This window comes from Polypterus senegalus, chromosome 1, assembly GCF_016835505.1.
Source record: "Polypterus senegalus isolate Bchr_013 chromosome 1, ASM1683550v1, whole genome shotgun sequence".
NCBI lineage: Eukaryota > Metazoa > Chordata > Cladistia > Polypteriformes > Polypteridae > Polypterus > Polypterus senegalus.
In genome coordinates, this window is record NC_053154.1 from 131,497,533 (window position 1) to 131,785,890 (window position 288,358).

Here is a 288,358-nt window from a genome sequence, read left to right on the forward strand (position 1 = left end):
TATGCTAGATACCGTATACTGATACATTACAGTTACACTGTAAAAATGGCTGTTAATTTTATATTGTAAAACTGTTTAATAGGAAAGGTAAACAGCTGTAAAATTTAAAACAGTAAAGCACTGTTCCAGTAACACTGAAGCACTGAAATGAAACGTACAGACTAATATTTTTAACATTGTTAGCCTGTAAAAAATATATTTTTCTGTGAAAAAATGTTCAAAATGGCACCAAAAATGAGATAATGCCATCAGAAAGGAAATCGTATTATACTTTCCATTTTACTGCTCCAAGTTGTTTAAAGAAAAGTTGCAGTTTGTTGACCATTTGCGGTTTGCTCTAATATACTCTCACACGGTTACCATGAATATATATTCTTTACCTTTAAACTGTTACCTTACATTAATTTAACTCAAAATGAACATATGTACCGTATTTGCTTTATGTAGCTGTTTCTTCAATATAACTTAATTGATGTGTACCCAAAGTAAAATAAGTTTATGTGGTTGTCATATAGGGGGTAGGATGGATTTTTTCAGAAATTAAACATTTTCTGGGTTTTTTTTTGTTGGCACCGATTTCTGAATTTGCATACAATTATGATATTTGTATAAGGAATCACCTCCTTTTACCATACTGTTCCTGGTGAACCCACATGCCTTTTCACAGTAGAGAAAACAAACTTAAACAGAGCTAGCAGACTTATTTTTCCCCATGTGCCGAAGTATTTTTGAGGTTATGGAAGCTAATTTGCGGTGTATTCTTTGTTAATATTGAGATAAGCAGAATTTATTTGATAAGCTTTCTTAAAATGATCAAATATTATTTAATACAGATTTTTTTGTTAAGTCGATAAATCCTACACTAAGGAAATCAAGATTTAATGGCTTGATAAAAACTTTTCAATTGCTCAGACTTCATTTTTTTCAGTGTGCTGCAAGATATATAAAAAAAAAACTTTTAAAGCCTAGTAACACATCCACTAAGTCTACAAACTAAAATAAAGAGGTTGATTCAACACATCTAGAATTTTTAACTCAGTTTTCCTAATGAAGCCTGTATGTGACCCTCTAGCAATCATTTATCTGTAATTTTTTGCAACCTCCTAATTTCAGTGTGTTTTGGAAGAGCAGAAGATGGAGAAATTTGTAGGTAAAAAAAAATCAAGCCTATGCTAAATAGACAGAGAGGTCACTAAATGATTGATAGATAGATAGATAGATAGATAGATAGAAAAAAGAGACTATATATGAGATAAGCTTTATTACCTGGGGTAGATTTACACTTATATGCGATGACTGTAAACTGACCACCAACATGTGATAGCATTGCATCACAATCCCCTTCAACTTTCTGAAAAAATTGAAACATGACAGTATTTGAGTTGCAAACATTCATTCTCTTCAATGGTCATTCAAATTTTAAACAGATTGTCTTCTTACTGTTTCTGCTTTTGATCTAACTGGGCAATTTTCGGCTGGTGTAGGATTCACAATATGACATTTGGTTTCCAGCAAGTCCAGCTCCAAAATATATGTTTCTCCATGAGGCATCTAAATTGACAAAAAATAAATGCAGAATAATGTTATTGAAAAGCAGTGCAGTACGTATGACTGATGCCCAAAAACTTCAGGGATTTGAATCTTTTTCTCTCCATGTCTACTGATTTCCCTAATATTTAAGAGATGTTTATTAGGTTAATTGACTACTGCAAAATGGCCTACTGTGGGTAAATGGGCCCTGTGACATGATCCAACCCCTGCAACTTAGTATCTGGAAAACGGACAATTTGAAAAAAAAACGATGAATAGATGAATATATGGTTTTATTTATTTATTATTTTGCTGGAGGGAAGTAAACAATGAGAATTTCCAAATACAAATAAAGCATATTCAACTTTTTTTAAGGAGAGACCTGGAAGTCAGCCAAAGAGGCTTTACCCAGGAAGGTCTACCTAAGGGAATAAAAAAAAATTAAGCCCTTCCATTCTCCATACAGAGACACATATTTCCAAGATTACATAAAAGAGAAGTGAGGACAGAGTGCCTTTCCAGCACCCACATACAGAGTGGTCCAGATCTAATTTTGCAATTTTCATTACGCTATAACTTATTGAGTTTATTACATAGAAAATTCACAAAAAATATTTTTGTTGCCGATAGATGGCAGCACCTGCCCTGCATTGTATTGTTTTCCTGCATTTCATTAAAAGTTGCATAATTAGATCTGGATAATGCTATACAGTATCAGAACACTCCAGCAAGCACTGCCATTGAACAGGAGGCATTGAACTTCGTGATTCTTTTGATATTGAAGATGTCTTGGGAAACAATTATGATATTTGTTTTTTTCCATGGGAAGGAGACCTTTTACCTTAACAGAGACAATGCCTTGTTGGTTCTTCCATCCCTTTTCTATGTATGTTATCTAATCCTTGACTGAATTGTCCTATCCTGACTTCTTGAGACAGATAAACAGATGGATACTAATTAATTTGATCCAATGGGTAATTAAGCTTTTGCAGAAGTTGAGTGTCTTTTAAAAAGTGCTCATTGTACTGTCTTCACCTGTCCAAGTTGCTTGCCACATATAACATTGCCAGACATCTGAGATCCTCTGAAGCAGACCTTTCTGATTCAGAGATTTGTTTCAAACCTCTCAACTTGCACCCATTTAGCTTTGCAAATGAATCACATGTAAGATTCACCTTTTCTTTCTTGCATTTTAATTTTGCATATCTGGGATTATATTATAATTTTAACCATTACACCAACTGCACTGATTCTAATTCTACTCTACAGTACTATCGTTGTGTACCCTTGTCCCATCAGTTCACCACTGTGAAATGCTTACAAAACCTAATTTGGCATGTAATTATTACTGATTCCTAAGCTACTTGCTTCCTTTTATTTTAATGATGGCAGTCAAAGCCCATGTAAAGTCTGGGTTAACATAGATGGAAGACACTACTGCAAGTCACAGGTGTTTTGGACCACAGGAGGCTATCATTATCTGATACTCTCATGCAAGTGAGACCATTAGTTTGCACGTCAAGCAATAAGGTCATAGCTTTAGATGGACAATGTACATCAGGTGTCTGCTAAAACACAAGTGTCTGAAGTGTGGAGAAAAACATGATGAAGGTTGTTTAATTCAGAATGTTTCTTTTAATAATAAAAAACTTGACTGGATGGAATCTAATTCAAGGTTTAATTCATCTGCTGTTAAACTCTGTTTTTGAAAGTTAACACTGAAGAGTAACACAGAATGGGATGCACTGGGAAATAAGAGTAAACAAATATAAAACCAGGGACAAAGACCATTCTGCACATCATAAGTCTGTGAACAATATTAAAATTGATGTGATCAACTTGTTTTATTTATAGAGATTATTCTGGATTTAATGATACAAGTACAGAGAAAAAGGTGATGGCAGCCCAGATGCAGAATAGTCCTGTCTCACAGTTCACCATTAGGAGGTACTGTTGGCTATAACATGAAGGTAGGCCATCCTGAGACATTCTCACAGAAAGACCTTCTTAATATACTGTATATCCTTTTCCTAGACCTGCTGTATTATAGTGGTGAATATGTTCTAGCTAGAGGACACCTAAATGGTCTTGGCAGATACATTTCAGATGTAAAGTGGGCAGTGTAACATAACAGCTAAGAATTTGGATTTTTAAGTATAATCTTCAGTCTTTTCCTGTGTTTCCCTGAGCATGTCTCTTTGCAAAATAGAAAAGTATACATTTTGAATAATTGTACTCTGTAGCTTTAAAGGAATTGCCTAGTCAATGTAGACCGGTTTAATCAGACTCTGACTTTTGATGTCCTGTTAGAGGTTTTCAGGGGCAGCACTGGATGCAAAGGAGGCTCCACCTCTAAATGGGCCAGTAGTTCATTGCAAAATTAACTCATGCACACATGGCTAATATAGAGAGATACTAATTGAATTAAAAACATGTCTTGCGGATGGTAGAGGAATTTAGGAATACTTAGAGAACACCCACATAGCCACAAGCAGATCCAACACAAATTCAATGCTCTGTTTTGAGCTGAGGGGCAGCATGGTTAAATTACGTTTTTTTGTTTGTTAAAGTAGGGTGGCACTGCTGTCTTACTAATACAGTGTTTTTTAATGACCCATGTGCTCATTTCTATGTACGGTTTGCCACTTTTTCCAAAGTGTGCATGGTCTTTCCTCCAGGTACTCAAGTTTTCATCCCAGCTCTACAAAAATGTGAAGGTTAATTGGCGAGTTTAAATTAGCCCTAGTGTGGATGTGTGCATGTGTGTGCCCTGCAATGGACTGTCTTCCTGTCCAGGGATGCTTCCTGCCTTGTGTCCAGTGTTTCCAGGATAGACTCCAACATCACGTGACCATAAATTCAAATAAGTGGGCTTGAAAAAGTGTCTTGTCTCTTTTCCAAACACACTTACTCCTGTTCATTGTTTGTTGAGCCTACAATACTGGGCACAAAGCAAGGAAATGGGGTGCTAGGGTTTCACAGAATCCAATTGCACATACTCCCATACCAACATTCATATGATATACTTTGAAATACCATTTAGAAAGTCTGTATGCTTGTAAGTGGGATTAGGTGGGGTTCATTACCTGCAGCGGTTCCACAAGTGAGATATAGTAAAATCTTTACTCTGCAATAATTTATTGGTGTGCTTCAAAAAAAATTAGTTGTTACTTAATGCCAGTTACTGGGGATCGATGCTATACCTTCAAAGCAATAAATTTACTGTGAAACTTTAATTCAGATGCTTCATGCATCTAATAATATAAGACATTATTATTTCTTCAATCAAATACATTCTATTATTTTTACATGAGATATTTTTATATAAGTCATCTCATGAAGGCTATTTCAAAACACAGTGGGCTCTTATTCACTCTTTTTTTCCTAGTTTACTTCTTAGTTATGAAATCTCTTACAGTATCTAAAGATATATGCTAACAGTACTCTATCATTATACTCAGAAGTTAAATATGGCGTCCTCCAGGGCTCAGTACTGAACCTTTTATCAGTTTTACTTAATATGCTTCCATTTGGAACAGTCATGAGTAAACACATTAATTTTCACTGATATGAAGATGCCTCCAAGACAGTTTTAACGTATGGGCACTGCCCGGGGCCCACAATGTTTCTGATGCCTATGTATGTTTCTGTTTTGCTATCAAAATGGGGGCCCCAGCACATTATTTTGCATGGGGGCCTATGATGATGTGGAGACAGCTCTGGATGCCACCTCTATCTCAGTTGAACAAAAGATTAGTTTTACTGAATTAGCAGACAATATATGTGTTATCTTTGACATCAATAAGTGTTTTGAAACACATTACAAAATCATTAAAAACCATTTTTTCAATTTTAAAAATGTTGTAAAATTAAGACATTTTCTAAATATGGAGGATACTGAGAAATTAATTCTTGCATTTATTTCTAGTGGAATTGACCTTTGAAAAGTGTTATTGACTGACTGTTCAAATCGGTCTTTATGCAATTTAATATAAAATGCTTCTGCAAGAGTCATTACAAGAAGTTGAAAGTACAAACATATAACTCCTGCTCTTATGTTTTTACACAGGCTTCCAGTTAAGCTTAGGCTTAATTTCAAAATTCTTCTTCTTATATACAGTGGTGTGAAAAACTATTTGCCCCTTCCTGATTTCTTATTCTTTTGCATGGTTGTCACACAAAATGTTTCTGATCATCAAACACATTTAACCATTAGTCAAATATAACACAAGTAAACACAAAATGCACTTTTTAAATGATGGTTTTATTATTTAGGAGAAAAAATCCAAACCTACATGGCCCTGTGTGAAAAAGTAATTGCCCCCTACTTAAAAAATAACCTAACTGTGGTGTATCACACCTGAGTTCAATTTCCGTAGCCACCCCCAGGCCTGATTACTGCCACACCTGTTTCAATCAAGAAATCACTTAAATAGGAGCTGCCTGATACAGAGAAGTAGACCAAAAGCACCTCAAAAGCTAGACATCATGCCAAGATCCAAAGAAATTCAGGAACAAATGAGAACAGAAGTAATTGAGATCTATCAGTCTGGTAAAGGTTATGAAGCCATTTCTAAAGCTTTGGGACTCCAGTGAACCACAGTGAGAGCCATTATCCACAAATGGCAAAAACATGGAACAGTGGTGAACCTTCCCTGGAGTGGCCGGCCGACCAAAATTACCCCAAGAGCGCAGAGACAACTCATCCGAGAGCTCACAAAAGACCCCAGAACAACGTCTAAAGAACTGCAGGCCTCACTTGCCTCAATTAAGGTCATTGTTCACGACTCCACCATAAGAAAGAGACTGGGCAAAAACGGCCTGCATGGTAGATTTCCAAGACGCAAACCACTGTTAAGCAAAAAGAACATTAGGGCTCGTCTCAATTTTGCTAAGAAACATCTCAATGATTGCCAAGACTTTTGGGAAAATACCTTGTGGACTGATGAGACAAAAGTTGAACTTTTGAAAGGCAAATGTCCCGTTACATCTGGCGTAAAAGGAACACAGCATTTCAGAAAAGAACATCATACCAACAGTAAAATATGGTGGTGGTAGTGTGATGGTCTGGGGTTGTTTTGCTGCTTCAGGACCTGGAAGGCTTGCTGTGATAGATGGAACCATGAATTCTACTGTCTACCAAAAAATCCTGAAGGAGAATGTCCGGCCATCTGTTCGTCAACTCAAGCTGAAGCGATCTTGGGTGCTGCAACAGGACAATGACCCAAAACACACCAGCAAATCCACCTCTGAATTGCTGAAGAAAAACAAAATGAAGACTTTGGAGTGGCCTAGTCAAAGTCCTGACCTGAATCCAATTGAGATGCTATGGCATGACCTTAAAAAGGCGGTTCATGCTAGAAAACCCTCAAATAAAGCTGAATTACAACAATTCTGCAAAGATGAGTGGGCCAAAATTCCTCCAGAGCTGTAAAGACTCATTGCAAGTTATCGCAAACGCTTGATTGCAGTTATTGCTGCTAAGGGTGGCCCAACCAGTTATTAGGTTCAGGGGGCAATTACTTTTTCACACAGGGCCATGTAGGTTTGGATTTTTTTCTCCCTAAATAATAAAAACCATCATTTAAAAACTGCATTTTGTGTTTACTAGTGTTATATTTGACTAATGGTTAAATGTGTTTGATGATCAGAAACATTTTGTGTGACAAACATGCAAAAGAATAAGAAATCAGGAAGGGGGCAAATAGTTTTTCACACCACTGTATAAAGCTTTAAAAGGCCAAAGCATTACTTACAAACCAGAGCACACCTTAAGATCTTGAGATGCTGTCCTTCTTAAGATTCCAAGGATCAGTAAAATAACAGTGGGAGGTCAAGCTTTTAGTTACAGGGCTCCAAAATTGTGAAATGACATTCATGGTTGTATAAGAAATGAGTCTCAGCTTTTAAATCCAGGCTGAAGACTTTCTACTTTAGTCCATCATATCCTGATTAAAGCTGCTGATTAGCTGTGCATACTGCATCTCTGTGTGTTACACATTGTTATAAAAATATAAACACTACAATAAAGCAACGTTACCAACCCTCCTCTTTTTGTGACACTTGGTGCCACTGCTCTATTGCCAAGCTGTTTTTCCTGCCCTTGGAAAGACATCTGTGATACTGACAACTTTGAAATAAATGGATAGAAAGATTTTGATGTCAGATTAGATGGTCCTGCATCGACTCTATTGTAGAATGCCCAGGAGGAGATAGGCAGTCACTTTTCCTTGGTCTCCAACACGGTGACTGTGTCTGACTTTTACTTTCTCTCCCTTTCTTTCTTTTTAGGAACGCCTCAGAGTTTTATTTTCACCAGGCATGCTTCTTACTGGAGATTTTAGTTTTCTCTCCTCCATTGTCAACTGGTCATAGCCCAAAGATACTGTAATGTTAATGGACAAATATTTCTGGTCTCCATTAATATTAATCAGCTTTAGACTACTTTGTGTCTTTATGTGTCTGTAATGGTAAAAGTGGGGGCAGAAAGTGAATGGATGTGTGGTTAATCTAGTTATCTTAACAGCAAAAGATGTGAAAATGAAAGAAACCAAACAGCAGGAAAAATCTTAATAAGCAGCACAGTGGTCCAGTGATTACAGCTTCTGCCACATATTTTCAGAAATCAGTTCTGTATGCAATGTGCATGATCTCCATGTTTACTACGGTTAATACAGTTAATTCACTCAAACTTAAATGTTAACTGGATTGGTGGCTCAAGATTGCCAGGTATGACTAAGAATTTGTGTATCCTATGTTGAACTGAAGCCTCATTCTGGTCTGATTCCTGCTTTATATTCTTTTTGGTTATATATAACTTTGAGAAAATAAAGAGATGAGTGGAAATCCAAGCCTAATTTTCATGTTTGCTTCTGTCAGTATGATAACTTTAGCCAAGTACAAAGCAACATAGGTTGCAGAGTATCATGGTTTTTATGCTGTAGCCTCATAGCTTCATGAAACAGGATTTAAATCTTTTCCCAATCTGTACCTGTGTGAAGTTTGCACATTCTCCCTGTGCCTGTGTATGGGTTTTTCAGCCACATTCCAAAGATATAAAAGTTCAGTTATTTAGCCTGTAATCACTTAACGTGCTTTTGGATGGACAGGCACATTGTGCAGGAATGATTCTTGTCTTATGCCCAATACTGAATAACAAATGAATAAGCAGATTTGAAAATTACTGAGATGAATCGATGAATAGAAAATGAGACAAAAAGCCAAAATGTGTTCAGCAATAAAGGTGTATATGAGATAAAAGGGCAGAGCAGCAAAGACTGCCTTAGTATCAAGAAGTAACATCACTAACATAACTCAAGTAAGGATAGATCATGGTGAAAAATGAAAATGAGCCCCCAACGATGACTTAGTGATATTGTATTTCACTCGCATCTCCCTCACCTATGAGAGCTGAAAAGATTTAACTGACATAAGGGTGCTGCCTTCACAACATTCATATGAAATCAATAAGAAATTCATTTGTAACAATAAAAAATACGAGCTCTCAATATCTGGGCTAACTAACAAAAAAGAAGTGCGCACATAGTGCATTTTTGAAAGGGTTTATCTAAAACAAAGTCCTTCAAAATACCAAAACGTTGTCACCCTAAATGTGATTCATCATTGTGCCAGAGAACTAATGCAGCCTTTTAGCATGGGAAGGGTGACATATAAATAAATTGTATTTTCATTGTTATTATTATTATTATTACCGTGATACCAGAAATTAAATTTACTACCTAACAAAATTAATTCCCTGTTCTATTGCATTCACATTATCATGACGACGTAAGTCATAAAACTGATGCATAACAATTCAGGAATGTCTACTCACCAAGTTTGCCACCTTCACTTTCTCTATTCTGTTGAGGGCGTATTTGTAGCCATGGTAATGATGGCTGTTAATGTGGTTGACAGCTGCAAAGGCAGCCTCTTCCACTAGAGGAGAGTCACAAGGCGGCAGGTTGAGAACATTTGGCAGAACAGCCCCTTCTCTGCTACCCACCAGGGCAACAAGCAGTAGCAATGTTTGGAGATGCATCCTTCTGGACCTCTGAAATGGAAATCTGACAGCAGGATAGGCTGCTGCTCACAAAGCCATTTATACTTTGCCTCTGACACATGGGGGCGGAGAGGTGGGGGGAAATTGCCTTGGCTTTCCAGTGAAGGCAAAGATACTGTTAAAAATGAGGACAGTTGCCAAAGTAAATGCAAGCTTGCAAAGTCTGGTAGGAGGGGATGACATCGACAGAAAAGCAAATGATAGTGTTTCAGTCCTAGACGAGGTTGTGTAATCTGTTTTTCTCCAGGTATTGTTGTCAACTAACCAGCCCTTTTTCCTCCCAAGTCACAGACAATTAAAAAATAACCAAAAACCTAAAATTCTGTAGATGTTGAGCCAATATTACTTTACAGTCTCCATTATCAATGACTTATTTGAACTCTGCCTGCAGATTTTGTCTGGAATATCCCAGCTCAACACATTGGTTTTTATAAACGTGTTTATTGTAAAATACATATAGATAACTGAATTACTAGATACAATGATTAAAAGTGAATTAGGTTGTTCATCCATACATTTACCATATCTGATTTTGATATGAAATGGCAGAAAACTGAATTCTGTTTCTATAGCAATGGGAGCAATGCTGTAACCTGCTGTCAATTGTAAGGTTCTGCTATCAAACCAGATCAAAATTAAAATGCTACTCAGCCTAACTAGTGTTATCCAGTGTCAGAGGGTCTGGGGTGGAGCATACCTCATAAACATTGGCACTTTTCTGGAAGGTGAAGCAGTCCTTTACATGGCACCCTCATATGCTCAGGATCATTTAAAGTCTCTACTGGGGTCCCTTGAGAATAAGGGTGTGGAGAGAACTGAAACTCCATCCATATACAGCATGAGATCAGACCCTTGCCCTTGAAGGTGTGAGGCAGCAGTGTAAACCACTGTACCACCACCTTCTTCTGGCTGCTCCAATTAGATGTCCTCTAGATCTTGCTCTGTTACACCTTAGGCCTTCCACTTTTCCTCTTGCTTGGCAGTTCTATCGTTAACATTCTTCTCACAATATACTCAGCATCTCTCCTCTGTAGATGTCCAAACCAATGCAATCTTTCCTGTCTGACTTTGTCTCCCAACCATCCAACCTGATTTGATCCTCTAATGTACTTGTTCCTAATCCTATCCATCCTCGTCACACCCAATGCAAATCTTAGCATGTTTAACTCTGCCACCTCCAGCTTTGTCTCCTGTTTTTTGGTCAGTACCACCATCTCCTACCCATATAACATAGCTGGTCTCGCTACTGTCCTGTAGAGTTTCCCTTTCACTCTTGCTGATATCCGTCTGTCACAATTTACTCCCAACACTCTTCTCCACCCATTCCACCCTGTCTGCGCACTCTTTTTCACTTCTCTTCCACAATCCCCTGTACTATGTACTGTTGATCCCAAATATTTAAACTCATCCACCTTCACCAGCTCTACTCCCTGCATCCTCACCATTCCACTGACCTCCCTCTCATTTACACACATGTATTCTCTCTTGTTCCTACTGGCCTTCATTCCTTTACTCTCTAGAGCATATCTCCACCTCTCCAAGGTTTCCTCAACCTGCTCCCTACTATCGCTACAGATCACAAAGTCATCAGCAAACATCATAGTCCATGGGGACTCCTTTCTAATATTGTCTGACCACCTGTCCATCACCATTGCAAATAAGAGAGGGCTCAGAACTAATCCCTGATGTAATCCCACCTCCACATTGAATGCATCCATCTCTCCTACTGCAGATCTCACCACTGTCACAATTCCCTCGTACACATCCTGTACAACTCTTATGTACTTCTCTGCCAGTCTCGACTTCCTCATACAATACCACAACTCCTCTTGAGGCACCCTGTCATATGCTTTCTCCAGGTCCACAAAAGCTCAATGCAACTCCTTCTGGCCTTCTCTATACTTTTCCATCAACACCCGCAGACCAAACATCACATCTGTGGTGCTCTTTCTTGGCATGAAACCATACTACTGCTCACTAATCATCACCTCCCTTCTTAACCTAGCTTCCACTACTCTTTCCCATAACTTCATGCTGTGGCTTATCAATTTTGTCCCTCTGTAGTTACTACACCTCTGCACACCCCCCTTATTCTTAAATATCGGCACCAGTACACTTCTTCTCCTCTCCTTAGGCATCCTCTCACTTTCCAAGATTCCTTTAAACAATCTGGTTAAAAATTGTGATCTCTCCTAAACACCTCCATGCTTCCACAGGTATGTCATCTGGACCAGCGGCTTTCCATTCTTCATCTTCTTCATAGCTGTCCTTACTTCCTTTTTGCTAACCTGTTGCACTTCCTGATTCACTATCTCCACACCATCCGTCCTACTCTCTCTCTCTGTCTGTCATTCTCTTCATTCATCTGCCTTTCAAAGTACTCTTGCCATCTGCTCAACACACCCTCCTTGCTTGTGAGTATGTTTCCATCTGTATCCTTTATCTCCCCAACCTGCTGCACATCTTTCCCAGCTTGATCCCTCTGTGTAGCCAATCGGTTAAGATCCTTTTCTCCCTCCTTAGTGTCTAGCCTTTCATACAATTCAACATATACCTTTTCTTTAGCCTTGAACACCTCTCTCTTCACCTTACACCTTATTCCATTGTAATCCTGTCTACTTCCTGCATCTCTCTGACTATCCCACTTCTTCTTCACCATCCTTTTTCTCTGTATACTCTCCTGTACTTCCCTATTCCACCTCTAGGTTTCCTTTTCTTTCTTCCTCTGCCCAGATGTCAGGCCAAGCACCCTTCTTGCTGTCACCCTTACTACATCTGCTGTAGTTGCCCAGCTGCCTGGTAACTCTTCACTGCCACCCAGTGCCTGTCTTACCTCCTTCCTAAACTTAACCTTGTAACCTTCTTTTTTCAACTTCCAACATTTTATCCTTGGCTCTGCCCTCACTCTCCTCCTTTTGTTCTCCAACTTCATCCTACAGACCACCATCCTATGCTGTCTAACTATACTTTCTCCTGCCCCCACTTTGCAGTCATCAATCTTCTTCAGATTGACCCTTCTACATAGGATATAATATACCAGTGTGCGTCTTCCTCCACTCTTGTACGTCACCCTATGTCCCTCCCTCTTCTTAAAATATTTATTCACCACAGCCATGTTCATCCTTTTTGCAAAATCCACTGTCATCTGACCTTCTTCATTCCTCTCCCTGACACCATACCTACCCATCACCTCCTCATCTCCTCTGTTCCCTTCACCAACATGTCCATTGAAATCCTCTCCAATCACCACTTTCTGTCCCTTGTGTATCACTGTCCATCACTTCATCCAACTCACTCCAGAAATCTTCTTTCTCATTCATCGTACACCCAACTTGCGAGGCACTAACAACATTCATCATCACACCTCCAATTTCCAGCTTCATAATCATTACTGTGATAATCTTTTCGCCTCCAAAATACTCTTGACATATTGTTCCTTCCGAATAACTCCTACCCTATTTCTCCTCCCACCCACACCATATAGAACAATTTGAATCCACCTCTGATCCACCTGGCTTTAATCCCCTTCCATTTAGTCTCTTGCACGCACAATATATTAACCTTCATTCTGTTGATCATATCTGCTAACTCTCTCCCTTACCAGTCATACTGCCAGCATTCAAAATTCCTACCCTCGGTTCCACTCTCTTAACCCTCCTCTTCTTCTGCTTCTTTGGCCAACAGTAGCCCAATTTCCGCCAGCACCCTGTTGGCTAACAGTACTGGTGGCGACCATTGTTAACCCAGGCCTCAACCAATCCGGAATGGGAATTTGTATTGTTATCCACATATTGATCTGGCAAAATTTTACACCAGATGCCCTTCCTGACATAACCCTCCCCATTTATCTGGGCTTGGGACTGGGACGAAGAAACTCACTGGTTTGTGCATCCCCAGTGGCTGGGTTAAACCACTGTGCCACCATGCAGATTTGTTTTCTTCTTCCACAGTAATTAAAAAGTCAGTCATAATATCAGAACATAAAACATATTATATAGTTGCGCATATATATATATATAAACTGTCAAAAAAATTAAAGGAACACTTTGAAAACACATCAGATCTCAATGGAAAAAAGAAATCCTCCTGGATATCTATACTGATATAGACTGGGTAATGTGTTAGGAACGAAAGGATGCCACATCGTTTGATGGAAATGAAAATAATCAACCTACAGAGCCCTGAATTCAAAGACGCCCCAAAAATCAGAGTGAAAAAATTATGTGGCAGGCTAGTCCATTTTGCCAAAACTTAATTGCAGCAACTCAAAATTGTACGCAGCACTTTGTATGGACCCTGTGTTCTTGTATACATGCCTGACAACATGGTGCATGCTTCTAATGAGATGACAGATGGTGTTGTGGGGGATCTCCTCCCAGATCTGGACCAGGGCATCACTGAGCTCCTGGACAGTCTGAGGTGCAACCTGGTGGCATTGGATGGACCAAAACATAATGTCCCAGAGGTGTTCTATTGGATTTAGGTCAGGAAAGTGTGGCGGCCAGTCAATGGTATCAATTCCTTCATCCTCCAGGAACTACCTGCATATTCTCACCACATGAGGCCAGGAATTGTCGTGCACCAGGAGCCACTGTCCAAGCATAGGGTCTGACAATGGGTCCAAGGATTTCATCCTGATACCTAATGGCAGCCAAGGTGCCTTTGTCAAGCCTGTAGCGGTCTGTGTGACCCTCCATGGATATGCCTCCCCAGACAATCATTAACCCACCACCAAACTGCTCATGCTGAATGATGTTACAGGCAGCATAATGTTCTCCATGGCTTCTCAGACCCTTTCACTTCTGTCACGTGCTCAGGGTGAACCAGCTCTCATCTGTAAAAAGCACAGGGCACCAATGGTGCATCTGCCAATTCTGGTATTCTATGGCGAATGCCAATCGAGCTGCATGCTGCTGGGAGTGAGCTCAGGGCCCATTAGAGGACATGGGGCCCTTGGGTCACCCTCATGAAGTCTTTCTGGTTGTTTGGTCAGAGACATTCACACCAGTGGCCTGCTGGAGGTCATTTTGTAGGGCTCTGGCAGTGCTCATCCTGTTCCTCCTTGCCCAAAGGAGCAGATACTGGTCCTGCTGATGGGTTATGGACCGTCTATGTCCCTCTCCAGCTCTCCTAGAGTAACTGCTTGTCTCCTAGAATCTCCTCCATGCCCTTGAGACTGTGCAGGGAGACACAGCAAACCTTCTGGCAATGACACGTATTGATGTGCCATCCTAGAGAAGTTGGACTACCTGTGCAACCTCTGTAGGGTCCAGGTATAGCCTCATGCTACCAGTAGTATATAAGTATATATATATATATATATATATATATATATATATACTGCTCAAAAGAATTAAAGGAACACTTTTTAATCAGAGTATAGCATAAAGTCATTGAAACTTATGGGATATTAATCAGGTCAGTTAAGTAGCAGAGGGGGTTGTTAATCAGTTTCAGCTGCTGTGGTGTTAATGAAATTAACAACAGATGCACTAGAGGGCAACAATGAGATAACCCCAAAACAGGAATGGTTTAACAGGTGGAGGCCACTGACATTTTTCCCTCCTCATCTTTCTGAATGTTTCTTCACTAGTTTTGCATTTGGCTACAGTCAGTGTCATGAGGCGATACCTGGACCCTACAGAGGTTGCACAGGTAGTCCAACTTCTCCAGGATGGCACATCAATACGTGCCATTGCCAGAAGGTTTGCTGTGTCTCCCTGCACAGTCTCAAGGGCATGGAGGAGATTCTAGGAAACAAGCAGTTACTCTAGGAGAGCTGGAGAGGCCATAGAAGGTCCATAATTCATCAGCAGGACCAGTATCTGCTCCTTTGGGCAAGGAGGAACAGGATGAGCACTGCCAGAGCCCTACAAAATGACCTCCAGCAGGCCACTGGTGTGAATGTCTCTGACCAAACAATCAGAAACAGACTTCATGAGGGTTGCCTGAGGGCCCAAATGTCTACTGCCCTGTGCTCACTGCACAGCACCGGGGAGCTCAATTGGCATTTGCCATAGAATACCAGAATTGGCAGGTCCACCACTGGCGTCCTGTGCTTTTCACAGATGAGAGCAGGTTCACCCTGAGTATATGTGAAAGACGTGAAAGGGTCAGGAGAAGCCGTGGAGAATATTATGCTGCCTGTAACATCGTTTAGCATGACTGGTTTGGTGGTGGGTCAGTGATGATCTTGGAGGCATATCCATGGAGCGACTCACAGACCTCTACAGGCTAGAACAACGGCATCTTGACTGCCATTAGGTATCAGGATGAAATCCTTGGACCCACTGTCAGACCCTACGCTGGTGCAGTAGGTCCTGGTTTCTTCCTAATGCACAATGCCCGGCCTCATGTGGCAAGAGTATGCAGGCAGTACCTGGAGGATGAAGGAATTGAAACAATTGAATGGCCTTCACGATCCCCTGACTTAAATCCAATAGAACATCTGTGGACATTATGTTTCGGTCCATTAGGCGCTGCCAGGTTGCTCCTCAGACTGTACAGCAGCTCAGGGATACCCTCATACAGATCTGGGAGGAAATACCACAAGACACCATCCGTCGTCTCATTAGGAGCATGCCCCGACGTTGTCAAGCATGCATACAAGCTCGTGGGGGCCACATAAGATACTGAAAAGGATTTTGAGTAGCAGAAATTAAGTTTTTGAAAAAATGGACTAGCCTGCCACATCTTCATTTCACTCTGATTTTAGGGTGTCTACACAATTGAGCCCTCTGTAGGCAGAAAACTTTTATTTCCATTAAAAGACTTGGCATCCTTTTGTTCCTAAGACATTGCCCTGTCGTTATTTGTATAGATATCCAACTTCATATTGAGATCTGATGTATCTAATGTGTTTCTTTAAAGTGTTCCTTTAATTTTTGTGAGCAGTGTGTATATATATATATATATATATATATATATATATTGTCACACACGTGCGCATGGGAGGCAGCTAAAGGGCTTGAGTGAAGGCAGTTCGGAGGCATGCGGGTGTGGCAGAGTGCACTGACTCTTTTCTCCCTTGCCTGTAGACCATCCCGGGGATTTCACCTGGATCTCCTGACATCACTTCGGGACTGAGCCAATGGAAGTCGGCCACACCAGCTCCAGTCCCTCTGATGTCACCTCCGACTCTGAGCCAATGGTGGAAGACCACGTGCCAGATCCATATGACCTCACTTCCTGTCTCCCCTTTAAAACCTGCCCCTTTTCCTTTGTTTCTCAGTCTTGTTTTGGACTCGGTTGTATGCACTTCAGTGCTCTGTATTTTAAAGAAAACGACTTTTGCAGCCAGGATACCACAATATACGGGTGGCTGCCCCAACTCTTTATCTGTCCATGTCTCGTTCTTGTGACAGTGGCGTAGTCGGCAGGATGGAGAAGTCCCGGAAGAGAAGGGGACAGGACCTGCAATATACCCAGGTGGGAGCGTACCGGGGCCGAGTATTCAGGCGGGGAGGGTGCCCGTGGTTGGCGTGACCGGTGCGGGCTCCGCTCCGGCACTCATAACTAGCCATCTGGAGGGCCAGGGGTGTGTGGGTGGGGCTCACAGAATTGGGCTGCCCTGGAGGGCAAAGGGACTCAGTATGCTCTCTTGGGGAGAGTGCCTGCCTCCCTGCGAAACCAAAGCCCCATTTACCACCTAGGGGTGCCCCAGACTGGCAGGTGAATAAAATAAAAAATGGAGGTTGGACCCTGAGCGGCCAACCAACAAACAAGCCTGGTCCTTATGGGCAATGGTAGGGCATTGGCTACGGCCATTTGAAAACACGCCCTACCAAATAATAGAGCAGGTAGCTTGCTATCTGCTCCTAGAAGCACTTCCCCTGGCTTCACCCAGCGGTTTGGGGCAGCGTTTAAGAACATGTCTGAGCTCATAGAGCTTATGGAGCGCAGAGGGCGGCCTCACACTCTGGGGAGCAGAACCGTCCTCATGTCAAACTCAGCGGTGCGTTCCAAGACCTAGCCCCACCCTGTACAATCCGGAGCCGTATTGGCGTCCAGCGGCGCTGGGCGCAAACCGCTTGGAGGCAAGGAGGAATGCAGGTGGAGGGAGGAGGGTTGGTGTGCTCTGGCTAATCCGTTGGCGGTCCCACATACTGGCGTGGTGATCGTCAGCGGACACAAGACTCACAGGTTTGTTCGACTCCGGCAGCAACATTTCAATTGTTGCCCGCCGCTTTGTGCAACCGCAACAGTGGCTAAATTTAAGACCGGTATAACCTGTGTCCACGGAGACATCCGCTGGTACAGGTCCGCCGCTTGTCATCAGTTACGGAGGGTCAGTTAAGTAAACTCACCGTAGCGTCCTACCTGATCCTCCACACCCGGTGATACTAGGGCGGACTGGTCTAAAATCAAAAGCGGTGAGACACATACCACTCCGGGGTTAATTTGGGCCTCGTTATGGGCGGAGATAACCCGTCTCAAGCTGCCTCCACGCCGTGTAATCAGCCGGCAGAGAGAGGCGAAGCAGTCGCCCTGACTGGCGTGGCAACTCCGGGCGTCGCGGGCTAACCGTCATCCACCACGCGCCGGCGGAGCGGGAGAAACCACGCCCATTGAGGTCGACGCTGACCCTCTCTCCGTGTTGCGGTTCCAATTTAAAGCGCCGGCTTCTTTTAGAAGGGAGCAATGGAATGATGACTCCCTGAAGTTTGTAAAAATGCAGTGGTCCTTGTCAATGGCCAGCGCACTAATCAGTCGATGCCACAGGGCCCCTACTTTGTGCTAGATAATGACCTCCTTTACCGTGTAGCAATGCATGGCGGGCAGGAGACGAGGCTGCTGCTAGTGCAGCGTACCTTCCGGCAGGTCTGCGAGCTAGCACACGCCCACCTCCTAGGTGGCCACCTGGGCACCGAAAAAACTCTGGAGCGGATCAAGCTCCGTTTCTACTGGCCAGGAATTAATGAGGAGGTTCGCCGCTTTTGCTTCCTGCCGGAGTGTCAACTGCGACAAATTCCTAGGAGGGACCGTGCTCCTCTTGTTCCTATTCCACTGATTGACGTTCCCTTCCACAGAATCGGGATCGACCTGGTGGGACCCTGGAGCCCTCAGCCGAGGACACAAGTACATTTTAGTCCTCGTGGATTACGCTACGATACCCTGAAGCTGTTCCGTTGCGCTCAGCTACCTCTAAAGCCATCGCACGGGAATTACTAGGGGTATTCTTGCATGTGGGGATCCCCAAAGAAGTCTTGACAGACCAGGGGACCCCTTCACCTCGGAAGCGTTCAAGGAGACTGCCAGATTACTGAAAATAAAGCATTTAAAGACCTCGGTGTATCATCCTCAAACCGGCGGATTAGTAGAGAGGTTTAATCAAACTCTCAAGCAAATGCTGCGTAAGGTGGTCAGCGAGGATGGAAGGAACTGGGATCAGCTCCTCCCCCTCGTCCTTTTTGCCTATCGGGAAGTCCCACAAGCCTCCACGGGGTTCTCCCCTTTTGAACTACTGTATGGGCGACAACCTCGGGGCATATTAGATATTTTGAAAGAAGGCTGGGAAGAAGAGGCTCTTCCCTCTACAAACATACTGGAGTATATCGCGCAGTTACGCGATAGATTTGGAAAGATTCGCCTGTCCTTAAAAGTCACATGGAGGAGGCTCAAGCAGCACAGGCCGGTACTACAACGCTGCACGTCTCTTGGGAGATCGGGTCATGGTCCTAGTGCCTACCTCCCACTCTAAATTGCTTGCCCACTGGCAGGGCCCCTGAAGTTAAGGAGAGGAAGGGACTGGTCGACTATTTGGTGAGTCAACCCAATCGTCGGCCAAAGGAGCGGGTTTATCATGTGAACCTGCTGAAACCGTGGAAGGACAGGGACCCCACTCCCTCCTCCGGCCAGCCCCGCTCACTCTTCGCTCACACACACGACCTTAACTTCGGCACGGACTTAAGTCCCAGACAGCGGCAGGAGCTGGAAACAGTTATCCGGACCGTTGGGAGGTAGTCAGTGAGAACCCGGAAGGACCTCTCTGATTGAGCACAACATCGTGACAGAGCCGGGGTTGTTGTCCGAGAACGCCCGTATCGTCTTCCAGAGGCAAAAAAGGCTGAAGTGGAGCTTGAGATCAAGCGCATGCTGGAGCTAGGTGTGATTGAGGAAAGTTATAGTCCCTGGTCCAGCCCCATTGTGCTCGTCGGTAAGCCTGGCGGAAGTTGGAGGTTCTGCAATGACTTCCGTCGGCAATCAAGTCTCCCAATTTGATGCTTATCCAATGCCACGCGTGGGCGACCTCCTCGAGAGGCTTGGACAGGCTCAATACCTGACCACACTTGACATGACGAAAGGGTACTGGCAGGTTCCTTTAGCGGACTCGAAGGAAAAACGCGTTTAGTACCCCTAGCGGACACTGGCAGTATCGTGTCCTTCCATTTGGGTTACACGGGCTCCAGCAACCTTTCAGCGTCTGGTGGACAAAGTGCTTCGCCTCATAACTCATACAGTGCTGCCTACCTGGATGGCGTGGTCATCTATTCCAGCACATGGAAGGAACACCTACAGCATGTCCAAGCGGTATTACGGACACTTGGTGAGGCGGGCTCGGATTAATCCCAAGAAATGCTTCTTGGATTAAGCGAGGCCAAATATTTAGGCTACCTGGTGGGTGGGTACCGTAAGGCCACAGTGCTCCAAAATTGATGCCATTCTGAAATGGCCCGTCCATGAACCAAGCGGCAGGTCCAAGCCTTTCGGGTTAGCGGGTACTACCGCCGGTTTGTACCCGGTTTTGGAGAGCGGCCCTTGACTGATTTAACAAAGAAGAGGGCCCGAACATTGTGGTATGGACTGAAAAACAGGCTGCATTTGGTGACTTAAAGCAGGCCCTTACGTCCACACCTGTTTTGATGGCACCTAACTTTTCTTTGCCTTTCATCCTCCAGGCGGACGCCGGACACAGGCCTGGGCCGTGCTGAGCCAAAGCGTCGATGGTGTGGAGCACCCCATCATGTTCCTGAGCGGAAACTGTTGGACGGGAGACCAGGTATGCTGCGGTGGAGAGGGAGGCTCTGGCGATTAAATGGCGATTACTCAGCTGAGGTACTACCTGTTGGGCGGAATTCACCCTTGTCACGGACCATGCACCCTACAGTGGATGGCCCTCCACAAGGAGTCGAATCCGCGGGTCACCCGGTGGTTTCTTGACCTGCAGCCGTACAAGTTTTCTCGTTCATCGTCGGGCTCTTCCACGCCAACGCTGATGCTCTTTCTCGGGTTCACGACCTCTCGGTTAGTCGCCCGACCCGGGTCTGGGCTAAGGGGGCCTTGTCACACTGCGCGCGCATGGGAGGCAGCTAAAGGGCTTGAGTGAAGGCAGTTGAGGAGGCATGCGGGGTGTGGCAGAGTGCACTGACTCTTTTCTCCCTTGCCTGTAGACCATCCCGGGGATTTCACCTGGATCTCCTGACATCACTTCGGGACTGAGCCAATGGAAGTCGGCCACACCAGCTCCAGTCCCTCTGATGTCACCTCCGCTCTGAGCCAATGGTGGAAGACCGTGCCAGATCCATATGACCTCACTTCCTGTCTCCCCTTTAAAACCTGCCCCTTTTCCTTTGTTTCTCAGTCTTGTTTTGGACTCGGTTGTATGCACTTCAGTGCTCTGTATTTTAAAGAAAACGACTTTTGCAGCCAGGATACCACAATATACGGGTGGCTGCCCCAGCTCTTTATCTGTCCATGTCTCGTTCTTGTGACAATATATATATATATAATATTCAAGTAGGGAAATGCAGCCAATCCAGCTAGATGACAACTCACACATATAATAATTCTTATCAATGAGCAGTTATTATAATGTTTGTTGGCATGATAAACATTTTAAACCTCAAACATAGCGAATATGATGTACAGACTTTATTGTTGTTCATTACTAAGAGGGCCAATGCACTGACAAACTTTTGGTTTTTCATCAGTTTATACCAGTTACGTGTTATCACTTTTAAGGGAACTGTCTCTTGCACGCACAATATATTAACCTTCATTCTGTTGATCATATCTGCTAACTCTCTCCCTTACCAGTCATACTGCCAGCATTCAAAATTCCTACCCTCGGTTCCACTCTCTTAACCCTCCTCTTCTTCTGCTTCTTTGGCCAACAGTAGCCCAATTTCCGCCAGCACCCTGTTGGCTAACAGTACTAGTGGCGACCATTGTTAACCCAGGCCTCAACCAATCCGAATGGGAATTTGTATTGTTATCCACATATTGATCTGGCAAAATTTTACACCAGATGCCCTTCCTGACATAACCCTCCCCATTTATCTGGGCTTGGGACTGGGACGAAGAAACTCACTGGTTTGTGCATCCCCAGTGGCTGGGTTAAACCACTGTGCCACCATGCAGATTTGTTTTCTTCTTCCACAGTAATTAAAAAGTCAGTCATAATATCAGAACATAAAACATATTATATAGTTGAGCATATATATATATAAACTGTCAAAAAATTAAAGGAACACTTTGAAAACACATCAGATCTCAATGGAAAAAAGAAATCCTCCTGGATATCTATACTGATATAGACTGGGTAATGTGTTAGGAGCGAGAAAGGATGCCACATCGTTTGATGGAAATGAAAATAATCAACCTACAGAGCCCTGAATTCAAAGAGCGCCCAAAATCAGAGTGAAAAAATTATGTGGCAGGCTAGTCCATTTTGCCAAAACTTAATTGCAGCAACTCAAAATTATATGCAGCACTTTGTATGGACCCTGTGTTCTTGTATACATGCCTGACAACATGGTGCATGCTTCTAATGAGATGACAGATGGTGTTGTGGGGGATCTCCTCCCAGATCTGGACCAGGGCATCACTGAGCTCCTGGACAGTCTGAGGTGCAACCTGGTGGCATTGGATGGACCAAAACATAATGTCCCAGAGGTGTTCTATTGGATTTAGGTCAGGAAAGTGTGTATGCCAGTCAATGGTATCAATTCCTTCATCCTCCAGGAACTACCTGCATATTCTCACCACATGAGGCCAGGAATTGTCGTGCACCAGGAGCCACTGTCCAAGCATAGGGTCTGACAATGGGTCCAAGGATTTCATCCTGATACCTAATGGCAGCCAAGGTGCCTTTGTCAAGCCTGTAGCGGTCTGTGTGACCCTCCATGGATATGCCTCCCCAGACAATCATTAACCCACCACCAAACTGCTCATGCTGAATGATGTTACAGGCAGCATAATGTTCTCCATGGCTTCTCCAGACCCTTTCACTTCTGTCACGTGCTCAGGGTGAACCAGCTCTCATCTGTAAAAAGCACAGGGCACCAATGGTGCATCTGCCAATTCTGGTATTCTATGGCGAATGCCAATCGAGCTGCATGCTGCTGGGGTGAGCTCAGGGCCCATTAGAGGGACATGGGGCCCTTGGGTCACCCTCATGAAGTCTTTCTGGTTGTTTGGTCAGAGACATTCACACCAGTGGCCTGCTGGAGGTCATTTTGTAGGGCTCTGGCAGTGCTCATCCTGTTCCTCCTTGCCCAAAGGAGCAGATACTGGTCCTGCTGATGGGTTATGGACCGTCTATGTCCCTCTCCAGCTCTCCTAGAGTAACTGCTTGTCTCCTAGAATCTCCTCCATGCCCTTGAGACTGTGCAGGGAGACACAGCAAACCTTCTGGCAATGACACGTATTGATGTGCCATCCTAGAGAAGTTGGACTACCTGTGCAACCTCTGTAGGGTCCAGGTATCGCCTCATGCTACCAGTAGTATATAAGTATATATATATATATATATATATATATATATATATACTGCTCAAAAGAATTAAAGGAACACTTTTTAATCAGAGTATAGCATAAAGTCATTGAAACTTATGGGATATTAATCAGGTCAGTTAAGTAGCAGAGGGGGTTGTTAATCAGTTTCAGCTGCTGTGGTGTTAATGAAATTAACAACAGATGCACTAGAGGGCAACAATGAGATAACCCCCAAAACAGGAATGGTTTAACAGGTGGAGGCCACTGACATTTTTCCCTCCTCATCTTTTCTGAATGTTTCTTCACTAGTTTTGCATTTGGCTACAGTCAGTGTCATGAGGCGATACCTGGACCCTACAGAGGTTGCACAGGTAGTCCAACTTCTCCAGGATGGCACATCAATACGTGCCATTGCCAGAAGGTTTGCTGTGTCTCCCTGCACAGTCTCAAGGGCATGGAGGAGATTCTAGGAAACAAGCAGTTACTCTAGGAGAGCTGGAGAGGGCCATAGAAGGTCCATAATTCATCAGCAGGACCAGTATCTGCTCCTTTGGGCAAGGAGGAACAGGATGAGCACTGCCAGAGCCCTACAAAATGACCTCCAGCAGGCCACTGGTGTGAATGTCTCTGACCAAACAATCAGAAACAGACTTCATGAGGGTTGCCTGAGGGCCCAAATGTCTACTGCGCCCTGTGCTCACTGCACAGCACCGGGGAGCTCAATTGGCATTTGCCATAGAATACCAGAATTGGCAGGTCCACCACTGGCGTCCTGTGCTTTTCACAGATGAGAGCAGGTTCACCCTGAGTATATGTGAAAGACGTGAAAGGGTCAGGAGAAGCCGTGGAGAATATTATGCTGCCTGTAACATCGTTTAGCATGACTGGTTTGGTGGTGGGTCAGTGATGATCTTGGAGGCATATCCATGGAGCGACTCACAGACCTCTACAGGCTAAACAACGGCATCTTGACTGCCATTAGGTATCAGGATGAAATCCTTGGACCCACTGTCAGACCCTACGCTGGTGCAGTAGGTCCTGGTTTCTTCCTAATGCTGCGACAATGCCCGCCTCATGTGGCAAGAGTATGCAGGCAGTACCGGGAGGATGAAGGAATTGAAACAATTGAATGGCCTTCACGATCCCCTGACTTAAATCCAATAGAACATCTGTGGGACATTATGTTTCGGTCCATTAGGCGCTGCCAGGTTGCTCCTCAGACTGTACAGCAGCTCAGGGATACCCTCATACAGATCTGGGAGGAAATACCACAAGACACCATCCGTCGTCTCATTAGGAGCATGCCCCGACGTTGTCAAGCATGCATACAAGCTCGTGGGGGCCACATAAGATACTGAAAAGGATTTTGAGTAGCAGAAATTAAGTTTTTGAAAAATGGACTAGCCTGCCACATCTTCATTTCACTCTGATTTTAGGGTGTCTACACAATTGAGCCCTCTGTAGGCAGAAAACTTTTATTTCCATTAAAAGACTTGGCATCCTTTTGTTCCTAAGACATTGCCCTGTCGTTATTTGTATAGATATCCAACTTCATATTGAGATCTGATGTATCTAATGTGTTTCTTTAAAGTGTTCCTTTAATTTTTGTGAGCAGTGTGTATATATATATATATATATATATATATATATATATTGTCACACACGTGCATGGGAGGCAGCTAAAGGGCTTGAGTGAAGGCAGTTAGGAGGCATGCGGGGTGTGGCAGAGTGCACTGACTCTTTTCTCCCTTGCCTGTAGACCATCCCGGGGATTTCACCTGGATCTCCTGACATCACTTCGGGACTGAGCCAATGGAAGTCGGCCACACCAGCTCCAGTCCCTCTGATGTCACCTCCGACTCAGCCAATGGTGGAAGACCCGTGCCAGATCCATATGACCTCACTTCCTGTCTCCCCTTTAAAACCTGCCCCTTTTCCTTTGTTTCCTCAGTCTTGTTTTGGACTCGGTTGTATGCACTTCAGTGCTCTGTATTTTAAAGAAAACGACTTTTGCAGCCAGGATACCACAATATACGGTGGCTGCCCCAACTCTTTATCTGTCCATGTCTCGTTCTTGTGACAGTGGCGTAGTCGGCAGGATGGAGAAGTCCCGGAGAGAAGGGGACAGGACCTGCAATATACCCAGGTGGGGCGTGCGGGGCGAGTATTCAGGCGGGGAGGGTGCCCGTGGTTGGCGTGACCGGTGCGGGCTCCGCTCCGGCACTCATAACTAGCCATCTGGAGTGGCCAGGGTGTGCGGGTGGGGCTCACAGAAGTGGGCTGCCCTGGAGGGAGGCAAAGGGACTCAGTATGCTCTCTTGGGGAGAGTGCCTGCCTCCCTGAAACCAAAGCCCCATTTACCACCTAGGGGTGCCCCAGACTGGCAGGTGAATAAAATAAAACATGGAGGTTGGACCCTGAGCGGCCAACCAACAAACAAGCCTGGTCCTTATGGGCAATGGTAGGGCATTGGCTACGGCCATTTGAAAACACGCCCTACCAAATAATAGAGCAGGTAGCTTGCTATCTGCTCCTGGAAGCGCTTCCCGTGGCTTCACCCAGCGGTTTGGGGCAGCGGTTTAAGAACATGTCTGAGCTCATAGAGCTTATGGAGACGCAGAGGGCGGCCTCACACTCTGGGGAGCAGAACCGTCCTCATGTCAAACTCAGCGAGTGCGTTCCAAGACCTAGCCCCACCCTGTACAATCCGGAGCCCGTATTGGCGTCCGCGGTGCAGCAGCGCGCAAACGCTTGGAGGCAGGAGGAATGCAGGTGGAGGCGAGGAGGGTTGGTGTGCTCTGGCTAATCCGTTGGCGGTCCCACATACTGGCGTGGTGATGCGTCCAGCGGACACAAGCTCACAGGTTTGTTCGACTCCGGCAGCAACATTTCAATTGTTGCCCGCCGCTTTGTGCAACGCAACAGTGGCTAAATTTAAGACCGGTATAACCTGTGTCCACGGAGACATCCGCTGGTACAGGTCCGCCGCTGTGTCATCAGTTACGGAGGGTCAGTTAGTAAACTCACCGTAGCGTCCTACCTGATCCTCCACACCCGGTGATACTAGGGCGGGACTGGTCTAAAATCAAAGCGGTGAGACACATACCACTCCGGGGTTAATTTGGGCCTCGTTATGGGCGGAGATAACCCGTCTCAAGCTGCCTCCACGCCGTGTAATCAGCCGGCAGAGAGGCGAAGCAGTCGCCCTGACTGGCGTGGCAACTCCGGGCGTCGCGGGCTAACCGTCATCCACCAGCGCCCGGCGGGCGGAGGAAACCACGCCCATTGAGGTCGGCGCTGACCCTCTCTCCGTGTTGCGGTTCCAATTTAAAAGCGCCGGCTTCTTTTAGAAGGAGCAATGGAATGATGACTCCCTGAAGTTTGTAAAAATGCAGTGGTCCTTGTCAATGGCCAGCGCACTAATCAGTCGATGCCACAGGGCCCCTACTTTGTGCTAGATAATGACCTCCTTTACCGTGTAGCAATGCATGGCGGGCAGGAGGCGAGGCTGCTGCTAGTGCAGCGTACCTTCCGGCAGGTCTGCGAGCTAGCACACGCCCACCTCCTAGGTGGCCACCTGGGCACCGAAAAACTCTGGAGCGGATCAAGCTCCGTTTCTACTGGCCAGGAATTAATGAGGAGGTTCGCCGCTTTGGCGCTTCCTGCCGGAGTGTCAACTGCGACAAATTCCTAGGAGGGACCGTGCTCCTCTTGTTCCTATTCCACTGATTGGCGTTCCCTTCCACAGAATGGGTCGACCTGGTGGGACCCTGGAGCCCTCAGCCGAGGACACAAGTACATTTTAGTCCTCGTGGATTACGCTACACGATACCCGAAGCTGTTCCGTTGCGCTCAGCTACCTCTAAAGCCATCGCACGGGAATTACTAGGGGTATTTCGCGTGGGGATCCCCAAAGAAGTCTTGACAGACCAGGGGACCCCCTTCACCTCGGAAGCGTTCAAGGAGACTGCCAGATTACTGAAAATAAAGCATTTAAAGACCTCGGTGTATCATCCTCAAACCGGCGGATTAGTAGAGAGGTTTAATCAAACTCTCAAGCAAATGCTGCGTAAGGTGGTCAGCGAGGATGGAAGGAACTGGGATCAGCTCCTCCCCCTCGTCCTTTTTGCCTATCGGGAAGTCCCACAAGCCTCCACGGGGTTCTCCCCTTTTGAACTACTGTAGGCGACAACCTCGGGGCATATTAGATATTTTGAAAGAAGGCTGGGAAGAAGAGGCTCTTCCCTCCACAAACATACTGGAGTATATCGCACAGTTACTGCGATAGATTTGGAAAGATTGGCCTGTCCTTAAAAGTCACATGGAGGAGGCTCAAGCAGCACAGGCCGGTACTACAACCGTGCACGTCTCTTCCGGGAGATCGGGTCATGGTCCTAGTGCCTACCTCCCACTCTAAATTGCTTGCCCACTGGCAGGGCCCCTCCGAAGTTAAGGAGAGGAAGGGACTGGTCGACTATTTGGTGAGTCAACCCAATCATCGGCCAAAGGAGCGGTTTATCATGTGAACCTGCTGAAACCGTGGAAGGACAGGGACCCGATCCCTCCTCCGGCCAGCCCGCTCACTCTTCGCCACACACACGACCTTAACCCGCACGGACTTAAGTCCCAGACAGCGGCAGGAGCTGGAAACAGTTATCCGGACCGTCGGGAGGTAGTCAGTGAGAACCCGGAAGGACCTCTCTGATTGAGCACAACATCGTGACAGAGCCGGGGTTGTTGTCCGAGAACGCCGATGTCGTCTTCCCGAGGCAAAAAGGCTGAAGTGGAGCTTGAGATCAAGCGCATGCTGGAGCTAGGTGTGATTGAGGAAAGTTATAGTCCCTGGTCCAGCCCCATTGTGCTCGTCGGTAAGCCTGGCGGAAGTTGGAGGTTCTGCAATGACTTCCGTCGGCAATCAAGTCTCCCAATTTGATGCTTATCCAATGCCGCGCGTGGGCGACCTCCTCGAGAGGCTTGGACAGGCTCAATACCTGACCACACTTGACATGACGAAAGGGTACTGGCAGGTTCCTTTAGCGGACTCCGAAGGAAAAACGCGTTTAGTACCCCTAGCGGACACTGGCAGTATCGTGTCCTTCCATTTGGGTTACGGGGCTCCAGCAACCTTTCAGCGTCTGGTGGACAAAGTGCTTGACCTCATAACTCATACAGTGCTGCCTACCTGGATGGCGTGGTCATCTATTCCAGCACATGGAAGGAACACCTACAGCATGTCCAAGCGGTATTACGGACACTTGGTGAGGCGGGCTCGGATTAATCCCAGAAATGCTTCTTGGATTAAGCGAGGCCAAATATTTAGGCTACCTGGTGGGTGAGGTACCGTAAGGCCACAGTGCTCCAAAATTGATGCCATTCTGAAATGGCCCGTCCATGAACCAAGCGGCAGGTCCAAGCCTTTCGGGTTAGCGGGTACTACCGCCGGTTTGTACCCGGTTTTGGAGAGAGCAGCGCCCTTGACTGATTTAACAAAGAAGAGGGCCCCGAACATTGTGGCATGGACTGAAAAAACAGGCGCTGCATTTGGTGACTTAAAGCAGGCCCTTACGTCCACACCTGTTTTGATGGCACCTAACTGTTCTTTGCCGTTCATCCTCCAGGCGGACGCCGGACACAGGCCTGGGCGCCGTGCTGAGCCAAAGCGTCGATGGTGTGGAGCACCCCATCATGTTCCTGAGCGGAAACTGTTGGACGGAGACCAGGTATGCTGCGGTGGAGAGGGAGGCTCTGGCGATTAAATGGCGATTACTCAGCTGAGGTACTACCTGTTGGGCCGGGAATTCACCCTTGTCACGGACCATGCACCTCTACAGTGGATGGCCCTCCACAAGGAGTCGAATCCGCGGGTCACCCGGTGGTTTCTTGACCTGCAGCCGTACAAGTTTTCGCTCGTTCATCGTCGGGGCGCTCTCCACGCCAACGCTGATGCCCTTTCTCGGGTTCACGACCTCTCGGTTAGGGTCGCCCGACCCGTCGGGTCTGGGCTAAGGGGGGGGCCTTGTCACCTGCGCGCATGGGAGGCAGCTAAAGGGCTTGAGTGAAGGCAGTTGGAGGCATGCGGGGTGTGGCAGAGTGCACTGACTCTTTTCTCCCTTGCCTGTAGACCATCCCTGGGGGATTTCAACTGGCTCTCCTGACATCACTTCCGGGACTGAGCCAATGGAAGTCGGCCACACCAGCTCCAGTCCCTCTGATGTCACCTCCGCTCTGAGCCAATGGTGGAAGACCACGTGCCAGATCCATATGACCTCACTTCCTGTCTCCCCCTTTAAAACCTGCCCCTTTTCCTTTGTTTCCTCAGTCTTGTTTTGGACTCGGTTGTATGCACTTCAGTGCTCTGTATTTTGAAAGAAAACGACTTTTGCAGCCAGGATACCACAATATACGGGTGGCTGCCCCAGCTCTTTATCTGTCCATGTCTCGTTCTTGTGACAATATATATATATATAATATTCAAGTAGGGAAATGCAGCCAATCCAGCTAGATGACAACTCACACATATAATAATTCTTATCAATGAGCAGTTATTATAATGTTTGTTGGCATGATAAACATTTTAAACCTCAAACATGACGAATATGATGTACAGACTTTATTGTTGTTCATTACTAAGAGGGCCAATGCACTGACAAACTTTTTGGTTTTTCATCAGTTTATACCAGTTACGTGTTATCACTTTTAAGGGAACTGGCTGACAGGTCAGGAATATCTCAGCCAATCTTCACTTAGTCATGCCCATTGCGCTGGAAGCCATTAACTAAGGAGGCATTACATCCAGTTTTCGTATGGCGTGGGTGCCAATATTTTGCCAACATAAAAAGACAATTTGCAGAAGTGACCAGTTCTCCTTTCACAGTCAAAGCAATTTAGTTCACTCATACAGTAATGCAGTAAGGGCACCAAGCAAGGATGAAGCTACGTATATATTTACATGATAACTGTGTTTATAAAGGTAGGTCAGGTCAGGTCGGGGACAGGCACTGGTACAGTGCGGCAACAAAACAGCTTGGGATCCTAGTTTGGCAACATCCTAGGCAGACACGAGGACCAGTCCCACCCTCCGGAAATGACCCTCTATCTTCTGCAGCCAGGTGTTACGTGGGCATCCCCTTGGCCTGGTCCAGCCACTCGGGTCCTCAACAGTGAGGATCCTGTGAGATGGATCACCCTTTGGGAATCATGCCACATGGCTGTTGTGCCGTAACTGACGCTCCCTCACAATTCAGGTAATGTGCCTCATTCGGTACTCCATGAGCAACCATTAATTCGACACAAAGTCAAACCAGTGGTACCCAAGGATTCTCCGAAGAAATACAGTACCAAAGGAGCTCAGTCTTCACCTCAGGTCACTGGATAACATCTATATCTCGCAACCATATAGCAAGACAGGAAGCACCAGGACTCTAAAGACTTGGACATTCATCCTTTTGCAAAGATATGGGGAGTGTTACACACCCCTTTCCAGTGACCTCATGACCCCCCATACTCTCCCAATCTGTCTTCTGACTTCATAGGAAGAGTCATCAGAGACATGAATGTCACTGATGAGGTAAGTAAACCTCTCGACAAGGTCTACATTCTCTCCGCAGATGAACACACTGCTGATGACTGTGTCCAAGAAGTCATTAAAGGCCTGGATCTTGGGTTTTTTCCAGGACATTCACCAGCCCAGACACTCAGACTCCTCCCTCAGAGCCTCCATTGACTGTTTGTAAGCTAGGTTATATAATTTATTTTTTTTTTTGCATACGTATATATTCACGTTCAAATCCAAGAAAAGTTTTATTAATGAGACCCTTGGTGTGGAATGTTCCACTTGTGGCATCCTATACTGTGCAAGCATTATTGCTTCACTATACTCCTCACAGTCATATTGAATTAGCATATTGAAATCGCCATGCATCATCTGTCCCTAGTAATAGCACTTCACGACCCCCCAATTGTCGATCAAGTGATGATGCTTCATGATGCTCTTCACAGGGTATGCTAAACTACCAACCCTAGTCATGAATCATGTGTCTTAGCTTTGTGGTGCTAGATGCTTCACAGGGGGCTAGATCCCCACTTAGAATGAATAAATTATTTTGGAATCTGCATATATTGTATGTTGTTAACATCTGTTCAGCAGTAAAAAAAAAAATTTGAGGCAAAATAGGTGGTATCATGTCGGCGCTCAAAAGTTTTCAGATTTTGGAGCATTTTGGAATTTTGTGTTAGGGATACTCAATTTGTTTATGTCTGTGTATGTGCCATTGTTGATGTTCTATTTTTGCCACTGTTCAGAAGAGACGTGTCATGATTGGATTTAATTATTTGCATTCATTTCTGACATTAGAAGGCTATTCCTGATGTTTGTTCTTTGATTTTTAGTTACTTTCAATTTATTTTGTCCTCTGGCAATGTCTTTATTTTCAGATGAAAACCAATATTTTGTGCAATTGTCTTTATTGGTTGTCATATGATTGCAGCCTCTTCATCAGGGGTCATGGAATAAGGACATTAGGGCTCATAGGGTGTAAAATTCCCATCTTGAGGTCACTTAATTGTCTGAATTTGCAGCATCTCAAATAAAAAGCAAAGCATTTTCAAAATTCATTCAGGTTTTCTGGCCCTATAATCTCTTTTTTGGGAGGGTTTTACCCTTTGTTCTCCTGTTATTCCAGGTTTAATTTATGTTTATTTTGACTCCCATTTATCTCCCATCCCAGTCCTTCCATTTGACCTCGTGGTATTACAACTTGTAAGTAAAAATTTCATTGTACTGTGTACACATGACAATAAACTTGTACTTGAATTTAACTTCAATAAACTATCAATTGAAATAGAAAATTTTATTTCTTTTCCAGTATTCATTTGGTTTTAAAGAGTTATTGTTTTTGGAATAGAGAAAAAACCATTACACCTTAGGAGTTCTCTTTGCAACAATGGATTTTAATAAATTATTCAGCGGACACAAGATCACTCAAGCAAAAAAACAACTTTGCATACTCATTTTGCATATGACATATTTATGTAGTGATTACCATTGGTGCTGAATTTAAAATTCTGAAAACTATTATTTTTTAATTTTCCATGCATTTTTACTTTTTGTATTATAAATACATAATACTTGACTTCTATCAGTATATTCTGAAACCTTCTTAAGTTAATTCAGAGTTGCAGAGTGCTGCATCCTGGGTGTAAGGCAGGAATTAACTTAAGGTGGAGTGCTAGTTTCTCAAAGGGCCCACTCACACAAATGCAGGGACAGTTTAGAGCCGCCAATTAATCAAAAATGGTCATCTTTGGGACATGGGAGGAAAACTGGATTCCTTAGGGAAACACAAACACGGAGAGAACATGCAAACTACACAGTTAGAGAACAAGCTATAATTTAAACTGAGGACTTTGGAGCTGTGGAGCAGCAGCACTAGTCACAGAGTAACTGTGTCACCCTATTGTTTAGCAAAACTTTTTCTTCAAAGTTTGTTTGGAATCAAGGGTGGGAAAGATATTTCTTTCACAAAATCAGTAGAAGCCCAATTTTTATTATTAAATGCTATGCCAGAGACTGAGCAGATGTAATGAAATTGCTTAGAGTTCATATGTCACACATACAGTATCAATAAAATTAGCAAAAAGGTAGTTTTGGCAACATAAATCAGTCAGGACATTGTACAGGTCCTTCATTATGGATCAATTCTAAAGTTTATTTTACAATACCATTACATTTAAGAAGCTTTACTTATACAATTGAGACATAAACAGTAATGCTGGAGAAAACAACAAAGGGGTACCATTAGTCACTGCCCAATTATTAACTTCAGTTTTAGGTTAGTAAATAGATACAATGTGACGTCTTAACATTTTGTAATTTGTATAGAGGTGTGTATGTTCTTTCCGTTGCACTTCTAAATGATTGTTATTTCCTGTTGCACTGTGGTTTTAAGCCTGATGAACTGGAAGGGAAGGAGTAGGAGGCGGGCTTCCTGCTCCTCTTCTTGGTGCTATTCTTTCTGGCTGAAGATAGAAAGGAAGATGAGTAAGTCACTGTGTTAATCCCGCATCTTTCCTTCAGGATTCCCTCTAGAGACAGACATAACCTACATGGCAGATAATACACAGAGATAATCTGGATACATGTACCTTAATGAGAATTGAGCCAATAAACAGAGCATTGCCTTGGGAGGGTCTTCTAGGGCAGTAGCTATAATAGATCTGAATGTGGCAAACTGAAAGTCAAGAAGTGGAAGATTTAAAGGGTCAGTATCAGTACAGTAGGTACAATATAGGCTCTCTGAAAATACTGGCGTTACACATAGGAATACAAAAAAGAAGAGGTGAGCCTTCAGATATGGAGTTTCATAGACAGTCATTGATAGGAAGACCAGATGAAAACTACTCATAAAAAAATCTCTACACCATAAAAATTGTGTTATGGTGATCTAGGAAAGTTAAAAGATTGGCATCATTAGATCTAAACAATCTCACAGGATTATAAAACATAGCATGACAGAAGCAATTCTGTTTAACGAGTATTTTATAGCTTACACATTAATAGCTCAGTTCATCAATGTTAGCACCTCTGCTGGTAAATTCCTGGTCACAGGGGTCAGAATCTATGCTAGTAGCACTGGTTGCAAGGGTAGAATCAACTATGATTGGGGCAGCCTAACAAGCCCATACCCACACTTGCCAATTTACAGTCGCCAATAATCTAACAACACCTTTGGCTGCTGTGTTTATTGATTCAAATAGAAAGCCATTTGAAAGGCTGTGCAGTTTTTTCCATGTAGTTAGAGTCATCACTCTTAACAGTAGCACATAGCAATCGATATCTGTAGATATGTGACCTAAGGACATTGCAGACAGGTTCAAAAGTAACTGAGAGTAATTTGCTTTGGTTTCCATAGCCAGCTAAACTATTCTAAATTTAATATTGCTTTTGGGTGAAAGGATGGTGGAATGATTAGCCCTGTACCTCATGGATCCAGTGTACTAGGTCTGACTGTCATGCCTGAACATTGTCCAAATGGACTTTGCTCATTCTCCTCATACTTCATATGGGTTCTTTCTATGGTGCTCCAGTTTTTGTTCCATATCACCAAAAATGTGCAGGTTTAACCAACATGCAGCATGTCACCACTCTCTAACCCTATGAATGTATTTACTTTGTCGGAATGGGCCCTGTGATGGATTGAAACACTGGTAGGGCTGTTTCATGCCTTGTTGCCAGTGCCTCTGAACTTTGGAATTGGATTATTTGATTTTGAGGATGAGATGTGAGAACTTTGTAAAGATTCACTTTGCCACTTCTTATGTAGAGTACATATCCTGCAGTTTAGGAACATGTAAATACAATTTTCTGTTTTGTTTTATTGTTTGTCTTTAATTTTATCCTTTTGACAGTGGTCTCATCATTGGTGCTGGTTTTGACGATCTTGTGTGTTTGTTCAATATTACACTATGTAGTTGCAAAGCATGAGATGCCTGTGACATCAAGACAGCCATATTACAGTATATTGGAATTGGTTTTGAGTTCAAGTGTTCAGTGTTTGCAAGAAAAAAATAAAGGAAAAACAGTAAAGATTAGTTTAGTTTTGGAAACCTAAATTACCACATGTGAACCCTTAAGTCTTTAGTTCTTGACATAATAACAAAGAGGTTTTGGGAGTTATAGGAAGTAAGGTTCACCCTGTGAAAGACTGGTGCTATGTTCAGGTGTTGTCTCTGTCTTGTATGCAGTGCTTGCTGGCATAGGCTTCAACATACCTGAGCCTCTGCTTAAGATAAACAGTTTTAGACAATGGAAGTAAGGGAAGTACGGTGAGTGTTGAGGGTGATTTCATTATTATTGTTACTCTTATTATGTAAACTAAATGCTGTTTTATCTTAAATCATAAGAAAACTGGAGATCAAAACAGGTGGGACCACATATAAGGTTGGCATCCTTCAACATCTGCAGTAAGATGCTGCAGATGTTCTACCAGACGGTTGTGGCGAGTGCCCTCTTCTACGCGGTGGTGTGCTGGGGTGGCAGCATAAAGATGAAAGACGCCTCACGCCTGGACAAACTTGTTAAGAAGGCAGGCTCCATTGTAGGATTAAAGTGGGACAGTTTAACATCTGTGGCAGAGCGACGGGCACTAAGCAAACTCCTGTCAATCATGAATAATCCACTGCATCCACTACACAGTGTCATTTCCAGGCAGAGGAGTAGCTTCAGTGACAGACTTTTGTCACTGTCCTGCTCCACTGACAGACTGAGTAGATCGTTCCTTCCCCACACTACGTGACTCTTCAATTCCACCTGGGGGAGTAAATGCAATCATTAATTTTATTTTAATTCTTTTCATTTTTATTACTATTTAATTTAATATTGTTTCTTTGTATCAGTATACTGCTGCTGGATTATGTGAATTTCCCCTTGGGATTAATAAAGTATCTATCTATCTATCTATCTATCTATCTATCTATCTATCTATCTATCTATCTATCTATCTAATAGAAAAGTACAAGTCCTGACATATGCAGATGACATAGACTTTTCAGGCAGAACAAGAGGATTCTTAAGAAGGCTTCCTTTTACTTAAGCTGGGGTCAAAAAAGTTTGGGCTGGAAATCAACAAGGAGAAAACTAAATATGATCACATCTGGAAATCTACGAGGAGTAGAAAATCAAAAAAAATTAAAGTAGGAAATTACAAAATTCCTGAAAGTTAATGAATTTAAGTTCCTAGGATCTATTATAACAGAAAAAAACAATTAAGCAGTGAAATTAAAGGTAGAATAAATGCAGCAAATAAGTGGTACATTGCAATGTATTCAATACTAAAATCAAGTGTAGTCTCCAAAACTTTAAGAGTTAAACATTACAAAGCCTGGTACTTAGCACAAGTAGCTGAGAAAATGCCCCAAATATGGGGTATGAATATCCATGGAGTAATATATGAGAATGGAGTGTGGAGAATAATAACTGATGAACAATTAAGAACTTTTTATGCAGAACCAGAAATCGTAGCAAAAATAAAGATCAGTTGAGATAGATTAGGCACAAAGCGAGACTGGAAGAACAGAAAAATGTTAAGAAATATATAAAGGAAAACCAGAGGGTTGAAGAGGCTCTGACAGGCCAAGAAAACCATATATGGATGATGTTGAGGAGAATCTTAAAAATCTAGGAATTCATCATTGGAGGAGTAAGGCAAGAGATAGAGAAGAATGGGCATGTATCCTGCAGGAGGTTAAAACCCTTCATAGGCTATAGCCTTTGGAGTAAGTAAGTAAGCAAGCAAGTTAAATGTTCTTTTAAAGCACTGTAGTATATTCTTCTCTTGTTTTGAAACTAGCATTTTCATGTGTATTTAATGTGGTAACATTTTTATTTGTATTTCCAACTAACATGCATGACGTTATCATTCTCCACCCCAATGATAATCAATAATGTATCAAATTAAGGAACCTCATTTTATTTAATAGACAAAAAGTTGGCTTACCTGATGTACTGCTCAATCCTGTTTTCATGTTCCCATTTCCTATAGCCTTGTATTAGCATGTTTTTTGCGTGTCCACTTTCAATGCAGTTTTGGAGTCCTCATTGTGTAACACAAAAGACAAGGCCTTCAACTTTGTGCTATTTTCTTTTCACATTTCTATGTTTACCACAGAGCTGGGTAAATGCTTGGCAGCCTCTTAGTAGCCATGATTTACTTTACCTATACAGAGAAATGCTCACCTTGGGGTTTAAATTTTAAGTTTCATTGATTGTCATGGCAAAAAGAATTGAAACTGGTGCATTAAAGATGAAGGTATTGCTCAAGCACCAGATGTGCTGTGCATAAAAATGAGTTGAAAGGCTAAGTTTGTGGCTGGTATTAGTGCTTATCAATCATTGCGTCAATGTTCATATGTCTGTCCACGTAGATGTTTAGTTATTGCTGTGGCTGCGCCCTCAAACAATACCATGCCTGCCAGTCACTAATTAGTGGCACAGTAATTGCAGGTGGTAACAGATAAAAAAACAAAAAAGGGCAACTTCTAAAAATGTTCTATTATCTAACGTCTGCTTGAGGCCGGATATGTGGAAAATATTCTGAATGTGACTGAATGTGGGCGTCCAGGATGGAAGTCTGATGACCGGTAAGTGCTGGAGTTGAGCCGGCCACAAAGGTAAGAGTTGAGCATCTTCTAATGTGTGGGCACTGCAAGCCTTTGAATATCGTCTGTTGTCTAAATACAATGAGGTGAGGGTTACATTTATCAGCCAGTGACAACTCAGCACGTGGGATATTGCCAAAATTTGAAATATTTTGAAAGTAAATAGCCACAGAGTGGTTGTTTTGCATGCACAAGTCAAAGTTACTTTACGCAACATTTAGTTCCATCACTGGCATGACTCACCAAGCTAGTGTTGAATATTTTGGCTGCTTGATATAAGCTACGCCAAAATCTTTTTCTGGTATGCTGATGTGATGTAACTCTTGGCATGCAGTGACAGTGGTGAGAGTGAAGTCCAGATAACTTTTCCAAGACAAGTCTTTATTTCACCCATATTGATAAGGATGATGTTTGAAAAACTGAGCTAAAAATATAAATATTGATAAGTATTGGACAATGTATAAATAACATCAAGTGTTACCTGGTAATTAGTTTTAGTCTGCAAGTAGCAGCCCCTTTCAGAATCTATGTGGGGAGAACTTACAGTATTTAGTTAGAATAGAACATTGTAAAGCTGCAGAATGGGCTCAACCTTGTACTTCCTACGACTTTCAATATGAAGAGCTGCAATCATGAGATTGGAAGAAGAATCAGGTGGGGGGCAAAATTCAAGAGGTAGAGACTGTATGGTTAGAGAGGAACAGAAAAACACAGTACTAAATGTAGTACTAGAAACATCAGGACTCAATGGCTGAGTGAAGAGGACACATGGTTAGCTCTTCTAAAGAGCCATACTCCACTATAATGTTTTATTGATCTAATTTATTCCAATAAAGGATCATGTGGGAGGGAGCCTAACTATCCTGTGTCATGTACAAAGTAGAACTAACCTATTGTAGGGCTTTGTGTTCACCAGTGCCAGCATTGTCAATTCGACTATCCTATACAGTATATCTTTGGAAATGCAGAAGGAAAAATAAACTGCACACTGAAAAAAAAAAACCCTTGTCAGAAGGAGAAAGTGCAAAATTCATGTAAAATGAGTGATCAGGCCAGGAATCAAATCCAGTCTTTTGGAGCTATGAAACAGCAGCACTAACTACCATGTCTCCCTTGATTTACAAATACAGCAATACAAATGAAGTAAATAGGAGGTTTAGAAGACAATAGATCAATTTGTCTCAAAACAACAATTCTACAATCAAGAAATGGAAGATTAGGTTTTGTTTTTGAGCCAACCCACCCTGGATTCTTGATAGATGACATTGCTGGGCTCAATTAGCCATTCTCCTGTTCACGTAAGTGACTCTTCTAATTGTTATGTAACAGGACTTATAAGTAGACCTTAGCAAGGTCTTTAAAGAAACATGGAGTGCCAGTCCTTTGTGATGTAATTTAATTCACAAATGTTGGAGATTGGAGGGCCTAGTGAGTTTGCTTCCATTTGATCTTATTAATGGCCCACGAATGCTGAGGATAGCACACTATTGTTTTTGTAGTTTTCAACATGTACTTCTGTAACCTGCCTATATAAAGGCCATTCATTTTTTTGATCCTTCCAGATGATTTTTTTTCCCATATACAGTATACTTTATTAAGATTATTAAAGAAAATTGGTTGGTGAGACATTGCTGTCCTTGTAGACAATGTTTGTTTTCTGTCTAATACATATCAAATGTGACTTAATTGTATCTTATCTACCAATTTTGCCTTCTCTGAGCAGAATATGCATCTTTCACTGTTGTCAGTGCACCTTACAGAGTAAGTTCACATACCCATAACCTATAACATGAGCACTACTGGTGATGAATAAACCCAGCTGAATTCGCTTCACCTAGAGTTTGGCAAAATTAAGGAACTGTCCAGAACTTCACCAAACTCGGCAAAAGGTGTTGAAGTGAATGGGGAAGGATACACTGAAGTAGTTTTGAGTGGAATGTAATGCTGTGTGTGTCCCTGACAGCTAGGAAATGTCTCTCAACTATGCTGGGCTGATTATTGTGGCCAAAAGTGTGAGGTAACAGTTCTAACCAGTGTTTGAGATGGCTCTTGGTGATAGCTGTTGATAAGGATCACCTAATTCATGATTTTCACTGCCAAGAAAGACTGAAGATGAATTAGCCTACCACTGACAGATTCTGTCAGGGAAATCAACATGTTCTAATCTTTACTCATTTCTTTTAATGCATCCAAGTGATACAGGACAGTATTAGCCTTTAGTGATGATGATTGGGAGGAACAGAAGGAACACTTTCTTTGCTATTTTTAAATAATAAATCTGAACTCTCTATGTTCAGTTTATGACAGATAGGAAAAAGGTAACCTGGAAAAATCTTTTCAATGTGTAGCCAGTTATCATTTGTATTTTGTTTTAATGTAATACAGTTCACATCATTTTAATTTTGAGTCCTAGTTTCCTTCAGGGGGCGCTCTAGGATGCAGGATACATGAGCATGCTGTATGTCACAGCTTTGGTTTTCACACTTGCAATCCTTAAATTAACATGTAGCATTGGTTGTAAGTACTTGTCTGCTCCTATCATTGCTATTTTGTTTTATTCTTTCTACAATATTTGACAACCAAATGACTCTGAGGTCATTGACATAATAGGTCATTTCTATTGCGTCAAAATTTGGTCTGGAAGCTTTATCCATTAAGTAAGCATTTCAATAATGTAATGTTGCTAAATAAGCTAACTTTTTAATTTACCCAGAAGCTTACATAAAGCAAAGTTGCTCCAATGATTACCTGAGATCAATTACATTGTGTTACAATTAAACATGCTTTTTTAAACAAAATGAGAAATTTATTTTTTTCAGGTATAATATAGGTATAGCAGCTGTTTTTTTTTTTTTTACAGATGATGAAGACTTATGAAGGCATCCCTACATTGAAAGATGTTGTTAGAGATGTGGGCAATACCATTAGAATAATGATAAAAATCACAGTTGTTCTGATCCTGCTATTTATTTATTTACATATTTTGGATGTAGTGCATCCAAACCACAAGCAATTCACCTAGGTCTGGCTGTACAGAGTAGCCATCACCACCAGAAGCAACCTAACCACAGGCTCAGTTAGCAGGCTTTTGGTCTACATAAGGTCAAAACTGGGGCCAAGGCTTTAAAAAAATGTCCAGAAATGAAAACATTTAAAACCTCTGGTTTAGGAGAAATAAAATGTGGTGTGTTTATAATTAAAGATTTATTTAAAAGGAATTCAAAAAGTAGAACATAAAAAGCAAGGCAGGATAAAAAAGGAGCAAAATATGTTTTGCCTACAAGCTAATCCTAAGAGCAAACCAATCCAAAATCATCAAATTAATAACAGTCTTTTATAGACAAAGCAGAGGCCAAAACCAGGAAATCCACACAAAAACAAGAATCACAAATCAAAATCAAACCAAACAGGGGAGACAAAAACAATACAATGTTGAAACTGTTGTAAAAACCGAGGCTTCTTCATGCATACTATTTGGGGCCAGAACTCCAGCTGCTTAGACAAATGGGCTTGCCTCCTTAGTCTCTCTCTCTCTATATATATGTATATATATATATGTATATACATACTGTATATATTGTATAGTAGACAAAGGAGATAACAACAAAAACTACTACGAGATCTCTTAAAAAAAATAATTAACAGCAACGTAATTAATGAACAACACATATTAAAAAATCCAGATCAAACAGAACAGAACCAAAATTTAATCAATAACACAATAAAATTAAATTAAAACGATAACAGAAAGATTAAACAAGCAAAATACATACTTGAGCCAGGGATGTAACCCTGGCTCAAACACAACAACAGGACATGAGAGAAGGTGTCAAGTGTGCCAGAGGCCATACTGCCCAAACAGAATGGTGCACTGGGTGTCAATGTTCATCCAGGACAGCGGAGGATAAAGAGGCCTGATGTTCTAACAGATTGAGAGAAATTTCATGAAATGCTGTAATAAGCCATGATTAAGTTTTTATTAAAGTTTTATTCACTTTTCATTATTTGTTTGTAACATTACGGTTTAATACATGGTCTCTGGTCAGGAAATTTGGGTTGGCCAGTCATTACCATCCAGCCTGTGGGTGGTGGCAGTGCGCTATCAGCGCATGCTCCCAGCCTTGTAGGTTGTAACACATGGTTCTATACTGGGAGCAAGGAGACGTTATTGCTGTTTTAACATAGGCTTCCAGGGCACTGTTAGAGATGTGGCTCTTTCCTACTAAAGTACCTACTACTAAAGGCTAAGTAGTGAAACAAGCAGGGTATGAAACACTTAAGAGGCAGAAAGAAGCTACCAAAACCTAAGGCAAAGCAAAACTGTAAATCAAAAGACAAATTCTTAAAAAAATCAGCTAAACTGTGCTGAATAAGATAATAGTTTCTCACATGTGTTTTCTTTATTTGGAACAAAAATGCGGAAACCAAATAAGGTTTGGCTTTAGTTACCTCAGCCAATCTGATTTCAGGAAATGGTGAAAGCTATCAAGAAGGCAACAAACAGCAAATAAAGAAAACTGTAGCAATACTCCAGACAGATATGGGCTTAAGACCTGTTTAGAAGTGACCTGAATGATATGATGTTTCTTGTTTAGTTCAGCTGGGTGCAATAGGCACATTGGGACCATCTGTTGAAAAAACAGGTAGTCATGCAGGTTATCTACATTTCCTCATATCAAAGTGGCAGCTCAGGTCACAATCATCACTCTTTGTCTGTGATAGATAGTTGACAACATTGCAATGATATATTTCTTAAATGATTTATTTATTTGAATATAACAGCTTTAGCATTTTAATATTCATTCAACAGCAGCATATTTCTCAACAATATAAGCAGGTGTTTCTACACCCCATTATGCAAATTTGCCCATGGGTGGATACTAACATTCATTGTTTCAATCCATCCTTCCCTTTCAAACCTCCTAAATTCAGTTTGTTGTTGTCAAAGTCATCAACAGTCAGATGTTTCTTCTGTGAAGTTAATTGGCCCGGGACTACAATAAACCTAAATAAGAAATTGGGACACACACAAATATTCACAGTACATTCTGTGTTGTCATTTTCTGAACCCACTTTTTAATTATAGTATCTCAGCAGGATTTATGCACAATTGAGAAACCAGTCTTTGAGAAGATGACAGTTAATTGTGTGGCATACTCACTTAGTCATTACTTATCCTAATATGCACATTCCCAGGATGTGACAAGAAACGAAAACATGCAAACTCCTCAAGATGGTGAGGTTAAGCCCAGACTACTGGGACTGTACAACAGTATAACTAACCTTTATGCCACCCACGTTCTGCATAAGCAAATTCTGAATTATGCAAAAATAACTACTAATTTATTATGTTACTTTGTACATCTAAATTTGAAAGAACTTGTCACAAATTACAAGAAACAAGTTTAATATATTTAGTGATACATTTTCTACAAAGTTACATGTCTGAAGACTCCTGGGCAGGTGTGGATGGTGGACGGAGCCTCAGGGAAATTTGTCAAAAACACAGGTCCTGTTTTAGGTAAGCTGGCTGCACTTTCAGGACTTGACTGTTGTTTGAGTCGTTTTGAAGTGACAGGCAATGGTGTTGAAGCTGAGGCCTCAATAGGCAGTACACCTTCTTGCTCCTCGGACTCGGACTTGGACTCAGATGACTCTGGCTGCAGGTCTGGAACTGATGTGGGGGTTGCTTTGAGGTGAGTGAATTTAGGTGATTGTACTTTGTGTTTTTTGTCTCTTCGTTTTCCTCTTTGAGTATCAGCCTCTTGCCCATCATTAGTGACATTTCCTTTGTTTTCAGTATTCCCAATTCCCTAAAATGTATAAATAAACAATTTGCTCTATCATTTTATACATCAAAGTTTTTATGAGGATACCAGCTATGGGATGTAGCAGCACTGAATGAAAAGAACACAAAATAAAGCACAGTAACACCATATAATACCTACATAGAAAATGTTTCCCTGTCTTACCTTCTGATTTATTATTGCATACATTTTATGTTGGGGTCCCATACTCCAACTATACTGGAGGTGTTCACATGGGTTTTCCAAAATATTTTGGATCTGGATGTGTCACAATTTTGCTGTAGTCTGTAAGCATTAATCATACTACTATTAACTATAATTCCTACCGCTAGTGATACTACTAACTAAATGTGGATTCAGAAAGGTTTCTGTACACTTTATTGTGTTGTGGATATAATTTTAAATGGGTAAATTTGCCATTTGTGCCCATCAATGTACATTCTATAACCGATAATGACAAAGTGAAAACATGAAAGGTTTGCAGATGTATTAAAAATCAAAAACTGAAATATTCATATGAGTCTCATCAGAGCAGAGAATCTTTTTCCTCATTCTCTATGAGTCCTTTAAACTGTCACATGCCTTTTATTCAAAAGTAGCTTCTTTCTAACCATTCTGCTATAAAGGACGGCCTGTTGGAGTACTACTGAAATATCAATCTGACAGGTTCTCCCATTTCAGCCGAGCTCCGCTTGCCTGATTACTCTGTTTCACCAGATGACCAAATCTAGGAAGCTTCCTGGTGGTTCCAAACCTCTTCCTTTTCACGTTTATTGAGTTCATTATGCTCCTCTTAACATTCAATGTTTTAGAAATGGTTTTATACAGTTGCGATGACCTACTGTATGCCTCAACCCAATTGGATCAAGGAGGTCTGCAGAGAGTTCTTTGGTCTCCTTGGCTTGGCTTTTGTCCTGACGTGCAGTGTGAATTGTGGGAGCTTATATTCACAGGTGTGTGACTTTATAAACAATGTCCATTCAATTCACTTTAACTCTAATTAAGCTCTAGACACATTTCAAGGATATCTAAAGAAAGCAGGATGCACTTGACCACAATTTGGAGTGCCAGGGTAAAGGGTCTGAATAGTTATTTAAATGAGAGATTTCAATTTTTGATTTTTAATTAATTTGCAAATATTTATGATGACATGTTTTCACTTTGTCATTAGGGGTTATTGAATGTAGATTGATGGGCAAATATGGCAAACCTAACAATTTAAAATTAAATGTACAACACAATAAAGTGTGCAAAGTGAAGAGATCTGAATACTTTCTGAATCCACTATATATATATATATATATATATATATATATATATATATATATATATATATATATATATATATAAAAGTTATACTACACTGGTAACACTGAGAATTCTATTTATCCGTTTACACAACCCACTTTTTGAAATATATAATATATTTATAATAATATAATATATTGTCTGGTATGTAAAGCCACACTGTTGATCTCATCTCTGTCAATTTTTGACTCCTGTTTGTAGGGGAGAAGACTATAGGGTATGTTTTATTCCAAAAATTAGTTGCTGCCCCAATCCCACACAGTGCTGGTTGTTGTCCCCAATTTGGGCAGTGCTGGTTAATCCTGCTGAACTATAAAGTTGTGGGGAACAGGAACTAGAATCTTTTACTGAAGCATCAAGATAGGCAGGACCGACCATAGACACTATGGCCACACACTAACAAACACCGCCACACTCAAACATACTGTACAGCCCAAATCTCCATTCCATTCATTCATCCATTCATTTACTGCAATGGTTAGTCCAATTCATTGCTGCAGAGAGCCAAAATCCTTCAGTTGAGATCGGAGCACAAGGCAGAAATAGGCTTGAAAAGTTGCTAGCCCATTATAAAGAACCCCCAAAGCACACAGCTGCACTCATAATAGGCCATCTTAGACCCTCCAATTTCCTGATCCTTAGAATGCCGGAAGACAATCATTGTGTCCGGGGAAAAATGCACACAGAGAGTTGGAGAGCATGAAAATTCTGCAGAGACAGTGACCACGCTGGCATCCAAACCCAAATGCGTGGAGCTGTGAGACAGAAGCAGTAACCACTTCATGACAGTGCCAATCATAACAAAAAATATTTACTGTAAGTAAACTGATCAGCATCTCTTATCAAAATCTTATCATAGTGAATAAGCTGCATGATTATAAAAAAAACATTGCTGCCAATGTAGTCCACACCACTGACCCAGAACAATACGTTAAACCTACTAGTCCACCAATTGTGGAAATATAGAATTGTTTGCTTTACATTGTACTAGTAGAAAACATTGGGATGGTGATATGTAATGTTTGCTTACAGATAATACCTACTAATGTACTGTGGTGGCTAATAAATTGAACTGTAAACCACAATGCCACTGGTGTAATCCCTACCTCTTCCTCACACTTCATTGAGTTACTTAACCTAACTAGACATTGCTGTATAAAATAATATTTAGCTGCTGTATTTCTCTTGAGATTTATGTAAACCTCCACCAGCAGCTGATGCACATTTGCCCTATATGACTTGAGGCCCAGAGACATTGTAAAGAGAAGAAGTTGGTGAAAATAGTTATTAAATACAAATCTCATACTCTCTAGATAGTGCATAGGCAGCTAGGATTCTGCCAGGGTTAATCCAGGTACAAGTTGGTTTCATTTTTTTCTTTACTCAGTAAATTAACACTGTAATTATAGAAAGGTATACTTTAGTTGTGTATCCACATTTAGAAGAAAATACCAGTCTGAATCACAGTGGCTACTACATTCCTCACTCAGCTCCCGATTCAAGTGAATTTGCCTATTTGGAGAGATAAGTGGTCAACTATAATAAGTCACACTTCCTCTGTGGTATAAGAAGTGATGCTATTTAGAAAAATATGTTTACCTCTGATGTATACAGCTCACAGAATATTTCTGGTACAGCTTGGTTGTCTCCATTCTTATGCAGAGCAGCAACACAAAAGCCAGATTGCTGTGAAGTAAAACATTTTACTTTATATTATGTAATATATGTTGTGACAGGTAATTTTATGTTATGCAGTATCAATGGAAGAACAAAAAACAAACCCTGGGGACCACTGGAATTTGTGTTTGCAGTTATTTGCTCCTTTTGTCTGGGGGATTGCTTCCCCACTTTCCCATTCCCACCTTCCAATAGAACATGAAATAGTTAGCCATTCAACTCCCATATCTCTGTCTCCTCTGGCCTCTTCTTTGTCCATTACCATTAAGCCTTCACCAATACTAAATGATATTCTGACTGGAAGTGGACTTTAGAAATTAAAGAGAGGTTAATTTTGGGCAAATCAATTTAGGGGTCATTGGCGTATTATAAAAGTCATGGAACTACTGACTTACAGTTGACTCTGGGGGCCCTTGTGAAACTACACCTGTACCTCCATTCTTAAGGTAACAGATATGGGCTACTGAATCTCAATATAGGGTAATATGTACCTTATTTGCATGAAAACTGCTACCACTTGCTTGCCTGGGTAATTTTGTGTGGCCTCCTACCAGCTGACCATGGTCTATCACTCACTTTCTCTGAGGTATCTTCAGAGTATTTACTTCCTTGACAAACCTATACTCAACTGGTCACATTGCCCCAGCAGCCCCCTGCCTATGTACATTTGCTTGAAAAGGTGCTTAGTGATTTCCAATAAGGCTTTCTGTCTCCTTTTTCCTTTTCGCAGCGGTCAGGCTCTATTTCAGCATTGTTTTATGCTGACAATCAGTTACTACCCAGGAAGAGTATCTTACTTAATAAAATAAAGCACATGTTTAAGAATATTTAAAATATAAACATGCATAGTAAGCAGAAAACAGGAGGGTCATAAGGTGAACTGCATAACCTGGTGAATCTTCTGCTGCTCAACAGGCTGTGCTGATGTTGTGGAGGAGATAGAAGCAACAATGGAGACTTATGTTGCAAATCAGCCTGACGTCTCAAATCTATTCCCCCATACTAGTTTACTGAACTTAACTTCCCAGGAGCCATATGTAAAGGGAAGTAAGTTATATTTGCAAAAATATTTAGACACTACCTCATGTTTTCTCTTTTGATCCCTACTGTCTATGATTAGGATGCTGTTACAAACAATGGAAATGTTGTTTCCCTAAGAGTGCCTACTCACCCCAGAGTCAGAAGAGGTCTTTCTGCACTTCAGGTCATCCACCGACTCATCTTGCTTTAGGCATTCTGTGTCTCGAATGGTAAATTCTACAAAATAAGCCTCTTTTGGTTTATTCTGGAATGAAAGACGAGAGCTTAATGAGTGCCAAAGGCTTTCAGGTAAACTTAACTGAAACAGTTTGATTAGACTGGATAGGCAATACCTGGGTTGATGCTCTAGTAATTTGATCAATGGAGAAGTAATTCCGTAAGTGGCTTTCTTCATTGTATTTCTTAAGCAAGATTCCAGCCGCCTGTATTGCCGCAGGGCTTTTGACATCAATCAGCAGAGGGCACTTGGGGCAAACACGATGAACAGCATCTGGCTGATCTACAGAAAAGGGTGGATGAGGAATCTTTACTTGGATAACACAGCCATCAAAGGGTGTTCCAGAAAAAAAAACTCAATTTGCTGAAACTATTAACACTTCACATCATGGCCCAATCACAAGACCTTTCTTGCCTGAAAGCCCCACCCCTTTTCCCTTAGCAGTTTGGTTGGTTCCAATAACCTCATACTCAACTGTCTTTTTTCACTGCAACTCCTGATGCTGAGTCTGTTGTGATGTTTATTAATTAACAATTAATTGATGGATAATTTTTATTTCATGCTTTTTTCCTGTTCCCTTCCAAGACTTTCTACCTGATTCTGACTGTGTCCTTCCTTATTTGTTTACTGTTTTCACCTTATCAGTATATTGATCTTGGCTTGCCTGGCCATTTCTCCATGTCCTTATGCTACCTGGATCACATTTATACATTTATTTTGGAAAAGGGCCATTATTGAGTCTTGTCTACCCAATTTGGCACAAAAACATGGATTTTATAATGAAGGAAATTAGTTATTATTGACTTGTCATCAAAGGCAAAAGCTTTCTACGTCCCTGAGAGCCAGTGGGGGGCTGCTGGGGTACATATTTACCTGAGACCATGTAGTATCAAATTGGAAGATCCTCTCCCCTGTAGTTAATGTCTTCATCTGTGATTATCAACAACCTTCTGTCTCTTAGTAATGAAATGTCCTGGCACCTCCTTTCTTTTATTTACTTGTTGGGGGGGGGGGCATGAGTTGAAAAATTCTCTTTGATTTAGATTGTATTTCATATCTTCTGTAATATGTATTGCCATCTTCTATTGCTTTATAGTTTTATATGGTTCATTTGAATTTTATTAAATGAGTGTGTCTTTTTCTTTATATAAAATTTGAAAAAAAATATCGTTTTTTATGTAAAAGTCCGAAGCTGTCCCAATTCAGCCTGGGCTTGACACATGGCTGCATTTTTTTTTTTACTGTTTCCCTTTCTGTTTTTAAGGCTGCTGCGGTTATTTTAACCAAAGTCAAAAGAGAGGTGTAGCCTTCCTATTACTGTATTTTACCCTTGTACTGGCATTAACTACAGCTCATTTACTTAGTACAGTTTTGAGTAGAAGCAGGAACACTGCTACAGTGCATCACTTCCACATTGTCTTTGGACCCTTTCTGAATTATATAAACTTTTTTTTTTGGATATTAAATTTAGTTTAGATTTAGGGCTAATATACATTAATTCAGAACTAGAACTTTGGGATTTAGAATGTTCGTTACGTGCTACACATGCATTATTAATTATCTTTGTAATTTAAAGTTGTGTCTTTATGTGAATTATGTTTTTGAATTCTTATTAATTATTGCTTTCTTTCTCTTCTTACAGTCAAATTTTTGCTAAGTCGAACAAGAAGAGTAAAACTCAGTATCAGTCAAAATTATAATAAAAGTTGATAAGAAAGAGTAAAACACATTGCAAAGAGTTCTGGAAAAACTACTAGATTATAAAATATTTGCCCTGAAGCTAAGGGAGTCAGAGTCAGTGAATCCCCAGGGAGAGACCAGCACTAATTTAGCATCAATTTACTCATAAAAACTAACCTCATCTAAGTAAACATAAAGGAAAGAGCAGAGAGATCATGATAAGAAATAATAAATGAGACAAAAAAATAATAGAAACAATGTAAGTCAGAAACTCGAAGACTGCAGTACAAAAAGCAGACATCAGGACAACATTTGAAGGAAGTGAGGAATATATAAGTAAGTGAGATTGAGGACAGGCCTCTCTGACATCTTTCTGAACCAGAAAGGTTTGTGAGAATTGGTTTGAGTTACCACCACAGGGAAGATGAAGAGTGCCTTTATAATGTTAATATAAACCAGATGACATTGCCTTGTTTTAAGCAGAGGGTGATAATGGCTAAATTGACTAAAACATTCCATTTGGTGATGGAGACAACACAATTCTACCCCATCATAAATGGAGGCACTAACTGCTTCAAAAAACCATAAAGGCAATCTAGAGGCAGGCGATTTTCCCAGAGCTCATAAAATTTGAAATTTTTTAAACTCAAACAATGCAGCTGGGGGGTCCAACACAGTTCCATCTTACACAGAGAACCTGGGGGGGATAGGTTATCTGAACCTAATTAATTTCAGAAAGGGAAGGATTGGGAGTTTTCAGAAAATAATTCAGAAAAATTATTATTAATCTTGAAAGCATTGTCAATTAGGTTGCCTGATTATTTTTAAAGGAGGTAATGGATTAAACAATTTTCCATAATCTTAACACTAGTAATTTACTAGACGTAGTCCGTAATATTTACTCCATGGGTAATACAACTTGAGTTCCTCTTTCTGTAAAGTAAACTTCTGTAAAGTAAAAGTTAATTCAGACTATGTGTATGAAATCAGTAGCTCATGCTCTGAACTTACCTACATGCTCTGAACTTACCTACAAAACGGAAACTCTGGTTGAAGAATTCTATGGAAATGTGCCAGAATAGCATATTGCAAAAATCTTTTTTCTGGAGCAAGTACAAGTCAAATCTCTGACAAGTTGCACTTAAAGAAACAAGCATGCATCTCTGTCAATATGATTGGACAGGAAAAACATTAGCAAGGAGAGAAACAAACAACTTTTGAATCAAATTGTAGTGAGGAGAGGTCTCAAGGGGAAATACTACCAGGTGAAAAGGGCAAAAGGACTTTAACAGAAATATTCTACCACCAAAAATAATCAACCAGGCGTAAGTCAAAAACCAATATAACAGCAGGTGAGTCAAAGGCACTAGCAATTGTTTAACAATAGATTCATTAAGGCATTAGCATTGTTACCCAAACAATATCACGGACGCTCATTTTTTAGATTTGGCTGGTTATAAACAAAAAAAAGAAGACTGATATAGAATTGGTGAATAAATACAACAGAGGTTTTATTTCCTACCACCCTTCAAAAAACTAATGGAGCCTACTGAGTTCATGCCAACTATCTTATTATTGAATTTGTGCCATAGGAGAATAACCACTCCATGTTTTATAGAATTTGCCAATGCAGAGGCTGCCATGAAGCAGCATTTATTACAAAATTTCAGCGAATCTTTGCCATTGTCATACATACTGTATGTGCTTAGAGGCAAATTCTGGGCTCTGTTAAGCTAAGCAAGTTAGCCTCAGGACATTATGGGGGGATGTTGCTAGCTGCCTCTTTTCTTTTTGCCTGCAGTTCTGAAGGAGAAGCACCAGACAACCCTAAACCACACCTGCCTCTTCTGGAAAGATTGCCATATATTAGGTCTGCTGACCAGAAGTGGGAGTTCATTGAATTAGCTTGGAGGGGGATGGAGCTCCTCTACCCAGTGTACTTAGTTTAGCAAGAAAGAAATGGCTGTTGGCCTTATTGTTGTTAATCTAACCATTTTTCATCCAGAATTAAATGCAGATTGCCAGGCTGGTACCCCAACCCTTGAACTTTTTCCTAACACCATAAACCTGGATCCATATAGAATCACAACATCTTTTTTGCAGCACAAGCGATCAATGATACTTACCATCTTTGGTGTTCAGTCTAAGGCCTTGGATGTTACAGAAGACAACTGGTAGATTAACAAAGTTTTAATACTGAAGTGAGAAAATAAAAAGGAAAAAGCACCAGGATAGATATATATTCCAGTCGCTCCTTAACCACAGAAACACAAGCATCCAAAGTGTCATGAGTGTATGGTCTTGTTAGAATTCTGGGGGGTTTAATACATGCAGAGTTCATTTTTGCAAAGAATTGTACTTTAATTTAGATTTTTGAGCTCTTATTGATATTTTATTAACATTTTCACTCCACCATTTTTGTTGTGATTTTCATTTTTAGGTCCTGCTGTTTTGAGAGTTTTAATTCTATCAGTGTTTCCCTGTTGCCATCGAAGAAGCATCTGGAATTCAAAACACGTGAGTTAGAACCTGTCATTGATGTGGACCTCCAAGTACTTATAGTAGCACCATCTCAACATGAATTGCAACCAGGCACTGAGGCTCTTTGGTGCAGCGAAAGTCAATAACCAGTTTTTTGGTTTTGCTGATGTTTAGTTCCTTCTGCACCAAGAAACAAAGTTCTTCATCTGTCTCCTATACCTTGTCTCATCCACCTTATCAATATGCCCCGTAAGTGCAGAGTCATCTGAGAATTTCTGTAAGTGGCATGACCTGGTGTTATATTCATACTCTGAAGTGTACAGAGTAAGGTGAAAAGGAGACAGGGTTGTTCCTTGTAGGGCTCAAGAGATGTTCACATCCATATCAAAAACACAGTCCTTGAATTTCACAAAGTATGGTCTGCCAAATAGATTATCCAGGACACCATAGGCTCATCCACCTGCATAAGAAATTGCTAGATGGTATTGAAGGATTGGATTCAACACCCTCAAATCTATAAGAAGCAACTAAAATCAAATTGGGGGAGTATAGGGCTGCAATTAATCCTTTGAATACTGTGGGTTTGGATGTTAGGATTTTTACTCAATCCCTGTGGGTGGGTTATGGGATAACCCTGACCGTAGGGATCTGTAGAGCTACATCTGTTGGAGTGTTGTGGAAGAGCATGATGTTTGATAGTCGGTTATACATTTTTATGTCGCAGAATAAAAAACAAGTGTCCAACTGCAAAATGACATAATCCTGAAAACTGATAATTTTAGGATTTTAATGGCTACCATGTACTTCAAATGCATTTTTTTGACATTTGTTTGAATATTTTGACAGGAAGAATACATTAGGGAAATGAAAATCTGAAAAAAGCTATGAAAAAATTATGGGTCAGTGCTTTCATTTGTTTTTGACTGTTTTATTAGATTAGATCAAACTTATGACTGCGTAAAAGATAAGCATGTTAATTAAGCATTTTGTTGAATTGATGTAGACATGTTAAAATGAAAGAACATCTCCAATTACAGGCCTGCATACATGAATCAGATTTAATAAAGACAAAATTCATAGGGGCCCCACAGACTCAACATTTACAATTTACATTACAGAAAAGTAAAGAAATTAACATTTAAGGAAAATGAAATGCATGTCTGTCTTATTATAGGCTCAAGAATTGAACTGTTTAAAAGAACAGAAGATAGACAAGAATACCTGGAATTAAATTGCAGTCATAATTGTAAAGAACAGATGAACCATCAGGTTTACTGTAGACAATGGTTTTGCAACGCCCAGACACTTTCTGAAAGCAAGAAAACATATTGACAAATGTTAAGCTCTTTTTCTATGAATACTCAAAAGAGAGAGAATAGTAAAAGACATTACTTTTCTACACATCTAAAATCCCAAGCCAGTTGAATTAGGTGATGATCTTTGCTCTTTACTTGTCAAACCATCTACAGATTTCTGTTAATGTATTAAATGTATTATTTAATTTGACCTTATAAACATGCTCTTTTTTATGTTCTTTTACATTATCATAGTCCATGGACTTTTCTCCTTCCTTTTAGTTTTTTTTTTTTTTGTAATTGTATTATACATAGGAAATGATTTCTGTGAAATCCAAAGTGATACTGATGCAATGTAAGCGCTGGTAAACACTTTAGATTTATTTTGGCGCGTTTGTAAGTATTTACCTCCGGAAAAACTGGCATGATATTTAAATAGGAGGATAAACACAAAATGCTTACACTTTGTGTAACCTAACTACAAAGAAATGGACTGATCAGTACATTTTTTTTATCTCACGAAAGGCAAATGACTTTTCGGTTCATGAGGTGAATAATGCTGCACTTTCTAAAATGAAATAGACAAATGTGAAGGCTAAAACAGAGAGAGAGAGAGAGAAAGATGGTTTGGCTGGAGTTTTATCACATAGACACTAAATTCAGCTCACCATGGCTGGTTTTGTGAATAACTGACGTGAAAATATATATAATAATATATAATGCTGATGTCTCAAAATCGCAAAAGTCTTATCCTTTGAGCAGAGTTTGCACCTAGTCTCCTTTTTTTGGATGTATAGTAGATTGATTTGTTACATTATATTGACCCAGTATGAGCATGTATGTGACTGGAGGAAGCATTTGAGTAAAATGGATGTATGAAGAGAACTATTTGTTTTATATACACTGCATAATTCAATCCTTCTTTGGTGCCTGCAATAAAGGGTGCAACCTGCTAAAACCAAGACAGCAAAACGTCATTTGACACAATTGTCACAGAAGGGACCACAGCTTAATGTGAATCTACATGGTCTCTATCATTTTGCAAGCAGGACAAGATAAAAGTAGTTGACTGGGTATAAGATTCTTACTCTTCAGAATTAATTTAAACATCAAGAATTTGCCCACGACTCAGTAATTAGATGACCTTGTCCCTGTTACCTTTGAACTTTGATCAAATATAAATAATTGTCACCATTGCAAGGGGGTGCTGCACCTTGAAGGAATGGCCCAGCCCCTCTCATCCCAGGAGATTGAATAAAATTTCTTCCTGTTCCTTGACTGTCCTTGAGGATCTTGCATGTTCTCCCTGGGCCTGCATGGGTTTTCCCACCACATCCCAAAGATGGCAGTGTTTGGTTGATCGGTGACTTTGAATTCATCTGGTGTGAGTGACAGTGCCCTGCAATGGACTGACAGCCCATTTGGGATTGTCTCCATACTGATGTTCATGTTGTGAGCTCACAGATGGCAGGATGCTCACATCTTTTGAAATTAAGAGGAGATGGATCACAAAATGAAATACCAGAAGGACTAAATCAAAACTATTTGTCAAAACCAAACAAGCAAAACAAGAGTCAAATCAAAAGAAACATAGCAAAAGGTATTTTACCTTGCTTTCTAGATTTATTTAGGTTTTTTAAATTATCCAGTAGTCGAACACTGCACACTTGTGATGTCTAATCGTGTGTCCCAGGCAACAAATGCCATACTTAGGAACAACATGACTGAGGCTACAACAATGGAAATCACAGTGAAAACTATTTAAAAATGGCATTAGGATGACATCAATGTCAGAACTATCAAAATAATAAATATTATAAAAACACATATAAAGATTTCAGAGATGAGAAAATCCGTCACAGGGTGAAAACAATGAAGGTTTATAACAAATGCTTGGATAGGCAAAAATTGGATTACGCAGGTTGCTTGGATGGGCATTGTGACTGTAGGTGTAAAGTGTATTTGCTGTGAGGAAACAATAAATAAATGGGGTGGGCTTCTTTTTTATTATATAACATTAATAACAAGAAATTCAGGGCAATACAGAAATGGTATTTGGTCCTTATACTGTACATATAAATGTAGGAATAGCAGACTATTAAAGAGCATGCAAGAAGCAATTCATACTGCTCCTGTTGTTTATATAACTTTTTTAATTAATGGTTTTGGTTATCCATTACCAAATCTCAGTGTTCATGGTAGAAGTTGGTACGCCTTAGAGCGAACATGTCATCACGTAGGATGGCTCTGTTTTCAGTCCAAATGAAACTGCATAAAATTGCCATTGTTTGTCCGCCCAATTATGCATTTCGCTTACGTGTCGCTCTCACCGCAGTTGCATCTAGACTTAAATCCATGTTGTGTATGTTCTGTCTGCTATAAGTATACAATGCTAATATTTGTCTAACTGTCACACAAAGACACATAAACCACTAGGCCTTGAATCCTCACTTTGGTTGTAATTGAGAGCTTATGATGTGATATGTGTACCCCAAGAACTGGAAGTGTGGGCTACCTCAGACATAAAATTGGGCTTTGGGTACTTTTCATGGCAAGCAGTGGCATTGTCACACACCCTGCCTGACAGGAAACAATCACAGTGATGTCTGATGGTAGTGAAGCACATTGCACAAGTCAATCGGCCAAAGTGACCAGTGGTGATATGTTTTGTGAAAAGCAACTGAAACGCCTTTCTTCGAGGTCTGAGCGTTTCCTAGTATGTATTCCTGTATTTACAGTGTATAGAAATTTAATGTAAAGAATTAATAGAAATTATGGCAGTGAACATTTTCATTAGATGGAAGTGCTGAAGCACTGTAATCATCAGTCAACACTTGCAAGAATCCCAAAAAGACATACTGTAACAATGACTGGTGCTGCAATACAGAGCACCCATCTATGTCATCACTGTATGTCTGAAAAACAAAGCAAACTCACCGTTTCTATAAATGGTCTGATTTCACAGTCTTCCCATGCAGTTGTGCTTTTTATATAGCATTTGGTTTCTAGTACATCAATGTCCATGTAATGGACTTTTCCAACAGGCCCCTGTCAGAGAAAGAATCAATCAATTAATGAAACAGTAGCAGGGATCAGACTTCATGGATCCAGATGTTCTTTACTTTGCTGCTTCATCAGGTACACATAACCTGCTTTAGCGCCGGAAACAAGCTCCAGCCAAGGCCCAGCCTGGTGTGTGTTATCCTCCTAGGATAAAAGACCAATAATGTAAAGCAGGTGAAGATGTCAGCCTGTCAAATGCAGCTGTCAAGTCAAACTGTCTCAGAGTTGACATGTCTGCTCCATTGTAATTTCATTGACAAAAAATACCAAGGAGCCAGAGTTTTCTTTAACAGACAGCATTCTCTTTGCACAAATTATTTTCCAAGCAGAATTCTTGAAATGCTGTTTCCTATCAGCACCCATGCTATTGCATAACATTTTCAAAGCCCATCATACAAAATCATGTCATAAGAACCTTTGCAACATATTCAAAATATGAAAAATATTCATTAGAACACTCTAGACAAGAACAGGCTATTCAGCCCAACAAAATTCGCGAGTCATATCCACTTATTTCTTCCAAAAAAGCATCAGTTTGAATTTTGAAACTCCCAAAAGTCTTACTGTCTACCAAATTACTTGGTATCTTATTCCAAATGTCTGTCATTCTTTGTGTAAAGAAAAACTTTTTAATGTTTGTGAGAAATTTACCCTTAACAAGTTTCCAACTGCATCCCCATGTTCTTGATGAACTCATTTTAAAAAGGCTCAGCTCTTTTAATGTTTCCTCATAATTCAACCCTGTAGCCCTGGAATCAGCCTAGTCACTCTTCGCTGGACCTTTTCTAGCGCTGCTATGTCCTTTTTGTAGCCTGGAGACCAAAACTGTACACTGTACTCCAGATGAGGCCTCACCAGTGCATTGTAAAGGTTGAGGATAACCTCCTTGGACTTGTACTCCACACATCGTGTTATATAACCTAACATTCTGTTAGCCTTCTTAATGGCTTCTGAACACTGTCGGGAAGTCGATAGCTTAGAGTCCACTATGACTCCTAAATCCTTCTCATAAGGTGTACTCTCAATTTTCCGACCGCCCTTTGTGTATTCAAACCTAATATTTTTACTTCCTATGTGTAATACTTTACATTTACTGACATTAATTCTCGTCTGCCACAAATCTGCCCAAGCCTGTATGCTATTCAAGTCCTTCTGTAATGATATAATGGATTCCAAATTACCTGCTAATGCACCTATCTTGGTATCATCCATTTTGGTTGCTGGGTGCTGATGCTTGTTACCTCAGGTTAATAAATGTACTTCAATAAACAATATACAGCATCATGGACTATAGTATCTCCTAGTTATGGTACATTTGGTGTCCCAAAAGTACTGTAGGCACTAAGATATCCTTTTGACTTCATTATATATAACAGTAAACCTTGTTTTAACTCTTTTTCCATTGAATACTGCAAGAAATTTTTAAAATTGAATACTTGTAGAGAGCCATGACAGGATGGGGGGGGCAGTAACAGACATCAGGATAACAGGGAAGAATTAATAAGAGGGTTGGGGAATGGAGGAGGAGGTTGGGAGTATGCACTGATACTGTGAGTTGCCGCACCCACCTCATGACGAACCATCTCAGGATCCCAAATTAGGACCTGAGCACAGCCGTGCAACGGGTGACTTCTCAGCACCTCATTAGTTTGAATAGAATGGAACAGATTGAGTTTTTTTATAATGGCTGGAGTGCCAATCCTGCCAACAGCTTTTAAAATGTTTAATTGTTAGCATGTTATCATTTCAGAATTATGAGGACATATAGCAGGCATAGTCATTTCTGTCCAAAGATCAGGGGCCTTATGTATAAATGGTGCATACGCACAAAAATGTTGTGTAACAATGTTGTCACGTTCAAATCGTGATGTACAAAACCAAAATTTGGCATTAAGCCTCGCACATTTCCACGGCAGTTCATACCTTGGCATACGCAAGTTCTGCGCTCAGTTTTGCAGACTGGCAGCACCCAGCGTCAAAGTAGTACTACTTTTCCTGTGTGGTTTTCCTTTCTTTTTTTAGATCCACATCCCTGACACAGCTTTATAAATACACTGAAATTAACAGCATATTATTTATTAGTTTAATGCATCTGATTGCAATTAACCTGTAACAATATAATGGTCTACAGAATGGTCAAACTATTCCAAATACCATAACTGCTTTAGCATTGTTACTCTCACTGCACCTTCTTCTTCTTCTTTCATCTGCTCCTGTTAGGGGTTGCCACATTGGATCGTCTTTTTCCATATCACTCTCACTGCACCACTCGGAGTATTTATATCATTGTATCTGAGTGTGAATCACAGCTCAGCAGCAGATCGGAAAGAGTTATCGATATACAGCATCAAGCACATGCTGTCTATTGAACAGCTCTCGTATGGCAAAGGCTTCAGAGCCTTTCCTCGTAGTTCAGAAACACACTGAATGCACTCAATCAATCCATCAAGTGCTCCTTGTAGAACGCTTTGTACTTATTAGTACAATCATCTGACTGTAAACTTCCACTACAGTTATAATATTGCACAACCTGCGCTACTTTATAAAGTGCGTATTTACATAGGATGACGATATCATTTTTAAGATGAAATGCAACAAAATATGTTTATTATATTATACAGATAAAACTAACTTCATTTAAATAATCTATATTGTTAATAATTAAACATGTGAGGACATGGTGTCGTTGCGCTAGCAAGGATCTGGCGCTCCGTTCATGGATTGTTCCTGCCTCACGCTGTATTCTTGCTGGTGCTGACACGACACTGGAAGGATAGATGGATAGAATAATTAAACATGTACTACAAAGATATTTCAATGTTCCTTAAAAGTTTTGAAGAATCGGCATTCTAAGCTTACAGATGGCTTAACGTCTATTACAGAGCTGATTGTATAACGATTGGGTATTTGGAGAAAGAAAAGTTAGGACAGGAATTGGAGGTTAGCACGTTTGAAAGAAACAGTACTGCTACAATAAAGTATTTCATCGAAGGTCGCGCACGGCGCAGCAAGCATCTTGCGTGAGACATTAAAAGTCACTGTAACACCGTGTTCCCAAGTTTAATAACATGCTTTAACTCCTATCATCATGAAAATGATATAACATATACATCTCAGTATTTTAATTATTCAGAGAGCTGTAATATCACGAATGTAATGGATTCTGTGTCCTGTTGGAGGAAGAGAGCCAGTTTAAGAAGCAAGTAGTGATTCACACACATAGAGCACATAGAAGATCAAATACAAAACAAAGCATTTAATGTGCTACTTTAGTTACGATGGGATTTGAGAAACTAATAAACAATTTTAAGATGAAGTTTATGATGTTCTACTTTAATGACAAAATAAACTGTGTGCCTTTTTTTTCTCTGTACCCTAATAAGCTTTCATATGACACTCAGATGGTGGGCTACGACTCGCCGTTTCACTGTGACTTTGATATCTGACAACTTCTTTTTAATTTTGGGCACTGTGCGACTTTATGTGCTTGAGCTTTCAAGTTTCTCCGACACGCTATGTCACTCAATCAACTTCCTTTTGTTGTTTATACCACTGTTTAAACCAACAAATAGTACGCTTTTCCTTACCTCCACTTGGTATTCGCTGAAATTCTATTTTCCCTCGTGCTTTTGATATTGCCTTTTCACAGAACACTGAGCTTAAGGGCTATTTATATTGATTTGCATATTCAAAGACATGTAGTTCTGGGAAGAGACAGGGCAGGACAGCGTGCACGTGCGTTAATTTTCATGCTGACTGGGATTTGTGTAGCGGAAGAACGTGGAAGCTGGTGTTCACACAGATTTATGCATCTGGAATTTTTTTGTGCGTAAGCACATTTCCGCTTTTGTGCTTACGTCATGTTATAGTGTGAATTCTACGCACGGCGTTATGCATGAGGCCCCAGGTGTTCATAGTCACTTCTCCTAATCACAGAGCGATTGTTTGTAAGACTGTAGACCACTTTGTTATTATGTCTTCTTGTTTTTCTGTTTCTGTGAAGTTAGAATTAACTAGGTGTATTGAACCTATTTTAACTACTGTTGGTTTGTTAATGGATGTATTTGTTGTCAAGTGAGCTCTTCACTATTGCTTTGCGTCCTCCCCCACCAGATTTGTCAAAAATTTTGATCTCCAGTTTTAGATGAATCTCAGTGTTTTATGGTCCCCTGATATCGAAAACATCGATATCTTGATGACCTGTGTGTCTGTCTGTGTCTCACAGTTTTTTGAGGACAGTGTAGAGTTAAAACGGCTGGACGGAAAAATACCAAACTCAAAACATAAGCCTGTTTTGAGATGATGATGTGCTGATTAGTTTTTGAGCCAAATCATGCAAGATAATACCTTGAGAATTATGTCAAATACCGTTGTTGTCAATTGCTATCATAATGAGCTATTTTATGATCAGAAAGATCAGCATCAGAGCAGTAAATAATTACTGAAATGTTATGGAATAGTTCTGGTAGCTTGGTTCCTAGGGCGCAAAGTCTACTGACACTCAAGTGCAAATTTTATGTTATTACTCCTCTTCTTGACTATAGGCAAGTGAGGAACTATCACTTTTCATTATGCAATTGGCCTTAAGTAAATGGGCTATTGCAGCAATTTTGGAGTACTTTGTAGAAAGAAAGCATAAAGAGGCAGCCTACCAATCTTTGAACCTAAATCCCTTAAAAGATACTTCATCAAAAAATATTTTTTTACTTATCCTGTGTTTGTATAGGACAGATTTAAATTGCCTGAGGATTACTGAGAACAAAGAAGGATCAAGACATGTAAAAGGAAGCTGAAAGACATGGTCAAAAGGGTAGAAACCAGAAGGGCAAAACAAACTGAGTGACCAAAGCTAAAGGACAAGGCAAAAGCCAAGGTCAGAACCAGAAACTAAGTCAAAATCAAGAACAATTCTACCACTAGGACCTACTTCAGAAATAAGCTTACTACTGATAAAGATCAAAAGAGATGTTGAGAAGAATGGCCAAACTTGTTTAAGCTAACAGAAAGGCCAGAAATACTTGGATAACAGATTTTTACAACAGAAGTGTTGCAGATGGGCATTTCTGAATGTAGAGCATGTCAGGCCTTGGAGCAGAGGAGCTATATCAATAGAGATGAACCCCTGTCAGGTAAGAACAGGAAGATGAGGCTACCATTGTAGGATATATTTCTACCTTTTCCTCTATCTCTCTAATCACTCCTATCACTTTCCTTTATGTGGATTTGTTTCCTGGAATTAATATTATTTTTATCAGTATGCTGCTGCTGGAGTATGTGAATTTCCCCTTGGGGATTAATAAAGTATCTATCTATCTATCTATCTATCTATCTATCTATCTATCTATCTATCTATCTATCTATCTATCTATCTATCTATCTATCTATCTATCTATCTATCTATCTATCTATCTATCTATCTAATCACCAAAAACTGGATGATGAAGACTGGAAAACTGTTGCCTGGTCTGATGACTTTTTTGTTTTTGTTGTGAGATACTCATGGTATGGTCAGAGTTTGAATTAAATAGCTTGGCTCCAAGGTGCAGATAGGTAGAGTGGGAGAGAGGGGTCTCTTCATCGGATTGGCTGGCCCAGCGCTGTTTCAGCCGTGGATTGGCCAAATGGGGGAGGCAGCTTGATGGATGAGGTCTCCAGGGCTCTAAATATATCCAAATCATATAATGTGATATCATCTATTGTTAAATTCTGCTACGTACTTCTAAAATTTTTTTTTTTATACTGTATTGAGGATTTGTTCTGTTCTGTGTATTGTATTTTATTGACCCCCTTCATTTTGACACCCACTGCACACCTAACCTAACCGGAAAGGGGTCTCTCTTTGAACTGCCTTTCCCAAGGTTTCTTCCATTTATTCCCTACAAGGTTTTTTTTTGAAAGTTTTTCCTTGTCTTCTTAGAGTCAAGGCTGGGGGGCTGTCAAGAGGCAGGGCCTGTTAAAGCCTATTGCAGCACTTCTTGTGTGATTTTGGGCTATACAAAAATAAATTGTATTGTATTGAATTGTATAGAGTACTGTAATGGTGTGAGCATCTTTGAATGCCATATTCTACCCAAGCATTGCTTGTAGCCATGTGCCCCTTGCGACTAAATTCTTTCTTTTTTACTTTCTCATATACAAAGTATAGGGAAAGTATTGTAGTCATCCAAAAATTCGATGTTGACATTTTGATGAATCTCGATGTTTTAGATCTCCGTGACTTTCTCGTATACAAAGTAGAGGGAAAATATTGGAATCCTCCAAAAATTCCATTTCGAGATTTTGATGAATCTCGACATTATAGACCTCACTGAATCTGAAAATACCCTTTCTGTAATTACCTGTATGTCTGTGTGTGTATGTGTGTATAAACATGATCATTTGATTACGCTTTCACTTAGGGCAACCAAATGTGGCATACAAGTATTAGGTACAAAACTTAGATTTCTATCAACTTTTGTGCTATTCCTTCTAACCGGAAGTGGTACTTTACCTTTTATTCATGCAGCTGCACAGTCCGATTTATTCAACTTTACTTTTATAATAATTGTTCAATATATTATTAATTTGATTGATTTGTTGTTGATGGTTCTTTAATGTATATAATATAAAAAATATTATCATTGTCTTGCAGTTTACTCCTCAAATATCCATCCCCTTATCTGAGTATAAGAGAAAGTCACTCCCGATTTTTTATGTACTGTATATACTCGCGGATAAGTTTTCCCATGGATAAGTCAGGACTTGACTTTACAGTATAATTTCTGGTATTTTATAATGTCAGTCAAATGAGGAAAACTCATGCTATTGGTACATGGGATTATGACATGCTAACACCCAGCTGAGAGAGTAACCACGGAGCACACTGCCTTTTTTTTTCCATGTGGGTGTCGCAATGCCCTGTATCAGCATGTGCTCCTAACCTCTTTCTGTCTCTCTCTCGTGCCTATGTGACCACACGGTAATACCCGAACTATTCTGAAGTGATGTTTGCACTGTTTTGTGTATCTCACACCCTCATACATCTTTATCGTAAGAGCATCCCTTATCTACGATGGAGCGTTCAATCAGAAGAAAATATGCAGCTGCTTTTAAATTAAACATAGCGAAATTAAAGTAGCGAAATAAATTGTTGACTGCGCTGCTGCAATAAAATTTGATGCACCTGAGAAACTGGTGCGAGATTGGAGGAGGCAAGAACATAGTAAAAAAAAATAAAATTAAGCGTCACATTTTTGAACTGGCATATAAGTCGGGGTCTGATTTTACAATTGATTTTTTGGGTTTCAAGACCCAACTTATACTTGAGTGTATACGGTAGATATCTCTAGCAGGATAACACACATCTTCTTGAGCAGGTTCACCAAATATGGCAGTGCCTTCAGTTTACTCCAACAGTCATCAGAGTCACCAGACCTCAATCTAGGAGTGTACCTTTGAGATGCGGTGAAAGGAGACAGTCACAGTATTATGTGGCCAAACAATCTATAGATTGTTTGCTCTCGAATCAGCACAGACCAAAACACCTAAGGAATGTTTCTAGCACCTTAATCCATGCCTTGAAGAATTCTGGTTGTTCTGTAGGCAAAAAAAGTTAATAAGAAAACCATTCAGAGTGCAGTAAATAAAGCAAATTGCAATAATGTGTTAACACCTCCTGTGGCATGTGTTTCTCTAAGTGACACCATAAAAAGCAAAGCTTTTATACAGCAACTGGGATTTTAGGAAAGGACATCAATGTGTCACACTCTGGAGCTAAAATTATATTTCAGCATAAGAGATTTTAGAAGGTAAACCACCCACAGATACCTGTCTGGAATACACAATATGTAGAGCAAACCTCAAGATGTAAATGGAAAATTAACTTACTGGACAGTATTACTGTTTACATAAGTCAAACCTCTGCACCTAAACATGTGCATTTGTTTGTTTTCTTAATAGGAAGAAAATGTATGAAAAAATAATGTTGTTAATAAAACCCATTCATTAAAATTAAACCATATCCTTAATAACACAACTGCCTTTAAACTGCTGTATGGGCTGATACAAATTCTCATTTTTTATCACCTCATTCCAGTTCAAAGCTACTTTGGCAGCAGTGGTTGGCATGAGCCCTGTGCCAGACCCCAGTTCAAGAGAGAGTACACACAAAGCAGTCACACATTCACCCTCAAGGCAGGTCAGATTTGTAGCATGGCATGACAGTGTGCCTTTATATGATGCCAGGAAAGACAGAGGTAGCATGCAAACCAACTGGAATCCAAATCTGAGTGTAACTAATGATATTAATGCTCAATAGAACACTCTTCTAAAACTTAGATAAACCAGTGCTTCCACTTTTGTCAATATTTTTACATTATTACTGTATTTGTATTACATATTTCTTCAAATATAAATTATATAAAAGGTATGTAACTGCTTTTATTGTTATATTATTTTTAAAAGTATCCATAAAAATACATTTTAAGAAATTATGTCTCTTCAACATTTCTACCACTTTTCTATGTTTTACTATTCTGGGACAATAATGCGCAATTTTTTTAAATAATCTGAATGTGTATCAGATTGTTTATTGTGGTTTACCCTGTATTTTATAGCTCATGTAAAAAGGCAGGGACTTCTTGTGCTTATTCGTGTAGTTTTACTTGAGATTTTTGCTTAACAGATGTTTTACTTTTAACAGCCTAAGTAATAAAGCTGATTTTTCTTACTTACATTAGTGTTTATACACCTGCTAAATGAAGTTCGATGACAAGGCCCACTTATGTTAGTGAAACAAGGCATCAATGGCCAAAACAGGCTGGGATTATTAGAGCATCATCTGTCCACTACACAGTCCACCACACAGCCGAACAGGTAGTGGTCCATACTGTCAGTGTGCCCCCAAGAAACTTGGTGTAAAGGGCAATATATCAACAGGCATTGTGAAGTCAGGTTTTACAAAATGTCTGGCAGACTTGACCAATTGAGTGGCATCACAGAAAGTCAGAAATATCTCCCAATATTGTCACCTCAAAGCCTAGAAAGGCACTGGACAAGTGCTCGGTTACCTTCAATTAAATCTGTGAGATTCTCACATGTCATTTGCATGTTGCAAAAATTAAATGCCCTTCACAATTGGCTCCCTGTTGGGGAATCATCTAATACTCGCAGAATGTGTATTAGTGATTTGGAGTATTTATTTTCAATGTGAGGATAAACAAATGGCCTTTGGTTTTTGAAATGTCGTGGCATCCTGACATTAGGAAATGAACACTGAATGGAGATGTTGGCTTCTCAGTTTCACAGACATACACTGAGTGTGTACTTGTTATGTAAATAGTCATTTATAGTTTATATTTTCACTTCCCTGTGAACTTGTCACCACAGTCTGCACACCCTCTCAGTGAAGAGCTCCACATAAAAATAAACTGAATTGAATTACAGTTATAGATACTCATTTGTTTCTGGTAATACACCTTATTAAACACCTGAAGAAATCTATACTAATAAAAGGCAAAGCCCTCACTGACTCACTGACTGACTTACTTACTCACTCACTGACTCACTTATCACTAATTCTCCAAGTTCCCCTGTAGGTAGAAGGCTGAAATTTGGCAGGCTCATTCCTTACAGCTTACTTACAAAAGTTAAGCAGGTTTCATTTCGAAATTCTGCACGTAACGGTCATAACGGTTGACAACGTCCGCCATGTTGAACTTTCTTATTTATGGCCCCATCTTCACGAAATTTGGTAGGCGGCTTCCCTGCGCTAACCAAAACTGATTTACGTACTTATTTCGTTGGTATGACGCCATTGTCGGCCGCCATATTGAATTTTCCAACGTCACCAATTTTCAAACTTCCCGTGTAGGTAGAAGGCTGACCCCATCTTCACGAAATTTGGTAGGTGGCTTCCCGGCGCTAGCCAAAACCGATGTACGTACTTATTTCTGTGGAATGATGCCATTATCGGCCGCCATATTGAATTTTCCACACGTCACTAATTCTCCAACTTCCCGTGTAGGTAGAAGGCTGAAATTTGGCAGGCCCATTCCTTACAGCTTACTTACAAAAGTTAAGCAGGTTTCATTTCGAAATTCTACGCGTAATGGTCATAACGGTCAACAACGTCCGCCATATTGAACTTTCTTATTCATGGCCCCATCTTCACGAAATTTGGTAGGCGGCTTCCCTGTGCTAACCAAAACCGATGTTCGTACTTATTTCGGTGGTATGACGCCATTGTCAGCCGCCATATTGAATTTTCCAAACGTCACTAATTCTCCAACTGCCCGTGTAGGTAGAAGGCTGAAATTTGGCAGGCTCATTCCTTACAGCTTACTTACAAAAGTTAAGGAGGTTTCATTTCGAAATTCTACGCGTAATGGTCATAACGGTCAACAACGTCCGCCATGTTGAACTTTCTTATTTATGGCTCCATCTTCTCGAAATTTGGTAGGCGGCTTCCCTCCACTAACTGAAACCAATGTACGTACTTATTTCGGTAGTATGATGCCACTGTTGGCCACCATATTGAACTTTTCAACAGTCTTTGTTACTTATGGGCCCATCTTCAAGAAATTCTATTGATCAAAGAACTGTCACTTACCGAGTGGTTTCCATGCCCGGAGATACCACCTACCTTTTCCATTCTCTTTGTTACATATTGCACGGCCATATCAGGCTCACTCTTGATATCCGGAGGAACATTCTGTCTTATGTATTGAATTACTGGGACAGGTTCAAGGTGTGGACTGATGACGGTACAGGAGATAATTATACTACACAGGAGCACTAGAAGAGTGAAATGCTTAAGCCCTTCACCTATGGTTCTGCATGTGAGTTGATGGCTGCCGCTGAATTGTTCGGTTGTCGCTTTCAAGTGTACCGAAATGGCCAAATATTTTACACCTTTGGACAACCGCCAATGCCTCTTAAACATCTTAGATTCACAGGTGACGATTTCAGTAGTGGACACTTTGATGTTTATGAATGTTTAAACTCTCAAAAGCTGGATGTGATTTTATCGATGAAACCGGTTGTGTGCTTACAACGCTTGACAGATGCTGAATGTCACTTCAACACAACAAGTCCTGCAAATACTGTCGTAATTGAAACAAACCATGAAACTCAAACCGATTATGACAGCAGCAATCCAAGCTGTGAGATTTGAGACAAGATTACTGTTCACATGGCCAACTGTAAGTTACATGCTCAAGAGTAAGCTCAGCGCACAGGTTGGTCATGTTACAACCGGAGGGCCGAACTGACAACATGGTATACAAAGAGATCCTTAACAAATAATTATTGGCACATTGTCCCACAGTTTAAAAAGGTTTAATTTTAAATTTGAATGCAGTACTTCACCGCTGCGAAGCGCGGGTATTTTGCTAGTATAAATATATATATATATATATATAAAATATAATATAAATATATAATATATATTATATATATAATATATTATATATATATATATATATATATATATATATATATATCTCCTCCCTGCGTGGAGTTTGCATGTTCTCCATGTGTCTGCGTGGGTTTCCTCCCACAGTCCAAAGACATGCAGGTTAGGTGGATTGGTGAATCTAAATTGGCCCTAGCGTGTGCTTGGTGTGTGGGTGTGTTTGTGTGTGTCCTGTGGTGGGTTGGCACCCTGCCCAGGAATGGTTCCTGCCTTGTGCCCTGTGTTCGGATTCAGCGGGTTAGAAAATGGATGGATGGATGGATGTTTATATATATTTCCTTTTCTTTTTCATTACTTCTTTAACACACTACTTCTCCACTGCGAAGCGCGGGTATTTTGCTAGTCATTAATAAAACGTTTCGCTGTTCATAGTAAAAATAGTTAATAACCACTCCATAAGTTTACTGCCTACAATCTATATGTTAAAGAATAATATTTCTAAAGCACGAGCAAATCTTTTTTTATTGGAATTATTATTTGCAGCTGGCAGAGAGGTTATCTGAGCTATCTCATGGCTGCAGAGGCCTGGTTTTAGTTCAGGCCTGGACAGTCTTCCTATGGATTTGGCATATTTTTCCATCTCAGTGTAGTTTTCTTTGGTCACTCCAGTAAAGGCATGCACGTTAGGTTGACTAATGACAGTTAATTTGTCTTGTGAGTGTGCGTATATACAATAAGTGTATCCAGTAACACATTGGTTCCCTGCATTGTATTTTATACTTGTGTGTATCTTTAAATATATGCTCTGTTTCAGTCAATCATCATTATTGTTTAAATGAACAATGAAATTAATTAACTCCATATGGACCTACAGTAATGTAGCTGACTTGATGTAAGGTGCTAAAAACGGGCTAACTTTTAATAAGCAGGTTTACCCAGAGATGGACACAGATGTCCAGTTTGGAGTTTCGCTCGCCCTTCGTTAAGCGAATAAGCGCTACTGACCTGCTCGTGCACATAGACATTGTTGATTCTGTTCAGGCTGAACTTGTATCCCTCTTTCCTGTCCTCATTAATGTAGGTGACAGCCAAGCGAGCTGCCCTCTCCACACTTCTGGAATTACAAGGTGCAGGGACGACACCAGTACCGTGGGTCCAACAAATTACAAAGTGCGTACACAGAAAAAGAAACAAAACAGCGGTGGTGGAAGCCATTGCAGGTGGCTCTTCACTGAAAACTTCTGAAATTGTACCAATTAAAGATATTTTTTCCTTAGTTTGTCTTAGTTCATGTGAGGCTGAGCAAATACATTTGTGCCTTGGAAAGCTACCAGAGAAGTTTGTTCCAATGAGGTAAACCATCCACTATGATAACACAAAGTAAACAGGAGGTAAATAATTAATGATAGCACCAGTCTAACAGAGATAACGCCTGCAGATTGAAACTGGTCAGATTACTTGAGTGGTATTTCAGTTTTTTCCACTTTATGCCTAAATACAGTTGTAGCTAAGGCTGCAAGGATTTGGGGTGTGATGTTCTGGATGTGCTTTTGAATTGTCATACATCCATGAAAACTCATGACAGATTGATCTTTTTCAACAGAGCGAGCCGTTGTGGCTTTCGTCCTTCATTAGCCTAAATTGATGGGTTTCGGTTCATTTATTTAGACTTATTTAGAAGAGAAATAATGATGCGGAAATAGTTCCTTATGTATGGTGAGAAATAGAAGTCTGGTAATTTGGTGGCATGCTTCACTGGTTTTAAAGTCATGCCTAGCTGATGTGTAACCTGTAAACAGAAATTCTTTGACCTCAGACACACAGGGAAGATAGGCTGCTTCACCAGTGTCAGCAATACAGTGTTCCACAAGAGTTCTTACTGTAAAAGAATAAAAAACAGGAATGAAACAGAAAATGGTGCAAGAGAATAAATAGCCAAATGATAGGCAGGCACATTAGAAATATGATATATAACTTACCCACCAGAACTGGTGCTTTTGTGGATGTAAAAGCCAAACATGACTGAAATCTGGCCGGCAAAAAAGGGAGGAGGGTCTCATAAAATTGGAACATGTTGACATGAGCATGGGAAAGGCACACTATAAATAAAATGTATTGTTATTATTATTATTATTAGTACCCTCACACATTTTACCAGAAAACAATTAGGAAATGACTACTGCTTGTGAATTAGTGTATTTTTTCTCACTAAGGCTATGTGAAGACTACTATGTTTTCATTCAAAAAGAGAATTTTTAAACAAAAAAAAATCCATCTACACTGGCATTTTCACATCATTTACAAAAGTATTTCTGTCCACACTAAAACAACTAAAAATGCATATGAAGTAGATGTTCACCTACACTGGGCACCCATTAGAGGAAAACTCCTTGAAGGGTTGGTAATGCTGCCATGGGGTTTATTGCAGATCTGTGAATTATTAATCTTTTGCACATACATGTAGCATTCTCACTGTCCAAAACGCAATTTAGATATACACAGGTAAGCAACATGATCAGCGCCATGATAAGCAACTCTTCTGTGTCCAATATGTTGAAATACGTTTTTCATCCATGAAGGGTTACCATGCTGGGAATTAAACATGGTAATGTCCAATTGAGGAAGGGCCAGGTAATAAGTACAAAGTCTGTATTTTTGCCTATTCCCATTACAATACTGGGGCCGCATGTTAAGAATTATATGGCTCTGAGGAGCATTTTCAAAATTCTTTGTTTTCAGGAATTGAAAATTGTGGATGAAAGGCAAAATACAGAGATTAAAGTCTGCTATTTAAACAAAAATAGAGTAGTGCATACAGGGCCCAATTCCTGGGGCCTCATGTATAACGCCGTGCGTAGAATTCGCACTATAACATGACGTAAGCACAAAAGCCGAAATGTGCTTACGCAGAGAAAAATCCAGATGCAGGAATCTGTGCGTACTCCAACTTCCACGTTCTTCCGCTACATAAATCCCGATCAGCGTGAAAACTAATGCTCGTGCACGCGCATTATGTAACGCCCCAACTCCTCCCATAATTACGCCTCTTTGAATATGCAAATCAATATAAATCGCCCTTAAGCTCAGCCTTATGTGAAAAGGCAATGGGAAAAGCACAGGGGAAAATATAAGAATTTCAGTGAATACCAAGTGGAGGCAAAGGAAAAACATACTATTTGTTCAAATAAACTGTGGTATAATCAACAAAAGGAAGCTGATCGAGTGACATAGAGTGTTGGAGAAACTTGAAAGCTCACGTTCACAAAGGCGCAGAGTGGCAGAAATAAAAAACAACTTGTCAGATATCAAAGTCGCCGTGAAAAGCCAAGTTGTAGCCCACTGTCTGAATGTCATATGAAAGCTTATTAGGGTACAGAGAAAAAAAGGCACACAGTGGGAAAAAGCATGAAATGTCAACTTCAATCTTGAAATTTCCACTTTAATCATGTAGTTTATTTTGTCATTAAAGTAGAACATCATAAACTTCATCTTAAAATCGTTTAATTAACCAGTTTCTCAAATCACATCGTAATTAAAGTAGCACGTTAAATGCTTTGTTTTGTATTTGATCTTCTACTCGTATGTGATCTATGTGTGTGAATCACTACTTGCTTCTTAAACCGGCTCTCTTCCTCCGACTGGACACAGAATCCTTTACATTCGTGATATTACAGCTCTCTGAATAACTAAAATACTGAGATGTATACGTGATGTCATTTTTATGATGATAGGAGTTAAAGCATGTTATTAAACATGGGTTTCACGGTGCAGTGATTGTTCGTGACCTTCGATGAAATTATTGATTGCAGCAGTACTCAGGGGCGGCTTTTCTTTCTTCAAGTAACCGATGACCACACAATCAGCTCTGTAATAGACATTAAGCCATCAGTATGCTTAGAGCGCCGATTCTTCAAAACGTTTAAGGAACATTAAAATACAGTGCATCCGGAAAGTATTCACAGCATATCACTTTTTCCACATTTTGTTTTGTTACAGCCTTATTCCAAAATTGATTAAATTCATTTTTTTCCTCAGAATTCTACACACAACACCCCATAATGACAACGTGAAAAACGTTTACTTGGGATTTTTGCAAATTTATTAAAAATAAAAAACTGAGAAATCACATGTACATAAGTATTTACAGCCTTTGCTCAATACTTTGTCGATGCACCTTTGGCAGCAATTACAGCCTCAAGTCTTTTTGAATATGATGCCACAAGCTTGGCACACTTATCCTTGGCCAGTTTCGCCCATTCCTGTTTGCAGCACCTCTCAAGCTCCATCAGGTTGGATGGGAAGCATCGGTGCACAGCCATTTTATGATCTCTCCAGAGATGTTCAATCGGATTCAAGTCTGGGCTCTGGCTGGGCCACTCAAGGACATTCACAGAGTTGTCCTGAAGCCACTCCTTTGATATCTTGGCTGTGTGCTTAGGGTCGTTGTCCTGCTGAAAGATGAACCGTCGCCCCAGTCTGAGGTCAAGAGCGCTCTAGAGCAGGTTTTCATCCAGGATGTCTCTGTACGTTGCTGCAGTCATCCTTCCCTTTATCCTGACTAGTCTCCCAGTTCCTGCCACTGTAAAACATCCCCACAGCATGATGCTGCCACCACCATGCTTCACTGTAGGGATGGTATTGGCCTGGTGATGAGCGGTGCCTGGTTTCCTCCAAATGTGACACCTGGCATTCACACCAAAGAGTTCAATCTTTGTCTCATCAGACCAGAGAATTTTGTTTCTCATGGTCTGAGAGTCCTTCAGGTGCCTTTTGGCAAACTCCAGGCGGGCTGCCATGTGCCTTTTACTAAGGAGTGGCTTCTGTCTGGCCACTCTACCATACAGGCCTGATTGGTGGATTGCTGCAGAGATGGTTGTCTTTCTGGAAGGTTCTCCTCTCTCCACAGAGGACCTCTGGAGCTCTGACAGAGTGACCATTGGGTTCTTGGTCACCTCCCTGACTAAGGCCCTTCTCCCCCGATCGCTCAGTTTAGATGGCTGGCCAGCTCTAGGAAGAGTCCTGGTGGTTTCAAACTTCTTCCACTTACGGATGATGGAGGCCACTGTGCTCATTGGGACCTTCAAAGCAGCAGAAATTTTTCTGTAACCTTCCCCAGATTTGTGCCTCGAGACAATCCTGTCTCGGAGGTCTACAGACAATTCATGCTTGGTTTGTGTTCTGACATAAACTGTCAACTGTGGGACCTTATATAGACAGGTGTGTGCCTTTCCAAATCATGTCCAATCAACTGAATTTACCACAGGTGGACTCCAATTAAGCTGCAGAAACATCTCAAGCATGATCAGGGGAAACAGGATGCACCTGTGCTCAATTTTAAGCTTCATGGCAAAGGCTGTGAATACTTATGTACATGTGATTTCTCAGTTTATTTTATATTTTTAATAAATTTGCAAAAATCTCAAGTAAACCTTTTTCACGTTGTCATTATGGGGTGTTGTGTGTAAACCGGATTCCAAAAAAGTTGGGACACTACACAAATCATGAATAAAAACTGAATGCAATGATGTGGAGGTGCCAACTTCTAATATTTTATTCAGAATAGAACATAAATCACGGAACAAAAGTTTAAACTGAGAAAATGTATCATTTTAAGGGAAAAATATGTTGATTCAGAATTTCATGGTGTCAACAAATCCCAAAAAAGTTGGGACAAGGCCATTTTTACCACTGTGTGGCATCTCCCCTTCTTCTTACAACACTCAACAGACGTCTGGGGACCGAGGAGACCAGTTTCTCAAGTTTAGAAATAGGAATGCTCTCCCATTCTTGTCTAATACAGGCCTCTAACTGTTCAATCGTCTTGGGCCTTCTTTGTCGCACCTTCCTCTTTATGATGCGCCAAATGTTCTCTATAGGTGAAAGATCTGGACTGCAGACTGGCCATTTCAGTACCCGGATCCTTCTCCTACACAGCCATGATGTTGTGATTGATGCAGAATGTGGTCTGGCATTATCTTGTTGAAAAATGCAGGGTCTTCCCTGAAAGAGATGACGTCTGGATGGGAGCATATGTTGTTCTAGAACCTGAATATATTTTTCTGCATTGATGGTGCCTTTCCAGACATGCAAGCTGCCCATGCCACACGCACTCATGCAACCCCATACCATCAGAGATGCAGGCTTCTGAACTGAGCGTTGATAACAACTTGGGTTGTCCTTGTCCTCTTTGGTCCGGATGACATGGCGTCCCAGATTTCCAAAAAGAACTTCGAATCATGACTTGTCTGACCACAGAACAGTCTTCCATTTTGCCACACTCCATTTTAAATGATCCCTGGCCCAGTGACAATGCCTGAGCTTGTGGATCTTGCTTAGAAATGGCTTCTTCTTTGCACTGTAGAGTTTCAGCTGGCAACGGTGGATGGCACGGTGGATTGTGTTCACTGACAGTGGTTTCTGGAAGTATTCCTAAGCCCATTCTGTAATTTCCTTTACAGTAGCATTCCTGTTTGTGGTGCAGTGTCGTTTAAGGGCCCGGAGATCACGGGCATCCAGTATGGTTTTACGGCCTTGACCCTTACGCACAGAGATTGTTCCAGATTCTCTGAATCTTCGGATGATGTTATGCACAGTTGATGATGATAGATGCAAAGTCTTTGCAATTTTTCGCTGGGTAACACCTTTCTGATATTGCTCCACTATCTTTCTGCGCAACATTGTGGGAATTGGTGATCCTCTACCCATCTTGGCTTCTGAGAGACACTGCCACTCTGAGAAGCTCTTTTTATACCCAATCATGTTGCCAATTGACCTAATTAGTGTTTATTGGTCTTCCAGCTCTTCGTTATGCTCAAATTTACTTTTTCCAGCCTCTTATTGCTACTTGTCCCAACTTTTTTGGGATTTGTTGACACCGTGAAATTTTGAATCAACATATTTTTCCTTTAAAATGATACATTTACTCGGATTAAATGTTTGATCTGTCATCTACGTTCTATTACAAATAAAATATTGACATTTGCCATCTCCACATCATTGCATTCAGTTTTTATTCACAATTTGTTTATTGTCCCAACTTTTTTGGAATCCGGTTTGTAGAATTCTGAGGAAAAAAATGAATTTAATCCATTTTGGAATAAGGCTGTAACATAACAAAATGTGGAAAAAGTGATGCGGTTTAAATACTTTCTGGATGCACTGTATCTTCGTAGTACATGTTTAATTATTCTATCCTTCACGCCAGTCCCAGTGAAGAATATAGATTGTTTAAATGAAGTTAAAGGTTTATCTGTATAATATAATCAACATATTTTGCTGCATTTCATCTTAAAAAAGATATCGTCATCATATGTAAATACGTGCTTTATAAAGTGGCTGAGGTTGTGTAAAATTATAACTGTAGTGCAAGTTTACAGTGGGGTGATTGTACTTATAAGTACAAACAGTTCTACAAGATGCAATTGATTAAGTGCGTTTAAAGTTCTTGGGATGAAACTGTTTCTGAACCACGAGGTCCATACAGGAAAGGCTTTGAAACGTTTTGCAGTGGCTGAGACAGCGTGTCCTTGAAGCTGTATACCGATAATTCTCTTTCTGATCAGCTGCTGCTGTGATTCACACTCAGACACAGTGATATAAATACTCCGAGTCGTGCAGTGAGAGTAATATGGAAAAAGATGATCCGCTGTGGCAACTCCTAACGGGAGGAGCTGAAAGAAGAAGAAGAAGGTGCAGTGAGAGTAACAGCGCTAAAGCAGTTATGGTATTTGGAATACTATGGCTATTCCCTGGACCATTATATTGTTACAAGTTAATTACAATCAGATGTATTAATCTAATAAACAATATTCGGTTAGTTTCAGTGTATTTGTAAAGCCGCGTCAGGAAAATAAAAGAGTAACCACACAGGAACAGTAGCACTGCTTTGACACTGGGTGCCGCCAGTCTGCAAAACCGAACGGAGAACTTGCGTACGACAAGGTATGAGGTACCGTGGAAAAGTCCGTGGCTTTACGCCAAGTGTAGGTTTTGTACATCGCGATTTGAACGTGTAAAAGTTCTTACGCAACATTTCTGTGCGTACGCACCGTTTATACATGAGGCCCCTGGTCTGGTATAAAGTAAGCTAAACCTGCAACGTAGCCCATCTAATCAACGTTATTCTGAATTCACTCAATCATCGGGCTTGGTAACTCTGTGAAGCTTAAGACAGTAGTAGGGTATACTGGCCTATTTAAAACTTTACATACAGCATATATATTTCCCTGATACCTTTATGCAAAGCAGCTTACCACATTTACATACAGATACATTTGGTTACATGTCTTTTTCCAATTGAAGCACAGCAGGTGAAACAGGGTCACACAGTGTTAGTGGCAGGATTTGAACCCACAACCTCAGGGTTTGCAGTCCAAAGCCTTAACCAATGCACCTCACTGCCTACCTAAAAATAATAACATACATATTGCATTGAGAAATACACACAAATAAAAGGGTAGATAGCCATCCATTTATATTTTCAACTCACTTTTCCCATTTCAATCCCATTATGGGGAGCTCAAAACTTTAATGGCAGCATTGGGTTCAAGGCAGCCCAATGCCCAGTGCACACATTCACAGTTAGCAGTTAACTCTAGTACCAGAATCTTTACACCACTCATATACATTTTAAATAAATTAGGCCCATTTTTAACATGAGTGTCACAGTGCCACTGTGCCTTATGGCTACAGGGAATTGCAACCTACTCGCAACCTATGTACAATGTGTACAGTTCTTGTGTCTGTGCTCTGGTGTTCAACCCAAAGATGAACAAATTAGATCCCTTAGTGACAACAGACTGCTGCCTTGTCCGGGGGTAACCTCTGTTTTGTACCAGATGCTGTCAGGTGAGGCTCGGGCACCCAACAATACTGAACTGGATTAAACAGGTTCAGTACTTGGATCGATGGACGGATAGATAGCTAAAAGGATTCATTTTTCTATAATGATAACACTTCCTGTGAATGTATAACTTTTAAAATGCTTATTTGATCGTAGTTCAAAATTGGCAGTCAACTTTATTAACTACAGTGTACACAGAAAGAATGTATCCTGAGTTCAAATCCGCTTTGATCACCTTGTTTTTCTTTAAAACGGATGTTGATAAGGTTTTGAACCCTGCAGGGCAAAAGCTGAGTACAAGCAGCCTTGAAGAGCATTTGTCAAACAGAGGTCACCTATAGGCAAACTGATGTTTCCTGTCCTTGGTGAAGGGTAAAGTTGTGAATGGCTTAGGAAAAATCAGTAATCAAAAAGTCCAAAAATGAAAAAAAAATTAATAAAAGTTTGCAATGACAGAAACACAATGTTTGGAAAGGCACGTCTTGTGTGATGACATTATCATAAGGCAGTAACCAAAAATTCCTTGCTTTAATTAAAGCAGTTACATTTGCTCAGCCCCACTGACCACAGGAAATGAACAATTTGGCAAAAAGTTAGAACTAGTTAATGTTAAAAATGTCATTGCCAAGAACTGGTATAAGACTGGTTAGGAACCTTATTCTTTAACACTGTTTATCCAAGTCAATAGCTAATAATGGAAAAACTTCCAAAGGCAGGTTCATAAACAGCATGGAAGATAAACCCTCAGTCTACAAATGTGAAAATCATAATCATCTTGAAATTATCTGCATATTTTAAATAATGTTCATGTAGTTCATATAATTCAAATAAACTCCTAATAACCAGTCGCAGATTTTAATGGCAGACGTTAATAGCAATCATTTATTCAACTAATTTTCATGTCCCCACTTAGTCAGAGACCAGCCACGAGAGAGCAGACACAAGGCAGGAATCTATACTAATAAAAGGCAAAGCCCTCACTCACTCACTCACTGACTCATCACTAATTCTCCAACTTCCCGTGTAGGTAGAAGGCTGAAATTTGGCAGGCTCATTCCTTACAGCTTACTTACAAAAGTTGGGCAGGTTTCATTTCAAAATTCTACGCCTAATGGTCATAACTGGAAGGTATTTTCTCCATTAACTGTAATAGAGTTGAGCTGGAAAGACGTGGGGGGGCGGAGTTTCGTGTGACATCATCACGCCTCCCACGTAATCACGTGAACTGACTGTCAACGCAGTACGTAGAAAACCAGGAAGACCTCCAAAAAGCGCTTAAGAAAACATGCATTATATAATTGAGAAGGCAGCGAAACAATAAGAAGCGAGCGAGTGACATATACTACCATATTCATGAGTGCTGCTACTTCGGAAACAAAGCACGGTGTAAACCTAAACTTTAAATTAAGTTCATAGACAGGCTACCGCTGGCGTTTCACATGCCCACAGGTAATGCGGGATACAAGTTTAATGAGAGGACGCAGGATATAAACGAGAGTTTTGATCACTTTGTAACTAAGTTAAAATTGTAGGTGAAGGGTGTGCTTATGCAAATTCCGAGACTGTGTTTGTGGGGATTGACAGTTAAGGCGGGTGGGGGAGTCACGTCATCATCTCCCCTCCCACCTCATTTCGCTCTGAGCTGAGCTCAGCTAACGCCGTCTTCGAAGCAACCGTCAGACTGCCACCAAATACTCACAGAAAAATCCACAAGTTAATACACACGCTGTCTCTAGAGTTTCTACACACTGAATCCTCCAGGCACTACTTACAAAAGGTCACATTGACAATCGTGTTACGTTATTTTTAAAATCTTTCCTTTTCTTAGCACAAGCACAGCTGAGAAGCTTCGATGCATTTGCTCCATAACGCGTTAAAAATAATGCATTTAATCACACTTTGCATTACAAGCAAAGGGGAGCTTTTGTCAATGCATGATTTCCTGGTACACCGATTACATTGATCAGCGCATCCCGATTAATTTTACCCTCGCACCACCTTAGTTTGAGAAGAAGTCTGAAAAAATATGACGTTAACACAGAAAAACAGATCACCAATTCAAGCTTTATGAATAATCGATTCACCATCAATAATTGTTTTGGTAAAGCCATCCTCCTTCCATTTTATAATTTTTCCGCCACTAGCCATGATTAAATGAACGGTAAAAAAGTAAGAGCAAAGCGAGGGTGACTTATTTAGGCAGGCATATATATGACAGCAACACTCATGACAATGTCAATCATGTTACGTTATTATTAAAATGTTTCCTTTTCTTTTTCATTACTTCTTTAACACACTACTTCTCCGCTGTGAGGCGGTTTTCTATGTACTGCGTGATTACGTGGGAGGCGTGATGATGTCACACGAAACTCCGCCCCCACGGCGTTGAAGCTCATCTCCATTACAGTAAATGGAGAAAAACTGCTTCCAGTTATGACCATTACGCGTAGAATTTCGATATAAAACCTGCCCAACTTTTGTAAGAAAGCTGTAAGGAATGAACCTGCCAAATTTCAGCCTTCCACCCACACGGGAAGTTGGAGAATTAGTGATGAGTCAGTGAGTGAGTCAGTGAGTGAGTGAGGGCTTTGCCTTTTATTAGTATAGATGAATGACCTCCAAAGAGCGCTGAGACTTTTGATATCGTGAACGTGTCTGCAAAACTGGGGTCTCCTGCCCAGCAAAAGTCGAGCAGCCAGCGCGCGTGCATAGCTGTGCCGGCCTTTGAGACGCTGACTGCGCTTCTGCCTTAAGTCAAAGTGAACACTTAATTTTTCTCATCCTCCCCCTGCGCTATAGCCCAGACAAGTGCAAACACAGGACCCCTTTTCTACACCACGGCAAAATAATATTAAGGCGATTCACACTTTCTTTTGCACGTATACGATTATGAGGTCGTCAGCTTGGATTATGAAGACACGCACAGGAGTGGAGGACTGACAGTGCCATCACAGCCGATTAATGGCAGGGACGTCTCACCAGTCTACACAAGACCCACCGCAACTGTCCCCAAAAGGCGATCATAACGTCAGCGAACACATCTCTCTGTACTATATAAAAGAAAAAGGCAACTTTCCTTTCTTTACACCTTTTTTCCTTTTATCCCAAACCAAAGCCTTTCTCTCTTAACACTGCAGAGGACACACAACTAATTTTCTTTAAATGCCGGTAAGGCACATTACCAGAGGCACAAATTTGAACGTTCACATAGAAAATGTAATTTCAATGTACCTGTACTTCTTAAAACGTTAATGTTTTACTGTTTAATAACTTATAGACTATAATTTATTATTTTTCCCTTGCACTCAGTGACCAAACCTATACACACACATATAGACACATACAAACATACACACAAGTATATGTATGTGTATATATATACACACACACATACATACATACATACATACATACACACATATATATAATTTGTGTGTGTGTATGTATGTATGTGTGTGTATATATGATGTAGATAGGTATGTATGTATATATATATATATATATATATATATGTATATGTAGATATGTATATAGATATGTAGATATGAAGATATGTATGTGTATATATGTATGTATCTATGTATGTGTGTGTGTGTGTGTGTGTGTGTGTGTGTGTGTATATATATATGACAGCAGCAATCCAAGCTGTGAGAAAACAGTAAAAAGGAGGCGTGTCAGACGTTGTGGTACATTTTCTGATGCAGCTAGACGAAAATAACTTTGTGACGCTGCCACCAAATACACAAAACAATTACTTTGACAATCATGTTACATTATTTTTAAAATGTTTCCTTTTCTTTTTCATAACTTCTTAAACACATGACATCGCTGCGAAGCCCGGGTACTTTGCTATATATATATATATATATCACAGCGACACTCATAAAAGTGACAAAACAATTACATTGACAATCATGTTACGTTATTTTCAAAATGTTTCCTTTTCTTTCTCTTTCCTTCTTTAACACACTACTTCTCCGCTGCCAAGCGCGGGTATATATATATATATATAGATAGATAGAGATATATATAGATAGATAGATATGAGAACAACACTCATATCAATGACAAAACAATTACATTAACAACCATGTTACGTTATTTTTAAAATTTTTCCTTTTCTTTTTCGTACCTTCTTTAACACACTACTTCTCAGCTGCGAAGCGCGGGTATTCTGCTAGTAATCAGTAAAACTCACACACCCTCACTCCTTCACTCGTGTTGGGCCAATTCACTGTCAACAATTAACCTATCTGTAATGTCACATGAACACAAGGAGAAATGCAAACTGTACATATTTAAGATAACATAGCTGCAAAACAAGGCAGCATTAGCGCACTGCTAGATAGTGACCCCATCCACATTACTGCCCTAAACTAATTTATCTATTTGAATTTTACATAGAGCCTTTCATATTTAAATGTATTAGGAAAATGTCCTAGTGAGGTTGAGGAACCTATCAGTATGGAGGTTGCAGAAAGGAAGGTGTCAGAGAAAAAAATGTCTGGCCTTACAACACCTTAAAAAGCAAAGAGAACAACGGAATTATATGTCATCATGCCAGTATGAGAAGATTGATAGGTCAGGTGATAGGACGTCCTGTGTTTTTGTGTTGGATGCCCCTGAAGAGCGATAAGCAGGGGCATCAGGTTTAAAAAGACAGAAAGGAATCCTGGGTGGAACTTGTCATGTTCATCTAATATGCTAAACTGGTGACCAAGCAATCATAAATAGTGACAATGAGAAAGAGAGAGAGAGACAAGAAAATAAACATCAGAGCTAGCAATACATCCTGGCCACCAGTGGGCGCATGTTCCAAGCAGGCAATGAATCAGAATGTCATCCCTCTCATAATATGGCCAGCATAAATGTTGCCTTTCCAGTGGTGCAAGGACACCGAGAGTTGCCAGAGGGAGTTGAAGTCCAATGTCCCTGCTCACCCTGAGGCTTGGTAGGAAGTGAGCCCAGGATGGAGGTCATTAGGAGAGACTAACTAAATGTGGAGTTGGAAGGAAAGAAAGGATAAGCACCTTACCAACCTGCCTGGCAAACATAGCACTGAACCCATATAAATAGGCACTGGTAGACAGCAGAGTTTGTTTTCAGGTACTGTATGTTTGTTTCTTTTTGTTCATCCCTTCCTTACACATATAATAAGATTTTTTTTTGCATACTTTTCCTGCCTTGATGACATTCTTGGTTGGAAGGTCAGTATGAGGACAGCCCTTATTGTTTATACTAAATGTTTCAGAATGGTGACATCTTACTGCACATTTTACCTGGTGCCCTCCTCCACCATAACTGCCATAATCTTCTATCGGGGAGGAGCAAAAGCTTTAGATTTGTCAAAAAGTTTGATCTGCGGTTTTCGATGGATCTCAAAGTTTTAGGGTCCCCTGATACCAAAAACAGCATTATCTTGATGCTGTGTGTGTGTGTGTGTCACAGTTTCTTGAGGATTGTCTAGAGCTAAAATGGCTGGATGGAAAAATACCAAACTCAAAACTTAAGCCAGTTCCGAAATGACGATGTGCTGATTAGTTTTTGAGGCAAATCGTGCAAGAGAAAGAGGCACTCTAGAGGAACGCTCAAATCCTATAATTCTGCAGTTAATTATGAATTATTCCCATCAATTGCTATCGTAATGACCTGTTTTATGATCAGAAAGATCAGCATCTGAACGGTAAATAATTATTGAAATGTTACAGAATAATTCAGGTAACTTGGTTCCTAGTGTGCCAAGCCTACTGACGCTCACGTCCAAATTTTTTCTTAATTGTTGTGTTTATTCCTAGTTCATATAACAGGTGCTTTTCCCCTATTTTTCTGACCCTTTTTGTCAATGCAATCACATGTAGTCAGATTAAGAAGCTCAATACTTGGTTTACATGGAAGGAAGAAATAATGACATCCAAAGCTGCACCCAACAGTTCACCCTGGTTATATAGACTTCATTCTGGCCAGCTTCCCTAAACCACCAGGTCTGCTCTATCTATCTTCATTTCAAATGTCACTGCTTGACCGTTTTAACTGACAAATGTTACTTGGCCTTCCCATCTGCTATCATTAAAATACTTCAGATAATAAAATTTACTAAATTGCTTCCATTTCTCCCGTTTGGGATTCTTACATAGTGCCTCAGAAGTTGCTTAAGAGGTTACTTGGAGTGAAAGCTTTCCTTTAATCACAGGTGAATTGGGGGCCATTTCCTGTGAATCACAGCTTTTCATTGCATGGTAATTTTTGCTTCTCGCTTTCAATAAATTGCTGTGGGTTGTTAATTTGTCACAGTAACACTGCATGAGACTCATGGGCTGACATTTGCTATTTCTGTTAGGGAATCCACAAACTAATAGAAAAAAATGAACTGTTCCAAAGCCTTTAGATTTCAAAAAACTCCCTAAAGACTCTGAGAGCACAGGCAATAACCATTTCTAACTATATGAGGGACTTATAGCATACAACACCAAACCTGAAACCAGTAAAGTCACACTGGAATAGGTTTCTTACATGCAAACATGCATAGATGTGAAAGGAAGGCCACTGAACTGAAAGGGCATTCTAATGGGCAGGTCAGCCACTACAGTGGAGAATCAGGGTCCTTTAAATTTAAGGGTTATTTTTAACAGCCTGATCTGACCTTGACCTGATAAATTTATCTTTCACTCATGAATTTTGGAACTCTATGTTTTCAATTTCCTGTGGTCATAGGTCTTGTGACAGGCTTCCAGAATCTATTCTAGATCAAAGCCTCTGCACAGAGTGTATCACTTGCACCTTGACCAACACAAAGGAAATCTTTTGAAAAACTAAAAAGTAACAGAGTGCATACAGTACTGCCTGGAAACTGAATTCTTTTAAATAGTTTAATTCAGTGAGAGTTTTTTTTTTTGATGGCACAGAAAAGTTCAAGGATGCCTGACAAAAGGCAATAAGACCAAAATGTGGCAGCAGTGTGAACCTAAGTAGACTGGTGCCTTATTGCTCCTTTAAGTGATTCCTCAGCTAGTATGCTGTATTGGAGACATGGCCTTACAAGGTCCACTGAAGGGTCACTAAAAGGAATTCTACACTGGGGTCTATGTAGCCCAAGAAAAGCCCTGATCTCAGTACCAATGTATTTTCTTGAGCAGAAATGAGCTCAGCATAGAATACAATCTACAAACATAGACAGATGTCATTCAGCTTACAGAGGTTACAATTTTTACCGTCACCACCCACTTGAGTCTTCAGGCGGGACAACTCCTTGGATTGAAAGTTAAATTGACGCAGCACTCAACATTCCACTCAATCCACAGTTGCACTGTCTCTAAGCTCAAAACTCAATGAAAACTAACCTCCCACCCACTTACTCCCCACCTTCCTCCATCAAACACTTCAGTGTCACAGAGCTCAAAGTTCTCGAAAGTCAAAGACTTCTTCCACACCCACCCAGACACTCACTTCACCAGAGTAAAGCGCATTATGCACTTACCTCTTTAGCTGAACCACTTCAACAAACACTTTCATGGCCTGAAAAAAAGACATCTCTCCACCTTTGCTTTGAAAAGTACAAGATTTATCAGTTACACCCAAACCTGTACAAATAGAAACAACAACAGAAACACACAGCACAGACACGTCTTTCACCTTCTACCACCAACATTAACTTCTCTACATGATTCAACAACCAATGTTAACCTGTATTAAAGTAAGAAAAATACAGACAAAACAAAAATAATAAAATAAATAAAAAACACTTCAAATTAAACCACGATGGAACAGAATTAACCCACATTTTCTCTATACTTCATGGAGATGCAGTTTTTTAGAATGTGCTACAAACACAGCAACAGAAGGCAGCGCATTTCAGCGAGTAAAAGTAACTGCTAACTTTTTTTTTTTTTTGGTTGGTGGACATTTCTTCAAACCCACTGTATGATAAGTTATTAAAATGTTAGGCTTTGATGTCAGACTTTCTACCAGTGTTTTGCTTGCCTTTATAACATTACCAACTAGTGCTAATGATGCTGTCCTGTAGTTGTCTCTTTCACACCATACACTCCCCTTCTGCCCCCATAGGTGCCTTCCTCAGTCCGCGCACCCAAGCCTTTACAAATAGGATGTAAGTTATAGAACAATACAAACTATAACCATTGACAAATGTCATACAGCTTCCACAACTTAAAGTGCTTCTTCACATCTTTTACATAACACCACTGTCGCTATTACACAAACTACTTCAGGCTTTTCCTTTAATATTTCATCACATTCTTCCATTGCTTTGTCATTGTGTTTCCCATGCTGTTTTATTTATTTTGGTAGCACATTTCTTTCATTTTAGACTTCCACATTTCACCACCTCTGACCACATTTTCTATTGCCCTTTTTTTGAGGACCATACAAACTCAGTATTGACAGCTCCATAGCTTTGACATTGCACATCCCTGGGTGTAGCTGCTCCTGAATGTTTTCTCCTGGTACAGATGAGACCACGCTCCGACTGATGTTTAAAGAGTATTTATTTGCTCTCTCTCTTTCTCCGCTCTCAAACACCGTGAAAAACTAAAATACAATAAAACTAGTAAATTAAACAATTAATGAATTGCGCAGGTGTCAGGATAACAAATTAAACATACCGTGTGCCTTCTGACCAGAAATTCAGGAATCTCTGTTACAGTCTCTCTGCTTCTTCTCTTCTTACTATCTTATTAAAACTAAACAGCTCAGCGTTCATTAAGCATGTCACTATGTGCATTTTCGCTCCACCTCTGACCTTATCATGTGACCACTGCGCTCTTCCGTTCAGACCAACTTGCAAACTTATATACAAATACATTGATTATAATATAAATAAAATTACAATTAGAAAAGTAAATATTATCAACAATACGATTGCACAATTATTATTATATACAACATAATTTACAAAATATATTTTACAAATTTAAACATCAAATTTACATATATATATACACACATTTTGCGACAGCTACACTGGGTATAGTGCTTACTTCTTCAAAATTCATATTCACATGTATCACTTAATTGGTGGACTCCACACCTTTGATATCTCTTTTATTTGAGGATTTGAGGTCTGCATGTTCCAGTAGTTTAACAGTATTTTAATATAAATTCATGCATTTGGGTCATTGAGAGCATACAACTGGACAACATGACATGTGGATTATGCAACATGAGTAAAGTGAGATTTTTTCATGAACCTTTTCATATCTCTTGCTGTTGGTCACCATAGACTTTTATCAAAACTTGATTATCTCCTTTCTGGATGAACAGCAAAAAGGTGTTGGCTCGACTTCTATTCTAGTTCACTGAGTCAGGAGCAGGGTTTGAGAAGAATGTGGCAAGTCTCGATTCACATAGTTTCACAGAACTGACACTAAAATTCATTCACAGGCAAAATCCTCCCCAACTCTACTCCCGGCATCCTCACTAAAGAGTTTTTTGGAGTTTTAAATGTTTGTAAATAGTGCGCACTAAAATACACGCTGACAGAAAACTTAGTAAATGGAAAGTCGCTGCTGCCAAAATGCCCTGCCATTACATAACAAACTTTTCAATGTCACTGTGAATACGCTTTCATGCAAATTGTTTTGCTCACCACTAGATAAAGAAAGAAAGAAAGAAAGAAAGAAAGAAAGAAAGAAAGAAAGAAAGAAAGCCAATCAGGACTTAATAAGTGACATTGTTTTTATTTGTAATACCACCCCATTTAGCAGACATGGTTTAATTGTATTATTTTCTGTTCTTCTTTGCCTCCCTTTATTGTGTGTTTAATTATGATTACCATATTTGTAAAAGTGCTTTCTCTGCCATTATCTCGGTGTGGAGGGATTCCAAAGCTGAGCTTTTCCTACTACTGTACTGTGCTATATATATATATATATATATATATAGTAGGGCAAGCCCCTGGCACCTTTGGCGCCCATCCTCCTTGTTGTGGCCAGAATGTTAGTAAAATCTGTAAATGTACAAAAGAAAAATAATTATTTATTGGAGTCAAAATCATGAAATTCTATAAATATGTAAAAGAAGAATGAATTATTATTTAACGGAGTAAAACTCATGAAATGAGAATAAAATATTTACTCTCTTACCAATTGGAGTACTCCCGTTAAACTGAAGTCCACTATGCTCGATGAGTACTAAGTAAACAATCCATACGTTTTAACTGGCATTCTTATAAACCACGACTTTCTTGATATTTTAGTTTATAATTTAAAAACAGAATAAGAATCTGAAAATTTAACAACATCACATTAAAGTTTGATATTTCCTGAAAAGAATGATACCAAACATATATATGTAGATTTTAAAATAAGCCCGATTTAAAACGTGACAAAAAACATCACATAAAATCATTGCACAAAATCATTGCACTTTTAGGCTTAGAATTTAATATATAGAGAGTATATATATATATATATATATATACTTTATATATAATACTAGCCAACCCGCGGCGTAGCATACACCGCATATAATTATGCATATCATTATTTATTGATGAGTGAACACTTCCTGAAAGACACAGTTGTCCAAATGGGCAGGGTTTGAGGATACAACTGTCAGTGAATGAAAAGATGGAACTCTGGAGAGAGCAACATACAATTGTCCGTGAGTGAAAACAGGTTTTGGCAGATACAGGCATATTTTTTTGAAAGTTTGTCCTTGTGCCTTATTAATAGTCATTGCAAATGCCAATCTAACAGGAAATTGTCTGTGTGTAAAAACAAAAGGCAAATTAGAATCTGATGGGTTCAGGGAAATCCGGGGAATAAGGACAGTTTGTGAGGTTGCAGATGTGATAGTCTTACACTCCAGTACATTGCGGTGAAAGTCTAGTACCATTAAACCATGGGCAGGGCTCTGTGAGTTGGCAGTCACGGCTCTCTGTCTTGTGTGCGGTGAAAAGTCAACGTGGCTTAAAGGTTCATGTGGACTTTTGCACAGACAAAAGCGACTGAGGCTGTGTTTGGTGAGTTGTTGTATGCGGGCACATGAGCAGGCAGTGCACATGCCTTGAGAGTGATGATGGATGCAGGAGGACGGTTACAGTTGGCATGCGTGGCTCTGTCGTGCGTATCCTATGACACGGTAGGAGGGTTAGAGTTGGCGGACAAGGCTCTGTGAGTTGGCGGGTGTGGCTCTCTGTCTTGCTTGCGCTCACTGTCTCGCATGCCTTTAGTGAATTATAGATATAGATATATAGAAGCAGTGAGAGATGTATGTAGTGTGGGTACCACTTCCACTGCAGAATACATTTACATCTCATTTATAGAATTCATTATGGGATTTGTGCCAGTAAATCCTGCTAGGCACACAACACATTCTCTGCTTTGTTGCTTTCTCTGTGGAGTTTTTTGTGTCCATGTATGTTTCCTTTACATTTTTCCCCAGCAATTGGAATAACTGATAAATTTGAAATTTTCCAGTATGATTCAGGGAGGGCATGACATTTTATAGACGAATGTCCTGTCCAAGTTTTGTTCATGTTTCATGCATGGTACTGGTGTTACAAAATTCAGCACTTAGCACACTGTGCCCATTAAAGCAGACTTAGAAAAGAAGGTCAGAAAGACGTGAGTTTGTGCATGTGTGTATCTACCTACTCCACATGTTGACTGCTGTTATATTATTGTACTAACAGGGGTACCCCGCGCTACCTGGGATAGAATAAAGTGCATGTGGAGTCACTAAATAATTTCCTCAGGGGGGAAAAGTTTAGCACCAAACCAAAATTTCACTGATTAAACCCAGCGTGGACAACTAGGCGCAATTCCCTAATAAAGCACAATGGGAAAAACTTTAGAATGAAGCACAGCCTATAGTGCTCTTTTCTAAATATTTCGATTCTTTTTAAAACAGAGATAGGTTCAATGGTGTGAGTTTGCATACCGGACAAATATACAATATATATATACAATTTTATTTATATAGTGCATTTTCTATGCACAAATTCATCTTTATAGATTAGTTTACATGGTAATCCATTTGAATTTGATCATTGGGGCTATTTTCATCTTGTGTACTGAGAACAAATCAAACTTGATTGACCTCAGAAATAATTTTATATTGATTTTGTAACGAATGATTGTGAAACGTATAATGTAGTAAAGGATTTGCAGTAAACTATTTATCTTTTTAGGTGTATTTGTAATTTTTGGCATTTATCGATAGTTCCACAATTGTGAAACACTGCCTAATCTGCAATAGCTGTAAAGGCCAATGCACGTGAATTGCTGAGGATAAACTAAGAGATTTTTTTTTAATTTGGAGTTTTCCTTTCCCTGCCACAGGAGGGCTTCCATGGTACATGACACAAATGCACTTGAAATATATAACAGAATCAAAAACTGAGCAAAATTTGCATAAATATAACTACAAATGAAATGCATGAGTTATTGGCCAGCTGTGCACAACAGAATTGCGTGAGAAATATATAAGACCTACAATATGGCAAAACTGGCCACCAAGAATGGACAAAAACGCCTGTTTACTGTTTTTTTTCCCTAAAATCTTTGCATTCTGCTTTACAATGAATATTTACTGTTTAGGGTTTTTTTCTCTGAAAGAATGTTTTATTTTTCTATTTTAATAAGACATTTATTATGTGTCAATACACTTGAAGTGATGCACGATTCAGATATTGTATGTTTCTTTCAATTTCCTTTATCTAATAACAATATGAAACAAGAAGTAAGAAATGATGATTAAATGGCAGAACTGTGCAGGTTTAATTTCTAATAATATGCTTAAGAAACACATTACACCATTTGAGTCAATATGATGATTTCAGTCAATGTGTCATTCTTATTTGACCTGCTAATATTTCCTCATGCTGCCAGTAGTTTGTTTTTTCTGTTGCTTATTATTTCAACATATACGTATTGTATGTTTACCTATCTAGACTGTAAATTGCTTACACATTAATCATTTTTATTAAGTTTTTACTTACTGTACAAGGCAAGTACAGTATGTGGAAAATGTTGTGATGTGTTCAATATTTCAACTTTAGATTCTCAACAGATGTATGCTTATATTGGGTGTAATTGTGTGTCAAGAATCTGTAGACATGATAGCTCAAAAATTAATCACTCAGTTTAAATGAGCATTGGCACAATTATTAACATTTGAAAAATGCTACAAACATTTTGAGCAAAAATGCCTGTAAGTATTTTGTCCTTGAGATCATTTGTAAAGAAAGTCAAGTGCTGGAGTTCTCTTTTAATTATACAGTGATTAATTCATGTGAAATAAATATTTATATATATCAAATGCTTCTGAGACCTAAACATTTTACCTTACATTTTTGTGAGCATTTTGGTGTTGTATTTTGGTGCGTAAACTTCTTCTTCTTCTTCTTCTTTTGGCTCCTCCTGTTAGGGGTCGCCACAGCAGATCATCTTCTTCCATATCTTTCTGTCCACTGCATCTTGTTCTGTTACACTCATCACCTGCATGTCCTCTCTCACCACATCCATAAACCTTTGCTTAGACCTTCCTCTTTTCCTCTTCCCTGGCAGCTCTATCCTTAGCATCCTTCTCCCAATATACCCAGCATCTCTCCTCTGCACCAACGCAATCTTGCCTGTCTGACTGTCTCCCAACCGTCCAAGTTGAGCTGACCCTCTAATGTACTCATTTCTAATGCAATGCAAATCTTAGCATCTTTAACTCTGCCACCTCCAGCTTTGTCTCCTGCTTTTTAGTCAGTGCCACCGTCTCTAACCCATATAACATAGCTGGTCTCACTACTGTCCTGTAGACTTTCCCTTTCACTCTTGCTGATACCCGTCTGTCACAAATTACTCCTGACACTCTTCTCCACCCATTCCACCCTGCCTGCACTCTCTTTTTCACCTCTCTTCCACAATCCCCATTACTCTGTACTGTTGATCCCATATATTTAAACTTATCCACCTTCGGCAACTCTACTCCCTGCATCCTCACCATTCCACTGACCTCCCTCTCATTTACACGCATGTATTCTGTCTTGTTCCTACTGACCTTCATTCCTCTCCTCTCTAGAGCATATCTCCTCCTCTCCAGGGTCTCCTCAACCTGCTGCCTACTATCGCTACAGATCACAATGTCATCAGCAAACATCATAGTCCATGGGGACTCCTGTCTAATCTCATCTGTCAACCTGTCCATCACCATTACAAATAAGAAAGGGCTCAGAGCCGATCCTTGATGTAATCCCACCTCCAACTTGAATGCATCCGTCACTCCTACCGCAGACCTCACCACTGTCACACTTCTCTCGTACATATCCTGTACAACTCTTACGTACTTCCCTGCCACTCCCGATTTCCTCCTACAATACCACAGCTCCTCTTGAGGCACCCTGTCATATGCTTTCTCCAGGTCCACAAAGACGCAATGCAACTCCTTCTGGCCTTTTCTATACTTCTCAATCAACATCCTCAGAGCAAACATTGCATCTGTGGTGCTCTTTCTTGGCATGAAACCATACTGCTGCTTGCTAATCATCACCTCACTTCTTAACCTAGCTTCCACTACTCTTTCCCATAACTTCATGCTGTGGCTCATCAATTTTATTCCCCTGTAGTTACTGCAGTCCTGCACATGCCCCTTATTCTTAAATATCGGCACCAGTACACTTCTTCTACACTCTTCCGGCATCCTCTCACTTTGCAAGATTCCATTAAACAATCTGGTTAAAAACTCCACTTCCATCTCTCTCTTCACCATGCGCCTTATCTCCTTGTACTCTTGTCTACTTTCTGCATTTCTCTGACTATCCCACTTCTTCTTTGCCATCCTCTTCCTCTGTATACTCTCCTGTATTTCCTCATTCCACCACCAGGTTTCCTTTTTCTTCTTCCTCTTTCCAGATGCCACACCAAGCACCCTTCTTGCTGTCACCCTTACTACATCTGCTGTAGTTTCCTAGCTGTCTGGTAACTCTTCACTGTCACCCAGTGCCTGTCTCACCTCCTCCCTAAACTCAACCGTACAGTCTTCCTTTTTCAACTTCCACCATATGATCCTTGGCTCTTGCCTCATTCATTCTCTTCCTCTTCTTGATCTCCAACGTCATCCTACAGACCACCATCCTATGCTGCTTAACTATACTTTCCCCTGCCACCACTTTGCAGTCTTCAATCTCCTTCAGATCGACTCTTCTGCATAGGATGTAATCTACCTGTGTGCATCTTCCTCTACTCTTGTACGTAATCCTTTGTTCAGCCATGTCCATCCTTTTGGCAAAATCCACTATCCTCTGACCTTCTTCATTCCTCTCCTTGACACCATACCTACCCATCACCTCCTTGTCCCAACTGCTCCCTTCACCAACATGCCCATTGAAATCCATTCCAATCATCGCTTTCTGTCCCTTGGGTACACTGTTCATCACTTTATCCAACTCACTCCAAAAATCTTATTTCTCACCCATTGCACACCCAACTTCCGGTGCATAGGCACTAACAACATTCATCATCACACCTCTAATTTCCAGCTTCATAATCATTACTCTGCCTGACACTCTTTTCACCTCCAAAACAGTCTTGACATACTATTCCTTCAGAATAACTCCTACCCCATTTCTCCTCCCATCCACACAATGATAGAACAAATTGAATCCACCTCCAATCCACCTGGCCTTAATCCACTTCCATTTAGTCTCTTGCACGCACAATATATCAACCTTCCTTCTCTCCATTATATCTGCCAACTCTCTCCCCTTACCAGTCATACTGCCAACATTCAAAGTTCCTACTTTCAGTTCCACTCTCTTTACTTTCCTCCTCTCCTCCTGCCTCCAAACACGTCTCCCTCCTCTTCTTCACCTTCTTTGGCCAACAGTAGCCCAATTTCCGACAGCACCCAGTTGACTAACAGTACTGGTGGCGGCCGTTGTTAACCCAGGGATCGACCGATCTGGTATGGAAATTTGTATTGTTGTCCGCATATTGATTTGGCAAAACTTTACACCAGATGCCCTTCCTGATGTAATCCTGCCAATTTATCCTTGCTTGGGACCAGCATGAAGAAACACACTGGTTTGTGCATCCCCTGTGGCTGGGTTGTATCTATTATACATTATAGTCAAGATAGGTTTTACTATAACACTAGATTAAATACAACTGTATTTTGGTCCATAAAAAGTTGTATTTAATCTAGTGTTATAGTAAAACCTATCTTTACTATAATGCATAATACTGTATATAACATCATTTTGGGCTTTAACAATCCAAGTTATGTAACAGTGTATGAGTGTTTTAGCCAACTAAAGATAATTGTACATCTATTATTATACTCACACATTTAAAGATAACTTATCTTCGTAGGCAGGCTTCCAGAAATCCTCCATATGACAATTCAGGGTTTAAATATCCTTTTTAATCGATTGTATCCTAGGGGTGAAAATGGCGCCAAGGTGGCATGGGAAGGAGGAGAGAGAGAGTAAAGCCACAATGGCCTGGAAAGAGACCACAATTCCTCATGGCCAGTAGGCATCAGCCTATGGTGCCTGTTTAGATAGACAGGGGCCATATTTCCTTGGAGACCTGGAGCCTCATGTATAATGCTATGCATAGGATTCACACTAAAACAGGATATACAGACAAAAACAGAAATGTGCATCTGCAAACCAAAAATTCAGATGCATAAAACTGCATAAGCAAAGTTCCACGCACTTCCCCTTTATAAGTCCCAATCAATGCGAATTTTAACGCATGCTGAATCAGTGTTCAGTAGTTCCCAGCTATTAATTTAAAATGAGTTTTTTCCACAAAAACACAGGGACACAAGTGAAAACATGTTAAAGGTAAATATCACACAAATGGTAGAAAGTTTTGCATCACTCAGAGGACCACAGACATATGGAATGAATTACAAAGTAGTGTGATAGACAGCAGGACTTTAGAGGCCCTTACAATTCAACTAGATGTCATTTCAAAGAAATTAGCTGGATAGGACTGAGAAGTTATGTTGGGCTGAATTGCCTGTTCTTGTCAAAACTGTTCTGAAGTTGTACATTTCTAATAAAGTATCATTTGCTCAAACAAGTGTAGTAGGAATCTGGAACAAGCTGGCAAGTCATGTACGTGAAGTGGAAAACCTGCCAACTTTTAAAACTGATCTGAATGAGATATTGGTACATCTAAACTATCAGCTGTCCAAACAAATTAGACTCCTCTCATTTGTAATAAATTTGTAATAATGTTCTAAATTCCTAAAACTTCCCACTCACTGTTCATGAACTACAGTAATTTCAAGCCTTAGTGACACCTGAATAGTCAGCTATACTTTTGCTCAGGCCATTATATGGCCAGGATCTCGCCAAACATATTATAAAAACAATAAGAAAGTAATGCCAAATTCACTTGTCCCTATCTACATCTACTCTGTTGGTCCACCCAGTTCCTATCATTCATAGAACCCATTCTGGTTGTCACTCTCCTCATTTTGTACTCTTCGTTCTACACACCAGTGTGACAAACAATAGAATGTGTGATACAATGACTTTTTGAGGAAAACCCTTTTTCTCTGAAGGCAAGGTAATTGCTATTTTTTCTTTGCTGCTGACCATAATGATACAGCTGTCAAACTCATAAATGGAACCCAAATGAAGTACAACTGTAACAGGCCTGTGATTTAGCCTTGTTCTCTACAAACTTAGCATCACTCCCTTCTCCCTCCTTCTGACTCTAACCTCTTCACTCTTCACTCCTTAAAGACACTGATAATCCTTCTTAGACCTCCCACTTACGACAGCATCTCATTAGCTCCTAAATTTAGTCTTTTGTGTAGCTTTCCTCGTTTATAACCTTTACTCCTTAACTGGTCTGTTTTGACTCTAAATAGACTCACCAAGTACAAAACACGAATAACAGTCTACTTAGCATTCGTAGGTGCAGTTGATACCTCTATTACAGTTTCTCATATTGTGCCCAATTTGCTGGATCTGTGTTTAGGGAGGGTCAGTAAATGGGTGGAGGCCCATTTCACCATAGCAGTAACCTGCTGTCACATTATTCCCAATCTCTAAATTTTGTTACTGGTAGGTTTTTTATTTGATTTTGATTTGATATACTTTATTAATCTCCGAGGGGAAGTTACGGGAGGTCAGGCAGCAAAACACAAGAGAATACATGTGAGACTATTACAGTCTTTCATAATTTACATAATCTTTTAGTGTTTGTTATCTAATTATATGCACCCTGTCCATTTTCACAGTGAGTTTGGTCAGATAGTTTTATAAGTAGTCAAAATATATAAATTATAGCCTGAGAAATACAAAATAACACCAAACCTTTGAACTACATTCACTTTCTTGATTTTCAAAGTAATCAAACATATCATTTAATGTGTTGAAAAGATAGTGAACCCTAGTGAACTTAGACTAACTAAAGTATCACTAGGGTCAGCTGTTTAAATACTCCTATTCCTATTCCTGGCCAATACAAATCTGACTAGTTGTGGTCTTTACCATTAGAGTTCCAGACTCGCATCAAATCACAAGCCAAAAAAAAAAATAAAACCTGAAAATCCAAAAATTTTTGCATGGAGACATTTTTCTATATCTGACTCTCAAAGATTTTGTTTACAATCCAAAAACTAGGAGGCGGATATTAATATGTAGCCATCTTAGACAGCTTTAGCCACATTACATCATTTAATGCAACTTCCTGCTGCCACATCACAAAAATGGGACTCTGTCACCATTTACAGCGTGTACAAAATAGTGAAACCTGCTGTCATAATTCTGAGTATTTTGGAGTACCTTCATCATCATTTTGCTCTGTTATAGTTTCATGCTCCTTTTTTTTCACCGCCTATTTTTATATATATTTATGTCTGCTTCTTTACCATAAAAATTGTTATAAATATTTTCATTTTGAAAATTTCAAATTGTGCAAAACAAAGATTGCACAAGTTCATGAGAATCAAAAAGCCACATCCACACTTCAAACAACATGATATTGTCATTCATTTTCTTGATTTTCACATATCATATTGTACACATATTGATCATGCAATTTTGTAGAATGTATTTAATTTCTGGACTATTATTAAAGTGTCACATATATGATATATATTAAATATCTCTTACATTTGCACCATACCTGCTTTGTTAAAAAGGGCAGTCGCCTTTCAGTTTCCAGCTCCCAGAGTGGAGTTTGCATGAGCTAAATGAGAAAAAAGTTCAGGGTAAAGGAAACAGTTCACAATCAATTTCACAGTTGTAAAACTGAATAAACATATTTTTTGGGGTCAAACAGCAGCTGTGAAGAATTTTTGTATTGTTTACAGAGCCTATTTTGTTTTAAGGCTAATCTTTTTCATTTTATCTTCAAAAATAATATATTTATTTTGTTCATTGTTACAAAGAAGCACTGTATTGTGAAGCCTGTATTACAATTGTTATTGTATGTAGCTTGAGTGTGTCCTCTCATGCCTAGTAAGGGTGGGCTGTAGTAAGAACGTATCTTTGCCTTAGACATCATTATTTAACACGCCAGCCCTGGTGACATTTAATGTCCAAGAAAACTCAGCTGAAGGCAAAATGGACATTCAGTTACTTTGAAAAGAACTGACTGTACATCTTAATAACTTTTTAAGGTTGCATTTAATCTTTTCAGTCTGCCCGTTACTCTTGAGATGTTAACTTGATGATAAATTGATTTTACAGCCCATTTAGGAACAGAAAAAATGTCATATACAAGAAACAAATGGAGTACCTTGATGAAAAATAATGGCTTTTGGAAATCCATGTAACTAAAAATGTTTCCTAATAATAAAATACTAGCCAACACTCTAGAAATGGGTGTATAGATATTTAATGGGGATAAATTGTGTATATTTAGAGAAATAATCTATCACAATGGAAATTGTGGTAAAAACTGTATTGTTGAAAAATGATTTATAAAATCCTTTGTTAATTCCTCCCATGGTGAACAGAGTAGAGGGCCTGGCAGCAATAGACCCATGAGATAGCCCTGAGAGGATTTTTCAAGTTTCACATGCTTAAAGAAAACTTTTGATTTCTTGATACATGTACCTCCAGAAAAATAGTGTTTTAATAATTCTGTTGTTTGAGTAACTCATACGTGTCCCTACATAACAGATACTGTATATGTGTCCAAATAAATACTGTACATCACAACTGACTTGAGCGGGGTCATGAAGTTTACCCTTTCACACACCAACATCAGATCACCTCAACATTCTAAAATAGTGGAACATTTTTTTTCTCTGGGGCAAAATACTTTTAAGTTTCAAACAGAACTTCATTGTTAGTAAATTTCTTTGAGGGCACATCTGCTTCTTTGTTTTTATTCCATGCTCAACAGCAAATAACAAAATCAAATCACCTGAACTCACTTGCCTGGAATTCAAACATTTTGCTGTTTTTAAATATACCAAATGTTTGTGGCCAGTTAAAATAATACAGTATATGTGCACTCTGCCATTTTCAAACAATACTGCTGTCAATCCAGAGCCAAGTTCTTTGTTACCCACATCATAATTTTTTCAGCCTAAGTCAATTTCTTCAAGTAGTTATTATAATATGCGTTATGATCACATTTTTAATTTTTTTTACTTTAATTTGATTCAACATGATTTTGGGTTATTTATGGTCCATTTTGGGTTTTATCTCTGTTATAAATCTAAAGGCATCAATAATTTAATTAAGTAAATAAATCAGTTATTACTGAATATTGTTTGTCTTACAAGATGCACATTGTTTTTATTTTGGTTGTTGCCATGTTATTGTTGCTGTTATGTCACTGATAGGTTCAAGTACCAGAAGTCACATCAGGTGATGTGAGCTGCGCGATGGTTTAAAGGTTGGTGTCTTGCACTTCATGGTATACAATTTGCAGGTATTTATGACTAAATCTCTGCACTGGTGTATCTGTTCTTGTATAAAGACTTTTTATTTGTGACCTCTGGCTTGTTTTCTCAACTATGATTTAGCATTAGCATTTTAAATCTCTGGCAGCAAATTTATCTTTGTATAAACGTCTATCCCCTGCTCACTCTTATCTTTTTCCACTATCCACCTCCATGATAGTATTATATCAGTAAGTGTGTAGCTTCCTAGTATCAAGAAGGCATTGTGAACGAATTGTCCCCACCATGATATTAGAGACACCAGCTTCAATTATGAACTGTAGAGAAGCATCAGGGTCATAACACTGGGACTGAAGCACACATTTTATTTAAAGAATAAAAAGAATGCTGAGCCTCCTCAGTCCAGACTAACTTCTGTGATGATTTCTTAGTAAGAACAGTGACGAGTTAAAGTACTGAACTGAAATTTCTAATAAACTGATAGTAATAATTTCCAAAATTGACAAAGCAATACTCTTGCTTTTGCTGATGATAGTCTCAGTACTGTAGAATCTTTAGGTTTACTTAGGTAGTCTGGCATGAGCTGGTTAACTTGCTCTACACTTGACTTTACATTCATTAAGCCTTCAGCACTAAAACAAATGACATCATTAAGATTACTGCCTACATCATGGCTAGCTAGCTCACCTTTAATTTAATCTGATAATCCCTTTCTAAACACATAAACTAATGTGGACTCTTCCCACTCCTTATCTACAGCTATTGTATTAAAAGTGACAATACAATCAGTGATAGATTTACCACCATGTTCAAAATCTAATGTATTTACTTGCCACATATTTCCTCTCTGGCTGATAACTAACAGCCTTAAATTCTTTGGGAAATACCACTAAAGAAAAAGGGTGATTTGCATCATATAAAGCTGAGATGACTTCCAGAGATTTATTACCACCCAGAAGGGAGATTATAAATGCAATTCTGGATCTATTTATAGGTAAGTCTAAGGTCGCTGGTTGAAGACAAGCCAAAACTGGTTTAAGAATTCCCTCATACATCTTCTGATCTCCCAAAATACCCACTCGGATGTGGAATCTAAGGTCCTCTATTACATCCACTATCCTGAGGTGAAGGATTATTAATGAATTTAGTGTTTGCTGCTGTAAAAGGAAAGACAACATGGATAAAAAGAGTTGACACACTTGCTAGGATAACCCATTAAGTTGACAGAGACACAGAGAGGTTAGGAGCATGTGCTGATACAGCGTGTTGCCGCACCCACCACATAACAAACCACCTCAGGATCCAAGATTAGGGCCCAAGTGCAGCAATGCAATGGGTGACACCTCAGCACCACACTAGTACAGATGGAATGGAACTGTGTGAGGTTTTTTATGGTGGCTGGAGTGCCAATCCTGCCACCAACCCCCAGGTTTTTGACTTCAGGTTGGAGGGCCTACTTGCAGGGCTTGATGCAGATTACTGTCATACCCAGGACAAAGTAATTAGAGATTAAGGGCCCTGCTCACTTATGGTGTTTATGGGATTAGATAGATCCCTTGTCTCAGAGCCACCACTCGGCCCACAGAGACACAGAAAAAGATAAATGAATTTGAGTATTTAGATGCACCGGAACATCACAGGTCAGAAAATCAGAGAGTTGTAGGAGCATGATAACCCACTTGATCACCCGATCCACTTGCATTTTGTAACTTGTTTCTGAGTTCAACAGTTTCTGGATTAAATATAAGACTGAGTGTCCTGCACTGTCAATGATCTGACTTAATATGGCACAAAGGCAGGTCAAAGATGTGTCCATCTTGAGAGCAAAAGGACAAAAAAGCTAGGGGAACTTAAAACACAAGTGTAGATGTTAGGGCTTTCTTAAGGTCAAAAAATGTATGCTCTGGCTTAAGTGGTCTATTACACAAGGTTCCCTGCCCGCTTTGCAGTTAGTTTGGTCCTAAGAAGATTTGAATTTGCGTTTTACTATGTGTTAGCAGCTATTTTTGTATGGCAGCAACTTTGGACAATTGAGACCTTTCTTGTCTTTAATCTACAACATATCCTAAATGCTTTGGCTTCTCCAATAAGAATTTGGGATCAATATATAAACCAGCTCAATTTAGGGACTGGACCATGGACTGGTATTCTCTTTAATTTTCCTGAGTTCAAGCATTTTTTGACTTGCTTTGCCTTGGGCGATAATAGAGCCAATCACACACTATCATGCGAGATCAACTATGTGAGGCCAGGGTTAGTGTCAAGGATATTATTCATCTTAGCTAAAATCTTTCACAACCAGCCCCTCTGTTGCAAAGACAACTGGCTTCCGTTATTAAGTCTTCTATGTGGGATAACAAAGTGAAGGTGGATTCCTCAAGTTCCTGGGGGTCTTCCAGAGTCTTCCAAGGCCTTAAAACATTGCAACAGTGTACCAAATACCAACATCTTTAATACATTGACCTTCTTATGGCTTAAAATCCTTTTCCTTTATTTCTTAGGTATCTTGCCACTATGCTAACAGTTTCCCAACCCTGAAATTCATACAATGCTGCATTCCAGCTTCATAATCATCACTTGGTCTGACACTCTTTTCACCTCCAAAACATACTGACATACTGTTCCTTCAGGATAACCCTTACCTCATTTCTCCTCCCTTCCACACCATGGTAGAACAATTTGAACCTACCTCCGATACACCTGGCCTTACTCCCCTTCCTTCTGGTCTCTTGCATGCACAATATATCAACCCTCCTTCTCTCCATCATATCAGCTAACTCTTTCCCCTTACCAGTCATACTGCCAACATTCAAACTTTTAATCCTCACTTCCACTCTCCTTACCTTCCTCTTCTCTCCCTGTCTCCGAACTTGCCTTCCCTCTTTTCTTCTTTTTCTGCCAACAGTAGCCCAATTTCCACCAGCACCCTGTTGTTAACCGGTCCTCAACTGATCCGGTACGGAAATCTGTATTGTTGTCTGCATATTGATCTGGCAAAATTTTACACTGGATGCTCTTCCTGACATAACCCTCCCCATTTATCCAGGCTTGGGACCAGCATGAAGAAACACATTGGTTTGTGCATCCCCTGTGGCTGGTTTAGCTCAGAATCTTGTAGAATAAAATTTATTAAAGAGACACAATCAATAACAAAACCCACTTCACCATCCTCCATCCCTTGTCACTCTTAAGCTGTTTAAAAAAATATACACTTAAAAACAAGAAAAATAATATATGACCTTCATTAATTAGAGCTCATCTGTGATAATGATGTTAACAGGCAGCAATTGAGAGTAAACAAAACAGTTAAACGGGGCAGGTATCAGTTGAGAGAAAAGTATCCATCATCTCCAATGCTTGTATGGGATGTGAGAAGACTTACATCAAGCCTGCGATATTAGGAACATTTTGGCAGGGTGCAAAAGAAGTCCTTGAATGCTGGCATATTTGGCTTTCTTTATGATATGGAACATCTCCTGTTGTGCATCTACAGTTTGCCCACTACAACTAGTGAATACGGTGGCACATTTTGCTTTCTTGGCTTTTTGTAGAACAAGTAAGACTACCCTAAAAATTTCCAGTCAAGAGGAATGGATGGTTAGTAACAGCCTCCTCGTCATAAATATAATGGGCTCTCAAAGCCTGAGGTTTAAAATTGAAGAAATGTGGAAACTAGAATGACCATTGTAATTTGGGAAACAGCAGCATATTACTTTACCTAGCTTTTGCATTACATTGTGTTTACTTATTTGGCTTTTACTCATTTATGGTACAATTGGTTACATTTATTTTGGTTTTCCAACTGGAGCACAAGCATATTGGTTTTCTCAGCATTTGCATTGCCATTTGATGGAATTCCCATGATTCTAAGGTTGACCCTGACTTATCCTTCTTGTTTTGCTAATTTAAAATGCAAAGCAGCAATTTTAAAAAGGAGAAAGAACATATCTCAAAGATTTGACGTAGCTGCTTAAATTCACAAGCCTTCTTTGAATTACTGATTTTTTTAGATTTGAAGTGTCTCATTTTGTTTCTTGATGAAGTTTATAAGCTCTGTAATTATCAAGGAGAACTGGTCAGACTCAACTGCCATAGAACAGTAATATCTGGACTAAAGAGACCTTTTTCATTGGATTAACAGTCACTGATCCAGGAGGAATTCTTCCTGAAGGCATTATTATGAGCAGTAAATTAACACAGTGAATAGTGATGTGAACTAAACTTTCCAGATGTATCTATTTAACAATATGTTAGTAAAAATTTTAAATTAAATACTGTATATACTGCTGTCATTGCAGACTAAACTTTGGCCCATCTCAATTGCCTTTCAGACTAGCCGCAAACTTGAGAGATGTCATAAGGTGAGCATAGACAATCTAATGGGCACCTTATGTTTGCATCATCTGAAAATTTAAGAAACTCTAAGTAACGCAAAGTAGGATATATTAAATATTCCTGTACCCAGCTGGTAGCACTGTGATCCCTACTGCCAAAGCAGCAATCTTAAACTTTACTGGCAGAGCAGCTTGTCCAAGAATGGAAAGGGGTGAAGATCCAGAGTGAGGATAAAAATAAAGTGGAAAGGATTTAAAACTAGCCAGCCTCCATATAATGAGGAATGTTTGATCACTTTTAAAGCTAAAAGAACAGTGGCATCTAATAACAAGTTATGACGAGTTCACATACTATGGATTTTTCATTACTGTAGCAAACAGATTATTTCAGATTTAAACCGAGATTAAGACCCCCACAGGCCCCTGAATGACTTAGTTCCTTAACGGAGAGTTGATCATACTTTAAACAATGCAGTACACCTGGTAGTTTAATGCTATTTAAAACTCCTGTGTTCAGCTTGCAGAGACTCAGTCGTTTCATTGAGCTGTCCCCTTGGTCATCTTGGTGGGCGGAGACTCAGTCTCAATCTGGGGATGGACTGGTCAAAATGGTTGATCCGCCTCCATTCAAATACAACTGAATGCTGAACGGGTGTAAAAAGCAGCAGGGGTCTTGAGATTTATGTGAATGAGAAACATAAGAAGTAAGCACATTACAATTAAAGTTTATATGTGTGATTCAGAGTTTTAAATGTTGGTTTCATTTTCCCACGTTACTGCCAAGGAAGGGATTGCATTATCCCGTTGATATGTATTTTTATTAACTTTTTTTCATCACTGGATTGTAAGGTACACAGTATATCTCAGATGTCTTCAGCATTTGCAGAAATTAGAGCAGTGTCATGAAGGGCCACAGCAGGATACCAAGAAAAGAAACAGAATTGTGGAGGGTTAGTAACAATTCATAATTATTGTATTACTTTTTTATACAAATGACTAAAAAACAGAGATACAGTATGCACAGGTAATCAGCAGCTCTAGTCAGGGCAGGCTAGACTAAAGTACTGACACCTTAGGTTGGACTTAAAAGCTGAGACTGAATGGGCATCTCTTATATTAGCAGGGAGACCAATCCTCAGCTTCAGGTGCCTGGAAATAAAAGCTGGAACTCCTGCTGTTATTTTTTTAATCCTTGGAATCTTAAGTAGGCCAGCATCTTGTATAATGTGTATTTTTAAAGACAAACTTTTATCAAAATTAACACTGATTTAATAAGACTAACATTTAAAACGACTGAGGTAAAAACTGACAGAAAATTGTTGCACTCTACAATACTTCTCCAATAAATAATATTTCTGTTTTTTTCTGAATTAAATAGATAGGTAGATACCATCCATCCACTTTTTTAATTCACTGACACAATTCATTAAGGACACAATTGAAGAAATGTCATTTGGTCAGAAAGAAAGTTATAACTGGGTATCATCTGCATATAAGTGAAAATTAATGTTATATTTTCTAATGAGTTCCCAACAGAAACATGTAAAGTGAAAACCATAAAAGTCTGAGTACTAATTCCTAGGACACCATATTTAACTTCTGAATACACTGATGGATTACTGTCAGAGCATTTATGTACATACTGAAATTAATTTGATTAATAAGAAGAAAATCATGCAAGGACAGTGCCTGAGAGCCCAATGCAGTTTTCCAGCCTATGTAAGAGAATGGAAACATAACAGAACATAATGTCTAATGATTTAATGATGTGTAAAGTGAGGCGTCATAGTGACTAGTTTAGAAGAAATGAAAGATTTGAAATATGCTTATAAGTATTAGGATGATTTGGGTCTAGCTGTACTTTTTTTCAATAATGGTGCATTAGGAGCTTTGCCAGTCAATAACAAATGAGTGCTGTCAAAACAGCAATGAGCGTCTCACTAATTTTGTTAGGACTGGGTCTAAAGGACAGATAGTAGGTTTTGTTTTAGGAATTAAAGTTAAGATTTCTTGTGCTGTTATCAAATTCAAATTGCTGAGGTGACGTGTGCAAAGAGAGACAGGGCTTAAAACATGTGCGATGACTCTGAATTTTCCAGAGCAAGTAATATTAGTTATATGGGAAGTTTGAATGTGAAAGGCATTCCATTTCACATAAGCTTTAAGGAGGAGAGTCTATCCATCCATCCATCCATTTTCTAACCCGCTGAATCCGAATACAGAGATGTAGTCCAGCCCAGCAGACCCCAATTGATATCAGGAATGAGTAACAGAAGGAAAGGGAGAAATTACTTTTTATGAACAATTCATTCCCTGGCACGAGAGGTAACATTATTCTTCTGACTGGCTCCCAATTCAGACACCTACAGTGTTTCCAGGAAGTTGGAGACTGGAGGGACTACCCTGTAGTGGGCACTATGGAAAAGGACCTTGAAGCTTCTATGTAACATGAAGTGCTTCCACAGGTTAACATCTTAATCCCGGCAGCAATCCTGGAATAAAAGGGAGCCATCTGACTGTTCACTGTTTAATTGAAGTTGAAACTATCTGTGGTCGAGTTGTGCCTGGTGTCGGGGAACTGAGGCGACCCCTGGTGGTCACAATATTTGTGTTGTGTCTTGTTTAATAAGATAACAACTGCGGGTAGCTAGTTCCACCCCAATCAATACGTGTTCTTGCCAGCTGTTTATTATACTAACAATAATTTACCGTTTACTGACTCAGTGCTCTGCAGGTGCTCTCGTGGTCAAGTCCCTCTTGTTTTTAATTAGTGCGTTTTAGGTTTTTAGCTTGTTTTTCCTGTTGTAAACATAATGCTAAGGAGGCTCAAAATTCTTTTTGTGAAATAAAAGTTAATATAACTCATGAAGTGTACTTGTTAAATTGCTGAATTCACATTCATTGCTATTTGTTATTTCCTCCATATTAAAATATTTAAAAGACATTTTAATTTTAATTAATTCATTTAATTTTAATTAATACATTCTATTTTAATTGCCATCCTTGTAGTGTATAATTGGCACATATTTCTGTGTAACTTAAAAGTAAAGTGATTAGAAGTGTGATTAATATTTCCAAGACGTAATGATTAAAGTAACCACATTACAATTTGAAAGAAGCAGTTAGTAACTTATAATGGATTATTTCCTTTGGATTACTTTGCACCCCAATTCTAATCAGCAGACAAATGTCTTGGTGTAAACAGATAATAGTACACTTAAAGATTTGTGAAAGGTGGTGCAAAAAGATAGAAAGGACTGACACTCCTGCATTTTCTGATGTTCGTGTATCAAGAGATTCCACAAACTTTGGTTGGATTTATGTCTTTTTAACTGTTGTTTAAGACATTTCAAAATAGCACAAGACATACAGGTAAACCAAGGTGACTCGCAAAGTCAATCGCATGCTCCAAATCCAGGAAAGATTAGAAAGAATGAACCCCCTCATTTAGAAGCCATCCAGTGTAAACTGGAATGGGAATATACTGCAACAGTATGTGAGGACCACATCATGCTGCTCATCCCCATTTCCCAATCAAAATTATTAGCACATTATCAAAGGACATATGACATATGAGAAATGGTCCAGTAGATTAGGTTTCTCTTTGCCCGATAAACTCCAACAAACAGCAGATTTATCATGTCAACATTCTACTGCCTTGGACCCCAAGAGAGGTAGAGCCAGAACTTACTTGTTTGCTGTGGCTTATAAGTGAATTACATCAATAACATTTTTTTCTTGTTCTGCAATATTGATTTAGCCTTTTAATTATTCATTTATTTTAGCAATTTTATTGTTTCATTTATTATTCTAATTTACTTTTTTATTAATTGTTTTGTCGTCCTGCGGTAGGCTGGTGCCCTGCCCAGGGTTTGTTTCCTGCCTTGCGCCTTGTGTTGGCAGGGATTGGCTCCAGCAGACCCCCGTGACCCTGTAGTTAGGATATAGCGGGTTGGATAATGGATGGATTAATTGTTTTATATTGTTTTCATTTCTTTGTAAAGCACTTTGAATTGCCCTGTGCCTGATTTGTGCTATATAAATAAACTTGTCTTGCCTTATTGGAGCATCCCTCACACATGGAGACTTGAATAAGAATGACACTTTTATTAGTGAATAAAAGTTCCAGCAGCTATAACGGTTAAATGAGTATGCTGATACTGTGAATGACAAGCCAGGTTTTGTTCTGCTAAAATTAGCAGAAATTATATGAATCAAGCATTGGAAGATAAAACATAAATCAGGAAACATGCTAAGTTCTTAAACCAGGAAAATAAGTTAATCTTTTGTCAAATCAAAACAAAAGCCTAAATCATTGTCAAAATAACATTGTATCAAAGTACAAGTATCAAATAGCATGAAAACTCATGTAGAAAAACAGAGAGATGATTGTCGTATGGATTACCCATCAGAGTTTGGATAAAGAGGAATTGAACAACTCAACTTATACCGTCACACGCTGATGTCATGTGTTCTGACCTCAGACTCGATTAGCATAGCAATGGCATAATAAAAGTCATCATAGAAAGGAGTCAGAAAAAGATGCAAATAAATTCTAACAGATGAAAATAAAAGTAAAACAGAAAAATAATAATTTAGAAATGCATCTCCAAAATCTGGTATTAAAGCATAAATATAATACACTGGCGCACATGTGTGCATAAGAGACAGTTTGTGGACTCAAATACTTGTATTTTTCCACCAGGCCAGGGGTTGGTGCTGCCCTCTAACTCTTTCTCCTTTACACCCGGAAGACTAACAGAATAACCTACCTCATAAACCCTTTTCTGGTCCTCAGAAGCCATCCTCCATCACTTCCTCTTCTGGTATTCAAGATCCCGCCTTATTCAGATGTCATTTCCTGTTCCCAGGATTCCATCTATTACATCACTGCCTGTCTGCCGTATATATATGTCAGCAATTTTGCCACCAAATTCAAGTCTGTTTTGAGCGCATGTCTGTAAAGACCTTCTTTTACAATCACTGTTCAAGAATATGGGGAGGACCTCCTAAGCTTTTCCTTGTTTCCCTGTGTTATTTTACAGCACCTTATTTCAGATTAAATCCCAATAGACCTAGGAGTAGGGATTAGGGAGCAACCCCCCCTCCCCACTGACTACACAAAGCACAAAACAAATACACAAAATGTTGAAGAAAGCACAAGCCCCTAGTCAGTTGCTATTGTACTTATATCTAAACTAAATGGCTCTTGACGCTTCTGCAATGTCTTTAGAAAACTCAACCAGGACTCAGATTGACATCAACCCCACATGAAAGTAACAATTTGACTCTATCCTGTAAATGTGACAAAACTACTGCCACAGCTGCTACTTGGGTAGAGAAATATACAGTACATAAAACCTATAAAACCTTTTCACAACAAAAGACTGTGAACAAACCACATTTAGCTCTCCCCCCCAGCAGTATCATGTCCTACCATTTAGACTCCATGGGCCCCAGCCACCTTCCAGTTTCTGGGAGATGGTCTTCTAAAGCCCATAAGTCATATAGCACAACACATAGACGACATTGTTGAAGTAATTGAGTAATAGCCCAGACCAAACACAAAAAGACAAATATTTACTTTCTTGGGACTATTGGGAGTATTACTGTCAGTTTATACCCCAGTATGCACAGACAGTCAAGCATTTAACTCTGTGGTTTGGTCTTCCTAGGCAGAAACATCTTTTACAGACATCATCTACAGACCTAATCTTGAGACACCAAATTTCTCGTAGCCATTTATCTTTAAGACTGACACATATGAGAAAGGGCTGGGCATAGTCCTGCCTCAAAACATCAACAGCACAGACTACTCAATCATGTGACTCAGCGGGCAGCTATCTCCTGTGGAGACAAGGTTTGCTGTGTCGGAACGGGATGTAATGGCTGTAAAGTTAGCAATAACTATATATATACTGTACTCATATATACAGATATCATCAGAGGAACCATTTACTGTTCATACACCATGGTGAAAAACAGAATAAAGCCAACTTTAAGCCCTGGTGTTAATAATACATTTGACCTTTAATTGAAATGATATATATCTATGAAGGTAATCACTTTTACATACCTGAAATGCTTACTTTTCCTGCACACTAAATAAATTAAATAAGCTACACACTTTGGGGTCCTGGCAGCATGGTGGTGAATTGGTAGCGCTGCTGCCTCGGAGTGAGGAGACCTGGATTCGCTTCCCGAGTCCTCTATGCATGGAGTTTGTATGCTCCCCCCGTGTCTGCGTGGGTTTCCTCTGGGTGCTCCAGTTTCCTCCCACAGTCCAAAGACATGCAGGTTAGGTGCATTGGCGATCCTAATTTGTCCCTAGTGTGTGATTGGTTTGTGTTTGTGTGTGTGCCCTGCGATGGGCTGGCACCCTGCCCAGGATTTGTTCCTGCCTTGTGCCCTGTGTTGGCTGGCATTGGCTCCTGTAGACCCCCGTGACCCTGTTTTAGGATATAGAGGGTTGGATGATAACTGACTGATGACTGACTTTGGGGTTCTCCTAATAATATTACTACTCCCTACCAAATTTAATTTAATCAAATTTACTATGAAAAAATACACACTAGTGTCATGCGGTGGGTTGGCACCCTGCCCAGGATTGGTTCCCTGTGTTGGCTGGGATTGGCTCCAGATGACCCCCGTGACCCTGTGTTCGGATTCAGCGTGTTGGAAAATGGATAGATGGATGGAAAATACACACTAATGCAAAAATTAGATTAATTGTATTTACTTTATAAGTGCACTACATTATATGCATCTACTCTTACCCTCATCCATTTTCTACCAAATTCATCTACTTCAGGTTCACGAGAACTGGAGCTTATTTTAGAAGCACTGGGTACAAGTCAGGAAAAAAAAAATATTGGGATCTTGGAGGAGAAATGAGCATTCAGAGAAATTGCCATATAAAATGCAGACATAGTGGAAAATGTCCAAACTCCACACAGGCAGTGGACAGAACATCAATTCCAAATCAGACTTCTGTAGCTATGAGACAGCATCACTAACAACTATGATGTTGTGCCACTTGTCAAAAATAAACAATGCAAATGCATCTCAAAAAGAAAAACCTGTTTACTCTGTGACTATATGTTCTCCTATCACAGTAGAACAAAACAGGGTGTATGTATTGTCACGCATGCGCGAGTAGGAGGCCGCGGACGGATCTTAAACCGCTTTGAAAGACGTTCGCCGGCAGGGAGTGGCGGGGTACTAACCTTTCTCCTTTGTCTTCCAGAAAAAGAGATGCTCCGCCATCCTAGCCTGCCCGCAGTACGTCCACTTCCGCCCTTCCTCCGCCATCTTTCCTGACGTCAGCAGTCCCATCCTCCCTCACGGTTCCTTCCCAGCATTGCTCCACTTCCGGCTCCTCCTCTATAAAATGGCCGCCGACGCCTCTGAAGGGCGTCGTGCATTATTAACTGTTTTGTTTATATTTTCACCTGTTTTCTTTTGGAAATATTATGGTTTGTCTGCAATATACAGGGCCGGAAAACCCCGAACCTTTATGTTGTCTGTTGCTTCATCTTTTACAGTGGCGTAGTCGGCAGGATAACAGCCCGAAAGAGATGACTGAAGGGCAAGACCTAAACACAGTGCTGCAGGGGATGAATACCCAGATCCTGGCCCTGCAGCAGGCGCAAGCCACAACCACCCGCGAGTTGGAGGAAACGAAGGCCAGGTTGGCAGAAGCCCGAAGGGTAAGACCCGATCCGCCTCGTCCAACGCCTGTCATGGCCACCAGAGGCGGATGACATCGAGTCCTACCTGGGCATCTTCGAACGGACGGCCACCCGGAACGAGTGGCAGCGGTCCGAGTGGGCGTCCATTCTGGCGCCCTACCTGAAGGGACCCGCGCAGCGGGCTTATTACGACCTCCCCGAGGAGGAGGCCGCGAGTTATGACCTCCTAAAGCAGGAGATCCTGGCACGCTACGGCATCACGCCGGGCCAGCAGGCGACCAAATGGCGGAGCTGGCAGTTTGACCCGGAGAAGCCAGCCCGTGCACAGGCCTTCGACTTCTAGGGCAAAATGGGACACTGGTTACGGCCCGAAGGTCCCCAAGCCCGGAAGGTCGTAGAACATGTGGCCTGTGAGGGCCTGGTAAACGCCTTGCCAAGCTCCCTCGCCCAGCAGGTCTGGCGCCATCCTTATAAGGACATGCCAGGCCTCCTGGAAGTCCTGGAGCGTCAGCTTGCGGTCTACCAAGCCGGGTGGTCGGAAAGGCACGCTCGTGGGAACCGACAGGGACAGGCGGCCACCCCCGAGCCCTCTCGACGCGCTGCGGAAGCACCGCAGAGGCCCAAAGAAAAGCTGTTACAAGTGCGGCGAGACCGGCCATCTACTGCCGACCTGTCCCCTCAACACCCCAACGGAGCCGATGGACTGCACCTGGGCCACCGCCGAAAGGTACTGTACTTCGTCGCACCCGCTGGCAAGTCCAAACACGGGAGTGGTGTTATTAAACGGGCACTCGGTGGTGGCTCTATTTGACTCCGGCAGCAACATTACAATTGTCGCTCGCCGTTATGTATTACCGCGACAGTGGCTTACGCAGCACTTGCAAGTCACTTGTGTGCATGGGGAGACCAAGTCTTACCGGTCCGCCCGCTGTTACATCACATGGAAGGGGCAAGTTTCCAACTTGACGGTCGCGGTGTTGCCCGACTCCCCCTATCCAGTAATTTTGGGACAAGACTGGTCGTAAAGCGGTAAGATGAACACTGCTCCCGGGGCCTCGCTAGGTCTGGTTATGAGGGGGCGAGGCACCCTTCCCGCGGTCTCCACGCCATGCTCTAAGGCAAGCCAAAATGGCGCAGGCACTTCGGGGGAAGTTTCTCAGGCGACGACTCTGACCCGGAAGCATCCACCACGGAAGGGACGAGCCAGGGAACACTTCCGCCAACCCACTCCCAAGGCCCCCTGAACAATTTGGACCACAATTTCGGTCCACGCCTGCCTCGTTTAAAAGGGAGCAGTGGAATGACGATTCCCTGTGGTTTGCCCGGAATGTGATTGTTCTTCCAGGCAGCTCACAAGCGGACAGTTCCATGCCACGCGAGCCCTTCTTTGTGCTGGAGAATAATCTGTTGTATTGGGTGGCAACCCACGAGGGTGAGGTGCGGAAATTGTTGCTAGTGCCGCGTACCTTCCGGCGGGAGGTATGTGAACTAGCTCACGCTCACCTCCTAGGCGCCCACCTTGGGGCCGAGAAGACATTGGAGAGAATCAAGATCCGCTTTTACTGGCCCGGGATCAACGAGGAGGTCCGGTGCTTCTGTCAATCCTGTCCGGAATGTCAGATTTGCCAGATTCCTAGGAGGGACCGCGCTCCTCTTGTCCCAATACCCCTGATAGACATCCCGTTTGACCGAATAGGGGTGGACTTAGTAGGACCCCTGGAACCCTCAAACCATGGCCACAAGTACATATTGGTCATGGTAGATTATGCAACCCGATACCCAGAGGCGGTTCCCCTGCGCTCCGCTAACACCAAGAATATCGCACGGGAATTAGTCAACCTATTTTGCGAGAGTGGGTATCCCCAAAGAAGTCCTTACGGACCCGGGTACTCCCATCACCTCAGATACGTTCAGAGAGGTTGCCAAATTACTGAAAATAAAGCACCTGAAGACGTCTGTCTACCACCCCCAAACAGACGGGCTGGTAGAACGTTTTAACCAGAAGCTTAAACAGATGCTCCGCAAGGTAGTCAGCGCCGATGGATGAAATTGGGACCAGTTCCTACCACTCGTGCTTTTTGCCTACCGGGAGGTGCCCCAGGCCTCTACAGGCTTCTCCCCTTTTAAATTATTGTACGGTCGACAACCCCGGGGACTTTTAGACATACTAAAAGAGGGCTGGGAGGCTGAGGCCCTTCCCTCCTCCAATATATTGGAGTATGTGGCGCAACTGCGCGACAGGCTCGCTAAAATCAGGCCACTCCTAAAGGACCACGTGACTCGTGCGCAGGCAGCGCAGGCCCGGTGTTACAACCGCAACTCCATCCTCCAGGAGTTCCACCTGGGGGATCGAGTGATGGTGCTCGTTCCTACCTCCCACTCCAAGTTGCTAGCTCACTGGCAGGGGCCATACGAGGTTAAGGAAAGAAAGGGGCTTGTCGACTATTTAGTTAAGCAACCTAATCATCGACCGAGCGAGAGGATCTACCATGTCAATTTGTTAAAACCCTGGAAGGACAGGGACGAGCCTCCCGACACTCATAGATCCCTCTCCCTTTTCGCTAGCACGTCTGCACTTAACCTCGGTGACGAGCTGACACCCCTACAGTGGCGAGAGATAACCCAGGCTATCCACGCCATCCCCAAAGTAGTGAGCGAGTCACCGGGCCGGACCTCGCTGATTGCACACGATATAGTCACGGACCCCGGAGTGATCGTCCGGGAGAGGCCCTATAGACTCCCGGAGGCAAAACACGCCGAAGTGGAACTGGAGGTGCAACGAATGTTGGATATGGACATTATCGAGGAAAGCCATAGCCCTTGGTCTGGCCCAATCGTCCGCGTTTCCAAGCCGGACGGCTCCTGGAGGTTCTGCAATGACTTTAAGACGTCTAAACCAGGCCTCCAAGTTCGACGCCACCGATGCCCCGCATTGGCGACCTGCTCGGCGGCTGGGTGCGGCTCAGTACTTGACTACTCTTGATATGACGAAAGGGTATTGGCAAATTCCCTTAACGGCATCTGCAAAAGAAAAGACGGCCTTTAGCACCCCTAGTGGACATTGGCAATACAAGGTCCTCCCATTTGGGCTGCACGGGGCCCCAGCGACCTTTCAGCGTCTGGTGGATAGAGTGCTGAAGCCCCACCAGTCCTATAGTGCCGCCTACCTGGATGACGTTGTCATCTATTCTGGTACCTGGGAGGAGCATCTATTGCAGGTCTCTGCTGTCCTCGCGACACTGGCTAAAGCCGGCCTCCACATTAACCCCCGTAAGTGTTTTTTTGGCTTAAAGGAGGCCAAGTATTTAGGCTACCTTGTGGAAACGAGGACAGGTGAGACCCCAATGTTCCAAAGTCAAAGACATCCTGGAATGGCTCCGTCCGAATACCAAGAGACAGGTGCAGGATTTCTTGGGGCTGGCGGGGTACTACCGCTGGTTCGTACCCCGTTTCTCCGAAAGGGCAGCACCCTTGACTAATCTCACAAAGAAGGGCGCTCCCCTGCATGTGGTATGGAACGACAAGGCGGAACACGCATTCAATGACCTGAAAAAGGCCCTAACGTCGGCACCTGTATTAAGGACCCCTGATTTTGGGCGGCCTTTATCCTCCAGACCGACGCTTCGGACACAGGCCTGGGCGCCGTGTTGAGCCAAAGCGTCGATGGTGTCGAACACACCGTGATGTACCTAAGCCGGAAACTGCTGGACCGTGACTTATCTCCGGTACTACCTGTTGGGTCGCGAATTCACTCTGGTGACTGATCATGCTGCGCTTCAGTGGATGTCCCTCCACAAAGAGTCGAATCCACGGGTCACTAGGTGGTTTCTGGACTTACAGCCCTATAAGCTTGCGGTCACTTATCGCCGCGGCGGCCTTCACGCCAATGCCGATGCCCTCTCTCGCATCCACGACCTCTCGGTTAGGTCCACCCGACCTGACGGTCTTGGGCTAAGGGGGGGGTCGTGTCACGCATGTGCGAGTAGGAGGCCGCGGACGGATCTTAAACCGCTTCAAAAGACGTTCGCCGGCAGGGAGTGGCGGGGTACTAACCTTTCTCCTTTGTCTTCCAGAAAAAAAGACGCTCCACCATCATAGCCTGACCGCAGTACGTCCACTTCCGCCCTTCCTCCGCCATCTTTCCTGACGTCAGCAGTCCCATCCTCCCTCACGGTTCCTTCCCAGCATTCCTCCACTTCCGGCTCCTCCTCTATAAAATGGCCGACGCCTCTGAAGGGCGTCGCGCATATGAACTGTTTTCTTTATATTTTGACCTGTTTTCTTTTGGAAATATTGTGGACTGTCTGCAATATACGGGGCCGGAAAACCCCAAACCTTTATGTTGTCTATTGCTTCATCTTTTACAGTATTTAAGCAGTTCTAAATAAGGTTGTGTTAACCTCATTACTCTCATATAAAACATTATGTCGAAAATATCAGATTTTACAACACAAAATACAAAATTTCTTACTCATCCATCCATCCATTATCATCTTAAAAGAAAATGATACTGAACAACACACAGTAGTGGAAATGTATGATACATTTTTAAATGGTCAAGTGTTTTAATCTCTAGAGGAATGTGAGATATTTTAGAAAGAAAAATGTGTATTCATATACCACAGGGTGCTGTCAGGTTGTATCACATGGCATATTCTGTGAGACACTCATTTCGAAGTTTTACATTTGTAAACAGCTGTCCAGTGAATGAAACATTTAAATCCTATGATAGAATGGGTTTCAGTTACAGGATTTGTGGCTTCAGTTGGCTAAACATTAGGAAACATATGTACTAAGAAACTACATTTTATTGCCAAAGATACTATATCAAAGCATAACACTTTGTATCTTCTTCAAGTAAATATCTCAACATTTTTAATATTTTAGCCCCCTATGGAGAGTGGTATGAGTTTTGAGGAAACTGGAATTCAGCTCTAAAAAAACAGCATGCATACTGTGTAAGTAGAAAATTCATCATGTTCTGCTGTGTTTATGTCCACTGCACAGACATGTTTCTGAACTGGCTACAACGAGAGTGCTAACAATATAAACTCTCAGCTGCTGCAGCATTTCAGTTGAATTCAATATGAAGATGTTTACTTTCAAGACATACATTTATACCAGCAACTTCAAAGCTATGACTACATTTGCCTTAACCCACACCATTTGGCCAAATGCCAGCTAAAGCCACAGTGAAAGAGTTTCAGTCTGTATTTTATAAGCCAATAAACACCACGGGCTAGAAAGCTGTAACATTGATGCTGTAATTGTGTGTGGCCAGGCATAGTCTGTAAAGCAGAATATACCCTTCTCATCACTAACACAATTTCTGCTGGTATACAAATACTGTACATCACCCATAATGTATCAAACAAAGGATGTCACATTTTAAAGTATTGGTTTTACTACACTGTGATTGTGTCTATAAAAAGTGCAGAGAAAATTAAAATAAAAAGAAATAAAACCACTAAAACTTTTGAGTAAACTGGCTGCTTTCTAGAAATTGGTTAAGAAAAACTATAGCAGGTCTCCCGAAAACATAATAAATATAGTATCCTACTAAATTACCTCAAGCACTAAATCCTTCACCCCCAACTCCCTGATTTAGTATAAATACATGTTTAAATACATCTGTTCAAAAAAGGCAGGTGTAGGCCTAAACAAAGGATTATATTACTGGAATTTACTTCTTCATATTAGGTTTCCATCACTATTTGAAACATTTACCATAACATATAATACGGTATTTAAAGCAGAACACAGTCAAAGAAAATGAAGTCTTGCTTTATATGAATTATAAACCCACAGAGAATCTGTACAAAAAAAAATGTGTTTTGCTACTTATCATGCTATATGTCACTTAATATAAAAACCATGTACAGATGTCTTGATAACACAGGAATAAAACTCCAGCATCACCTTCTGTCATTTTTATACTGACTTCAGCCTAAAAATATCTTAACTTGTTGCTCTGGTAGCTAAGCCATCTTGTCATTAAACTTCATTTGAAACCTGCTTTCAGATCTATACATCAAACTTCATGAAGTTCAAAGAAATTGTGCCTTTTTGGAAAGACTCAAACACTGATTCCAGGTCAAATGGGTTTACATGGAGGATTTTAAAATCGATTCCATCCAAAGAATCTGAATGCAATTAGACTGCACTTTTTGGAAGATGAATTAAGAGATGGTATACATCCTATAAGCTTGAAGAAAGACAGTGGCTAGGAAAGAAAGGCCTCATCAGTGTTATCTCTCTAAACTTAAATGTTAAGTTGGTTTCAACATTACACCTTTTAGAAAAATCCAATAAGAGCAGGTGTGGCACACAGACTGTGTTAAATCAATAAACCAAAGCTGGCTTCACATGTTGGGATAATAACATTAATTAAGCTTTTGAATATTTACAACTCAAAATAAATTTCAAGCTAAACCCAAACTAAATTTTCATATTCATGTCACTCTTATACATATCTAATACAATGGTGAAAACCTGATTGGTACCAATATAACAAAATATTACACTGAGAGCTGGTCCATGCCTAGATCCCTGTGGTGGTAGAATTGACTGTACCTCTGTACAACCTTGTAATAAAAAAGTAGGTACAGAATATGAATAGATAGGTGGACTTCTGAAAACTATTCATAAACTGTTACTTGTCCTAAAACACAGACAACATGCATATGCCTAACACAAGAGTTAATACTGTATATAATAGTATCTTTATAAATATGTTTGCCTCCTAACTGTACATCATATAGTAACTTTGCTTTACCCCAAAAACTTATCTTGTATTCAGATTTTCATATTTTAGTAGAAACAACAAAAAAATCACTTAACTTGACTTTATTACTTTTTAATTAGTGTCTGATTTGTGTCATACTGTAAGTCTAACAGCATTCTCTAATTTTATTTAGCTCTATAAATACACTAAGGTTGTACTGGAATGTACTGTACTATATCTTTAATATAAAGCCTTACATAATTATAAACACTGGATAGTATAAAAAATATATTTTATAGATAAATAGCTGAATAAAAAAACAAAATGACAAAGCTTTATTTTCTCATAATTTTGGATCTGAAACATCATAAAAGAAAAAGCTATTTTTTCAGCTTTCACAAAAAGGTCAGCTACTTAATGTGTCCCTTGCCATTTGCTCGTGTCTGTATATGGAAGTGCTAGGTGGGGAAAATGTGTGACGTGACTATCAAATATATCAAAATTCTCACAAACATGAAAAAAAACATTTGCTGCTGGCTAATGATTTGTCAGTAGTACCCACCTATTTGAAGCTGCAAAAGAAACTTCAGGTACTGTCAAATAGGATACAAATGACTGCAGATTATACATGAACAATCAAATGTCTACTACTTATTAGCCAAACAAGAAACCTCAAAGGTCAAAGTGACAACCTATTTTTGTTATGGGCTAAAAGGACAAACCAGCAGGAGATTTTGATGAGTTATACACCTTCCCTTGTCAATCACATTTCACTAACTTTAAAGTTATAGCAAAAACAAAATTGTATTTTAATTAGTAAGCCTTAATGATATGTGTCCCATAACATAACAAAAGATACAAAGACAAACAAATAAGTTAGTTTGCTTCTTCCATATTCAGTATGCACTCACATCCAGATTTAATGACTGCCCTGGATTAGCCTTTCATTTCCCCTGGGTAATTACTTTAAGGACTACGTAATTCAAGTCTTTGCACAGGGCTGCTGTTAGAATTCCTAGTGCCTCTTAAGTAATTTGTCAGCTATCCAGGTGTTCCTTATTGTAATTTTCCAAAGGTGGCAGAAAAAACAAAAATACCTGTTAGCCTGTAAGACTAAAAAGGTGCTTGCTTCTAAAAAAAAAAAGCAGGTACACGCAAAACGAACCCAGAAGAGCGAAACTGAAGGAAAATTAGACTCAAAATCAACAAACAGTTTGAAAGTTTTCTTGTAAACTGGACAGAATAATTCCAAAATAATCCTAATCTAACTTCATATGACTCACGCCATTGGCACCCACACTGAACAAATGTTGTGCATATACTGTACTTTGAAAAGAAATGAACCGTGAACAAATAGCTTATGTCTATTGATAAAATGCAACTCTTTCATTGCTTGCATTACATTCTTTTTCTTGTAGCTATTAGTAATGGTAACAGGCAACTATGGATGAAATAATGACTGCAAAACTACTCATTACACATAATTTTTTGTAGTTAACTCAAAGCTACTGTATAATACCAAACCAAGGTACCAAAGAAAAGAAGGAGTTTTGTTCTTACATGCATTACCATGTTTTTTACACAAAAGAACAGTTTATACTTGAATAAATATCAATAGTCATATAAATGGTTGGGAGATATTAAGGTTAAATGTAACTTTTACAAAAGCATGTTGATCAGATATGGTGGACAGGAATTGTTAGCCATTCAAAGATTTTACATTTTTCCAAAAATCCTAAATGTTGCATCTGTTATGTGGAACAGGCTTTTAAGATCACAAAGATCACAGTGCCTCCAATAACAGTTTAGTTTAACATCCTTGCTGTTATGTATTTATGACTGGCTGTTAAATACTTTTAAAGATCACTTTATATATTTTTCCACATGCTAAAGTAATACAGGATGTTCTATGACAGCTACATAATTCTTCAAATGAATGTTTTTTAATCAACATTTGCTCCAAATATTCCACAGCTGGTGATATATTATGAGTAAAGACTTTTTTTAATAGTCACTGTTCTGTAGTAGAAGAGACTGCACCCTTTTTTAGTGGAAATTCAGGATGATTCCCATAGAATAAATTAGATTGTCATGACCTAAACTCATTTCTAACATAATAAACAAGCTATTTTGGGTCACTTCTAATTTTAAAAATATACTTTTGTACTGAAATTTAATAATAATGTATTAACTCTTTAATGGACTGGCACCGGGCGGCACGGTGGCGCAGTGGTAGCGCTGCTGCCTCGCAGTTAGGAGACCCGGGTTCGCTTCCTCCCTGTGTGGAGTTTGCATGTTCTCCCCGTGTCTGCGTGGGTTTCCTCCGGGCGCTCCGGTTTCCTCCCACAATCCAAAGACATGCAGGTTAGGTGGGTTGGCGATTCTAAATTGGCCCTAGTGTGTGCTTGAGTGTGGGTGTGTTTGTGTGTGTCCTGCGGTGGGTTGGCACCCTGCCCAGGATTGGCTCCTGCCTTGTGCCCTGTGTTGGCTGGGATTGGCTCCAGCAGACCCCCGTGACCCTATTTGGATTCAGTGGGTTAGAAAATGGATGGATGGATGGACTGGCACCTTCCCCGGTTAATGTTCCTGCCTTGCGCCTAATGCATTCTGGGATAGGCTCCAGCTGCCAATCACTCTTAAAGGTGGATGAATGGATGGAAGGATGTATGAAACTAACACTTAAAAATCACCAGACTCGCACCTGAAGGACATATGTAAAATTTTTATACTATACATCTTGGGATCTCATACACTGTGTTTGACATAAAAGAACTCTTTAGAAAAAAAACTGTAACAGGAATTTAGAATTAAAGAAATGCTAATGTGCATTTTATCCATCCATTTTCTGATTTCACTTGGTTACTTTAACCATTACAAGAACATAGGAAGCCAGGGTGCTTGACAGAAGCCAACTGGACAAGGTAACATCTTTTAGTACTGCTAGAATGATAAATTTACAGTAGAAACAGGTGTCAGCTGCTTGTGAGACTGCATTGGGGTGGACTCCAAAGGTGGCCTCCAAAAATGGATGAATCGGTGCTACAATATTATTACTATTATATTTAAAACTAAAAAAGAAGACAGTTTCAAAAAATAGATGTGTAAAAGAAATGCTGAACATCAGATTTCTAAATCTAAAATAGCATATATACTTTATTTTTAATTTGGTTTTGTTGAAATAATGAAGTATACACCCCTAACTGGTTAATACTTATGTGTATAAATATCCATTACTATTAGTTTTTGAAAGCTTTTAATGTGCATTTATTGAAATAATCTTATATTTGGAAGTTGCAAAGTATGATAAAATAAAATGCCAATATGTAATACAGAATAGGGTAGGGGTGGCATGGTGGCACAGTGGGTAGCGCTGCTGCCTCGCAGTTAGGAGACCCGGGGGTCGCTTCCCGGGTCCTCCCTGCGTGGAGTTTGCATGTTCTTCCCGTGTCTGCGTGGGTTTCCTCCCACAGTCTAGGTGGGTGGATTGTTGATCCTAAATTGTCCCTAGTGTGTGCTTGGTGTGTGGGTGTGTGTGTGCCCTGCGGTGGGCTGGCGCCCTGCCTGGGGTTTGTTTCCTGCCTTGCGCCCTGTGTTGGCTGAGATTGGCTCCGGCAGATCCCCGTGACCTTGTGGTTGGGATATAGCAGGTTGGATAATGGATGGATGGAATAGGGTAGCAGACATTGGAATTCAGAAAGAAATGCAGATTTTCCACTCCAACCCAGAAACAACTGAAATGGCTTGTTTTACTTTTATTAATTTATTTTTAAAAGGTATGAAATTTCACATCTCAAAGTGTGCTGATGCCCTGCAACTGAGCCTAAAATGCATTGTACTGCAGAGCATGAGTCTCAGAACTCATGATGGGACACAATATGGAGGTGAAGGAGCTCCAAATAAGGGGGCTAACACAGGGGCTTCCTTAATTATCACTCACTCTTTGTTTCACTTTGTCATGTTTCTGGTGTGCCAGTTCCATACTACCTGCCATGACTCTCTTATTTTCACAGTCTTCTTTTAAATATAATGTATACAAAGTTACAATTAAGAAGTATCTGCTGAAGTTGCCAAGATACCATTAACTTAATATATTAGTTACTGTTCAGTTAAGGAGACTTAAATGTTTATATAATGCATACCATGCACTATTAAAACTTCGCCCACACAGAGAGGAACACCCGAAAATAAATCCACTTTATGAAAGCGTCTGTTTTTGGTGAAGTGCGACATTAATGATGAATTTAAAGTTTCAAACATTTGGTTTGCTGAATGAACTCATCGGTGAAGTTCTACTTCAATTATAAAGAGAAGAAATATTTGGAGTACAGTAACAGTATTGAGAATGTAAAAAGCAGAACCACCGCAAAAGAAATAGTGGATATGGCACCAAAAAAACCAAGAAAGTTCAAGATTATTAACGCCAGTCAGAGGGAAGAGAAGGTTATACCACCGGAACGGTAGTTGGGAGGATAATAAAAATAAATCCTGCGCTTGTCCAGTGCCATTAAAGCGAAGACACCGCACGAGCCGAGGTCAGCGCTGTGACCGCGACAACTTGCGTGGGCAACACTGGCCAGCTGGTGGGCGCTTTCTGGTACTCATCAGGCTGCCAGTGTCACACGTATGGAGGTAATTGAGTGGGTGGGAGTGTCCGCATGACAAGAGAAGCCGAGGCTCGCTCAGAGGCAGAGCTTACAAACCGCGACATCGCGTCGGAGCTGAGCGAGTCCACAACTTGGCCACAAGGAGCCTCGGGCGTCGCAGAATTCAAATCCCCTACTTAAATATAAAAGAGAGCGCGCGATGAAGGAGGCGTACAGAGACTTGGGCAAACTTAGAAAAGCCGCTGACTCGGAGTGGAGAGAGGGGGAGAGGATGGGGAGCTGGTGTCGCAGCGTACTCACTGTGTGGCTGTCGTGTGGTATCTTGGGTGCCAGCCTCGCACGCAGAACGCCGGTGGAGGAGAGTGGGGTCGCAGAGAAGATTGGCAGTGCGCGGTGTGCCTCGCGCTGTCTCACCCTGCACATCACGCAACTCACCGCAGCCTTCAAAAGCCTGCAGGTAAAATCTGGGCTCGTGAGGTCGAGCGGTTCGCGGGGGTTGAAAGTTGCATGTCGACAGCTGATGTCATATCATACATTAACGACGATGGCGTGGAGTTTTCGAGATTGGTCACAGTGCATGTTGAGTGTTCAAAGTCTCTGTCATGCGTGCTACTTTAGATTGTGCGGGCTAGCAACTTAAATCAATCTACTCTAAGTGTCTGGGTACGCCTATTGATTAGTTAGTTGCAAGTGATGTTTAATCATTCTGTAGAAATTTCAGTTTGCTCAGATTTGATTATTTCAGTTTGTAGAGAGGGGGATGCCAACTATTTTCATTTTATATTTTATCTTGCAGGACGTAAAATTTAAATCCTCCTCCGCACGTTGCATACTGATTAAATTAAACTGACTGCGAATAAAATTCATACACATATATTCTAAAAGCTTGTAGACCTACTGATGGAGCCTTTGCCGGTGACATCGGGACTAATGCAAAAAACTAAAAGTGGACGGGGCAGTCCATCGCAGTGTCCACTTTCAGACACCTCAACACACAATAAACCGCTTTTCAGAATGGCCAGTTAATACAAAATTCTCGACTTTGGGACGTGAGAGGAGGTCGGAGCCCCATAGTAAAGCCCACGAAGACCTGGGAAGAACGTGCAACCCATACAACTGTCAGTAGTCTATATTCTAATTCCACCGTACAACATATAATACTGTTGTAAATTTTTTTGAATATATTTAGCAAGAGTAAATAAAAATGTACGTTTTGGTGGTGTCATTACATGTATAGAATTATAAAATCAGATATGAAAATCACAGTATGCACACTTAATGCCACCAAGCCATTAACCACAACTATTTTTCTAAAAATGATTACTTTGTATTTCACATACATATGGTTAGTCACAGCATAACATGTCATTCTCATATCTTCCTGAAAGTGGAAACTATCACTGCAGCACTAGACTGCCCTTCACATGCACACACCCACACTTGCATTGGGGCTCATTAAGAACTGCCCCCTAAACTAACATAAACATTTGGAAAGAAGGTCTGATGTGCTGGGACATACTGAGCCTGGGCACTAACCCCATCTACTTCTCAGACCACTCCCAAATACTGATTTGTACCTTACCACTGTGACAGTCCTTTAGGCCAAAATAATATTTATTTTGCCTAGGGAGGCAATTGGTCATGTTCTAAAGCCATCCACATTATCTCTGTGCTTGATTTGCTTTTGCATTTCCCAATGAATTGTTTTGTAGCCACTTCCAATGAATGTGTCTCGTTGACACTGCAATATCAGACTTACTTGACTTGGGTGGATGCCACAATTAAGTGCATAAGGAGAGAAGGTGTTGAAGCTAAAGCTTTCCTTCACTCTGGGAATGAGAGGAGCATAAAGGTCAAAGCCCTTTGGAATCATGGGATGTCACATCTTTTTTGGCTTTAAAAATTAGAAAGGAACCATATACACTATGTTGTGATTGCCATCAGTCAGGCACCTTTAGCAAATATCATAAGTTGACATCTTTATCCAGCCACAACACCCCTCTAGCTCTTTCTTATTTCAGAAGACAGACTGAGATAGCGCAAGCCCTGCCTATCTCTTAGAGTGGTTTCACTGAATTGTAACAATTACGCATTAACTTTTGCGTGTTACACTGATGCTGACTTTTCAACCTTTAAGTCTCTTTTAATAGACTAAAGTATGTCTTCTCACTGTATATTCTCTCTGTCTCTCTCTTTCTCTATGTCATATACTGCATACAGTATATATTATACATACAGGCACAAATATAATATATATGTATAGTATACACTGTATTATGTATATATATATATATGCATATATGTACAGGGGTTGGCATGAGTAGGTTTACAGTTGTTTGTATGGAAAAGACATGCAGATTATGATTATTACAACAGCTTTATTAACTTAATAACTTTATTAACTCAAAATGGCACAGTGCAATTAGGTACAATCTCATAAGTGCTCAAATTGCGGTCCTGCATTATTTACACATACTTGTAGTCTACTTGCTACACTCACGCATAGTTTGGCAAAGAGTTCAAAGACAAGTAATACAAATAAATAAATACAATAATTAAATATTAATACAAGAATAAACTGTGTGTTCCATGTTAACCTATTTTTGCCCACCCCAGTATGTAATTATATTTCAGTTTCTATGTCTGCTTAATACTGAACAGACTGGAGGTCTGGAGCCAATCCCAGCAAGCACAGGGTGTAAGTCAAGATCATTTGCTGCGCAGGATGTCAGTCTATCACAGGGTAAACATACTCACATACACAACTGCCAATTTAGTGTCACTAATCCAACTAACCTGCATATCTTTGGACTGTGGGATGAAATTTTAGCACCCAAAAGAAACCCACACAGACACAGAGAGAACGTGCAAACTCAGAAAGTCCACAAATCCTGATACCTCACCCCAGTTAAACCATGAAAATTCTGTTTCCTATTTTATGCATTACTATTCCCTCTTTCAGCCGCGAACAATGGAGCTGGTACTCACACATTGAAATACTGCAGATAGGAGCTTACCATAGTTTTTGCTATAGTATCTTATTTTTCTAGATTAAGGCTTTGCAGTTTTAAAAATATAGTGTAAACCCCTGTGGTGAGTAGCGGGGGGCGGCACCCAGCCAGGACTCCCAAAAGGACCGGAAGGGGGGCTACGCCTCCTCCGGACCACAAGAGGGCAGCTGCCCTGGTTGGTATGGGGGCCACGGGAACAGAGCATGGAAGCTGAACCCTGTAGGGGCCCGTGAACGTCAGCACTTCCACCACACCCAGAGGTGCTGGCTGAAGGAAAACCAGGGACACCCGGAGTGAACATAAAAGAGGCCGCCTCCCTCCATTCGATGGCAGGAGTCGGGTGGAAGAGGACAGAGCTCGGTGGAGAGGAGTGCAGGCGGTCAGGAAAAGAGGCATTATTGGAAGGCCTGGACTTAAGGGTGCTTGGTGCAGGGGCACTGGGTTATGTGCTTTTGTGGAAAATTAATAAACATGTGTCTGGAATTAAACCATCGGTGTCTGCCTGTCTGTGTCCGGGCTGGTTTCCACACCCCATTTAGGTCTATAACTATTTATATTTTAATTATTTGTTCATATATTCTTGAATTATCTTATCTTAGTTTAAGGTTAGAGGGTGGGACGTGGGTAGAACCACAGCAAGATGGCACATTCATTCACTGAAGGCCAATTAACTTATTCTACATGTCTCTGAAGAAAACCTATACAGAACTTGGCAAATTCCTATCAAAAATATTGTTCATTAATAAACCTTTGTCTCATAAGTACTGAAGTAAAACATTTTGTTTAAGGTTGTACATAAAGGTATTAATTAAATACCATAATAACCTAATATTCTCAAATTATTAATCCAGTACAGAGTTGTGGAGGCCTGCAAGATGGCCTGTTTACTTCTGGTGTGATGTACAGTATGAAGCAGGACAAAATGGGGCACCTGTCCATTGCTGGGCGCACACACTCACATAACGTCAATTTAGATGTGGAAGGAAAACTATAGAGTATGTAAAGGAAACCCCATGCAGACACAGGGATATGTATGTCTACTAGGACTAGATGTTTTAATCCCTTTGTAATCAGGACAGCATTGATTTCTTAGGTAGGACTGGAGGTGTTTTCATGGGTTTTCATCTGGCAGTGTTACTGCCTCTAGTATGACACATCATCAGTTGTGTACCCTGGGGTCATTGGGTGTTTTGGCCTTTATCACAATACACTCTCGCCCGAGGATGGCCCACCACAGGCTGATCAGACCTGGGTGTGTGCCGCGCTGAAGGCTCCATGAGCAGCCCATATAGTCTCATTCCGTTTCTGCCAGCTCCTTGATGGTCTTTCGCTGAGCCTCCTGCTTCCTTCAGCAGCCTCGTGGTGGAACTAGCTACGAAACCCCTGCAGCCGTCCTCCACTGGATGCACAGACACTTTTCAGCCCCGGTCCTCTGCCTCATCTTGGGCTGCGTTCAGTGGACATGAGACTGGAGACGTTCTTTTGGCCGGCTGCTTCTCCCCCTCACGGACAAAAGATGTTCGTTGCCGAGAGGCAGTCTCAGCTTCCAAGGGTATGGCGTTGGTAGTTACCCTCTTGCTGTTCAGTGCAGCTGCCAAGCTCCTCAACACTTGGTTGTGGCGCCAGGTGTATCTGCCTTGGTTAGGGCTCGTCTTGCAACCCCCCAGGATGTGTTTAAGAGTTGCTGGGGCAGCACACTGGAGACAGGCCGGATCCTCTCCAAACCAAAGATACAAGTTTGTTGGAGAGGGCAGGACATCATATGTGGCTCTGATGGTAAAGCTCAGCATATGGGAGTACATTGTAAACTCCATACAGACAAATACTGAGTGTGAGATTCCCTACCAAGATGCTGAATCCATGAGACAGCAGAGCTAACCACGGCGCCATTGTACCTCCCTAAACACTATATTGCATTAGCTTTTGAATTGGTTGTATACAGTATGTTTATATTTGAAATGTTTCATGTCTTTTTTGTTGCATGGCTGTTCTACATTGTTTCTGGCACCAATTTAATAATTATTTTTAAGTATATTGTTATCAAAGGTTTGAATAGACTAATAAAGTATATGCATATGAAGGGAAAGTGTTTTTAAAGGCTTAGCTAACAGAAAATACTACAAACAATACTGTGACTGAATATCTGAATATATAGGCTTATATAATGAAGAATTACTGGAAAAATTATATGTACCGCATGTAAGTGGTAATTGTAGTCCTTAAAATGACATGGTCCTGAGTTGGTAAATGTAATGTTTCAGCCATTCTTTAATGTTGACAGTTGAATCAGTTGTTAAAAAATTCACATATTATTTTATTTTTCAATTAGGACTTACAGGTTAAATTTATAATATTACTTTTCAATTGGATGATTATTATTTCACTTTACTTTAATATTATTATTTGAATTATAAATCAATGTTTATTTGAATGATGTTTTATTTAAAGAACATTTTTGATAAGTATTTTAACATAAACCTCAAAACAAAGTCACCCCACTTTTATCAAAACAGATAATCAAATTTTCAATCTACTTACTACAAGTTCATTTCTGTGGCCTGCTGGCTTCATTTTTGAAACAGACTGGAAATTAGCCGCTGTGAATGAGAGTAATTGGGGTCTAACCAGAAACAGGTTTTTAATAGACTTTCTTTGGGATTCAATCCAGATGCTTCATATAAAAGGCCTCCAGATTTCTCAAGCACAAAGTTCACAAGAATGCTCACTATTTGTGCCTTTTCTGTGAAGTGTCATGGTTTAGTTTGTTGTTACTCTTATTATCATGCCACAATGACACATTGTAAGCATTAAAACAATTTTTACCCTTTTCTTATTGCAAGTATTAGTATACTGTAGTTCTGTTCCTGACACATAATCTAAAAAGAGTCCTGGGTTGCAGAGATTTTCTAAACATGCAAAATTTGCTTGGTTCTGTTTTCTTCTCTTTTTCAGTTTTGTTATTCATTTACCTTCTTGGTTTTCAGTGGAGCAGACATAGGTGACAGTTAGTTTCAGAGAATAACTGATGGGCACTAGAGGTAGTCAATATTGTGGATGCTGAGGTGGACAGCCTGGAAGAAGTCAGCAAAATTTCTTTTTTTCAGTAGAGAGTTGTATAGTGGAACTTGTTTTACAGTAATGTGAATAAGAGTGTCATAAATAATTATACTGGAATGTCTTTTTGCAAAGTGTGCAAATGTGAGAAAAAAATAGCTACCAAGGCCTTTAATTAGGTTGCATGTGCAACTATTGTCAACTGTTAAGGTGCATTTGATGCAAAGCTCAGGATCCATTCTGTGCCCAGGAAACATGATTTTAGCAGGGATCTTTACATCTGAAACTATAGTCTATCATCCTGATACAGATCTAGTAATTAACAGAATTACACGGGCCTTATTTTAAAAGAGTAATGAATTTAGAAAGATTGTTTGCACATAGAATAAGACATCAAGTATAGCTTCTTTTAAAAGCACAGCTGTGGTTTCATTTTTGATTTTTTAATTAGAGGAAATTGGTTTAATTTAAAAATGCATCAACAAAAGTACTATTGTAGTGACAAGGCTTTGTGTCAATCTGTGCTTTGCTCTGTAAACAGTATGCTACCAGTTTATCACTGATACAGTTTCCAAAAATAAGCCTGCCCCTATTGTATATAGTGATATTGTTATCTACGAGTGTGAAACATAGGGGCCATTTGCCTCACCTGCGCATGTTGGTATAATTTTATCTTTTAACAATGAACCTATTAAGAAGCTTCAAGCGCTGGCTTACACCTGTGAAGTAGGTTGTTCAGGCAGTTCAGGCTGGAATTAGACTGGAAAGAATTATGGGCAGCTTTCTAATGTCTTTGATGAATTAAACAATCACTTTAAACCTGTTAACCTTTTATAATTTCTGTTGGGTAGATGGTGCAATTACTGGTCCCCTAGAAATCATTCCATGGAAGGCAATGAATTTGAAGCGTTCCTCACTACAGTGGCTTCCTATTTTGTCTTTACCACAATGTAAGCCTTGATCTTTCAGACCTGTTAAATTATAGATTTGTTTTGAGTTCTGCTGCACCATACCCATATCCTAGGTGTTTGCCAATGTTTATTGGATTAAAGTGCTAGAATATATTAATGTATGTGGTACATTCTTAATGTATGCTTCGTTTAACACAGATTGCTTGTCATTTCATGCAATTCTTTAGTCTGTGTAAATATATTTGTGTTCATATTTTTGTAGCCATCAACATTAATTTTGCTGCCATTTCAATTTGCATAATTGCACAATCAATGCTTTTGAAATATACTGTTAATCCACAATCATTGTTCGTTTCACATGGTTACTCACAAATTATGTTTTAGAAAGATGTGAAAATAATATAGACAACACCAGAAAGACCTTCCCATGTTTTTAGTGAATTATGGTTTCCTTATCTTTAACTCATCATTCTGAAGCAGTCTTCAAATATCTTGTGTTTTTGTGGCCTTGCTTTTGCTGGTGTGCAGATGTGCTTTACGGGTGGTCGAAAGACATTCATGCTTTCCTCTAAAAGAAGACACACAGCCTGAGGTGGCTTCCTTTCTCAATTAATTTAGTCAGACCCTTGACAAGGCCCTTTGTTCTTTTTTGTATCTAATTACTGGCTAAGAATTCTGAGATGTGCGCAGTGCACCTTATGATATTCAGGCTTCATCACTTTTGCATAATACAAAGATTCCAAAAAAGTATTCATTGATAGCATTCTGTACTTTATATTCGCAACAGCTGGTAGTGATCATAAAACAAGTATATTGGTTAAGATAATCTATGCAGATCCACTTTAAATGAACAATAATGTATATCTTTGAGTACCATAAACACATTTTATCGTGCACTCCTTTAAATACTGTACTGTATTTTGGAATTTATTCTTATGCAGGTCTGCCCACTGTTGATGTTGGCATCACATGAGTGCAGGCACTAAATTAGCAGTTAGTGTTCCAAAACTATGAAAACTTTCACTGGTGTTTTACTTGATTTGGGTCTCATTTTTGTTCAATTATGTTCTCCATAATGTACAGTATTTTTTACATTTAGTTCATTTTTCATGTGTATGTGGAGTATTCTTCCAGTTACTCCAGTTTTTTTTTCCACAGTCCCAAAAATGTGCATAATTGGTGAATTTGGATTCCAAATTGCCCCCTTTGTGAGGGTGAGTGTATGTTTAAGTGGTTCCTGTGATGGACTACTGCTTTTCCAAGAGCTGTTGATGGGATAAACTCTAAACCTCTGCAAACCTGGATTAAGTTGGTTTAAGAATCTTAAATTAAATTATTCTTAAAATTATAAACAGAATTTCCATTGCAGAAAGGTCTTGTTGTTGCTTATTTGTAAGAATGTGTATCTCATAAACTCACCTTCATGGGTCAGTTTGGTATTTTTCAAATTGAAGTTTTTGTTTTCACAATCATGGTATGCATTAATTTGCCTCATGATATTGTGTTCTTAAGTAAAGGATTTTTATAATTTCAAAGAAAACCTGTACCTATTCTTCTGATTGAAAATGTTGTCTGCAAGGTAGCCTGTCTGAATGTGAAAACAAAGCACACAAAACTTACCAGTTGTGCCCATTTTCAGGCCAGGAATGTTCTTTAGTGTTGATTCCTGTCTGGAGATTATGCACATATTGTAAAACAACATCCATTTGAAAAAAGTCCATCTGTGCTCTTCATCTCGTTGCCTGTATCCATTCAGAGCCAAAATTAACTTGCTGGGGTGTTATTTCCTGTAGTATTGTTTGTGTCTTGTATGGTGAATTTGCTGTTGTTATTTTGCAAGTGATGAGAACTCTTAAAGTAAGATTTGTCTCAGGATTTAGACAAATAAGCTGTCATTGTATACCACACTTGGACTTGAAAAATATCAAACTGATCATTTTAGTCTCTTTTAGTTAAAGAGCTTGCTTAAGCTAAATCCAATTTAATTTTGTAGTTTACATTGATAGGATATGATTTGGCATTTCCATCACTTTAGATCTTCCTTGATAAAATTTACCATTACTTTACAGAAAAAAATAAAATGTTTGACATTGCAAAAATTCTTAGATCATAGTTTGCTTATATTTTAATAAGTCAGTATGATATTATAATATTTAATAAATAATATGTTTTACATTAGGAAAAGGTTCACCTGAACTAATATGTTTGTTAACCTTAGTGCAGATTGAATATCTGGTATACTTTTTATTGTTTAGATGAATTTATCATCCATCCTGAAATCCATTTTCCACACCTGTTTAAGCTGCATATGAGGTTACAAGGAGTCACAGCGTTCTCCTTCAGTGCTGGGCATCAAGCAACAACTAACCATGGAGGCTAACCGATTGCATGGCACAGTCAAACACATACACTGGCTCACATTAGGTCAATTTAGACTGGCTAATTAACTTACTGAACATATCAGTTTTTGAGGAATCAGGAATGTATTAACTCTGTGACAGTGACTAAACTGGGATTTGAACTCAGACTAATACTGATAGCTACTGCTATTGGTGTATAGGTCATTTTCTGTCATTGTGTGAAACCCTAGTATAATTTATATTCTATATTTCATATGCTCTAGTGTTGTGGGGCCTTGTCTTTTAGTTACGAATCTTAATTTGCATTGATGAGCTTTTAATAAAGTAGAATATTAATGCCATATGATAACATACTGTGCCATTCTCATACTTGTTTGATCTCATTCAGGGTCCTTGGGTCCCAGAGCCTATACTAGCAGCATTCCGATCAAGGCAAGAAATATCCCCAGACACTCAAATACCCCCTCCACACAGGGCCAATTTAGAAATGCCATTTTACCTTATCTGAACATTTTTGGGGATTTGGGGGGAGTGCTTTTTAGAACTAGGAAGAATGTGCAAACTGTGCACATGCAGCGACTGGAAACGATATTCAAACCCAATATACAGACTTTTTGAAGCAGAATGGAAGAAGAATATTCTGATCAAGCTACTTTAAATGTAACATAGAGTGAGTGTTGTGTAAATGAAGAAGACTCTAATGAAAAATGGAGTTTAATACTTACTAATACTTTTTAAAAAGGTGGAAACAAAAACAAAACAAAGATGAAGCCTGAGAAGTTGATTACCTCGTAAAGTAGAACTGATATCCACTGTTTTTAGTAGTCAATTTTTATAATCTTACTGTTGTGGTAAATCAGAATGAAAGTTGTCGTTTAGGTGTCATACAGCAGTAAACTTCATTTATGTGTGTATATAACTTATTACAGTATATACTTATAAGTTAAACTCAGATTGAAAGCATGTACAGCAGGAGGCTGAGTTCATCTTATTTTCTACCATGGTAAGTTTAATACCAAGATTGTTTGGTATAGTTGATTAATTTTAATCTCTCTCTCTCTCTCTCTCTCTCTCTATGGTTCACTTAGTATTTTAAAAAATTATTTGGGGGTAATTTAGAAGGAATGACATTCTAATGAGAGGTTACCAGAATGAAAGAGTACCATACTGCTAGTTTAGAGTGTTCTTTCATATAACATTTTTCTTTTTCTTGAGCAGTCCCCACTTAGTCCTGAAGAGGTTCACAGAGGGTGCTGGAGCCTGTTCCAACTAGCATAGGGTGCAAGGCATGAGCAAACCATGGACAGGGCAAAAGTCAATTGTAGGGGTTAACACACGCATACACCTTTAACACATGCTAGGGCCAATTTATTATTGCCAGTCCACCTAATCTGCATGTGGACCGTAGAAAGAAATCAGAGCACCCAGAGGAAACCCATTCAGACTTGGGGAGAACACGCAAACTGTATGCATGGAGGACCTGGAATGCTAACCCTAGACTGCTACCACTGTGCTACTCCTTCTTGTAGAGTAATTTTTAAAATATGTAATTAATGAATTAATTAATTATGAATTTCCACATGGAGATTAATAAAGTATCTATCTATCTATCTATCTATCTATCTATCTATCTATCTATCTATCTATCTATCTATCTATCTAGTAGTGTATTTCTCCTATCTATCTATCTATCTATCTATCTATCTATCTATCTATCTATCTATCTATCTATCTATCTATCTAATTAATCTTGTTTATTTTCTCTAGAATCTTTCTCAATGCCCCCTTTATCAGTTTCTGCTTTTTGGCACATGCTGCAAGGATAGGATTATGTCCCTGCATCCGTAAACTGGATTAAGTATTTTTGCTAAAATATAGAATGTCCTTCTACAATAAGTGCCATCATGGTATGGTTTACAAAGAAAACAATCATGATATTCAAAATAAGAAGGTTGCAAAAAATATATAATTTATCCTAATCTTGATAGGGAACTTGGGTAAAAAATAATATTAATAATAGTAATAATAATAATAGTATAGAGAAGAGCATGTTAGATTAAGAACTCATAGAATTGCAAAACACTGAAAAACAAACTAACATTTTAATCTACCTTCTTACTAATATGTTTTGGTTGCCCTAAGATATAAGTTGCAAGTGTATTGTAATGTTTGGTGCAGTTTATATCTTCTGAATTCAATATTTTACATTCTTGTTAATATGCACATTATTGCAGAACTGCTACACGGCACAAAAAAACAAATCTTTGTAAAGTGTGTTACCACTTAACTTAAGATCTTTCCAATTGATTATGTGCATAGATTACGTGAACAAAGATACTCTTGTCTTTTTCTTAGTTAACCATTATATGTATTGTTTGTCAAATTTTCACATTTGGCAAGTCAGAGTTTTAAAATACATACACTTGCACTTAAATTTGATGTGTTTCAGTGACAGTATGTACTGTACCGTACTATACTGCTGAAACTGGTTGACTCAAAACTGCTCTTTCTTTTCATGCATATCAATTACAAACAACAGTAAATTACAGTACACATCACTGGCTAAGTTGAAAGACTTGTATTAAAAGAGTAGATTTGTATTTTGCAGGAAATATGTGAAATGCCCTCAACCACTTGTTTAAAACTATTAAAATTCATTACCAAATTTAGTAAGCAGGGTATTGAAAATATTTATAAAATAAAAGACCATTAACCATTCCAGGTCATGGAAGCATTTCTCTTATTGGTGTATGCCTTTGTAGATCCCATTCATAGTTTAGCACAGCCTCTTTGCTGTTCAAAATATAAAAGGCTGTTTCAATATGTTTGGTTTGAGTTATCATTAGAAGGTAAATATCCGTGCATATTCCTATTGCAGAAACAAGATTTGTTTCAGAATAATTACTGATTGAAAATACAAGTCAGCAGCATCTGGTCTGAGACAGAAACAGCAATGTATTGTTTGTTCTGGTATTCTGGGAGGAGCCAACATACTTTTGGTTTTCTTATATTTACCTCGATATTATCTTGTTAATGGAAAGACTTGGGATTTCCTGTTTGTACAGTTAAATCAAACTTTTGAAATTCCCATGAATGCTTTTAAAGTGGTACATAACAAACTGATTGCACAATTAAGTGGTTTTGTTAACATACATTTTTTTCTTAAATGTGTGCATTTAAATTTCTTTCTATTCCATTATAAAGGCAATATTTTAAAAAGAATTATATTTAAACCTAATTTTTTTTTTACTAATTATTCTATGCTGGATGTGTTCATATTCTAATAATAGATAGGAAATCTATCACTCTGAATATACACGACTTTTCAGTGACCCTGTCACTCAGTTTTTAACTGGGTTATCAAATATAATAGCAGCAAAGCTTCTTAGCTCACCAGTCTATCTGGTCATCAAAGGTTAATAGCAATATCATCCAGCTAATGTCAAGTCTTCAGGATACTTTTCACACTATGTAGCCTAAGTTTCAAGGGTCAAAAGAATTCTTCCCTTAGGCACTGGATTTAGAATTATCTCCATATAACTTAGTCCTGGACTTGGAAAGGACAAGGATTGAGTTTTTTATGTGTCTTAAAGGCTACTTATTGGAATGTGAATTTCAGACAGAGGTTAAAGAAAATTAAACTTCAATGGAATGAAAGTGAATGAAGTGATAGCCAATGTTACTCTTGCATTCCTGCACATTGAATAATAACACTAAGGCACTCAAGTTACCTTTTTGGCATGTACATAAAATGCATTTAAACACAAAATATAGTTGCTTTAATTGTAGAGTACTATAATGCTCATTTGGTAAGAAAAAGGCGGAATTAGCCGCTGGAAATAAATACCTATATCTTTGAAATAACAAATGTTTAGCTTTTCTGTAATTGGGTTAAGCCCACTTCATAACTTGTTTTATTCTTTTTCCTGAGATGTTGTGTGCCACATATTTAAGACTCCCAGATCAGTTCAACAGTAAGGATTCTCTTCTAAATAATTATGAAATTTGTCTGCCAAGGTAATTTTATAGGGAACATATAACTCACTAATAATCTAAAAGTGGTCTTAATTTTGTTCTGAACTATTTTCAACATAGTACAAAACATAGCTGTCTAATGTGTATTGAAAACAGTAAAACTGTTCCTAAGTACTTTTTAATGAAGAAATGAAACATACTTTTGTTTGATTTGACGTGTACTGAAATAATTTGTGTACCTCTTCTGTTTCAGAATGATGATATATTGGTATGGTGTGAAAATAACAGACGGTGTTCTCAAGTAAGTTTACATAAATTCCTTTTGCACAGTAAGTAAAAAAATAATTCAATGCATTGTTTGTCATACGGTTTAATTTCATATAATAAATTGTAGTCCCGCTTAAATATGAGATTGGGAGAAATTTCAAGGTACATTCATATTACACAATTATGACATCCATTCTTCTTGCATTTTACAAGATATGTGAAATATCTGAATAACATAACAAGCTTTCTACCATTTATTTGATTGTAACAGTAAGACATAATTGTTACTCCAGACATTAAAATACATTTGTTTTTTTACTATTTTACACATAATATAAATGAATTCTTGGACAGGATTTGACCATTTCTGCCAATGTTTGTGTATGTTTTGTGTGGCATATAACTTGTAAATGGATAAAGCAATCACCTTGGAACTTAGAGTCTTAGGACAACCCTGAAACACTATAATCCTTTTGATCTTGAGCCAAAGCTATTTATGGGAACCTCCATTTTACTGAATGCAACCTACCTACCTACCTACCTATCTATCTATCTATCTATCTATCTATCTATCTATCTATCTATCTATCTATCTATGCCATAGGTGACCAAAAAGTCCCTCTTTCAAGAAAATATTTTATATTAAAAGCATCTAAAGCCAATAGGCCTACAAGATTTTGTTAAAAGCATTGTGTGATGTTTTCAGCTGTTTCCAGTTTGTTGTCATTTTATGTTTACTGAAAAGAAGATGTTGCTGTCTATAGCACTTCAAGTTTATTTTTTGGAAAAATGTTTCAAATTAAAATGGTTGGCAATAAAAAGTGTTTATATTTGTTTGAAATGCCATTTGAAATTGTCAGCCATTTTCTAGATGTGATTCTTTCACATTTATTGTGACTAACTTATTGTTTAAGGTTATATCTTTGGATACATATAATTCCATGCAAAACTTTGGACAACCCTGTACACATTACCTCTTGGTTAGAACAGCCTGTGGTTATTGAGTGTTTCACCCTGTTTGAAGAGTCAAAGAAATTTATTAGGCTCTGGAATTGTCATCAGCCAAGAATTCCTAATCACTGTTCATAATGAGTTATGCCAGTCCAGACTAATGAGCTAAAACGTTCTGAGACCTTAGAACTGAAAGTGTGCCCAGACATTTAGAAATCCCATGTACTTTTTTTTTAGTTCATCAAATAAATTAACATTTTCATTAAAATGCCTTTGTTTTTGTGTATTTGCTGTTGAATGGTTGTATTTGCTATTCTTTACATCAAATGTTAACAAAATCTTTCATTGTTCCAAACATTCATGAAATTTTACACCAATTCATTGTAAACTGAAATTAGAAACATGATTAATTTTTACCCATATTAGCATATAAGATTTTTAACATTAGGTGGTTGGTATAGTTCTGATTTTCATATTCCATTATTTACCAATTTATTCAATAATTATCTAGTTTTTAATCGACTCATCTAATTTCAATGATCACTTTACATTTATCTTCAGGATTGTCTATATTTGATATAACTTTACAATGTACTGTATATCCAGTTGTATACAGGATGGATTTTAAGCTCTTTATTTTAAATTCGCACTATGTAGCATAAATAAAGGATTGTTTGATCCTTTGGGCTAGATTTTTTACATTCTAGACCTTTACTTTATTCTACCAGTTTTTAACAATTATTTGTTATTGAGGTGAACTGGTATTAACATAAAACAGAACTTTTATTAATTCAGACTTCCTTGGGGTTCTTTGGCGCTAATGAAATGTCCTAAATAATGCATGTGTGGCTTGGGTAACTGGATTAATGTCAAATAAATAAACCAAAATTACATATTTTAAAAACACACAGAGTTTTTATTAACAAGAATTCAGAAACAGTTAAAACTAAACTAGCCCCCCCACTCATAAAATAGTTTTACTAAACAGACTTGAATCTTTAATTTTATATCACGTGTTGTAAAAAGTAGACTTTTTGCATCTATCAAAAATGTGCTGCTAGTTGCAAATGTTCTTTTTACAATTTTTTTTTATTTTTTATTAATTATGTATTGTTTTTAAAACAGTCAGAAGATATATTTGAAAAGATTTTCAATATATTAGAAATTATAAGCTTTTAGTATAGCCAGTCACTTGATTGCCCAAAAATAGTGTGCATGTCTTTGTCCAGAGGTAAAACTACGTTTAGCACTTATTAGGGGCATAGCGATCCCTGAAAATGACATTAATCCTTCATGTTTATTATAGGGAAAAGCCAGTGGGGGTTTTCACACAGTTGAAGAGTGCACATGGTGGCTAATGTCCTTGTGAAGTTTTTGCGAAGTTGTCCATGCATAACGGAACGGGAGCAAGTGGGCCCAGAAATCAGACCAGTAATGTAGAGTTAAAAATGTAAAGGTTAACACAGCAAACCCTAGTTTTATTGCTATGTGGGTCAAACTGTAACCATTAGTGCTGCCAGTCCTTGAACAACCTTTGTCACACAAACACTCAATAACTGAGTGTTTCTGTATTTTGTTGCCAGTATTATTAAGGAAATACAGTTTCTGTTCTGTTCTGGAAATTCTTATTTCTGTTTTTGAGACATAGCAACAAGCTCTGTCTCTAATGGTATCTAGGCTAGGAGTCGTCCTTTCCTTCAAAGATGCAGACAAGACACAAGTACCTCTGACTGCCTGCCTCTAGTTGCTTTTCTTTGTCTGTTTGTGCATTGTTCATGTCAGATGTAAGCAGTTGATATCTACTTCAGTGCTTATGTAGTAAATATTAAGAAAATTAAAGCAAAGCTAATTATGTTTTTTGTTGCCATCCATTTCCCAACCCATTCATCCAGTATGTAGGCGCATGAATCTGCCAATCCTAGACGCATTGGACTCAAGACTGGAGCAGTGCCATTCCAAAATGCTCATGCTCACAGCCACTCTCAGTCATACTGTATGTGTGTAATTTAGATTTGCCAGTTAACATAATGCACACATCTTTGAAAGGTGAAAGGAAAACTGAAGTACTTGGGTAGAAACACATACACTGGAAGAATGTACAAATTCTGCACAGACGTAACAGGGGGGAGGTCCAAACCCTGTTCTCACAGTTCAGCACCACACTGCCCATCCTGTTTTAATGTACTGTAAACATATTATAATCTTATAGATTATTTCAGTACAACAGCACCTTATCTGAATCAAGAAAAGGAAAATTACTGACACATTTGTCATTATTGTTTGTGTTTTCTCTATGCACGTCACATTATTTTCTTAAATTTTGCAGGTTCATATTCTTTTTTAGAATTTGGATGATAAATCAAGTGTTCTAAGACTGGACGTATCATATTATTCATAGTTTTCTATTTACATAATATTTTGTATTTCCTTAATAATACTGGCAACAAAATACAAAGCCCAGATTAGGCAGTGAAATTATAGCCCATCCATTTAATTATTGTTCTCTGTTGCATTTAGCAGAACTCACTCAGGAGACTTCCGTAGAGAATCAGATTTTTTTTCTAAGTCCATGAATAAAATGCCAAATAATAATTTTTGCTTTATTTTTAGTATAGTTTTCTTTTATTGCAATATTATTTTTGTATACATGCTACTAGATTCTAATCAGGGATTAGTAAATACAATATTCCACAGCATCTCTGTAAACAGAACAGTAGTGTTTGTTTATAACATTCAGAGTTTATATGTATTTTACTGTTATAATTTCCAGACTTTTGTAGATTCATTGTTTTGATCCTGTTCTGCTTTTTGTGGTATCTTTAAGTGTTAAGATACCATGCACAGCATTTTGTGAAAAGATAGACTGCATCAGTCCCCATGTACATTAAGTAAAACGGATCATTTGACCAATTTTGTTAAAACTTTAACTTGGTTTTTACTCCAAGTGAGTTTAATGTATGACACTTTTATGAGGTCTAAGAAATCAAGCAGTTGAATTTTTTTTTTAATCTTTGGTCACACAGTATGTTAAATCCAAACGATCCACTGACAGACTGTAATGTATTCCAAACGTTTTGTTCTGGTCATATCATGTGACTAGTGCATATATCAGTAGGTAGTAACTCAAATGTAACACATGCATTATCTCCCAAAAATGCATGGATTTTATTAAAGTTTTTTAGTGTTCTGCCTTTTCTCATATGTCGATCTCCCAGGAAGAAGTTATCAGAACAAATTGACATTCAGTATAGTTGCATTTTTGGGTGGTGGCAATAATTGAGCCTACATTATTACCCAATTTAAAATAATTGTCTTAAGCAGACAGTGTAAACCACTCGTCCCCCACCTCTTTCCCTTAAGGGGCTGAGGTTAAAAGTGTCAGGCTTAAAAAGCCAGACCCTTTCCCTGTGAAGGTTACAACTCCAACACCATAGTCTTAGCTGATCTAATTGCTTTCAGATGGAGGTTATTCTCCCACACTCAGGAATAATATCTAAAGTAAATGTTGTGTTTCCATTTGGCATTACTGGCAGCTTTCTCTAGGGTTTAACTACTTAGTTCAGCAATAATAAAAAGTATTACATGTAAGATATCCTGCTTTGTTTGAAAGTCTGCAAACATCTAATGCAACATTATGCATATTCCCCTTTTGTAAATGAATCCTGTCACCTTCCAATTATATCTTCTACATACAGTTTCTCAATGGTAATTTGAGAGATAAATATGGCAACATATGTTTTCTTATCTACTTTTTCAGTTAAGATCACAAGGGCTGAAGCCTATGCTGGCAGTATAGGGCATAAGGTGAGAACTGACATGTACTAGAGCACATTTATGTGCGCCCACAATCATTCACTCTTACCTACTTTAAAGTTGTCAGTTCATATAATGTGCACGTATGTGGGAAGTAGGAGGAATAAGCAAAATCTTCACAGCCTGGGCTTGGTAATTAAACTCAGAACCATGGAGCTGTTAGTATAGACGATTATTTGTGGCAAAATGAAATGCTCCACGTGCATATACATTACATTGTAATGTAGTTAACATGCTGGATTGCATTTAATTTCAGCAATTCAAAAAATTGAGAACATATCATTCAAATAATTGATTGCATTTCACTATGGCACACAGTTTTCGTGCCAGTTTAATATGCAGTACAAAAGCATATTGCATCGTAATTCATGCCCATAGATTATGTGTCATTACTGAAAACAAAGAAAACATATTGCATTAGGCTTAGCGACTGTTCCAAGTGTATTGCATTTTGATTCTTCGCATCGCCAAAACTGAATGTAATCATATCCCCAGCTTCCATGTATTTAATGAGATGATGTACCCCCTGCCTGAGTAACTCCCCGTTCTACATGTTTAGCGCTGGATGAACACATTTGTGATTAAAGTGGCTCTTATTTCAAATGTTGACGCCTCTTGCCTCACCTTTTAATGCTAACTGGTTGTTTGATTACATTCAGTTTTTGGCATGACTAATGAATGGTCTTGAAATTAAATGTAGTACACTTGGAGCAGCTACTAATGCAATACATTTGCTTTGCTTTTAGTTATGACACATAATCGAAGGACATGAATTAAATTGCAATGCACTTTTATATTGCATTGTAAACTGATGCAAAAATTGTTTTCTGTAGTGAATAAAGCTTATTTCTATAATTTCACACTTCAGAAATGACCTTTGACTTATATGAATTAAGCCATTATTTTGCATGAATGCAGTGAATTATGATTCATATGTCCAGTAAAATGGATGCTTGTGGCATACACTTGTCTTAGAGACAGATTTTTCTGTATCCAGTTATTGGAGAGGAATAAAGTATTTTCCTCCTTCAGCTAATTTATAACAAAGAAATAATCCATGTGCAGTATAACACTAGATTCCAATGACATGTCCACATCATCTGCTGTATGAAATGTTTTTAAAAATTATTTTTCAACCTTTTCTTTTGATGTTCTTTTAAGAACATTAACAAATTAATAATATTATCCTATGGCAAATGATTGCTAAATTAGTATTTAAGTTATTTGTTATTTACTAAAAACATATTTGGATTTTTTCTATTATATTAAAGTGTAATTAGAAGAAAATACTTAGATTGTCATTAATAGTAAAAACATATTCTCTACATTTTCTGTAATTCTACAGAATGTGTTTTGCTACTGGTAGATAAATGTTTATTTAAGAAAAAAATCAATTCTTCTCCTATAGCCTTTTTGTTCTGAGCTTTATTTTTGTATCCCATTAGTCATTGAGATGACCTCAGGGTAGCCTGGACTTGACAGCATGACCATGGCCTGTTATCTGAAAAGTCACGTCTTGCAACATTTTTCAAGTTTAAATCAAAGACAGAAGTGACAGAGCTTCCAGCATTCAGCAACCTGTCTCAATCGATTCTGAAATGGATTTTGAGACATGTTGTGGGTTAACCCCCCAATTGACCCAGCCGAATCCTTTTTAAGAAGGTCCTGATGAGTCCAACAGAATATGAAATATCATCTAATGCTTAATTTTAGCATTACCTAAGCCTTGCCATTTGTTGAAGACTACTTCCATCACTCTTTATATACTAGCCTTCATTTGCCCAGCATGTTATTGTTAACTGATCTACCATGAGTACAAAGAACTGCAAATATAATATAAGATCATCCTAAATTAATTTCCTGAAGTTCATAGACTGTTTGTATGGTTTGGCCACTTGTGTTGTTGCTTATTAAACATCTTGATACCTTTATCACAATTTTACACAAATATGCTTTTTAATTGTATAAGTCGTGCTACTATTGTAGGTCTAATACAATTCATCTGCAGTTCAATGTTCATTTACTTTCCTTGACTTTATATATCTTGTATTGTAGAAGAACACCTTCTTGCATGTGCTAAAAGAACAATTAAACCTTGACATATCAAATGTAATTGTTCTGTTACAACAAAAATGCACAAGGGAGGGGCAAACCCAGAGAATACCACAGAGTATTAGAGTACCTAATTGGTTCTTGCAAGAATACAAGTCAATCTCTACCTTGTGGCTTGTCTGTTATTCAGGACCATCCTTAGGCTATTTGATCCAGTGGGAGAATCTTTGAAGGAGGCTGGGGGTGTGGTGAAGGCAGACAGCAAAAGTAAAAATATATAATAACAAGCAGGAATTCAATCCCTAATATCTGTGAGCAAGAACCAATCAGATTAAGATCAGTTTTTGGTTATTTTTCATAAGAGCATTTTCATTCTGTGCCCTCACTTCTATCTTCATCTATGCAGCAGACATAAGGCATCAAAATGGGCATAAATGTACAAGTGCAACAGAATCTGAAACTCTTTACTCTGTTTGTATTTTCATTTTCTGACAATCTTCCTTCCATCGAGAGGCAGACTTATCAGCACAGAAAAGATGTCAAGCTTGTCAAGTCTGTAAAGTTAGATTCAGATAAACACACAGTATGTTGGCCAAAGAAATAGAAGTATTAAAGCTAGAAAGCAAGAAAGAGGTCTTTGTGATTGTAGTTTTGTTTAAACAAGTTTTACATTGAAGGATAAAGTAGTAAATATAAATAATATTGCTTTGTTTTTAATTTAGTGTACAATACATTTTATTTTTTATACAACAGTGAATCACACTGGATTTAATTTGGCTTTTTGAGAGTGATCAATAGAAAAAGACAGTTTAGAGTCAAAATGAAAATAGATCTCTGAAAGTGGTCTAAATTAATTTCAGATATACAGTAAAATACAAAATAATTGGGGTGAGTCTATATCATGGCCCAACCTTTGCACTTTCAGTCTTCAGGCACTTTTTAGCAGTATGATAAAGCAAGGGGCTTGTTCCATTGTTTGAGGTCACAGCTCAGGAACAGGTGGAATGTCATTTTTGTTTCCAATCTCTGTGCAGATCAGAACAAAGTTGGGACCATGGACTGATACAGCATATTGCTGCACCCAGATGCTTTGCACTTTTTTCCTACGATGAAGATGACAGAAATTTAGTATAAACAGTAATAAATATTTAATTATTATTATTATTAATTTATGGGATCACATGCATATTATTCCTCAGGACTGAGGCTTGTTTTGATTTTTATGCAAATTAGCCATGCAATGCTGTGCTGCCATCTTACAGGAATCAGCTTTATACAGGTATATCTGATGGCAGTACTCATAAACTTCTTATTATGGTCAGCTAATTTACCTCTCAAATAAAAATAGTGCAAGTGGGGTGGAAGGCTGGAGTACTGATCAGGTCCTGACATCATGCATGCCTAAAGCAAATTGGCAAAAGATCTTACAGTATGAGTGAACGTTCTGTGCATGGCTACAGCTCTGTGATGTCTCACTGGCCTTGCAGTGCATCATGGGGTGCTTCAAAAAAAATGTTTGTCTGAGCCGGCCGCATGGCAAATTTTCAAAAAAAATATTTGGCAAAAAAGATCACTGGTAAATAAAGCATATTTGCTGCAAATGTGAGATTCCTCTCAGTGACTTCAAAAGCAAGCTCTGCTTGATGTGTTTGATCATCCCCTTTACTATGGAACACCTAAATCGTCTGTGGTGCAGGCCAGTTGGTTTTATAATTAGTTAAATAGACATCACCTGTCTGTAGCCCAAAGGATTTCAGTTGATTGTACTATAAGGGATATGCAACAAAGTACTAAATATGACTACTTTAATATTTCTACCATTATTATGTCCCACACATTATGGTGCCTGGAAATGGGGGGGACCATGTATAAAAACATGTAATTTCTACATGCTGTGATCAAATGTATACAAATACCATTACATTGAAGTCTCCCATTTACACTTTAAAAGTGTCTGAATTTTTGATTTGTAATTTTAAATTGTGGAGCAGAGGGGTAAATCAAGGAAAAATGTGTCTTTGTCCTGAACATTATGGAGGACACTGTATTTCTGTCATAATGCTACTTGTTATTAAGATTCCATTAACGTGTGCTGGTATTGAAGCATCAGTGGAATGGTTCGCCTAGACCACACATCTTTTTTTTAATCCATAACAAAGTATGCATTAATTATTACCTTAATTATATTTTAGTAACTAGCAAAATACCCGCGCTACGCAGCGGCGAAGTACTGCCTTAAAATTTTTATTAAGAAGAAAATTAAACCTTTTTAAACTGAGGGAAAATATACCAATAATTATTTGTTAAGGATCTCTTTGTATACCACATTGTCAGTTCGGCCCTCCAGTTGTAATATGACCAAGCTGTGCGCTGAGCTTACTCTTGAGCATGTAACATACAGTTGGCCATGTGAACAGTAATCTTGTCTCAAATCTCACAGCTTGGATTGCTGCTGTCATAATCGGTTTGAGTTTTATGGTTTGTTTCGATTACGACAGTATTTGCAGGACTTGTGTTGAAGAGACATTCGGCATCTGTCAAGCGTTGTAAGCACACAGCCGGTTTCATCGATAAAATCACATCCATTTTAAAGTTTATGAAAGTTTAAACATTCATAAACATCAAAGTGTCCACTACTGAAATCGTCACCTGTCAATCTAAGATGTTTAAGAGGCATTGGTGGTTGTCCAAAGGTATAAAATATTTGGCCATTTTGGTACACTTGAAAGCAACAACCGAACAATTCAGCATCAGCCATCAACTCATATTCAGAACCATAGGTGAAGGGCTTAAGCATTTCACTCTTTTAGTGCTCCTGTGTAGTATAATTACAGTATCTCCTGTACCGTCAGCAGTCCACACCCTGAGCCTGTCCCAGTCATTCAATACATAAGACACAATGTTCCTCCGGATATCAAGAGTGAGCCTGATATGGCCATGCAATATGTAACAAAGAGAATGGAAAAGGTAGGTGCCATCTCCGGGCATGGAAACCACTCTATAAGTGACAGTTCTTTGATCGATGGTGATCACCTCGATAGACATGTTAATCGGGGTACGGTTGGAATGATAAAGGAAATGGGTACCTGAACATTGTAGAGTAAGTCTAAAATACCTACACAATAACTATAATCGTAATAAATGAACAATAAAACAGCAGAGAAGCCGTGGATTAAATGAAAAAGCTGAATCCCTTAGCGAAGCAAGGAAGGGAATGTAGAGACCGGAGCTATGGACGGCCTTATATAGGCAGACAGCCAACAACGTGGGAGGTGTTGGGATGGGGGACCCAACGCCACCTCACACGGTGACCGAGCTGCAGGCTATGGACGTATATATGTACATAAGTAGGATTCAGTCAGTGTTGGGAACCCGCGTACCAAATTTCTTGAAGATGGGCCCATAAGTAACAAAGACCGTTGAAAAGTTCAATATGGCGGCCGACAGTGGCATCATACCACCAAAATAAGTACCAAATTTCAGCCTTCTACCTACACGGGAAGTTGAAGAATTAGTGACGTTGGAAAAGTTCAATATGGCGGCTGACAGTGGCGTCATACCACCGAAATAAGTACGTACATTGGTTTCGGTTAGCGCAGGGAAGCCGCCTACCAAATTTCGTGAAGATGGGGCCATGAATAAGAAAGTTCAACATGGCGGACGTTGTTGACTGTTATGACCATTACGCGTAGAATTTCAAAATGAAACCTGCTTAACTTTTGTAAGTAAGATGTAAGGAATGAGCCTGTCAAATTGCAGCCTTCTACCTACACGGGAAGTTTTAGAATTAGTGACGTTGGAAAGTTCAATATGGTGGCCGATAGTGGTGTCATACCACCGAAATAAGTACATACATCGGTTTTGGTTAGCGCAGGGAAGCTGCCTACCAAATTTCGTGAAGATGGGGTCAGCCTTCTACCTACACGGGAATTTGGAAAATTAGTGACGTTGGAAAGTTCAATATGGCGTCCGACAGTGGCATCATACCATCAAAATTAGTACGTATATCGGTTTCGGTTAGCGCAGGGAAGCCGCCTACCAAATTTCGTGAAGATGGGGCCATAAATAAGAAAGTTCAACATGGCGGACGTTGTCGACCGTTATCAACCGTTATGACCGTTACGTGTAGAATTTCAAAATGAAACCTGCTTAAATTTTGTAAGTAAGCTGTAAGGAATAAGCCTGCCAAATTTCAGCCTTCTACCTACACGGGAAGTTGGAGAATTAGTGATGAGTGAGTGAGTGAGTGAGGGCTTTGCCCTTTATTAGTATAGACTAGCAAAATACCCGTGCTTCGCAGCGGAGAAGTAGTGTGTTAAAGAAGTTATGAAAAAGAAAAGGAAACATTTTAAAAATAACGTAACATGATTGTCAATGTAATTGTTTTGTCACTGTTATGAGTGTTGCTGTCATATATACAGGTATATATTGTGAACATTGCCCCGGACACAGAAAGGCAGACACGTTCATGTCACCCACAAACACACGTTTATTTTTCATTTCTCTCTACAGTTCTGCGCTCACCAATCCCCAATACCCCTCAGTCCAGGCCAATCTAATGCCTTCTCTCTCTCTCTCTCTCTCTGTCTCTCTCTCTCTCTCTCTCTCTCTCTCTCTCTTTTCTTCAGGCCACCTCCTGCCTTCTCCAGACCTTGTCACCCTTCCACCCGACTACTTGTTCCATCTGAATGGAGGCGGCCCCTTTAAATAAGAACCTGGATGTGCTCCAGGTGTGTTTCCGGCAAACTCCCAAAGCCACGCCCCAGTGTGGCAGAAGTGCCGGCTGTCTCTCCAGAAGCACTCCGGGTGTCCCTATTTTTTCTTCCCCCCAGCACTTCCTGATGTGGCGGAAGTGCTGAGGTCTAGGGTCTTCCTGGTATTGGGGTCCCCCTGGCGGTAACCCCGGGTCCCTACAGGATCAACATATATACACATACATATACATACACACACACATATACATATATACATACATACATACATACAGATAAATATACATATATAACACACACATACACATACATATATATATAAACATACATACATACACACACACACACACACACAGACACATATATACATATATATACAGATCTACATATATATATTGTCGCAGGTGGCTGGGTGTGGTCAACAATCAGCTACCTACTTAAGGAGCCGCCCTGCAATCAAGGCTGGAGTCGGGTGAGGAGGAGGACGAGGTCGAAGCAGAGGAGGCGAGGAGATGCCCGAGTGTTTTGTGTCTAAAGAAAGTGGCTATTGAGAGCCTAGAACTTGGGGGGGTTTGGTGGCGGTGCACTTGACTTTTATAAATACTTGTAAATAGTGTAAATAAACGTGTGGTGATAGCTAAATCGGTGTCCGCCTGTGTGTGTCCGGGCCGCTTGGTTTCACATTATACATATCTACATATATACACACATATACAGTATATACATATCCACATATATATATACTAGCAGAATACCCGCGCTTCGCAGCGGAGTAGTAGTGTGTTAAAGAAGTTATGAAAAGAAAAGGAAATATTTTAAAAATAACGTAAGATGATTGTTAATGTAATTGTTTTGTCATTGATATGAGTGTTGTCATATCTATCTATCTATCTATATCTATCTATCTATATATATATATATATATATATATATATATATATATATATATATATATATATATATATATATATCAAAATACCAGCGTTTGGCAGTGGAAGTAAAAGAAAAGGAAATATTTTAATAATAACGTAACATGATTGACAATGTAATTGTTTTGTCATTGTCATGAGTGTTGCTGACGTATATATATATATATATATATATATATATATATATATATATATACTGTATATACATATATATATATATATACTAGCAAAATACCAGCCTTGGCGAGAAGTAGTGTGTTAAAGAAGCAATGAAAAGAAAAGGAAACATTTTCAAAATAACGTAACATGATTGTCAATGTAATTGTTTTGTCACTGTTGTGAGTGATGAGTGTTGTTGTCATTCATATATATATATATATATATATATATATATATATATACACATACATATACACACATACATAAATACATACACACATACATACATACACACACATATATACACACAAATACATATATATATATACATACACACATACATACATACACACACATATATACACACAAATACATATATATATATATATACATACACACACACATATATAAACATATATATACATATACATACATATCTACATATATACACACACAGCTATTTCAGATCAGTGCAATACGCTGCTTGTTAAAACGGATGACTCCGCTCTTACGTGCAAGTCTGCGTGGATATTATGAACTATCGTATTTGTTCAAGTTCTATTTAAATTTTAAATAGAAGGAATTTTTATTTAGTCGACAGAAATATCTTTGGTAGGAATGGTAAAAACAGACAGGAATATTATTCGTGAATAAATCAACTCAAACCTTAAACAACTTATAATATTTTGCTCTCCATAAAAATATATCCTGTCTAAATTATACAAGTTAGAAATAAAGTAAATGTTAAAAGAACAAACATTCAAATTTCTTTACTCTTATGTCATTTTATATAAAAAATAAACTTAGATTTTAAATATCCCAAAAGATTTTGCTCTCCATAAAAATATATCCTGTCAAAATTATACAAATTCAAATATGAACATGCTGCATAACAAAACCTGGAAATATAAATAAAATGTGTTCCTTTCAGCAATAACAAATCAAATCATTCAGTTGTCTTTGCTCATATGTCATTTTAGAGCTGGACGCCTGGCATCTTTTTTTGGCCACAGGTTCGTTTCTGTTTGCTGTGAGGTTCTGTGTTGTGGAGATTCTCAGGATGGATTGCAGGTGCTCATCAGTGAAGCGACTCCTGTGTGCTGTTTTGTTAGTCTTTATCACTGAGAAGAGCTTCTCACACAGATATGTGCTACCAAACATGCACAAGGTTCGAGCCGCATGTAGACGGACTTTTTGTTCTTCAAAGTCACCAAAGCGCCGTGCAAACTCAGTGCGCAGTGCGCTCAGTTTATCAGCAAAGTGCGTATTTGGGAACACCGTAGTGACGACTTGGTTCAACATTACTTGGCAACAGGGAAAGTGGGGCAAGGTGCACTGGTGCATTTGTGTCTCCCATAAAAGCAGCTTCACTTGAAATCACTTTGTGATTGTGCACGGGTTAAAACGTCCGCTGAAGTGTCAGATTCTTATTTAATTATTCTGCTTTCTGTATCTTCTGCATTGCATTCAGGTTACCCTGATGTTTTGTCTCATAGTGCCGTCTTAGATTAAATTCTGTAATTACAGCCACATTAGCTCCACAAATGAGACACACGGGTTCAGTAAACATATACTCAGCCTCCCATCGGTTTTTAAAAATCGGGGTATATATATGTATATTCGCAGCGGAGAAGTAGTGTGTTAAAGAAGTTATGAAAAGGGAACATTTTAAAAATAACGTAACATGATTGTCAATATACAGTAATTGTTTTGTGAGTGTTATTGAGTGTTGCTGTCATCAAGGATTTGATTATCATCATTTGTTTCAATCAGGGTCGTATTTGTACGATGTGTTGTGTTCAAGTTACATTCCGTGTTTGTCAATCGTTGTAAAGATGACAGGTTTCATTCATCGATTTGTTTCTTACTGCATCAATAAACAGCTCGTCTTCCTCTTTATCTGAGATGTGACAAAGTGCGTGCACGGGTTTTTTTTTTACACTGTCTTCCTTTAGCGGGACATTCACTTAAAATTTGGCAGGTTTATTCCTTACAGCTTACTTACAAAAGTTGGGCAGGTTTCATTTCGAAATTCTACACGTAATGGTCATAACTGGAACCTATTTTTTCGTCCATATACTATAATAGACTTATAGTATGTATACGCCTCCCTATAGTACTTATACGCCTCCCACGTAATTTAGTGCCTGCCCATATAAGGCCGTCCATCAGCGGCAATCCAATAGAAACACTGCCGATAAATATTCACGGGTTAAGGACTGTGCTTATGCAGACGAAGATGAGATGGTCAGGGTGGTGTTTGGCACAAACTCAGTGAAACTGCAAGAGAAACTTTTAAGTGCCGGGTCTTAGCTAACATTAAATAAAACCATGGACATCGCACGAGATGGCACAAGCAGAGCTGGGAACCTTCGATGCAAGAACACCAAGTGGCTCACGTGAACTGACGCAGTGTACAGACAAAAAGCAACAGTTCCAAAGAGTGCTGAACAAAAACCGAATTACACAATTGAGAAGGCAGCAAAAAAATATGAAGCGTGTGATACATACAAGCATATTCATAAGTGCAGCTACTGCGGAAACAAAGCACACGGTGGAAAAAGTGAATGTCCCGCTAAAGGAAGACAGTGTAAAAAAAACCAATGCATGCAGTGTGTCAGGTCTCAGATAAAGAGGAAGACGAGCTGTTTATTGATGCAGTAAGAAACGAATCGATGAATGAAACCTCTTATCTTTACAACGATTGACAAACACGGAATGTAACTTGAACACAACACATCCTACAAATACGAACCTGATAGAAAGAAATAATGATAATCAAATCCTTGATGACAGCAACACTCATAACACTCACAAAACAATTACTGTATATTGACAATCATATTACGTTATTTTTAAAATGTTCACTTTTCTTCTTCATAACTTCTTTAACACACTACTTCTCCACTGCGAAGCGCGGGTATATATATATATATACTAGCAAAATACCAGCAGCGGAGAAGTAGTGTGTTAAAGAAGCAATGAAAAGAAAAGGAAACATTTTGAAAATAACGTAACATGATTGTCAATGTAATTGTTTTGTCACTGTTGTGAGTGATGAGTGTTGTTGTCATATATATATATTTACACACACACACATAAACATATATATACATATCTATACACATACACATATATACATACATATATACACATACATATACATACACACACATACATACATACACACACATATATACACACAAATACACATATATATATACATACACACATACATACATACAAACATATATATACATATACATACATATCTACATATATACACACACAGCAATTTCAGATCAGTGCAATACGCTGCTTGTTAAAACGGATAACTCCCGCTCTTACGTGCAAGTCTGCGTGGATATTATGAACTATCGTATTTGTTCAAGTTCTATTTAAATTTTAAATAGAAGGAATTTTTATTTAGTCACAGAAATATCTTTGGTAGGAATGGTAAAAACAGACAGGAATATTAGTCCTGAATAAATCAACTCAAACCTTAAACAACTTATAATATTTTGCTCTCCATAAAAATATATCCTGTCTAAATTATACAAGTTAGAAATAAAGTAAACATTAAAAGAACAAACATTCAAATTTCTTTACTCTTATGTAATTTTATATAAAAATAAACTTAGATTTTAAATATCCCAAAAGATTTTGCTCTCCATAAAAATATATCCTGTCAAAATTATACAAATTCAAATATGAACATGCTGCATAACAAAACCTGGAAATATAAATAAAATGTGTTCCTTTCAGCAATAACAAATCAAATCATTCAGTTGTCTTTGCTCATATGTCATTTTAGAGCTGGACGCCTGGCATCTTTTTTTGGCCACAGGTTCGTTTCTGTTTGCTGTGAGGTTCTGTGTTGTGGAGATTCTCAGGATGGATTGCAGGTGCTCATCAGTGAGGCGACTCCTGTGTGCTGTTTTGTTAGTCTTTATCACTGAGAAGAGCTTCTCACACAGATATGTGCTACCAAACATGCACAAGGTTCGAGCCGCATGTAGACGGACTTTTTTTGTTCTTCAAAGTCACCAAAGCGCCGTGCAAACTCAGTGCGCTCAGTTTATCAGCAAAGTGCGATTTGGGAACACCGTAGTGACGACTTGGTTTAACATTACTTGGCAACAGGGAAAGAGGGAAAGTTGCACTGGTGCATTTGTGTCTCTCATAAAAGCAGCTTCACTTGAAATCACTTTGTGATTGTGCACGGTAAAACGTCCGCTGAAGTGTCAGATTCTTATTTAATTATTCTGCTTTCTGTATCTTCTGCATTGCATTCAGGTTACCCTGATGTTTTGTCTCATAGTGCCGTCTTAGATTAAATTCTGTAATTACAGCCACATTAGCTCCACAAATGAGACACACGGGTTCAGTAAACATATACTCAGCCTCCCATCGCTTTTAAAGGCTCTATTTTCAGAATGAACTTTTCTCTCCAGCATCGCGTGAGCTAGCTTCGCAATAAGTGTTCGGCAAGGCAGCTGAAGCGCTGCATTATGGGATCTGTAGTTTATTGTGTTACCAGCGCTTCATATACCTGGGCCATTAATAACAATAATACAGTATATAAAATGATCTGGGGCGGATATAATTACACGCCATGCCGGATGTGGCCCGTGGCCCTTGAGTTTGACAAATATGGACTAAATAGAACTTGAAAAGATATATTTTTTGAAATGTGATCGCGCAATTCAGATAGAGTTGACGCACTACAGCCTGCATCCTCCCTCGCTCTTACTTTTTACCGTTCATCTAATGAATACACTGAGTATGGCTTTACCAAAACAATCATTGATGGCGAATAAAGTATCCATTATTCGAGTATGTAGATCGGAATATATATATACATATATATATACCAGCGTATCGCAGCGAGAAGTAGTGTGTTAAAAAGCTAGAAAAGAAAAGGGAACATTTTAAAAATAACGTAACATGACTGTCAATATACAGTATTTGTTTTGTGAGTGTTACTGAGTGTTGCTGTCATCAAGGATTTGATTATCATTATTTCTTTCACATCCTCGTATTTGTAGGATGTGTTGTGTTCAAGTTACATTCCGTGTTTGTCAATCGTTGTAAAGATGACAGGTTTCTTTCATCGATTCGTTTCTTACTGCATCAATAAACAGCTCGTCTTCTTCTTTATCTGAGACCTGACACACTGCATGCACGGGTTTTTTTTACACTGTCTTCCTTTAGCGGGACATTGACTTTTCCACCGTGTGCTTTGTTTCCGCAGTAGCTGGATTTATGAATATGCTTATCAGGCGCTTCATATTTTTTGCTGCCTTTTCAATTGTGTAATTCGGTTTTTGTTCAGCGCTCTTTGGAACTGTTGCTTTTTATCTCTGCACTGCGTCAGTTCACGTGAGCCGCTTTGTGTACATGCAACGAAGGTTCCCAGCTGTGCTGGTGCCATCTCGTGCTATGTCCGTGGCTGTATTTAATGTTACCTTAGTCCTGGCACTTAAAACTTTCTCTCGCAGTTTTGCTGAGTTTGTGTCAAACACCACCCTGACCATCTCATCTTCCTCTCCATAAACACAGTCCTTCACCCGTGAATATTTAGTGGAGTTTGCTATTGGATTGCCGCTGACGGACGGCCTTATATGGGCAGGCACTAAATTACAAACGCCAGCGCAGCCTGTCTATGAACTTAATTTAAAGTGTAGGTTTACATCGTGCTTTGTTTCAGTAGCAGAACTCATGAACATGGTTGTATATGTCACTCGCTCGCTTCTTATTGTTTCGCTGCCTTCTCAATTATATAATGCATGTTTTCTTCAGCGCTTTTTTGAGGTCTTCCTGATTTTCTATGTGCTGCGTGATTACGTGGGAGGCGTGATGATGTCACACGAAACTCCGACCCCACGGCGTTCAAGCTCATCTCCATTACAGTAAATGGAGAAAACAGCTTCCAGTTATGACCATTACGCGTAGAATTTCGATATAAAACCTGCCCAACTTTTGTAAGGAAGCTGTAAGGAATGAACCTGCCAAATTTCAGCCTTCCACCCACACGGGAAGTTGGAGAATTAGTGATGAGTGAGTGAGTGAGTCAGTGAGTGAGTCAGTGAGTGAGTGAGGGCTTTGCCTTTTATTAGTATGTATATATACCCCGATCTACATACTCTCAAATAGACAAACCACATGCAGTGGCGCAATGGAAGAGGCTTCGCCTCTAGCGCAGAGGTTCGATTCCCAAGAGGGGGTGCACTGAGTGTGTATGCCTGATGACCCCAAAATTAGGGCAAAAAACGTGTTGCGTACTTTTTGCATTATTTCACAGTAAAACTATTTCAATATATATATATATATATATATATATATATATATATACAGTATATACACACACACCTACATATATATCAGCGCTTCCTGATTCATTTTACCCTTGCACCCCCTTGGTTTGAAACGTATGAAAAAATATGCAGTTAACGCAGAAAGATAGATCACCAATTGAAGCTTTATGAATAATGGATACTTTATTCGCCATCAATAATTGTTTTGGTAAAACCATACTCAGTGTATTCATTAGATGAACGGTAAAAAAGTAAGAGCGAGGGGAGGGTGACTTATTGAGGCACGCAGGCGAAAGCACAATAGCAAGCGGGCTCGATGTAGTGCGCGTCAACTCGATCTGAATTGGGCGATCACATTCGAAAAAATATATCTTTTCAAGTTCAATTTAGTCGACACAAATATCTTTGTTTGGAATGTAAGGCGAATTTACTCTTTACATTTCTATGGTGAAGAAAAATTTATACAATGATGCCTACATTTAACTTACATTCCTAACAAAGATATTTCTGTCGACTAAATAAAAATTCCTTCTATTTAAAATTTAAATAGAACTTGAACAGATACAAAAGTTCATAATACCCACGCAGACTTGCACGTAAGAGCGGGAGTCATCTGTTTTAACAAGCAGCGTATTGCACTGATACAAAATAGCCTGCCCATTTAATTATTTAGGAATGGATAAGTAAATTAAGGCACTGATAAAAAATAGCCTGCCCATTTAATTATTTAGGAATGGATAAGTAAATTAAGATTTTGTACAAATAATGTTTTCATTTTCTTCCTTGATGGATTCTGGCACCCCAGCAACAGTTGCTCGCACCCAAAGAGTGTGTATATATATATATATATATATATATATATATATATATATATATATATATATATATATATATATATATATATATATATATAAGTATATATATATATATATATAAGTATGTATATTTGTGTGTGTGTGTATATATATAAATATGTGTATATGTATATATGTGGATATGTATATATATATGTTTATTTGTGTGTGTGTATATATATATGACAGCAACACTCATCACTCACAACAGTGACAAAACAATTATATTGACAATCATGTTACGTTATTTTCAAAATGTTTCCTTTTCTTTTTCATTACTTCTTTAACACACTACTTCTCCGATGCGAAGCTGAACGGGTATTTTACTAGTCTACATATATACTGTATATACAGTATATAAACATACATACATACATACATACATACATATATATCTATATCTATATATATATATATATATATATATATATATATATATATATATATATATATATATATATATATATATATATATATATATACTGTATATAGCAAAATCCCCGCGTATACCACGTTGTCAGTTCAGCAGTCCGGTTGTAATGTGACCAAGCTGTGCACTGAGATTACTTTTGAGAATGCAATGTCTAGTTTTGTCCAGGAAGAAAGTAATGTTGCCTCAAATCAATGGCAACCTTTTGTGGGGTCTGTCCCTGAGACTTATTACTTGTCATCACAAAGCAGAGCCTTACTGGAAATTGGAGGCATCTGAATTGAAATGGGAGATCAGAGGGTATAACGGTGATGCGAGGAATACATTCAGAGTGTGGCGCTCTGCTGTTTTTTTGTGTAGCTGCCTTCACACAGCTTCTCCGCTGCTTTATAAACGAACGCCATAGAAGGCCGTCGTTTCTCCTTGCTTCGCGGTTCTGTACTGTTTTATTGTTCGTTTATTACGATTGTTATAGTTATTGTGTAGCTATTTGAGACTTACTTTACTGTTCAGGTACCCATTTCCTTTATTTAATCAGCGGCTTGTACGCTATTTTTTGTTCGTTTATCACGATCAGAGATATGTATTGATTCCCTTCTTTAGCTGACTGCCTGCTCATATAAGGCGCTCCGCTGGCTTTTTGTGAAGCAGCCTTTACACAGCTTCTCCGCTGTTTTATAAACGAACGACATATAAGGCAATTGTTTTTCCTTGTTTCGCCAAGGAAGCTGCCTTTTTATTTAATCCATGGGTTCTCCACTGTTTTATTGTTCGTTTATTATAATTATTATAATTCTCTTTATATATCACATTGTCAGTTCAGCACTCTGGTTGTAATATGACGAAGCTCCGCGAGCTCACTCTTGAGAATGCAACGTATAGTTGTCCAGGAGAAAAGCAATCTTGCCTGAAATCAATGGCAACCTTTTGTAGGGTCTGTCCCTGAGACTTATTACTTGTCATCGCGCAGCAGAGCCTTACTGGAAATTGGAGGCATCTGAATTGAAATGGGAGATCAGAAGGTATAACGGGGATGCGAGGAATACATTGAGTGTGGAGTAACTCTAGAGACAGCGTGTGTATTATTAACTTGTGGATTTTTTTGTGAGTATTTGGTGGCAGCGTCACAAAGTTGCTTCCGCAAGACCGCGTTAGCTGTGGAGCTCAGCTCAGAGCGAAATGAGGTGAATGGGATGGGAGAGGATGACATCACTCCCCCACCCACCTAAACTGTCAGTCCCCCCACAAACACAGTCTCTCGGAATTTGCATAAGCACAGCCCTTCACCAGCAATTTTAACTTAGTTACAAAGTAATCAAAACTCTTGTTTATACCCTGCGTCCTCTCATTAAACTTGCATCCCGCATTAGTCGTGGCCATGACAAATGCCAGCGGCAGCCTGTCTATTAACTTAATTTAAACTTTAGGTTTACACCGTGCTTTATTTCCGAAGTAGCTGCAGTCATGAATATGCTTGTATGTGTCACTGTGCATGACAAACGGCAATGGGAGCGTGCCTATAAACTTAATTTAAACTTACAGTTTACACCGTGCTTTGTTTCCGCAGTAGCTGCACTTATGGATACGCTTGTGTGTGTCACTCGCTCGCTTCTTATTGTTTCGCTGCCTTCTCAATTGTATAATGCATGTTTTCTTCAGCGCTTTTTGGAGGTCTTCCTGGTTTTCTACGCACTGCGTTGACAGTCAGTTCACGTGATTACGTGAGAGGCGTGATGATGTCACACAACTCCGCCCCCCACGGCCATCGAGCTAACGTCCATTACAGTATAAGGACAAAAATAGGTTCCAGTTATGACCATTACGCGTAGAATTTCGAAATAAAACCTGCCCAACGTTTGTAAGTAAGCTGTAAGGAATAAGCCTGCCAAATTTCAGCCTTCTACCCACACGGGAAGTTGGAGAATTAGTGATGAGTGAGTGAGTGAGTGAGTGAGTGAGTGAGTTAGTGAGTCAGTGAGGGCTTTGCCTTTTATTAGTATAGATGAAGAGAGGATGTGATTACTGTTTGCCAATCTTGCCCTCACTGCCCTAGTTGCTTTACAGCTCTTGTTTCTCTTATACCTTAGTTGAGATTGTACATGAAGAATTGTGCTTTTTTGCTTTCATCAAATTGTTCTTTGATTAGGAAAATTTTGCATGGGCTGAAGATCTGACACATCTGGTAGTCCACCAGGTTTTTTTGAGTCTGTAGTTTGGTTGTCCAGGATTAAAAACTGGTAATTCCTAGCATCTGGACCACCAATTTGTCCACTCCTGTTGGATAATCCTGAAGGAGCTGCAAGCTACCATGGCTCGGGTTGGAGTGACTGTGCATGCAGCTGTAGCCCAGGTATTTTAACAGGTTCCGCTTTATTGGTGGGAGGCAAAGAGAAAGCCTCGTTTAAAAAATATGCATATAACATCTTGGCTACATTGTCAGAAGGTACATGGGAGACTCTAAAGTCAGTTGGAGAAAGGTTCTAATGAGACCAAAATTGAACTTTTTAGCCATCAGAATAGAATCCAAGCCAAACACTGCAAATGATCAAAAACACACCATCCCCAACATAAAGCAGGGTGGTGGCAATGTCATGCTGTGGGGATGCTTCTCTGCAGCTGCCCCTCTTTCATTTAAAGGAAATTTTAAGCAGTTTGTACCTTGTAGTGGGAAACAGAGTACTTCCAGTTCCCATATGGGGCTCCTTTGCTACTAAGCAATTTTAGGATCATTGATATATTCCTGATCATCCCTCAGAATATTTTTCATGCTCAGTTTTTCGTGGGCAATTCTATTTTGGAGCATGCTTTTTTGTAATCGCAGTTAACCAGTATTTCAAAACATGATTTCTTTGTGATCAAAGCACTGAGAATTCAACCATGCTTGAGAGATTGTAATGTTCTCATAGTATTATTAAAGAATTTACTTTAATGATACCGTCAGTAGTAAGGTGTAAGTCATATAAATGGTGGATGCCAATTGGTAAATAAGTAAAAAAAAAGCATGTTTCAAAGGACACAGCATGATTAATATTGAAACATGTTAAATGCAAGCACATCTCCATTCCCTCTATAATTCTTTCTTTCTAAATTGGCCCTACAGTCATACTTCATTGGCAGTCACATTTAGTCCATACCCTCATGCTGTTTTTTACCATCATAAAAAGTGAGTGTATGAGTTTCAGTGGTAGAAGAGTCTAATGTCAGATAAGACTATGCCCCCAACTTAGGTTATAACACACAAAAGCAACTTTTCACAGGACCCGGACTTTACTCTGCAAGAGCTAAGAAGAAGCAAACATACATTATCCTTACAACTTTCCTTCTAGAAGCCACTACCATAGGATGCAGATATGTTATTTACAAGTAATTTGTACCTTTTAAATTCCTAGAACTGTAATCAGCCTTTATTACTAACAAATTAGGTAGCACATTACCATACAATAATTTCAAGATAATAATAGTTGAAGTAGGTTTATAACTTTTTCTACAAATTTGATCAAATATAAGTAAGTTAAAGTTGGTTTGACTCCTGATGTTTATGAACTAAATGTATTTTTATAGGTTGTAGATATAGCTTGCATAGTTTACATAATGTCAGCTGTACTGCAAATGGTAAAAACATGTTGATCGTTCAGAACCTGACATTCTGACATCTGTGCCCTGTGCCTTTCCCCTGCATGCCTATAAAAGCTGATATCAGTTAAACAGCTTCTTTTCAGTTAGACTGTACACTAACTTGAATGTAGATTCTTCTACATTTTATAACATTTGTTTAAACATAGTGGATGTATAAAATAAATCTGACATAACTCATAGTTACAGCATTGTACAAAATGCTAATTTATTTGGTAATGAAGTGTAATGCAGGGGACATATGAAATTTGAAAAGCTTTTTCTACATGACACTGGCAGACAGACCACAGCTTACTGCACACACTTTAGAAAGAATGCAGGTAAAGGCAATGAAAATGATGAAGCAGACATGCTGATAAAGGTTAAAATAATTTATTTTATTAAATAATTTTTACAATATACAAACTCAGCTGGAGTCTATACATGGAGATGGCAAGAAGGATAATACAGGAAAAAGTTTCCAAATGCACCTGACGAAAAGCAGAATCCAAAGGCAGGCCAATGGGTCAAAGACAAAAATCCAAACCAGAATAAAATTTGCAAAGCAAACTCAGTAAAATACAAAGAACAGAGTAAAGAACAGAGGGGTGGATCCTGAGTCCATGCTTCACAATGTCTGATATGCTATATATATCTCAGTCAGGCCTTTTTCAGGTTTTTCAGCTGCAGGGTTTGTGACTATTTAAAAATTAAAAATTTTTTCACAAAACTCTATTTACATTGGTGCTCTTGCATGGTGTATATAGTACTAATGAAGCTGTAATAATGATTTGTTAATCAATTATGTCTCCTTGCAGTTGGCTTTTTATTTTTATTTTTACTTCTTTTACGTGCAAAGAATTGTAGTCTTTTTCAGACTAAAAGCTTGTAATGTCTACAGTTTAGATTTCAGTTTTTATCAATGGCTTTTCAGCATCTTTTTTCTGAAGGTCCATGTGTTGACTATTTTACTGATGTGAGTCAACAGGATGGTATGTTGAAATTACTGAAATTCTGAAGCTTGATGTTGCTTAATACCTATTGTCACGCATGTAGTACCCAGAAATTCACATGTGGCCAGCCATCATCAGCATAAATTATGATCATTCTTACATATTTAACCCATGGATATTTAATTTTAACAGTTTGTAAAATTGTTTGTGATAACTGACTCATTTGAACCATATGAAACAGTACAAGCCTGGTTCCATGCTGTAATATGATATCTGTGGAAAGATCCCTGTGTTTCTTTTCTCTTTCTCAGTATTCTTTTTTGTCTCAAATTTATTATTTCTATACAGTTTTGTCTAATGTGGTTCTCTTGTAGAATAGTATGCTACATTTTATTTTATAGATTTGTCTGTTTGCAATTAAACTTAAATATTTATATGAAGCCTTGATTCTACTAATCTTCCCATACAAATGGACTTAATTTGAGTAATGGAGTGCAGAAATCACCAAGCGATGTGCTGCTTCATGTCTCAACAGTTATTATAAAATAGCCTCTCAGTATATGAATTGATTTAAGGAAGAATATTAAATTAAAAGAAAAGTTTGTTTAACCGTGATCTACCTTGTTTACAATGTGTTCAAAATTCTTGACTTTCTTTTAAGAGATGTTCTTAGCACATGCAGTTAAATACAGTTGGGATATTTTTCATCCTCATTTAGAAGAAAGAAACATGACTGTACAGATTAAATGGAAATTAAAATATTAATTGCATTTTGTGCAAAGGCACGAAGATTAGGTTAAAAGTAGGTCACATTGCATGATATTTCAAACGATTTGTAGGCAGTTGTAGACTTTATTTATATAATCTTAGCAAGTTGGAAGCTCACTCACACGAATCTCAGTCATATAATGTGACAATCCCTGTGACTAAGCCCAACTAGTCTGTGGCTTGCCCAGACTTTGATTTTGTCTTAATTGTAGGTACAGGCTCTGTGTGCATGAGAGCTGTGTTCACCCGGAAGTACAAGGTATGTAATGCTGAGGAATAAGGAACATTGGCGTCTTAGACCTGACAAAAAGAAAACAGATTTGTCGGTCTGAGATTGCATGTTTTACATAAAACTACAAAACAAGAAAAAAAAGGGCAGCGATTACAGATGAACCTGCTACTTAAAGCCTTCGCATGGCAGCACATAATTGGCTGTCAGAAAAAGGAGCAAAGTCACAGTATTTTAGAAGTATGAAACTGTGCTGGAAAGTTATTAGGAAGTCATCTAATTTGACATACACTTCTGTTTATAGTCATGTAAATTTACAGTACATACAGTACGTGCCTTGATATTAGCTGACATCTGTCCAAATTTAGTTGCTGCCTTGAACTAAATGCTTCTGGCAATGCTGTCTCTTCCCATTATCTTGCATTAGATGGACAGGTTATAAAATTATTTTGTTTGGAAAATTTTTCAGAGTATAAGTGTTAGTTTTATACTGTTCTGTTTCTGTTAGTATAGTGAGTAAGACTGAATACTAAAATGCATGTACTTTATACAAGAAGGAACTTTCTTTTTGAGTTCAGCTTTTTTTTCCTCAATACATAATTATTAATTCAAAACACTAATCAATAAGGATATTGCTTCACATGTAGTTTTATTTTCTTTGTAGTGAATTTTCTGTTCATGACAATTTGTATGATGTCATCCTGAGATAAAAAGGTGAACCTTTGGCCTCAATTATAAATATGTTGTTTAGTGAAAACATTACAACACAAAACCACTTATTTCACTGTTTCTAATTATAATCCAAACTAGCACGGCACACATCACAGGACAGCTTTCTCAAAATCTGTCAAACGACAAACCCTGAGATGTAAACAAGGGCATTTTCCACGAGGCCACCAAAGTGGGTTGGTAAGTAGCTATGGTCACACACAATTGCAGGGATATTTGCAAAAGGGGATGGCATCTCTTCTTCTGCTGCTGCTGGTGTAGAGGACATCTCAACAGCAGACAGGGAGACAGTCTCATCCTGTGCTGCCACGTTTCCAGATGTGCTTGGAAAGGCACCACACCGAACCATGAGACAACGGAAAATGGCCTGGAACTGACCAGCTGAAGGGTTGTTATTCCAGCCCTCTAAAATACACATGCACCACTTTTACAGATCTTTACTCTTTTTCAGTTGACTTTCTTGAGAAAAAAAAAACTGCACTGCTAGTAACAGTTTGGCTTCAGAAATTGTACAAAGTGATAGATTTACATGCTTGTCTGTCTGTCCCCAAAATGTCGATCAATCACAGCTGTCAGTCTGAGGATATTATAAAGACAATGCAATTACCACTGCAACACAGCACATGAATGCATAGCTTTGCTAGTTTAGCCTGACGTAGTTAAAGTTAAGATTATAAAATGGGATTTTCTAATGGCCACATATAACCAAAACAATTGTTCAGCCTTACCTATGAAATGGAATCCCCTGGGATCTGGTGTGGAGCGTACAGCAGGTTGTACAATCCCAAGCAGTACATGCGTGAGGCATCTTTATCCATTACTTCACTCCACAGCAGTGCCACTCACAATATGGCAGCAACGTTGACGTACGATGCTGCTGGTCGTGCAGCGTCTACCTATATATGTATATATTATACCAAACCCAGGAGCACTTGTTGTGCTATAGTATTGCACTGTGGAAGCTCTTCCAGGTCAGAAAGAAGCCCTTCAAAGTGGGGACACTTCTCCCCCTACAGTTCTCCATGGTGGCATCCATGGCACCCAGCAGGGTATTACAGTTCCCAATATATCCTGTGTGTCTGCTTGGGTGTAAAACCATAGGAGTGCTGCCATCTAGCGTATTGAGGGACTGTGTAATCTATGGCATTTTCCGACAATTCATTTATTTTGTAGCTCTAGACGGGGCACACCCTCCATCCTGTCCAGAACCTCAGTTCAATGCCCTATCCTATTACAAAAGTCTATCTGGTTTTTAAAATAGATTAGTTGATGGATGTTATTATTTGCCTTGCAAGGAAGAAAAAGTACAAATGAAAATATTTAAAAAAAAATGTCTTACTACCACACCAACAATTAATTAATATGAAATTAATATTGTATGAGCTTATTTTTGAATTTTTTTCAAAGGGGAGACCCTTGGTTTTCTCTTAGGGAGTATATGTGAGCCCTGCAGTTCACCAATGGTTGCTGCCTTTTATCTTATTAATATTAGGGCAGGCTCTTGATCCCTGTGGATGTAAAAAAATTAAAAATGAAATGACAAGACATTTTAACATAGAAATCAATTATTGTCACAAAGAAGATCTTGGTCAAATGGCACTTAATTGCATAAAAGCTAATATTGAAATACTGTAGATGTAATTAGTATGTAAAGGGATATGAATCACTGTGTTTAAGCCTAGATACAGTGGTATTCATGGTTAAATTTGGTATTTATGTTTGAATTGTAACTGCAGCAACATCTGAATGAAAAAGTGCCCTTCGACTGATTTTTCCAAGGATACAAACCAATGTTTTCACAGTGTGAATTAGAGTTAAAGAAAAAAATTGCCTCCACAAATTTGATTTAGAAAAATCTATAAAAAAAGACTATATTTTGTTTCATTCATCAAGATTTTTGAAGCCAAAAAAAAGTTTTAAGTTTAATGCAATTAACCTGTTAATATTTTTGTGGTTTAGTATATTCTGCACAGCTGCACAGAACAGGGTGTGTTATAGTGAAACTAGACATTAAGCCCGTTACAATAACGTGTATAAACATTTGTATGAACAGTCTATATTAAATGGCAAGGGACCTTGTATGTGGCTGTAATATGCGTCACTGTATTGTGTGCCTTTAATTTTCTCTCTCAGTAATACTGGTTTGTATTTCCGTAAAATGCCTGTAATTTTGTCGGACAGTAATACAGTGGAACCGAAGTAATTTCCCCCATAGGATTGTATGTAAATACAATTAATCCGTTCCAGACTGTATGAACTGTATGTAAATATATATTTTTTTAAGATTTTAAACACAAATATAGTTAATTATACCATTGAATGCACAGCGTAATAGTAAACTAAATGTAAAAACATTGAATAAAACTAAGAAAACCTTGAACAACAGAGAAAACTAACACTGCAAGAGATATAGCCTTACGACCCGCTTGCTAGAAACACCTTTTTTAATGAGTTTTAAGCACAGGGAATAAAATGAAAATTTGAAAAATCCGTAATCTAATAAACAACCAAGAAAAGTAACATTGCAACAATGCACGCGTGCGCCTGTGTGTGTGTGTGTGCGTGTCTGACTCTGTCCTGGGCCTGCGTGCGTGCGTGCGTGCGTGCGTGCGTGTCTGTCTCTCGGGCGGGCCTGCGTGTCTGTATGTCCGTCTCTGGCGCACGCACCTGTGTGCCTCTCTCTCTCTCTGCACACTCAGTGAATGCACAGGAATAGACTGAACACGTGCTGTGTGGCCCCGTGCATGCGCACATCACCAGAAAACACACACGCATGGACACCTAGACGCACACAGGGGTTTTATTAAAGAGGATGTGTGTGAAATTATAAAAGTCATGAGCTTTAACTTAATATGTAGAGAGGCTACGTGATATGTGATATTTACCATATCAACCGAAACAGAACAGTGTTTAATAGTCTTTAAATGTAGAACATTTACAAGGTTGTTTACCTGTTTGTATTTACTTTTTGAAAAAATGAATAAATTCAGTGAAGATGATGGCATATCTGGGACTGCCAAGCAATATTAAATCAGAGGTTACTTTTATTGAGCATTATGATTTTTGTGTAATAAGAAGTTCAGGTTCAGTGAAATGTTAATACACATACTATATCAATTTGTTCATTTGAAGTAAAGTCCCAAAGAGGTGCATGCTAGGTTAACTTGTTCTTTCTTAATTGGCCATGTGTGACTAATAATATAACAGGATGAAAAGGTAGTTTTTTATCCCATTATAGAAGCACAGATCATTAAAATAATTGTGCATGAATTTTAATACTTACAATGGCACTCTCTTTTTAAAATGTAGTCAGCCCTGGTTCTTTCTGTATTATATTCGGAGTACAGGATGCTTTTATTACATATGAGCATGCTTCCCAGTCATTAAGTTGCTAACTATGAACCCTACTGGACTGATTATAGCCATTTAAAGTATTAGTAAATACATTAAATTCATGTGTTCAGAACAGAATACAGTGCAATTTCTGGCCTAAAAATGTAAAGACAATACCATAAGTAAACTGTCACTAAACCAGAGAGAAGAGGACTAAAGAATATACGCAAGTACTACAGATCTAAATTGATAAATATAAAGTTAGTCAACAGATCTGTGCAACAAGTAAATATAAATTAATGTAAAATTATTTCAAGCAGTACATTTTTGTAAGTGTGTGAAAAGTAATTTGATATTGTTTTAATTTTGAAGTTAAACTAGGCTATGTCACTTTTTTAATAATCTAATTGATTTTACCATATTCTTTATTAATATTCATTTTGTTTTTAACATTTTTAATATCATCAGATAAAATGTACAGTAGGTAAGACTCTGAAATGGCCTTGTGAATTCAGTCCTAAGTAAGTATCCGTGAAAGGATCATTTAAAGATAATTCAACAAACTTTGAAAAATACAAATGCAGTATTTTAATAGATCAATGACTTAGTTAAGTGACAAAAAATCATGACATATTATTTATTTATTTTCCCATATTGTTTTTATAATCATGATATATGTGTTAAATACAGGAGATGCAAATGTTTGTTGCTAAATGAACAGTTCTACTTAGAAATTCAGTTGACATTTTAGAAAAGTGTTTCTTCAGCAGAAATCGTATTCTTCCTGTAATGAGAACATCAAATGTACTGTATTATTTTATTAAAATTATTATATATGGTGTTATTGGTTATATATGTAAATGTGTAAGTGCACTTAATGCAGTATTTCCAAGCAACACTGGGCTTAAGGCAGGAAAAAAACACGGACAGTAAAACCAGCCCATTGTAGACCAAAATTAATTCAATTTGGTTTTAGCATGTTTGGATCTGAAATGATGTAACATCCATCCCGCTATATACTAACTACAGGGTCACGGGGGTCTGCTGTGGAGCCAATCCCAGCCAACAAGGCAGGAAACAAACCCCGGGCAGGGCGCCAGCCCACTGCAGGGCACACACCCACATGGCAAACTCCACGCAGGGAGGACCCAGGAAGTGAACGCGGGTCTCCTTTCTACGAGGCAGCAGCGCTACCACTGCACCACCATGCCGAATGAAGTGATGTGTGAATCAGAATATAGTGGGCTTGCAAATCTAAGTCAAGGAAGAATTCAGAATGAGTGAAACCATCACAAAACAAAAATAGAGTCTTCTATATCATCTTACCATATGTACTGTGGTGAAGTTACTTAAAAACATGCATGGTAAACTTATACAAGCCTTTAACAAAATTCATATGAAAAGTGCATTTGAACACGTACTAAGTCACAATATAATGTAGGAGAAAGAATGGAAGCATGGATTGCAATATCAATTTCATTAATGATGAAGGAATAAAACTGTTCACCACTGTGTCAAATTAATACATAGGGGTATTGCTCTTGACTATTTATTGTTATTTTATAACTTTTAGTTGTTGATACTTTTAATGTTAAAGTCTTTTGTGCCACGTTTAGCAGTTTGGAAAGAAAATATGGCAATGCCACAAAGATCCCTGCTGTTGAAAGACATTTACTGTAACTGAATGAAGATTTATTGCCAAGAAAGCTAGGATTTAGAATGAGACACCGGAGAAAATGTTTAGCAGTAACTGTGTTCTCTTCCATTGCAGCAGACAGCAGCAGAAGCACATCTGAATGAAATTACCAACACAAAAATATCATTACACATTTAATGATTAATGTGCTTTTCTCACCCCAAGGTAAAAAATGGAGTAACAAAGGAGAGGGAACTTAGTGCATAGTCTAGAATGTCAGTGTTGCTCTCTGCAAAAAAGTTAACCTGTCATAAATTTTACTGAGCTTACACATTAAATTTTAGACCTAAGAAACAAAGACAGATGTATTATACGGTCAGATTAGAAAAGTTCTTTACTTTTAGCTGAGTCCATCTGCAATTGGTTTTTTATTATGAGGGTAAGCTTTTATCTTTTTGAAGTGTTTTCCATATTTCCTTCTCATCTTTTTTTTTTTTTTAACATTCTTTAAAGATAAACCTGAACATCATGCCATGTTATCCCATCGAAACCTATGGAATCATCAGGGGTGGTGAAAAGAGCAGCTTTTATGCCTGCCACTTGATAAATATCTAAATACTGCAAAGAAATCTTTCAATGGCAGTTTATCCTTTTAGAACATTTAAATATGGACAAATGTAAAGTTTAAAGCCATTGGGGTTAAGAATGTTAACATTTTTTCTTCTTACTTTCTCAAGTTTATTAAAAAGGAAACATTTCGTTGTACTCATAACATTTTCTAACTTTTCATAATGCTTTTGACATTATTCCTATGTTTTTAAATTGTATTAATACTTTCTAAATTAATCTGGAAGAATAATTTGAAAATACTTCTTAAATGTCAAAGGTATAAACTAATAGGCTAAAATGATACAAAATAATGTTTGAGCATGAACTATTGCCTAATTCAACATTATTAACATCATACTCATTTATTTGACACAGAGAGATGAAATAAAAAATTAACAAATAAATGTGCACACATAAACATTCAACAGTTCAGGTGGATCCACATAATCTTTAACTGTCACCCACACATCAGCCTACCTTGAGTAGTGTATTGCCTGGCAGCTATAACACTGGACATTATATGTATCTTATGGATTTTGTTCTGCAATCACATATGATCACCTACAGTATTTATGTGATTTCTATAAGTAGTGATCTCAGAGTGGTGACACTGCTACTAGGAATGCAGTTTGGATATTCCAAGTTCTGTTGTTTCATTTGCAAATGGCCCAGCCATACTAAACAATCTCATTACATTAAAAAGAACTGGCCGCTCTGTAAGCATTTGATTCCAGGGCAGAAAAGTGTGGCACATAAATCACTTGGCAACCAAACAAAGATATTTTTGGACTGATGATAAATTTTGTGAAATTGATAAACAAAGAAAGTACAGAATTTTGTTATTTGAGGCAGAGGTTTCTAGAAATAACCAATGACAAGATTAAGGGAAGTATTTTTGTTGATTGACAAACCAGACACAACATCAATGACAGACAAGCGGTTCGAAGATTTGCTACTGGGATTGGAGAAAACTGCGTGGAAGGCACTCCAGGATGTTATTGAGATATTTCTTGGTAACTGCAGACCAGCTAACTCCGTTCAGCTAGTTGACAACATACCTCAAGTATACAAAATCACATGAAGTGCAGCATGTTGCTAAAGATTAATTTTATGTATTCACACTTGGACGTCATTTCTGTTTATCTTACTGTCAGTGACAAACATGCGTGGTTGCAATAGCAATGTGCATACAGTTGACCACTCTGATTAAATGTGGAAAACTGACCGTTTCTGCGAATTGCACTTTCGTGTTTGCCAGTTCATCCACAGTGTAAGGAAATCTTACATATCTGGATGTCAAGTGGATAACACCATCCCAGTTGGCAATGCATGACTCAGTAAGTTCATGTTGAAAAGCTTTGTAGCTAAAATCTGAGAGAGGACAAATATTGCAAAGGAGCAAGTAAAGCACAATTCCTCAAAGTCTGCCTTTGTAAAGCAGGCACCAATTCAGCACACAGCTCCAAGAGGATAGCTCTTGGAAATCGAAATCGACTTGGAAGCCAGTCGTCATCATCTATAAATATGCACTCTCTTCTGATTCTTCCATTTGTGATGTTTTCTAACACCTCAAAAGCAGCTATGGTAGTTGGAATAGTTTGGCCATTCCATGCACCATTGTATTGTTACAGAATTATTACAATCAAGTGAATTAAATTTGTAAACAATATGTAGTTAATTTTGGTGTATTTGATAAATCCCGCTTCATTGATGCAAATCTGAGAGAAGGGAGACCACACAGAAACAGTAGCACTGCTTTGACTCTAGGTGCCGCCAGTTTGCAAAATCAAGCAGAAAAGTGCATATGCATGGTGTGAGGCTGCTGTGAAAATGTGCGCGGCTTTACGACAAGTTTAGTTTTTATACATCTTGAAGTGAGCGTGGAAACGGGTGTATACAACATTTTTGTGCTTAGGCACTGTTTATACATGAGGCCCCAGATGCTTTGTATAAATGAATATCAGGTAAATAATTTTAGTTCAACTGAACTAATGCCATGTGACAGAATCATTAGGTGAGCAAACACAATAAATTCAATAAAAGTTAATTTCATGTTTCTTCAAATTCTTACAAAATACTGTCAATCTGAAATTGTGTTTGTAAAAATTACTTATGGACGCTTTGAACATGCGTTAGTTTTTTGTGTTTAGCACCTCCTGACTCATCGGTACGAGAAAAATTCCACATATGATATATCGTTCGGCTTGTCTTTATGTCAAGTTATATAAGATTGTGAGTTTTTTGGCCTTCTAGACCTGAAAAAAATACTGACCATTGAATTATGCAAAAGTAATAGCTGAACTATTACTCCATATAAAATTGTTTAGTGTGCTGGATTTTGTAACAGAGCTGTAAGTGAGCAGTCTTTTAATTTCACTAAAGACGTTAAAATATGTTGATTTTTTGCAACAACTACATGCCTTTTAGGAGATACGTCTTTATGAAACTTGATATGCTTTGACAAAAAAAAGACTGCACCATTTTGTTTTTCTTGCTATTGAAAAAATGTCTTATATGATAAAAAATGTTTTTAAATTAACTTTCTAGGTCAGGAAATAAGTTGGACTTAATTGTTATAATGGTTACAGTGAGCAGTGTTAAATGCTAAGATGAAATGTTTTCAAGCTCCTGCTTCGGTCCTTTTTTATGACTTTGGAGTGGATGGGGAAGATACTCAGTAGTCATACCATGCTGTCTCACTATTTTCAATCCATTAATCAAATGCAAGTGCCTAGGTTACTTTTGTAGTATCTTGAGCATGAAGTGGAAAACTAAATCAGCAGGGTGTTGAGGCCATAGCGGGTAGCTGCAAAATATTATCGTATTAAAGTGAAGGCTCTGAGTGTTTTATGATTTTTACTAATAATATCAATCATATGAATCACATTTCTAACTTATTATACTAAGTGGGAGGTTATAACACTTTTGTTTGCTTTACATTATAAAGTAGAAATTGCGGGAATTCATTTGCTTTTGGGTGAGCGTGATCACATTATTACCTAAAGGCAATGTCAGGTTTACATCTCAAAACAACTTACAAGTTGTACATTTGGAAAGGGGCGGCATGGTGGCACAGTGGTAGCAATAAAAATAGTTCTACTGTACTTTACACTCTGCTACTATGTTGTTTGTTTGGCTCTTCTCATTTTAGTGCAATTCTGATGTTGATTAATTTCAACCATAATGTATATAAATAATTAATATTTATCAAAAGAGCATAAGCAGGTGTTAACACATGAACAACCCTGAAGATGACCGTTCGTTGTTTATCATCCTCAGATGTTTGAAGTCAGTCAATATTTGAATTTTTTTAAAATAAACTTTTAAAGGTAACCTTGTTATTTACATACTCTAAATTATGTGTTTGCTTGCTTAAGTAATTTATTTTTAATTGCAGCAGCTATGGCTTGGTGACCACTGACAAATGTAAAATGTCCCAGATTAAAGTCAATTAAAATAATCAACACTTTACTTAATCACACAAAAAAATCCATATTTGTATGTATTGTAAATACAAATACAATTAAAGACAAATGGGTTTTGTAATGTTACAAAAACTTCTTTGGATTTGCAAATCATGATGAATCAGAAGATCCATATTGTTACATTCAAATTTGGTCTCATCTATTGTTGGAGATGGATACTTGACACTGCACTGTTGCAATTTCATATTTTTTCAGTAAAGTTCAGATACCCTGAAATTATATTGTCACTGAAAAGGTTTTTGATAGCTCAGAGTGCACTAATACCAAACAAAAAGTAAGGAAGATGTCTCTAAATAGTCTCTGAAGTCAAAGCAAAAGCCAGTGAGGCAGTATGGCCTGTCACATGCAGGTAAAGCAAATCCTTAATCAGGCCCTGTGGAGAGCTCCTGGGCGCCACATCCAGTGGAAACTAAGTTTCAAGCTTAGTCATTATCCATCCATCCATTTTCCAACCCGCTGAATCCAAACACAGAGTCACGGGGGTCTGCTGGAGCCAATCCCAGCCAACACAGGGCAGGAACCAATCCCAGGCAGGGCGCCAACCCACCGCAGGACACACACAAACACCAAGGGCCAATTTTAGAATCACCAATCCAGCATGTCTTTGGACTGTGAGAGGAAACCCACACAGACACGGGGAGAACATGCAAACTGTGAACCCGGGTCTCCTAACTGCGAGGCAGCAGCGCTACCACTGCGCCACCGTGCCACCCGAGCTTAGCCATTAGCAGGACGAAAAGAGACAACTTATCACATTCATGCCACCATATAAAACTACGAGTTCCTGCATCTCTTTTGTCTGCATCTCTCGCACCAACACTAAAACCAAATCCAACTGCCCACGAGACACTACCAGAGATTGTGCAGAGAATACTGATGATTTTAATTTAATTTAAAGTTTGTGGATATGAAAAAAAATAAATTTAACAATGTTCTGAATGAAACTCCTAAGTAAGAACTTTCAGTTACTGCTAGATAAAAGCATGTTTGAAAAATGTGAAGAATAAAATTGTGAGTATTACGAGTAAAACAGTAAAATAAATACACTTTCTGCCCAACTCAATAACATAAAATAGATGTTGATAATCCAAATCAAATAACTAAAAGAAATGGCATATTCTACCTTAAGAAACAAATGTAAAATGTTTTTATTAAATTAGTGCACTCAAAATAAAGAAAGAGCAAGTCTTTTGTTCCATTTTATGCCCTCTTATTCTGAGATGTTACCAGCTGTTTTACTGGTGTTAACCCCAAGTAATGACAAATGTAAAACTAGTGTTAAAAGTCTGGGTTAGAAGGGTTTTATCTTTCTCTGCTTACATTAAAAATGATTTCAAAATACAAACACAATATAATAGGAGTGAATACATTTTGCATAGCTAGAACAATTAAGTTATCAGTCATGATCTTATTTCCTTGACACCAGAAGTAGTATTTCTGCAGGAGGTTTACTTAAACAGTAAAAGTCAATCTCAGCTAAAATGGTGCTGGGTTGGTCAAATTTTTCTTTCCTGAGAAGAACTCAAAAGTATGAATCTTGTAGCCACTGACTTAGTGTTGGACCATGGATAGCAAATTCTCTATATATCTAAACTAATTCTGACGAGTATAAAACCTGGGTAAACCTTTGATGCTCTCTGAAGAAGCTATAAAGTCAATGAATAGTGGAAAAACACAGGCTCACACTTATCAAGCGGGGTCATTTTTGCTAAATCGCTTGTAATTCGACCTCTCCAAATTAGAATCATTGCTGTTATTGAACTGTCTGGAGTATAAACACATGTTTGGTCTCTTTGTAAAGGTAACATTCTCTAGTTTCACCCTTAGTAGTCAGAAGCACTGTAGGTGTGACTGATCAAAAGTTATGCACATTAGAACTCACTTCTCGCCTAAGTTTTTTTATGAAAATAAAGGAAAGCTGCAGTAGGTAGGTGGGGACAGAAACACACTATGTACCAACAGAATAACTTGTTGACTACTCACATTTCAAATTTGAAAAGAATACCTGTAAAATGACATTTTTACACCAGTTTTATGTGGGCATGCCCAGGGGCTTTTTAGAGGGACCATTATCCACATTTTGGAACATATGGAAAAAGTGTAATAACTTTTGAATGCTTCAACCCACAGATATCAATGAGGGCTCTACTGAAAGCTTACACCTAAAGGAATCTATATCTACACACAGTGTCACTCTATTAGTTATAAAAATAATAAAAACAATAAAAAATACACATTTCTATGTAAAAATAGTCAATACAAGTCTTATGGGCCAAAAATATATTTATATTTTTTATTTTTTACTTTTTTTTTTATAAAATGCACACAAACTATATACATTTCTTTTACAAACTGTTACAACACAGCTCAGCGTTTTTCCATGTGCCACTTGATGGCAGCAATCACTAGCAAGCAGAAAGGGCGTGGCACATGTCGCTCTCTGCCATTAGACGTCACCTAGGCCGGTTGAATACTTTCGCAATGCGTACATGCATCTATTATTTAATCGAGCGTTTATTTACGTTTATCTACTTTATTCATATTTAAAATGCGAAAAACTTGGCGAAATCACAATAAACAACCACGCACCAACTCTGCAGACTGGCACAAATGCCACCTTCGCAGCTCCGATCGTTTGTTTACAAGTTAGTATGGCAAGTTACATATCAAAATGCTCGGCTGCTCATTGGCTGTAAGTTTTGAGTGTCAGTCACAGTGTCCAATCAAACTGGTAGATTCTACCAGGGTTTGGAGTTTTACATCATCCTTCAGCTGTCTGAGACACTCGCTGGCTATACGAGGTGCCAGTCAACCCCAGACCCGTCGTAATTGGCCAACTTAGGTGTCGATCAGAAGCTAACACTTCCGTGTTTCATGCGGTAGCATGGTTATCGCCGACAGAAACAAATTACGTCTGATATGATCAATAGAAATGAAAAAAAATTACGTAGCTAGTCTCAAGTTATGAAACGTTTTCTGGAGTTTTTGTCCCTTTGAGGATATATCGTGTGTTTTGGACCTAAATCGTTTTACTGGATTATATTCGCTGGAGCCTTACGGACACAATGGGATCAATACTGCTCGGAAATATTGATGTTTGACTTGCAGGGGGTCTTCAAAGGTAGGGAAAGTCAACTCTTAAAAGTATGTACTTCTCTGTAAAAAAAGGCTTTAGTGTCAGTGCTGTGGTTGTTGTGTGTCAAAATGGTTTATATCATCGGTAAGACGAGACTTTGAAGTTTCATTTGATGGGTAGTATGTCGAGATGCATGGCAGATGGGCATGCACACATTACTGTAACGTTTTTAAAACGCTGTTATGTCCCGGGACCGGTACGTGTGTGCGTTAAGGGGTGAGCACGATTGTATTAAAATGTTTTCTCTTAAGTTATCAATATTTATGTTGGTAAATTAAGGCAGCAATTATAATAAATCAGTATTCATTACCTCTCTGTGGCCTGTGTTTTTAATAAGCTTTGCACCCATATACATAACCTGCTTACTTATAATTTTTGTTGCATTATATTACTTGCTTTTCCTTTTAATATGCTTCTAGTTGTTCTGCCTGGCTTTGCCCAGAAAGGGATAAAATTTATGTTATATATGTAAAATAAATAAAAAACAAGAACTGATACTTATGATCTCCTCATTGGGCAAGAAAGACTTCTGTTTTTTTATTATTATTAATTACTTATTAGCTTATTAAGCCTCTGTGAAATGTTTTTGTGAAATTAAGTGTAAAATCTGAAGATACAGAAGTAATTTTGCAGTAAAGAACAATTCATAGAACAGTAATAATCTAATCTAAATAGTTCAGTAGTGATACTGAACTGGTATAAAGCATGTAGTGTGTACCACAGCTGCAACATACAACTGTGTCGCTAACAAAACAAATGAGGATTTCTGAGCAGTGCTGCTGGCAGGTTCCCACAATGTGTCTAACCATCTCATGTCCGCCGTCTCAAAAGCATGGATCTAATCACAAATGGGTCATTTGCTTGCTTATTATTTGCTCTAGACAAAAATAAATATGGCCTTTTTGTTGGCCATAAAGCAAGCATTCAGAAAAGAGATCATCCATCAATGGGAGGGTATTCATCAGGAAGTGCTATTTTTTTCTTTTTCAAATATTTAAAAATTCTCAATAATTATAGTGGTCAACATAAATGCCTGAAATTGGTACAGTTTTCTTACTTAATTATTTCTAGTTCTTTTGAAGTAAAAGTCATGTTGATAATGCATTATATTCTGGAGACACTGATGCAATATGGCGCAAAGGTCATGCAAAGTAATACCTGAAGAAGTTGGAGAACAAAGCATTCTGCCTAGGGCTCTATACCACACAATCACTGTATCTTCAAAAAAAAGTAAAGACTGCCAATAAGGAGTATGCAGCTATTACTTTTTGAACTACTTAAACATGATCGTCCAGCACCATACAATTGGTTCTATATACAAGCTAAATCCTTTGTCAGAAGAAACCTGCTTATCTTCCCTAGAATTTATTGATAGCTGATTTCCATTCATTATCAGATATTATAAGTGAAATGTCCTGTTCTTAAAGCTGCCTCAGGTTATCTAGTGATGCACTCTTTTGAAAGAATGCATAATGTTTGGAGATACTACATACTGTATATCTTCATTACTGCTACGTAGTATAGTTTTCACAGCAGATATGAGGAGGCTAGGAAGTCAGAAACTTGATGAGAGGGTACAATGCATTTGAATCATAGTTGTTCAAAGTACCCAAACATTCCTTTAATATAAAAATTCTTACAAGCCCACAATACCAAGCTCCTTCTACATGGTAAGAACTGGATAGCTTAAGGTTGGGAAGGGTATGTGATAGGTTTGCAAGGATGACAGAAACATCGCTGCCTTAAAATGTCTCCTGCATTGGTACCATATTCTGTGTAAATATTGAGCCACCAGATTTCTTCTTAGTTGCCTACAGTTAATGGCACCAGGTGCACAGAGTAAAGCATACAGTTAGGGCAGGACTTTCTATAAACAAGCAGCCTGGTAAGGATGACATTCTTTGTGATTGCCCTTCAGAATATTCATATTCACAACCTATAGGAGCTGAGTTGAAAATTAGGTTCTTTTTCTTTCTGTGTCCCTTTATGTTCCAAATGAATGAATTTATAATTATGTCCAGATTTTAAAAAATGTTTTATTAGTATATAGTACATAGAGATACTATGATGAGAATTTAGTTAATTCTTCTGGCTAATGTCAAATGAAGGCCTGATCTGTTGATAATATCTTGTTCTATACTTTTCACCAGATTGCTAAAAGTAAATCTGAATAGGTCTTTAAACCATAGTGTAAATGTGATTCCTACTGTAAGTATGTGATTTAATGCAAAACATTTTCTGTTGAAAAATTTAATTTTGTAGAAAGCATTTAATATTATATGCATCATGTGATCCCTCACAATTCGCTGAACCTCTGGTAATTTATGGTAGGTAGATTCGGTAGATGGCAATGACAAAGAAAATTGATAACAAATACATCCCTGTCTTGTTCGATGTTCTAAAGCGAAATATTCAGAATTTATATTTTTTACATGACTTGAACCTTCTGTGTGGGAGTATAATAAAACAATGTAATGTATGCAAAAAATATAAGGTAAAATCCATTATTTAATTTGGTGTATAAATACCCCATTCACTTTTGTCAAAGTCTTTTCCTAAATCTAGAGATTACAAGACATCAGGAGGTTCTATTGCTGCTTGGTTAATTATTATATTGAATTTAAGTCAAAGACTTGATAATAATGTGGATTCAGAAAGTATTCCAACTCTTTCACATTTTGTTGTGTTGCAGCTTTATGCTAAAATCTTTAAAATTATTTTTTTCTCTTATCAAGCGACACTCGATACCCCAGAATGATGAAGCGAAAATAAGATTATAGAATTTTTGGAAAATATACAGATGCTTTGCTGGGACACATACAATCTGGCTCAGGTGCATCCAAATTCTTTTGATCATTATTGAGATCTTTATACACCTTGTTTGGAGTCCATCATATGTTATTTCAATTGATTGGACATGTTTAGGAAGGGCACACACTCGTCTGTATAAGATTCCACAGTTGGCAATGTGTGTCAGAGTAAAACCCAAGCCATGAGGTTGAAAGAATTCCCTGCACTACTTAGAGATAGGATTGTGTCAAGACACAAATCTGGGAAAGGCATGGGGACAGCTCCGGGAATGTCCTCGAGTTGTTCAGCCAGACTTGAACCCAATTGAACATCTCGGAAAAGACCTGAAAATAGCTGTCCGCTGGCAGTCTCTGTGTAACCTGACACTTGACGGGATCAACTGAGAAAAAAGACAGAAAACCCCCAATGCAGATGTGCGAAGATTGTTGCATCATACCTAAGAAGACTCCATGCTGTAACTACTTAATAAAATTAAGTACTGAGTAAAGGGCCAAAATACTGGTGTCAATGTGATATTTCAGTTTTTCAGAATCCACTGTAGTTGTTTTCCTTGAAACAAAATCAGCCTAATCTTGTGAAATTATAGAAAGAAGCTCTTTGTATTTTTCAATTTGCTAGTGTAAATGGTAGAATATTCAGTAAGGAAATGGCCTGTAGTATGTACCTTCTAAGTTTTATTTTTGTTAGAAAAACCACAAGTGCATGGAATAATAGTGTCTGAAACAGAAAGGTATCTTGCTTAGCTTCTAGCAATATGACTAGTATTAGCAAAACTGTTACATTTCCATCTATGCCTGCTGCTCTCCTGTTTCATAGGGATTTAACAGCATCCTGTATTACAGAGAGCCATAAAGGTCAATCTAGCTTATCTAAGCATGATTCTAAGCATGATTTTATTAATTTTATTAAAATCAGATAACATTCCATACATGCAAGTCAAGTTTAACAAAACTAGGTTCAAAACAAATCAAGCATGATTCTTGGATATTTGTTTTGTTTTTTGATATCTGTAATCTTTCATGGATTTTTTTTTATTTGGATGGGCAGTGTACCCTTTAATTTAACTTCACATTCATTTATTGACCATTTTGCAATTCGCATCTCACCACTGTCAATTGAACCAGAAAATCTGTAAGAAGTACACACTCACATATGGTGCCCATTAACAGAGTGACTAGCATTACAAGGTTTTCAGTGAGCCAGTTCATTAGGCTTCATTCTGCTAAACTTCTTGCTTGTTATGCTCCAAATCAATTTGTTCAAATGACACAAAACATCAGTGAAGTAATAAGTTACATCAACAAACCACATAGGTGTGATCAATGATAAAGTTTTTAGTTACATCAATAAACTGTCCATTCCAATTTGTTATTAAAATAGTTGATGTACTTTTAATCTAATGAGAATTAGCATACTGATAACTCTAAATCATTCAAATTTAAACATTCAAGATTTTTATGTCAGCACAAAAGCTTAAATATTTAAAATGACAAGTCAAAATTGCAAGCAAAAACTAGAACAAAAGCAATACATCTATCAAAAGTCTAGTAAAGCACAATAACTTAATTTTTCCCTGCATTTTTTCCTTCTAGTAACCACCTTTATTAAATATTGGTGTTCAGAAGTGAATGTTGCTTGCCTGTTCAATGCAGTTATATGGCTTTAACATGCAGACCAATTGTCTCTTTGTAAATGTAAAACAATGTATAAAAATAACAAAGGCTTAGATTCTTTGTAAGAACTTAATTGTATAAACTTCTCTAATTGTTCCTTCAAAAATCGCCAGGAGGATCCTTTTGAAGTACATAAAATAGGTGCAGCACTGTATTTATTTGGTAGAAAGTGCTTTGCTCTCTAATGCACATTTCTGTCCCACACAATACTACTTTCTCTAACTAGAATTAATGATATGCTGTTAAATTAGAAATGTGAAGAACTCTTCTTTTTAATAAACTAGTACATTAGGTTCACTAAAAAGAGTTTGTGAAAAATACTAAAAATTATTCTTTTGGGAAAGACCCAGCACTACAGTAACAAAATAGCATAGAAAACAGACAAAGTGCTCACTAAGTCCCAATAAGGTTTACCCTACAATCAAAAATACAGTACAACAAACATTTCTTAAACATGCATATGCTAGAGATCACACATTTCTGGAGTTGTAATTCTGAAATATATTTATCAAAGTGAAAGGAAATGTGGATACAAAGCTCCAACAAGCAAATAGTAGAATTTTGAGGGAATATTATGTACTCCCACCAAGACTGACTCTGTAACTCAGTGACTGTGTCTGGGATACTCCTTCTCCACTGATGTATCAATCACAATGCATACACAACAATAGCAATCGCATTGATAAAAGTTGTTGTATTAATCTTAAGGTAAGGTCAGCTGGCAAAAGAAGAGCAGAAAACAAGACTCCATTCTAATATAAAATACAATACAACTTATTTTTTATAGTGCTCTTCATTGAATGCAGGTGCAGAGCACTGTGATGAATTCTCTTTTAAAATACAAGTATAGATTACCCTAATTACTAAATACAGAACTGGTACACATATAAATGCAGATTTGTTAAACCACACAAAGAACAAGGTAGAAAATGATGAATCATAAATGGGAAGCAACATTACCTGCGACTAATTACATGATGAACTGTGGCCAGTTGACAACAGTGGGGATTAAAATTGTAAAAGAGAAAGTCAAAAACAAAGTCGCAGTCCTGGAGACCTCGGCCAACCGGCCACCTACCTGCTCCTGGGTTTTCTATACTGGAGTCTGTGATGGCCATCCAATCTTATGAGAGAATCTTTCCATCCGATTCCAATGCTCATTTATCCAAGATGACATTTCCTTAATCAGGACAGCAGTCAGGCAGTAGAGCAGTGGCACCAAGTACTACACAAATGGTTCGAATACCAGAAGTAAAAAGAAGTTACTGCTGGTCCTTAGAATGATGAGGGCTTCCTTTTTCCTGGGTTCTGTACTGAGGAAAAACCAGAAGAGTCAGAGTTTGGAGGTAGATTACGGTTCTTCTTCTTCTTCTTTTTGAGGTTTTTTGTTCCACTCCTGGGGGTTCTAAATATTTCCAGAGGAAATAAGCCACTGGGGCCCTTGTTCATAATGAAAGGCAAAACCTGCCTGCCAAGCTTCTCATTCTGTAGTGAACTATAGTGTAGTGTCCATGGTTACTATCAGAGATTATGGAATGCTTTGCTGCAGTTAGGAAACTTTACTTCTTTTAGATGCTATAATTTCAAAACCTATGTTTATTAATTGGCATTTTCCTTTTAGTTTATGTTTATTTGCATACATGTTCAAAAAAAATGTTTTTTTAACTGTTTAATTAGTTTTAATTTTATAATTATGTATTGTTTTACTGCTTGTGAAGCAACTTTTGTTAGATATGTGTACTGTACAAGTGGTACTGTACAAATATGTTGTTATTATTATTATTAAGATTTGGTTGAACCATTATGTTATGACCTATAAAGGAGCACTCCAGCATCCATAACACCCTGACAGAAGCAAACCACACAGTCACAGGCTCAGAAATATTTTTATTAAACAAAATACCATTTGCAGGTTTTTTTCCTTTCTCCTTCCACCTCCACTCTCCTCCAAGTAAGCTTTGTCCACCTCCTCCCAATTCTGACCCCCTGGGAGTACTTCTGGTACGACAAGATTGCCACCTGGAAGTCCTTCCAGGTCTGCTGTAAAAACTGTCTGTAACAGGGGTGCCTGGGGCAACACCCTGGAGGTATTCTCCCTCATAATGGCATCCTGACTAACCAACTCAGTCGAGATGTCTGTCCATTCACATTCTTCCTTTATCATGGCTTCCTGGCCAGTGTGCCAGCCAGCCCATGTCTTCTACGACAATGTCATTATGCTGAGTATACTACTGTTGATACCGATATGGGTGTATAACTTAGCGGCCTTTAGTGATCACAATTTTTATTAGAAGAAAAAACAATACAATAACAAACATATCTAATGGGACAAAAAATCAAAATTACTTAAACAACCCTCTTCCACATGACACCCATCCCCTAACCCGCACAGCCTTGTGAATAAGAAAGAGAAAAAAAAAATAGAAAGAGAAGATGAAAACAAATAAGGTCATCAGACCACAGGCATCCAGTACCTCGCCAACTGAGCTGCAGCTGACCTCTTCTCAATATAATGCAGAGAGTTCCAAAAGCACAAAATTGTAACAAGATGGTTTGCAGAGATTAAGAAGGAGAGAATAAGATGACTTCCATCTAGAGGTCAGTTTTGTTGTTATTGTTATTAAAGAGAACAGATCATACTGTATAGGCGAAATGCATAATGCAGATATATTGAAGAGAAAAAAATGATATGTTAGAAGACGAACATTCAATGACAGGATCTCAGACAGAGAGTTGGTGACAAAAGTCCCGAGGGAAACAAGAATGAGACAGTCTAAGAACATGTGGATAAAGGTGCATTCAAATAGATCAAGATCAAATAGAGAAGTAACAGCAGAAAGTTTTAGCTAGAGTAGTGTAAAAAGTGGAGACTGGTTTCTTGGCAAGAGTTATGGAGCAAAAAATTTCACACACTGGGTAAAAAAGGAAGAAAGGAAAATAACAGAACACTTCATGCCCTTAGGACTAATCTAAGTTGAAGGTAGAAAAAAAGTGAAGCAATAGAGATAAAAAAAAACTTTGAATATAATGAGTGGATTGAGGCCTGTGTCATCATAAATGTCACCCAGTGTGTGCTTAGCCACAGATGTGCTTATGGGGAAAAAGATTTACTACGACCACCAATTCTTAATGACTAAATTTAAAAGGTGGGAGTCTGTGAGTGCCAGGCTGCTCAGGAACCTAGGTGCCTCTGAACACAGTGCAAAGTCCTGAGGCCTCAGACCTATCCCAAATCACTGCCACATGTTTAGTGGAAGGTGTTTTAGAGGAAAAGGAAAAGGAGGGCTCAAAAACTTCAGGACACAATATGGGGTAACATGGCTGTAACAAAGTTAAAGCGAGGATCAGCATTGTTTGTAATAATTGCCAAATGGGAACAAAAAGATAAAGGAAAGAAAATCTAGCACTTAAGAGGTTTTCTGGTACCCCCAAAAAACACTATGGTAGTTGGATATGGAAATACAGTATTTTGAATGAGAATGGAGATCTGTGTCCAAGGTGTTTAACTGCACAAGTCTGCTATCCGGAAAGACAGAGGAAGAGTGGCCTGTTGGCATAAGTGGCTCAGGGAAAGATGAGCAGATTTGAACCAGTTTATTTTGTATCCGGTAAATGATTCAGCTGAATTACAGAGATTAAGTACATGTGGAAGATGGGCCATTGCATAGAAAAAGCAGAATATCATCAGTATGCAGGGAGATCTTATGGTTAGTGTTGTGAATAGTGATAGGGGACATCAGGTGAGGTTTATGGAGGTGAAGATTAATAGGGTAGCTTTGAAACTTACCAAACATATCTACTTTGAAGTAGCAAAAATTGTGATTTAAGAAAACATGCCTTTTATGTTTCTCAGGCATACCAGAGACAACCCAATTAAACTAGAAATGATACATTTTAGACAAATTCTTGATACCATTTTCTCAAGGTAAGGATGTGTTTTTCACTCAGTCTGTTTACAGTGGCAGCACACACACACACACACACACACACACACACACATTCCTTTGCCAAGCTATTTTCTGCTTATTATCCTACTTTTTCATCTGGAGTTCTGTTTCTTCAGCTGTTATGTTCTACCATGGCTTAAAATGACAGACAGATTTGAGCTCAAATCCACTAGCATAGTAGTTGCCCCCATGAAGCAGACAGCTTCAGATAGCCAGCCACAAAAGGTACATTTATTTTTTTCATAAAGAAAAAAATGTTTTGTGCATTTTTAGGCTTGTGAAAAGCTGGTGTGTAGTGTCATGTGACACTGCAGGCAACAGATGGACAAACATGAGAAAATCTGGATAAATTATAAGTAGACAATGAAGATGTCCATTGCAGTAAGAAAAGGAAAACATCTAAGCACTGTCCAAATCAAGCAATTAACACAAAAATTCATTTCCAAACTACAAACTAAAGCACCAGTGGGAGAGGGAATTGTTGAAATTCTGGTCGCTTTATAAACAGAGCAGATTACTGTATGCCAGGAGAATCGAGCGTCATGGGAAGTATGACAGAAAAGGCTTCTTATGCTTGTCCTAATTGCCCACCTCTTCCCATTACAGATGATAACAAGCTTATTTTTAAAAATGTGCCTGGCAACCTGACAAGCACAGGCCCAGGTAGAAATAAGGATATTCATTATCTGAGTAGGAAAATGTAAATAATAACATTGGGGCTTCAAAATGTTTTATTATTACAGTAGATGTTAATACCTAGCAGTTTCACTCCAGATTGCAATAAACCAGCCAGGCACAGCGCAGGTGAAATTTAGACTCTAAACATTTATTTGAATTGTTTCTGATTTCAAAGGAGAGGCACATAAGTTTGAAACAAAGTAGGACACCCATGTAGCATTTTTCTAGGGATCAACAGAAATGGAAATGTTAAATGTAGGAAATTGCTTCTTAGGATCCCATTAGTATAGGTCATGATTTTCTGTGTTTAGAGTTTTTTGTACAGTTTTTTCACTTCTTTAATTTTTGGATTAATAATTATCATCCAGTTTGAAGTGTCATGCTTTGGTTCAGTTAATATGTTAAATTATCATTGTCATTTTTGTTGTTTCATATTGTTGTTCTTTTTCATCAGCACCACCATGTTGTTGACAGCCACTGCGCTGTTGTTATAAACCACTGTCCACGACATCTCAATTTCCATTTTTTTACTCATGTGTGACACAATGCCAATTCTTTAGACAAGTATGAATAACAATAAATATCATGGAATGAAAACTTTTCAGAAAGGATTTACACTGCTCTCATTTTGATTCCAAACTGTCCACATCACTCACCAGTCCTGTCTCCTGTCTCCTGTCCTTGGGGCACTTGTTTTTGTATGCAGAACACTGGTGATGATAAATGCACTCTAAGCAATCGTGCTAAACTTTTACCTTTGTCTGACAAAACTGTTCTGTTGTACATTTTGTACAGGGTACATTTATGATACAAACATCAGATTTGGATCACTAGTAAAATTGATCTGACTAGTCAAAAAGAAAGAAAATACATAGATAAGAGACAAAAATCAAGATAAGAGTCACTTTTAGCTTCTTCAGATAAGTGGTTTTTATATCAACAGCTGCATTTAAAAAAGGCGAAAATGCTAAATATGTAAATATTATATCGGAGTTCTGTTATAAATGCTTTGTACATTTTTTTTGATGGAGAGGTTACAAAAAGTTTGCACTACACCACTGCTTGAAGCATATAATTATTTTCCCTTTTTATATGATGCCCACATTTCACCTATTATATACTGTGTTGTTATTTTACACATCCTACAGAGTGAAATTAACATAAAAGTACCATGCAGACACTAATACTGTGAGGCAGGAATGACAGTTCAACACCTTGACTCTGCCGATGCAAAAACACTTGTACTAAACTTACTAAACTTCAACCTGATATTAACTGAATGTATGCCTGTAACGTCTGTTCAGTTCTTGTTACTTGATTGCAGTTTTTCTCTTGCTAGACCCCAAAGCACACATACGCATTGACATACAGGCATTGATATCCAGTATTTTTGCTAAATAACAAAATACTGCAGGTTTTAGTATAGTAAAAGAATTTGAGCAAGTGTAACTGTGACTTTTTCAGTTATTATTGTCTAGTTGTCTATAGAACAATAATTTGCATCAGTGCTTCAACACTGAATAACGTCAGTAACAGTGTTTGCAATGACTTTCCAAAGTGAATCCACGTCACTGGGGCTGAAAGGGTGAAAGATACTCAGCAAAGTGAAGCTCACAGTTGGTGTGCTTTTAAAATAACTGAATCTTACAAACATGATTTGCTTTTTGCCTTTTTTTACCTTCTTTAAATGAAATGGACATTTTTTGCAATATCTGTATACAATAAATACTTGAAAAATGAAAGTATTTGGTAAGGTTTTGTTTTTTTTTTACATTGGGACTCCAGTACCCGTTAGGTCAATTATAAAACAGAAGAGCAGACAATTTTTTTTTATAATTTATAAGATACACTTTGTTTTAGAGCATAATTTCATGTGGCAAATTGCTATATACTGTAATTGTGAAGACATTTTTTCAACTTGAAAAATACCAAACTTACTTTTTTAAACTTTTAACTGCTCCAAAGCTGATTTTGAGGTTTACTTACATAGGCAGCTTTTTATGTGTTGTAGTTAGAAGGAGTATGCTATGTTGAAATGTTGTGGTGCAACCTGTTATGTTTCATTGGAAAATTTTGGTCAAGAAAACAAGAAAAAAAAAATGGAGCAGTGCAGATAAGAAATTGCTGCTGTTTCTCCTGAGGACCCCTCCTCTACCAAAGCAGGGTCAAAAATAAACACTGATATCCAGAGTGCATGTTCTTTAAATAGTGCAAGAATCAGAAACGGCAGGACTTCATGTGATGTGGTGGAAGTGATGTCAGGACTCACCAGGGTTTTTCTTCTCCATTCCACAGAGCCAGTGAGGCGCTCCTTAGGCTTGCATGTTTGACAATGTCTAAAGCTGAACATAGCAAATTGTTGGACCTGAGACCTCAGAGATTTAACTGACTTTTACGGCCATCAACCATAATAAACCTATATTACTTTATCAAACTTTATTGTTTATTTTACTCAAAACTGTTTTTGGAACTCTCTTCAGCAAAAATTGAGTTTCCTTCCAGATGACATGGTCTTACTTAGACACACACAAGAAGCCTACTTGTTACCCAACCCACCAAAGGCTGAACTAAATGAGGCTTAGAACCAGACAGTCTCCTGTCAAAACGTCTCTTTGCCAAAGATCTACCCTAGCTATTCAAATGTTAAATTCTGACTTCGTATTTCTCCCAGGAGAATTAATTCCTTAGTTAATCTAGTCATAAACTCACTTCTTCTAAAACAGGGAAGGGAGCTCTCTGAGTGTTCCAGCCACCACTCATGCTGCTACTGTAGTTATTAAGTTGGTGCTTGGAATCAGCTGTCTACAAATTAATTCACCCAGTCAGACCACATTAACCCATTACTACCATTCTACAGACAACATTAAAGGCCCTGTTCTTACTTTTCATGTAGCTCCAACTTTACATTTACCTTTACATTTTCCAGATGTCCTTCTCTCCCTAAACACAGAGAAGGCACTTACTGTACAAGTTGGGCAGTCTCGCCTTAACTTTGGTCCTCTTTTTACCTTACTGTCTCAGAATGTGGTATCAAGTTGACAGACACTTTGGCTTCTGGCCTGGATAGCACTATAGCACTTCTGTCTGTTACATCAAGGCTGTGTAAATCACAGGACACTCCATCTCATTTCTGTTGTATACTTGTCAAAGATTCAGCACACTTGGATTGGTGGCTCAAACTCCATAATATTTCATTTGCCATGGCCCTGGTTCTTGGTTTCCCCTCCTCTTCCTTCTTCTGTTTGCAGTTGAGGTCACTCTTTAAGGCATAAGGAGTTACACTGTTTTCTCCAGTCCTTTACCACCATCTTATTGTCTATATGCTTCCTTTTATTTATTTTTTTTTTGTTTTAGAATCAACTCTGTTCATTTTAATTTGTGAATTCATTGAACATGTGATCACAATTAAAGAAAAAGCAGCTTCACTTTTAATGCTGATTTAACTTCTTGAAACAAATGGATATTAAATATAGAAAGACATTACATCATCAGCATAATGTTCAGACCAAGAACAGTTACACACCACACACATCTGTAAGTCTGAATCCACCCATTCTCGTGCTAGCTTGGTTCAATAGAACAGGTCCAAATATTCAACTGATTGCTGATTCCAACTGCATCACAAATGTTAAACCACAGTGACAACAGCAGGATTTATCTCCTTACATTAAGACCAGCAGTGATGTATGGAACTGAAACATCCAGGGAGCACAGGAAAAGAAGGTAGATGTGGCAGAAATGAGAATGTTGAGATGGATGTGCGGAGTTACAATAAAGGAAAGAATAAGAAACGAGTCAATCAGAGGTACAGCAAACGAGGGAGAAATATCTAAGAAAGTAGGTTGAAGTGGTATGGACGTGGCGAGACAGTGAATATTTGGGTGAAACAGTGATGGGAATGGAAGTACAAAAAGGAGAAAGTGAGGGAGGCCAAAGCAGAGGTGGATGGATAAAGAAAAAAGAACATCTGAAGGAAAAAGGTTTGACTGTTTGAAGAAGGTTGATCAAGCACATCGACCCCACATAGAAGTGGGAAAAGATAAAGAGGAGGTAGAAGAAGAATATTCAAAAACAAAAAATAGGGCAATAAATAATGCAGTTGCAATATATACCATGTTAACATGGATATTTTAGCAAGATCTTGTATGAAAAAGTATTCTTGAATTACTCAATTACACATCCCTTTTCTGTGCTGATATGTTCATCTTAAATGTCACTTTCCTTTGTCCTACAGTTTCTTGCTATTGCTTTTAAAATGTTTTATCATATATTGTCTTCTTACTCACTAACATGCTAAGTATTTTTATATGTATATGTAAATGCAATCAAACTTTTATGTTAAAAATGGTAAAAATAAAATGTGTACCCTAGACCTACAAAGCTATTTAGAAGCACAGATCACGGCCTTTAATCTTGACAGCTTCCTGCTGTGTATGTTTGAAGGTATTGTCATCCCATCACTTTCATCTGAACAGCAGTAGAATTATGTATTTGATTTAACCTTCCAGGATTAGAAAATAATCAAATGACTATATCTTCAGTTTTTGCCATTACTGCCAGATACTGTATATTAGGGTTATGCTGAGATAGACACTGGACCCCTTGTACCCTGATTTGGAGTAAGAAGGTTCCAGACTATTATGCTGTATATGTCAGCTTTACTACAAATGCATACTATACATTTTATACCACAGCAAGGATCTGAAGCAGTTCTTCAGGAATATGGCATTTTTTGTCTTATTCCTGTTTAATGGAAGAACAAACAAATGATGAAAGGTTTAATCTTTATCTTCTACCCAGAAGTATTTGTTAATAGCATCTGTAGTATATTTCCATCCCAGATTAAGCAGGGAAAAAATGTTAATGTCCACTACCTTTTGTCATTAGTTCTTCCAGACTGTACCCATGTATGACTGTCACTGTAGCCTTCCTGTCAGAGATGTCCTCACCCCTAATTGATCTAGCCGAGAAAGGAACTTGGTTCCCATCCCCTAGTGGTAGAATAGAGCAAATGTCCAAGAAGGAACAGTTATTTACTGTACATTTGAGTTTTTTGTTTGCATACTGGTTTTCTGAATATTGTTTCCAAACAGAAAAATCAGAGGGATTTAATGTCTTTAATACATGTTGTCGACTGGACCAATTGCATTTGACATTTACTCTTGGCAACTAAACTTTTTTTTCCTTTTGTTTTGTTTTATTCACATCTTGAATAATTTTAAAAGTGGTATAGAAGAATTGTTTTGCAAGAGTATAATATGAAGCTCCAAGCTGCATAAAACACATCATGGCAGTCCAAATTACAGTATAAGTAGATGTTTGGGAAGAAGTACTTATTCAATAGAATTTTATTTAGGTATTGAATGGTTAAATGCTTATTAAAATATTTAAATGTTTATTTATGCCCTTATTCTTTTTCATATAATTAGTTAAGTATACACAAATGAATCATTCTACTTATGCATGACAGACTTTTTCTGTAATTTACTCTCCAGCCTTACAGAATATAAATGCTGGTGTAAATGTAGAATTAAAAAAACAAATCAATGATTTAATATAACCATGGTATTTAATTTAAAGACTTTTAGCACTTGTAATTGTGTCTCTTCTAGTAATCATGTAGTTGAATTCCAGATTCATTCTGGTTCAGTTTATTGTGAAGTGATTAATCCAGTCATTGTCTGTGTTTCTTTGTTCCACTGAACTCATATTTATCATTTACTTGACAAGTTAAATAAAACTTATGGTGACCCTTTCAGACAACTGAATGTCAAATATGCATATCTGAAAATTAGTCAGTGATAACCTTTGTCAGAGCATGTAGATTTATATATCATGACACATCATAGTACACATGGCAACTGATTTTGTTTTAGGGAATAGAACACATATTCATTCTTTTTGTTAGTAGTATTTTGAGCATTTAAATAACTAGTTGTTTCTACGGAGCCGTAGTCTAATCCAGGAATGTGTTGTCATATTGATGGCTTGCAGACATGTGGTAGCTCTTTTGCCACCTTTTGAAGTAGTGACTTAAAGGTGGCTTAAGAAATCTGTCAACACTGATTAGATAGAAAGTGCGTATATTGGCCTGGCCTGGCCTTGACTACATCACAAACACCAGAACTTAAAGAGTGCTGGATCATTTGAGTTGTCATCATACTGATTTATTGTGACATCATTCTTTTTACAAGTTCTTAAAAGTTATTGAACTGTAATTCATTAATGTGTTATAAAAGGACAACTAATTCAAATTCATATATGGTGTCAGATCACTTTCTGTGCAGGTTTAACCTGTTAGGGATAGTAATCATTTCATTGTACTCTGTACATGTGACAATATCAATACTACTAATACTATTATTAAGAGTTATTGTGGATTGTTACTCCAGCCTTTTATTGTTTTCTTTGACACATTTTCAAGAAGCAATCGTGGTGTGATATGCTAACTTTTAAAAATGCTATACTGTATTACTAGTAAGAGTAATCAGTATTCACTTAAATTAGATTAACAGACGCTTATATCTGTTATGCACATGTATAGGCATATAATAAGTTTTATTATTATTTTTATATAATTAATAATTTATTAGTATTTGAGAATTATATAATGAGAACATTGATTTGACTGAAAATTGTATTGTCCAGAAGCAAATGTTCTTCTCAGATAGATAAACAGAACATAAACAGGAACAAGTCTCAGAGCTATTAAACATGTACACTATACAAGTATTGAACCTGTGCTTTTACTGTAATGTAAGTAAATTGTCTCTCTTGTATTATAAATATACTTTAGGATAGTTTGTTTTTATAAATTAATTCCTGGAAGTCTCTGTAAAATATTTGTTTGAGATAAAGTATTTGAATTCTAAAATAAAAATGAACCTCACTGAAGTAGGGTTTTCACTAAGTTCTTTCTCATTTTACAAACTGGAAATAATGTTCATAACAATACAATAGCCAGTGCTGAACATGTCAGTATATTATATACTACAGGTGTGTCTGTTAATATTTATTACATAAAACGTAGTACAACACCCTGCAATAAACAGTCACTTTGATGAATATCATCCTTGTGATTATAGTATATATAGATGGCAGGAGATGGTCATTTAAGTAATACACCACAGATGTCTTAATATTCTCCAGCACATTTAAAGAAATTGCACAAATGTTCTGTCTCTGATGGGGCTGTAGAACCATGCTGTGAATAGACATATTTGATGAATTAGACCAAAGCCTAGTAACAGAGTAACACTGGGAAACAAGATATGCCAGAACATTCTGACTGGTCAGAACAGCCCAACATAATACAGTTTGATGGGCAGATAGTTAGCACTTTATTTGTCCCAAGGTGGAAATGTTTACTTTTTACAAAAGTTTAATAAATAAATAACTAAATGTTATAACAAACAACAATCCCACTCAAGTGCACACCAAAATGACAAAAAAGAAAGGAAAACTTTGATTTGGCCAAAGATAAAAAAACAGTCTTATCAGTGGTACAGACAAGTGATGCCAAATCATGGTTCATATAATGTCCTTTCTTGCTTACAATTCTAAGATTCTATCTAAACAGCAATATTTTTTCTCAGCATGTTATATGGAACATTCTCTAGTAAAACACTGTACAATATAATGTGTATGTTTTAATGCATATTAAGAAAGAGACTGTCTTTGACTTTTAAACTACAGTCAGATAAATGCTTTTGTGAATAACTTGCCTCAGTGTTTTAATCTTCACTCATTTTGAATATCAGCTTTAGGTCAGTTGATAATTTGTTGTAAAATGTATTATTATGTTGTTTGTTTTTCCACATTCAAGTTGTTTTATATAAAAAAAGTAAATATGTTGCAATGATTGCCTCCTGTTGAAAAAGTAAGCCTTTAGAAATGGTCGAATAATTTCTAAACATGTTTCTGTAATTTGTATATTTTGTTTTTATATCACTGATGAACACAACATTTAGTTTTGTTATAATGAAAATTCTGTACTTACCCACCCATTTCTGAAATGGATTTGTGTTTTAATATTGTCATAGTAAACTGTTATTAAGCCTAGGAAAGATTTACCCATCCACCCATACATACCACTTTACCCAGTGCAGGCAGCCAGGGACAAAATGTCAACCTCAGAAACAGCAGTAGAACCTCACAGACCAAGCAGAAGGATAAACCCAGATACACACACACTGCATTCAGACGCCCTATGCCAGTGGTGGCGAACCTATGGCACGCGTGCCAAAGAGGGCACTCAGAGCCCTCTCATTGGGCACGCGCGCCGTCGCCCGAGCACAGAGTTCGTTACTATAAAGCCAGAGGAATGCAGGGCCGGGCGGCCGGGCGGCTCCCCTCACCGCTCCCCCTCTTCACGCGCGCCGGAGGACTTTTCTGCCCAGCAGCCCAATGGGAGCGCTTCCTTCCTCTCCTGTCTGGGGTAAGGCGGGCGGCACACATGCTGCTTGAGGGTGCAGCACGGACTGCAGCCTTTTGAGTCTGTGATTCCCGTGGTGGGGTTGGAGGGGATGTGGTATAGCGAGTCCACAGCTCAAAATTGAAAAGGCCAGTTTTAACAGATAATTGTCGCACTCGCGGCTTAAAGGGGGTTATGGTAGAGTGGCCGGAGCGGTTTCCGGAGCTTTGTGATGCGGGCAGTCCTCGCTTAAGCGCACAGGTGAGGAGTCGTCCGCATCTGTAATTATTGCCGGGAGTTGCTGATCGCCACACCTGATCCACGACCCCGTAATATATAATGGAAGCTTTGGGGCGGAACTTAATAGGGAAGACCTGCGTGAAACACTTGAGAGGATCGAAGGGATGACAAAGGACAGCACAGTTAGATATGAAAATGAAATCCTTAAAGTGTGGAATTCTCTGCCAAATAATCTTAAGTCAATGAAGGCACTTGAGATTGCTTTCCTTACTTTGTTTGGAACATCTTATGCTTGTGCGCAGCTGTTTTCAGCTTTGAAAAAATCAAATCTGACACCAGAAACAGACTAACAGATGACCTGAGTGCTGCATGTGTTGCTCTCAAGCTTACAAAGTATGAGCCAAGGTTAGACAAATTATCAGCATGCATACAACAGCAAAAAGCACATTAATTGTTCAAAAGCATACCGAATGCAAACTTTAACCTTTCAACAAAAAGTTGTTTGTATCATTGAAAGCTCTGTTATTATGTTTTTCTTTTAAGACAAAAGATGTTAATGTATGAGTTGCTTTTCTAAACTAAAAGCTCAGTAGATAGACAGACAGAGCATCAGTATTGGCAGTTCAGTCCAATTTATCATCCAGCTGCACTCCCAGGTATTTATAGGTCTGTACCCTCTGCACACACTCACCTCTGATGATCACGGGGTCCATGAGGGGCCTGGGCCTCCTAAAATCCACCACCAGCTCCTTGGTTATGCTGGTGTTCAGTTTAGGTGGTATTCAGGTTAAATTGCCATGTTGGCACTTTGCGATAAATAAGTGGGTTTTGGATTGCAGTTTGGGCACTTGGTTTCTAAATGGTTCGCCATCACTGCCCTATGCCATTTAGGGTAACTCCATACAACAGGCACCACAGTAGTAGTAACAGCAGCCACTGACACACTGAGCCTTATGGGTGACGTTATACATATTTCAGTGCTTACAGTATGTAGATTTATTCAGTTATTTTTGAGAAGAATACTTTTGTACATATACTAAGACTGAAAGCACTGGGTTTTTTCTCATGTATTAAATATTTATGTTCTACCCATAAGGGTTTCAAATCAGAACTAAGTAAGGCCTTTCCAAGATACAGTTTTGAAACTTTTTTTTAAGGCTTCTTTAAAATAGTCAAAGAAATTTAAAGGTTTGTCCTGTTTTCATCAGCATTTGTCTGAAGATTGTTTATTAAGATGTAGAGGCTTACCAGTATACCAGTGGCCTGATAACAATCCATCCATTATCCAACCCGCTATATCCTAACTACAGGGTCACGGGGGTCTGCTGGAGCCAATCCCAGCCAACACAGGGCGCAAGGCAGCAGAGACGACCTTAGCGGTGTGCGGGGCCACTTATGTCAAACGCTGTAACCGGTACATGTGGGCTGTATAAAGTTGACTGTGAATTTAATAAAAATAATCTTAACATTTTCTCAATACAGTTTTCAGCTAAATTTTTGCAAGATAACACGCGGATTTTAACAAAATGTAACTGAAGAATATAACTTGACAAATCCGCTCGAACGGGACACGCAGACGTCAAAAGCGGGGCTCCTTTAGGCGCGGGTTCTGGGCTGGTCGCCCCACTTGCCACCCCTAAACGCCGCTCCTGAAGGCAGGAAACAAACCCCAGGCAGGGCGCCAGCCCACCGCAGCTGATAACAATCTCCAGGTTAAATGACAACTTATCGTTTGTAACTGTCCAACACATTTGCTTAAGGTGTCTTACAAGGCCTGTTATACAGTACTACCTAACACTGTTTTTTTTTTCACATGTCCCGCTCTTAGTGTTCTTAGTGACCCAGTCCCAGTCCATAACAACAGTCAGTTTGGGGGTCTTCTTCCTTGGAAAATCGTTCAATAACTTTTATGTCATTCATTCATTGTGTTTTTAAAAATTAAGCTCATGTTCGTTACTATAACATCTAAAATGTCCCAAATGTGGTGACTACTGTAAAGATTTTTTTGCAAATGAGAATATAGTCAATTAACTTGGTATTCACTAAGTAAGTAATATTTAAATTTTTAGTATTTATTTTAAGTGGTCTTTATTTTTCAGTTATTCAACAGACACTATAAGTGAATAAATTTAGTATGTCCACATGGTAAGAAAATCAGATACTCCATAGTGATCATATCGAGTTTGTAATACTCAATGCTGAAAACCCTCAAAGCCAACAAAATCCCCCCGTTAGCTTTAACTGTCAAGAGTTTAGTGCTTAGAAATTTAATATAGAAAAAAAATGGGTTTACTTCAGAACATTAAAATTTCTGAAAGTGGTATGCCAAGGAAAAAGTTAAGAATCCATGCTTTAGACAGTAAGGGGAATCCCATGTGACCTCAGAAAGAATATGGAAACTGCACACATAATGTATCCAAGTCCAGAATCAAAGGTGAGCTTATTACTGTAAGACTATTTGGAATGCATGTTTTTAAATGATTTTTCTCCATATTATAGACAGTAAAATAAATAGTATATAAAACAAAGTTAATTTGAATCTTGTTTATCAACAGTATTTTTAGTTACACTAAGAGTCAGATATGCATCATTTTGAAAATGCAAGGTTTTGTCCGGCAAGACAAGACTAAATACACTGTTGAACCTCTAGTATTATTTTTGCTGTTGGAAGTCTGATTGGCATAATTGGGAAAAAAAAGGTGATGTTTTGCCAGGAATGCTTTGGCCACAGGCCTTCTCAGTAATCAGAGTGGCTTTGGAGTAGCGTTTTGACTCTATACCATCCCCTTACCAAAAGACGAGGAAGGCCACCATCTCTGGCTCTAGGAACTCGTTTTGAAAACCCAGCCAGCAGTGATTTTTGTCTTCTTTTCAGTTTGTTGAAAAAAATAATGACCAATAACAATCTTTACCCCAAAAACATTATCTGGCAGCAAGGACTTTTGTAAATAAATGCGGATTATTAATACAAAAATTATAAACAATAATGCAATTATAATAATAAACATCTAGCACTTTATTAATATATTGTCCCTTATTGCTTGTTTCAAGAAACAAAAAGTAAAGAAAGAATTGTGTCCCCTAGCAGTCCAGACAGGGCATGTAGCATTGTAGGTTATTATTTCTTGCAGTGCATACACAAATACACTCATCTTAATACTTTACAACGTAACACCCATCCTACTTGATTCAATATAATTGGAAAATGCAAAGTACAATTAAGTCAGCATAATTTTAGTGGTCTTTTCTTTTAAATGAATTAGTGGATCACTGAACATTTTGCAAGTTTTTGAAAGCAAAGAGGAAAAACTATTTCTTTGGAGTGTTATGCCATTAAGTTTGAGGATCCATAAACATTAACACAATAGCCAGTCCAAAAAAGATGTAGAATTTGCTGTGTTCTTAATTGTTAACCATCCAACCATTTTCTGCTGCGTGTCCAGCGCTGGGTCACCTGGGCAGCAGTCTAAGCAATGATGTCCAGACATCCCTTTTCTCAGCCACCTCTTTGAACTCCTTTGGGTGGCATACCAAAGTGTTCCCAGGCCAGTCAAGAGATATAATATCTCCAGTGTGTGTTAGGTCTGCCGAGTCTCCTCCTGATTGGACACGGCCAAAACACCTCACCAGGAAGGCATCCTAATCAGAAGTCTAAACTACCTCAACTGGCTCCTTTCATTGTAAAGGAACAATGGCTGTACTTTGAGCTCCCCCTGAGTGTCCTGTGAAGGAAGCTCATTTGTGCCACTTGTATCCGCAATCGTAACCACAGGTGATTTATTATTTATATTGTCCAGTCTGACCACCCTGATTCAAGTTTTATAATAAAGTCAGTTTTCTTTAGGAAAAGGTAAAAAAAACAAAAAAAAAAACAACAGTTGACCCTGCAGCAATTGAAGACTGGTGTTTTGTGTTTTTTTTTTTTTTAGATATTGATTTTCAGTTACTAAAACAATACATGTAGTGGATATTATCACTGACTATTTTGTATTGTATGTTTTCCTAGTGTCTACAGCCTTGTAAAGAGTTGTGGGAAACCCGAACAACATTATCTCAGATAACTTGTGAGGTAAGTTTCATAAAACTTTATCTGGCCTCAATACTGGATAACACAACAATAAGATGACCCTTATGTGTTCATTGTAATTGCCACTTTCAGAGAATGTCTGTTAATATTTAACTTACAAAAAATATTACTTTTACTTAGTATCTGGCAAGCACAAATTTCACTTCACTTGAAGATGTGATTGCTAATAACAACACAGTTAAACTTTTACAGTTGAGCTTCTGATGAAAATTACAAAACTGGAAGATGTCTGATGTCTACATGCTGATCAGGTTTCAAAATGTCATTTCTGAGACAGTGCTTGCTTTCACATACAGTTAGTTTAGTCTTTCATCATACATGTCCATTTCTCGAAAAACCATTCCAGTCTTCCAAATAAAGACACCCTCTTGGTATGAGGAATGCAGTACCTTGACACAACTGCTCCAGAGCTGAGGCTAATTTAATCCTTTTAAATCCATAGTTTACACGTTTAGATTACAACATTATGTGAGTCAGTGGATTTTAATAAAACTTTGAGATCCAGCATTCTGCGATACTATACAGTATTACAATTCTGGAAAAAATGAACAAAGTAATTAATACTGAACTTCTTTTTGTCTTTGTGTTTTGTGAAGTATGGCTTCCAAGTTTTAGTTTTTATATGAAAGTCTAAAGCACCTCAGTGTCTTGCTGGTTTGATGTGTAGCTGTTGATTTTAATTATTATAGAGAACAGTGAGATTACATACTGTAGTAATATAAACTACAAAGGTATTCAGGAAGATGGAATATATGTTTTAAAAATTCAAGTAGATTTACCAGCAACTAGTTAACCCATCAATTGCTTTTTTTCAAAATATCTGTAATACTGAGTTATCATTAGTTTTTAATGATGCTACTTCTGTGAAAGGCATGGAATACTGTATAAAGGCCCGAAGAGATTGCTTTTAGAAGTTGTATTTAATAACCAAAAAAAACATATAATAATAAGTGTCAACCAGAAAGTAAGGTAGGCAGGTCTGTTTGTGTATAAAAGCATCATGCTGTTATGCATGTTTTAGTTCTGCGCCCCACTTTACTTGCACTAAGACAGTACAGGGAGATATTTTGTGTATTCTTACCCAACATACTCTGCTTTAATTCAAAATTAGCATGAGTAAACAGTGGTTAAGATGCTAGATACACAGTATTTCATACATAAAGAATACTGTATTATTTTCCAACATGGACTGCAACACCTCACACATATAAACTATAGAATATTTATTGAATGTATCGTCCAATAATTGAATATGAAAGTCATTTTGATATTTGAAATTATCTATTGGTTATGCTACATAGCAGTATATTTTCATAGTTTAATATAAATATAAGACATTTTTAGGTACAATTTCCTAAATATCTGTATTTCTCCAGCAGAAACATCATGAATGTTTGACAAGTTCTGAGTTTTTGAAATCTGTCCTGACGCAGAAGCAAGGAGATTGTCGACCCCCTGAGAAGGCGTCAGGGTTTGCAGCAGCTTGTGTGATAAGCTGTAGTTCCGATCATGAGTGCCCAGGCAGCAAAAAGTGCTGCTCAAATGGCTGTGGGTTCACCTGCCAAGCACCAACAAATATGTTTAAAAGTATGTTTCTTTTTTTATTAATTTTAACAAAATGCTGTGTTCTATTTGTCTATCACTAACTCAAAATTAAATTTACAGCAACCACCAACAAACTTAAATCCTGCCTTCATGCCATAATCCCGACTGCTACAGCAATAATAAACTCATCCCTTTACACTGGCTCTGTGGCTCACTTTTAAAATCGCTTCTGTAACCCCCATGTTAAAAAAGTCTGGTCTTGATGCTGACAATCTTAAAAATTTCTGGCCTGTTTGCCACTTACCTTTCCTGTCAAAAGCTCTTGAGCGTGTTGTAGCCTCCCAGCTCACCAATTACTTAACCTCTAATAATTTGATGGAACCCTTTCAATCTGGTTTCAGGGTGTGGCACAGCTGTAAAACTGCTCTGTCATGGGTAACCAATGATTTGCTTATGGCAACAGACTCTGGACAAACCAGCATATTACTTCTGTTAGACCTCAGTGCAGCATTTGACACTGTCAGACATGACATTCTGCTGTCCAAACTGGAGAAAATGCTGGGTATCTCAGGCACTGCTCTCCAGTGGTTCAAGTCTTATCTGACTGATAGGCAAGAGTTTGTTAGTCTTGGCAACAGCAGGTCCAGCTCAGCGCCAGTCATACAAGGAGTTTCTCAGGGCTCTGTCCTTGGACTTCTTCTCTTCTGTATTTATATGCTTCCCTTGGCCATATTATTCGTAGCTATGGACTGGACTATCATTTTTATGCAGATGATACTCAACTCTACTTCAATGTTAAAAGTGGAACTGCCTTAGTGAAATTCAAACCTGGATGGAGCAGAACTCTTTAAAATTAAATTGAAACAAAACTGAACTTCTGCAAATTGGGACTAAAATGCAACTTAATAAAATGAGCTCCTTCCCAGTCCATCTTGGCGGTGATCTCATCAGACCTGCCTCTACTGCAAAGAATCTTGGTGTCATTTTTGATTCCTCCCTCTCTTACTCCACCCACATAAATCACATTAAGAAGATTTCTTTTTTTCACCTCCATAACATATCCCGTGTTCGCTCCTTCCTCTCCTTTTCTAATGCTGAGAAACTTGTCCATGCTTTTATCACATCCCGCATTGATTATTGTAACTCGCTGCTGGCAGGTGCCCCTTCTCATCTTATATCACAGCTCCAGCTTATTCAAAGCTTGGCTGCAAGAGTCCTTACTCAAACCAGCAGCAGCGAGCACATCACACCCATCCTGCTCCGTCATCACTGGCTCCCTGTGTTTTACAGAATCGAATATAAAATCCTACTAATAACCTACAAAGCCTTAAATAACCTTCTGCCAAACTACATCTGTGACCTTCTCCATCACTATGTGCCTGCTCGCCCACTAAGGTCCTCTGATTCTGGCAATCTTGTTGTGCCCCACACTAATCTACACTCCATAGGTGACGGGACCTTCAGCTGTATAGTGCCCAGACTCTGGAATGACCTACCGAAATTAATTAGATCAGCTGACTCCATGAATTCTTTTAAAAACCAACTCAAAACTAATCTATTCAGGAAGGCTTTTAGCTCTACCTGACTTTATTATCCTTCTCTCAGTTTACCCCTCTGTCAAGATGCTCATATAACCTGTGTGTGTCTGCTAGACCATCAATTATGTTGTCTGTTAGGCTTTTCTCTTAATTTACTTTCTTAATCTTCTTTATTTATTTATTTGGTTTGTACTATGCGATATACTGTATACCCTGCCGTTCTTTCTTATATTCTGTAAGTGCCTTGAGCATGGGAAAGGTGCTATATAAATAAAATGTATTATTATTATTATTTATTATTAAACTTAACTTTTGTTGTATGAATTGTATGTTTCATAGGCAATTGCTATTATCAAATCTGTATGTTCTAAATGAAACTTTTTTGGGAAATATTGAGTAACATTGTACTTTGATTTCCTCCTATTGCAATAAACATCATTCTACATATATGCATCATGTTTGACTAGGTGCTAAGATTCATTTACATTGAATTTGCTGCTGTTAGGATGTGTTTTGTCAAGGCACATAATTATTCGTTTTGTGCTTAATTGTGTGTATTTACAGTGCTCTGAAATTGATGCCCATCTAATTTGGATTTTAGTTGTTCTCATTTGTAAAAGAAAGAGCTTTAGTTTTCTGATGCTGGTTATCCAGTTTAAGTAGATTAGTTCACTATAAATGACTCCAAGAAATGTCTAGTAAGTCATTATAGCTAGCTGTCTTTCCCCATTATTGAATTATTTTAAATGTTTCTACATCTTATATGTGAAACTCCAAATTCATTTACAATTGCACACTTACAAAAGTTTCCTTCTGTAGGAATCTTGTGTTTCTAGGTTATCTACTAATTTACCTAATTTAGTGTTGTGTGAAAATAAATGAGATGAATTAAAAATATCTAATGATGATATTTAACTTTCTTTATATTTATAAGGTGTTCCGTTAAAACTCAGAAAAGACTTGACTTTCTTAGAGGATGAGAATGGCTTTGTAGAAGTCTCCTGGATGTCAAAATTTAATGTCTCCGTGGAGCCTGTATTTTATATATTGCAAAGAAGATGGAATTACGGCATTCATCCAAGTGAAGATGAATCAACAGAATGGCAGACAGTAACAATGGTAATATACAGTAAATCCTCTCTGTGGAGTGTGTTCTGCTTCTCAGACTCTGTCATTTCAAGGTGCCTTGCTCAGCTCCTGCCTGCTTTAATACTTCCCCTCATTGAATGTTAACTCTCAGGTGTATGTGTCTTACACTTCCACTTTTGATCACATTACCAAAGTCAGATTGACCAGTTAGATTGTTTGGAGGAACTGGACACACACGCAGAACCTTAGCTTTTTATTATATAGTAGATTGGGTTAAAGAAGAATCTGTTTAAAAAATATCATAAATTAAAGAATACACTGCATTTTTCAACACAGATTTTTCTTTTTAATACATATCATAATCCTAAAATTTTGAATGGTCAGTTATCATAATTAGTGATGAGCGAGCATGCTCGGCTGGACATGTGTTCGGCTCGAGCATCGCTATGCTCGGAGCATGGCGCTACTCGAACAAGCACCACATGTGCTCGTGCGCCATGCTCAAGTCTCCGCCCCACACGTTTCGCAGGTTGGAGACAGCCAATCAAGGGGCAGGTAAGTACTGCCCTCTCTGTAATGCCAGTAGCCATGTCAAGTGCTGGCATTACAGTGATTGGCTGGCCGGAACACGTCATCGGGTGCTATATATGCAGGCACTGGCATATAATGTTTTAGAGCGTCAGCTCACCTGCAGGCACTGGCATATAATGTTTTAGAGCGTCATTTTTCCTGTAAAATTTTTTTTTTGGGGGGTTTTGGGCGTGTTTTTGTCAGTCTGTAAAAGTGGCGTACAACTTGGACAAACTGGTTCCCAGCAGCAGCTTGGGAGTCCAAGATGCATCCAGACATCGTCCCCATGTTGTTCCCGGTCCATTTGGGTGGTGTTTCTGTCACTTTCTGACCTTTTCCAATGGACCAGGCACCCTCCCCTCTTCAGAGCAGGGGGTGCCCGGTTGTCTCCCATTGACTTAAATTATACTCGGGTGCTTGGTAGAGCACACGAAAATCGCGATGTGTTCGGACTGAACACCCGAACACTCTGGTGCTCGCTCATCACTAATCATAATACATAGTTGGTACAACAGAGTTGTTTTTAAAAAATTACATATAATTTAAGCTTTTGTGTCTTGTAGCTGTCTATAGTTGTCTTTATTGTGTATAGTTGCACAAGCAGCAAAACAAATTAGATTTCAGGGATCACATTAACACTATGCAGAAATTGATCTGATTAGAAGAAGTTGCCACAGGTAAGAACAGTAACTTCTAGGTACAGGACAGTGATAGAACTGGCTAGAATTCAGAGAACATGAAAAACTCCCACACTAGTAGTCTCATAGACCTACCATGGACAGAAATTTGTCTGAAACAGCCAATATGGAGAGGTTTTATGACTCTGTAAGAAAGCCAGCAAGACTACTTAAGGTAAGAACACAGAGGTTGGCAGGTAGTTAACAACACAAAATATACTAAGTGTGCCCGACTCTCTATAAATATGAGTGTGAAGCCATGTGGGACTGGACTGTCAGCAGATTGCAACAGATGTATCCCACATGATGGGTTGAACCCTGTTGCCCAATACAGAAGGTATTTATACCAAAAGTCAAAAAAGTCATCAGACGTTAAAGTACAACTAGGAATGAGATGCAGTTCCTCCAGGAGTTGATAGATGTTATATAATGGAGTCAAAACTTGGCAAAACGGATGTGAGGCCTCCAAAATCAGTCACAAAGCAGGCCAGGACCTTCACTAACTGCCCAGATGTAGCCTCACCCCATGTCAGCCAGGCCCCAACTACACCATGCAGGCTTCAGCCTTTACAGGGCCACAAAATGGTGAGCTGGCTTTAAAAGTTCAAAATACCAGATGTAGTGCCAAAATGTAACAAAAGCATTTCACAGGATGGAGAAAAGTCTCACAAGGTAATTTTATAAATGAAGATTTTAATTGAAAGAAATGAAAAAGAAAAAAATAGCAAAACAGCAAAAAGCATTTCCCTGAAAGGCAATCCAAAGCAAACAAGTACTGATACATAATCCTAAGGCAAACCCAAGAACTCACAAAATAAATCCAACAAACCAGAATTACAAAGAAAAGCAATATTTACAAATTCCAACAGCATTTCTAAAATGACTGTGCAGGAAGAAATACTGTAGTCATCGATGGTTTTAAATTAAGGTTCAGGAGATGAAGCATGCTAAGCTCGATGCCAGTAAGTTCAAAACATGAAGCAAAAATCATGGTTAAAAAGGATGTAGTAAGAGGGTTAGGAGCCAGGCAGTCCAGCACTATTTATTATCCAGTACCCAAGAATCAACATTAGGAAACCAAAACAAGTTAAAATCAAGAGGTCAAATCTATACACGGCAAGTTCTTTGAAGTAATCTGGATACTCAGATGATTCACAAATGCGCATTCACAGCCCTTATTCTGTCACAGAGATGACATCACAACCCTCTGATCATTAAGCCTAGCAACGGCCTAAAAAAGTACACAACAACAAAGACAGTGTTTGTTCAAAAATGGCATAGCAGGAGAAAGAATACAAAAAGAAACATTCATAAAAATGGTTAAAATATAAATGAAACCACCTGATCCTTTGCCATCATAAACCACTAAAACGACAACGTAATGATCTTTTGAGGACAAGAAATGACTATGACAATTAAAATAAGATCCAGCTATGACAAATCAGTGATCCACTGCTGAGCCTCTTTCTGGCAGTCGTATATGGCCAGGGGGAGAACCCAGAAGCTGTGATGTCAGAGTGGCCCTGCCTCCTGGAGGTCCACCTACAAAGTACAAGGAATGGTAGCACATTTGAAGTAACAGTTTATAATAATTAAATAATTAAAAAAAACAACAGAAATAACACAAAACCATAATAAATTAAACAGAGAATACATATAAATTCTGGAAGAAACATAGCTAGCATTTAGATGCTGGTCTGAAGTAGTTTTGTACAATGCCCTTTATCCCACAAGTGATTCCCAAAGTAATCCGTGAACTGCCAGTGTATCACTGAGTTTAGATTCAAGAGTGGAATTGGGCGAGGGCTTACTGGGAGCAGAAAGAAAGGCTGCAATAGAGAAAGAAAAAAGTATTTAAATGGGCCTGCTTTGTACAGAATATATTTTCTTTTGTATAGACAAATAGGAAACAGTACTAGTTGTGCAGGGTGAGAGCAGTTTTGAGAGAGGGAGAGAGACAGAGAGAATGAAATTAGAAAACAGCATGGAGAGGTCTGAATTCAACTAAAAATTATAACTGACAAGACTATGTACTGTGTATACACAAAACAGAATGTCTGCCTATCTGTTCCCTATACAATCCTACACCTTTTAACTCATTTGAACTAAATTTTGCATATTATTTCTCTAGAACCATATGAACAAGGTAGACTACTTTGGAACCCACATTTTTGACCCTGGGGGATACGGTCATCCAAACCACCTGAAGCCAGTCTAGTAGACAAATTGACCAGAGCTTAACATTAATTACCTTGGCATCACCACGTGCTGTTTCTATTTACTGCAATATAAAAAGGAATAGTGTGCACTTTTACAGTGAAGTGTAAGGCGAGGCTTGATCGAAAGTGCAATGCAACACAAAGAAGAATTAAAAAGAGTCAACGGCCAAAAGGGTACATGTAACCAGAGGCAAACAACACAAGATGTACTTTATAGTCAGAAGGCAGAAAAAATTGTCATAACCAGTAGACTCAAAACTAATGTAATAAATACAGGATCCTGATGAGGGTGCGAAAGCATAGCCACATCACTCCTATCTTGAAAACCCTTCACTGGCTCCCTGTACCACTTAGAATTGAATACAAGCTTTCCCTCCTTACCCATCAGTGCATTTATGGATCTGCTCCCCTGTATCTACAGGAAGTCCTTATCCCTTATACTTCCTCACGCACCCTCCGCTCTGTGCATACCAACACTCTTCAAGTTCCCAGAACTAAGCTTAGCAGTATGGGTGATGGGGCCTTTTCTTCGGTGGCGCCGAGGCTGTGGAATTCCCTCCCTGATTACTTGAGAGCCCCACAGTCGACCGATGCCTTCAAACGAAACCTAAAAACTTATCTTTTTAGAAAGGCATTTTGTTAATTTCTTTCTATAGATTTCTTGTTTGTTAATTTTATTCTTATTTTGTAGCACTTTGAGATTGTTAAATATAAAGTGCGATATAAATAAAATGTATTATTATTAAATAATGCTAAGGTTTTTTTGTCTTGGACAGCCATGAATTGAATGATCATGATCTATATATTTTCACGATAATATTAACACGTGTTGCTTACTCCCAGTTCCATAGCCTAGCAATGGCATAGCAATCATTAACAAAACTTTCCCAAAATTGAGTGCCTATAAGCAAAACAATATGGTGCACTTGGAGAACATTTGTCATCTTTTAAGAAAGCTTTGAAAATCCAAGAAATTATACTCAAATATTTTTTTAAAGTCAAGGAACAGTTAGAAAAAATGTAAATCATAAGTGTGATCATGACAACCTGTTAGTCAGCTGGCATACAAATTTAATTCAGTTTTGTAACATTTCATTTCTGGTTATGTGTCCAATAGGTGAACATTATCCTATGAATTGAATTACTAATCAATTTTACAAGAATTTAAATTAAGTTTAATAGCATAGCATTTAAAGATTATTTGTTACATGTCAGGATGTCAACCCAATTGCCTTGGCACCTACATTATCTATCTATCTATCTATCTATCTATCTATCTATCTATCTATCTATCTATCTATCTATCTATCTATCTATCTGATCATTCTTGGCAATGCACAGTATCCTTAATTAGCAGATCATTTGCAGTGCTGAAGGTATGACAGACACATTTGACTACTACTGTTATTATTTTCTTTATTTAAATAGTTTCCAAATAAAACTGTATAATACTTCAAAATTATTTAAAGGAGAATATAATATAGTACAGTATATTCCATTTGGTCAGCTTTAAAGCAGACTTTTTAAACTCACTACATTTTGAAATGTAAGATTTTACTATAAATTCTAATAGGAACTCTGTGTGAGTAAAGCAGTTTAAGGGATCAATCACATTCTTTGCCACAGCAAGTTAATTTTTCATTAATGGGTTAATCACAGTTTGTACCATTTGACAGAGATGCTAAAAACCTTTGAAAAATCTGAAATCATTTCATGTGTAAGAAACCTTTAGAATTACATTCTTGTTCCTCTTAAACATTAGTTTTCAGAGATTATGGAATACGTTTTTATTGCCACAGTTCTACAGCAAAGACTACCAGTGGTGTTTTAAAGGTTTTAAGTTTTAGGTTTAATGTTTTAAGATTTTAATGCTTTTAAGGTTTAAGGCGTTTGTGATCTTTTAAGTAAATATTCAGTGATGTTTTGTGAATGGTGACTTGAAAAACTAACAAATATTTCTCTGTAATATACTTAAAGGCCAAAGCTGCTGATATGTTTATAAGTTTTTAGTAAAAGTCACAGTGCTTCTTTACCAAATGTTGACTAATAAAATATTTCACTATTTTTAAGATCACAATGCTGTATAATTAATCTAACATATGTAGACACTGTAAGTGTGGAGGAGTGACCAGAATTTTCAATTTTAACTGACAACAGATGGGATCCTGCATTTCTGAATATTTAAAACAGCCGTCAAGAAGTCAGTACACCTGACTGTGCCACTGTCAACACATCATTTTCAGGAAACACATGATGTTCTTAGTTTATTGTAAAAACAGAGAGCTTCAGTTCCAAGTCTGTTTTTAATGACAGTACTGATCTATCTTGTCCCATTTGTTTGTTGATTTTTTCTGTATATCTAATTTGTTCTATTTCAAATGACTTCTAATGTGTGTTATTTTTAAACTTCAGACAACTGAGGATCATGCTCTTTTGAGGGACATAAGACCAAACAGATGGTATCAGTTTCGAGTAGCTGCAGTCAATACCCACGGTACTAGGGGATTCACAACTCCCAGCAAGCACTTCCATTCTTCTAAAGGTGAGGAGCATGTCATTCACACACTTATTAATGAATTAGAAATTGAGATTGTATTATTATAAATATTGTAAAATGGTAATTTTGATAATGTACTCTGTCATTTTGCCATATCATTAAAAGAAACATATTACAAAGTGAACAGAGCTCACTAGCCGCTACTGTATCATTTCCAAGAAAGAGGCTAACAAAGTCAAACGTGAATTGAAGTTCAGCTGATACTGTAGTTTGGTGTTCTCAGTTCAGGTGTCAGGACTGGTTCCTAACCCATTGTGCCTAAAGTTGTCAGGTTAGGTCTGTGTTTAAGTTAATGGCTTTTGTTTGCTGGACTTATACATTTTGTAAGAAAAATATAACAATCTCAAGCTCAATCCAGTTTAGTGATGGAAAGAGTCTATCCCAGCAGAACTGGGGAAAATGCACACACTATTCCTGGACAGAGCAAGTCCACTACGGGGTCCACTTGCATTTACACACCAGCACAGTGCCAGTTTAATCTCAACAGTTAGCCTAACCTGTGGAACTTTGGGAATGTGGAAAGAAAACTGGAAAACCCAGGGCACAATCCAGGAACAGGAATCAAATCCATGATGTCTGTCAGGAAGCAGTACTGCAAAATACTGTCACACTTTACAAGAATACATTAAACAAAATTTAATTTAACATTGAGTTAATGGAAGCGCAGTATTCATGCCGCTCCCTCACAACGTCATTGTCCTAAGTTCAAAGTTTTTATGTTTTCTCTTGACTGTGTGGGGTATGAGTGACATCTTTGGAATGTGCCCATCAGGTTAGTTGGTAGTTCTACATTGCCCTGCTACTGGTGAGTGTGGATGGGCACCATAAAATGCACTTGTGCCCCATCCAGGTTTAATGCCTGACTTGTACCTGATGCTGCAGTTGCTACAAACCTAAACTCGACTAAGCAAGATGATAAAGGATGCAGGGATGAATTTAGAGTCAGTAGTTCACCTCACCTGCGAATCTTTGAGATGTAGAAGGAAATTATGGGATACGGTTGCCCTCAATACTAGGTATTTGTAATGTTATTTTTTCTAAAATACTTTCATACCTATGTTTTATTCCTCAGTGCAAATGTTTTTATTTTTACCTTCATACTACTGATTTTCTGTGCCATTTACGTTTACATTTTCTTTATTTAGCAATTCTGTGCGAGTGTCTTTCTCATTGGGCCAGTTAATGTAGAAGGCTTGAAATTCTTCCTTGATATGGTCTTGCTTGCAGAGCCACAAAAAATATCCTTTTACACTTTGATGTCTATGGTACATTGAGAAATCTTTTAATTCATTTTTAATGTGCTGTCCTGCTGGAGTGACTGTAAATTCTAGCAGCTTTCTGTAGAGCTTACTAAATTTCAGTCAGCCAGGCAGTCAGTAATTTTCCAACCCACTATATCCTGACACAATGAATATATTTATATACTGTAACATTTGTTTTCATCATGCCTAACATTTGGGCACCCATTTGTTTTATTGGTCTGCTCCACTACTTATTCTCTTTTAATTCTTCAAATATGTTTTTTTTGTAATTACTAAAAATGAAAGTCTTTCCACACTATGCTGCCCTCCCTATTGCTGTTTGAACATATTTATAACAGCACCTATTTTCATTTTCACATTAAACCAAGATGTTCTATTTCATTTGAGCTAAGATGTTAACTTCTTGAAGTATTACTCTTGCTCATATAATGCTATTTACCCATAACTGTATAATGTTTCACTTCATTATTTTTTCATGGCGTTACCATGAAAGAGCTTACACTCCATCAAACAAAGACTGTTTGATTAATTTCTAACTGGATGACATTATCTAAATTTACAATATCTATTCTGTAATACTGTAGTATTAAATCATAGTTACTCTGATGTCGAGCATTCTCAAATGTTACATAATGTCACACCGAGTCAGGAAAGAAGTGTTAAATTGTTTTCTGAATATGACCCTATCTGTGCCAGCCAGCTTTTCCAGTTTTCTTGGACACAATCCAGTTTTTTCAGAAGTGAATGAAGTAAATCACCTCCTTAGCTTTTTTCTTTTCCTTTGAAAGGAATTCATCTGTGTATTATTAGGTAGTTTTTTTTTCCTTTTTTACACAACTGTAACACATTTGTGTTGTCAGACTGCATTACTGTTTTTTTTTCCTAATGACCTAGTGGTTCTTCACTTTAAAACGCCCTAGATAATTTTTGGAGTTCTTATTTTAAAAATTCTAATCTTCAGTTAGTTTGTTCTTATAATTTCTAATATCAAATTCAATAGGAAATCACTTTAAAGCAATTCGAGAGCTTTAATTTAGTCTAATATTTTTGGAAAATGTGTCTAAAAATAATGTCTGTTATTCTCATCAAATAGAAGTAATCTTGATAAACTAATTAAATCTTCAGTATCTCTTGGAATTGTTGACAGATAAGCTTTTCACTAACATTGATTAGTTTTTACAAAGATGTCTTGAATAATGACCTTTCACCCTGTCAAAAGACTGTTGAATACCTACAAACATTACAGGACTTCATTATTGAATAATGTCTGAATTCAAAACAGTAGTTTATTTAACCTGGTTCATATGAACATTTGAATAGGTGAAAAAAGCAAATGATCTTTGGTTCCATGGGGATAATTGTCTTGTTCAATGAATGTCATACTCAAAAAAGAAGCTTTCACAAAATACTATCTTTAATTAAGCCTTGAAAGCTTGTGTGCAGAGATCTCATTTCAAGAAAAAATACTTGAAAGTGTGACCTTAAGCAAGCAGGTCATTCACATCTGACTATGCTTTGATAAATTCATTTTTTATATTACCAGCCTTATACTGTATATGTATGCAGTTTGTGATAGTATACAATTCATAAAAAACACATAGTGTATATATATACAGTATATATATATTATATACAGTATATATATATATTTATATATCATATATATATTGTATATAAACAATTGTTCCCAACAGTAGTATATTATGCTTACAGATTTTATATAAAAACAGGCACCTTTGATTGAACATCCATCCATCCATCCATCCATTTTCCAACCCGCTGAATCCAAACACAGGGTCACGGGGGTCTGCTGGAGCCAATCCCAGCCAACACAGGGCACAAGGCAGGAACCAATCCCAGGCAGGGTGCCAACCCACCGCAGTTGATTGAACATTTTTATTCAAAATTTTGCATAGTGTAATTTGTGGAACTGTGTCCTACTGAAATACCTCCATTAATCCTGGCCATACAGTACAGGACAATTATCTTTAATTCCAGTATATAGCTCACACACACAAAGATGAGTGAGGAGACAAAGTAAATAATAATAATAAAAAATTAAGAATCATAATTATCTACAATGAAATAACTAAATATAATCCATCCATCCATCCATCCATCCTCTTCTGCTTATCCGAGGTCGGGTCGCGGGGTAGCAGCTCAAGCAGAGAGGCCCAGACTTCCCTCTCCCGGCCACTTCTTCCAGCTCTTCGGGAGAATCCCAAAGGCGTTCCCAGGCCAGCCGGAGACATAGTCCCTCCAGCGTGTCCTGGGTCTTCCCCGGGCCTCCTCCCGGTTGGGCGTGCCGGAACACCTCACCAGGGAGGCGTCCAGGAGGCATCCTGATCAGAGGCCCGAGCCACCTCATCTGACTCCTCTCGATGCGGAGGAGCAGCGGCTCTACTCTGAGCCCCTCCCGGATGACTGAGCTTCTCACCCTATCTTTAAGGGAAAGCCCAGACACCCTGCGGAGGAAACTCATTTCAGCGGCTTGTATTCGCGATCTCGTTCTTTCGGTCACTACCCATAGCTCATGACCATAGGTGAGGGTAGGAACGTAGATCGACTGGTAAATTGAGAGCTTTGCCTTACGGCTCAGCTCCTTTTCACCACGACAGACCGATGCAGAGCCGCATCACTGCGGATGCCGCACCGATCCGCCTGTCGATCTCACGCTCCATTCTTCCCTCACTCGTGAACAAGACCCGAGATACTTGAACTCCTCCACTTGGGGCAGGATCTCTCCCCAACCCTGAGAGGGCACTCCACCCTTTTCGGCTGAGGACCATGCTCTCGGATTTGGAGGTGCTGATTCTCATCCCAGCCGCTTCACACTCAGCTGCGAACCGATCCAGAGAGCTGAAGATCACGGCCTGATGAAGCAAACAGGACAACATCATCTGCAAAAGCAGTGACCCAATCCTGAGTCCACCAAACGGACCCCTTCAACACCCTGGCTGCGCCTAGAAATTCTGTCCATAAAAGTTATGAACAGAATGGTGACAAAGGGCAGCCCTGGCGAGTCCAACTCTCACTGGAAGCGGGCTCGACTTACTGCGGCAATGCGGACCAAGCTCTGACACGGTTGTACAGAGACCGAACAGCTCTTATCAGGGGTCCGGTACCCCATACTCCCGAGCACCCCACAGGATTCCCGAGGGACACGGTCGAATGCCTTTTCCAAGTCCACAAAACACATGTAGACCGGTCGGGCAAACTCCCATGCACCCTCAGGACTCTGCTAAGGGTGAAGAGCTGGTCCACTGTTCGCGACCAGGGCGAAAACCACACTGTTCCTCCTGAATCCGAGGTTGACTATCCGACGGACCCTCCTCTCCAGAACCCCGAATAGACTTTTCCAGGGAGGCTGAGGAGTGTGATCCCTCTATAGTTGGAACACACCCTCCGGTCCCCTTTTAAAGAGGGGACCACCACCCCGGTCTGCCAATCCAGAGGCACTGTCCCGATGTCCATGCGATGTTGCAGAGGCGTGTCAACCAAGACAGTCCTACAACATCCAGAGCCTTAAGGAACTCGGTATCTCATCCACCCCGGGGCCCTGCCACCAAGGAGTTTTTGACCACCTCGGTGACTTCAGTCCCAGAGATGGGAGAGCCCACCTCAGAGTCCCCAGGCTCTGCTTCCTCATTGGAAGGCATGTTAGTGGGATTGAGGAGGTCTTCAAGTACTCCTCCCACCGACCCACAAACCCGAAGTGAGGTCAGCAGCGCACCATCCCCACCATATACGGTGTTGACACTGCACTGCTTCCCCTCCTGAGGCCGGACGGTGGACCAGAATCTCCTCGAAGCCGTCCAAAGTCGTTCTCCATGGCCTCCAAACTCCTCCCATGCCCGAGTTTTGCCTCAGCAACAACGAAGCAGCGTTCGCTTGGCCTGCCGGTACCTATCAGCTGCCTCCAGAGACCCACAGGACAAAAAAGTCCTATAGGACTCCTTCTTCAGCTTGACGGCATCCTCACCGCGGTGTCCACCAACGGGTTCGGGATTGCCGCCACGACAGGCACCGACCACCTTGCGGCCACAGCTCCGGTCAGCCGCTCAACAATAGAGGCACGGAACATGGCCCATTGGACTCAATGCCCCCACCTCCCTCGGGGCGTGGTTGAAGTTCTGCCGGAGGTGGGAGTTGAAGCTACTTCTGACAGGGGACTCTGCCAGCCGTTCCCAGCAGACCCTCACAACACGCTTGGGCCTACCAGGTCTGACCGGCATCTTCCCCCACCATCGAAGCCAACTCACCACCAGGTGGTGATCAGTTGACAGCTCCGCCCCTCTCTTCACCCGAGTGTCCAAGACATATGGCCGCAAGTCACGACACGACCACAAAGTCGATCATCGACCTGAGGCCTAGGGTGTCCTGGTGCCAAGTGCACATATGAACACCCTTATGCTTGAACATGGTGTTCGTTATGGACAATCCGTGACGAGCACAGAAGTCCAATAACAAAACACCGCCGGGTTCAGATCGGGGCCATTCCTCCCAATCACGCCCTTCCAGGTCTCACTGTCATTGCCCACGTGAGCATTGAAGTCTCCCAGCAAAACGAGGGAATCCCCAGAAGGTATGCCCTCTAGCAACCCCTCCAGAGACTCCAAAAAGGGTGGATACTCCAAACTGCTGTTCGGCGATACGCACAAACAACAGTCAGGACCCTTCCCCACCCGGCGGAGGGAGGCCACCCTCTCGTCCACCGGGGTAAACCCCAATGCACAGGCTCCAAGTGGGGGGCAATAAGTATGCCCACACCTGCTCGGCGCCTCTCACCGGGGGCAACTCCAGAGTGGTAGAGAGTCCAGCCCCTCTCAAGGAGATTGGTTCCAGAGTCCAAGCTGTGCGTCGAGGTGAGTCCGATTATATCTAGCCGGAGCCTCTCGACCTCGCGCACTAGCTCAGGCTCCTTCCCCTTCAGAGAGGTGACATTCCACGTCCCAAGAGCCAGTTTCTGTAGCCGAGGATCAGACCGCCAAGGTCCCGCCGCCACCACCCAACTCACACTGCACCCAACCTCCTTGGCCCCTCCCATAGGTGGTGAGCCCATGGGGAGGAGGACCCACGTTACCTCTTCGGCTGTGCCCGCCGAGCCCCATGGGTGCAGGCCCGCCACCAGGCGCCGCCATCGAGCCCCACCTCCAGGCCTGGCTCCAGAGGGGGCCCGTGACCAGCGCCCGGCAAGGGAAAACGTCTCCAAAGGTTTCTCATCATTGGAGGTTTGTTGAACCGCTCTTTGTCTCATCCCTCACCTAGGACCAGTTTGCCTTGGTGGTTCTACCAGGGCATAAAGCCCTGGACAACATAGCTCCTAAGATCATTGGGACACGCAAACCCCTCCACCACGATAAGGTGACGGTTCAAGGAGGAGTAAATAAAATCTTTCCCTGTAATACCAGGATTAAGTTGTTGAACATATCAGAACTATAGATTGTATTGTTCTGCAGACTAGGTAATTTATCAGAATTGTATATTATACATTTAATCTATTTAAGTTAAAGATCAGTTTTACTAATCAAACCCAACAAACCCACTTTAGGGTAGCTGAGGTGTCCCCAACCTGTCCGTTACAGGGTATACTCACACATGCACTCTGACTCAGAATTTTTGTGTTTCCAATCCTAGACATTAATACACATTTCATTTAGGCATAGTAGTTTCTATTTAATTTTCATTACCTTTGTAAAGTTTTAGCATTGTTTCTTTCTTAAATGTCTCTATACTCTTTCAGTTGATGTTAAATGCTGTGCATACTTCTTTAACTTTTCTGAAATAAAACTAAGAAGATTTTGAAATTTTATTATGGCAAAAGTTACTATTGTGTCTATCATTAGAACATCCTTTAATTATTGAATATATTGATCAAATGAACAGTATTTTAGAAGATAAAGAATGTTGAGGTCAAGGGTTCAGGCACATAGCTGCCATCACATTGCAAAAACTCCAGATGAAAGACAACTCAAAACTGATAACTTAGTGAAGAAAAATCAAAGTGACAGCTGTTCAATCTTTACTCCTTTTTTAAAAATACAGATGCAAGGAATAAAAAATGTTTTGCAGTGCAACTGATAATTGTATTATTAATGAGTATTTCTTTGGAGTTTCATTATGCCTTTACATGCATGCTTCATGAGAGTGCCTTGGTATGCTGAAATTAAATTCTTCAGCAGCTAATTTTTTTTCTTATATGCAAATTGTAAATTTTGCTAACAGGTACTTGCAAGGCTTCTCTTATCTTCTGTTAACATCAGTGATAGAAATTATGATGTCCTACAGCAGGGATCTCAAACTCCAGTCCTGGAGGGCTGCAGCAGCAGCAGGTTTTCATCCTAACCCTTTTCTTAATTAGTGGCCTGTTTTTTTTCTGCTAATTAACTTCTTTTAAATTAATTGTTTTTTTAAGATTTGTTCCCCAGCATTTCTTCATCATTCCTCTGAATTGCTTCATTGCTTTCCTTAAGCAGAAATGAAATGTGAAGTGAGAGTGGCAATAGAAGACCAACTAAGTCAGGTCCTCAAATTTCAACCAATTTCACCCCAACCAGTTGCTTAATTAGGAGTCGATTCTAGTTGTTAATTAAACTCGTTCTTTAATTCCATGGCTTTTTGCTCCCCTCATTGTGCAATAGCATATATTTTCAAAATTGTGTTTTTTTTTTCCTTAGTTTTCTACGAGCATTGTTAAAATGTTTTGGGGACCTGAGCAAATCAACATTCCTGAGCACTCCACCCTTTTTATTTTCAGATATTGTGTGATGGACACAGTCTACTGGTCATGTCTTGGCTCATTTTGTATGTCATTATTGTTTGGCTTCTAGTTAAGGAAAAAGAAACAATTATTGGGTCTGAGTCTTCAAGAGGAAGTCAATTAAAATGAATTCAAAAGAAGTTAAGTAGCAGCAAAAACAGGTCTCTAATTAAGAAAAGGGTTAGAATGAAAACCTGCAGCCCACCAGAACTGGAGTTTGAGATCCTTGTCCTCCAGTAATGAAGATATATGCAATATCTCTACACTCTACCACTTTCTTTACAAAGGTTCCTACTTAGTTGGGACAGGGGTGTTTCAATCAGATTTCAAATAAAGAATAGAAATCTGCCATTCAAAAGACACACTCTGTGTACTGCATGGTGTCTTTTTGCTGTAAACCACATGCATTTATCTCAACTTAGGTTATCTAAAATTAACATAGGGAAAGAAAGTAATTGCGAGCAATGTCTTCAGGCACCCAGCATGCTTAGCCTCGGGTTTAGGCTGACAGTTTCAGAGTTAGGCAGTATTGTAAACACTGTTACAGCAGTGTTTGGAGTGTTACCAGACAGGATAATACACCATGGTGAAAAGACTCTGGTGATATCTTTCATTACATTCCTCCCTTGTCTCCTTACCTTATTTAGTTGGAAAAATACCAATCCACCCATTGTAATACAAGGGGAAAAACTAGTCAAAGTTAAATACTGTATATCATTCAAGGAACTGTCCAAAGCTTCCTTAGAGTTTAATCATAAATTATTAGTGTCACTGCATGATAGATTACCCAGTTTCATGGTTTACAGATATATTGGATTTAAAGTCAACTTGAAATATTATTTATTTATGTTCCCCTCAATTATTTTGTACAACACCTACTGGTAATGTATTATTACAAAACTAAAAAAGGGAGAAAAAATGTCATTGTGTTAGAGGATTGTATTATACATATTTTTGTATTTGATTTTTATTATACATTTAATTTCTTTGTTTATTTAGAAAGAAACAGTATATTATACATCAAATAAGATACAACATAGGACCAGAATCCGGTTCTTAGTGTTTTGAGATGCCACGCAATATTTTTACATGGAGCCTCAATTCCATCAGGCAGTGTTGCTTTGTTAGATGTAAACACTGTAAACCTAATGTTTGCTAATTTCCATATACAATACAGGGTAGAAATGGTAATTATTGTGCATCCTGATCTTCATTGTTGTTACATTGTTTAGTAAATCGATTTACATAAATATTTTGAAAGATTTTTGTTATATCCACAAAATATGTATTAATAGTATGAGTTGATTAAGCTACATAAAAACAAATGACGCTTAGCCAGAAGCCAATAGATGCAAACCAACATTAGCTGTGTATGCAATTTTTGTTTTGTATTTTTCTTGCTTTTTTCTCCCTTCTTGTCTGTTGTGTTTTGCAAAATTGTTTCAAGTTTTTTATCCTGTTGACTACATAAACTGTGACTAGAAGATTGTTCCCTGAGTGCTAATTACACAGTAATGTATATCTGCCTTTAAAATCTTCCTGAATGTGTCTGTATCTTGAATATTATAGAATGTTCTAAAATGTCAAGAATTACATGTCTGGGATTAAGACATTAAAAATAACAAAGGGACCTGTGAGGCACAAATAAACATGGTGGTAGAACACTGAGGTAAAGAAAATAGTTAAGGAAAAGAGAAAATGTAAGAATGGCAGAAAACAGAGACAAAAGGTGACAGGGCAATGTATAAGGAAGAAAAATGTAATTTTGAAAAAGCAGTTGCACAAAGTTCTGGGAGTTTGCAAGTGTGACAAAGCAGAGGTCAAAATAGAGACAGAATGAATATTATAAAGAATGTTGTGATTCATGATGATAAGATTATGGAGAAATGAAAGAAGAACATGGAGAAGTTAGTAAGAAGAACAGCTGGAATAGTAATATTCATTGTGAGAAAATATTATTATACATTTAATTTCTTTATTTATTTAGAAAGAAACAATATATTATACATCAAATAAGATACAACATAGGACCAGGGGGTGTTGCAGAAACACAGAGGAAGGTGAAGACAGGTTAAACAGCAAGCCCAGCTTGAGGGGTGTCACAAATGTTGAAGCAGTGAAAGAAAGGTCATCAAGTTGAACCATTTGCAGACCTCTGCCACATGACTGTGCTTGAAGGGATTATTCCTGAGAACTGGAACAGAAGTGAGTTCACTCTAGTATACAAATGAAAGGACCATTCATTGAATGAGTTCATTTTAAATGATCAAGCTTTAGGAGCAGGTCACGACAGTGAATGAGAGACTGCTAAAGAAAACAACCAAGGATCAGGTGAACTTTAATGAAATGTGAATGAAATGTAGTAAGAATGCCTTGGAAGAGAACAACATGTTATCTTTGTTTGCTGGCAAATGCAGTAATAGCATAAGGTGACTTAAAAGAAGCTACATCTTGGTGCAGCAAGTGGAGGTGAAGTGAGCTTTAAAAGGTTAGGTGTGGAGTTATGTTTAGTGTCTATGGTGATTGATGTCAGAGTATGAGGAAGCACAAACCATGCATGGGACAGCAGGAAGCAGCAGTGATACTTTTGAAGTAAGATAAGAACAGCACCAGGAATCTCTTTTTGGTCAGTTGCTTTTCATTATAGCTTTAGAGATGGTACCCAGAAAAATAGGTGAAGAATTGCTGTGACAGGTTCTTTTACATCATTGGCCACCTGTTAATGGAAGTAAGTGAAGCTGAATTGGAAGAGTGGAAGGATTCTTTGGAAGAGAAAGGCCTCAAGGTAAATGCGTGGAAAACCAAGGTAACTGTTGTAGCTTTCATTTACATAATCTTAGGGAGCTGGGAGGAGTGTCAGTGCACAATCATGACTGCCACTGGCGTAGTCTAACATCCTTAGCAACTCAGTTGGACTGGTTTGCGACTTGTCCCAATAAAAATAAATAAAAGTCATTGGGGCAGGCTTATGTGTGTGTAAGAGCTGACACACAAATAGTGCTAATCCAGGAAAACAGTACATACAGTGTGGAGGAAACCACGTGTTTTCAGCCACGCAAACAGGAGAGAACATGTATGATGTCTCATGTTTGTTACACTACTACAGAATGGAAAAAAGGAAAAAGTAAGGGTGGAGACTGCAGCTGAACTGAACCTAAAAAGCATTCTTAAAAGCACTGGTGCTGTCAGGCACCACATTAATAGATTTTCAAAATTCAGCTCACAGTAACTTGATATTTTAAGACACGCTGAAAAACTGTCATAGAGTCGTGTAATTTGTCACACCCTGGGATTTCTAGTCATGTAAATTTAATATCCTCAACTGCAGTCATTAAGTTTAACAAATAGAAATCATATAATATGCTACCGGCTTTAGGTGACAGCAAATGAATGAGCCAACACAACAGTGATAGTGAGTGTGAGAGGTACGCTGAAGACATTCTAGGAGCAACCCTACCCACCTCTTCTGACTTTATGGCATTGAAGACAAAAGTTTATATAAGCAGTGTGAGGTGTATTATGCTTCATAAGAGTGAGACTTGGCCAATGAAAGAGGAGCATGAACAAAGCTGGAAAAAAGGGATGAGAATGAAAGATAAGAATGATCAGATGGATGTGTAGAGTGGCATGGAGTGAATGCTGTATTAAGAGAAAAACTTGGTATGGTCGGAATAGGCTGAGGAGAATTTGTCTATGGGGAGTGAAGAGGTTCACCAGATTTGAAGTGCAGGGGGGAGTCTGAAAGGGAGGACAAGGAAGATGTGGTTGTAGGTGGTGTCTGTTTATATATTAGAGGGGTCTCTTTTTTGGTTGCCAAAAACTATGGAGAGAGGCGGAAAAAGATTTGTGGGGTAACTGACTAACCTGGATAAACCCAGCAAATGGTGATTAAACTGGTTATTATATACAGTATACTCTATTTAAATACTTAAAGAAGGAGCTGTTATAACTTTGACAAAGTGGCATATTTTATCAGATGTATAAGAGTGTCACTTTGGGAAGAACTTGCCTTGATTTTATCATGCTGTGTGTAGACAAAGAATTGTTATTAACTAATAGATTAAAAAGATATTTAAGCAGTAACTAAGACTGGGAATTACCTGGAACCTCACAATATAATATTATCATAATACATGGTTCTAATATTAAAATGTCTGTTTAAATACATGTTAATGTTTAAAATTAAAAAGTATTTTCATTTATTTTAACAATATATTGCATCTTATTTTTTATTTTAGCATCATTCATTAAAAATTTGAAATGTTTCACTTAGAAATTAATATAAAGTCCCTACCTCTGCACAAGCAAAGCAGCTTATTTTTTAATTGCTGTTTTTTTTCTTTTGGAATATTTGATTATCCTTTGAGGAACATAGTGGAATATCTGACTATAATATTATTTAATGATGTATATTTCTTTTTTATCATAATAAAAATAACTAAAGAAAGCAAGACATTTCATTTCTGAGTCATTTGACACCCACACTTCACTTGGTTTATCCTGTTAATACTGTGATTTTTGTTTAGATAGATAGATAGATAGATACTTTATTAATCCCTAGGGGAAATTCACATACTCCAGCAGCAGCATACTGATACAAAAAACAATATTAAATTAAAGAGTAATAAAAATGCATGTAAAAACATACAATAACTTTGAATAATGTTAGCCTTTTCACCCTGGAACTGAAGAGTCGCATAGTGTAGGGGAGGAACGATCTCCTCAGTCTGTCACTGAAGCTACTCCTCTGCCTGGAGATGACACTGTTCAGTGGATGCAGTGGATTCTTCATGATTGACAGGAGTTTGCTTAATGCCCGTCGCTCTGCCACAGATGTTAAACTGTCCAACTTTACTCCTACAATAGAGCCTGCCTTCTTAACAAGTTTGTCCAAGCGTGAGGCGTCTTTCTTCTTTATGCTGCCACCCCAGCTCACCACCGCGCAGAAGAGGGCACTCGCCACAACCGTCTGGTAGAACATCTGCAGCATCTTACTGCTGATGTTGAAGGATGCCAACCTTCTCAGAAAGTATAGTCTGCTCTGAGCTTTCTTACATAGAGCATCAGTATTGGCAGACCAGTCCAATTTGTCATCCAGCTGCACTTCCAAATACAGTATTTATAGGTCTGTACCTATATGTTTATGTTTATGTTTCAGAGGTAAATTCATTTCTTTTTAACTACATAAAAATGACAGACAATGTTATAAACTATGTTCTGTTAAGTCAGATGTCTTGAGGCGAGATAAGTATACTCACTAATCTTGGTACCAGAGAGTGTATTGGCACATGCAAATAGGAATTTCTCTGTATGCATGACAATAAACCTTTTTTAATCCTATATTATTTTCTTTTTAGAAAAGGTAGTTATACGGGATTTAATTTACAAGCTTAAATAAAATAATCCATGTTCATTGTCACATTTACAAAAATGCCAGAGCCTAAATGTGTAGCCCACTGGTCATTGCTATTATTACACAAACACTCTTTCTCCATTTTCCGAAAAGAAATATTGAGCAGACAGTAACATGGAAGAAGGGAAACTCAAGCAAAATGCTGTGCACTGAGGCAGAAATGTCTGTGTTTCTTGTTTACTTCAGCATTTTTTACTGAAGTAATTTATAAATAATTTTATAGACCATTACATTTAATCTTTTTTTGCATAGTGTCAGGAACAATTTGGTCTGGAAAGTTCATTACTTATAGCAACTTAATCCTTCTTTTATTTACTGTTATTTATATATTATCTAGAAACATATTTTTGATTTCTTAACCATTTTTAAAACAGAATAAACACTGATTATTGCATGTTGCAGTACTTAAACCATTATTGTATTTGAAATTGAAAGTCTGCCTTTGTATTAGTATACTCTTACTACTCTAATATAGAAATTATTTGATTAGTTACATAATTACAAGCATAATACTGTATAACTATTTTAAATGACCATAGAGTTCCATCCAATTCTAAGTACAGTATTACAAACAAGCACATCTCATCTTAATCTATGTAACAGTTTAACTTTCACTTAGTGGGAAATTTTTTTTATACCTAAGCTGCTATTTTTGTTGCCATTGATGAATACTTAGTATAATATATAGTAAATATAAAACAGTTTAGGCAGTTTTTCTAACTCAAGGTTTTTTACAGATCCAACACCACCAGAAACACCAAAAAATGTAAGAATTGGCAGCGTTACCAACCGGTCTGACGGAACACTGCAGGTGAAAATATTTTGGGATCCCCCTCAAGATGATGACCTGTCCATCCATCACTATAAGGTCTCCTGGAGTCCAAAGATACTAAGAAAAACCCCGATGGCAACAAAGAAGGAAAGATTAAAACTAACACAAGGAGTAAGTAAGAAAAGCTTTAACAAAAACATTAGATATCATTTTAATATAGGATTAGCACCAAATTATACTTTTACGACATTGAGACACATGGAGGTCTTTTTTATGCTTCTCTTTCATTTTATTATCTTGTGATGGTAAGAGACATGCATTTTTTTCACTGACAGAATACTATTTCAGTTTAATAATGGATTTTATTTTAAGTAGAATTAATATTATCAAATTATATACAAACCTGTTTTGTCCCTATTTCTGGCTTTATGCATTTGAAACATACTGAGATGCATTGTTCCCATAAAGGTCTGCACTTTATACTTTTGAATCTCAGTTTTCTAACATTGTAGAATATCATATTTTTTAAATATCAGTAACTGGAAAATATTTTATTGTCACGCTATATATTGAAGGTAAGTCTTTGTGCAGTTTACATTATTCAAATTTCTAAATGTAAAAAGTTTCAAAAATAATTAAAAATATTATATCAAAAATTAGCAAAACACTGCACACCTTAGTTAAAGGCTTGTTTATGTCTCACAAGACACTAAAGTATAACAGCAGTTGATTTTTTTTTTTGTTTCTAGCATTAGAAAACTACAAATAATGCTTCACCCGACAGTATACATTGCAGATATTAGGAAAAAAAAACAGCCTTATGGAGTTGTAGCATTTTAAGGTCAAAATATGAATGCTCAGTGATGTCTTTTACTGCCAAGCTTAACCAATATTTTATCATCATGTATATTGGAATAAATAACTACGAATATGATTTCATTTTTACAACTACTACAGAATACTTCGGAAATACAGTTGGAGGGTTTCCAGCCTAATGTGGAATACCTTATTCTGGTTCAGGCTGTATCTTACTGGGGCCAGAAACGCTTGAAAAGTGCAAAATCCCAGCTTGTTCTGATGGCTGGACAAGGTATTTTAATATTTTTTTCCTATTGATGTTGCATAGAAAGATCTTTTAGCTGTATTGTACTTTGTAATCTATTGTTATATATGTATGATGTTGCTACAGTATAACTTCCTGTACATAGACGACAGTTCTTTGTAATGAACACATAAGTGAATTTTGTTTCAAAGCGAATGAGCAGAAATAACTGCTCCACTGTAGCGTTCGGTGTGCATCTTGGAGCCTCCTCCACAGAAAAAGGTGAATTAAGTAAAAGTATGGTAAAGGAATGTCTTTTTGACAAACACTATTAATTTCTGAATTTCTTTTACATGTGTCATACTACCACATTTGTATTTTAATTCCAAAAAAGAGAAGAAAACAATTAAAACTTTAGATCAATTAGAAGTAAAGTTGACCATTGACTTGTGAAACTGGTTCAAATGAAAACCTGCAAGCTTCTGTGAAAAGAGTGACACACATGGTCGTGTTTGAGAATTGCTGTATCTTCCCAATTCCTCTTTACAACCTAATCTCTAGTTTCAAACTGTTAAAACTGGATGGTTCTTATCATGTATGTTGGCAAATTTAACATTGCCATTGTACTACATGTCACATTTGTAAAACACCAAAATACTCATGAAAAGACACAAAGACTCACCACAGAAGTGCAAAGAAGTATTGAAAATGTTATAACAGCACTGGCAAGTGGCGTCACCAACAGTATCACCTGACATTTCATCATGCAAATAAGCATGATTTAAAATGAAACATAACATCATACTGTTAATCTTTGATATTAAAATGGTCAAAAATGATACCCCACATATTTATGTTTGAAATGTATCCTTTTTAACCTTCAGGGAGAGGCTCTTAGAAGGCTAAGACGACCAGTAAAGAATTAGATATCAAAAATATTATCATATGCATGATCAGCAACCTTGAAATAGAATAAAATGACACTCCGTATACCTATATTACTGATCCCGATTTTGTTTTTTTTTAGTTTTATAAAAAGGAGTAAATTTAACCTCTCGTATCCAATTAGGGGGCAACCCCCTGGAGTTGGTTGATGTAGCTTTCACAACTTCAAGTCTTTCTGATCGTTTCTGCTAAAGACAGCAATTGGTTTATCTCTTTATCCATCCATCCATCCATTTTCAAACCCGCTAAATCCGAATACAGGGTCACGGGGGTCTGCTGGAGCCAATCCCAGCCAACACAGGGCACAAGGCAGGAACCAATCCTGGGCAGGGTGCCAACCCACCACAGGACTTATCTCTTTATCATAAGGGTTTAATTTTATAAAATGGCCTAGAAATGAAGGGTTTTTGTGTCCAGAGGACCACAAATAAGGAGAACCCCAAAAAGCTTGATGTCTTACATAATTAGACATCAAGACAAGTCATATGCTGGAGGGTTTATCCTACTGGTGAGTCCTTTCAAAGCATTCATATGTTGTTCTTATGAACACAATAGTGGCACCATCTTTACTTCACTGTTCTTTTCCATTATCAGTAGTTCCCATTATACTGTTTATTTCTAGTCAAGACCAGATAAGGAAAATTGGCATTTATTAGAAGGAAACTTTTTCCTAGACTTTTTTGACATCTCAAAACCATTTTATCTCTGTAATCAAAAACATTAACAGAATCACCTTCAGATGAGCACATTAGTGAGGACTGAAAGTTGCAATAATGTATAGAGTAAATCAAATCTAAATATGTTATTTTCACACTTCAAATAATAATGTTAGTGACTTATTTCGCCATCAACCTCACATATTAAATTTTGTGAATTAGTGACATTTTCTTCTCTTTCACTGTGCAAAGTATTCTTACCAGCATGTTGTTGTCTGCATTTGATTTTCATTTCAGATTCCATTTCTTACAACCACTCAGTCCCACTCTTGGAAGTTTCTAATGAATTGCCAAGTTCACATGTAACACCAAGCATTCGGAGACTGGAAGCTGCAGCTCCTCACTACTCTAATCATCAGCTGCAAGTTAAAGTGTTCTGGAAAAAGGCACATGATGGTGAGCATCAGCGTAATCTTGATAAGGTCTAGTCTAGGAGACACTGAATCAGTCTTCAGATAAGCTTTAAGAGTGAACACATTGCTTTTCACAGAGTGGTGCTGACCCAGGAGGTTTCACAGTCACTGCATATATGAGAAGAAAAAAAAAAAACAGAACTAAGATATGTATTTATAAAACACTGGCCTATTGGGATTGTGAAAGTAAGAAAAATGAATGTTTTCTGATGAAACTTTGCAAAAATAATCTTTAAATATCTTGTCAGTATTTTGTATTTTATACAAAGAACTAAAAAAGTTGAAACGACTAAGTAAAGGTGTCATCTGTTTTTGAAACTTTGGCAATACCAGCCGTTTTAGTCTTCCAGTCTTCATATGGTTTTTAAGGAAGATCATATTCTTTGAAATTACCTTTAAATGAAAATAACAGAAATTAGTGTTTTTAGTACAATGCATTTATTAACAAGTATCTTGAATACTGGAAAAATGATTGACCTCTAACCCATTGAGATATCCCTGGTTTAGCAGTAAAACATGCACTCTGGCATTTTGAATCTTGTCGTTATTTGTCTAATGTGGAATAATACAACACTCACTCCTACAGGCTAGTTTACCTTTATCGGTTAATTTAACACACACAATAATAAAACATAAAGAGCAAACTGGAAATTACAATTCAAAATAGGTTCCCTGGAAGTGCAAGGAAACCACTGGAATAACATGAAACGTGAACGTATCAATAGTTTGAAAATCAGCTTGCAGTGCTTGAGTTTGAATCGTTACTCCAGGCTCAAGCGTATTGCTAATACGTCCAAATATCTCTGGAGACCCATTGACGTCAAAGGCCTTTTGACAACAGCCAATTTTGCATTTGTCCTACATTTCACATAGCTGAAGCTTGTTACTTTATGTTTCTACAGACAATCATGGTGATACTGATTCCTACCTCCTCACTTGGACACCTCTGTTCTGTTCCAAAAATACAACGAAAACTAAGCAAAAGGAAAATGTGCAGGTTTGTAACATTGCAGCTTCGTCATTCATAAGACTTTAATGAAATCTAACCTGATTTATGTGCAAGGATAAAACATTTTAGACATTTGTGTATAAAAGTGTGTTGTTTTTATGTAAAATGTATAAACAGCCTTGTTGTAATGCATAAGGAAGATAATGTTAGATTGGCTCAGTTCATAGTCCTGCATTGTCACCCACATGTTCCACTTTTCAGGGACGTGAATGAGGTTCACTGGCAACCCAAAGTGCCAGTTAAAATTCATTACCCTATCTGCCACCTGAGTTACTTGCTGACCTTCTCCTAAGATGTCAGCAAACACTTAAGATGCTTATGTCCTACTACTGGAACCCCATTGAGTACTGATAACGAAGTCTGTGTTCATTTCCTAGCCTTGATTCAAACAAAAATAAAGGACTGTGACCTCTGGTGGTACTCGTGTCCTCAGTCCAATACTGGGATCTTTCATTCCTGTCTCTGTACTGGTTTCTGTACTCTTCTAGTAGCTGTTTTCATTCTGACTGATGTACCGTGTTGACGTTTGGACAAGTTGAGTTACTTGACAGTCTGGGGTTTGGCAGCTTGTTTTTATCAATAAAATCATTTTCAGATTTCTTATACATGTTCTTTGAGAACAACACATTACGTTTCTTTGATATCACTCTGTTTCAAAACATTACAAGCAGCCTTTTTACAGACTAAAAATTATATGTGAAGGATATTCTTGTACTATAATTTTACGTTATCACAAGTTTAAATCTAAAAGATAAAATAATACCTATTTTCAGCTTTAATGTCCAGAAAATACTAAGATTTAAAACAATTTCAGAAATGCTGTCACTTACAAATGTACTTTTAGAAGCAGATAACCCATGTATGATTCGGTAAACTGAAAAACTGATAACTATTTTGTCAATCATTTGCTGCTCATTTGTCTCTTTATCAGGCTGTAATTTTAAAAAGTGTTAAATGCTATGTCAGTTGCAAAGTTTATTGGCATGCTGTAATGTTTATGTACAACGTACATGAAATGCCATGCGTATCCTTTTTATAAAAAAGAATCCATTAATTTAATCTGTGTAAAAATCATGAGACTGCTAGGAACATTTGATAGGAAATAAGTAAGGAAATATAAGGAGACACAAGCCGTTCTGTCTCATACACGCTCATCTAGTGATGTCCTGATAGTGTCCTGATTTGGTCATTTTCATTTAACTAACTGAAAATCAGACATTCTTCAAAAGGAGAAAAACATTCAAAGTTTAAAGTGAATGAGATGTTAACGTATTCCACAGCATATTTTGTTTAACCAAGTATTTGCAGTTTCTATGTGGATTGTTCGGTCTGTCTATTTTTACACCTACTCAGTCCACACTCATAGCCACTGAGAGTTTGAGTCTTTCCCAGCAGCAGTGAGCCAAAGCAGGAATCAGATCAGGATGGAATACCAGCCCATTGCAAGAACACTCACAAACACAGACGCCCACACGTATAGTACTGACACAGGACCAATCTAGAGTACAAATGAACATAACTTTGTTTGTAATGGTGTAGCAGCACCTATGCACTCCGAGAACAGCCTACACAAATGCAGAGAACAGGGAGAAGTGAGGGAGATTGTGCAAATTCCACACAAGCGTTGCTCTGGCCAGGATTCAAGCCGTATCTTTTTGAGTTGTGAGGCAATAACATTAACTGCTGCACCAACCAGTAAACAGCTCAAAAAAAGAAATTGTGCTTTTGTGGTAGTATGAATTTGACTATACTTATTTAATCAAAGTGAAATACTTCTAAGAGTGCAAAATGACACTGGCATTTCAGTGTATTTAATTGCTGTTTTCTAATTAATGTTTTGATCTTAGTAACCTCTGTTTTGACTCATGTTCTTGTCGTCTACATTCAGGGGACACATTTTGTTATCACAGGACTAGCATTTGCCTGCAAATACAAAGTAACTGTGCAGCCTGCATCTGCTGCTGAAGAGGGAAATGAAGCAATGGTGTTTGTGACCACTCCGCTGTGTAACTCTGTGAAACTCAAGGGAGCAAGAAACACAGCTTGTCTTCAAGATGGTGAGTAAGTGTTTATTGAACAAAACACCCTAGAATCTCTCGAGTCTTATCTAAACAACATTTTGAAATCATTAGGAATTGACCCCTTCAAAAATGAATATTTTCTCAAGCTGTTTGGTCCAATTTAGGAATGCTCATTACATAAATAATTTAAAGTAAAGCATATTTTTTGCTCTTTAATTTCTTTTTAAAAATATAAAATGTGTATCTTTAAAAGTCCCACTGAAATAATTTACCCAGAAATAAAATATTACTACTTGATTTCTGTCTGGAATAGCTGTAGTCTTATAGATTTTCCATATTGCTAAAGCTATTTCATAAATATTCTTATCTGATTTTTTGTTAAACATATCATAATAATGGACCATGCGGGGTTAGCCCCACTGCCTTACAAATCTTGAATCTAGTGTAGGAGGTGAATCAAATGAAGATTATTACATTACCCGAGCGTAATGCCAATACGATGATGCAAGCAAATTGGCCAGCAGAAGTCGAGGAGCTGTTCCATCTCCCATATGCCATATGGGTGGCAGTGGTCCACAGGTGGCTAATCCAGTCGGTACAACCGCAGGGGTGCTTGGGAGATGGAGTCCGGAAATGAAGCCCTGTCAGGGTCCCTGAGTGCCAACAGAGGGAGTTGCTGGGGGAGAACCTCCCTGATTTCTTCATGGCTCAGAAATTCTTCCTGGAATTGCTTCTGACATAAAAAAGTCTGCTGCCACAGAATTGATGATTATTGTGATTGCATTTGTATTTGTGACTGATTACAGGTGGAGAAATAAAATTCCTTTATTTTATCATGTATTTATTTAATATATATTTATATATTGCATGCTGTATTGCTGTGGCTGTGGTTTTGGGCTCTCTGACACCCCCTTGTGGCCATACTAGTCACTGTCTGTGTGAATTTTGCACAATTATTTCCACCTTTTCTCCCGTATCCAAATGAAGTAAGTGTTAACTGATGCCCTGACCAGGTTTGTGTCCTGCCTTGTGCTTGATGCTGCTGGGATAGGCTTTGCTTTTCAGTGACGCTGATTTGAAATAAGCACATTTGACAATGCTATGTTAGGTATTCTAGCTTTTCTACACTGATTAAGTTTCTTTTATAAGATTAATGTTGCTCTTTATTTATATTATATGTTTTAGGTCTTTTCTTACTGAAATATTGTTACAAAAACACTTGAAAATAATATTACAGATTTACCAAATATAAGAGGTTTAGGATATTAACCCTTCATTTTATGCTTAATGAGAAAAGTAAAACCCAGCTAAGGGTGCAGCTGTAATTCTGTCTCACATTTAATGTTTATTTTATTTTTTATTTACTAGAACACACCAATTTAGCTGGAAAAATAACGCTTAGAGCTGAGAAATTGATGGCTATTTTCCGAAATGTAAATGGATCTATTGTTGGACAGTTTCACTGGAAGGTTTCACAGAACCATCCATCCTCACTCCCAGTGACCGGATACCAATTCACGTGGACACAACTCTCCCTTAACAGCAAAGCCAGCTCACTACCAGACACCATCATCTCACAGACTCAAATATTACCACCGGTAAGTTTTCAAGTAATATGAATTGTTTTTCTCTTTAATATAACAGAAATATAATGTTATATAAAATGCATGAGCAGATAGCAGGCCCTGTGATTAGTGTCGCTGTTTCAAAGCTGCAGATACAAAGATTCTCATCACGGCCAGGCCATTGTCTACATTCAGTGTGCACATTTTCCTGGTGTTCGTAAGATTTTTCGTCCTGACACATTTCAATGACTTTTTAAATTGCCAGCTCTAAATAGGCTAAGTATGGATAAGCATGATGGTGCGAATACTCTCCCTAAGACCTGATATCCTAGTCAGAGTTTGTTGTAGCTTTTTGTCCACTGCTGGCACCCATAAAATGTGAAACAAAGACTAATAACAATCTCACTGCTTTTCTGAGCCCTCAAACATAAATATTAATTCCTGTCTATTTGGTGGGTTGCCTTGCCCACTTACTCATCTCAAATGTGCTAACAAAGCACTCCAGGTTCTCTTTCTTATACCATCTGTATTGTGGCCTGCTCTTTCTCCCCCATGTGAGCACTAGTTCATCTCCTGACTGTACACTTGATGGGTTTATGGCTTTAGATTGCTTTAAAACCCATCGAGCATGTGGTCTCTGACTGCTGTGTAAATCCTTGGATCTACCAGACCACAATGTCCTTCCACAGGACTAAAGATCACTGCACCCTTTATTCATCCATAATCCCAAAAGCACCAAGCTTTTTTGGCTACCATACTGAAAAAGGGCAGATGGTTCTATTCCTTCCACTTGTTAAAAGTCACATGGTGGTTATTACTTGGCTATTGGTTTTGTACAGTATGATCATATGAAATTAAATATGATGGCCCCTTATTATTTTGTTTATATTTTTACTGTAGTTTTGTTTATTGTGGGAGCCACCGTTTTGTGTTATGTTGGGTCTGGAAGCCATTTTGTGCATAGCAACATTTCTCCTTTGCCATGATGTGTCATGTTGTGTGTTGTGATGCCATCTTTCATAGACTATTTAAGATACTCACCTAAGATTTTTAATTACATGTAAAACCTTTGCATGTTTTCTAAAGGGACCACATGGCATGGTTAGTAGTCACCAAGTGTGGCTCTTCCTCATTCTTGTAGAGCTAAGCTGAACCCTGGGACTGTCCTGCACAACCCTTTACTGTCTAACAGCCATCATACTCTGTATACTGTGAGTTTGATTTTGAAGTGTATTTTTTCAGGTATTATTGTAGTACATAGGTTCTAGTGCCTCACATCTCCAGGGACCTGAATTTGATTCTGTAATCCTTGACATTATTCCAGGTACTGCACTTTCATTCTGCATTCCAAAGGCATGCATGTTAAGTTAATTCAGTGGCTCTTAGCTTTTGTTCTTCGAAGGTTCTCTTGTGTGCCACTAGTGCAGGGGTGGCAAACTCCAGTCCTGGAGTGCCGCAGTGGCTGCAGGTTTTCATTCTAACCATCTTCTTCATTAGTTTTTGCTGCTAATTACTCCTTAAGAAGTATAATTCTTTTTCCTTAATTTTAATTAACTTGATTCAGGCCCCTTAGTTGTTTCTTTTTCGTTAATTAGCTGCCAAACAATAATGAAACACAAAACAAGGTGCCACATGACCAGCTCACCCATGCCCATCACACAATATCTGAAAATAAAGAACAGTGAAGGTCTCAGTAAGGTTGATCTCTCAGGTCCCCAAAACATTTTGACAATGTTCTTAGAAAAAAAAACAGAAAATCAATAGTTATGGAAATGTCTGCTGAATTGACTAACGAGTTTAATTAACAGCAAGAATTGGCTTCTCATTAAGAAACTGGTTGGAGTGAAATTAGTTGGAGTTTGAAGCCCCAATTAGGTGGTCAACTGTTGACTCGTTTCACATTTGATTTCTGTTTGGCTGTCATTTAATAAAAAAAATAATTAATTCAGAGCACTGAATCCTTAAAAACAGGGCTATTAAAATGAAGGGAAAAAGAGTTAATTAGCAGTGAAAACTGGTCACTGATTACTAAAAGGGTTAAAATGAAAACCTGCAGCCACGGCGGCCCTCCAGGACTGGAGTTTGCCACCCCTGCACTAGAATATGTCAGGTCCCCATACACAGGCTGTAGTATTTATCCGCTTATACTTTTAATGCAGTCTTGACAACGTTCTTGTTTCTGAATGTAACATTTATTAACACAAGCAGATTTGCTGCTAGTACTATTACACTATCTGTGTTTTAGAAATGCAGAACCACCAGGTTTAAAAGCAGTTTTTTTCCTACCGCCGTTTGTCTTTTAAATACCATGTTTTTATTAATGTCTTGTGCATCGTCTTTTCGTTCTGCAGCACATATTGGATGTTCTGCTGAATGACAAATAAAATTGAATTGAATTGATATATGGAATTTCTCACTACATATATTTTTGGTAATACAAAAAGTTGCACAGTACTCTTTTGGCTTAAGTATAACTTTTTAAATTAAGCATAAAATGACTAAGTATCTGCGGTGGGTTGGCACCCTGCCCAGGATTGGTTCCTGCCTTGTGCCCTGTGTTGGCTGGGATTGGCTCCAGCAGACCCCCCGTGACCCTGTGTTCGGATTCAGCGGGTTGGAAAATGGATGGATGGATGGATGACTAAGTATTTCTGAAAACAAAAAAAATCAAAAAGTAATTTAGTTACTGCGGACATTTTTTTTATAACTGAATTACAATTACTTCTGTATCCTCTGAATTCAGCACTGGAGCATTTCCCATCAGCAACATTCACATTTAACACAAGTGGAAATGTAAATGTATGTTCTCTCCACATACAACAGTCAAGTCAGCAGGAATGACAAAAGTATTGTGTAGAGCAATGGCAGCAATTAGGTAAGCCACACAAGGGTGGCCAGCCCTGACACCTATTTAGCGTTAAAAAGTAAGCAGGGTGACAACAACAGCATGTGGTGTATGAAGTCAATCTACCATTTCCTCCATGAGATTGTCGTCACAATGTAATTTTATTCTTTGAAACATACCTTAATATTAGTTTGTGCAGTGGCTAAATGATCTTTGGCATTGTGCTGAAACACTAAAGTTTTTTATGACACTGAAGCACTGATCTTCTTTTCATTTTTTTTCTTGTTGGGCCATTATAAGCAGCTCCTTCCCATTCCAACTATAGATTAGTATCTGCAATGCACTGTACTACACAAATAAATGCAAGTGACCACCAAACCCTAATTTGCTATGCATATGTGGGGAGCCCATCGACCTCTATCTGGACGTAACACGGACACTGGAGACACTTTTTAATGCAGCGTAAATGTAGTCCCGTGAAACTATATCTAGATATGAAACAGACGTTAAAGGGGGCATTGGAGAAAAGCAACAGTCATCGTGGGCTGTGTGTAACATGTTTTGTATATTGAAGAATCAGGTTGCTGTAGAAAGCTCCAAGGACCACATCTAGCCTAGGGGTGCTTAAGTTTGAAACTGCTGTTGTAGCTTGACTTTTAGTGATTTTGGAATTGTAAGTATATTTTCTAATTGTTTTCAGTCATCTTGCAGCTACTCTGGATGTTTCCTGGAAACCCTTAGTTGGACACTGCTCCAAAAGTTAAGAACCACTAAGTTAATTAGTAACTTTAAAGTAGCTTTGGTATGCTTCATGTGCTACTGGACCTATGGGAAATTTAAGTGTCCCATTGAGAAATTTAATGTAAATGCTTTTAGGCTTTGGAGAAAACAATGTCTACTTGAATCTTAAAAGTTGATGTGACTTTCAGGCTAGCCAATGATATAAAAGTAAAATCATCACAAATATTTGACATTTTTGTGGTGATAATTTTAATATGTTTAGTTTTCTCTTTATTAGCCTGGAAAAGTTAGAGCATTCCATTAATGGCTTTTTGTGGAGACTAAATAGTAAATCAACAGTAGCCTTATGTTTCTACCAAAAATCTGCCTGGAAGTTCACATGAAAGCAATATATTGGAAAAGTGAAACTTCACAGTTGTGGAATTTGAAAACTCCCATAGCATGTGAACGTGGCATAGATGAGTGTTATTGTGGGTACATGCGTGGTTGTGCCGTATACTTCTTTAGTCTACTGTTAAGCCCGGACCACTCTGAATCACTTCCAGGGTCAACCTTTAGAATTCCACTCCATGACTGAAATTGCACTTTTAGCCCAAGTCCTTAGCTCTTAATATAAAAGGTCAAGCAGCATTTAGGTAGCCTGTCTACCATTGTATGTATCAGAGGCCATGTATAATTTCAGAAACTTCTCTGCTCCAACCTAATAATCTGGAGCACATCGTTAGAATGTTCTTGAAACCATAGCAGTAGTCCCTCCAATGTAATTTTTTTATTGTTAGGGATTACTCTTTCTAATTAGCAGCTCCTGGTATGTGCCTCTCTGCTCCTGATCTGTCACCTAGTTGTAACACATATAAGAACAGGTATGTAAAAGAATGTAAATAAATGAAGATATTTAATCCTCAGTGTAGCATTTGTTTAATATTCATCCTTCAGATACTGTACTTAATAGCAGAATGCTTAATTAACCATCAAGTTTTGCTCCTTGCTATCTGCTTGTTAATTTCGCCATGAGTCTGTGCTGATTATCAAGTGACTGTTGAAAATAGAAACCTAATTACAAAAGCAAATTAAAACACCCACTCTGTCTGTAGAATACAACAAGAAATATCATTTCTTTGTCACATTTTGAATCATCTCGCTGTTTCGCTTGTATTTACATTTACAATTATTTGCTTAGCAGATGCTTTTATCCTTATTTGACTTACAAAAAGAGATAAACATAATCGAGTAACATTAGGTTAGGGACTGTTTGTTCAGCAAGTGTAATAGGACAGGTAACAAAAGTTGATTGCCACAAGTGAAAAGATGTAATAACTCATATATTTACAATCATAGATTATAATAAATAAATTAACCAATAATAAATTAGCCAAGAATATATGGATCGAGGTGGGCAGCCCGTTCCACCAGCTCACAACCACACAGGAAAAGACTATGGATTGAGACTTGATGTCACGTAGATATGGCATTGCCAGACACTGTTTCCTTGCAGACCTGAGTGGGCGAGAAGGAGCATAGCAGTTCACCAGGGTCTCCATATATTCATGTCCCACTGACTACTCTGTAGGCAAGCATCAGGGATTTGAACTTAATGTGTCCTGCTACAGGGAGCCAATGCAGCAACCTACAGTGATGTATGTCTATCTTAGTTAGTTAAATACAAGATGGGCTGCTGCATTCTGTATCATATACAGTGGTTTGATAGCACATGTGGATAGTCCTGTCAGAAAGGATTGCAGTAGTCCAGATGCAACAAGACCAAAGCCTGGACCAGAAGGTGTGCTGAATACTCAGTCAGATAAGGTCTGATCTTCAAGATGTTGTACAGCATGAACCTGCATGAATGAGAAAAAGTACAAATGGTTTGAACAGTACTTTGGTTTTGACCTAACCTGGTGGGTGTTAGTGACAGTGAGCCATGCTGTACAGAGATGGGGAGTTGAACAGACTGGAATCACAAGAAGCTCGGTTTTTGCCAGGTTGAGCTTTAGGTGGTGGTCCTTCATTCAGGTTGAAATATCAGTCAGACATGTAGAGACTTTAGCCGATATCATATTATCATATGGGGGGAACAACAGGTACTGCTGTTTATCATCAGCATAGCACTGATATGATAACCCATGTGATTGTATGATGAAGCTCAGCGAGGTGGTGTACAGATAGAAGAATAGTGGACCCAGCATCAATCCTTGGCATACACCAGTGCATGACTGGTGCACCTTTGACAACTCCCCTCACCAGGACACACTGTAGGATCTGCCCAAGATGTAGGACTCATGCCATCTTAGAGCAGTCCCAGTGATTCCAGGGTCAGAGAGGGTGGCAAGAAGGATGTCATGAAGAGAGATCTAGCGGAATCAGGACTGAATGGTAGTTCTAGCACAGCATAGCTGGTCGACCATAGTCAGTAGAGCCGTCTCAGTCGAGTAGTTCCTCTTGAAACCAGACTGGTTGGTATCAAGCAATTTATTCTGTACAAGGGACAAAGAGATCTGGCTAGAAACAACACATTCAAGTGTTTTGGAAAGAAACGACAGGAGAGAGGTTAACTTGGGATGAACTGAGTTTTGGTGCTTTGAGAAGTGGGGTTATCAAAGTGTGTTTGAAGTTGTTAATGAATGTTCCTAAGCTGAGTGAGATATTAATGATGTTTCTAATTGCAGGAATGAGTGAGGGTAAGATGCCCTCAAGAAGATATGAGGGAATATGATCGAGTGGACAGGTAGTGGGATGATTGGAGAGCAGGTTGGAGACATCAGTGACAGACAATGGAGAGTATGGGGAGAATATTGGGTGTTGCTTGGAAGGAGGCATAATGGGTGGTAGCGAGGGTGAGAACTGACTTCTGATGGCAGCCCCCTTATCTTAGAAAAAGGTGGCAAAGTCATCAGTAGACAAGGAGGTTGGAAGAGGAGGTGGAGTTGGGTTAAGAAGGGAAGTGAAAGCAGAGAACAGAGAGCACGTGTTGGTGGTGCTGTTAACTTGCTATTAGTCTGAAGGAATCTTACTGATGGTGGTAGAAGAAAAGGTTTTGTTAAAAATTTGGTAATAAAATTAGTTTGCCAGAATATTTGCCTTCCATTTGGTGTTGACTCTTATGTTTTCTTTCTCTAGGACCAACTGCAGTTCACAGCTCAAAATCTTTTGCCAGAGACCTTCTACAGAATTCAAGTGCAAGTTCTTTCACTAAGTGGTAATGGTCCTGCCATTGCCAAAACATTTGAAACACCACAGCTAAACTCTACGATACTATAAGGTGCAGTATACTAGTTCTAACGTCTTTATTATAAATGTCCTTCTGTGAACAGTTATGGGTGAGACAGTGATATAATATTTACTGCTCCTGCAACAAAATAAATGTAAACCCAAGCCCTATTTCACTGAGCATTTGCTTCCTACCATGTTTCAAACCATACATGAGCTAAATGGCAACCCTATGTGTCTGTGTGTTTACCTTGTGATGGACTATTTGTCTTGTCTACCGCTGCTCACTGATGCTGCTCAGAATGATTCTTGGTATCCCTACGATAGAATAAGTGCATTCAAAAATGATGGATGAATGGCGGAGTACACAACAAGAAGGAGAAGTAAAAAAGACTAGTTTGAAATAAAAGATAAACAACATTCTTTCATAAGTTAATATTGTTGAAAATAGGATCTGTGTCTCTTTTTTGTTATTTTTCATGCAATTATTGTTCCAAATGTTTGAAAATGAAAGTATTTCAGATTCAGAAAAGAGATATTTTTGGAATGTTTTATAAAATAATATATCAGAGTTTTTAAGTAAAAATTTAGCCACATTTTAAAAAAATGAAATCAAATCAAATCAAATAAGAGGCTGGCAGTGTGGTGTGGTGGTGAAGGCTTTGGATGTCAAACCCAGAGGTTCTGAGTACAAATCCCACTCTAGGCACCCCCAAGTCCTGCTACCTGCCTGTGCTCCACTTAGACAAGTAAAAGAAGTGGAACCAGTTGTACCTCAAATGTTGTAAGTCACCTTAGGTCAAAGGTGACAGCCAAATCAGTAAATGTAATCACATAATGAATTCTGAAAAAACAGAAGCAAATATCTTTTGGATTGGAAACTATTGCTTTCATTTTCCATAGCACCCTCTCTGCACATGATAATATATAATGGTTAGATAAACTTTATTGTTGCCATGGAAAAAATTAAGATGCATACAGCAACAGAAACATTAAAAAACAAGGATACAGACTCAAACGGTAGATAATACAGCCAATCAATCAATAAGTAAGTAAATAAAAATAAATGTAACAATTAACAGTGGATGGAAGCACTGAATTGCCTGATAGAAGTGGGTAGAAAAGCTATTTCATTAAAATTACTGCATTTGTTTCTTTAAAGTACTTACAGTGTGCAAGACTGCTGCATTGCCAGCAGTGCATGGGATGGGGTGAATATAGGAGCATATATAGCATTTGACAGCACATAAAAGATGATGTGTTGGAGGCTTTCGTCTGGTGTGTCTTTGAATGCCTTTTTCAAATCAGTGAGTCTCAGTGTTTCCCTGTCTCTCTCACTTATCTTATGCTCTCGCTCAAAAGCCCTTCTTGCACAGTTCATGGTTTTCCTCTCCTCTCCTCTCCCCTTCACTGCTGCTCTCATGTTAGTAAACAGCAATTTCTTGCCACAAGAGCAGCAGCACAAAACACACCTTCAGGCATTCGGCAATGTGTGGTCTGCAAACAGCAATACATGTGGAGTTGATAAGTAAAGGCTTAGTGTTTAGTCGTGAACAGCTATACTTAGACTCTTGCAGTTCCTGACAGAAAGTATGTTTCTCACTGGAAAAAAAACCAAAGAACAAATTCCCATGTGTCCAGAAAAAGAAAACTAAAGCCCAATAGGGTATGCATTTGAGTGCTGGGTGTAAGTAGTTTCAAGCTAGAAAATAAAATTGGAGGCATTATTATGATTATAAACGTTACTACTTAATAATAATAATAATAATAATAATAATATATTTTATTTATATAGCACCTTTTCCATGCTCAGGGCGCTTTTCAGAGTTTAAGAAAGAACTGCAGGGTAAACGGTATATAGCATTGTACTAAACCAGATAAATAAATAAAGGAGAGTAAGATAGTAAGCTCAGAGAAAAGCCTAACAGACTTGGAGGCGGAATGTAAGGTGGAATCTTGTTTCTGGTGTGCAAAGTAGCAAAACAAAAATATTTCCCATTTTCCAGTCATCCTCTTAACTGTAGAAACACCCTAACCTAGGCAAAATTAAATATAAATGCTGTTTTTGCTAATTATTCTTGTTACGTATGTTAATGCTTTTTTAATCTTAATTTTGACAAAACCTTTGGTAACGTCCCACGTGAGAGGCCAGGTATCAAACTAAAAGAGGGTTATGGTACGAAGAACCCCATCAGAACTGGCTGACATTAAGAGTGGGGTCCCACTGGTGTTAGTGTTAGGGCCGCAGCTATTTTTAATATGCATAAATTACCTGGATAAGAGTATATAAAGCAAACCAGTTAAGTTTGCATATAGCACTAAACAAGGTGGATTGGAAGACAGCCTACAGTGAGCCAAATTATTACAGAGGGACTTGGACAGTTGAAATATAATGTACGTACGTAAGTAAGTGTAAGGGAGGCATGTCAAACTCATTTCATTCTAGCCATGTTCTTAGTGAGTAGACAGTTACAGCTGCCAGTAGAATATCCTTATTTAGCCTAATTATAACTGACTTGCTTTTTAGGATTCAGAAGTGTTAATTGCTTCTTGTTTGAAAGTACAACTGAAGGCCTAACAAAGAGTAATCTTGTGTAGTCCTCAAAACATGTTGGTAGTGTTCACAGAAAAAAGAAAATCAACAGTTTTAGACATGTCGGTGTGACAGAATGAAAGCACTAAAAAGCTTTAAAATTAAATAAGGTTTTGTAAACAGTATGAACTGGCTTCTAATTAAAAAATGACAATGAAATGATGGCCCTCCAGGAAATTAGCTTGAAACCCTTGATGTAGCTGGCTATTTGTTAGCTTACTTCATCTCATTATTGTTTGATGGCTGGTTAATGGCCTCTGAATCTGGGCGGCGCAGTGGTAGCGCTGCTGCCTCGCAGTTAGGAGACCCCGGTTCGCTTCCCGGGTGCTCCCAGAGTGGAGTTTGCATGTTCTCCCCGTGTCTGTGTGGGTTTCCTCCCACAGTCCAAAGACATGCAAGTTTGGTGGATTGGCGATTCTAAATTGGCCCTAGTGGGTGGTGGGTGTGTTTGTGTGTGTCCTGCGGTGGGTTGGCACCCTGCTGGGATTGGCTCCAGCAGACCCCCTATGACCCTGTGTTCGGATTCAGCGGGTTGGAAAATGGATGGATGGGTTCTGAATCTTCAAAAACAATTAAAATTAAGGCAAAAGACATCAATTCTATTAGTAATAGTAAATGTCTACTCATTAAAGTGGCTGGAATGGCAACCACTGGAGCTCTGCAGGATCTGAGCTGGACACCACTAGTGTAAGGTGTTAATGTTAGATCTGAATGCATAAAGGGAGGTTTGAACCTTGAGAGTACACCTTATGAGAAGGATTTAGGAGTCATAGTGGACTCCAAGCTATCAACTTCCAAACAGTGTTCAGAAGCCATTAAGAAGGCTAACAGAATGTTAGGTTATATAGCACGATCTGTGGAGTACAAGTCCAAGGAGGTTATGCTCAACCTTTATAATGCACTGGTGAGGCCTCATCTTGAGTACTGTGTGCAGTTTTGGTCTCCAGGCTACAAAAAGGACATAGCAGCACTTGAAAAGGTCCAGAGAAGAGCGACTAGGCTGATTCCAGGTCTACAGGGGTTGAATTATGAGGAAAGATTAAAAGAGCTGAGCCTTTACAGTTTAAGCAAAAGAAGATTAAGAGGTGACATGCTTGAAGTGTTTAAAATTATGAAGGGAATTAGTACAGTGGATCGAGACTTGTATTTTAAAATGAGTTCATCAAGAACACTGGGACACAGTTGGAAACTTGTTAAGGGTAAATTTCACAGAAACATTAAGAAGTTTTTCTTCACATAAAGAACTAGAGACACTTGGAATAAGCTACCAAGTTGTGTGGTAGACAGTAGGACTTTAGGGACCTTTAAAACTCAACTTGATGTTATTTTTGATAGAACTAAGTGGAAAGCATTTTTAAGCTTTGTTGGTCTGAATGGCCTGTTCTCGTGTAAATGTTTCTAATGTTGTAATAACTTCACATGTTGCCTCAGCAAGTTTTGCAGACCATAATTACCTTCCAGTCTGCCTGCTCAACTTTTCTTGGCAGGATAATCATCCAGAAAACAAGTCTTTTTGGTACTGGACCTGGCTCCTACACAACATCCAAAGTAGAGTACTCTGATTAAAAACCAGTCAGGGTCTTTCAAATCACTCAGTGCCTCAAATAATTTGATACAACAACAGCAATTTTTTGCAGACATTTTCAACTAGCCTAGGCCCAGCCTAGGACAACCAGACCTTGCTATGTTGGCACTTTTCAAGCAAATCCAGAGTGTTGTCACCACAAGCCTGTGTCCAATGTTGAAAAATTCAATACTCAAGGAAAACTTGACAATTTTGCTAGAGTTTCTACTATGTGGAAGTCAGGATCTTGTTGGTTTTCTTTGTATCTCCAGCATTCAATATCCAAAACCAGACTGGGAAACCGATATGAGGAACCAACTTTGGGAAAGTCCAGTACCAGATTAGATGGTGCCTGTATCAGTAGTGCTTTGAGACTACGGACATGAACAGAGGAGGGAAATAAGAAGGATTGTTCTTGATTGGCTAACTGCCTGGTGATCACGTGTTTAATTATGTAGCAATGCTTATTTTATGTACATTTAGATATTTCATCAAGTTATTTTTCACCATCTTTTAAAAGTAGTCTTGAAATACAAGATAAAGAAAGGCAAAATGTGTAATGTTGTTTTTCAGCTAATGTGTATTTATTTACTTTTTTATGCTGCAGGTTAAAAAAAATGATCCACAAGCATATGGTATGTGAAATTTTCCCTTTAACACCCAGAATTATTACTTTTTTTTAATTTGCCAAGGAAGATGTGGCCTCACAAACCTGAATTGGATTAGCATGTTGGACATCATTGTGTCGTACGTTTTGTAAGAAAGAACTGGAAACCTGCAAGGTGCATTAAGTTATCCAGCCAGTAGTGGGTAAGAATTAACAAATGTAGGACCGCTGTGAAAAGAAACAGCACAACAATGAAAAAATCAAGCGATCTTTCTTTCTTTGTCTCAAAACATAGACTGTACAATTCTCAACCTAAAATGAAGCATAAAGGGTTATACAAAAGACAATTTGGAATATTTATCAGTTTTATTGCAGCTAAACAAATACATTAAAAAGACAGTAATAAAGAAAAGAAAGCATTTGACTTGTAGATTTACTAAGTTAAAGTAATGAGCCTGTGCCGAATGTTATCTTAAAAAAATTGTGGCTTTGAATAGCATACTTTGATTTCAAAAACGTTGACACAATTTGGGTTATTTTTTTATTTTTTTGCATGTTTTAGAAAGGCCCACTGGTGCTGGGTGAACTCCATGAGCTGAATTACTTGAGTTTGAGAATGTTAGGGAAGGTAAAACAATGCTTTATTTTACTATAAAATAATAAAAATATCTTTTCTATAATGTTAGGAAATAGTAAAAGGTAATCTGAAATTTTGAGAAGTGCCTTCTAGGAAATAATGAAATGTGGTAATTTGTTAATTGTTTACAGAAATTATCATAATATATGTATTTTCTTAAGAGTATATATGATCTTTTTATAGAATTCAGTGTTTTTTGGTAAAAACTATCATTCTGTAACCCTTCATTGTATAAATGGACTCATGTTATGCAAATGAATGTCAGCATTTGTGTAATTATCTGAACTACGTTGTTCATATCTGATGTCCTGTTAAGGATGTCTGTCCGGTGTTTACTGCATCGGTGCCTTCTACACATCCCATAATAATCACAGTAAGTGGTGTTAATTTTGTTTTGAATCAATTACAGTTGGTGGTCTTCTTTTAAGTCTGTTGACTACCAAACACTGGCAGATATTTTGTGTACTCTCATCTGTTAATCGCCATTTCTTATAAATGCTGTTTTATTCGGAGAGGTCCCCTCATTGCCACAGTATGTCCCAGTGACTCAGTTAGCCATTGCCTAAGCAGTACACAAAATAAGTAAAAAACGGGCTTAAAATGAGTTCATTCTATTAGAAAAATATCTAAAAAGTAAAGTGAATTGCAGTCTCTACTACTTCTAAATATCTTATCTTAACTGAAATTTACAAAATGACACAATGACAGATTGAGGGAAATCTTGAACTGTGTACTTTGAAGAGCCTTCGAAAGGCCCTGATCTCACCGGCATCTGTTTCAATCAAAATAAGGACGAGTCTGGAGTAATGGTGTACACAGAAAACATTTAGTACCTAAAATGAGTAAGTGCTTTGTTTTAAATTGATTACATTTGAGTAATTTGTTAAGAGTTGCAAAGACAACTCTAAAATGGTAGATGTCTTAAGTCCAAGTAGTGTATTGCCTCTGTATTTTATATTTTATTACTTCACCTTTCTTTGTATGAAATTGCATTATTCTGTAAATATTGCAAATTGTTGTACCTCATTTACCTCAAATAAAAAATGGTTAAATAGAAGATGTTGTTTTATTCATGTTTTAAATGATAAGATAATATTATTAATGTAGACCTTTTGTGCAAATGTTCAGAGAAATGTCAGTGACATTTTAAATGTCTGTGGAGTTGTTATTTGAATTCTTTATCTGATATCCAAAAGTATCAACATTTTTTTTCTACTGAAATTTTAATGTAACCATTTTCTGATAATTCTACAAGAGTCTAAGTTATAATTGAAGTCCAAGCATGCCTTTCCTGGATCAAATAAACTTGTCAATGTTTATATATTGTAACCACAAGGGGGCGTCACTGAACCCCAAACCACAAACACAATAATACCTAAAACACAATTCAGTTTCAAATAAAATGTTTTTACTCACCGCCAATGCCTTTTTTACAAGAACACCAGCCACCATATACAAATACAAATTCTCTCCTTCAACCTCCAAGTGTGTTGCCCGCTGCCTCCCGACTCGATTAAGTGAGGTGAAGAGCTTTCTTATAAACGAGACCTGGGAACTGCTTCTCCTGCCCAAGTCACCCAGAACAATTCCAGGTTGTGTGGAAACAAGTGCAGTCCTCCCCTGGCAGTGCTCCCAGCGGCCCCAAAGACCCTGACAGGTCTGTGTTTCCAGACTCTTAATTCCCATGCCATCCTGCGGGTATCTTAATTGGGTTCAGTCCTGAGGAACACTGCCACCTCTCATATGGGGAATGACGGGCCCCTGGTAAGTCAGTACACCTGGTCCTTCCATTGTGTGGTATGAATCCATCCTATATCCCAGTGAGGATGACTGTCCTTCCTTCCTGGTACCTTTAAAGCCAAACACCAAATGTTCATAAACACACAACACACATTGAGTTAGAACACAGGAACACATTCACAATAGACTTGTACATTTTTCACATTTTTTTTTTATTTTTTGCTCTGTTAAAAGATTTTGATTACTGGACTGTGTCTTGTACAGGAATTGCCTTTTAGACAAGTTATTTTTGCCTCTCACAAATCAATTGGTCTTTATTTACCCTTTTAGTTACTAAATCTTCAATTTTATCAAAAAGCTTTTAGACTTGCGTCTACTCCCAGCTAGGGTTCTTATATTACCCCTACCCGAGGAACATACTTAGTGTTTTTCTAAGTCTCTTTGCTATTCTTTCTTATTTAAAGCCATAGAGTAAGGCCCATTAACCTGAAATTATTCCACTGTGCACTGGTGCAATGGCTGCGTCTGCTCTCAGACACCCAAAGGTCATGTGAAAATACAATTTGTCTTTGCGGATTAACAATATACTGTATATCAAAATCAAATCAAACTCTCCATTTTGAGGCCTAGTCAGGCCTTAAGTCTCCCATTTTTCTGAGGCAGGTCATTTTGGCCTTTATTTTGTGGGTCTTTTTTGAAGGCCTCACCTTTTTGCCATTTTTCGTGCTGCTCCACCGGTAAACGTGCATTGGTAAGGGATTGTGCCTTGCTATTGTTAACATGTGCCTTGGGATGAAAGGGCATTCGTTGTAGATTTGTGTAAAATATGGGATGGGATGATGTTTCAGTGAACCAGGCCATGTCTTAAATCTGTTGAATGTGGTCTGCTGGTAGTTGGGTTTGGGCAGCTTTTTCTTGATCAGTTTTTGTGAGGTGGGTGTTGGATGTGGGCATTTGATTCTCAAGCTTAGTTTATTTAGTCATAAAACACTTCCAAAATATAAAACATTATTAATGTAGCCTTGTCATAGGCAGATAGTACTTTATTTGACCCAAATTTAGCAGTTTAGTCATAGTTTAGTCATACAGGAGACCTTGAAAGGCTGCTCCTCTATTAATTGCTGAATGGGAAATCAAATGATTATGGACAAATCCAAAGCTCAGTTGGTGGATTTCTGTAATCCCTCAGAAGCTCTGCCGATTAATTTGCCAAAACAAAGAGCTTCAGACATGCTGTTTGTAAACACAGAGGAAATCTAAGGGCAAGGAACGATAATTAGCAAAAAATAATGTGAAGCATGACTTGCTCTTCTGTTGACACATCAAAATCACCAATCGATCTGAAAGGTTTCACTTTCCTTCAAAGGGAAGTCCTTCACTCAGTGACTCTTGTGTTTGAGTAGGACATTCTGTGCTTCATATCACACACTTTATTAATTGTGCATTTCCAAAAGGACAATCAAGAATGTTTGCTGATGTTGAAGCACGCCAGTCACTACACTCTTAAAACTAAAGGTGCCAGAGCTGTTCTTTAGAGCTATAGAATAACCATTTTTGGTTCCCAAAAGGCTCATCCACAGCAAGGTTCCAGAAAGAACCACAGATAGATGTTAATAGATTTGTGGAATACCAATGGCTCATAATTTTAAAGGGACTCCTGCTGAATATGTCCACTAACACAGGCTACATGTAGGTTTTACTGATGTGTCAGTGTCCTGTAGCCCACCATAAGATTTCAGGGTTTTTCTAGATACAGTAAGATCCCCTTAACGCGGAGAATACGTTCCAAGAATCTCAGCACTAAACGAAACAGCGTTAAATGAGGTCATCTTAACACGTAAATAATGGGGATAGGTGAAACAGGACAGACATGTAACATGTATAATTAGATACTTTTTAATTACATTAGTTATAGACATTTTTAATTCTAGTATCGATTTTTATTCATAAATCATTCCTGAAAATCAAAAATATTTGAGTAAATACATAATTTATGTTTGTGATGGCTCTTAATGTCGCTGGAAATGCAGCAGCTGCTTCTGTATCTCCACTTGCCACTTCTCCAGTAATCTGTATGTTATGAAGATTGTTTCTGTTTTTAAATCGATGGATCCATCCTCGACTAGCTATGAAATTTTCACTGGTGTCGCCTTTTTTATTCTGAATGTGGTTAAAAATTGATTTCGCTTTTTCCATTATAATTGCTTGACTTAATGGCATATTGCGTTCGACTTCATCGTCAATCCAGACGGAAAATCGTTTTTCCATTTCCTCAACCGCATTGCTTCTTGAACGGGTCATTTTTGTTGCAGAAGTCATTGTGGTTGTAGTTGCTGATGATACGATTTTATTTTTATTTTTTAAAATTGTCTGTATTGTTGAAGTTGACAAATTTAATGAAGTGCCAATATCAATTTGACATTCACCAACATCTAATCATCTGAGCACCTTCACTTTAATTGCTAGCGAAATGCTTTTTATTGTCACTTTACTTTCACTTTCTTTGCAACCACTCATTTTAAAACTAAAAAGGGATAATTGTTATTTATTACAGCAAAATAAAATGTTATGTTTCTATCCTTACACAATGACGTTGATGACCAATCATAAATGAACAGTGACACAGCAGGCATATGTAGTGTACTGCACTGCACTGATATTGAGACTGCATGCGAGTGTCTAATCAAGTCGTGCGATGAAAACCACGCTTTTATATGACTACAAAATAAATCAATGAAAATTTTGAATTAAAAAAAACACGTTTAATACCGAAACAGCGTTAAGCAGGGTCTTACTGTATTAGCAAAGCACAAAGAACCAACTTCATATTCAAAGAACCCTTCTCAGAATGCAATTGTGCCTCGTCAAGTTCAACAAAGAACCACACTACCCAGCAAAGAACCATGTATTGCCATTAAAGAACCAACATTCTTAAGAGTGTAGTTCAGGTCAAGATTAAAACTGAAAAAAGCAAACTGATCCCTAAATTGTTTAACTTTGGAATTTGTTGAAAACCATCTAATCCTCGAAACAATGGTGTCACCTGCCACTTGCATTACACGCCTCCCATAGCCACAGAAACCAGAAACACAAAAAGACTAGAAACACTAGCTGACAAAATAATGTCTTCAGAATAACAACAAAAGAATAGTCAAATATAAAAATGAGTACCACATTAAAAATCATGTGCTTTAAACAAACAAATAACAGTTTCTGACAGATTGAGTAGTGCTGGGTAGTGATATACAAACCCTGCCGTGTTTGCTATGCCATGAATTCTGCAAAAATTACAGAAACATTAACAAACTTTACTGAACTCCATGAAATGCGCTGAAGTTAATGGGTCAGGAGGGATTGAACTGGTTTTAATGGCTTATAATGGTATAGTGGTCTTTTAGGTGTCTCTAATGGTGAGGGAAGCTTATGCCAAATATGTTGGACTGATTATTTGTGGCCACATATGTAACCTGAGTTGAGAAGCAGCAGTGCTAACCACTACCCTACTGGGCCTCAAACAACAAAAGACACAGAAAGAACGATAAGCCCAAACACAATACAACAAACAGCCACAAAATTGAAATAAGAAAAAATATATATATATATATATATATATATATATATATATATAGTCATGCATGTGCATCTGGGGATCTCCTTGCTGGCTCATTTGAGGTAAACGGTAACCCACCAGGGTGAGAGGGGCTGCTGTCACTAACTCGATTTCCTTTTCTCCCCACAGCTCCAGGACACCTCCCAATGAAGGAAATTAGCTCCGCCTCATCCGGTCCTCCAATTATAAAAAGGCCAGGTGCCTCCACTGATTTGTCTTTTGATGAGACCAGCTCCAAAGAGTGAAAGCTCTAGGAAAGCATCCCTTTGTTCTGACAGCTAGAGTTAATGCTGAATTTATTTTCTGTATTTTCTATATCTGATTTGGCTATAAATTATGATCACGTAGTATTGATGGGGGATTTTAATGTACACATTGATGTAGAAACTGACACTTTTAGCAAATGTTTTACTTATTTGTTAAATTCAGTAGAATTTTGTCAGATTGTCAAAGGTCCAACTCATAATCATAACCACACATTAGATTTATTTATAACTAGCAAAATACCCGCGCTTCGCAGCGGAGAAGTAGTGTGTTAAAGAAGCAATGAAAAAGAAAAGGAAACATTTTGAAAATAACGTAACATGATTGTCAATGTAATTGTTTTATCACTGTTGTGAGTGATGAGTGTTGTTGTCATATATATATATATATATATATATATATATATATATATATTTACACACACACATAAACATATATATATACATATTGTAAAGGACCGAGAGAGACAGTAGCAAGGGTTGGGGTTTTTCCGGCCCCGTATATTGTACACACAAAAAACAGGTCAAAATTATAAACAAACAGTTCATATCGCGCGCGCGACTCCTGGCGTCGCGCCATTTTATTGGGGAGGAGCCGGAAGTGGAGGAATGTGGGAAGGACCGCAAGGGAGGATGGGAAGGATGACGCCAGGGCAAGATGGCGGAGGAAGGGCGGAAGTATCGCACTGCGGTCAATCCAGGCCTATGGTGCAGGAAGGTCTTTCTTTCTATGAGGAAGCAGAGGGAGAAAGTTAATACCCCACCATTCCCTGGCGAGTGGTTTCCCAGGTGCTATCGAATCAATCCGCTGCCTCCTACTGCGTGCGTGACACGATCCCCCTTAGCCCAGGACCGCCAGGTCGGGCGGACCTAACCGAGAGGTCGTGAATACGAGAGGGCATCGGCATTGGCCTGAAGGGTGCCCGCCGATAAGTGACAGTGAACTTATACGGCTGTAAGTCCAGGAACCACCTGGTGACCCGCGGATTCGACTCTTTATGTAGGGACATCCACTGAAGTGCAGCGTGATCAGTCACCAGAGCGAATCGCGACCCAGCAGGTAGTACGGAGGTGGGTCACTGCCCACTTAATGGCCAAGGCCTCCCTCTCCACTGCAGCGCACCGGTCCCGGTCCATCAGTTTCCGCTAAGGTACATCACAGGGTGCTCGACACCATCGACGCTTTGGCTCAGCACGGCACCCAGGCCTGTGTCCGCGCCGGTCTGGAGAATAAGCGGAGCCCAAAATCGGGCGTCCGTAACACAGGTGCCGGCGTTAGGGCCTTCTTTAGGTCACTGAGCGCGTGTTCTGCTTTGTCGGTCCACACCACGTATAGGGGCGCCCTTTTTGTCAGGTCAGTCAAGGGTGCTGCTCTTCGAGAAACGGGAACAAACCGGCGGTAGTAACCCGCAAGCCCCAAGAAAGCCTGCACCTGTTTCTTGGTACTCGGACGGGCCATTCTAAGATGTCTTTAACTTTGGAGCTCTGTGGCCGCACCTGTCCTTGTCCCACGAGGTAGCCTAAATATTTGGCCTCCTTTAATCCAAAAACACTTCCGGGGTTTATGCGGAGGCCGGCTTTAGCCAGTGTTCGGAGGACAGCTGCGACCTGCAGTAGATGCTCCTCCCAGGTGCGGAATAGATGACAACGTCATCCAGGTAAGCGGCGCTATAGGACTGGTGGGGCTTCAGCACTCTATCTACCAGGCGTTGGAAGGTCGCCGGGGCCCCGTGCAGCCCAAATGGGAGGACCTTGTACTGCCAGTGCCCGCTAGGGGTGCTAAAGGCCGTTTTCTCCTTTGCGGATGCCGTTAAAGGAATTTGCCAATACCCTTTTGTCATGTCAAGGGTAGTCAGATATCGAGCCGCACTCCAGCCGCTCAAGGAGGTCGTCAATGCGGGGCATGGGGTAGGCATCGAACTTGGAGATCTGATTCAGGCGTCTAAAGTCATTACAGAACCTCCAGGAGCCGTCTGGCTTGGAGACGAGGACAATAGGGCTGGACCAGGGACTATGGCTCTCTTCAATTATGTCCATGTCCAACATACGTTTCACCTCCAGTTCGACCTCTGCGCGTTTTGCCTCCGGGAGTCGGTAGGGCCTCTCCCGGACGATTACCCAGTCGGCTCCGTGACTATATCGTGCTCAATCAGCGCGTCCGGCCGGGTGACTCGCTCACTACCTCGGGATGGCTCGGAGTGTTTGGGCTAACTCCTGCCGCTGCTTGGGGTCAGCTCTTCGCCGAGGTTAAGGGCAGTTGTGCTTGCGAAAGGGAGAGTGACCTACGGGAGCTGGGAGCTCCTCTCTATCTCCAGGGCTTTAACAGGTTGACATGATAGATCCTCTCACGGTCGACGCATTGGGCTGTTTCACCAAATAGTCGACGAGTCCTTTTCTCTCCTTAACCTCGTAAGGCCCTTGCCAGTGAGCGAGCAGCTTCGAGTGGGAGGTCGGGCCGAGCACCATAACTCGGTCCCCCGGGCGGAACTCCCTGAGGACGGAGTTGCGGTTGTAACACCGGCCTGCGCTGCTTGCGCACGAGTCACGTGCTCTTTTAGGAGGGGCCTGATCTTTGTGAGTCGGTCGCGCAGTTGCGCCACGCACTCAAAATGTTAGAGGAGGGAAGAGCCTCGGCCTCCCAGCCTTCTTTTAGGATGTCGAGGATTCCCCTGGGTTGTCGCCCGTATAGTAATTCAAAAGGGGAGAAGCCTGTAGAGGCCTGGGGTACCTCCCGGTAGGCAAAAAGCACGAGCGGGAGGAGCTGGTCCCAGTTCCTGCCGTCCGCGCTGACTACCTTGCGGAGCATCTGCTTAAGCGTCTGATTAAATCGTTCGACCAACCCGTCAGTTTGCGGGTGATAGACTGACGCTTTCAGGTGCTTTATCTGCAGTAATTTGGCTACCTCCTTGAACGTATCCGAAGTGAAGGCGTACCCTGGTCCGTGAGGACCTCCTTGGGTATGCCCAGCGTGGAAAACAAATTAACCAGTTCCGTGCGATGCTTTTAGTATTAGCGGGCGCAGGGGAACCGCCTCTGGGTACCGGGTGGCATAGTCCACCATGACTAGGATATACTTGTGGCCACGGGTTGAGGGCTCCAGGGTCCCACCAAATCGACCCCTATCCTTTCAAAGGGGATGTCCACGAGGGGAATAGGGACTAGAGGAGCACGGTCCCTCCTAGGAATCTGGCGGGTCTGGCACTCGGACAGGATTGACAGAACCGCCGGACCTCCTCATTGATCCCAGGCCAGTAAAAGCGGGCTTAATCCTCTCCAGTGTTTTTCGGCCCGAGGTGGGCCTAGGAGGTGAGCATGTGCCAACTTCGCATATCTCCCCGGAAGGTACGCTGAATTAGCAACAACTTCCGCACCTCGCCCTCATGGGTAGCCACTTTCGGTACAACAGATCATTCTCAAGGACAAAGAAGGGTTCCCGCGGTGTGGATCCGTCCGCTGTTGAGCTGTTAGGCAGAACGATCGCATTCCGGGCAAAGCGCGGGAGTCATCATTCCACTGCTCCCTCTTAAAGGAGGCGGCGTGGACGAAATTGATGGTCCAGGCGCGAGGGTCTTGGGGCCTGGGCCGGGAAGAGTTCCTGGCTAGTCCCTTCTCCGCGGAATCTTCGGGTCAAGGTCCGTAGCCACGGAAGGTCCCCGAGACACCAGCGCCCATAGGGCCTGCCCTTGTGCACGGCGTGGAGGCGCGGGAGGGTGCCTTTTCCCCTCATAACAAGATCCAACGAGGCCCGGGAGCGCGAATGGCTTACCGCTGATTCTTTTAGACCAGTCTTGTCCCAGATCACTGGGAAGGGGGTCAGGTAACACAGCGACCGTCATTTGGATTGGTTCCCCTTCCAGGTAACATAGCAGTGGCGGAGCGATATGACCTAGTCCCCCATGCACACAGGTAACCAACAAATGCTGTTTTAACCACTGTTGCGGTAAGACAAACGGCGAGCAACAATGGTAATGTTGCTGCGGAATCAAACAAAGCCACCACGGCGTGCCCATTTAGCAACACCACTCCCGTGATTCGACTCGCCAAGGGATGCGGCGGGTACAATACCTCTCCGATGATGTCCAGCTGCAGTCCATAGGCTCGGGGATGTGATGGGGGCAGTTTGGCAGCAGGTGGCGGTCTCGCCACACTTGAAACAGCGCGGACCCGGCCTCTCTCTGGCTCTGGCTGGCGCTTCTGCAGCGCGTCGAGGGGCTCGGGGTGGCCGCCCGTCCCTGCCGGTTCCCGCGAGCAGGCTTTTCTGACCCCCAAGTCGGAGGACCGCCAACTGGCGCTCCAGGACGTCGAGGAGGCCCGACATGTTCTGATAGGCGTGTCCCGGACCTGCTGGGCGAGGGAACTGGGCATCGCATTGACCAGGCCTTCACAGGCCACCCGCTCGACCACTTTCCGCCCGTCGGGGCTCTCTGGCCGTAGCCAGCGGCCCATCTTGCCCCAGAACTTCGAGCGCCTGGGCGCGGCGGCTTTTCGGGTCAAAGACCCAGTTCCGCCATTCGCCGCCTGCTGGCCGGGCTAATGCCGTAGCGGGCCAGTATTTCGGGCTTGAGGAGGTCGTAATTAGCGGCCTCCTCCTCAGGGAGGTCATAATAGGCCCGCAGCGTCCCTTCAGGTATGGCGCCAAGATGGGCGCCCACTCGGACCGCTGCCACTCGTTCGGGTGGCCGTCCTCTCAAACATGCCCAGGTAGGCATCGGCGTCCTCGAAGGGCCCATCGGTACCATAGGATGAGGCGGCTGCCTGGGCGGGTCTGGTCTCCCGTTGGGCTTCCACTAACCTGGCCTCGTGGCCTCCAGCTCCCGGTGGTAGCGGCTTGCGCTTGCTGCAGGGCCTGGAGCTGGCGTTCATTCCTGCAGCACGGTGTTCAGGTCCTGTCCCTCCGTCATTCCGGGATCTCTCTATCCTGCCGACTCGCCACTTGTAAAGGACGAGAGAGACAGTAGCAAGGGTTGGGGTTTTCCGGCCCCGTATATTGTACACACAAAAAAACAGGTCAAAATTATAAACCAAACAGTTCATAATGCGCGACGCCGACTCCTGGCGTCGCGCCATTATTGGGGAGGAGCGGAAGTGGAGGAATGTCGGGAAGGACCGCAAGGGAGGATGGGAAGGATGGCGTCAGGGCAAGATGGCGGAGGAAGGGCGGAAGTATCGCACTGCGGTCAATCCAGGCCTATGGTGCAGGAAGGTCTTTCTTTCTATGAGGAAGCAGATGGAGAAAGTTAATACCCCACCATTCCCTGGCGGCGAGTGGTTTCCCAGGTGCTATCGAATCAATCCGCTGCCTCCTACTCGCGCGTGCGTGACAATATATACATATACACATATATACATACATATATATATCTACATATATACACATACATATACATACACACATACATACACACACATATATAAACATATATATACATATACATACATATCTACATATATACACACACAGCTATTTCGTATCAGTGCAATACGCTGCTTGTTAAAACGGATAACTCCGCTCTTACGTGCAAGTCTGCGTGGATATTATGAACTATCGTATTTGTTCAAGTTCTATTTAAATTTTAAATAGAAGGAATTTTTATTTAGTCGACAGAAATATCTTTGGTAGGAATGGTAAAAACAGACTGGAATATTATTCGTGAATAAATCAACTCAAACCTTAAACAACTTTTAATATTTTGCTCTCCATAAAAATATATCCTGTCTAAATTATACAAGTTAGAAATAAAGTAAACATTAAAAGAACAAATATTCAAATTTCTTTACTCTTATGTAATTTTATATAAAAAATAAACTTAGATTTTAAATATCCCAAAAGATTTAGCTCTCCATAAAAATATATCCTGTCAAAATGATACAAATTCAAATATGAACATGCTGCATAACAAAACCTAGAAATATAAATAAAATGTGTTCCTTTCAGCAATAACAAATCAAATCATTCAGTTATCTTTGCTCATATGTCATTTTAGAGCTGGACGCCTGGCATCTTTTTTTGGCCACAGGTTCGTTTCTGTTTGCTGTGAGGTTCTGTGTTGTGGAGATTCTCAGGATGGATTGCAGGTGCTCATCAGTGAGGCGACTCCTGTGTGCTGTTTTGTTAGTCTTTATCACTGAGAAGAGCTTCTCACACAGATATGTGCTACCAAACATGCACAAGATTCGAGCCGCATGTAGACGGACTTTTTTTGTTCTTCGAAGTCACCAAAGCGCCATGCAAACTCAGTGCGCTCAGTTTATCAGCAAAGTGCGTATTTGGGAACACCGTAGTGACGACTTGGTTTAACATTACTTGGCAACAGGGAAAGTGGGGCAAGTTGCACTGGTGCATTTGTGTCTCCCATAAAAGCAGCTTCACTTGAAATCACTTTGTGATTGTGCACGGATAAAACGTCCGCTGAAGTGTCAGATTCTTATTTAATTCTTCTGCTTTCTGTATCTTCTGCATTGCATTCAGGTCTTTCAGGTTACCCTGATGTTTTGTCTCATAGTGCCGTCTTAGATTAAATTCTGTAATTACAGCCACATTAGCTCCACAAATGAGACACACGGGTTCAGTAAACATATACTCAGCCTCCCATCGGTTTTTAAAGGCTCTATTTTCAGAATGAACTTTTCTCTCCAGCATCGTGTGAGCTAGCTTCGCAATAACTTGCAGCATCATAAGCTACACTTGATTACGCGGTAAGTGTTCGGCAAGGCAGCTGAAGCGCTGCATTATGGGATCTGTAGTTTATTGTGTTACCAGCGCTTCATATACCTGGGCCATTAATAACAATAATACAGTATATAAAATGATCTCGCGGGCGTATATAATTACGCCGGGCCGGATGTGGCCTACGGGCCTTGAGTTTGACACATATGGACTAAATAGAACTTGAAAAGATATATTTTTGAAATGTGATCGCGCAATTCAGATAGAGTTGACGCGCACTACAGCCTGCATCCTCCCCTCGCTCTTACTTTTTTACCGTTCATCTAATGAATACACTGAGTATGGCTTTACCAAAACAATCATTGATGGCGAATAAAGTATCCATTATTCGAGTATGTAGAGCGGGATATATATATATACATATATATATACCAGCGTATCGCAGCGGAGAAGTAGTGTGTTAAAAAAGCTAGAAAAAGAAAAGGGAGCATTTTAAAAATAACGTAACATGACTGTCAATATACAGTATTTGTTTTGTGAGTGTTACTGAGTGTTGCTGTCATCAAGGATTTGATTATCATTATTTCTTTCAATCAGGTTCGTATTTGTAGGATGTGTTGTGTTCAAGTTACATTCCGTGTTTGTCAATCGTTGTAAAGATGACAGGTTTCTTTCATCGATTCGTTTCTTACTGCATCAATAAACAGCTCGTCTTCTTCTTTATCTGAGACCTGACACACTGCATGCATGGGTTTTTTTTACACTGTCTTCCTTTAGCGGGACATTGACTTTTTCCAATGTGTGCTTTGTTTCCGCAGTAGTTGGATTTATGAATATGCTTGTATGTATGAGCGCTTCATATTTTTTGCTGCCTTTTCAATTGTGTAATTCGGTTTTTGTTCAGCGCTCATTGGAACTGTTGCCTTTTATCTGTGCACTGCATCAGTTCACGTGAGCCGCTCGGTGTACATGCAGCGAAGTTCCCCAGTTGTGCTGGTGCCATCTCGTGCTATGTCCATGGCTGTATTTAATGTTACCTTAGTCCTGGCACTTAAAACTTTCTCTCGCAGTTTCGCTGAGTTTGTGTCAAACACCACCCTGACCATCTCATCTTCCTCTCCATAAACACAGTCCTTCACCCGTGAATATTTAGTGGGAGTTTACTATTGGATTGCCGCTGACGGACGGCCTTATATGGGCAGGCACTAAATTACAAGCGCCAGCGTAGCCTGTCTATGAACTTAATTTAAAGTGTAGGTTTACATCGTGCTTTGTTTCAGTAGCAGAACTCATGAATATGGTTGTATATGTCACTCGCTCGCTTCTTATTGTTTCGCTGCATTCTCAATTATATAATGCATGTTTTCTTCAGCGCTTTTTGGAGGTCTTCCTGGTTTTCTATGTACTGCGTGATTACGTAGGAGGTGTGATGATGTCACACGAAAGTCCGCCCCCACGGTGTTCAAGTTCATCTCCATTACAGTAAATGGAGAAAAACAGCTTCCAGTTATGACCATTACGCGTAGAATTTCGATATAAAACCTGCCCAACTTTTGTAAGGAAGCTGTAAGGAATGAACCTGCCAAATTTCAGCCTTCCACCCACACGGGAAGTTGGAGAATTAGTGATGAGTGAGTGAGTGAGTGAGTGAGTGAGTGAGGGCTTTGCCTTTTATTAGTATAGATTACAAATTTGAAATTCAAAATTTAAATAATACTCCATTAAATGAAGTTATTTCTGATCACTACTTAATTACATTTGATTTAGTCCTGCCCTTGCCAACGCACTCACTAGAATGTAATTCTGCTTCAAAATTTATAGATACAGTACTTTGAGTAAGTCAGGTGTAATTGTGGAAAACCATTTAGATCAGCTAACATCACATTATAATGTGACCTTGAGAGATGCTCTGGACGCAGCGGCTGCCCTTAAAAGAAAAGTGATCAAAACACATAGAAACTCTCAATGGTTTAATGCAACCATTCAAGCTCTTAAATTTGAGTGTCGAAAACTGGAGAGCAGATGAAGAACAACAAAGCTACATGTCTTTCAAATGCATGGAAAGAGTGTGTTAAAAAATATACAAAAAAAGCCCTCTTTAAAGCTCGCTCAGAATACTATTTTACAATAATAGATAACAATAATAAAAATCCTCAGGTACTGTTTAGAACAATTGCTAAATTAACAAATGGGAATTCAGATCTACAGTGCAAAATACCAACAGATATTAGCAGTGCAGACTTTATGAACTTCTTAAATGAGAAAATTAAAAATATAAGATCCCAGATTTCAGCATCACAGTACAAACCGCATACTAGCTTAGCAGACCCTGCCTCACATTGCATTCATCCCTTTAGTAATTTTAATCCTGTAACTGAACAGGAAGTCTTAACTTTAATTTCAAAATGAAACCCACTATTTTAGTTCCCTAGATCCAGTGCCAACAAAACTAGCAAGAAGTGCCACGGATGTTCTTGCCGTTTTATGTTTATGTTTATTCTAAACATTATCAATAGTTCATTATTGCATGGCACAGTACCTGATGCACTAAAAGTGTCAGTCATTAAACCATTACTTAAAAAGTCAAACCTAGACCCTGTAGGAAAGGCGCTATATTGCGTCCAACCCGACACAGATTGGACACAGGAGGCACGAGTAAAAACACACAGACTTTTATTTTTTCCTTCAGCCGTGGGGCACGTCTTCCCCGTGACCCACCGGCCCAACACAGTCCCAAAAGCACTTGAACAGTACACACAGTCCTCCACCTTGGCACCACCATTCCTTTCAGCCAACCTCGTCCTCTTCCTCCTGATTCTGGCTCCTGAGTAGTGGCTGCAGGCTCATTTTGTAGCTCTCCCGGAAGTGCTCCAGGTGGTAATTGGCCTATTTAGGCTGCACTTCCAGGTGTGGCTGCATTCGGCTCCTCCGGGTGGTGGCCACGGAGCCCAACAGGTCTGAGTCCTGAAGTCCCACCTCTGTGGCCCCCATGTAACCCAGGAGGGCTGCCACCAAGCGTTCCAGGGAATGTAGAGTGTATCCCATGGCTGCTCCCCCAGATCCAGAGTTGAATGGGTGTCCTGACCGGGCATGGGACCCGGCGGCCAGTCACAACACACCCACACACACTAAATAATTATAGGCCTATTTCAAATTTACCCTTTCTCTCTAAAATACTAGATAAAGTAGTCGCCAGTCAGCTTCAGTCACACCTTATGCATTACAATTTATTTGAGAACTTCCAGTCTGGTTTCCGCACTGGTCATAGTACAGAAACGGCACTAACGCGGGTTGTAAATGACATTCTGATATCCTCTGATGAAGAAAACGCCACTGTAAGTATGTTGTTAGACTTATAGTAAGTGCAACATTTGACACCATTGACCATTCTATTTTACTGCACAGGCTAGAAAATGATCTTGAGCTTACAGGCAATATCTTCGTCTGTTTTAGTTCTTATTTATTGATTCCAATACGTACAGAAATGTGCTGACGGTACTCCATCATTATACACAGAAGTGAGATAAAATGTCCGACATGGCTCAGTACTATTATGGGACCTTTACTGTTTTCACTTTACATGCTTCCACTGGGATCTATCATTTAGGAAACATAATGTTAATTTTCACTTGTATGCAGATGACACCCAGTTATACATTTCATTTAGATCAAATTAAGTTTCTCTGATGTTGTCTTTAATTAGTTGTGTTAGTAAATTAAAGGAGTGGATGGATGAGAACTAGTTGTCTTTAAAAACAGATAAAACAGAGATGTTAATTGTTGGAGGGAATGACGCTGATCACAGCAATATTTTGTCATCATTTAACTCAGTTGGAATCCCCATTAATTTTACTGAATCAGCCCGCAATCTAGGAGTTATCTTCGACTCTAGCATGTCATTTAAAGCACATATTACAAAGTTGTCCAAATCATGTTTCTTCCAACTTAAAAATGTTGGGATATTAAGGTGCTTTATAAATAAACAGGATTCTGAGAAATTAATTCATGCATTTATTTCTAGTAGGATTGACTACTGCAATGCGGTGTTCACTGGATGTTCAAACTGGTCTTTAGACAGCCTCCAGTTAATCCAAAATGCTGCTGCAAGAATTATTACAAGAACAAGAAAATATGAACACATAACTCCAGTTCTTGAATCCTTACACTGGGTCCTCTACTGAACCTCTACTCTGAGCCCCTCCCGGATGACTGAGCTTCTCACCCTGTCTTTAAGGGAAAGCCCAGACACCCTGCGGAGGAAACTCATTTCAGCCGCTTGTATTCGCGATCTCGTTCTTTCGGTCACTACCCAGAGCTCATGACCATAGGTGAGGATAGGAGCGTAGATCGACTGGTAAATTGAGAGCTTTGCCTTACGGCCCAGCTCCTTTTTCACCACGACAGACCGATGCAGAGCCTGCATCACTGTGGACACCGCACCGATCCGCCTGTCGATCTCACGCTCCATTCTTCTCTCACTCGTGAACAAGACCCCGAGATATTTGAACTCCTCCACTTGGGGTAGGATCTCGCTCCCAACCCTGAGAGGGCACTCCACCCTTTTCCGGCTGAGGACCATGGTCTTCGGATTTGGAGGTGCTGATTCCCATCCCAGCCGCTTCACACTCAGCTGCGAACCGATCCACAGAGAGCTGAAGATCACAGCCTGTTGAAGCAAACAGGACAACATCATCTGCAAAAAGCAGTGACCCAATCCTGAGTCCACCAAACCGGACCCCTTCAACACCCTGGCTGCGCCTAGAAATTCTATCCATAAAAGTTATGAACAGAATCGGTGACAAAGGGCAGCCCTGGCGGAGTCCAACTCTCACTGGAATCGGGTTTGACTTACTGCCGGCAATGTGGACCAAGCTCTGACACTGGTTGTACAGAGACCAAACAGCTCTTATCAGGGGGTCCGGTACCCCATACTCCCGGAGCACCCCCCACAGGATTCCCCGAGGGACACGGTCAAACGCCTTTTCCAAGTCCACAAAACACATTTAGACCATATTCTCATTATGGTCAACTAATGTACTCCTGAAATGAAAATATTGCAAATTAGTTTTTTTTTTAAACACATGCAGGGTGGTCGGCTGGAGGACTGATCGGGTGGTGAATACCAGAAGAGCTCCAAAATGATCTCACAGTAAGCCTGCATGAAGGTTCTGTGCATTGCTGCTACAGCTTTGTCATGTTTCGCTGGTGTTGCAAAGGATCATGGGGCACTTGTATTTTGCTAGAAGCACATAAAAGAAATAAAGTCCTGGACAATTACACTCGGCAGCACCTTGCTTAGGTACGCCTACCCTTCCCATATTATTGGCTGCTCTTTTAATGATAACATTGTATAGGTAAACCTGTGTGCTATTTAAAGCAGGCGGCAAACTGGCACCAATGAAATACAGCGGTGTCAGAAGAGGCTTCTCAGGATACACGAATGTCAAAAATAGGCTGACAGCACATGACAGTACACCTGAATTTGAACTTAAAACACTTGAGAACTGGAAACACCTCACTAGTCTGACAGGTCCTGCTGAGATATGCTGATGGCAGATGTGGCAAACACACCTCCGCCACTCCATGTATCCCTTTGACTGAGCGTCAGTGGTGTGCAGTACTGGTGGTGTAATGGCACGTGTCTTTGGAGAAGACATTTAGTGCCTCAGCATGAGTAGAGCAGTTCTTGTCTACTAAAGAACTTCTAAGCCTGTTTTGTAAAGTTTCAGTCTGGATTCCACACTGATCACAGCATAGGAAGATCAAAAGACATGACAGGTTTTTAAGAGCAAAAAAGAAAGCATTAGGACTAGAAGATGAAAATAGTAGTGTCTGAACAAAGTTGTAAAGCAAGTGTTAAAGTTAAAAGTCACAGCCAACACTGTATGTCGCTTAACCAGAAATCAAAACAAGAGAATCTTCCAAAGGTTTTTAGGAATGGATACGCAATCTTGTAGGCTGCATAACACATTAACACAAGTGTCATGTGTATAAGCCACACCCCTAGCAACAGAGCATCAGTACATGGCAACAGGGCGTCAAAATGCCAGTGCCCACAAAAACAAAAAACAAAATGCAGCAACAACTCACATTTGAAAGGAAAATAATCAACTGTTCATATTCATCGATATCCAAAACCCTTGCAAATTCGTAACAAAACATTTTTTTTAAACCAACAATAATTTTAAAAATTTAGCTTAGTCATAACAGAAACTCCTTAACATGTGTTTATAATGTCACTCAAATATATAAGAAATTTTGTAATTAGTTTAATTAATTTTCATTTGATAAAGAAAATGCTAGAGTTTAAATGACAATAGATTTGGTACGATTATGCTTTTTATTAGATTTTTTTGTGTGTATGTATACTTCATCTTTTCGCAAGTCCGACCACTCTTTTGTTTCCGAGTCTGACTCCAGCTTCTCGATTGGAGCTTTACTTTAGTTTTGTTTTTTTATTTAATTGGGCTGGTGTCACCACCATTTTGGTTCGTTTCTTCGCAGCCATTTTGTTGTCCATTGTGTATTGTTAGGGGTGTGTCCTCAGAGGTCATAACCTTTGCTTAAAGACAGGAGGGGTTTAAAAGTTGATCAGATGAATATCTCCCTGTACGAGTTTGCAGATTCCAAAATTCTTTTTGTTGTTTTTGTACTCTTTAAAATATTTCTTTTCTGTTTTTTGACTTGTTTTTGGTTTTTTTTACTTTGATTTTTGACTTTCAATTAGGCTTCCTGTTTTTCGACTATTTTTATTGTCTCTTTTCCCAATTACTGTTAAAATATTCCTGCTAGCTTTCAGTAACATAACAGGATTGAAGTGCTGATCGATACTACTGATGGCACCAAACTATTACATGGGCCTACGCACCAGGGGGTTGATCATAGTGTATGAAATCCTAGAGAAATGTCAGGAAAGTATTCCATCATGACAGCATTGAGTCACTTATGCCATCCTCAGAGCTCTGTACGGTGACATTAGGAGACACGGCTTTGAAGTTTGTTTATTTTGTGCTTTTTATGTATTTTATGTTTCATGCCGTGGAATATATGTTTGTTTTTTTTCTTTGCTTGTTCTTTTTCTGTCCTGCTGTTTTCCTTGTGCTCTGTATATTGAGCCATACCGAATGACACCCCCTGTCACTACAGCTGTGAGACCACCCTTGGCCCGCACATGCCTTGGATGTATCAGCTGTTGCCCTTGCTGGTCATTTTGTAATTTCTGTTTTTGATTCTTCTACGTTTGGACTGTTGTTGAAGATTTCACTGTTTGGATTTTCGAGTTTCCTCTTTTAAGGTAACTTCTGAAGTTTGCCTTTTCTCTTTATTTAGTTTTTGTTTTTATTGGGCTACTGGTTTAATGGAGTAAGGAGACCCGGGTTCGCTTCCTGGGTCCTCCCTGCGTGGAGTTTGCATGTTCTCCCTGTGTCTGTGTAGGTTTCCTCTCACAGTCCAAAGACATGCAGGTTAGGTGAATGTGTGTGTGTGCCCATCTGGCGCCCTCCCCGGGGTTTGTTTTCTGACTTGTGCCCTGTGTTGGCTGGGATTGGCTCCAGCAGACCCCTGTGACCCTGTAGTTAGGATATAGCGGGTTGGATAATGGATGGATGGTTTAATGGTTCCCTCTAGGAGCTGCCAGAAGGTAGCGCTCAGGCAGATATTGCCACACACATCTCCACATTTCAGAAAAGGGGGAATACTTTGGAAACGCTGGGCAACACTGAACTGATAAAAGATATCGATTTGACAGAGATGGTATAATATTTGTAACAATACTTGTTGGTTATGTGATCAGTTCATCTACACAGAGAAGCCATGAACTGTCAGACAAAATTAAAGTGTTGGGAACTTTGCGTTTTTTTTGGCCACAGGGAAAATGCAGCTTTGCGATTGTAATGATTTGAGTAAGTCACAACCAACCATTTTTGCACCAAAGTTTCAATAGTCCTTACAACACATGAGGTAATGCACAGATTTCAACACTTCCTCCCAACTCCATGTGAGATAATGTTAAAGTAAGGTACAGTCATGCAAATCGGCACACATGTAAAGGTCATTGCACCAAGTGGGGATGAGCACACAGATGTGAAATACAAGCAATATCACAGCATCAGCACACAGTCATAGATGCAACCTGTATTGTAGAATCAGCATATTACCCAGAAGATAATTGGGGCTGGATGGGTGGTCAACAGCGAAATGTCACACACATAGGCTGAGCTTTGTATTCCACGGACACTTTACAAGTCTGGGAATATTCAAGAAGGTAGACAGAGACTCCCAGGGCATTAGATAAATAGAGCCATGCAGAAAGTAAGGAAGAATCATGGGGGGGACACAGCAGGAGCAAACAGGAATACTGAAAGAGTTAATGCGATTTCAGAAACAGCGCAAGAATAGTGTTTCCCGTGGCCATAGCAACGGGAAATTAATTCTTCTGGAAGTAACCTTGTGGATCATTAATTGTTAAATAAACATGCCTGTTATCGGGCTAAACCCTCATTCAGTGTGTGTGTATCTCGGCCTTTCAATTTCAGCGCTCATTTCTGTATTATTCTTGATGATGTTACATGCAGCTTAGCACAATATCCTACCTTATTATGTTTTACTTTTTCTTCTGCTACTAATTTGAATACTATTACTATTATTATTATTATAATTATTATTATCTTTGTGGCAAGGCCTTAGTGTTAGTATCAGAAGCATCATCATGAGTGTCATGAGTGCCAGTTTGCAGAATGGTGTGCCATAAAATCGGGATGTCATTTATTTTCAAACATGGCCTCATACTCCGTGCTGGGATTGCAAGTTGGAAGCTTCATAAATACTTCTTATGTCTCTAAAGTTGGACAAATTCTTATCCTAGTCAGACTTTTAGTGCAATTCCTAGGAGTAAGTCTGAAATGCTTAATAAATATGGGCAGAGGTTTGCTTTATAGCTCTTATGTGTCCACTAGGGGGCTATCAGAACCCCCAGACACAACCTTACAGACAAATGCCCAAGTTCAAATAAGTATTTATTTTGGAAAATACCTTCACACGAACGTCTTGAGCAATATTCTTCTCCTTTTCTGACTCCAACTAACCTGAGTGAGGCAGAGTGGACTGCCATCTGTAGGAAAGGAATATAAGTAACAAGCTGGTTAAGTTTGCAGATGATACCAAGATAGGTGGATTAGCAGGTAATTTGGAATCCATTATATCATTACAGAAGGACTTGAATAGCATACAGGCTTGGGCAGATTTGTGGCAGACGAGAATTAATGTCAGTAAATGTAAAGTATTACACATAGGAAGTAAAAATATTAGGTTTGAATACACAATGGGCGGTCGGAAAATCGAGAGTACACCTTATGAGAAGGATTTAGGAGTCATAGTGGACTCCAAACTATCAACTTCCAAACAGTGTTCAGAAGACATTAAAAAGGCTAACAGAATGTTAGGTTATATAGCACGATGTGTGGAGTACAAGTCCAAGGAGGTTATGCTCAACCTTTCTAATGCACTGGTGAGGCCTCATCTTGAGTACTTGAGGACTGTGTAGCTTTGGTCTCCAGGCTACAAAAAGGACATAGCAGCACTAGAAAAGGTCCAGAGAAGAGCGACTAGGCTGATTCCAGGTCTACAGGGGTTGAATTATGAGGAAAGATTAAAAGAGCTGAGCCTTTACAGTTTAAGCAAAAGAAGATTAAGAGGTGACATGCTTGAAGTGTTTAAAATTATGAAGGGAATTAGTACAATGGATCGAGACTTGTATTTTAAAATGAGTTCATCAAGAACACTGGGACACAGTTGGAAACTTGTTAAGGGTAAATTTCGCACAAACATTAGGAAGTTTTTCTTTACACAAAGAACGATAGACACTTGGAATAAGCTACCAAGTAGTGTGGTAGACAGTAAGACGTTAGGGACTTTCAAAATTTGACTTGATGTTTTCTTGGAAGAAATAAGTCGATAAGACTGCCGAGCTTTGTTGGGCTGAATGGCCTGTTCTCGTCTAGAGTGTATACGTATACATGTATACGTATAAACAGCCCAGAATACACCACAGGTGACCGAAGCAGAAGGCACATCGGGGCAGCCTGAACCTCTTAGCCGTCCATCATTTTCACTTTGACTTTGCTAAATGAAGTGAGCTTCACGTGGCACTCCAGTCCTCCAGAGTGTCTCATCTGCTGTTTTCCCACATTGCCCTTATCAGTAAAGCTTATTGTGTTTCTCCATTGTGTCTTCACTAAAATAAAACACTGGATGATTTGACAACTTATTTTCTGTAACATTAAAAATAACAGAAATTCTCTTAAGATCAAATCAAGTTTTCTTTGTCACACTCAGATTACACATACAGTACAGTACACCATGCAGTGAAGGGCTCAGTTGCTCGGCTCCAATGGCTGTGCCTTCAGCTGCTATAAATTCTGTCAACATCAACTCCATTCCACTGAATCACAGACGACTTACAGGAGGTGTTGTTGACACTTGTCCATCCCAGTACGAGCACAGCTCTTTTGTCGATGTGTTGTAAATATTGTCACAGTTCATTCTGTCTTCAGAAAGCTCCAGAAGCCTCGAGGCCGGTTCTGCTCTCTTTTCAGATGGCAACCAGAGAGCAGGGGAGGAGAGGAGAAGTCAGGAGCACACGCGGATTACAATCAGAAGCATCAGCAAAACGGCACATCCCAAAAGGATGGTCCCCCACAATGAAGGCACAGCTTAAAACAGGAATGTCCCTACTGGTCACATGACCCAGGACCCAGGTGGGCTTCTGGAGGTCACAAAGGAAGGGTCTCTGCCGAGATGGGCCCAAAGCGTATCTACTGGAATTAAGAAGAGTCCTTCCTCCGCTGACTAGGGCTACAAGATGCCAGCATGTCTAAAACAGACCTTTTTCTGTTAAACTTTCAGAGGCCAATGTTGATAACTGGGTTTTTTATCTTGGTAGAGTAATATATGTATTGCTCTACTGTCCCCTATTGTATTATTAATATGTAGCCTTAGAATGCCTAATCTCACAGACTTACCACTGTTTATAAGATATTATTTTATATAACTTCTCCCCACCTTCCCTTCTATATCTATAACCTCAGGCAATTAGATGTAGTAAAAAGACAAGCAGGAGTTAAGTCCACATAAAATAATGTATTACTGATAATATTCAGAAATAATAACAAAATGCAAAGTACATTTGAATATTGGCAACCATACAACCTGATAAAATGGTGATGTGTAATTCAGGTGGCACACAGACTTGCAGTTACTTAAAATGTCTCTAGTTAAGGCATCGTTGGTGCTCAGCTTTCAGCCACATGTCTGTTCAATATGGCTGCTGAGCTGTGCTCTTCATTGTGTTGTCTTCATCATCACAGGTTAGCAAGAGAGATGCTTCTTCATATGTGGGTCAGTCAGAGAGATGCTTCTTCATCATATGTTGGTTAGAGAGAGAGAATGTGGTTGAGCAAGCAAATTTATAGGTTTTCTGTCCAACTCCCTACAGCGAATAGGATATCATGGTACTTGAAGGCCTCTGAGACAAGCCAGTTCCAAACAGCCATACCTCAGACCAATGGGTGAAATAGAACATCTTATCTCCTGCCCCCCCAAGACCATATATTACGCTAACCTGGCTTTGTGTGGGGCAGGGGAGAAAAGTCTTTAGCAAAGAAATGCTCATCAAACTGGTTTAAGACACATCCCCCAAATCCTGTCGTAAAATTACAAAGAAACTTAGTCGTAAACATGGGGGGGGGATAAACAAGAATGCCTCTCACCAAGGTAACACTAAATTACATTGGTTTGCCTAAATTATAAATAAAGACATACAAAACATTTATCAATCCATCCATCCATTGTCTAACCTGCTGAATCTGAATACAGGGTCACAGGGGTCTGCTGGAGCCAATCACAGCCAACACAGGAACCAATCCTGGGCAGGGTGCCAACCCACCGCAGGACACACACAAACACATCCACACACCAAGCACACACTAGGGCCAATTTAGAATCGCCAGTCCACCTAACCGGCATGTCTTTGGACTGTGGGAGGAAACCCACGCAGACACGGGGAGAACATGCAAACTCCACGCAGGGAGGACCCGGGACGCAAACCCGGGTCTCCTAACTGCGAGGCAGCAGCACTACCACTGCGCCACAGTGCCGCCCTAACATTTATCAAGTTATATGTAAAATCCCACATCACAACACTGGGAGAAGACGACGACTCCGGCAAAAGGGTTGTTCCTACTTTGTTAATGTTTCCTAGAAAGCAGAGTCTAAATAAAATCATTCTGGTGGATGGGATAGAAAGGCTGCTTATAAATGTGTGTGCTCTGGCTCCTTGAGGGCCCAGTCTTGCTCAGAACATGCAGTGTTGTATTTCATGGTTGCTGTTGCATTCATGGTCTGATTTGCTATAATGAGTTTATCAGGGTAATTATTGTGTTACGCTACTGCACAACGTACAGTTTACACCTGACAATGAAAAGCTGAGCACCCGCCTAGTCCAGTTACTTTACTTCAGCTAAAGCCGACTCCTTTGATCACAGATTTGTTTTCCAGCCGACAGTACAGTCAAACCACATTTCACTCCACACTTCGCTTTCATTCTGCTGTTCATCCTGGTGAGGGTCATGGTGGATAACCTCTTTTCAGCAACTTCTTCCAAATACTCCTGGGGAATTCCCAAATGCTTCTAAGCCATTATAAAGACGTAACCCTAGCAGCGTATCCAGAGTCTGCCCACAGTCTTCTCTCAGTGTACTGCACCCTGTACTCCTCCCTCCTCAGCTCTGCTGGTTCAACCCTGAGGTCCTCCCATAGTGCTGAGCTCCTCACCCTGTCATGGAGTTATCCCAGCAACCCTGAGCAGACACTTCGCTACAGTTTGTATTCACAATCTCATTCTTTTGGTGCCACAAGACACTTAAAACTGGTGACCAAATGCTGAGCCTTTAACTGCAATGCCGCCAAACATCAGAATAACTTGCCAGATAGCATAATGGAGGCCCCAACAGCCTCAGCATGGAAAAACAGAATACAAATCTATTACACTACATACTTTACTATTAACACAGCTGCTGATATGGTCATACATCCACCTTGATAAAAGGATAAGTGCCTGTGTGTCTGTCATTTCAACAGATGGCATATCACAGATATTTGTAGTAATAAAATGCATTGCATTTGTCATTCCAACATTAACACTGCTTTTACAACTCCTATACCAAATGACATAAAAGCAGAGAGAAATGCATTGCATTTGTCATTCCAACAAGCATTTGTAGTAATGCATTTTATTATTGCATGCATTGCAAAATCCATTTCAATAGATAATGCACTGTAAACATTAACAGTGAGGTCTACTTTGATTACTTGCCATACAACCTAACATCATATTAGCCTCCTTGATCACTACTGTACACTGCCTGCATCCTCCCCAGGGGTACGTTCAAGTTTCATACCCTCTCATTGTGTATTCAATGTGTGTTGCATATAATGTAAATATTACCAGCAATTGACAGAATATGCCACTATAGTGAAAAGTATAATCTATTTAGTTCCTGGATTTTATTCCTGTGATTTTATAGAATGTTTTATTGTGAAGTACTCTGTGAAAGGCATTATATAAAAATATGAAAAAAAAATCTGTAATACCTTTTCGTGTCAGTGACCATTATTAGTTCTCTTCTACTAAGAAAAGCAGCCCAGGCAGATACAGGAATAGTGGCATTATTAATGTGTGTCTGTGGATTTCTCTTTGGTTGCCTTTCTATTTATTTCATTTGTCTATTTATCGATTTGTCTTAAACCTACGACAGTAAATCAGTGCAGTGGCCAGCAGGTGGCACTTTCCGAGCAGGTCTTCGTGACATCAGGTCCACTCTTGCTCTGACACGCTTCCTTTGTTACGTTCGTGACGCACAATTCCTGCGACTAGAAGTCATTTTCCGGATGGGCCAGCAGGAGGAGCGTCACAAGTGCTTGGCGATTCTGATTGTTTCCCTTAAATTGCTTTTGATAAGCAGAGACTGTTGTGTACTAGTGTGTTAACGCTTTCATTGTGAATAATGGCTGGAAACTGGTAAAGTATACATCTTCGGACTGGTTTTAAAATAGTTATGTTAATCAGAAATGCATTAATTTTAATTGAACTGCTCATGGGATGGAGGAAGAACGTGTTTCATTTGCAGGAAAAAGTCGCTGCTGCGCTAAATTTAATATTGGCGTAAAATAGTATCGTTTTACTGCAGGTTGCAATAGCCAGTCTTATGAAGTATTAAAAAAAGGCCGAGCTTAGCGAGATGTTCCGTTACACGAGTTCGCACTGACTTGAAGGAGCTAGATTTCCGTTAAATGGCCCACTATGCCAGTCCAGTGCACGGACTCAGGCTTTGTAGAGGCAGTTGTGTTGTCCTTGAGTCCGGTAGACCAGCATCTGGGGCCTGAATGTTCGCGTGGAGAGCATTAGGAGTGTAAACGAATAGTACACTTCACTGTGGGCCCACCAGTCTCGGGAACCCCTTGAGCGGACTGACGTGAAACACCGGGGAGGGCGCGATGTCAGTATTTAATGTTTCAGCCCCCCACATTTTAGAATAAGCATTTATATTGGGGGAAAGGACTCTCTTTGTCTTTTGTACTCTTCATGTTTTACTCTGGTTAGGCCTTCCTCTCTTTCTCGTTGGTGTGGGCTTGATTTGATTGTATGGAACGTTACTTGCTTTTAATTAAAAAGTGTTTCCGCCCCCCGGTTTGAAAACCAATGGTAGAGGAGAGCCTTTTAGTATTCTGTGTGTGTGTGTGTATTAATGTCGCCGAAGTGGTAAATGGCAGGTGTCACAGAGATGGTGTATTGGCTGAGCGCAGTCGTGCTCGACTCCAGCAGGGCTCTCGGGTTATGGGACACCTGACGGTCGGGGAGGGGTTAGCAGTTCGGAGCTTATCGGGCGATGTGGAGTACACGCTTTTCAGTGTGTGAAGATGGCAAAGTGCATTTACCACCACGTACTGCTTCTTTCTTTCTTTTCTTTCCTTTCCTAACCTGCTTAGAACTGAACAAGGCAGCCTGTGTGCTTTGCAATGCCCTGTGTAACCAGTGGATTGAAATTATTTATGCTTGTCCCGCAATTTACAATGAAGAAGGCAAAGTAATACAAATGAAGACTGCAGGTACAGGAAATAAAGTAACCCAGGGAGGAGAAACTGCATTGGCTAATTCCATGTCAAATCATCACACTTTTGGACGACATTATCACAAGTTTTAACAAAACATGGCATGCTCATTTTTATCTTTATGTCAATTAAAATTATATTTTCACTGTTCTGGCTTTAGTATTAGTTTTCATAAACCCTAATAACCCTGTACTGTTCTCTGATCACTAACTGCTATTCAGCAGCAATATAAAGAGTTATATTATATACTGTACTATATGGTTTTGATGCCCACTTGAGGTAAGTAACGATATCTTAGCAACGACTCAGAAACCACAGATCAGATTTTCTGGAGATGTTCAAGACATTACAAGCTGGATTTAATAATAAAAAAAAAGACCAATTTTTTTTTTTTATTTAATGTTTAATATTATAATCACTCGTGATCATTTCTCATTTTGGGGACAGCATAGTATTTATGCAAAGTATAGAGCTGGAAAAGAGCTTTAAAGCGATCTGAGAGCAATTTTTGTGCAATTTATATTTAGGAAGATTCAAACTCATAACCCCCACCTCCAATAATTTCAAACTTTGTTAGCTTAAATCTCCCTTAATATGATTCAAGACACATGCAATTTCAGTTTCATGAGTTGCTCATATGACCAAATCAGCATACCAAGATCCGTTAAAATCCATGACCATGCGTTCCAGAAGTGTGATGATGTGACATGGAATTACCCAAATTAGAAGTTCATTGAAACAAAATCATTCACATTAACATAATGCAGTCACTATGACAGAGGTGCATATCAATGCTATCCAATCAGATACATCGAATACAAAAACAGCTGATTTAAAAAACAAAACAAAAAATTGTATCAATATGACGTGAACTAGAAGAAGGTTCTTAACTCCATGGCTTGGTAAGCCAGCAGGTAGGACCCCAATGGATCTAGTATCCTCTGTGTGGGCTTTGCATGTTCACCTAGTGTTCCCACCCCACATCCTCAGAGACATGCAGGTTAGATTAACTGGAAGTCTGAATGAGTGGGCTTTGCGATGAAGTAACACCCTGTTCTGGGCTGGTGGGAAAGGCTCCAGGCTCACCCTAGTGACTCAAATATTTAGAAAGTGACACTAGCAAACCTACAGTATACATTAATGGATTGAAGGCCAGAGGTCCACATGACCATTATCGTCGAATTCTTCCATGTGAAGCCTGAAAACCATGAGGACTGATTGAGATTATTTATATTGGGCAGAATGCCTAGTGGTGTCTAGGCGGTCTCACGGCCTTGGAACCCCTGCAGATTTTGTTTTCTCCTCCAGCCCTCTGGAGTGTTTTTTTGTTTTTTTGTTTCTGTCCTCCCTGGCCATCAGACCTTACTTTATTCTTTGTTAATTAGTATTGGTTAATTTTTATAATCTTCATCTTGTAAAGCACTTTGAGTTACATTATTTGTACGAAAACATGCTATACAAATAAATGTTATAGAATACAGAATATCTTATTTGTTGTATATATGAATAATGGCAGCATACACACATCACTTCCAATTCACTCATTCTTTTCTCTGCTTCTGAAACTTCATTGTCATTTAAAAGACCATTGATCTCTGTTGCCATTTGATCCTCCTCATCCTCTCATATGGCTACCTAATTTTAGAGTAGTGCAGCTACTTTTCCCCAAATTTATAACCGAGTGTGGGGACACTTCCTATAGTGCTTTGTAGTAAGTGATGTATAAAACATTTTCATTTCAATATTAAAATCACCCATCAATAAGTAATACATGATCTTTCTCGATGACCCTTCATTCATGATCATGCTAGGTGGGATAGCAATGGGTATGACCCATTAATGACTACTACAGTTGTGCCAGATTGTTTTGTAATATCTAATAATGAGAATCACTTAGATTTTTACAAGTGATGTGCAGTTATTCATCTGAAAATGATTTGAATGCCCTCTCCATAACCAATTCAGACACTCCCACCAATGGGAATCAGGAAGCCGCACTTCCAGACGTTTTTTTTTTATGTAAACTGACCTAATTTTAGTTCAGTTCATTGGTGTTTATCAAAGTGCCAAGTAAAATGAAAAACAGTGCTTTAAAAGTTTCAAAGAGTTAGTGATTGGAATGGTCATTTCAAAAAGTACATCTTTAAAATGTCTGGACAGTCCAACAGTTGTGTTTCCTAATGAAAGTGGTGAGTGCATTTCAAAGTATTGGGGCTCTCTCTTGGGGGAAATGAAAAGAAAGAAAACGAGAACCTTTCACTTGTTGTTGTTATCCTGGAGATCGAGAAAACTCACAAGAGAACTCAAGCCCTCCTCCTCAAGTTTTGCACAGTACTGACATGTTGTAGATGTAGCAAGGCCATGCTTTTTGGTTGTTTGTAAGTAATCCGTAACATTTTAAACATCTTCGATAGATACTTTATTAATCCCAAGGGGAAATTCAACACTCCAGCAGTAGCATACTGATAAAGAACAATATTAAATTAAAGAGTGATAACAATGAAGGTATAACAGACAGACAATAACTTTGTATAATGTTAACGTTGACCCAAGGGGTTGGAAGAGTCACATAGTGTGGGAGAGGAACGATCACCTCAGTCTGTCAGTGGAGCAGGACGGTGACAGCAGTCTGTCGCTGATGCTGCTCTTCTGTCTAGAGATGATCCTGTTCAGTGGATGCAGTGGATTCTCCATTATTGACAGGAGCCTGCTTAGTGCCTGTCGCTCTGCCACGAATGTCATACTGTCCAGCTCCGTGCCTACAATAGAGCCTGCCTTCCTCACCAGTTTATCCAGGCATGAGGCATCCTTCTTTATGCTGCCTCCCCAGCACACCACTGCATAGAAGAGGGCGCTCACCACAACTGAGCACAACTTGAGGCACAGACCATAGTAGTGTAGGTCATTGTACTGCACTTAGTTAATAGTCTTGCTGCTGAAGCCTAATAAAATGAAGCAGAAATGGAGTTTAACTGCTTGCACAGGAAAATGTTTTACATTTGCTGATGGTGCAAAGGAGATGCCAACAGCTTTGCAGTACTGTGTTAATGTCCACCAATCCATCCAGTTCCTAAATTTGCTTTCTCCTTTACTAAGTTTCAAGAAGCCATAGCTTGTCGTTTCGTCATCAAGCGCAAGGCAGATGTCAACCCTGATGTTGTTAGGCAAGGGTCCAGCTTACTAATACCCTCATACTGGAGAAAAAGCAGGTTTACTACATGGAGGGAAAATATCCTCACACAAGACTGTTTTAGGCTTTTTTTAAATAATACTGCGTTTTTTAGAAAGTTCATGTAGGATTCTTAATAAGCTGTGGTGTTCATAGTTATCCTTGTTTTGGCAGTCAATCAAAAAACCAAAAGTTTACTGGATATATGTGCAAAAAGAAAAGAGATGAATCCTTGGGATAACCCAGCTTGGTGTCTGGGAGATTCTGGATTTAGTTTGTAAGAAAAAAGTCTTACAATGTGCAAAAACAAAAGTCAAACTAAGAGAGAACGAACTAAACTTTGGGCCTGCCTTAGTAGGTGATAATACTTATAGAGACTTTACAAAATTGTGAGTCAGTGGCTCCTCATTTCTACATCTGATCTGAACACCACTGCTGCTGAGGTGACTGGCAGAGAGAGCTTTACGTTCCTTTCCAAGGACCAGGCAGCAGATGTTTTTGGATTACTCTCTTTTGTTTTCTTGTACTTGGGTACATTCACTTGTGGCCCCATGTTTAAATGTGTAAGTGTATGCCTTCTAGTCCAAGTTTCAATTTGTTGCCTTGCTTTTGTGCGAATGACTGTGATGACTAGAAAACATGTCTTTCAAAAGTACTGTATAAATAAAATGTACTAAGTGGTGTTTGAGGCGTGTGATCCATTTAGTTTGCTCATTAAATACCAGTAATGGTGCACTGCACAATAACGTGCAGTGAATACACTTGACTTGAGCATTCCTAGTTTTCATCCTCTTTCTTTCTCTGTACGTTTAGCATTCATTTGCTCAGAGTTTGGTGCACTTGCTGCTGCCTGAGCAGCTCTTCTTTTCTCTACTCTAGTGGCCCACTTCTTCTCTTTCGTCAGCATCTAAAACTGATTAAGTTAGTGTTTGTGTTGGAATTACTTAGTGCGTTTTCTTTAATTTTTCACTTAAGGTGGCACTTGAGGCAGATTGAATACTTAAGAATGATTTAACATATGAATAAGTAGAGGAAATGATGGTGAAGGTGGTAGGGATGAGAACAGCGCCCGTACGCATGTATCGCATGGCCACCCTGCTTGCTGCTGCTGAGAGTTGATTCTAAAATAAAATAAAAATAAAAAAGGAGTAACCTTGGAAGTCAGTCATCACCCGAAAGCAGATAGTAGACGCGTACAAAATTTCAGGTCAATAGGTCAAATGGTTTGCAAGCTGCAGGTGATTTAAAGTCCTAGACAGACAAACAGACAGTCACTGTAGCGTATTACAGTAATCCCTCCTCGATCGCGGGGGTTGCGTTCCAGAACCCTCCGCGATAGATGAAAATCTGCAAAGTAGAAACCATATGTTTGTATGGTTATTTTTATATATTTTAAGCCCTTATAAACTTTCCCACTCTGTTTACAAATATTCTCCGCACAGTTATATAGTAAACCCTCGTTTATAGCGTTTAATCCGTTCCAGACTTTACCGCGATAAATGAATTTCCACAAAGTAGGATTCTTTATTTATAAATGTAATATTTTCGCAGTTAGAGCATAGAAAAACTGTTTACCTTCTAAATATGTTTTTTTAACATTATTAGAGCCCTCTAGACATGAAAGAACACCCTTTAGTCAAAAGTTTAAACTGTGCTCCATGACAAGACAGAGACGTTCTTTCTCACAATTAAAAGAATGCAAACATATCTTCCTCTTCAAAGAATGCGTGTCAGGAGCAGAGAATATCAGAGAGAAAGAGAGAAAAGCAAACAATCAAAAATCAATATGAGCTGTTGGGCTTTTAAGTATGCGAAGCACTGCTGCAAGAAAAAGGGAGCAATGTGAAGGTAGTCTTTCAGCATTTTTGAGAGGAGCGTCCGTATCCTCTAGGCCAACAGCCCCTCTGTCAGGCGCAGAGAAAAGCAAACAATGAAAAATCAATATGGGCTGTTAGAGCTTTTAAGTGTGCGAAGCACCACACGGGAAGCATATTGTATATCATTAAGGAGTTTTATTTAATACGTAATACGTGCTCTGATTGGGTAGCTTCTAAGCCATTAGCCAATAGTGTCCCTTGTATGAAATCAACTGGGCAAACAAACTGAGGAAGCATGTACCATAAATTAAAAAACCCATTGTCCGCAGAAATCCGCGAACCAGCGAAAAATCTGTGATATATATTTAGATATGCTTACATTTAAAATCCGCGAAAGTCGAAGCGCGATATAGCGACGGATCACTGTATATAAGAAGATGCGTGTATCACGGCTCGTTGCCCTTCTATTTTTCCCGTGAGCTTATTTTCAGTATTATTTTACACTTTGAAAGATCCCAAGAGACATTCAGTGTCAACCTTTTTCGAAGATGTATTAACACGGACGTTCGTGTTCATCTTAAATGTCTTAATTAATTAATTAGCATTGTCCAAAAAGCTGCTTTGTATGAACAGCAAAACCGTGTTACCGCCTTAACAAATTTAGAAATTTAGCAACAAAGCAACCAAATGGCAGGACAAATCATTTTAAGTTAAATAAAAAAGTAACAGGTTTACGCACTGTAATATTGTCTCCTGTCAAATGTGTCCGTTTTAATTCCTTTGCATAAAATGCCTTTTTAAAGTTTAGTAATGCTGTTGAGGTCGCATTTATTTTATACTGCTCATTTAAAAGATTTTAATGCAAAAACATCCTTTTCATCACTTTAGTAAAAGTTACCAAGAAAGTATTCATCTTTATTTATTCATTTTTTTCTTTCAGTTTTTTGCCCGGATCATAATGCATCGAAAAAATGGGCAGAAGTGTGAGACGTCATTTAAGGAAACACTTATGAAATGTGTCTTACGTTCCAGGAAATGGATGAAACCAAACAGGTTTTGGAGCTTCTGGCAGTACTCGCTTTTACAGAAATGTGTTTTTTGTAAAGTCAGGAAACAGAGAGAAAAGTTGCCTGTGGCAGGAAGTAAGTGTGAAGGCACTAAAGGAAAACATCATAAGCAGAATGCAGTAACCAGCTGCAATTCTACCTCCCAGAAATCGAAAAAGAAGATTTCATCCACTGTTATCTCTGAAAAATTAAAGAATGGTCGTCTCGTCTCAGAGCAGAGCTTGATAAGTTCAAGAGGAGGACAACTCCACCAACTAGGACAACATTCTCCTGGAGCAAGGAGGCAAGTTTTAGATAAAGCTGTTTCTGGTGAAAACTGTTTCATTGTTGTAAATTGTGGCAAAGACAACCATAGCACAAAAAAGCAAACATCAGAACTAAAGTCTGTCACTAAAGCCAGTAAAAAAGAGAAGTATGTAACATTGGCATGCAGGTCAAGGCTCCTTAAAGTACATCCAACTAGAAAGTCAAAGAACAGTTTCTTTTTCAAGTTGATGCAGTGCAGGAGACTCAGTCACCTAAATCTTTGGACTCGAAGCAGAGCTGGAAAGGTGCCCAGTCAGAGGCAGAAAAATATCGACCAACCAAAACCCTCCTTCTGGGCTTTTGGTGGACAACAAAAAAAGGTCTGCCATGAGGAACTGGGATCAAAACATGTAATAAAAAAAGAAACCAGCAATAAGCGACTGAATAATAGAACACAAAAGCAAAAACCAAATAATGCTAAAAGGAATGGGGTAAAAGAAACAAATGCAGAAAAAAATAATATGCGTAGATCATCTTTTTCTAAGTCTACTTTGAGCAAGGCTGTCTCACATGATTCAAACTCTGACTGTAAACTGCTAGAACCGCAATGCAATAGTACGGCGCCCAAGCGCAAAAAAAAAACGAACTGCCACACAGTGTCAAGAGAAAGAGAAGAATGTAGCTGCAGTACATCGAGGAAATCAAAAAATACCGTGTGTCAAGAGCAGAATCCTAAAGCCAAGGACGATACGATGCGCAATGCTAACGAACAAGTAAATCTGACCATTATAAATGGGTCTTGTGACGCAGATACTGATGGAAGTTGTGGTATGGATGTGGATCTATCTTTGCAATGTTCTGATCCTTTTCAAGAGCAATTGCAGGATCATTTGTATTGCAAAATCTCTAGCAGGTTTGTTACTGAAACAATACATACTGACGACTTGAGAAAAGGGGAGAAAAAGGTGTCAAGACAGCTTCAGTCCCATGAAATTGGGAATGAAGAAATGAGGGAAATAATCCATGGTATGTTGTGTTCTTTAAGCTGCAGTCCATCTGTGTGAAATAGCACATTCTGTATAACTTGCACGTTTCTCTTTTTGAATTGTAGATTTTTTGGAGGAGTTTTATGGAAAGTATGGAAGTTACATTCCTCTTACCGAAAATGACGTATTAGAAAAGTTAAAACAGGTTTTAAATACAGATGTTTCTGACAGGTAGGCTGGACTAGTTATTTGTTTTGCACACAGATCTGGTACTGTTAGTTTCAGTTTGTTTTTTTTGTAAACTGTATGTTTTGGGGTAAAATGTGCATAGCGTTTTCACTTTACAGTGTTGTATGTGAGCCTTGAAACCTCAGCTTGTAGAAATTAATGTTTTTGGCTAAATTGTGATTGAAATTTTCATACTGTGTTCTCCAGAAAATCTTTCATTTTCACGGAAGTCATGAAGTATCAGGCTACTCTTGCTGTTGTTCCAATGGGTAATTTTAAAGTGACCTACAACAAGCATACCTTAACATTAGAAGACTTGTCTACGTTAGATGGACAGAACTGGCTTAATGATCAGGTGAAGTTCTCTTTCAACATCTCTAAAGAATAACCTGACATCTAAAATAGCTATGCTCTTGAAATTTAAAAATAGGACTTTCTAGGTTTTATTAATCCTGCTCTGAAAATCTAAGGTTATGTATTGTAGTTAAAAGCTTAAACCCAGATTTGAGCTACACATTATCAAGGTAGTCAATGACTACCTGAAAATATTACTAAGGAATTAGTTTCTGTTACAGTCCTGCTTTATTATACTTACAGGTGGAATCCCGTTGTAACGAAATTTATGGGAACATAAAAATATTTCATTATAATGGAAATTTTGTTATAACGAATATGTGGGAAAATACGTATGCTATTGTGACCGGGGTTGCTGCTGATTCGCCGTCTCTAACCGCAGTAGCACAAGGACAGACTGTAGATGCTCTGCTGTCTCTGGTAAATGGTAAAGCAAGGGCAAAGTAATTGGCTGTCCTCTGTAGGATCAGGCTTGCCGCATAACATGCTTGTTGCACAAAGTTTACAACATTTACCACCAAGCTTTGACCTGCGCTTTCTTGTGTACTCCTGGGGCCTCATGCATAACAGCGTGCGTAGAATTCACACTATAACATCACATAAGCACAAAAGCCGAAATGTGCTTACGCACAGAAAAATCCAGATGCAGGAATCTCTGTGTACTCCAACTTCCACATTCTTCCGCTCCATAAATCCTGGTCAGCGTGAAAAGTAATGCACGTGCCTGCTGTCCCGCCCTAATTCCTCCCAGAATTACGTCTCTTTGAATATGCAAATCAATATAAATAGCCCTTAAGCTCAGTGTTCTGTGAAAAGCACGGGGGAAAATATAAGAATTTCAGTGAATACCAAGTGGAGGCAAAGAAAAACATACTATTTGTTGATTTAAACAGTGGTATAAACAACAAAAGGAAGCTGATCGACTGACATAGCATGTCGGAGAAACTCAAAAGCTCAAGTTCACAAAGTTGCACAGTGCCCAAAATAAAATAGAAGTTGCCATATATCAAAGTTGACATGAAAAGGCGAGTTGTAGCCCACCGTCTGAATGTCATATGAAAGCTTATTAGGGTACAGACAAAAAAAAGCATGAAATGTCAACTTCAGTCTCGAAATTTCCACTTTAATTGTGTAGTTTATTTTGTCATTAAAGTAGAACATCATAAACTTCATCTTAAAATTGTTTAATTAGCCAGTTTCTCAAATCACATCATAATTAAAGTAGTACGTTAAATACTTTGTTTTGTATTTGATCTTTTGCTCTATGTGTGTGAATTACTATGTGCTTTCTCTTCCTCCAACTGGACACAGAGTCCATTACAATCGTGATATTACAGCTCTCTGAATAATCAAAATACTGAGATGTATACGTGATATCTTTTTCATGATAATAGGAGTTACAGCATGTTATTAAACCAGGGGAACACGGTGCGTGATTGTGCGCGACCTTAGATGAAATTATTGTAGCAGTACTGTCTCTTTCAAACGTACTAACCTCCAATTCCTGTGCTTACTTTTCTTTCTCCAAATACCCAATTGCCACACAATCAACTCTGTAATAGACGTTAAGCCATCTGTAAGCTTACAACGATGATTCTTGAAAACTTTTAAGGAACATTGAAATATCTTTGTAGTACGTGGATATTCTATCCTTCCAGTGTCGCGTCAGCCCCAGTAAGAATACAGCACAAGGCAGGAACAATACGTGAACTTGCTAGCGCTGCGGAACCGTGTCCTCACATGTTTAATTGTTAACAATACAGATTAGTTAAATGAAGTTAAAGTTTTAGCTATATAATATAATCAATGTATTTTGCTGCATTTCATCTTAAAAATAATATCGTCATCATATGTAAATACGCGCTTTATAAAGTGGTTCAGGTTGTGCGATATTATAACTGTAGTGCAAGTTTACACTGGGGTGATTGTACTTATAAGTACAAACAGTTCTACAAGGAGCAATTGATTAACTGCGTTTATAGTTCTTGGGATGAAACTCTTTCTGAACCGCGAGGTCCGTACAGGAAAGGCTTTGAAACGTTTTGCCGTGGCTGAGGCAGGGTGGGCTTGATGCTGTATACCGATAATTCTCTTTCGGATCAGCTGCTGCTGTGATTCCCCACTCAGACACAGTGATATAAATACTCTGAGTGGTGCAGTGAGAGTAATATGGAAAAAGATGATCCGCTGTGGCAACCCTTAACAGGAGCAGCTGAAAGAAGAAAAAACAGGTGCAGTGAGAGTAACAATGCTAAAGCAGTTGTGATATTTGCAATACTATAGCTATTCCCTGGACCATTATATTGTTACAAGTTAATTACAATCAGATGCATTACACTAATAAACAATATGCGGTTAGTTTCAGTGTATTTATAAAGCCTCGGCAGGAATGTGGATCTAAGAAATAAAGAGTAACCACACAGGAACAGTAGCACTGCTTTGACACTTGGTGCCGCCAGTCTGCAAAACTGAACGGAGAACTTGCGTACGACAAGGTATGAGGTACCATGGAAAAGTGCGTGGCTTTATGCCAGGTGTAGGTTTTATACATCTCGATTTGAACGTGGAAAAGTTCTTATGTAACATTTCTGTGCGTACGCACTGTTTTATACATGAGGCCCCTGGTCTGCCACAGTGGTAATTCCAACCTGCTGGTGTTCTTCGAATCTGAAGATGGGAGGTAAAGCAGGACAATAATCTCCATGTCGTGGCTCCTATCTCGTATACTTCAGTGCTGACATAACAGCTCCCACTTTGAATGAAGTCTTGAGACTGTAAGTGCCTTCTCCATACAGTAATTAAGTACCTGTATGTTCTATTTCTCACTTTTTTTGTTCAGCACAAAAAAAAGCTTTGAGAAGCGCTATGAAATTTGAACAGTACAGTATCTGCACACGGCACAACTATTTGGATGCTTGGTGGAGCACTGATTCAGAATTCACACCTACACTCTTGGCGAGACAGACAGGGACCTGAAATTTTACAACAGACTCACTTTCTTTTGGTCTAACAGGAAAGGAGCGCCTGTTGCAGAGTTCCAGAGACTCGGTGAAAGTGTAGGCGTGGCATTAAGTATTGTTTGCATCGCTTTATTATCTTTGGTGGCCATTTTGGTTGAGAAGACGTTTGTTATACTGAAATTTACATTTTGTTAAAAATAAGTACATTAAACATGATGTTGTATGAACATTTGTCCGAGCAACAAAAGTATTTATTTTCTGAAAATTTTGTTATTTTGGAATTCGCTATAACGGGATTTGACCTATATATAGTTATGGTGTATAATAAACATATCCATGCTTTAATATTGTAAAATGAAAGGCTCAACAGTGTCAACATTTCTATAAAAGTTTAGATACTTTGCAACTGTCATGTGTCAGTTGTTTTCAGTGCCTAAAAGAAATAGTGAAAAGTTGACCTGAATCTTATTTCATATAGTGCTGTCTCTCAATGAGATTAAATCGCTCATGTTTTTTCACCCTTATAGGAAAATGAGAATAAACGCAGAGAGAGATATAACTCTGGGAAATATATTAAACTGGCCAAAACTACAAATGTGCAATTTTAGTTATACAAATTTTACAAAAAAAATTCAAATAATGAAATGCAAGGTACACTAAATTATTTTCCCCGGCAGGGATTTGCATATATTGTTGATAAATCAATTATTAATGTTTGTTTAGAATTTAAAAAAAGGTCTTGTTTGTGAAGCCTTTGTAACAGGTTGGCATTTTGTGTGCAACTGGGCAGTTAGCAGTGCCTTTTAAAATGCACAAGTATTCTCACTGGCACTGCAACCTGTTTGTCACTACATATTGATTGAGACGATATTGAGAGGTATTTTGCAGGAAGAAGTGACATTCTGCTTGACACGTCCTCTAGAAAGCATCAATAAATCAATTCACTAACTTGGTGTGTTATTTATATTCAGAATAGAAACCAGCACATCAAATAGCTACATATAAAGTACAGTGCCGTATCCACTTAACATTCTGTTCTGATTCTTAACGATTAAATAATTTTCTAGGTTATAAACATGTATGGTGAGTTGATCATGGATGCTGTTCCTCATAAGGTAAGATTTCGTAATTGTTTTGTCTATTTTTGGTTAATAAACAATCAGTAGATTATTAGTTGTTTTTGTTAGGATTTACAGGTAAATTATTGTATTTATGCTGCATCCCCAAAATACAGTAGAATCTTTACTTCTGTGAATTAAACCCGTGCAACTGGTATAGAATGTAGAAATTAAAATTGGTTGTGTGGATGGTGACATGCATTTGTCCTTACGTGGCACAAGAAGGACCTCTTATTATCTTGACCTGCATGTTGTGTTACGAGGAGGAGGACCCTAGCTTTCCATTGTCTTACACTCGCTTCTCTAGGAGAAAGATTGAGCTACTGTACATATAATACTGTACATATCTCCTCATACCCTTGCTCTGTATCTTCAAGGGCAGAAGCATTTGAAACAACGTGTATACCTTCCATACTTAAGGTCTTCCACAAAAAAACGAGAATCACTGGACTCCTGTATTCTTGCTCTCCCACAGCACTACTGTGCACGGTGGCATTGCTCCAGTGATCTCACATGAACACAGTGTCTTTAAAACCATTGATGTACATTTGTATTTGACAATATTGACCGGTGTGCATATTCTGTAGATTAGTGTCACCTGTTTTACAGGGGCCAGTTGTTTAGGGACATTTCTGTTTATGTGCCTTTTCTACCTTATGCAATGCCAATGCCCAGGAACACATGCCATGTGAGATAAGGTTCTTCTGTATTTCTTATTAAGACTTCAGAAATTGGATTTGTTTCTCATTTTGGTTTTCCTCACACTTCCAGCTACTACATTATTAAAATATAGCATTTTTAATCTCTATAAGTAATATTTTCCTTTTATGAATCATGTAAATTGTGTACTAAATGATTTTTCCCGTATTCAATATTTGTTTTGCAGGTTCATTTTTTTAATAGTTTCTTTTATAGGCAGCTGGCAACCAAAGGGTATGAAGGAGTGAAGAGGTGGACCAAAAAGGTAAGGTCATGGTAGGTAATTCTTTTGTTAGTAATGAAATATGCAGTTTGGCTCTTTATAACTAGATAATCTGGTTTTGAATCTGTGGGACACTTCTTTATAGATTTATGTAGATAAAACAGGTGGATATCATTTACAAATGAATGTAATTAATAAATGTTCTGTTGAAACACATTCATCACCAAACTTCAATCAAACATCCCCAAAACTATCTTGAATAGTGCCAGAGTGTGACCAGATACAAGCGTTACACATAAATTCTGGGACAATTTTGGGAAAAGATTTCCCATAAAATTGAACTGAGGACTCCTAGAGTGGAGTGGACAGCCTTACAGAACTCTGGGGCGTTTCTCAAGTATTGTTACTTTTATGTTTCATTCACTAGATGTTTAAAACTATTCTTTCAGAACTCAAAAAACTTTCAGTTTCTTAGTTCAGAAGATGCAAAGTGTTTATCTCCAAATTTGTCGTTGTATGCCTTTTGTGTTTGGGCAAAGATTAATGAACCAAACTATCCCAATAGAGTTGCGTTTCATCTTTGACAGGAAGCAGAAAGGTATTTTTGGCTTGTTTCGTCATAATGAGCACCTTTTGTCATATCTATGTCAAGCTTTACTGGTCATTGCCAAACCTTTCCAACATTCTAATTTTGACTTTGCGTATTAGATGAGTTATCCAGCTGTTTCCACTATACTATGATTGTATGTCATTTTTAAACTAATGTTATCCCTGTAATGTTATATGTTTGGTAATATTTTTTTAAATAATTTTTTGATAATCTCTAAAGCATCAAAGAGAATCTGACTTTTTTTAAAATAACCGTTATGAAATGTTTTTTTATAAAAATAAATATGAATATTTAGTTTCTCCGTCATCACATGAATTTGAAAATATATGAGCTTTTCAATCTGAGGTCTCGTGGTGCAGATACGTGTGAGCTCCCCCTGGTGTAATGACTGGTGACGCTGAGCCATTGCATTCTACTGCATTTCTTGTTATTTATCAGAATTCGTATGCATCTCAATCTAAAACTGCATTTTCAAAACACTGATTGACTATAATTTGATTTTGATGCATGGGTTAAATAGCACTTTTTGTGTAGAATAGTTCTTCATAGCTAATAGTAACGTGGGCATTTTTTATTTTTTTTTAATAGGTAGACTTATTCAGCAAAAACCTTTTGTTGGTTCCTATTCATCTACAGATCCATTGGTCTTTAATTACTGTTGATATACCAAACCAAAACATTCAGCTCTATGACTCTCAAGGAATTCACATTAAATTTTTATTGGAGGTGAGTTCACTTTAAAAGCAGATCTCTGAATAAAACACCTAGTGTTTGTGTGTGTGTGTGTTTTTAACCATAATCTGATCATTTGTGTGAAACTGAAAAGTGGATACCTAAATGAGTTGTCGTATAAAATAGAATTAGATTAGGACCGATTCAGCAAAATGAAGAGAAAAACTAGAGGAGGTTAAATTGGCAAAATAGGAATTGTCAGCAGTTTTTGGAATTGTGCGCAGCCCTCTAGCCTTTTAGCCGGAGTGGTGTGATTAAACTCAACAGCAACAACAACATTTGCTTCTATTCGCTCATTTTCATATCAGCTCAAAGTGCTTTACAAGATGTCAAAGAAAAAAATAAGATCAGGTAAGACTAATGAATTATGAATGGGTAACAAAGAAAAAATGCAGAAAAATCAATCAATCCATATGATCTTATACAGTGGGTACGGAAAGTATTCAGACCCCCTTCAATTTTTCACTCTTTGTTATATTGTAGTCATTTGCTAAAATCATTTAAATTAATTTTTTTCCTCATTAATGTACACACAGCACCCCATATTGACAGACAAAAAAAGAATATTTGAAATTGTTGCAGATTTATTAAAAAACAAAAGCTGAAATATCACATGGTCCCTAAGTATTCAGACCCTTTGCTGTGACACTCATATATTTAACTCAGGTGCTTTCCATTTCTTCTGATCATCCTTGAGACCACCTTCATTTGAGTCCAGCTGTATTTGATTATACTGATTGGACTTGATTAGTAAAGCCACACAGCTGTCTATATAAGACTTACAGCTCACAATGCATGTCAGAGCAAATGAGAATCTTGAGGTCAAAGGAACTGCCTGAAGAGCTCAGAGACAGAATTGTGGCAAGGCACAGATCTGGCCAAGGTTACAAAAAAATTTCTGCTGCACTTAAGGTTCCCAAGAGCACAGTGGCCTCCATAATCCTTAAATGGAAGACGTTTGGGACGACCAGAACCCTTCCTAGAGCTGGCTGTCCGGCCAAGCTGAGCTACCGGGGGAGAAGAGCCTTGGTGAGAGAGGTAAAGAAGAACCCAAAGATCACTTTGGCTGAGCTCCAGAGATGCAGTCAGGAGATGGGAGAAAGTTGTAGAAAGTCAACCATCACTGCAGCCCTCCACCAGTCAGGGCTTTATGGCAGAGTGGCCTGTCGGAAGCCTCTCCTCAGTGCAAGACACATGACAGCCCGCATGGAGTTTGCTAAAAGACACCTGAAGGACTCTGAGATGGTGAGAAATAAGATTCTGTGGTCTGATGAGACCAAGATAGAACTTTTTGGCCTTAATTCTAAGCGGTATGTGTGGAGACAACCAGGCACTGCTCATCACTTGTCCAATACAGTCCCCACAGTGAAGCATGGCGGTGGCAGCATTATGCTGTGGGGGTGTTTTTCAGCTGCAGGGACAGGACGACTGGTTGCAATCGAGGGAAAGATGAATGCGGCCAAGTACAGGGATATCCTGGACAAAAACCTTCTCCAGAGTGCTAAGGACCTCAGACTGAGCCGAAGGTTTACCTTCCAACAAGACAATGACCCTAAGCACACAGCTAAAATAACGAAGGAGTGGCTTCACAACAACTCTGTGACTGTTCTTGAATGGTCCAGCCAGAGCCCTGACTTAAAAGCAATTGAGCATCTCTGGAGAGACCTAAAAATGGCTGTCCACCAACGTTTACCATCCAACCTGACAGAACTGGAGAGGATCTGCAAGGAGGAATGGCAGAGGATCCCCAAATCCAGGTGTGAAAAACTTGTTGCATCTTTCCCAAGAAGACTCATGGCTGTATTAGCTCAAAAGGGTGCTTCTACTAAATACTGAGCAAAGGGTCTGAATACTTAGGACATTGTGATAGTTCAGTTTTTCTTTTTTAATAAATCTGCAACAATTTCAAAAATTCTTTTTTTTGTCTGTCAATATGAGGTGCTGTGTGTACATTAATGAGGGAAAAAATTAATTTAAATGATTTTAGCAAATGGCTGCAATATAACAAAGTGTGAAAAATTGAAGGGGGTCTGAATACTTTCCGTACCCACTGTAAAACATGTATGAAATGGGTAGAAGCAGGTTTACAGTTTTGAGTATGCGAAACAGTTTTTTCTTGTATTTGTTGATTATTGTGTTATTTGTCTTGTTTGTTCTTCTTCTTGTTATTATTATTAAAGTGTGCTTGAGTGTAACCGTCATAACCTGCATGTGTTTTTCCATATGGACAACTGTAAAGCTACTTTTGTCCACCCTGTACCATTAGTAGAAGAGTAGCGTCCTTATATACAATATCGTACTGTAAGTCTGTAATGATATGGCCAGGAGAACAAAAAATAAACAAGAAGCTTCTCCATTCAGCACCCCAAAGCAATGGCTACACATATTAACAAAACAAGGAAAACAAAAATATTTCTGTATTATTGATGACAGTAGAAGGTATCCAACTTAGAATACAAATATGTTGTCAGTTCATCACGGCCGTGAATATGAGGTGACATTGTAAACCAATCTTGTTGTTCACCATAGTGTCATGCACAGACATTTTCAATTTTTAATTATCTTTCAGATTTACTGAGGTAAGACTAATCATTAATATTAAACAAGGATGTCATTGTAAATTGTAACATTTCAAGTACTGCATTTAAAAGACTTTCAAATACCCCTTTGTAAATTTGATCTTAGCATCTTCTTTCTTCTCAATAGACTTCAAAAAGATAAAGGCATTTCAAAACTAAGACTGTATCTACTTTTTTTTTTTAATCTATGCTTATTAAAGAACATTGGGAAATATATATTGACTGAAGCTAAGGAAAGGAACAAACCAGTTTTTCAAAAAGGATGGAAAACTATTCAGAGTAAGGTAAGGTAGCCCCGTTCTTCCCGTATTTGATTGAACTGGAGACCCACAGATACCAAGAGCACTTGTACAACTTTAACCATTTTCTAAAATCTTTGTTGTTTAGACGTCCAGGCAAAAGACGTAGAGAGTACCATCTTACTTGAAAGTTTGTAAATCTTTCGAGGTGGTGTTTATTTTGATGCAGAGTTGCAGGTTGAGTATCCCTAATCTAGAATTTCAAAATCTGAAAGTTTTTGAGCGCTGACGTGACATGTATTTTTTTTTTTTTTTTAAACTGCTAAGCAGATGTGAACAACATGTGTGCAGATTCTGATCATTCAGAGCTGGGAAGGTAGGGTGGTCCACCATGAAGCACCCTAAAGCTAGGACTCTCAGTCAGTGACCAGGCCTGGGGCACCACAATGCAGGATAGATGCTGCATGGCAGTTTCAGTAAAAGCGTAATGCTAAAACCTGCACTATGCGTTAAGGGAATATCATTGCTTACGGTTAACAAGAGCAGCTTCATTCTCACTATAGGTGCTCTTACTGCGATGCAAGTGCAGTAAATTGCTCTTGATTATGTTAGGAAAACTGGATATTGCTGCAGATTGCATTTTTTATGTTGGCAAACACACACCTCATATGAATCCTAGATGCAGCATCTTGTCAGTCAGTTCATGGCTTCCAGCACAGCAGGCATGACGGAGTGAAGGTGGGCTGAGATATTCCTGACCTGTTGGCCAGGGAGCCAATTAAAAAACTGACATACAAACAAAACAAGTTCTTCAGTGCAAATACACAGAATTGGTCGTCTTAAAAGGGAGCTAAACTACAATCTGTACATCATGTTAGTCAGTTTTTAGGTTTAATATGTTTGTCACGTCAACATACATTAAAATAAGAGCAGCTCAGTGATATAAGCAAGTCCTCATTTAACTGGATTGGCTGCATTCCTATATGTGATCAAGGTTGCCCTATCATAACTCATTATGTATATGCAAATATTCCAGAATCTGAAAATATACAAAATAATTGGTCTCAGGCACTTCAGATGAGGGATGCTCAACCTGTATTGTATGAACCTGAATTTTGTAATGACTTAATAGGATGAATGTTCCAATTAATGACTTCTTAACATAAAAAGGGATGTAAACTCCTAGATTATTAGACTGCAGTGCTTCACAAGCCAGTACTAAATGCGCACTTTTCAGTCAGCAACCTGCCGTATCTGCTTTACAAACCGTAACATGCCTCCTGTCATCAGTCTCCGCTGTCTGAACTGAACGAGTTTCCCTACTGCTCATTAGAAAACTTGGACGACTCGGTGAGGTTTGAGTGATGTCTTGGAGTCAACTGCTTTCTTCAGGTCCTGCCACAGGTGTGTGGCCATTGCTGGTGACAAAACCATCCTTTATGTAGGATCTCTGTCTTGTTGAAATGTCCACTTTGTGTTTAGCTTGAGCTTTCAAACTGGTGGTCTGCTGCTCTTCTCAAGAATTCCTTGGCATTTCTCAGAATTCATGATTCACTCAGTGATGTCTAGTTGCCCATGGACAGAGTAAGAATGCCAGCCCTATACAGACGTGTGCCCACCACCATTCTTCACAGTAGGGATGAGGTGTTGGCTGTTTATTTGGGTCCATGTAATTCAAATTAGGACTTCTGTCTAGAAAACAGACTTTCAGGAGTCTGCTGGCTTGTCCACATGGTATCTAGAAGACTTCAGATGGGTAGCGTTGTTAATTTGTGACAGAGAAGGCACTTCTTCCTGTAACTCTTCCATAGATGATATTTCTGATTAGAATGGTCTTGTTGCTGACCTGTGGTCCACTACTACACAGTAAAGTTTGTAGATCTTCTTCTGTTATTTTTGATTACATTATGCTTTATCTGTACCCAAGATAATTAAAATTGTTATTTACTAATTTCCAGCCAAACAAAATATAAAGTATTTTTTAAAAAGTGATATAAAGCTTAACTAGCAATCTGGACAGTCTGTTGTAGATGAAGCCTCGTGTGCCATTGGAAATTGCAGAGAACTTCTGTTCCATGAAAAAGAAAAGCTGCAGAAATGTGCCGTTTTTACACCGAGTACTGCTGCATATGTCATGGCTTCATTTAGGCCTATTTTAATATTGTACTTTGACCACAGTTACAATTTACAGCTTTTTGTGTTAAATTGTGCAAAAGTATTTTGTATTTGTTTGTTTGTATTTTATATTCCTGCAGACAATTCCCCAACAAAAGAATGACAGTGACTGTGGAGTTTTTGTACTACAGGTAACATTTTCTCTGTAAAGTACGCTTTTCGCTTGTTGATGTATTTCACTGAAAGCTGTTTCATCACAGTTCTGCATTTTACATTTTTCCTTAACATCCAAACGACAGGGCCACAGGCCTCCTAGTGATCTTTGCACAAATATAGTACAAATGATGTGCTGGCACAGTTAAACATTTTTCCAACTGCTAACCAATGATGGTAGAATACATAGTAGCAATCCTAGCAAGTGAATTGTAATGATTTGGAAATAAATATAACTTCAGCGTTTTTGTTGGATTTGCATTTTTTAAGCATCTCCACTCCAGCTGACATTTTCTGGCCTGATGTGCGCGTGTGAGGTCCAGCAGCGACACGCGAATACTTGAAATGATCGACTGGTCTCAGCCAAACATAGAACTGCAGTCAATTCCTCAAAGGTTTCTTTTGGAAAAATGTAGTAACAGTTGTAAAAAAATCACACAAATGAATCTGAACCATTTTTTGGGGTTTCCAGTCATTTTTGTTGCCCCATTGTTTTACATTTACAGTACTTAGGAGAACTTTTTTTCCCCTACTTATATGGCAGTGTGTCTCTGTTCTTTGCATTCAGTGTCATTGTCGTGCATCTTTTTGCCCATGAAATAACTTGAATTTCACTGGACAGACTTTGTTTAAATTTGGCACACTTATTTTTTTAAGATGTATTAAAGTTTAAAAAAAATCTAGTTTTTATGGAGAATGAACATAGTAAAATTACTGATGAATAGGTGCCAACGGGGGTACCAACACTTAACAACATTAATATGTCCCTGAATAGAAGCTTACGGGATATTTCTCGTGTCCCATAATGCAGCTGCCTTGTGTCCAGGTGGATTGTGGCTAAAGGTTTGTTAAATAAGCATTTCTAGAAAATGTGCTCATACATAATGGGAGTGTGCTGAAGCAGAAGTGAGCTTTGGAATCAAACACCTGCCTTCCTCCTCGCTCATTGGTTGTTAAGCCATCTGTTCCGTGCTTCCAGGTTTTTCATTGGAGGTTTGTAAACCCTGAGGCAGTGATTTGATGTTTGTTGAAGTTTCTTTAATATTCACATATATAAGACATATTTTGTACTTCACAACATTTCAGCACATACAGCTGGATATTTGACACAAGTGATCTGAGAGGTTTTTTGTGTCTCAACCACCAAAGATTGTGCAGTATAATAGTACTGCAAATGTACTGTAAACCCCAAATTTGAAAACCGTCTCAGCCTGCATTTTGGAATTTTTGACACCAGAAGTAAATGTCAGTTTTCCATTTGGGCCCACAAACCCCACTGCCACCAGCTAGAGTAGGCTTGTCCAAACCCAGTCCTGGTGGGCCACAGTGGCTGCAGGTTTTTATTCCAGCTAGTTTCCTAATTAGAAAGCAGTCCATGCTGATAATGAAACTTAGTATTGAACTATTAGCTTGTTAATGCTTGCATTCATCCAAGAACAATTTGAATTGCACTGTAGAGTCTCCTTCTCTGAGTACATTATCCATGTGTTTTGTGGACCACAGCAGATTTAAAGTTAACAGTCCTTCCAGTTCCCCTCTCATTCATTTCTAAACATTTTTATCACAGAGACTTCATGGTAAGCACGTTATCTGAAGAGCTGCTGGTTTATTGGTTCTCTGCATCTCATTATTAACGAATGTCTGATTAAGAAAACAGGCAACAATTAAAACTTAAATGCAGCTGCTAAAAACTAAAGTAGGCAATTAAGGGTTCTGAATGGTAACATACAAGACAACTAAAATTAAGCCAAAAAACATATTGCTTTAGTAGTAAATAAAAGGGGTCTGATTAAGAAAATGGTTATAGTGAAAACCTGCAGCGACTCTGGACCTCCAGGACTGCATTTGAGGACCCTCTGATCTACAAAGTAACTCAAATTTGTCTTTGATGAATAAAGGCACGGAGTTAAACAGCAACTTTCACTATCAGCAAGGACTGAGTTTAAATTAGGACACTAGCTGGAATGAAACCCGTAGCCACTGCAGCCCTCCAGAATCAAGCCAGGGAAACGTGCTTAGATGTGTAGGGGTCTTCCTGAAATTACAGTCATGGACACGATCAAGACTTCATGGGGGACCCCACTGCCTTATTTCTTTGCACATCCCCCTATTGTTTTGACACACACTTAATGCTTTCAAGCTGGATGCAGTGTGGAGTGCGGCGCACCACTAGGGAGGCTGGAGGAAGTTGTCCTTCCCTTTTTGCTTTGATGTGATCGAGACTTAATGTAGGACCCGTCGCCCTTATTGCTTTGATGCAGTCAAGACTTCACAGGCCTTGTTGCTTCGACACACACTTTATACTAGGGAGGCAGTGCATGGTGCAGTGTGATGGCGTGGCAAGTAAAACGGGACTTGGGGAGGCGGGTTGGTGGTGTGGTTTTGAGAGTCATCTGTTAATTTGCTTCTGAACCACTTTGGTGCCAGTACTGGGGTCTAAAAGCAGATGTTGATACCAATATAAAACTTTTTCTACTGATCCAGCACTACAATGTATTACGCCAATTGCATCAGTCATTTCATTACCTTTGCTCTCCATAAAAACTGAGACATTTTTTCTCTGTCATAACTCGAAACAACATGGTGTAAATATACTGATTAAAAACAAATGTTGCTTTAAGGAGTGTAGTATTCCTTTTAAAACATGCATTTTATGTACTAACACTG

At 39.1% G+C, this 288,358-nt stretch overlaps 4 protein-coding genes and 1 long non-coding RNA gene across 9 annotated transcripts in view; 2 read left to right on the forward strand and 3 right to left on the reverse strand.

Moving 5' to 3' along the window:
- Positions 1-9,618, reverse strand: part of LOC120532315 (alpha-2-HS-glycoprotein-like) — a 17,388-nt gene extending 7,770 nt beyond the window's left edge. Inside the window, exons 1-3 of the mRNA XM_039758217.1 lie at positions 9,365-9,618; positions 1,441-1,551; positions 1,267-1,351 (exon numbers count right to left, since the gene is read on the reverse strand). Coding sequence (XP_039614151.1) covers positions 1,267-1,351; positions 1,441-1,551; positions 9,365-9,571 — 403 coding nt within the window. The 5' untranslated portion in view covers positions 9,572-9,618. The remainder of the gene's footprint in view (positions 1-1,266; positions 1,352-1,440; positions 1,552-9,364) is intronic.
- Positions 9,619-32,273: 22,655 nt separating this feature from the next.
- On the reverse strand, positions 32,274-37,624 carry LOC120532323. The gene is made up of 3 exons (XR_005634274.1): positions 36,802-37,624; positions 33,452-33,537; positions 32,274-33,325 (listed from the first exon to the last, which is right to left on the reverse strand). It is a non-coding gene; the product is annotated as an uncharacterized LOC120532323 (long non-coding RNA).
- Positions 37,625-42,205: 4,581 nt separating this feature from the next.
- On the reverse strand, positions 42,206-68,736 carry LOC120532351 (fetuin-B-like). The gene is made up of 7 exons (XM_039758262.1): positions 68,429-68,736; positions 55,906-56,016; positions 52,895-52,982; positions 47,628-47,794; positions 47,426-47,539; positions 46,177-46,263; positions 42,206-43,275 (listed from the first exon to the last, which is right to left on the reverse strand). Exons 1-7 carry the CDS (start codon positions 68,636-68,638, stop codon positions 42,892-42,894), a joined length of 1,161 nt encoding a protein of 386 aa, XP_039614196.1. The 5' UTR covers positions 68,639-68,736; the 3' UTR covers positions 42,206-42,891.
- Positions 68,737-120,496: 51,760 nt separating this feature from the next.
- Positions 120,497-239,948, forward strand: anos1b (anosmin 1b). Of its 3 annotated transcripts, none has more exons than XM_039758243.1 (14): positions 120,497-120,907; positions 134,015-134,062; positions 194,504-194,566; positions 195,961-196,171; positions 198,602-198,786; positions 204,635-204,764; positions 218,952-219,157; positions 219,944-220,076; positions 221,927-222,085; positions 223,005-223,099; positions 225,000-225,168; positions 226,501-226,730; positions 233,401-233,542; positions 237,920-239,948. In XM_039758243.1, the coding sequence occupies exons 1-13, from the start codon at positions 120,650-120,652 to the stop codon at positions 233,539-233,541; spliced, it is 2,028 nt and encodes a 675-aa protein (XP_039614177.1). In that variant the 5' UTR covers positions 120,497-120,649; the 3' UTR covers position 233,542; positions 237,920-239,948. The 3 variants fall into 3 exon arrangements, with proteins under 3 accessions (XP_039614177.1, XP_039614169.1, XP_039614184.1); XM_039758235.1 differs by having other exon boundaries at positions 120,499-120,907; positions 238,255-239,948; XM_039758250.1 differs by having other exon boundaries at positions 120,499-120,907; positions 195,964-196,171; positions 238,255-239,948.
- Positions 239,949-265,094: 25,146 nt separating this feature from the next.
- Positions 265,095-288,358, forward strand: part of senp5 (SUMO specific peptidase 5) — a 28,118-nt gene continuing 4,854 nt past the window's right edge. Inside the window, exons 1-9 of one of the 3 annotated variants that reach the window (XM_039758275.1) lie at positions 265,098-265,245; positions 272,263-273,661; positions 273,747-273,852; positions 274,057-274,204; positions 278,231-278,278; positions 279,168-279,245; positions 280,402-280,539; positions 283,325-283,408; positions 285,619-285,669. In XM_039758275.1, the coding sequence (XP_039614209.1) occupies positions 272,281-273,661; positions 273,747-273,852; positions 274,057-274,204; positions 278,231-278,278; positions 279,168-279,245; positions 280,402-280,539; positions 283,325-283,408; positions 285,619-285,669 (2,034 nt within the window). In that variant the 5' untranslated portion in view covers positions 265,098-265,245; positions 272,263-272,280. Of the gene's footprint in view, positions 265,246-272,262; positions 273,662-273,746; positions 273,853-274,056; positions 274,205-278,230; positions 278,279-279,167; positions 279,257-280,401; positions 280,540-283,324; positions 283,409-285,618; positions 285,670-288,358 lie in introns of those variants that run through there. The other 2 variants (XM_039758285.1, XM_039758294.1) reach the window with 2 other exon arrangements.

Bases quoted from the DNA above. Each gene is read 5' to 3' on its own strand.
- LOC120532351 (XM_039758262.1), bottom strand. From the start codon at position 68,638: ATGGCTTCCACCACCGCTGTTTTGTTTCTTTTTCTGTGTACGCACTTT. The intron at 47,540-47,627 runs GTATTGCCTATC...CTTTCATTCCAG, and splicing joins TTACTAGAGCATCAACCCAG to AATAAACCAAAAGAGGCTTA. The intron at 43,276-46,176 runs GTAAACATATTT...TATACATTTTAG, and splicing joins GTGAGCTGTATACATCAGAG to GGAATTGGGAATACTGAAAA.
- anos1b (XM_039758243.1), top strand. From the start codon at position 120,650: ATGAAGGAGGCGTACAGAGACTTGGGCAAACTTAGAAAAGCCGCTGAC. The intron at 196,172-198,601 runs GTATGTTTCTTT...TATATTTATAAG, and splicing joins ACCAACAAATATGTTTAAAA to GTGTTCCGTTAAAACTCAGA. The intron at 220,077-221,926 runs GTATTTTAATAT...TTTTCATTTCAG, and splicing joins TGTTCTGATGGCTGGACAAG to ATTCCATTTCTTACAACCAC.